The following is a 288,358-nucleotide window of genomic DNA, read 5'->3' on the forward strand; positions in this document are numbered from 1 at the left end:
TCCACTGAGGAGAGGTGGAGACAGACAAAAGATTTTACTCAAACGTGAAACAGAATGGATTTTCAAACTAAACTCATTGCAACCAACAGGTCTGAACCTGGACTTCAATGTAAACACCTTGGGGGAGATTTATCATCAAGTTTCTGAGGTAAAAATGTTCAAGTTGCCCATGGAAACCAATCAGAGCTCAGCTTTGATTTTATAAACAGCTGTGGGAAAATGAAAGGTGAGCTCTGATTGGTTGCCATGGGCAACTAGAACAGTTCTGCTCAAAGAGACTTATGATAAATTTACCCCCTTGAGTTAAGTGTGCCCTGGATGCTTACTGAGGTTATTGATGACACATATGATGTTGTAAGGAATTTGATTACTTTGATATTAATTTTGACTTCTCTTTCTCTCTTTTTACGTAGATCACTATTCACATGAAGCTTTCCAACAACCGCACCCGAGTTTTTACCACCAGCCACCACTCATACATCATGCAAGACCGATTATATGTTCTATTAGTGTTCACACTTCAATGATTCTCATAAGATATCCAATAATGTGTGGTCACCTGCATGGACCATGGATTAGGAGACCCCGACCTTTTGATCTTGGTACCGATAATGATGATGATAGATCTTTGATCAGCTCATTATATTAGCGAGTAATATTGCAAAGAAGTACATTTATTAAGTCTTGGGCAAAATTCACGACATCGGCATGGACATTTCACAACACTTACCTGTACACGAACCTGAAATGCGCATGCCCACCTCCAGGTTCACTTCGGACCTGTCAGATGTTTTCTCGCGAGAGTATGGTGGATACACGAGTAGTAGACAATGCTGTGAGACTAGAGGATTGTGGCGGTACGCGATCACAAGGTCCCAGCTGGTCACCTCTGGATCCCCTCCTACATCGACACAAGGTCTGTCACTATCTGTGAGTGTGGGTTTATCAGTCGCTAATCACATTATATGTTTTGAATATACCCTTATGGGGTTAAATGTATATGATTAATTATACTTGTTTTCACTGATGATGTCACATCCTGCGGGGGATATAAACCCGCCTTGTATCATTGTTTGGTATACTTGAGAATGGCTACATAGAGTTAGCTGAAATGTTGTATCTTTTCCACTGGTGAAATAAATACCACTATTCAATATGCCTCTCTCTACACACCCTGACGGATTTTTGTGCTTTGTGGCTTAGAGAAAGCTTTGTCTCATGCCATGTGCTGATATTGTGATTTTCCCTTGTGACCCTGGTTCCGTTCCTGACTATGCTCCTCCGCTGCCTGGCCTGACTTATTGCTACGTATCTGACTCTGATCCTGTGCTGCCTGTCTCGACCTCCTGCCTGTCGCTGACCACAAGTTTGCCTGACGATTTTGTGTTTCGCCTTGGCCGCCACTTCGGATAAAGTCGTGCCTGGAATGACCTGGTTGTACAACGCAACAAGTCCAGCCTGTTTTGCAGCTGGCTCTTGTGAAAACCGGGTACCACTTAGACTCTGGTCCCAAGTGTCGGCTTACGTCATCGACCGCTGTGGTACAGAGGATCCACTACCACTGATCCTGACAATATTATTTTTTGCTGCCCTTTCCTTGCCTGTGCTTTTTATGTTTATATACACTTACACTTTGCTGGTATGTCCTTATGGTGTATCCTTTGTTTGTTGTGGGATTTGTGCATTTGTATACTAAATGGGTATGATTTGCCAAAGAGGGGGGATTTGATTGCTAGCTGTTGCTATAAAGATTTTAATAAATGTATTAATAAAGATTTTTTTTTTGAACATTTAAAGGGGTTGGGCACTTTACCTCATGTTCCTTGTAACTTTATGGACAGGGATATCCAGCTGCTGAAGTAAAAGACATTTCCAGAAAGTGGTGCAAAACTTTTTAATAAGTGTATACTAGTAAATAACCTAATATCTTGCCCCCCACACTTACACACACATTACAAAATACATGAGGTAAAGTGGACAACCCCTCTGCTGTTTATATGTAACTAATAGTCACACAAACATTTAATACCACATTTCATTCCTATTTAAAGAGAACCCGTCATGCAAAATAACCCCTCTAATCTAAATAGATTTTCATAAACTACCATTAGAAAGCATTGTCTCTAGCCCTTCATTGTCCCTCTACATGCCTGTAAACTTATGCAATGAGGTCCTAAAGCTGTATGCAAATGACCTGTGAAATGTCCAATGAGTCATTAGAATATTCAAGCTGTCCAGCTTATTCATGTGGGAGGCACAGCCACACCCCCAGTGCTTGACTGACAGCTGCTCCATGTAATTGCTGCTCCATGTGCTTGCTGGTGGCCACACCTCCTGCAGCCTGTGTGGGTGTATGTAGGAGAGATACAACAGCTCCAGGCAGCCATGTTATAGCAGAACATGTCAGGCACTTGTGTAGCTGATATCTGTGTATCACACATATGTATTAGGAGGATGCAACATGTCAGCAGATGCACTAACTATGCTTTACTATACATTACACACAGACATGAGCAGGGGGAGGAGAGGGGAGGGGGAACAGGGGTGACATCACTGCCTCTGACCATGTGACCAGCCTCATTTACATTATAAAGAAATGATGATTTTACAATAATTAATGTATGAAATAACTAGATAAAGGCTGGGATGGGATCCTTGTGAGCTGCTCCAACAGGTAGTAGTGACAGGACTAGTGGCAGAGACCTGATGACAGGTGTCCTTTAAAAGATGTAATAACTTTCCTGACCATAAATATTACTTACACCATTTAAGTCATATTAGGTATTCAAAAATATTTGTCTATACAGGCGGTCCCCTACTTAAGAACACCCGACTTACAGATGACCCCTAGTTACAAACGGACCTCTGCTAGTTGGTAATTTACTGTACTTTAGCCCAGAACTACAATGATCAGCTGTAACAGTTATCAGAGGCGTCTGCAATGAAGATTTATTATTAATCCTGGTTCTTATGACAATCCAACATTTTAAAATTCAATTGTTACATAGACCAAAAAAAATTTGGCTGGGGTTACAATTATAAAATATACAGTTCCGACTTACATACAAATTGAACTTAAGAACAAACCTACAGAACCTATCTTGTACGTAACCCTGGGACTGCGTGTAGTTCATTGTGTGAGCAGCTAAAACCTCACATGTCTTCTTTCCTTCTTATTTGTTAACTGAGTTGGAACCTGGAATGGGTATAGGAGGGTCTGGTGTTTGGGGATGTGGTTCACTTTTGTTCATGTATCTGTTTTGGATTTCTGAATATTCTGTATCTTTAAAAAATCTTTTAATAAATATGTTTCTTATTTTTTTTTAAATCTCACAAAAAATAAGTTAGCAGAGGCTCATGGCATTAGAGGCAATGCCAAGTGAGTGGGAATGAGCAATGGGAGTTTCTTCAGCATGACACTGAATGACGAGTGGGGGTTGTGGCAGGGCTTGGTTTGTTAGCTCTACTACTTAGCATGCCTTTCATCAGTTAAGGAAATTGGAGTAAGTTAATAAAGATAACGCACTCAGAACCCTGGCAAGATGTAGGCACCTGTATTACCATACAAAGTGCTGAAGAACAACTCTCATAACACCTTGGAGACCCAAATAACATACATGAATCCCTCTCCTGTGGTGTAATAAGTGTTCCCATATTAACATGCCTTCTAAAGCAGCTTCTGTGTTTGTCCTGAAAGGCTGACACAATAAAGGAAGGACAATGGAAGCAATGCATGCAGAGGTTGGACTCCCCTCGGTGCTAAAGGGGCAAGCAATGTGTAACCATCCCAGACTTCATTACCCTTGAAGGAGTTAAGGGAAGAAAGCACACACCTCTGCCTTAGGAGGTTAAGTTTTGCCAGTGTAGGAAGCAGGCAGGGCTGCTTTGCCTGCTAGTAGTGCAGTGCTCTCAGGTGACAAGCCCTCAGGTAGACTGTAAGATGACTTCATAGGGGTGGAGCTATGAGCTGTACAGGTGTCTGCTTCAGACAGGTTACTAGCACGGGTACAGCTGATCTCTGGCAGCGCTGACTCATTCCATTGCTGCACTGGGGGCTGCTAAATTACAACTGTTGCAACAGAAATTACGTTACATGTTTGACCATGGACACCAAGGACCCCAATGGGAAAGATGGTGGGGGGTTCAAGCGGAAAAACTTGACATTTCTCAAGAGCAGGCTGTATATGTTAGAGAGGAGAAAAACAGATACAATTGTGGAACATGCTTTGAATGAGGACCATGGGAACACAGGAACATTGCGCAGGAGTCAATCTGACAGAACAGAGTATAACCAGAAGCTTAAAGGTAAGAGTCACACCTTGTGCTCCCAAAAAGTTGAAGCATATGTAAATGTAGATGTGTAAATGTACAGCACCATGGAATTAATGATATTGATATTGAACAAATGTAATAGCATTGCATGTATACTTCTTATCCAAATGGATTTTCATACAGGCCTAAGTACAGAATAACATTTAGGGAAATGATCAGCTGTTTGTATTTGGATAGATGCTGATGTAGCTCTAAGATTGTCTTCCCGCACAAGTGTATGGTTGTTATCATTGGTTTGCAAAGTATTACAAGTACACCTTCTGCATTATCCTAAAAACCTTGTCTTAATGTAGAAATCATGTATAACAACTCTGCTCTGCTTCATTTGTAAATGCTTATATGGGAGTGTATATATGCTACTGAATGCTGTATTTAGATGTCTACAGAATATGGAGTTACATTTCTGATGTTCTTGAACTAGAAAGCAAATAGATAAAATCCATATAGATTTACTGTATTAGCTACGAAGCATCATCTTCAATGCTCATGGTTGCAGAGGGGATGAATGTGTCTGTCTGCTCTTGGTATGCACAGCAGGGGTAGCCAAACTTTTGTGTAGTGTAGACCATTGTGTCAACTTTCTCACAGTCTCTTTATTTTGTTTGAAATAATTCAAGTTTATAACCAGCTAAATTAATATTGAGTAAACTAGTCCTATTACCTTTAGTCTTCATACGGTTATGTTTAAGCCTTGTGCAAATTCTATAGATGAGAAGTATTTAGTAATAATCCCCTATCTCCAGTTCTAAACATACAATATAGTCATGCAGCACTACTATCTTATTATGCATTTAAGGTTTTGCTTTATATTTCTGTGGTATGAAAGGCAAATATTGGGTACTTACTTTGTGATCAGTTTTATTAGACAGTTTTAAAGAAACTGAGAAAATGAATATGTGGTTAAAGAATTTGTCCAATTATCCTTAGAGATCTGTCTGCTGGACCTGCTTGTGTCCATTTGCTGTTGTCAGGGGAAGCTGTCGTCACATATTCACCCTGCAGCAACTATGTGACGTAGCGTTAAAGAGTGGCCATTGCAGTCAACTAGCAACCATGTACATACCCCACTTGCTGGTAGTAAAATGGCAAATATTGTGAAGGATAAGTTTCAAACCCAACCTATAATCTTACAGTGTTTATCCAGAGGAAAGCAGCAAGTCCTTGTGTTGATGCAATAGTAAAAAATTACATAATTTTGTATTTTTATGAAGTCAGAGTAGCAACAACTGTAAGTTTACTTATGACAAATCAGCCAATGTTCCCACAGACTTTACTGGACATTAAAAAGGGTTCTCATAGCATAAATTTCGCTGGTAAATGAATGGAAGTCAGTAAAAGTGTATGCTCATTTGATAACAAATCTACAACCACATAAAAAAGAGGAATAACACACAGAAAATACACGGCCCACATAAGGTCTCAATGTATACTCACAAAATATACTCTATACTTTACTGCCCTCTTGCTCAGCTCCGTTTGACTTAGTTTACGTAGCAGCATTTCTAATGATGTATACAGTATTAGGAGAAAGGCTCATACCGAGCCAAAATGTTGCAACTTATCACTATGGAATAAAGATACCCCCTTTTCACCTTACATCTACCTGTGTTGGAGTGCTGCTTTCCTCTTTGAACATATCTTCGAGGACCTGTTTTCCTGACCCTGGTAGCTTGCACCCGCCACTTTTTTTTTTTTACAAATGTTCTGCTGAGAACGTTCCTCAAGTACTAGGGGATCTGGTTATTGAATTCAGTGTAGAAGGAGTGAGTTTCCACTATTTTGTTAGTATACATTGTGACCTTATATGTGCCCCATATTTTCTTTGTGTTGTTCCTCTTTTTTATGTGGTTTTAGATTTATTATCAAATAAACATCTACTTTTATTGACAATATATTTGTGTTCTGCCTTGAATTTCTTTTTTGGTTATATGATTTAGTGTTGAAATCCTTAGGTTTATTCTGGGTTGAGTTATATATGTTTGTTTTTGAGCATTGTTATAGGTATTGGTGAATGAATGGATTCTATAGCCCTTCTGCATTTAAAGGAAATATACCACCAGGATGAACAATTGTAAACCAAGCACACTTACATACAAGTGTGTGCCCCCTCTGTCAGGTTATGCTCTTCTTTTCGTTTCTTATGCCATGTTTTTTTTTTTTTTTTAAAGGCTTTAAGAATTATGCAAATTACCCTCTGGCTCACTTGTACAATTTTCAAAGCCTTTTTTAATAAAAAAAGCAGGGCATAAAGAGCTGATAGAAGAGCAGAACCTGACAGTGGGGGCACACACCAGTATGCCAGTGTGCTTGGTTTACAATCCTTTATCCTGGTGGTAGATGTCTTTTAAAAGCAGAGTCAACCATACCCTTGAATACAACAGGATACAAGAAGTAATCAAAAATGGCTGTTTACATTCCTTGGCATATTGTCAGCAAGACCGATTTAAATCGATTTGCCAAACTTAAGTGGATACAAATAATCGCAAGTCCTAGAAATAATCTAACATTATGATTGTTTCTGGGCATGGCGCAGAAGTCCTAAAAAATTAACCCCCCCCGAAATGTCTAATAGTTGTAGTGCCAGCTCCTCTGAACCCATACTTATCTGCAGTCCCCAATTCTTGCCCTACTTAGTGACAATCATGTGGCATGGCAACACTTGTGAGTATTTCTTCTATATCAATCTTATTATAACTTTGCTCAGGCGATGTTCGCCTTAGTGTAGTAGATCGATGAGAAGTACCAGACTTCTTGTCGTCATGTACACATCTGTACAATAGATTTACATCTGTCACAGTGACTGATTATTCTATAGGTGACAGTTTGTATTGGTTGTGATGAGTCTTATGTTTGAGATTCATTGCTCCAGGCTGTGAGCTGCATGCAGCAAAATGCAATAAACTTACAGCTCAGTAAGACACCAGCTCATACTGTGTGTCACTGCTCGGTGCATAGCTCAAGTCAAGACTCCTTTTTGCTTAGTTACAGATCTAAAGAGATGACTTCACGCATGGTGACAAGAGAGTTATTCTGATTCACTGAACAAGTTCAACAGTTGAAAAACTAAAACGTCCCCCTTCTACATAGATAAGGTTTTTGATAGATCAGGTTTCTCTTATCAATGTATAAAACAACTTGTAATTTGAGTAGTGACCTTTAATCCTTTCAGGACTCAGCCCCCTTTTTTTTTTTTTTTCAATTCAGTTTTTTATTCCCCTCATTACTAAAGCTATAACTTTTTTATTTTTCCGTTAACAGAGAAGTATACATTTTAGGAGACTCTATAATGACACCAGAACTGTATTTCTAGGTGCAGCTGTTCAGAAAATATAGGAGTTGTAACAAGCATGGGCGTAACAAGACTCTTCTGGGCCCTGGTGCGAACATTGGATGGAGGCTCCCATATAGCTAAACTCTCACTGCTACCCCTCTCCTTCACATTACATTTGAGAATACACATAAATGCTACACAGAATTATACTCATAGAACCAGACTCCTTACACCTTATATGTAGTGTCCAGCAACCTCCCTTATTGATATACTTTCCAGCAGCTCTTATTAAAGAAATGCTCAGAGTAGCCCCTTAATGAAATGTCTGCAGAGGCCCCTATAATGAAATGCTCAAAGCAGCCCCCTTAATGAAATGTCAGCAGACAACCCCTGAATGAAATGTCAGCAGACTCTCCCTTAATGAAACAAAAACAAACTCCGTACTCACCTCACCAAGCGATCCCACGGCTTTCTCTTCTCTCTTGCAGTAGTGTAGGCAGATGCACGCCCATCGCACACTGTAAGACATGGCGGTAGTGCTGCTGATAACATGATCAGTGTGCGCAGGCACGGCACATAGACGTGCAACTGCCTGCCTGCGCCGCTATCATAATCAATTGTATTATTTTTGGGAAACCCAGTACATATCGGGGGTCATTTATCTTTAGTCAGGACATTTGTGCTTTTTTTTCTGGGTTTTGGATTTATCTTAGAGTTTGATCCTCTGCAAATCCTTCTAAAGTTTTTCTTACACCTGAAAAGGGCTGGAGTTTATTTGTGTCTTTTTGACCACGATTTGCTCCAAAATTGAAACTTTTCCATGCATCCACATCTGGATTTTAAACATCTGATGCTACCCTGAAAATTTTTTGTGTGGCTAACTTTGCTAGGTGAGTGGAAAAGTTCCAAATATAGTATCAGTATGCAGCAAATATGCGTAAAGTTGCAATTATAAGAGAAAAAAAATCTTAAGATAAATTACCCTCAACGAGTTTCTGGCTCTGTCCAGTGTGTAGTGGGCATTTTAGGGAATGTACAGTCAGCTGACTGCCCCAACCAATCTCTTATTGACAACTTATGCTATTGATAGTCCATCTTTATTAGTTAGCCTAGAAATTCCTTTACCAGCAGGAAAATGAGCTGTACTGGGATTCCTACAGAACAAAAAATGGATCTCTGGAAAATTGACATTTTAATATTGGGTTTGTTTGTATAATTGCTTTTGTATTTCTACAGTACTTATGGTAGTAATATAACTGCAGTTGTTACAGTACTTTATATCATATGTTGGATGATTAACTATGTGGGAATTTTTAGACTACATGACATGTATCTGATGAAGTCATGTATACTATCTTGTATTGTCATGAAAGGATTACTGTCCTGTGCATAAACAATGAATAAAAGGTGGCTAAACGTTTGACAAAGTTTTATGCATGTTTCATAGATCCCTCAATAGGTCCCTTTGTACAGACATACACTTTGCTATGATTTAAGGCCTTAAGGCCAAAATTGAATACATCCTTGTAGAACATGCTTCAAACCTGTTCTCTTAACATTAAACACCTACTATTTTCTGTTATTGATGCCTTTATCCACTATTTTTGCCTACATGTATATTGAGCTTTAAAACCCCAGGGCAAAATCATTATCTAAATCTTTCACCTTGTAATGAACTGAAGGTACAAGTAAATGTGATTTTCTTACACTGTATAGTAATAAAAAAAACAAACTTTCACTTGCGTAGTATCATTATAACTCTATACAGGACTAGAAGAATTAGCAGATCTAATTTGGTGTTAAATTATAATTTTATAAAATGCGTTGTTGCATATCATGGGCTAATACCTTTAAAAAATCCATACACATTAGAAAAAAGTCTGATATACCCACCAATTTCAGAAGTTGTTCTAATTGGACCAAGGATGACTGTTTTTCTAAATAGGGAGAGGGAGACAAGGTACATATCTTCTCTGGAGAGAGATCTTATGCATCACGGTGGTGGCCAAGGCGAGGTGCAGAATCGTAAGGCAGAAACATGGACAGAGAGGAGGTCAGGACAGGCAGAATGGGATCAGAGTCGGGGACGTAGCAGAAGGTGACAACAGAAATCACACAGGCAGTAGTGTACAGTTTTCTAAGAGGCATAGAGCACAAAGATCCGGCGTGGTTTGCAGGAAGAGGCCGGCTATTTATAGAAATAGGGAGGACCAGTCCCAATCAGCGGTATGCTGGCACTTTCAATTGCGATAAGCCGATCAGCATGAAACCTAGGAGGCAGGGACTCGCGTGCCGGACCATGGGAGACAATTGTTGCAGCATGGTCAGGTGAGTCAGGCTGCCACGGCCGCGCAGGAGGACAGAGAGGTGCACGGGTCGCAGGAGCACCCGTGACACTCACTTTAACAATATCAATCACAAGATTAGGTGTTTTGTGTCCCCACTGTATACATCTTGGAACAACTGGAATAACCATTCTTTAACTGTGGTAGCAGTAGTAATACCTATGTTTACCTATCATGTGGATACGTTATAAATTGTTTAATGGGGTAATCCAGACACATGTGATGAAAATCAGGTTTTAGGACTGTTAAGGATCAGGCAAGGTAAATTAAATTGCTTGATTCATCTGTTCTGAAACACAGGCGTTTTCAGCCGAGCCAATTCCATGAGTGCATGTTTAAAAGGGAGTCAGGAGAGATAGGTATCTAATGTAGAATGGGGTCTTGAGAGTTTCTGATGCACAGCACAATGTTATATTATTGATAAGAGGTAAAAGAGGTAAAAGAACAGGATGCACTATACTGAACACAACATATTTATGGCCGACAGACAATAACTTGCTGGTATATGGCCCTCTTAAAAAGATGTAGAACTGCAGTTAAGACCCTTTATGACATATAGAGATAACAGATTTGGTTAGGACAAAGGTTATATCAGCTGTCCAAGTCCAGTTTATGCTTATGAGTCATGAGGGGGAATAAAAACTGGCACATTATATGCACAATTTATTTATTTTAAGGAGCAAATGTCTCTTTGTAAAAGATACTCCATGATTTTGAATAATGCAGTAAACAACAATGAAAAGGATCATACTTTTACACAAAAGTAGGTTTTCGGAAAATTTCCCATTTATTCTAACCGCCTCTTGCCCCATTTCCTTAATCCTTTTTTATGATTTTAAGTGTCCATTAATTTTTTTTATTTACAAGATTTTATGTAATATGTGTTCTGTATAATGATGCATCTCACTAGTTTTTTGTGTGTCCAAAGTGCTTGGGAATTAATTGATTTAGCTGAGCTTAGAACAAATTAGCTTGGGAATTAGGGATTTGGTTTCCAGGTGGTTTCAAAAACAAACTCTACATTCCTCCCTGCTGATACATATGATCTGTGTTATTGCACCTGAAGATTCAAGTCAATTATGATACAATAAAGTAATGCAAAAGTAAAGCAAGAGTAAAATGTATGAGAAATATAGGTAAAATGGACCAAAGGGCAGCCAGGCAAAGAGGAATACCGTTTTCCTCTATACTTCCACTGCTATAAAATTCCCTGATTTCACGGGTGCCCCTTCGGGCCCATATTCCTGTGCCCTCAGAGCCTGTCTGGACAATCACATACCTCTCTCCTCTGTAAGATTTAAAGGGCCAGCTTGCCGATAATTGCCACTGGCTGGCCTCCTGCCCTAATAAATTCCAGCTCCTTCCTGTGTCCCCTGCCGGATCTTTGTGCTCTATGCCTCAGATAAAGCTGTATTCCTTGCCTTTTGCAATTATCCTGATTTCCCGTTGTGACCTCGATTCCGTTCCTGACTTCGCTCCTGTGCTGCCTGTCCCCGACCACGCCTCTGCCTCACGACTTTGCAATACGCATTGGCTGCCACCGTGGACAAAGTCGCGCCTGTGGATCGACCTGGTGGTACCAATCCGCTACACGGCAGGCTCTGGTGTAAACCGGGTGCCACTTACACTCCTCTTTTTTTTTGCATAATAAAACAGTAAAAAAAAATTAGGGATAGGGCCGGTTTTAGACAAAGTGGGGCGCAAAACTAAGAGTGGGGCCCGAAAATAAAACAGTCCCAGTCAGTAAGAGGCTCCTTTACCACTGAACAATAATAACACATTGTAGTTACATACAGTAGTATAGTAAGGAAATTTGTAAGATTTGTAAGGACTGTAGAAGAATTTTATATGAGATAAACAGATGATAATAGATTGATAATAGAAAATAAATGTGAAAGATTATATAAATTTATAGATACATAAATATAATTCGTTTATATATATGGCTAGCTATATGATAGAAGATAGATATTAGAGATAGATACAGTATAAGAGAGATCCAAAGAATATAGGGAAAGGGTCACTAGGACCCCATAGTAAAATTACGTATACACCAAAATACTAAATGATTTCATTATGATATACAGTTTGCCCTGCAAAAAACAAGCTACAATGGCCCTAATAACCAAGAAGTAAAAATGTTATGGTTGTTGGACTGCAGGCCTTAAGAGGTAATTAAATAGGCATTGATTATTATTCTATAATATTCTAGAGTAGAACACTTACATAGCAATGTAAGTCTTGATCTTAATGGTTTATGGTCTTATCTCCTTAATGACATGTGACGTATAGTTACGTCGCACATCAGCTGTGGATATTCGGAGAGGGTTCATGGGCATAGTGCAGCAACCACCCACCGGTAACACCTGCGATCGGTGCTAACACGGTGATAAAATGCATCTAGTTGAACGATAAAGTGAAGTACAGAAAAAAAGAGCTTTATGACTGCTGAAAAAGTAATAGCTAGTATACAAGGTCGTATTTAATATGAAATTTTTAACTGTTAATATTACTCATAATTTTGTGACTTGCATCTTTGCATTAAAAATAGCATTGATTTTCCCTTCTGAGTTGCCTTGTGCACTGACTAATAACATGCATTATGCGTGCAATCATAATGATAAGATAGTATTTTTTTCCAAATCCTAATACTTTTATCATGTGTTTTATTTTGAAATGCTACAGTATTTCTCAAAAACATTTTTTTTTTAGTGTGTGGATATATTACATGATGTTCGGAGCAGGTTGCATCACCTTCAGCTGGCTGGAGTGTTTTTGCACCTTAAATAGCAGATTTTTGCAAAAAGACTATTGATACATTGTACACAGGGCCATATTACATCTGGAGCCAATTGATGATGCAGCCTCTAGAGCCAAATGACGTGCACCAAGCTCTCTGACCCACTAAAAAATGCAGCAAAAAAAGAAGAAAAACACAACCCCAATCGAAAAATTATACACCTGCCCCATAAAGCTATGACTATGACCGCAAGTTGTTCTAAAGTAATGTTACCACAACAATTTATTTTTTGCATTTACAAACCTTTGTAACTCTCCAATAGACCATTACCCCGTACAGGCATTCCCCTACTCAAAGGGAACCTGTCACCAGGAGACCCTTTTTTACCACCCCTCAACCCCTGTCCCCATAGAGCAGTGATGGCGAACCTTTTAGAGACCGAGTGCCCAAACTACAACCAAAATCCACCTGTTTACCATGAAGTGCCAACATGGCATTTCAAGCAGTGACTTATTGCTACCTGTTCTTCGACAACATTCAATTGTATTGGCTCTCCTAAGGCCACCAATAGAGTTGAAAGAAGGTGCGCAAATTCTCTCCAGGAAGAATGGTGGATCCAGCAGGATTGTCCAAAGACAATGCAGTTCTGTCCACTGACCTTTTCACTTTTCCAGCAGTTTCAAACAGCCAATGAAATGTCGCTTTAAAATAGCGCTGAGAGCAGCATCTCTTAAGTTGCTTGGGACTGCAGGAAGATTTGGTGGATTTGGTCTTGTTTGGTGAAATTGGGACAATGACCTGAGTGCCCACAGAAAGGGCTCTGAGTGCCACCTCTGGCACCCGTGCCATAGGTTCGCCACCACTGCCATAGAGCATTGCACATACACTGGTAAACATTTTTTGTATGAAAAATCAATTTTATAGAACAAAAGATAACTTATGTATTACCTTAGAATGGCATGTGCTGTGTGACTAGTCAAGTCGTCCCATAGGCAGGGCTGAAGAGGAGCAGAACCCCCTCTCCCCCCCCCCTCTGGAAACCGCTCCTCCGTGTGATATTCAAAAGACTAATCCCGGCCGTCAATCGCATTGTGCAGCATAGTGTGGTGCATGTGCAGATGAATGCTGGGACCTTGCGGTTGGTACCACTTCATCTACGCATGTCCATGCGCACGGTACGAGAGATGCTAACCACACAAGCGCAAGAATGCCTGACGCGGTCAGTGAGAGTTCCGGGACATGGATAGGTGACAACTGCAGGGGAAGGCGAGCCATGGGGCATAAAAATAACGGAGAAGGGCTGGATTATTCTTTTGAAAAGAAGCAATTTCCCGAGGGTGGGGAGAAACTACTCCTCTACAGCCCCTCCCAGGGGGCGCCTTGACTAATCACACAGCACATGTCATTCTAAGGTAATACATAAGTTATCTTTTGTTCTGTAAAACTGATTTTTCATACAAAAATTTTTAGCAGTGTATGTGCAATACTCTATGGAGATGGGGTGGGGGGTGCTAAAAAGGGTTCTCCTGGTGACAGGTTCCCTTTAAGGACACCGTACTTACAGATGACCACTAATTACAGACAGATCTTTCTGCCCATTGTGACCTCTGGTAAGCTCTCTGGATGCTTTACTTTAGTCCCAGACTGCAATGATCAGCTGTAAGGTGTCTGTAATGAAGCTTTATTGATAATCCTTGGTCCCATTAGTGCAAAATTTTGCAAATCCATTTGTCACTGGGGCAGAAAAAAATTTTGTCTGATTGTCTGAAGTTAGAATTATAAAATATACCAGTTCTGAGTTACATACAAATTCAACTGAAGAACAAACCTAAAGAACTGATCTTGTATGTAACCCGGGGACTGCCTGTATAAATAAAAATTTAAGCCACTTCTGGATTAAAGCTATTTGCATGTTGTCTTGGTGTGAAACTGTGTTCTTTTGCTTTTGACTTAATTTAGGCCATAGGCAGATATTGGGGCACATTTTCCTACCCGTCAGCGGAGTTCCCCGAAAGTGCATTGTACCACCAGAATTGCACTCTGCCGCGATTCACTAAGATCGTGCGCCCGATATCCTGCATGTGTTGCTTCCCCGCTGAGGTCTGACAGAGTTCACCTTCTTCTTCCCGGTGCATGTAAGTGCTTTGTCTTGCGACACAATTTGAATCTTAAATCCTGAACTCAGTCCGAATCAGTCGCATAGTTTGACGGATCACCCCACGATTTCTGTCGCATGAAAGCCAGCGCAGCCAGCGCAGCCAGCGCGTGCAACACAAATCCCGAAACCGTCGGAAAAAAATCGACGAAAGTATGTCCGCGGACCCCTAGTAAATAAGCCCCATTGTATAAAGCATTAGTAAAAACTATGCTGACAAACAATCCATCTAATAGCATCCTACAGCAACTACTTGCACCAGGGCAGTAAGGATTCATCTACGTTGTCTCCATCTTTTCTCTGGACAGAATTATTGCAAGGTGACTTTGTTTTTAAATACAGTTGGTGCTGCTGCACCCCAACCATACCACCAAACCTAAGCTGAGAGTATAATCTTTTAGGTATACTTTCATTATGATTGATGTGCCAGTCCTCTCCACCTCTGAAAAATAGAACGAGACACGGGCGGCGCCCCTAGTGCAATAGGTCACTTGTAAGTAAGATGAAGTATTAGAGAGTATCTGCTCACCTGAAGACACCTTGTGTCTTATGCGTCTAGAGTAGATACTTTTTGTTCTCCGGTAGCTGTGGCTAAGGTGTGCTGCATCTTCCCGGGGTCCGGTACAGTAGTAGTGCCGGATAGGGAGTCACAGGGATGTAAAGGTTTGAAAAAAACGGGTTGGTATAAGACGCGCTGCCCCAATAGAGTTGTATCCGACATGATAATGTAGTTCAAGATATTATTTATTCAAAGGATAAAAAGGACTACGCGTTTCGGGGGTGGTCTACCCCCTTCCTCAGGTCCGTGACAAATGCTTGAGCGCCGGGGTTCAGGGTAAACACAGGACGGTGTTCCCGGTGTTTAGGGTAAACACAGGAGCGCCGGGGTTCAGGGTAAACACAGGACGGTGTTCCCGGTGTTGAAGGCTGTGTGGCTGGTTTACACAACTCTATTGGGGCAGCGCGTCTTATACCAACCCGGTTTTTTCAAACCTTTACATCCCTGTGACTCTCCACCTCTGGATTGGTTCTGACTAATTCTTCTCTGTGTCAGACACACCATATAGTGGGGCTGTATGCCAACCTTGGTCAATCAAAACAGACAAGATTCCAAGAGAATATGTGATTATTCTAAAGAGGTTGTGAATATAAATCTAGATAGATAAGGTTCCTTCCTTTTTTTTATCAAGTTATGCAGAGATTTTACTGGCATATAGTATCATATAGTCAAAAAGAAGGAAGTCCCTTGACGATTTCTCAACAGTGTGTGATGGGTGTAACCGAAGCAGTCACTTGGCCCTACACTATTATTGAGAATGTATACTCTTTTATGAAAACAGCACTTACCATTAGTGATCAACTGAATAACTCTAGAAGCAGGCTATAGTGCAGAATCATAGCTGTTTTATTAAATTGCTGATTTCTACTATATCTGTTGATGGATTGTTCCTTATACTGCATTTAAATTAAAAGGAATGGGACATAACTTCTAAACCATAAAACACCTGTGAACAGGCAGGTCACTGTTTATGGGGATCAGTTTTTTTTGTCCAATCCTATACAACCTCCCTAAGGGTATATGCACATGTCTTTCCTTAATGCAATGGAACTGGGACCCAGGGACGTACTTTAATGGACCATGGAACCGATCAGTTAAAAGTAGAGCATGTCTGTTTTTCACGGATCACTTATCTATTATAGATTATGAGGATCCATGAAAAATGGATGCTAGGCTGAAGCATGTTGACCGGAAAAAAAAAAGTTTTTCACAACCAAGTTTCGGCACATTAATTTGTAGTCTAAGGCTATATTCACACTGCCGCAAGGGGGACGTATATACGGCCGACGTATATACGGCCGATATATGTCCCCCATAAACGGCAATGGGCACACATGTGGCACCATACCGCTCCGTACCCGGGAAATAGATAGGACTTGTCCTATCTTTTCCCAAAGTTACGGCGCCGTGCGCCATATGTCCCTATGGAAAGGGGCGGGGGTGAGCAGCGCTCACCTCCTCCTCCTCTCCCGGGCGCTGCCGTCTGCCCGCCGTGCTATGGTACGGCGGGTAATGGCAGTGCGAATATAGCCTAAGTCTTCCATTCACGTGTAAGATGGATTATAAGGCCAGAGAAAACTCCTGGCAAATACAAGTGAATGATGCCTTCAAGGAGGGGGTCTATTGATCTCGCTGTTCACTAAAAATGATAGAACTATTGGTAACTATTGATAACACTTTCAGAGATGGATATTGAGATTGAACAAGCCCAATACAAATTGAAAGAGGTATCTTATGCTAAACAACTCCAAAATTTTGAGAGTCAACTGAACAAAGATTTTAACGATTGAGAAAAAGAGATACAAAATGTCTAAACAAAGAAATTTTCACGAGATGTGAATGATTTTCAACAAAAAAAACTTAATTTCTAAGTGGCAGAAACATAGGATGGATGACAATTGTTAAGGAGGACGCACTGGTTTCGGACGCCATCTTGACTACTGTCTGCCATCTTAGATGCAGCGGCCACCTTGGGGGGGTATGCTTCCCTTTTAGAAGCTATAGAGTTAAAGGTTTAATTCAGCTATTTTTCTCATTTAAACTGTTGTTTGGCTTTTCACAATATCCTTGGCATTTCTTACCGTCCTTCGGGCCTCTGTATTCTTGTTATTTATTTTGGTTATGAAGAAGCTTCTAGGAGCCATTGTGTAGATAAGCATGGCTGTAAACAAGGCCTAGTCATTTTTCCCAGAATGTGCTGGTAAAAAAACATAATGGCCAATAGAATCTAAGTGCCTTATCAACACCCCAAATGCTGATTTCTATGTGCTAAAATATAGCTGTATCTGTTTGAAATAAACAGTTTGATTTGAGTGCATCGGAAGACCGACTGTGTCTTGCATTTACTCTGTCAGCTCGCTGCCGGCAGCTATCTCATCCTCCTTCAAAGGGTTAATTAGGACTCACCTTACAAAAGTCAAGAGGGCTGTTGGGGCCCTGCATAAAATATCCCTAACACCATCTACATAGGTCTCCCGCTGTATCCTCTTTGTCCCCGATGAATGAGAGTTCTGTATCGATTAATAGGAACAGTTACACCAATCGTTATAACCCAAGACAAAACCGGAAAATGGATGCTTGACTGAGAAAATGGGGCACATTTACTTACCCGGTCCATTCGCGTTCCAGCGGCGACTTCTCTGGCAAGCGTTCGGGTCTTCCGGCGGTTCATGAAGGTCCTGCGCCCGATGTCCACCAGGTGGCGCTGCTGCGACGAAGTCCGCCGAGGTGCCCCGGAGTTCATCGTCTTCATCATGGTGCATGTGAGTATGGCCCGTGCGACCAATTTTTTTTTAAAAATGCGGCGGGTTTTCGTTTGGCCACGCCCCCCCCCCATTTCCGTCGCGTGCATGCCAGCGCCGATGCGCCACAATCCGATGGGGTGTGCCAAAATCCAGGGGCAATACAGGGAAAATCTGCGCAAATTGGAAATATTCGGGTACCACGTCGGGAAAACGCGAATCGGGCCCTTAGTAAATGACCCCCAATATGTCAATATATAGATTTTCACTTGAAGCCGATGAATCTTTACCATCATTTTTGAGGGATTCTAAATGGATGGAATACATCTGAATGGTGAATCAATCTTTGTAACGGGTGATAGATTCTTTATATACATGCATGAAACATAAAGAATCACTTCTAGTATTGCATATGTATTGCTTTAGACTTCATTGACTCTTGAACATGTATGTTTGGATTGTGTGTTCTATAGTAAGTTTATGGTTCCCGTATAATTAATAATTACAATTGTTGTTTTTGTCACACATTTTTGCTTATATATTATTGCATACCTTACTAAATAATTCACTCACATTTTATTACCTGGTATTTCAGTTTCTTCCATTAATTTATATGGCTACATATGTGGCACCTCTCTGGCTCCCTTGTCTGTTGAGGACTCGCTCAACAGGGGATGGTCCCCCATGTGCATCCACACTGCCTGTACATGGTGTAAGCTCTCCGACCACATGACCATTTTATTTTGGTGACACTATGGCACGTCTTCAGTAAGCTGGTCATATCCTCACTGATCACCTACTATCAAATGAAAAGATCATTAACAGTATGGGCCCAGAAAATCCTTTGAAAGACTATCAAAGGTAACCTGTCATCAAAAGCAACCACAATAAACCATACTCAGCATGGTGGCTTAGTGGTTAGCATTAAAGCCTTGCAGCGCTGACGACCTGGGTTCAAGTCCCAGGGTCAACATCTGCAAAGAATTTGTATGTTCTCTCCGTGTTTGCGTGGTCTCATGGTCCTTCAGTTTCCTCCCACACTCCAAAACATACTGGTAGGTTGATTAGATTGTGAGCCCCATGGGGACAGGGACTGATTTGGTAAGCTCTGTGCAGTCAATTTCACTGAACTACAATGAGGATACAGCAAATATTATTCTTACTTTTTATGTACCTATGAGGTACAGATGTCATTTCCTATTACGCTGAGAAATGATATGGTGGTTCCTGTTTGTGGTGTGTGTACCAAGGGAGGATATTTGCATCATGCTACATGAGTCCTCTTAGCAGCACACAGTAAACAGAGTTGGTGGGAAACATCTACTCTTGTTATATATCCCAATATGCCCAAACTGGCCGGGCAAGGAAGATGCCATAATCCACTAGTAGAAGCTCTGCTTGTTTGTATTACAGGACAAACAGATGGATGACATAGACAATAACACATCCTAGCAGGGCAGAAGCTGTTTACCTCAGTGTAATCTACATGTCTTTTGGTGGAGCTAATCTCATGTTACTACATTTGTTTAGGCTTTTGATGTATTTGTCTGATCAAATAGCAGATAACAGATTGCACACACAAGGCATGACATCAGTATGTTCTGCATATATAGATGCATAGATAGGAAGGTTTGTTGATGTGTTGTGGTTTTGTGTACTTTGTGTGTTGATTTACACATTCCTATTTTGAAATAAAACATTAAAGGGACTCTGTCTCCATATTTTTCCCCACTCATAGTCATGTGAAAATTAACAGAGAAGAGTCATATTTTGCCTGAGATGAGTAAAGTTTGGACGCTGCATGGAGTGTGTCACTTCAGACACCCCTAACTTCAGTTCTATAGTACCTATAAACATGCTTTTCCAGAACCATCTTTTCACACCAGGCTTGTGTTTCTGTGATCTACAAAACCAGAGATACAGGCAGTTAAAGACATAGTTGGAAATGTGAGCTGCTGATAAAGACCAATTCTCAGCTAATAAAAATTCCTGATGCTATCTAAAAGATGAGATTATCATATAATATGAGAGCATTTTGCTAAGTTCTATAGAACCAAAGAACCTAAGTTTGATTCATCTCAGGCAATAAATTACTCTCATTTTGCTCATTTTCACATGATTTTAGAGTAAAAAAGTGATATTACACTTAATAAAACTAAATTAATTATATTTCATACCGTAAATGAGGGGACTAGTAGTTGAGTGGAGTAATATCTGGTCTCTTTAATGTCTCTTTCATGTTTTATTTAATTGGTACCAAATAGGAATGTGAAAATCATTACACGTGCATATGTACACATCACACACCTCTATATCTATGCATCTGTCTATGCAGAACGTACTGCACTGGTAGTTTAATTTGCTAAAATCTGGTCCCTTTAAAACATCAGATTCCCTTTAAAGCACAGATTCAGCTTGCCTCCTGTTCCTAGTTTTAGACTTTTCTCAAATAGTCCCTCCCAGTAATACATGCTGCATGTAGGGTTTGTGTATTCAGGATGCTGCAATATTTACTTGCTCCCCTGAATGGCTAAAGCTTTGGGTATTGAGTTCTCCTAACACAGACCACACTGTTTATTTCTTTTCCTGATAAACAGTAATATTTAAGAATATGCAGTTTTCTACCTTCCTATGCACAACCTGTACTGGGTGCTCTCTGTATCCATATACAGCCTTCAGTTTCTTCATTTCTTCCTCATCTAAACTGTGAGGCAGTTTAGGGGTTTTCCAAGCTAAACATATTAATAACCTTTTCCATAAGCCATCAATATCAGATGAAGCAGGTAAAACCCAGAATCCTCAAAGATCAACCATTCTCTGCAGCTACTGAATAAAGACAGAACAAACAACTCACTTGACAGTCTAGTGATTAGACACGGTGACTACGTATGGGTTCCCATTCTTTTGGATAGGAGATAAGCTGACGTGACTGTCCAGCCACTAAACAGTCTATCAGGTGCTGCGAACAGTTGATGAGCAGGGGTGCTGGGTGATGGAACCCACTAATCTGATATTACATATTCTTAGGATAAATCATAAATATTTTTAGTTCAGAAAACCCCTTTATGTCTTGGGCGCTTCTCCTTTGACAATATTATATACCATGCAAGACATCTACCCATTCCTGCAGCTATCTCTAACACTGAGAGAAGGGTGAGGAAAAACTGAGAAAGTGATCAGTGCCAGGAGCAGAGTGGTGTGTGATCAACTATACGTTTGAAGCAACAGGATAGCAACAACATGACAACAGACTCTACAGCAACAACATAATAGGAAATCTCCACTGGGGACTATGTTGTTTGGATCTGTATGTAAGAAGTAATAATATTAACAAAATGAAAGGGGTTGTCTGAGACCTATGAAAAACAGATATGTGGCCGGGGAGGGGCTGCCTAAAAAAATAAAGTTGTACTTACCCCTGCGGTCCCTCCCGGTGGCCCGCGCTGCCGTCCTACTGCGCTCAGACCAGCTTCCGGCCAGCCAAGGTGGTCGGCCACGCCGACCGAACACCATTTGCAGCACTGTATCATGCACTAACATATGGGGACAGATGGGCGTGACCAGCCACCTCATCTGGCCCCGGAAGCTAGTCTGAGCGCAGCCCTATCCCGGACATATATCTGTTTTTCATAGGTCTCGGAGAACCCCTTTAAATTCAAAAGAGTCAACAACATTTAACTTCCTCAAGGCATAATTACTTACCACTAAGGTAAAGTGACTACAAAATTCAATGATGTGCTGTTACAATTGCTAGCTCATTTGTCTATACAGTTTAGCGCTTTCCTAAACAATGGATGAATGTGAATAATATTGAAGTATTTTTTAATGATACATTTGTACCCATTGGCTTGAACCAATGCATGTGACATCACATGCCTAGTAAGCAAAAACAGGGCTTACCGTAAGCACCAATGTTGAACTCTGATTGCTCTAGTATTGGTGAACTATCTTTAGGATAAGTCATCAATATTTTTATCCTCATTAAATTTGGCCAAAAATCATAGGACAAAGGCGACGGAGAAAACAGACAATTTACTGAAAGTTGTCTGAAGATGCAACCAGTAAGTGTATTACTCATCAGTACCTATTGTCATGTTTAATAATGAAAGAACACATCTATTAGATAAATTATTCTTAGAATTGTGATTCACATGAATTTATGAAGGAGCATTATATTAACTTTTATGCACAAATCTTGAAGAGGAAATTACATAATCACTAAATATTTGTTTCAACTTGTATGACATATCCTCATTACTAATAAGATGGTTAATGTATGTTATTAGTATGAGTCATGCCGTCGCTTCTAGAGAAACAGAAGAGATCAATAAATAGATATATGCATGAATATAAAGGAAAGGGCAACAAGAGGCAATCAAAAACTGAGCCTTTCTCAAGCCTTCCTTTATAGAATTGAGGTAGGGAAGGATATTGTCAAATCCCTCCACAAGTTTAAGATATCTGAATATCAACTGTATTAATTGGAATAGGGAGACAAAAATTACAGAAGTTCCATTCTGATGCATTCAATTGTCACAAACATGTTACATTGTATACAGGCAGTCCCTGGGAGATTTGTTCTTAAGTAGAATTTGTATGTAAGTCGAATCTGTATATTTTATAATTGTAGATCCAGACAAAAACATTTTTGGCCCCAGTGACAAATGTAGTTTAAACATTTTTTGCTGTAATGGGACCAAGGATTATCAATAAAGCTTCATTACAGACATCTTACAGCTGATTATTGCAGCCTGGGACTATAGTAAAGCATCCAGAAAGCTTCACCAAAGGTCAGAGGGGTCTGTCTGTAACTATGGGTTGTCTGTAAGTCGGGAGTCCTTAAGTAGGGGACCGCCTGTATATTCAATTGTTGGATACTGATATTATTTAATACTGTTACCATGATGAAGTTTACTAGCCAAGTAGATGTCCTCACACTACTCTTGCCGGCCTCCCTTTTCTCCTTTATGCACCATACTGCCATGTCTTCCCCAGATAAGTGACAAATCCAGTAGTTCACATAATAGATACATTTAATTTATTATGACCTGCTTTGAGAAAGCTTATTGCATCATATAAGCTTCTCTCCTATCTAAAGGTTTGATCCTCAGAGTCTGACCACTGGATTCAGACAGTTATAGAGCCATGGTCCTGTTCTCCCATGTGAACAGGTTGGAACACCCCTATTCCATTAATTCCTCATGGGATCGATGAAGATAAAGCCTTGTACTCCATGAGCTTGTTTAGTCAAGAAATTTACATAAGACATGTAATCTTTTTGTGCAAATAGGAAGTTAGCTGACTAAAAAAAATAAAGGGAGGGTTTAAATCTAATATGCTATGTAGGAAAACATGAGCTCATATCACCCCAGGACATAGTTTTCACCATTACACCTTTCACGGTTTCTGTAGTAAACACTTTCCAACGCTGAAAATAAATTTCATGCTTTACTTTACACTACAGTAACTGACTGATGCAATGACATTATTTCTTTATGACTATGTTTTTTTTAAATTAAAGATAAGGTTAAATCATTATTACAAACCCAGGATAGAACTTTATTGTACTCGGGTGTATAATTTATGTACTTAATAACCTCTTTCAATGGCTAATATGAATACATTATGTAGTATGGTGACTAAGAGTATTATGATATTTCTACATTAAGCAGAGGTATACATGTTCTCATGGACATGCAGTTCTGGCAAAAAATTGAATAAGGTTTTTCATGAAAATGCACTAAAAAGAATTTTCAATTAAACAAATATATTGAAAAGCGATCCTTCATATTAAAGTTATAAAATCCCTACTCCTGCCTGGGATTAACTGATTCTTCATTCTTAATGCTGCCTGCTGCTCTTCATTTCCTGGTCCAAATAAACACTGTAGCCAATCAGATTGTAAGTATGAACCACAACTAGGAAGTGAAGAGTGTCAGGGGAATGAGCAGCATTGGGCACTGATAGGGGTGTTTGAATTCGGCTTACTTGAAGAGTTCAGGTTTGATATAATGCATTGGAGGCAGGATATTAGCTAATTCACCAATATACATCTTTTTAAGGTTGTTCACCAGTTTCTTGAAATGTATAGTACAGCACCCTGGTTAAGAAATGTCTTTTACCCCATCAGCTGACATTTCTGTCAATAAAATGGCTGCAAAAGAGGGTCACATGATCCCTGGCCATGAGCAAGGACATTAAGATTGTAGTTATTAACATAATCATAAGAATCCTGGAAGGTATCTGTATGTCTGGTTCATAATGTGAAATATACTTCTGAACCAGGGGCCTCACTTTACATTTCAAGAAGTAGTTCAACCCCTTGAAGCTTGCTGAGGGACTATAGTAGCTAAGGGATACAATGGACTCCTGTGCCAATAATTTATGTGGGTCCCACTATTTGGTCCCCCATTCTTCAATAATTATTCATCAAACCTATGCATAGGGAAATGTTATACTCATGAGCAAACCCCTTCAATAAATAGTAGCAGTGCAGCTGAAATCTATTTGACTGAGAGCCAGCCTTTGTGATTGACCTAGGCTTAATATGTTTGTATAATAAGAAAGTTGCAAAACCTGAAAAACTTGTTTAAAGGATGTGTTATCTATTGTACCATATAAGCAGCCATTACTGGCAGCTTAAAGGCTGACTGCAACTTTCTTCAATTGCATGGATGAGAAATTAAAGGAATGTTACCAAAGAGTTTGACGTGAAAACAATGTCCATTTATTAGTGATCATTTGGTGAGAGGTTCACTAGTTCTAAGTGTGTTAGTTTAACATCTTGATGTACTTTGGTGAGCCATTCTAACCCTGAGCCCTGAACATTGCACATTTCAGGAGCCCAGATACAGGATTGTTGCCTATTGTTACCTAATTCCTGGTGTAATTGCCTCTATTTATAGACATTTACTGATATTATTTTCTATACTGTATACAGAAAAGATGGCACCTTGCATTGCAGCATCAGCTCCAGCTTCACCAATGCAAGACCCAGAGGATCTCCAGAAGAAGAAGATGGACAAAAGAGCTAAAATTATTGCTGAGCTGATACAAACAGAAAAGGATTATCTTACTGACCTGGAGCTCTGCATTAGAGAAGTTGTCCAGCCACTCAGACAACACCACGTAAGTCAGGAATAACAAGTATTCCAATATACATTTGAAAGAGAAAGTACATAAACTTTTGGAATTCCCTGGATTTATTATCACTTAAGTCAGACAAACACAATCTCTGCAAATACAATTTCCTTAATTTTCTCAATAAAATACATAACCTGTACAAGTTTTCGTCTGTTACTAGATTATTTACATGGTGCTTGTCTAGAAATGTGACTGAAATCAGACGATATTGGCAATCCATGCAAAAATCCAAGTGATTCCAAAGGATTGATGCAACTGTTAAAACTGTGACAGCACCCAAATATGTTAGTAAGTTCTTACCTATTTGTCTGCTTTTGGTTTCCATGTTCACTTGTCAGTTAGCTACAGAGAATATGAAAAGTCTACATACCAGCTGTGCCAGATTTTTGGCATATAAAAAAAAGACATGTGAAAAGTTGACTTGTTGTAAACAACTCTTCTTTATTAATTATCCAAAATATATAAATTATAAACAAACCAAACCCTTGATAAAACCACTTAAAAGTACAAAAAAGCAAACAATTGTAGGTAGGGGTAAGGTGGCCCCTCCAATTAGCTCCCACAACACCTAAGTGTGAGACTGTCCTAGGTAACAATTCACATTACAATCATGGTGAAAAATACTACAGGGGATATAAAAATGATAAAGCAGTAACAAAAAATAAGGAAAATTCACCCCAGTAACCCAGTGCAGTCTGTATACTAATAGGCCACTTCTTTAGGGGTAGAATGCTCTACTTCTACAAGTCCTGGAGTAAGAATAGATTAAGTCTGAAAGATACTGGATGCAATATTGTCTCAAAGTGCATTACGCTTGCAGACAGTCCAATCAGCTATCTATCACTATATTGATCTCCATCTAAACATATTATACAAGGGTTTTGCATCCATCGTTTTGTCTTCTGTCCGTATCTCAAAATCTAAGGCCCATTTCTCTGGACCACCACATTGAAAATCTTCCCAGGTCTGATCCACAAACAAGTGTACAGAGACATACACCTAAGCCCATCTATGTTTTGCCTAAGCACACATTATGTCTCCCAAAAGCATGTCGGAAAATGTGTTATAGATTAATGAAACCTTTCAACACAACACACCCAAATCATAATGGAAAAAAAACAGCTATTACAGCTTTATCAGAACAAGATCAAAATTGGGGAATGGTCCAGCAACAACATTCCTGAATCCAATTGAAAATCTGGAGACTGACTTTTAGAGAACGGTACACATTAGATGCCCCTTCAGTCTGACAGAATTGTTGTTCTTTTGAAACAAGAAACAGTGGGAAAAGACTGCCAAGAGTAGTTTGTGCCATGCATCTAAACAAAATGACAAAATGCTCTAATATTAAAGGGAATCTGTCAGCAATCTGTAGGCAGAGTTTGGTAGTAGCCCCGAAAAGCCGAGTAACCATAACTTTGTGTGTGTTGTTTGTAGCAACAGAACTGTGAAAAATGTATTTATGTTCAAGGATTGTAGCTGGACTTGGTGCACTCTGGTGCACTGGGTGGTTAGATCTCTTCACAGAACACAACACAACCCCTCTTTAATCGAATTATACAGTGAAATTAGCCAAAACTTCAACCATTAGCATAGAGCAGCAGCTCCACCTAAGTGGACTTTTCTTATGGTATAACCCAGTGATGGCGAACCTTTTAGAGCCTGAGTGCCCAAACTTCAACCAAAAGCCACTTATTTATTGCAAAGTGCCAGCACAGCAGTTTAAGCAATACTTTATTTCTCCTTGTTCTTTGACAACTTTGAATCGATCAGCCACCTAAAGACACCAACGCAGTTGAGTGGAGGAGGGCAAATTCACCTATCATTGTAGGAAGATTCTGTAGGAAGATTCTTTGAGTCCTGTCTGGTGAACTTCATGCTTGGGTGATGGCCTGGGTGCCCACAGAGAGTGCTGCCTCTGACACCAGTGCCATAGGTTAGCCACCACTGGTATAACCCATATAATTAATCCAGCGCAAGAAGTAAATAATTGGGTCTGACTAACAAGAAGCGCTGCTATGTGGGAGAAATGCAGAAATAACCTTATTACTTTTGTTTGAAGGATGCACAAGGACCAAAGAGTTCTGATCACCCGCATATCAGCCAGGATAGATATCAGCCAGAATATAGATTATTTCATTATTATACTCAAAATAACGGCTTCTTTGTGATGTAACCTGTCGCTTATAATATATACCTTTCCTCCATGTATGTATGACCTATTTAATCAGTTCTTTGTTCCCAGTTGTATTATGTGATCTCTTCATTAACCATATGCCCTCCACTTTTTGAGATAAATAAACTATAACACAGACTAAACATAACAAATACACAATAGGTATTATACTCTTAATAAGCCCCTTCTTTTAACCTTTCCTCCCCAGTCAGAACGCTTTGATGTGGATGCACTATTCAGTAACATTGAGTCCGTTTGCCAGATATCAGCCAAAATTGTGTCCCTTCTGGAAGAAGCAACAACAGATGTGGAGCCGGAGCTGCAAGTGATAGGTATGTACACTTTTGCTTTCCTTGCGGTATCCGATATCAGGCTGCAGCGATCTTGTGTCAGCTCCTAGTTTTCACTACACAAAGAAACTGTGTATGGTAAGACATCCTATTATGCTATAGAGGTAGAGTGTAACTGGAGTACACAATGCCATGAAATTAAGGACTTCATGTATAACAATAAGGGCTGCTTTCACATGGAAGTTTAGAAAGAGAGTATGTGGAAAAATGAAAACATATGAAAACTTCCAAAAAGAGACAATGCAATTTCTTTTTTAATTTTTCTATTATCATTGCAGAAGTTAAACAGGATAGTGTCAACACCATATCCCAGGAATAAACCTTCAAGTTGAGCCAAGAATAATATTTGTATTTGTGATTATTTTTTTAGTACATGTTCCTTATCATACTTTTTAGTCAGCATATTATATGTCTTTTAGCTAGGAGTGCACTCATGTATATGCTGTTCTATATATTACGATACTCAATGCAATATTTATGCGATTGTTGTTGCTGCTTTTATCCAAGAAATATATTAACATCTGTAATTTACAGTTGTCTGGCTACAATGAAAACTGCTGTTAATAATAGATAGATAGATAGATAGATAGATAGATACTGTAGCTATATAGATGATAGATTGATTGATTGATTGATTGATTGATAAATGATGATTAGAGATATAAAGATACACATAGAGCTGCTAAATTATATGCATACAAGTGCAAGAACATATATTGTTAGGTATATTGTTGAAGTTATCAAGCCCTGGACTCCACAGTCGTGGAGTGAAAATGTTGCAAAGTTTTTTCATCTCTTCACTAAATTCTGCACCTAGACAGCTTCCTTCGGTTGGCTGAAGAGGGCCTGATCAGCTCTCCCATGCCATGTTCAAGCTTGTAGCACCTGTAAGGCTGGGTCATGCCTTTAAGAGCTGTCACTCCTCTGCTCAGCTATCCTGTTTTAATAAAACGCTACCATCTACTGTCCACAAAGGTTGTTTGTACATGCATTTCATTCTTTTTAGTTACTAAATGGTTAACCTGTTGCTGTAACTACCTGGGGTATTGCAGGCTGTCCGATTAGCTGGCACCCAGGAATGTTGCAGATGCTGAGACCAGAGTTTATAAATGTAGACTCAGCCCTGGGTTCTGGGTCTTTCTCTAGTCTGTCTCCAAACAGAGAGACACATCACAAATTGGTGCTGTAGATGCAGAAGAGCTGACATAGCTCCGAAAGGAGAGTCATCCAGCTGATATCCAGTTCCTGTCCCTGCAACAATGGAAGATTATCTGCACTTCTGCTTGCCAACTTAGACAGCCATTTACATGCCTTCAGAGTGGAGTGTTGCACAGCCTTTTAAGGCTTCTGACCTTTTTGCACATTCTTAAAATAATGCAACTGTAAGTTTTTGCATCATATTTGTTTCCCAGCCTGTGTCCCTGGCTAAAGCCTCCCCTATATCCATCATCACTTACACCAGGAGTACCCCAGGGGGAAACTTATTACCACGCGGCCCCCCTCTTCTTTCCTCACACTGCTGACCCTGATGGGTGTGGAAGAGGTCTACCCCAAGACTGTGCTACCATCACATCTGCAGCTAGGCCTCAACCAAGCCTGCCCCCGGTATACATCTGACCACATACACTGACACTACCCACAGTGGGGAGGGGGAGGGTTGCAATTCCAGTTTTAAAAAGTAGTTGTCCACCAGATTTCTAAAAAAAAAAATACAATGTTGCAAAAATATTTTCAATCCAGTAAGTGCTTGGAAGTGTAGATCTCAGGACAAAAACATTATACAGGCAGTCCCTGGGTTATGTACAGGATAGGTTCCGTAGATTTGTTCTTAAGTTGAATTTGTATGTAAGCGGGAACTATAATTGTAACCCCAGCCAGAATTTTTTCGTTCTTTGTGACAGTTGGATTTTAAAAATGTTATGTTGTCATAAGGATTAACCAGGATTAACAATAAAGCTTGTTTGCAGACATCTTTTATAACTCCTACAGCTGATTATTGAAGCCTAGGGCTAAAGTACAGTGAATTACCAAAATCTAGATGTCCGTTTGTAACTCGGGGTCATCTGTAAGTCGGGTGTTCTTAAGTAGGGGACCGCCTGTATTATTATGATGCTGAAAATGTATCAAACATCATGTGTTTGATGATGTAGCCTTGCAGACTACAGCAAAAAATACCTTGCAAATTTGTCTCATGGTAAATTTACTGCACTGTTCATTCTTGTTTACAGGTGAATTATTCCTGGAGATTAAATGTCCACTAGAAGAGGTATACAAGATCTACTGTTACCACCATGATGAAGCCCACACTTTACTGGAGTCCTACGAGAAAGATCCAGAAATGAAGGAGTATTTAAGACAGTATACACAGACTTTAAAGTAAGATTTTGATAATATATTTTTACATTTTCTGAACTGAAGCCAAGGCCAATAACTTCTAGATTACATCAGATTTGTTTAACTAAACAGGTAACCATCATAGAGGGGGGACCACTGATCGAGAAATAGATCATAGAATTAATATTTTATAATTATACTCTATGTTAGAGATGTTTTATCTAGGGGCTAACTGCCCTTATCAGTTGTACAGGCGACTTTCATATTAAATATTTCATGGTTGTCCTGGTACCAGGAACTTGAACATAAAACCAAGACACGTCAGTCTCTTAGTGTATGTAAAGATCTTCTCCCGTTTAAATCTCTCAAATGCATAATATCACAGACAGAAGAGTCATCAAAGAGGCGTGAATAGTATACTGCAAAGCTATTGGTCATCAGCACATTCTGGGAAAAAATTAATAGGCCTTGTTCACAGACATGCTTATCTACAGAATGTCTCCAGAAGTTTCTTCATAACCAAAACAAATAACAAGAAAACAGAGGCCTGAAGGATAGTAGAGATGCCAAGGATAATGTGAAAGGCAAACAGCAGTTTAAACAAGAAAAATAGCTGAATTAAGACATTTAACTCTATAGCTACTGAGTGGGCAACATACCCCCCCCCCCCCACTCCAGGCAAGGCCTGTAATGGCGTCTGTTTTGTTCTCTTGGTCAAGATGGCCGCCGTAGAGGAATATATCATCAACATCTATATATGTAGTTAGCGATGACGTGTCCCTATAGCTGCTGCATTATGAGAAGTTCAAATCTGCCAGATCTGTGGGGTCTATTACAGTATCAGTGCCAAGGCCCACCCAGGTGCCATCATAGTCATTCCAACCCTAGTGTGTAACAGCTCCATGAAAAGGTAGTGGACTTGCTGAACACTAGACTCATCTGTCGTGTGACAAGATAATAATGTGCGACTTTTGATGATTTTTTACTTTCACTCGACTATGTCTATATTCTTCGTCACTCACTGAACACGTGAATGAATAAATGGGAGCATAAGAAGGAATTCTGTTCTTTAAGAGTCTCACAGAAGACCTCATTGATGTGTATAGTATAATGCGATTAATAGAAAAATAAGAAGAATTATATCAGAATTTGATTAATAAAAAGTATAAAGCTAAGAAAAAAACTAAATAAGAAAATGATCAATGACATTTGTACATTAATAGAAAATTCCTCATGAGGTTTTGGTTCCGTCAATGAACTTGTCAGAAAGCTGGTCAGTTTCCAATTTTTAGTTATTTCCCAAACGCTGGCTAAAAATATAATAAAATGTACTTACCTCTTTTTCCTCCCATATAGACTAATAATGATAATAATAATTTTTTATATATCACCATTATATTCTGTAGCGCTTTACAAATCATAGAGGACATATACAAATAAAATACATAACAGAGTACAAACAGTGATATGGAACCATAGAAGTGAGGTCCCTGCTCGCAAGAGATTACAGGCTATGAGGATGAGGGGATGACACAAGAGGTGTAAGAGCTTGTATATGGTTCAGCCATTCAATAAAAGGGAACAGAATTAAATAATTTAATAAATAAAAATGCTGCTGCTTGAACCTGTCATCAGCCACAATCTTTTATACAAAGTCCAAGGTGAATGTAGCTGCAAAGACACCCGTAGCTTGGTATCTGTTGTTTGCTGGATAACAGATGGGAGGAGGACACAGGATGGATTAAAGAGAGAGAGTTGAGATTTCATGATTTAGTGAGTGTGATAAGTTTGCCTAAAGAGATGGGTTTTAAGAGCACGTTTGTAGCTTTGGAGGTTGGGTATTAGTCTGATAGACCAGGGAAAGGGATTCCAGAGAATTGGTGCAGCTCAGGAGAAGTCCTAGAGATGTGCTTGAGAGGTTTCAATTAAGGTCTAAAATCCATGGCAGATCGAAGAGCAAGAGTTGGGCGATGGCAAAGATGAGAGAAGAGAAGTAGGGAGGTGCAGCATTATTCAGAACTTTGTGGATGTGGATTATTTTAAACTGTATTTGGAATAAGACTGGCAACCAGTGCAGTGACTGGTACAAACTGGAGGCGTCCATGTAGTGTTTGGTCTGAAAGACAAGCCTTTAAAGAATAGATTGGAGAGGAGAGAGTTTACAGTAGTGAGTGGAAGACCGATTAGTAGGGAGTTACAGTAATCTAGACAAGAGTGAATCAGAGCAACAATTAGCATTTTAGAGGTTTCAATAGTAAGAAATGGGCGGATTCTGGAGATGTTTCTGAGATGCATGCGGCTGAGCGGTGAAGCCTGGCCTATATATGGCACCTGACCACCCAGGTGATTATTGGCTGCAGGTGTGACCAGCTGACCACAACACCATAGAGACTGATAGCCATGCTGTATATGCTTCACTGAATCGCCGGAGGAAAAGAGGAAAGTACACTTTATTATTTTACCAGCCAGCGTTTGGAAGCTACATAAAAAGAAATGTTCACTTAGGAAGCCCTCAAGCTCTGATATTGTTGAACTTAGACAAATTTTGTCTTCTGTGGTAATGACAAGGAAAAGATTTATTTTTTTCAAATGTAATTTGGAGCTGAACTAAATAGGAACAGAGGAGATTGAACAAATAATTGTTTGCCCACCTCTCTCTCTCTTTGTGGTTCTTATTATATGGTATACACTGTTGTTATTATAAGGGTTTTAATCCGTATCCTCTGGTAGCTGAAAACTAGTTGGACTGTCGGAGTAGGGTTCTAAAGGAACATTCATTGGGATATGTCACTTTATGTCAACTTGATCATGGGCTGCAAAAATGGTCCAACCAGCATATACAGGCAGTCCCTGGGTTACGTACAAGATAGGTTCTGTAGATTTGTTCTTAAGGTCAATTTGTATGTAAGTCGGAACTGTATATTTTATAATTGTAGCCCCAGACAGAATTTTTTTGGTTTCTGCAACAAATGGATTTAAAGAAAATTGGGTTGTCATAAGAACCAGGATTAACAATACAACTCAATTGCAGACACCTCTGTAACTGTTACAGCTGATCATTGTAGCCTAGGGCTAAAGTACAGTAAATTACCAATATCCAGAGGTCCATTTGTAACTAGGAGTTGTCTGAAAGTAGCGTGTTCTTAAGTAGGGGACCATCTGTATTGAGCTTAAAAAGTAGCAATGTGACTGGATAATCTGTAAGAAATATTGTTTTACATATACCCACAATACCAGTATAGACAGAAAATATTTCAGTGCCTCTCTGATAGCCGAATGTGGATACTTCATGATGAAAAGCAATTACCATTCCAATTAAAATGTAGAAGGAGTGATACCGCTATGTGATGGGGGTGGGTAAGGAATGACCCATTCTTCAAAGCAGTATTTATATTTCAACAAAGACAACCTAGAGACACCTTGGTCTGGTTTGATCTCCTCCGCACTGTACTGATCCGCAGAGCACATTCATCAGTGGCCTGCAGAGGTTCTTCCAAAGCAAACAATCTGCCGGCTCCAACCACATCACAGGAACAGCCCAGCCTTTCTCACATAGTTTCAAAATGTCTTTCTCTTTAGAGAGCATAAAATGTGCCTCCGCCTGACACCACAGCCCGTCTGGTATTGAAATCAAAGAATATGAGGGAAAAAAAGCTAATTATGTTGAATTGCAGGCATTGAGCAAAATGTTAAATAGATGCTCAAAATGGTTATTCAACATAGAATATGCTTTTATCTGATGTTGAATGACACAGAAAAGAGGGGCTTTACCACAAGGAATATGGGAACGCCGTTCCCATTGAAAGCCTCTTAATTATTTACTCTTAAAGGCACAGTACCATAGCTGTTTCTTCTTTGTCAGAGATTGATGCCATAATGAGGCAACATTTTCCCTGTGAGAAACTATTCACTTTTGCACTTTATATGTACAGGTGCATACGGGGTTTACTGCAAAATTCAAGTCTATTCAACAGATGGCAAATGCAGCCATGGTATAATGACATTGATATGATACATTTTTAGTAAACCTCAGGATACTCTACTCTCTATCTTTAGTAAAACCGGGTATTACCTAATACAGTCAGTGGATGCTTCAGTTATGTCGCTAACAGTTTGAAAACTTAAGGGAATCTCCTTCAAACATTACAGTTTATTACTTATCCATAGAATAGATGATAAATGACGGGGGTCACACTGTTCATAGGAAATGGTGCCATGTGTCCCCACTTAAAGGGAACCTGTATGTTATGTTAAAAATGTATGTTAGATCTGGGTTCCATTCTCTATATAGTTGGAACTATATTGTGGAAATGCCATAAATGTAAAAAATGTATAAAGATGCTATACTAAAGTAGTTATATTTGAGGTTATAGTAAGACACTGTGTTCACATGAAAAACTTTTCTGCTTGTTCTCTGGACATTGGATTGGTCTAAGTCACAATGAATGTATTACACCAAAGGAGTCTCAAATCCAATATGGAATAATGTCTATCATATATCATTTACTGTATGTAAACTCATAATTTGGATTTCTGCTTTCTCTACTATTTTGCATTTGCTAAATGTAATATTTCCAGGCACTCACCATTGCCTATTGGAAATCTAACTGATCTGATTTTGTGTTTTAATCAATATGATGGTGATCAATATGGGAAATATTTCTTAGCCTCCAGTCATAGGAAAGGTCCTCTTATAATGCAGCTTATGGCATGGCACGGTGTGTTCCCTTGTGCTCGGCTTACAGTGACCTCTACTGGAAATATGTGCTTTCTAGAAGGTATTGTGCAGAGCAAAGTGAATTGAGAACAAAGTTACAGTACGGGAACTACTGCATAACGTGTATGGTTTCTACGTATCTGTGCATATTGCTTTGATTATCTTATACTGATATTGAGGCACATATTCATTCTCTTAGATGTACATTGCCAGTTTGATTCCATTTTTTCATAATTGGTTATGACTGGTAGAATATTTAAATATATTATATCTTGAGCTGAAACCTACACTACAACCGTTAAGGTTCGAGGAGCTTATATTCTGTTTATATTGTGGATATGTTAGCAGCATGTTATACAGCAGGTGGAGCTGATAAGATTGATTTATAGTTTTGTTCGGAAAGATTCAGTATAACATACGGAAAGTATTCCGACCCCTTTAAATTTTCCACTCTCATTGCAGCCAATTGATAAGATCAAAAAAGTTTTTATTTTTGCTCATTACTGTACACTCCGCACCCCCAAAAAACAGAAATGTAGATATTGTTGCTGATTTTGTTATACAAGAAAAACTGAAATATCACATGGTCATAAGTATTCAGACCCTTTGCTGTGACATTCATGATGCTCACATGCGGTCCATTTCCTTCTGATCTTCCTTGAGATGGTTGTAGTCCTTCATTGGAGTCCAGCGGTGTGTAATTAAACTAACTTGATTAGAAAAGGCACAAACCTGTCTATATAAGACCTCATAGCTCACAGTGCATTTCAGAGTACAAGAGAATCATGAGGTCTAAGGAACTGCCGAAGGAGCTCAGAGACAAAATTGTGGAAAGGCAGAGATCTGGCCAAGGTTACATAAGAATTTCTGTAGCACTCAAGGTTCCTAAGCCCACAGTGGCCTCCATAATCCTTAAACTGAAGATTTAAGCAATCATGGGAGAAGAGCTTTGGTGAGAGAAGTAAAGAAGAACCCCAAGATCACTGTGGCTGAGCTCCAGAGATGCAGTAGGGAGATGGGAGAAAGTTTCAGAAAGTCAACTATCACTGCAGCCTCCAGCAGTTGTGTGCCAACAGAAGCCTCTCTTCAGTACAAGACATAAGAAAGCGCACAGACCTTTCTCTGCCTGTGGGCAGTGGCATAACAACCACCGTAGCAGACGTAGCAGTTGCTACGGGGCCCGGGCGCAGGGGGGCCCGTGATGGACGGGCAAAGAATAATTTATTTACTTGCTTCTTGCCTCTGGCAGTAATCGGGAACGCTGATTTAAAGAGCGGCCAATGAGCCCGGGACGACATCCGAATTATAATTTGTTATGGATGTGTCCCCGGGCCTGTCCCACTGCATATGAGGTGGGCGGAGAGATAGTGGGACAGGCCCGGGGACATATCATTAACAAATTATAATTCGGATGTCGGTCCCGGGCTCAGGAGCCGCCCCACTACCTTTTCTGAGGAATCTGGTGCCTGCCCCGCCCACCAGGCATCAGGCCCGCCAACTTCATGTCCAGGCCGCACCACCCTCCGCCCATGCGGCCCGTTCGCCTCTCCATGGCTCGCCTGCCTATCCTGCGGCCATCGTGCTCGCCTCACCTGCGGCACGCTCACCTCGTCGCCGGATGCGTAGGATAAACGCTACGCTGCTGGCAGCTTTATACATCAAGAGGCTGAAGCCTCTTGATGTATCGGGCTGTGAATTTGCAGTGGCGGGGCGATCATATGCTGGCACACGAGCGCCAGCGTATGATAAATATCCCCCTATGTGTGTATATACTTGTGTGAATAAATGTATGAATGTGTAGACACATGTATAAAAATGATTGCACTTGTGTAAATGTGTGTGTATAAATATGTATTCGGAAGAGAAGGGGGCCCCATTCAAAGGTCTGCTATGGGGCCCAGCTGCTGCTGGTTACGCCCCTGCCTGTGGGCTTGTATGTGTATCTTACATGCATATATATGGTCCACACTGATGGACCATACATATATAGACCGTTTGCCCCCTACATCCACAGTCACATCCTCTGCAACTGTGATCGCTACGCCCATCCTATAATGCATCCCATGCAACTGCCTGGGGACTCCATATGGGATTCAAGTTCAGCAGACAGTTTGGGGAACCAGGAATAAAAAGCATACGGGTCTCCACCCCCTTGGAGTTTTGCAACATCATCCAGCACCACTATTCTTCTCCTCTCACCTTAGTTTTTGGGAAGGGAAAAAAACTAGATTGAGAGGAGAAGAGTGACACTGGGCTGCTCCGCATCACACCAAACTATTTATTAGCTAGTTCCTTACAGTAAAAACAAATTATTTTCTGTCCTAGTATTATATATGTTCCAGATTGGACTGAAATGCTGCAGTATTTCTTTAGCTGCGCGGGATGTAAGAAGAGGGCTCACGGGCAGAGCCCTCTTTATACAGAGGTGGAGTTTGAGTCACTGACTCAATGAAAACTATACAAAAATGCCATATACTGCAAAACAGTAGTATTGCAGTATATGGTAGGAACGATCTAACCATCTACAATTAATGTACCCAAGAGGGTCTAAAAAATAGTAAAACAAAGTTTTTAAAAAGTTTGAAAAATAATAAAAAAATTAAGAAAACCGAAAACCCACTTTCCCTAAAACTGATATACGTAAAACGTAATAAACAGTAAAAATCACAAACACGTTAGGTATCGCCGCATCCCAAAATGTCCGGTCTATCTAAATGTAAAAACGGTTATTCCCAGTGGTGAACCCCATAACAGAAAATAGCGCCCAAATGTCAGAAATGTCACTTTTTGCACCATTTTGCATCACATAAAAAATGTAATAAAAAGTTATCAAAATGTTGCATGGTCCTCAAAATGGTAGCAATGAAAATGTCAACTGTTTTTACAAAAAATTACACCTCACACTAGTGCAGCTCCATATACAATACTATGAAAAAGTTATTAGTGTCAGAAGATGCCGAAATTATTCTTTTTCGTACACATTAATTTCATTTTTGAACATGTATTAAAAAAACGCATTAAAACCTGCATACATTTGGTATCACCCTGATTGTACCAAACCATAGAATAAAGTAGAGGTGTTATTTGGACCGCACAGTAGGTGAAGCAGTAGTTTGGGCTGAAATGTCTTGAACCACATTTAATGAGAGATTAGACCATTTTTAGCCATTTTCGCAACCAGTACGACAGAAGATGTGTGGTCTAAAGTCAGTGCGACAATAATTATGCAATATTTGGTGCAGTTTTCTGCAGTAAGGTTACTAGATTGGTTACACTTTGATAAATCTCCCCAATCAGTGCAAGAATTGACCGATGTGGATTTTAAATTTGCATGTCAATTCTATGTTGCAGATATTTACCAGACACTTCAGACTTTGCATGACATCTACGACAACGAATCACTGACCATTTGATAAAGTGCAGAACATTTGGCTCCTTGCATTGTAAAGGCTGAAGTTTCTGTGAAATTCCTAAGCATACCCAAGCAGTTCTTGTATGTGTAAATATTTTTCATGAATCTATAGATAACCAGCCCAGATATCTAAATATATTTATCATTTTATAGCAAAATGTCATATTTCCTTTATTAAAAGATAAAATGCATTTTCTGTGGAATGCTGGAAATTCCATAGTTACATAATCCAGAATCTAATGCCAATTATTTTCTCTTTTTACTCCACAGAAAAATATATGAAGAGCAGTAAGTATTTTTTTATGCTACCTCTACCTTTTTAGTAAGAAGTTTTACATACCATGGCATCAGCCTTTGTGGATAACAATTACCTACATTATAATTGACAATGTACAGATTTCAAATAACAAATAAAGCAACACACCAGGTAACCATTTGTGTTCAAAGCTGTTTTGCCATCCTTCTCATGTGTCCAATGCTTCTTATTAAAATACAATTAATAGGTAAGAAATAAGCAGGACACCTATAATAGCACATAGCACTGCAACATCATGCTACACAAGATTTGTTAGCAGATCTAGATCTAGTTCAATGCTACAGATCTAGTTCAGTATACAGGCAGTCCTCGGGTAACATACAGGATAGGTTCCATAGGTTTGTTCTTAAGTTGAATTTGTATGTAATTAAAAACTGTATATTTTATCATTGTAAATCCAGACTAAATGTTCTTTTTCCCTAGTGACAATTGTAGTTTCAAATTTTTTGCTGTAATTGGACCAAGAGTTATCAATAAAGTTTCATTACAGACACCTTACAGCTGATCATTGCTGTCTGGGACTATAGTAAAGCATCCAGAGAACTTCACCAGTGGTCTCAGGGGGCAGAGGGGTATCTAGGGGGCATCTTTAAGTCAGGTGTACTTAAGTAGGAGACTGCCTGTATTGTCTTTAATTACCATAACCTTTACTATTTTGGGGGCTTGCAAGCTATATTACTTATGTTAATTCAGTAGATATTTGAGACTTGCCATACAGAAGAAAAACTAAAAGATGAAATGCATTTTATGTCGAATGCTGGAATGCCATAGTATTTGCGATAATCCCACTGCTTCTATGCCAGAAAACTGGCGGAGAAAAGTGATGAATCTTTCCCTATGTTTTAGTGGACAGAGACACTAATCGGTTCCTACGTGGAACAGCCATTAGTCATCATAGGAGACTTGTGGCTCTTAACATTCTAGTGAAACACTATTACCCTATATATGAAAGGTATACAAAAATATTTAAGTGTTGCCATGGTTTGCTATTTATATGTCCCGTTTGCTTTAGGTCTTGTGCTTTGCTGCTTAGTGTAAAACATATCTCTTTTCATCCCATAGAGGGAAACCAAATTTGCTTGACATGGGATCCCTGATGATTAAACCCATCCAGAGAGTAATGAAATATCCCCTGTTGCTTTGTGAACTGCTGAACTCCACTCCCTCATGTCACCCAGACTACAGGACACTACAGGAAGCCTTCACTGCCATCAAAGACGTTAACGGCAACATCAATGAGCTGAAGAGGAGGAAGGATTTAGGTAACACAGAAACTAAAAAAATATTCAGATATTCCAAATGTGTTCTGATTCTTGGTAGCTCAAGTTGCTGCGCTCATTTAAGTGGGCAAAATAGAGCAAGTGGACCAAACACAGTGGCCTACAGTTGTCTGTGTCTGCCATTGCCCCACTGAGTTGGGGCCCTCAACTGAATGGAGTGGCAGGTTGTGCAGGTGCTTTACTCTTCAGCAGTCCCACATAGATGGATAGAATAACAGCACATCTGTACTGCTTGCCCTTCTATTCATTTTGGTCGGTGGGGGGATCACACAGAACTCTTATCTCATTATCAGTAGAGGTCTCACGAGTCATATCTCAACTAGTGAAATAATCTTTTGGGTAGATAATGTCTTGTAAACGTGATTCAACTCATTTAATTATTCTGCTCTATAAGAATACTCTGTAGTAATGGTGCCTGGGTTACATACAAGATAGGTTCTGTAGGTTTGTTGTTAAGTTGAATTTGTATGTAAATCTGAACTATATATTTTATAATTGTAACCCCAGACAATTTTTTTTGGGTGTTTGTGACAATTAAATTTTAAAAATGTTGGATTGTCATCAGAACCAGGATTAACAATAAAGCTTAACTGCAGACACCTGTTATAGCTGTTTATTGTAGCCTGGGGCTAAAGTACAGAAAATTACCAACATCCAGATTGCCGTTTGTAACTAGGGGTCGTCTGTGAGCCGGGTGTACTTAAGTAGGGGACCGCCTGTATGCTAGTAATATCACATTGGCTATAGAGATACGTCTGCAGTACATCATTGTACTTCCCCACATGGAATAGAGAGCACATGTGGATTTTGGAGGGCTTACAGAATGGCTGTCCTAGAGATCCCATAGTCGTGATTGTAGCATACGACCTGTGATGAGTTTCACAGCAGACACTTTAGGAGACCTTTCTTCATTCTCCAAATCCCTGAAATGTATAACTGATCTTAATACTTGCCTCTTTTAGTTTACTTAGACATCAGAACCTGGGTAAATCTATTGCACCCCTGTCACCATATCCCTAGTCTTAGTGTTGAGCATACACATGACACACACATCTCTAGTCTTAATCTGGGTGCTGGTAGACCCCAAGCTTCATGTTATGATATTTAATATATTATTGTCTGTCTTGTATTTTCTAATAATGAGAACATCTCTGGTTTTATAACTCTTGACTTTCAGCCATTTGACAGCAAAACACAAAAGAAACAAAATCATAAGTTTCATTATAGATTCTGTAATTCACTTCTAAAGTCTGCAGCCAAAAAATTGTTTCCTTCGCTCCGAACCTTTGATTATCAAGTGATTAATCATCCTGTATGAGTCCAGGCTATGTGTTTCTTGACGTCTATGTCAATATAACATTACAGAAGAAGCTTGCCCTTTAACATCTGTGTGGAAATATTTCATGCCTTTTGATATCTGCTATATTTTCAGTACTGAAGTACAGGAGGGTAGATGAAGAAGAATCTCTGAAAGACAAACTTTCCAAACTCAGTATTCACTCAATTACAAAGAAGTCAAAGAGAGTGACCAGCCACCTGAAGATACTGACTGGCAGAGAACAGGTATGTTCTGTTATCTAAAACCAGTTTTCGGGTGTTTGGTGGAGCATACAGCATATGCTATGTGGACTGCCAAAAAGAAAATTCACATTTTTGACCGAAAGGTTGATACTTATACATTAATCTTCAAAAAAAGGCGATGAAGCAGCACTCTGTAGTGAAAAAAAGTGTAGATTCTTTATTCCACCATTAACAAGCGACTTTACACTTCCTCCATGAAGGCATTATCAAGCTTCATGGAGAATGCCAAACGTCGCTTGTTAATGGTGGAATAAAGAATCTACACTTTTTTTCACTATGGAGTGCTGCTTCATTCATTGATGTGGGTTTAGTCTGACCTTTTTGGAGACCTGCACCCAACATTCTCTACCACACAGTGCTGCTCCACGTCTCTCCTGATTTCTGCTTATATTAATACAATGATACATCTCAAAATTTGTTCTCATATTAAAAAAATTGCAGGTGAAAGACCAAATATTTAACAAAGAAGAAAAAACATTCAGAGGTTTGGAGAAAACCGTCAGATATTGTGTTAAGAACATATCATGTACCCTCCAGCTTATGCAGGTAACATATGATGTGAACTGTACATCATCTTTTCTTGCAATTAGTGTCACTTATAGTATTTGTCTACAATTATTTCTATGTATAAAAGAAGAAACAGCCATACACAACCCTGCATCTTTGTCGCAGTCATTTTGTAGTGTTTGAGGGATATACACTGCTAAATGATATTGTATTTTTCTAGGATGCTTTGCCTTTGGCAGGCCAAAATGTCATTGGGCTGCAAGATTTACTGCATGATGACAGCGAAGAAAATCAAAAAGATTTAAACCTGCAAAGCAGCATGGGAATCCTGTATGAGCAACTGGTGAGTTAACATTTCTTAAAAACACAAAGGTACTAAACAACATTATGGGTCCAATGCTTGGCACATCTAATGGATGAATACTGGCTGAATCCAATAATTTTACCAAGGCTGGACAACCGTAAAATGTGCAAGAGGGGTTTAGGACAGCATCATATGCGTGTTGTGGGATTCCATGGACTGAACACTTATCAGAGGATGGGACTATAATAAAATGGGCATTTCAAATCCAATTATATCATTGTGTCTGCGCCAGTTTGTCTATCTGTGAAGCTTACACGTGTATTATGAAGGGTTTGTGCCACACCTAAAGTGGCGGGGCATTGCTTAGTCAGAGTTTGTGCCACATTTATAACTGCGACTTGATACAATTGTGTCACACGGTGTAAAATGAAAGTGCACCAAAATGAAAAAGGTGTAACTGGGTCCACACTTTCCATTTCACCAGATAATTGAACACTGTGTGCCATTATAAATTAGCTGCCTGAGCATCTTAAATGCAAAATAATTGGACAAATTGCTGGATATTGGCCTTTTGGGATATTCTATGAAAATTTTATGAGAACAATTCTAAGCAGCAGTCAGTTGATGTTCTGACATTTATAGATATGATATTTAAAGGAAATCTACCGCCAAAATCAAGCATGATAAACCATGGACACCTTCTAGATCCAGATACTGTGACTGTAGTAATCTTCTTATATTTGTTATTTGGTCTCCTTCCTTGTAAAATCCACTTTTAAAATTATGCTTATGAGCCAGAAGGGCTCTGGGGGGCATTACCAGAGCCACTCCATGCTTTAGATTCATAGGCTGTTACACTGTCTCCCCCTACCCCTCTGCTGTCCCAAAACTTCACCACTCCCTCTACCTGATGTATTCTCACAGCAGCAGAGGGAGAGGAGAAGCGCCTTGTATTGTTTAAATGCAAGACATCGGGCCTGGTTAACAATGAAATGCATTTCCCTGGAAGCACATATGTAATCGGGCCGAACCCACCACCCCCGTGCTAGCGTTGTGTAATGAAAGCAACACCATCGGAACGTGTGACCTGAATATGTGTCCCCTGATACAGTTTAGTCCACTTCAAAAACAGCACAATAATAGTAATAGAAGATAGAGCAAAATTAATAATGGCGGTCCCCCCTAAGAACATCCGACTTACAGACGACCCCTAGTTACAAACGGACCCCAGGATTTTGGTAATTTACTGTACTTTAGCCTTAGGCTACAATAAACAGCTGTAACAGTTATCAAAGGTGGCTGCAATTAACCATGATTATTAATTCTAGTTCTGATGACAACCAAACATTTTTAAAATACATAAGTCATACAGACCCAAACAATTTTGCCTGGAGCTGCAATTATAAAGTATACTGTTCCCACTTACATACAAATTCGACTTTACAACAAACCTGCAGAACCTTAAGATCAAACCTGCAGAATCTTGTACGTAACCCCGGGACCGACTGTACATAAAAAATTTTTTCCCATTTTTGGTCAATATTGAAACAGTAAAAAATAGGAATTTTAGAGATTGTTTAATGTACAATATTTTATGGTTCTCTTACTCTACTATGCATTTCAATGCCCTCTTTTCTTTTGTTTTGTGCCACAGCTGGAATAATATAATATATCTTCAGCTAACAATTTTGAAAAGGAAACCTGTCATCACAGATTCCCCCATTATCACAGTACCAGTAACTAATGCAGTATGCAATCTTTTCTCCAAAAACGTCATCTTTGTGTTTCAGCATGGCTGTAAGGTGGAAAAAAGAAACTTTTATTCTTTATGCAAATGAAAATCAATGTCATGGAGTTGGACAGCTGAGAGATAAAGTCATGTTGTCTCTCTGCTTGCAGAGAGGTAACGGGCACTTCCCATGAAGGCATGGGCATGTGCCATGTGTCTGGCAGGCTTCTGTGGAGCAGTGATAACAGTGCCCCTTGTTCCACAGAAGCTGTCCAGAATGAATCTAGATATACTGGATTGGAATATAAGATACATGGCACCTGCGGCATGCAAGCAGAGACATCATCAAAATGTTAGAGGCATTGAGAGATGGGGCAGCTTCACTATCAGTTGCCCGCCTCCATAATTTTCATTATCATAAAGAATAAAAGTTTCTTTTTTCCACCTTACAGCTACCCTCGACACAAGAATGGCATTGCTTGAGAAAAGATTATATGCTGCATAAGGTAACGGCACTCCGTAAATGGGGTAAAAGTGAAATCCCTGTTACCAATTTCACTTTTAAAATCTGTCCAACCGGGAGAAGTAATCTTTAATTTTCTTACAGAAGACAGAACCAAGACCCTTCTATTTAGAAATAAAAGGCTACGGCCCACTTGGCCAGTATGTATTATTAATAATAATAGTAATAATTCACAAGGAAACTTCCAGGAGCCATATCTTTTATTATTTTGACACATTTTAAATTAAAAGAAAAAACTCAAATAGATCAGGGGCGCATAGGCAGTCCTGAAAGGTTAGTCATTACTTAGTTTCAGGGCTTTTATATGATTTCTTAACACTTGTAACATATAATTCAACACTTAACGCGCAGTTTGGTACTGTTTGTTTGCAAAATCATGAAAAAAATATATTTTTCCATTTTATGCCAGTTCTAAGGATCCACAATTACCATATACACTCAAGAATAAGCCGACCCGAGTATAAGCCGAGACCCCTAATTTTACCACCAAAAACATCGTAATCGCATTGTACATCGGCTGGACCGCACAGTGAAATCTGTGAAATACACATTAGAACATGGTGCAACTGCTTTTTTTTTTTAAATCGGTTCCAGCATGTGCACATGTACAATTTATCCATAGGGTTACCTAATATACTCATGTATAAGCCAACCTGAATATAACCAGAGGTACAAAATTTTATTACAAAAAAATTGGAAAACCTATTGACTCGAGTATAAGCCGAGGGTGGGAAATGCATTGATCACAGACCCCCCCCCATATATATCCAGCAAGCCCCCAGTAGTGTATAGCCAGCAAGTTCCCAGTAGTATATAGCCAGCAAGTCCCCAGTAGTATACAGTCAGCCCAGCCTGCCCCCAGTAGTATATAGCCAGCCCATCCTGCCCTCAGTAGTATACTGCCAGCCCAGCCTGCCCCCTGTAGTATACAGCCAGCCCAGCCTGCCCACAGTAGTATACAGCCAGCCCAGCCTGCCCACAGTAGTATACAGCCAGCCCAGCCTGCCCCCAGTATTACACAGCCAGCCCAGTCTGCCCCCAGTAGTATACAGCCAGCCTGCCCCCAGTAGTATACAGCCAGCCTGCCCCCAGTAGTATACAGCCAGCCCAGCCTGCCCCCAGTAGTATACAGCCAGCCCAGCCTGCCCCCACTAGTATACAGCCAGCCCAGCCTGCCCCCCAACAAGTATACAGCCAGCCCAGCCTGCCCCCTGTAGTATACAGCCAGCCCAGCCTGCCTCGTGTAGTATACAGCGAGCCCAGCCTGTCCCAAGTAGTATACAGCCAGCCGAGCACAAAAAAAACCAAACTTATATACTCACCCTCCGGTGGCCCCGATGCGCAGCGCTGCTCCCCCGATGTCAGAGCGGGTCCTCTTCTGTCGTCTTCTGTCTTCCGTCTTCAGTAACACCCTGCTGGGCGCGGCCATTTTCTTCACGGCCGTCAGACGCATAGTATGATGCGGCCACTGCTGACGTCATACTATGCGCGGGCTGGGAGAAAAACATGGCCGTGCCCAGCAGGATGTTACCGAAGACGGAAGACAGAAGAAGACAGAAGAGGAGCTGCGCTGACATCGGGGGAGCTGTACTGACATTGGGGGAGAAAGTATATTTTTCGCTGTATTGACTCGTCTATAAGCCGAGTTGAGGATTTTCAGCACATTTTTTGTGCTGAAAAGCTCGGTTTATACACGAGTATATACGGTAGTAACATTCATTGATACTGAAGTGTTAGGATAAATCTGATTATTATTAAATGATTACAATATGTTTGACAACAGGTACAGAAATTGGAGCGACTGGTCTGTACACCACTTAGTGCTTTGCAGTCCATGTTCCTGATGCCTCAGAAGCTGATACAGAAGCGCTATGATAAACTCCTGGATTACCACAGCTACCTCCAGAAACCTGCTGATTCTCAGCTAGATCAGGCAAAGAAGGACTATGAAGCTCTCAATGCGCAACTAGTGGAGGAACTGCAGGTCTTTAATAAGGCCGCAAGAAGCATCTTATTTAACTGCTTATATTTCTTCATCACTCTTGTGAGAGACATCATGGCTGCAGCAATGTGCTCCTGCTCACATGCTTCTGACAACTTTCCAGTAAGTCACAATGAATCATTTTTTTTTTGTTTTTTTGATTCTATAATACTTTCCATGGATATTACTTATGCTATCAATATCATCAATTAATTTTTTAAACAGGTTATCAGATATCCTTTAACCACACTCCACACCAAGAGACAACATCTATCGTATTCCACCCCAAAGCATCCGTTCTGCTAGATATATGCTTTGTCTGGAATCTGAATGCTTGGACCCCCGCTGCCAGTTTCTGTTCCCCATCATCATCATGGTGGTGATTGCCATGGATGTTGATGAATAAGTTAATAAGGTGGTTCCTGGTTTTTGCTGATACACCAACTAATCTGACATAAGATACCTTTACTTGTGAACAGTGAAAAACATAGGGAAGAGGAAGAGCAAAATTTTGACCAATGGGGATAAATTGAGCAGAGATTTGATTATCATAGTAAAAGTAACACATTTTCTTTTTACGTCAAAAAACACCAGGATGATACTTACTGTTACTTATTGTTGTACTGCTGTATTCAGGGAGCAAATTTAGCAGTCATATATTAGCCATAGTGCCTGAGGGCACACACAGTCTGACCCAGCATTAAAGGGGTTTTTCCACGAAAATGTAAATAGGGCCTAACTTGCTGATCGGTGGGAGTCTCAGTGATGGGACCCCGACAGATCACTAGAATGGAAATTGCCAAGTACGGTGCTTGGCAATCTCTGTCAGCTCCATAGAGATGAATGGGGAGGCCTGGCCATGCGCGACCAGCTGCACCACTCAACTCAGTGAGCAATGAGGGGTCAGCCGGGGGTGCATCGGATCCCCCATTTTTCGTGATCTGTGCCGATCATCACCGAGACCTTACCAATCAGCAAGTTAGGCATTATGCTGTGGTTAGGGCCTAACTTTGTAACTGTTATTCTCTGTCTAAACTATGTTCATTTTGAAACTTTTATTATTCTATAATTGTGTCAAATTTGAGTAACCAATGAAAATAGGTTATACTGTATCTGCTAAATTAACTTGGTTTATTTAATTGTAGAACCCAATACTATGCAATAATGTTTTAGTTGCAGTTATAGTATGTAAAAGCTACATTATGGTGGACATTAATCTTAGTTTTCTTTTGTCTGATGTTTATTTGTGCCCTATTTTGGTATTAGATCAGTTTTTGGGTTTTTCTTTTACTTTTTGTCAAATGTCGCAGAAATGTCTCAAGCTACTGCAAAATGTCGCAAAACAGTATCCAGTAGGCAAGGGCAAAGAAAATTAAAACAAGAGTCAGATGTGAGAAACACATCAATCATTCTGCACACCTACATAAAATGACAATGCTACAAATAGTCCAAGCTCAAGACACAAAACTTGACAAAATGTCTAGGGCAGCCAAGGAAATTCACATAAGAAATGTTAGCATACAATTGATTCAGCCAGCGACCAAATTTTCCTGGATATGCAAAGTCAAGCATAGAATCATCACCCATAAAATAGTTTTGGAAAGCCAAAAATAGGCTTTTAGTAACCTATTAATAACCTTTTTAACAACCTAAAAACAGCCCTGGAAGTGATGTTTGACATTGTTTGCCATGGTGAGCTGGAGTGTTTATGCACCTTTTTTGTGCGACCTTTCAATGAATTTGTGCCCAAATTTTCAATGTCAAAGATTTGGAAACTAATGACAAATCAGGTGCAACAGTGATAAAAAACCAATATGGCAAACTTTGTAAAACGGCAACAAAAGTCGCAAAAACACTAAAAAGGTGCAAAAAAGGAAAAAAAAAAGGTTGATAAATACCCCCTATCATTTTAGTAATAAAAAACAATTTTTTTTATTCATACAGTATTGAAAAGTGGTGAATATTTGGATCAAATCTGTCAGTACATTTAAGCCCCTTTCACACTGGCATTTTTCACGCGCGAGTTCTGCGCGTGCATTTGACGCGCAGAACTTGCATTGCACTCTGTCCCATTGTATTCAATGGGTCTTTCTTCATTAGCGTTGTTTTGCACGCGCGTGCTTGCGTTCGTTTTCACGCGCGTCAAAATCGCAGCATGCTCTACTTTTGCGAGTCACGCGCGTTTTTCACGCCCCATTCAAGTCTATGGAGATGCATCAAGAACGCATTGCACTCGCAATCATTGCAAGTGCAATGCGAGTGCAATGCGTTTTAAACGTAAGGGTTGCTAGGTGACCAGAATAACAGTATTTCCCCTGCTCGCGAACGATCATTTAATTAAAAAAACACAGTGAAGAACAGTGAAGAATAGAATAAAACCAGTGAACACAGTGAAAACAGTGAACACAGGATCATTTAAGAGAAAAACACAGTGCAGAACACAGTGCAGAATAGATTACAGATGTTCGGCACATCTGCTTACTTGTCGGGAGATACGCGTGGAACGGTGCGCCCAAAATAGCATGTGAAGAACAATATATATGTGTGAAGAACACATTGCAGATGTATTTAAACATCTGCAATTTGTTCTTCACACACATATATATTGTTCTTCACATGCTATTTTGGGCGCACCGTTCCGCGCGTATCTCCCGACAAGTAAGCAGATGTGCCGAACATCTGTAATCTATTCTGCACTGTGTTCTGCACTGTGTTTTTCTCTTAAATGATCCTGTGTTCACTGTTTTCACTGTGTTCACTGGTTTTATTCTATTCTTCACTGTTCTTCACATCTGCTAACTTGTCGGGAGATAATATACACGGGGAACAGTGAAGAATAGATCGCAGATGTTTGCAACTTATCAGAAGACATTATTTTTCAATTAAATAACACATTTTAATCCCAAACCATGGTCCCTTTGAAAAATGCTTGAGTCTCCCATTGACTCGTGCGTGAAAAATGCGCCGAAAACGCAAAAAAAACGCTAACAACACACGCGTGAAAAACGCAAAAACACTAATTACTCCAAGGAAAAATGGAAAAAAACGCAGCCAAAAACGTCAGTTTTTCACGCATTGCACCCTGACGTGAAACGCAACGCTAGTGTGGAAGGGGCCTTACTTGGTTAATAGCTGTGACTGACTATGTATTCAATGTGCTGAAGTGGAACCCAATACTAAACAAAATAATCCCCCATCATCTCTATCTACATTCACTGGTCAATGTTGCCATCCTAATCTTTCAGAAAACACATTTGACCAACAAAGGCAAAAAATAATCAAAATAAATATATTTGTATGACCAGTTCTAATAGTTTCCCAGTGTCTCTCACTTCAAGAAAAAAGATCCATTAAAGACTGTATCTTTAAAGGACCAAATTCCAAAAATATGTTTATATTCCGTCACTGTAGGGTCCCAAATTGTAATATTGGAATGGATTTCCTACGTGCTGGCAGTGGTGAGTCTCACTTTTAAGCCCTGCGAGTAAATTTCCAGTGATAATAGAAATAAAGCAATATAGCAAGCCAGCATGTGTTTCTCATCTCCAGCATGTTGGCCATCTCTAACACATTTCAGTATGTTCACATCTGTTGGGTTCCGGGCTTGGATTAACTCCCTGCAACCCAGAGAACCTGGGCAGTGAATGATAATTAGTACAACAATGCCTTCTGTGGCTTTGTATTAGCAAGGGAGATAAACAATAGGATGCAAGGGGTATCAGCAGTCACATGGGTCTTAGTATACCGATAAGCCACAAAAAGAAGGAGCTTATCTGTGTTGCCTCAAGCTTATCAGCTTCCAGTTTATATCCTGCTCAATCCCCACAGAGCTGAGCTGAATTCCAAACACCTCTGTATCCACACAGCCACAGCCAATCACCACGCTCATATATCTTCTGTCCATGTACCGTGAATCCTTTTATTTTACTTGACATTTATTCATAGCCGATCATCATCCCAGAGACGAGAATCAGCTTCAGGAGACAGACTTGGAACTGCTTGCAGAATGGGTTTCAGGAACTATATGGGTGTGTGTATAATGTGTGTAGCCGGCATTGTACGGAAAATATCACACATGGCACTAGATGGAAAGAAGCACAGAGGGCACTTACAGCTCACTTACCCTCACCCAACGCTTTGTGTTTTTATTCTGGAAAAATTGTAAAGTGGTAGTGCTCAAAGTGTTGGTGAAAAAAATGGGGTTAAAAGAACACGATGGGGCACATTTACTAACAACAGTTTGCCTGTGTATAGTGCATAGATTCATGATTTCTGGCGCACGCTCTGCATGAATCTGGCGCCCTCTGGACGACTCCGGGTCCAGCAACTTTTATTTTAACATTGGGTGTGCGACACAGTTCTGTCGGACTTTGCATGTTAAATCTGGCGCATGGTTCACCATACACTATGCTTCAGTGCTGAAATTAGAGCAACTGCGCCACAAAGGGGTCACAGGAACACAAATGTGGTGCAGACACTTCTTCAATACCTGCTCAAGCAGTTTGTACTAGAAAGAACATGCAAAGTCCCTTAGTAAATGGGTCCCGATGTCCTGTACATATTTACATTGTCAATACTGACATGTATCCCTTATTCCCATGTATGGCAGATACATATGGGTGATCATGGAGAGGTCTGCAAGTGCCCCCCAGTGTTCTGTTTTAAAAGAATGGTGCTGTGCATATTCAGCCACTACTCTAATATGGGACTGCTGGGAAGTGCCATGGAAGATAAGTAGCTAAGAAGATGTATGAAACATTTATCCCAAGAAAAATGTATGTAATGAGAAACCCCTTTAACTAAATAAACGGATAATCACATTATAATATCTAATAATGGTGGCATGTTCAAGGGGTCCGTCCTTACCAGGATCTTTGACTCTATCAGTGGTATGCTGGGTGTCCATTTGAGGATCTTAAGCTTAATTGTGGTATAATTACTCAAGCCTCAAGCTTGAGGCTAATAAAATAGCCAAACTAGAGTGCCATATGGCAAATAGCCTTACTGAAAATCCTACTTGGTAGTACAAAGTAATCAATTACAATCAATGCTGTTTAGAGGAGAAAGCAGGTTTTCCTTGCTCCACAGATAATTATGATGCAAGGAATCCCCTGCAGTGTGATCAGCCTGTGATGCAGAACGCTGCAAGTCATGTGTGTGAAACAGCACTCATACTGCAGAATATTAATAGTCTCAGGACTGTACCTAAAACATGTAAAGATAGGGAAATACTATAAACCCTGCCAAAAACTGTAATATAAATCTGTGTGTATAGCTGTGATTTTTTTTGTTTATAGAGGAATTTCATAATCTCTGATCCGCGGGACTGTTTTTGGATGTATTTTAGCCGAAAATAGGTTGTTCTATTCCGATGCTTTATTAAAGGCACATAGACTCATGTCATTTATTGTGTGCTGACAGCTTATCTCTGCCAATGTGAATGAAGTTCAGCAACGAATCATGGACGAGCTTCAGAATCTAAACTTTATGAAGGACAATAACAATGGTACATTTATTGAGAGGAAACTGAGCTTTGAGAGGAAGAAGACATTATCTCCACTGGTAAGTGACATTTGGATGTATACAATAACATGATAGCGGTGTCTTACAGTCCCATTGTGTCTATGGGTGGATACTTGATTCTGCTTAAAGTGCTAAAGCAGTAGTGACACCTAAAGGTCAGAAGCAGGTACTACTACTAAGAGCATGGACACAATAACATTTAATCTATTGAACTAAACTTGTATTGTAATAAGTATTGCTATTGTTTTTTAATTGCCATTGGCTATTTCAATAGTTTGGCTTCTGAATATCTGGTGTACACTATAAGAATACTACAACAATACCCCCTATCGCCAGTCTTACATTACCCACTTATTTAGCTTAGATCTTTGAATGGGTTCTTGTACCTGGCATGGTTACTATGTGCACCATGTAATACCAGATTAACCCTGAAGTGGCCACTGCAGGAAACAAGTGCAGCTGTTTGCGGGTTAACCGAGAAATAAGACCCAATTAGCAGATGTTTCATCAATGAATCATTATTTAGTTATATATGGGGAAATAAACCTCTTAAAGCTGGCACTATAGAGCAGATGGTTGTGCTATTCAGCTTACCCTTTGCTTGGTTCAGCACTACCTTTTAATATGTATTCATGATTTTGTTATGGGTTGCAGAGCATTAAAGCAACTTTTATAAATAAATAAACTTTTATAATTGAGATGAATTTAGTAGAATTACTATGAAACGTGAATGTCTATCAATCTTGTCAGACCTTTAACATTTCCAGCTGGGGTGTGTTCCACCTTGGCACCGTCCCCCAGTAATGGAATAGTTAACCATATGCTGAGTTCTCATTCAGCCAGTGTAAAGCTCTTTATAAATTGACAATTCACATTAGAAATTTTTTTGCAAACCTCTCAGTCAATAACTCCCCTGTTTGTTTTCCATTAAGCCTGAACTACCTCGACAGACTGAGAGCCACAGGTGCAAGCTATTGTCTTCCTATGGTGCGGAGAAAATTTACCAAGCAAAGCGCAAGTGCAACGCTTCCCAGGACCTTGATATAGATCTGTATGAAGGGGAGCTGGTGGCTATTGTGGAATACAAGGACCCTTTAGGAAGTACTAGCAGGTGGTTTGTGGACACAGGAAGTAAGTAGAAGAACACTCAATCAAATATTGACTTTCTTTTGTGTGATCAACTCTCTCAGCACAGTGGTTTCCTTCTTAGCAACCAGCTAGAATATTGGTTCCTACCATAACTTAATCACGTTACACATTTTCCAATATATTTTTATGACTTCATGGTCAAATATCTCTGCTCTAAGCAAAGGGCCATGTGTGTTACATATAGAGTTACTATGTCACATAGTAAGGGCTGTGTTCATACTTATGCTGGGTTTTATATATAAACTTTGTAGTTGTGCCACCCACCTAAACATAACACTTATATTCTTCACCTACTCCAAACCAGATACCCGTATGTCTTTAAAATGCTTTGAATTTGGCTTTACCTTCTCATTGTAATTTTTTTCCTTTACTTCTGTTTACTGACAATAGATATTGTCACATCTTATCTGCATTATCCCTTCACAGAGCACCTCTAGAAAACTTTCTGAAGATCCTAATAAGTTGTCTCCTGCCTATTGCTGCCATGAGGCTGCTGTCATCCATATCACCAGCATTATGCATATCAAAGGGTTTTAACAGAGCTATGTAGAGGCAAGGTGACAGATAGCCTATGGTACCCACACACAGTACTAGCATTGGATTTCCAAATAAAATTGTCATTCATTATTGAAATAATGCTATCATGGAAAACCTAGAATGTGAAAGAGTTAACTGTAAAATCCTGAATGGTCTTAGACCATTGAACCAGCTTCCAGCTATGTCGTGCTGACCTTTGGAACCAGAGCAATACCAACTTGTCCCAAGTCAATGAAACCTGGGTATTTATACCCACCGGTTTCCTGACACCAGCCCTGCCCTACAATCTATGAGTTCAATTGATCATTTTGTGTTTATTGGTCTAGTTCCTTATATCTCAGTACAACTTGTTTGTTTATAGTTGACTATCAATGCCATATAGATGTTCATCTTGTGTTGTGCTGCATCCTATGTTTAAAATGTTGCTCTGTACAATGTTATTCATCATTACAAATTTTGGAGTGAAGATGTAAGTCCTACAATGTTACTAATCCTTGATGTGTATTCCCTTTCAGTTCTACAAGGTTATGTCTACTCATCCTTCTTAAAACCCTACAACCCGGGACGGCAACAGAAAGATTCATCAGACAGTGCTTTTTGTGAAGAAGATTTTGATGATCTTAGTCTTTTTGTATCCCCTCGGCCTTCTCGTGACAGAAACAGCCATGCTTCACAGGGAAGTGCAGGAGACAGTAGTCCATCATCCAATGGAGACGACGAAAAACATGAGATCAATGAATCGGACACAGAAAGTTACCAGAGCGAGGATGCTCAAGTAAATATCTCTGATTTTATTCATTTAGCTACAGATTTACATTGACCATCAAAATCAAGCACAGTGAACTTACTGCTTCATATATCCAGGCAAAGTGACTGTGGTAATTGTCTTATACTTGTTATCCATGGCCTCCTTCATTTTAAAATCAACTTTTTAAATTAGGCAAATGCGCCAGAAGGGGTCTGGGGTGGTTACCAGAACCTGTTCGTGCTGCAGCTTCACAGAGCTGTAACATTGTGCAGGAGCACTTCCCCTCTCCCACTGTGTGACAGTGTAACAGCGTGTGAAGCTACAGCATGCAGGAGTTCTGGTGACATCCCCAGAGCCTTTCAGGTTCATTAGCATACTTTTAAACGTTTATTTTTAGAAGGAAGGAGGGTATGGATAACAAATTTAAGAAGATTATCACAGTCACAGTGGATGAATCTATGAGTAAGTGGCTTTTATCATGTTTGATTTTGATTTCCTTTAAACTATAAAACCATTCAGAGCAGACTATAGTGATAAGCAGTTTTCCTTTTATATAAATGTATAATGTTTATACCTGACAATCTGTTTAATGTTTTGGGTTTTTGTGTATTTTAGATTTTCTATGCGGTTTATGCATTTGAAGCACGGAGTCAACAGGAACTCACTCTTGAAGAACACCAGAGGGTTCGGATCCTTAGGTTTTGTGACCTAAGCGGAAACAAGGAGTGGTGGCTTGGAGAGGCACATGGCCAAAAGGGTTACGTGCCAGCCAATTATCTTGGAAAGATGACGTATGCTTAGAAACTTGTTCTTTTATGTTATAGGAATCTAATCTTCAAACATGTTTTATAGTATTCAATGTGAAGGATCCTTTCCTGTGTTCTGGGTTAGCAAAGTATAACAATTCAATGTGATATGAAGTCAATGCATGGACCCACTGGCAGGATCAACTGATTGTAAGCTCTGATGAGCAAAGATATTTTTGTTTTAAAGCACTTATATGTTTTATAGGTTTATAATGTAAAAATAATGCAAAGCGAATGAAGTATGATCTATGTACTGAAGTAAATCCTAACAGAAGCACTACCACCTTAGCCAAAACTATACTGTACAAGTTCAAGCAGAGAGAAATTGGATTGGAGCATAATATTTAGAGGTATAAATCATGTAATAATACATGGGATCATTTTAGTTACGGTAATCACATGGGAATAAGTAAAGGGGTTGATATAAAAGACTCATTTTATCATAACGGTGGATCTTATTCTGCGGGACCTGGCCTGTCTGTATTCATTTCTTCTGTGATGGCACTATAGCAATTTTTTTATTACGTTATTAAAGCTTCAGTGTTAGAAAGAAATTATGATGTAAAACTTTGGTACAAATTAAATGATAAAACATTTTCAAATTCCCTATACGGATTGTACAGAATTCATGGACCTTCTCTATTGTGTTGTGCCTGGTATTGCAGCGCATTGTTGTTACTTTGTGCAAAATGTAGGTGGAGGGTGATAGGGGAGGAAGTCTATAAGGTAATACTGTAGTAAGATAAAACCAATAGCGGAATTGTCAGGCTTACAAATATCACCAACACACACAGTGGCGTAATTAGAAGCTGAGGGGCCCCAGTGCAAAGTGTGTGCCAGGTCCCCGACTATAATGTATGGTTTATAGTAATAGTCTTCTCATATGGGAAAGTGACACCATAAGGGCCCCCTAAACCTCTTGGGCCCGGGTGCGACCGCAACCTCTGCACCCCCTCAAATAACGCCCCTGAACACACAGTCTGAGCTTCAAGCAGTGAACTTGGCTATGTGCAAGGCTGCTCAACACTAAGCCAGATACAAGAAGGAAGTATCACATAGGTGGACATTGCTTAGTCTTGTCAATGTAAATGTCTGCTGAATATATGCCTAGGAGTATCTAACCTGTATCAAAATGGGAGTCATTTGGCATACATCTGGTCAGTGGGGCACTATAGGTAAACTTGTTGGATGTGTTCATGAAATTGCTTCATAGACAAGCCACTAAAATTTACAGTATTGTGGATAATGGATGTCCTAAGAATTTCATTAGCCTTCATAGGGCATGTTCTCACTTTTACGTTCACCTTTCTCATGACAGTAGATGGCAGCTATAATAATAAAGTGACATCTGTGAGGGGACATTAGTAGTTATGTAGTCTTTTGATCATAAGAGTTAATTTCTTCCCTCCTGTTTGCTTCCTATTTATGCGAGACTTGACCCGCTTTATTTTGTAGCCTCTGTTGTTCATCCTGACAATTTCTTGTTGAGACGTGTAGCCCATGATTAACAGCGCAGTCTGAGAAGCAACCGGTCACCATTTATCACTGTTACCATGGTTTCGTGGAGGCAAAGGCCAAACAACCTATTGAGCTACACATTAATTACTTGTAACGCTGTGCTGTGTCGCTGATTTTTTGGCCGTGTGGTTATAAAATAACTCTCCGGGCAAAGTCATGAAGCTGAAGCGGCTTTGTTACAAGACTCTTGGCCTACTAATAGGCCTCCTAACACACTTTTGACTTGCAGTCTTAGTAAGAAGTTTAATAATTAATATACAATGTTTTTAGTGTATTCATGTGTGAGACAAGAGCTGATTCATCTATGCTGAGGTTTGTTAACTCTTTAGTTTCGAGAATGAAGCACACGGTGAAGCTATAAGTAAATATGTGAAGTGTGCAGAGATGCAGCCAATGTTCCAAAAATACAGAGCTTGGAGAAATTTTATCAATGTAAGGCTCCAAGTCAGTAAATGTAATGTCTGGCATCTTTATTGTCATTTTATTAGTTCTACTCCTCACTTTTTTCATGCTGCCTGCAGATTTGACAAAATTACCTTAAATATGCTACAATTTGCTCCTTATTGTACTCGAAATCCTCTGTAAGGTGCAGACATTATGACGTGTGGCCCATTGGAATTTTATGTGAGATGACTGTAAAACCAGTCTCCCCAATGACAGCAATGGGCTGGTCTTAGCTGTCAGGTGACTATCAAATATTATCATTAATACAGTAAGTGAAATAGGGAAACTACTGAGGCATCATACAAGCCTATAAGTAAAATATAAAAAAAAGCTCTGTCAGCAGTGATCAGCAGCAACTGGAAAATAATGAAACCATAATCATGTAGAGAAGTATAAAGATATATTTACAGAGGTGCCAGATTTTACATTTGTGGAAAAACCTTATAAGTGATATCCTGCAAGATGGTTACTGAAATGTAAACTAAATGACAGCAAAAGATATTGTTAAATTAAGGTATGAATGATATATTTTGTCTTAAACCTTTAGCTGTAAATGTACAGATAGAAATTTAATAAAGATTTAAGAATAGATGATAATATATAAGAAATGTTTATCCTTGCACCTCCTTGTGTGTATTACAATTCTCAGATATTTTTTTATGTTTTGTGAAATGAATTGTAGATTCTAAATAAAAATGAAATAAAAATCAGATGTTTCTTTGATTTCTACATATGGTTCCATACTAGCATATTCAATAATATCAATAATACCACTGGGCCATATATTCATATGTAAAAGTATAGTTTTTCTTTTGTGGGTAAGGCTTCTCGCCCACAAAGGTAAGTTGTTTGCGAGCTGATTTCTTGCTGTTGACAATAGAAAAAGACTGCCTGGGCCGCAAAGATGGGCAGGAAAAGGAAATACTCAATAATCTGCGGTCTGGAGTCAGCCCATGCACGTAAGACAATTGAGATTTATGGGGACACGTGATAGCCATAAAATAATGGCTAGCATGTGGCCCAAAAATAGTTTTAGTGCATGAGGCCTTACTCAAAGCCATCTGTGCCATTTGGAAGTAGCTTGTAAGCTGCCAAAGTTTCTGGACCACTGATCCACAGATAACTTATACTGTGGTGAAGAGACCCCTAAGCCCCCCCCCCCCCCCCCGCCCCCAGGGAAATTCAGGACACGTATCGCCTTGCTGTAGAGGTAAGTTTATCCATTAAGAAAGTTCATGAATCATCATCAAACCAAATGTTTATTGAAGCTTATGAACAATAACCAGTAGTTGCACTAGTGGAAAACCTACACAAGTGTGTGTATAGTGCCATAAAAAAGGCCTGGTAATGGCCTCACAAAAGACCCATTGGTCAAGAGGAAATTTATATTCCCCATTAAAACTTCAATCTTTATTTAAATCTATTAAAAATATACTTGATGTCACTCACAAATAATGTTAAAAATCTACAGACAAAAGGGTTGGTATCTGTTAATATTGTTATGAAAGGAATTGCGGCTACGAGGTTGTGTTAACAATATTAACAGATACCAACCCTATTGTCTGTAGATTTTTAACATTATTTGTGAGTGTCATCAAGTATATTTTTAATAGATTTAAATAAAGATTGAAGTTTTAATGGAGAATATGAATTTCCTCTCTACCTCTTGACCAATGGGTCTTTTGTGAGGCCATTTCCAGGCCTTTTTTTGTGAAACAAGATTAAATTGATGAGGACCCAGTCAGAGAAACTCACCCACGATTTGCCTTTTGGTACTATTGTATAATGCCATATCTCATTTACTTCTACTGTGTGGTATAGAAATGTTCTGTACCTACAAGTCACAATGTTCTGCTGATCTTTTTTTGGTGCTTATGGTGCACAGTTATCAGTACTGTGGAGCCCTTTACCATTTCAGCTCCAGTGTTTTATTATATTGTTTTTGACGTTAGATCATTTTTGTTAAAGGGGTTTCAATTCCCTAGTGATGGTTACACAATAAAGATAATTTTTAACCTTTTGCTTTAAATTTTACTCAGTTTTATTGCTGTTATCACTCAGTGATGATCAGTGTAAAATTCCAGTATAGGGTTTATCTACGCTTTTCTTTAGCTTCTGAACATTCACTAGTATCTGACAGATAGAAAAAGAGATCCATACAGATCAGAGATTATAAGATCAATATAACACACTTACATTCTTAGCTCGCTATCTCAGCCATAACATACAATGTCAGGTCTGATGTGCCTCCCTTCCAAGGATAAAGGCTTGTAGATGCTGTTTGCTGGCAGGGAGTCTCTATGTGTGTGAGTTTGTCTTGAAATGCAAGGGGAGGGGCCAATGCAGAGAGGAGCTCACTGCAGCGTCAGATAGGAGAACAATCTGCCATGCCTGACCCTAGACTTCTGATTTACGGTCGGATCCTGGGGCAACTGAAATTGTATACATTAGGACTGATAGAGACAAGTTGGAATTTTATCTGTAAAATTCTGTATTTTTGCTAATAACATTGGATTATTGAATGTGTTCATTTGTTATCCTGAGTACGGCATTTTTAAGAATCTTGTCTTTGTGGGAATACCCCCTTTAGGAACCTGTCGCAATGAAAAAATAATGTAATCTATAGAAGAGGAAGAGCTGAGAGGTTTGTGGATACAAACAAGGACGTACCTCCTGTCACTACAGGTGTGACCCCGTGACCACCATCTGCATTTAACCCATCATGGCCAAAACCACCATCAGACAAATATAACATTGATATACTATTAAAGGAATCATTTAGTGGATAGTAAAAGCTTGTACACGTTTACAAAAATGTACATGTCAGGAAAGAAAACACTGGCTCTAAATAGGCCCTTTTTTTCTAACAGTAGTAAATGAAAAAAAAATTCTTTGTCTTACTTCTGTAATGAGATGTGGCTGCTGTAGGTTACATGCTCAAAACTCGAGAGTGTAAAGACAACATTTCTTTTTCTGATATCTGCCTGGTTGTCATGGAAACGTTTTGCAAAGTGACATTACCAAATAAACGGAAGCACACTTACCCCCACATACCCACCTAAATGTTGTATTCTATCAGTTCTTCAGTAGTGCAGCCTCAGGCTTTGGGCCTCTAACTGTTAATCTCATTGCAGGAAATAAGGTTTTAAAGCTAGTAAATTGTGCATGTCTTCTTTAACCTTTTCCCTGCCAGGCATTTCTGAAAATGTTGTTGCATTTTACATTTTTGACATGTACAAGTAAAATGGAAATTGCAGGCGGTCCCCTACATAAGAACACTCGACTTACATACGACCCATAGTTACAAACGGACCTCTGGATATTGGTAATTTATTGTACTTTAGTCCTAGGCTACATTTAACAGCTGAAACAGTTATCACAGGTGTCTGTAATGAAGATTTATTGTTAATCCTGGTTCTTATGACAACCCAACATTTTTAAAATCCGATTGTCACAGAGACCAAAAAAGTTCTGGCTGGGATTACAATAATAAAATATAAAGTTCCGACTTACATACAAATTCAACTTAAGAACAAACCTGCAGACCCTATCTTGTATGTAACCCGGGGACTGCCTGTACAGCATTATACTAAACCCCATAAAACCATGTATTTTCTGAAAACAGACACTTAATCCATTTTCAAAATTGCACCAAGGAATTTATAGACACATAGGCACCTTCATGCAATTTAATTGTTTTTAAGTATTTTTTTTAAGTTTATTAAAAAACGCATAAAAATTTACTTTGATGGCAAAAACGTGCTCCAACCAGAAAATAATTAGTTTCACAACTCCTATATAACAGATGGATATATATATATATATATATATATATATATATATATATATAGTTTATAGATATTTCATAGTCATAGGTTGACATGAATAAAACACCATACATATCACTAAAACTGAAATAACCAAAAATCGACTTTTCAGCTACAAACTTTAAGACAGGCGCAGTCTGCAAAATATAGTGATTAAGTACAGGCACCCCTAAAACTTATATATCTTTTGAAAACAGACAATCTGGCAGTTGCATTTTCTTTGTTTAACAGTTGACAGCCCGTAACACCATCATGCCACATGGAGGTTTACGCACAAATAGGAATATGTAAAAATTATTGTGAGCAGATTTATATATAACACAACATGCAACAGCAACATATTTTTCAGAAATCACAGCCTACCATGTTTACAAAAATAACTTTTTAATTCCTCGTTTATTTATATAGAGCACACAGATTACGTAGCGCTACACAAAGCTTGCCACATCTTTCCCTGTCCCCAATGGGGCTGACAATCCATTTTTTTGGACTTCATATAAAATACGTACAAATGCAGAATACTTGTATAAAGTAATTGTACTTTCCAAAAACAGAAATATGTGAGGAATTAATACATACCCTACATGTATATATTCAGGAAAATATACAGCAAAGGGAACGTCAAATCCACTGGGGCATCAAACTATTTTTGCAGAAAATTACACTGAGCTTCACACAGATATATTATTGTATGGTTTCCTGCATAACAGTAACTCAAATGAAAACTATATATCCATACAACAAACTAATGAGATAGCACAAAGGTCACTTTGAGATGGGTGTAATATGTGTATTACCCGTGAAATAACAGACCCTTCTGCGGTTCATACAAATTTGAGTAAGAATGTCATAAAAAAATTTATTCAGAAATGTATGTGTGTTTTTCGTGTAAAATTTAACTTTTTGGACATGTTCTCAGTTCCAGTGTTAATATGTAGCCACATTAGGCATAGAAGATTGAATATTCATTGTTGACATTAAAAAAACGAAAAGTGTGCTCTCAGATTGTTCTGGGTAGGAGAGGGTTAATAACACAACCTTTAGGAGATGTTATGCCTTATAAAAATTTTGCAACATATAAAGTCAATATTTACTTTAACTGTGAAGTGCAAGCAGCTCCTATGTGCGGCCTCTTCCAAATTTTCCCTACATCCTTCTGGCCAAGATGCTGGAGGGGGCGAAGGACACACACTTCAGAGGACTAAAAATCCGGATCTGTGGCACCTAAAATCTCCCTCCTTTTTCCTCTACTCTTTCATATAAATCTAACTTTGTGTTTCTAGGTGCCGGGAACAAGAGATATTAACTGTTAAAGTGCCATCAGAAAGGATTTTTATATATAAAAGTTGCACCCAAAATTCTCAATTTAAACATGAATATCTCTGGTTCCCTGGCACCTAGAAAATGTCCGATTCTTGTGAATCAGAGGAAAAAAAAGAAGTGAGATGCTAAGTGCCATGGATCCAAAGTTATAGTCCACTGAAGACAGGATTATCCGATAGGTCCTTCAACACAGAGGTGCCACCCTGTAAGAACATATAAGATACATTTGGGGAACTCAATTTTCTGCCCATGTATAGCTATGACCCAATGCACAAAGCACGGTCCATAAAAGCATGATTGGGTGTGTTTGGTGTGAGATAACTTTGATGAGTCCTGATCTCAAAACCATCAAATACTTTTGGAATGATCTAGAACAGAGATTGGGAGCCAGGTCCTCCCATTAAACATAAGTGTCTAATGGATCAATGCTTTGTATTCTGGGACTGCATCCAAGAATAATTTTTCATTTTCCAATTGGTCAATGTAGCTGTATTAGGCTTTTCTCTTGGTTTTTATTATTTTACAAGTGTTTCATCGCCATTTATACGAACAGCATAATTTTAAAAAAAACTGTTGTGTTTATGAACAAAATTTGGCAGTAGGCAGTATAGTTACCTAATGTAAAAACAATATGAAAGCCAAAGAAATCATTCTTTTCCATTTTACTATATTCAAGTGCAGGTAAATGGCATATTACATTAATGGAACAGGAAATCAAGAAAACATTTACTTTTAACACAAAATATCTCATATCAATGTTCTTTAGTGACACGGACACGTGATTGGATTTTTTCAGACTGTTTTTTCCTGTGTTCAATATTCTTGTAAACTACTGCACTTCATAACAAATATACAGTTGTGTATTTTAACCTTTTTTCTTATTTCTTCAGTTTCTTTTGAGCAGCCTTCTTTTTCACCATTTGTAGTCGCTTCATGGCATTCAACTGAGATTCCTGGGATGTAGGACCTTTAGCTCCAGATTGCTGGGAGCTGGGATCCACAGGAGCTTTACTACTGGAGCTTCCGCTGCTTCCTGCAGAGCTGCTTCCTCCATTACCACTGCTCAACTGGCTGCTGATACTACTCCCCGAAGACCCAACACTTGGACTTGGGAGGCCTGTTTTGCTCACATTCTCACTGCTCATGGTACGGCTGAGGCCTGTCTTTCCCAATATCAGAGGGGGCAAGGGTTTTATTGGAACAGAACTTGCATTGCTGTTTCCAGATCCTGGCTTAGATGTAGAACCTGTTTTTATGGGTGTACTGCTACCTGAACCCATTGGCTTTTGAGCTGCGGACAGAGTGGGTGGCTTCCCAACAGCAGCCTGTGTTGTGTTACCGAGCTTGGAGGATGCTAACGCTGCTGAAGCAGTCTTCGCTCCAAATGCTGCCCACCCTGAAAGACCACTTGCAGCGGATGATGATGTTCCAGAATTTGAGGAATTGCCGGATGCTGCAGCGGATACCTTTAAGGAAAGGAAATTTCCGGTGAGATTTCAATAATAAAGGTAACACATTTACTTACCAGAGTAAATATAACAAAGAACATACCCAGAACATTTTATATCTAACACTGGATAGAAATACAGATATGTACACATAGCTAAATATGTTCATCTCCCCGTAACAGTGAACTATCATTCAGAAAAAGCAGCACTCTGTATTGACAAAGATAATAAAGAACTGGTTTACTCAGCACACAGCATCTACCTCTCTCCATTGTACCTTATTTAAACAGAATATTGCCTACCAGATGGCACACACATCCTTTCACAACTTGTGTTAGCAACAGAATTATTAATAGCTGGAAAGAGGATGTAATCTATATCCTGACCACACCTTGCCATCCATCTTGGTACTAAGACCGTGGCCTACACTTTTCTTTCAAAAAAAGGATGGTTACATTACACTAAAACACATTTTCATATAGGTGGTCAATCTTGGCAGCAAACATGTAGATATTTTAAATGGGGATTCTCTTACATAAAGTGATGTAATATTGTTAGTGCAGCTTTGGTACTGTGCGGGGTTAAACCTCTAGGGTTGCATCTCTGTGCCCCTTTACTGCCCAAAGTAAAAGGTAAAATACAGTAATACCTTTACTTCTGTCCTCTTGAAAGCTAAAAATGTGTTTGCAGAATCTACTTTGGGTTTCATCTCAGGTTTGGCGATAGAAGGATCCTTGGTGACCAGCATTGTAGAAGAAGCGGCAGAGGGCGAAGGTTTCTGAGAAGGCTTCTGATTTTTCTGTGCCTACAAGAACAAATGAATAAAGAATCAAATAATAACCGGCTATAATAGTAAATCCCTAGCATGTGCAAGAAAACTGCACTAAAGTTACATACAAGAGTATTAGAGAGGTTTGCCTACCAACATTTGACCCATTTCCTCTGACTGGTGAGGGTCCTACCAGTCTGAATAAAGAGAATCCTTTGTAACTGTGTCTGAAGAGAGGGATAGGTTTCCCAGGCTTACTAGTCTTCCAATCAGCAGTTTCACAGTAATTAATACATGTGCAGTGAGTGTGAAGCATCTGCCTCCACATTCAGACAATAGGAAAGGTGACCATCATTCTCCTGGTTGGTGGTGGTGGTTCCACCAATCTACGAATGATTTTCTATACGGATATATAGTATTGATGGGCAAATCCTTATATCTACATCTGATAAGATAGACTTAAAAGGGTGAATTTATTGTATGCTGATGTAGGAAGAAATCCCACCCCTCAAGCCACTAATCCATTGACAACTTTTTTCTCACTGTGAACAGACCCATAGGAATCAATGGGTCAATATACCATCATACAAAAAAACAGATACCATAGTGAGCTTAAAGACGCCCATCAGAATACATCTTTATGCTTATGGCACCATCAACATTATAGATACTGATCCATCCAGATCAGTATAGGTGGTCATATGTAGGTCACTGATTACAGTAGAGATTCTAAGACATTCACAGGTCAAATCCAACAGATCCAACTGTTCTTGGTGAAGAATAAGTCACATTTTACTCTGTGGTGCTTCTGTAAATTTCTCATTATTTGGCCAATGTGATCATATGGTTTTACATTCACCATTTTAGCATCAGATTCTTGCATTTAAAGATCTTACCATTCTCTTCATCTGTCTAGTACAGCGTGCACAGTACCAGACCAGACGGGGATCATTCACATCTTTATCTGTGACTTGAGGTTTGTGACAGTCTTGATGGTAGAGATTATGACATTCCTGACACTCCACCAACTGATTACCAGAGAAAACCGTCATCTGTCTGCAGAAAAAAAAAACAGTCAAATGTTGTCCGAAGCTAAGAAAAATGTGCTACTTTGCAATGGACCCAATAAAATATGTCCATGAGAGGAAGAGGATGAAAGAGCATTGCCTTTTTTAACAAAACACTGCAGCCAACAATGAAGTGAACACTAGATTCCAGGCACTCACCGGCAGACTACGCAGGCTAGCCCCATCTCCATGGCAAAGTCATCTGCACTAGTTTCATCAAAGCTGGATAGATCAGGAATAGGAATGTCCTTACTGATCGGCACAGTGATAGGAGAGGAACGCGCTTCTGCTTTCTCCAAACGTGGTTTCTTTGGCAAATCAACTGGATCACTAACATCAGCTTTCATCTATGATAATAAACAAACACAAAATTTAATTACAATAATAATAATAATAATAATAATAAACAAGAACAGACATACTAGACTAAGATTCAATAAACCTGTATTCAGAAGCATATGATGGTTATGCTCCAGAACTTACCTTATCTGATGACCTCTTCTCGGCCTCTTTCTTTACCTTCTCTGCTGGCATTGGTTTCAGGATGCTACTCGCAGGAGAACTGTTGCTAGATTTCACATCAGACTTGGGTTTTGGCAGTGTGACTTTAGAATGCTCAACATCCTTAAACAAAAAACATAAATATCAAATTCTCTTCTGTATTTCAGGGACTTTCTGATACTAGATCACAAAGTCTGTATATATCCAAAGTCTGTATAACCAGATAGTTGTGAGCCTAGCCTTACACATCACATCACTACTTTTTACACTGTAGACCCAGGTTGCTTCAGCCTTGCACTACTGTACTCTCACACACCCTATATGTGGCACCAGCCACCACCCCCTCCACATTAGCAATGGAATATCCCTTCAATTTCCACAGAACTGTCTACTCATCCTACTCATGTGACCAGTGCCCACTCCCTACTTCCCAAGTTGGAAACCCTCATACATTTCCAAGTAGTCATGTGGTGGCTATGACCCCCCACTTATCACAGAAAAGTGTCCCTTCACATTTCTTGTATGAAGTCATTAGCAAGCAATCTATTGGGATCCTTCATCACTCTGTGCTATGACAATTGCTGTGTGGTGTTTTCTACCCAACAGGAGCAGCCTGTGACAGAGAATATTAAAATGAAACATCATAAATGTTCATTAATGCTATAATGGAAAAAAAACCTCTGGAATAAAAGAGTATTCTTTGTCTCAGGTCAAACCTTTTGTGGAGGCCGATATCCAGAGTCAATGCCCTTGCACAGAGATTCATCCAGTAAGGCTTTCAGTCTCTCTGCAGAATCTTTGCTCTTAGAGTGGAGGAAACCCAGTGCTTTCAGAAAAACTGGATCCAACTCTGTGTTTATCACAGCCGCCATGTTTCAACCCTAAGAGAAAAATAGAACATCTGAATCCATTAACAGCTTTCATGGAAGCTCAAAAGAATACACGAAGAATATAGGCCTTTATTGGAAACCAGGCCTTACAGTGGCCACTGACAGCCTCTTACTTTGTATATTCTTTAGTTCTGAGTCTCCACAGGACAACATAATTTAATACAAAGTTTATTGAAAAATTGACAGCATTTTTGTTATTATTACAAATATAGAGCTTTGTATATGTTATTAGTCTTTGCTTTCAATGATGGACTAGTCACTGCTTTGGCAATTCCAGAAAACGTTTACAGCAACATGTTAACAAGTCTGGTTGATATCTTACACAGCTTACAAATGGAGATCATTAGATCCTTTTACTGTTTTGTGGCTCAGAAGTGTTTGAGAGAAGAAATGTTCTATATGCCAATCGAAACCAATCAGGACTAAGCTGTCATTTTCACACAGATGTTTAAAAAGTGAAAGCTGAGCCCTGATTGGTTTCCATGGGCAACTAGAACAGTTGAACCTTAGGCACTTTTGACAACCCTCCTCTATATGTTATATAGCTGCACATAATGTGGCTGAAAAGCCTCCCATACACTAGGAAGTGATACTGACCACTCCTGTGATAATTCCTCATAACACAGCCACAAACATGGCGCTCACTAACACACCCACACACGGTTCACTACCTGACTGCCGGTACCGGTACAGGAGATCGGTAGCCACTTCCGGGTGTACGAAGCCACGGTCCGTTTTCCCCGGGTCTCGTTAACCCGAGTACAGCGTTCCGCCTCTGTCTCTCTGGAAGAATAGTTCCGCCCTGGGATGTAATGGATGAATGCAGATTGAGAAGCAGCCACCAGCGGTAGATACGAGAACGAGACTGATTCAAGGTTGCACAGCCGGGCCGGAAGAGTCAGTGCACATGGATTTGTAACCAGAAGCGTCATCTTCATAGGGTGTAGTGAAGGCAGCAGCTCCCACACAGGTACATGACAGCCTCATGCCCTCAGCGGTAGTACACATTGCTATACACGTTCTCATAATCTATGAAGTGTCAGACCATTCACAGGACAGCAGATGTATGTGGTGTTACTCCTGACATCAGAGTATACAACCTGCAGCATCGACATCATAGATCTACAACAGTATATTTTTATATATATATATATATATATATATATATATATATATATACACACACCCTGCTACTCCTGGAGATCAGTGTATACAGTATATATACACACTGCTATTCCTGGAGATCAGTATATACAGTATATATACACACACCGCTGCTCCTTGAGATCAGTGTATACAGTGTATATACACCCTGCTACTCCTGGAGATCAGTGTATACACTATATCAGTGATGGCGAACCTTTTAGAGACCAAGTGCCCAAACTACAACCAAGACCCACTAATTTATCGCAAAGTGCCAACACAGAAATTTAATAAGTGACTTATACTCCCTGCTCTGTCACATCTTTCATTCATATCAGCACCCTGAGGACACCAATAAAGCAGAAAATAGGAGAAATTTGGATGATCATTGTAGCTTCCCTCCAGGGTCCCATAAACAGGAAGAATTGTCAGGGCCGGAGCAGGAGCTACAATGATAATCCAAATCCATCCACACCTTCCCACTCCTCCAGTAGTCCCAGATAGTGCTGTCACTTAAAAATAGCTCTGTGTACAGCAAGTCCTGGGCTGTCTGGGACTGCAGGAAGATACCTGGAGTCCTCTATGGTGATGGCCTGAGTGCCCACAGAAAAGGCTCTGAGTGCCACCTCTGGCACCCGTGCCATAGGTTCGCCACCACTGCACTATATTTACACACTGCTTCTCCTGGAGATCAGTGTATACACTATATATACACATTGCTTCTCCTGGAGATAGGTGTATACAGCATATATATACACACTGCTACTGCTGGAGATCAGTGTATACAATATATATACACACTGCTTCTCCTGGAGATCAGTGTATACAGTATATATACACATTGCTACTCCTGGAGATCAGTGTATACAATATATATACACACTGCTACTCCTGGAGATCAGTGTATGCAATATATATACACACTGCTACTCCTGGAGATCAGTGTATACAATATATATACACACTGCTACTCCTGGAGATCAGTGTATACAGTATATATACACCCTGCTACTCCTGGAGATCAGTGTATACAGTATATATACACCCTGCTACTCCCAGAGATCAGTGTATACAGTATATATACACACTGCTACTCCCGGAGATCAGTGTATACACTATATTTACACACTGCTACTCCTGGAGATAAGTGTATACAGTATATATATACACTGCTACTCCTGGAGATCAGTGTATACAGTATTTATACACGGCTACTCCCGGAGATCAGTGTATACAGTATATTTACACACTGCTACTCCCAGAGATCAGTGTATACAGTATATCTACACACTTCTACTCCTGGAGATCAGTGTATACAGTATATATATATACACACTGCTACTCCTGGAGATCAGTGTATACAGTATATATACACACCGCTTCGCTTGGAGATCAGTGTATATAGTATATTTACACACTGCTACTCCTGGATATCAGTGTATACAGTATATATACACACTCACTGCTACTCCTGGAGATCAGTGTATACAGTATATTTACACACTGCTATTCCTGGAGATCAGTGTATACAGTATATATACACACTGCTACTCCTGGAGATTAGTGTATACAGTATATATATACACACTGCTACTCCTGGAGATCAGTGTATACAGTATATATACACACCGCTTCGCTTGGAGATCAGTGTATATAGTATATTTACACACTGCTACTCCTGGATATCAGTGTATACAGTATATATACACACTCACTGCTACTCCTGGAGATCAGTGTATACAGTATATTTACACACTGCTATTCCTGGAGATCAGTGTATACAGTATATATACACACTGCTACTCCTGGAGATTAGTGTATACAGCCTGCCCCCCCCCCCCCACAGTATATATACAGTCATGGACAAAAGTTTTGGGAATGACACAAATATTATATTTTCACATAATCTGTTGCCCTCTGGTTTTTTTTGTGTGTTTGTTATGTTTTTATCACATACAGAAATACAAGAGTAATCATATTATGAGTAACAAAAGCTTTTATTGACAGTTAGAATGAGTTAATGCAGCAAGTCAATATTTGCAGTGTTGACCCTTCTTCTTCAGGACCTCTGCAATTCTCCCCGACAGCTCTCAATCAACTTGTGGACCAAATCCTGACTGATAGCAGTCCATTCTTGCACAATCAATGCTTGCATTTTGTCACAATTTGTTGGTTTTTGTTTGTCCACCTGTCTCTTGATGATTGACCACAAGTTCTCAATGGGATTAAGATCTGGGGAGTTTGCAGGCCATGGACCCAAAATCTCTATGTTTTGTTCCCTGAGCCATTTAGTTATCACCTTTGCTTTATGGAAGGTCCGCCATCATGCTGGAAAAGGCATTGTTGATCATCAAACTGCTCTTGGACGGTTGGGAGAAGTTGCTCTTGGAGGACATTCTGGTATCATTCTTTATGCATGGATGTGTTTTTAGGCAAGACTGTGAGAGAGCCGATTCCCTTGGCTGAGAAGCCGCCCCACACATGAATGGTTGCAGGAGGCTTTACAGTTGGCATGAGACGAGACTGGTGGTATCGCTCACCTTGTCTTCTCCGAATAAGCTGTTTTCCAGATGTTCCAAACAATCGGAAAGGGGATTCATCAGAGAAAATGGGAGAAATTTGTCATCACGTTTCTGAGGTAAAACTTCTAGTTGCGCATGGAAACCAATCAGAGCTCAGCTTTAATTTTATAAACAGCTGTGGGAAAATGAAAGGTGAGCACTGATTGGTTGCCATGGGCAACTAGAACAGTTCTGCTCTAATAGACTTATGATAAATCTCCCCCAATTACTTTACCCCAGTCCTCAGCAGTCCACTGTACCTTTTGCAGAATATCAGTCTGTCCTTGATGTTTTTCTGGAGAGAAGTGGCTTCTTTGCTGCCCTTTGACACCCGGCCTTGCTCCAAGAGTCTCTGCCTCACAGTGCGTGCAGATGCACTCACACCTGCCAGCTGCCATTCCTGAGCAAGCTCTGCACTGCTGGTAGCCCTATCCCGAAGCTGAAACACTTTTAAGAGACGGTCTTGACACTTGCTGGTCCTTCTTGGGCGCCATGGAGCCTTTTTGACAACAATGAAACCTCTCTTCTTAAATTCCTTGATGATGCGATACATTGTAGACTGAGGTGCAATCTTTCTAGCTGCGATACTCTTCCCTGTTAGGCCAGTTTTGTGCAGTACAATAATGACTGCACATGTTTCTTTAGAGATAACCATGGTTAACAGGAGAGAAACAATGATGCCAAGCACCAGCCTCCTTAGAAAGTTTCCAGTGGTGTGATTCTTACTTAATCATGAAAGATTGATCTCCAGCCCTGTCCTCATCAACACCCACATCACACCTACTGGAGCAATCACTGAAACGATGCAATGAAGTTGAAATGTGTTTTGGGGGGAAAAGTTCATTTCCTAGGCAAAAATGGACTTTTGCAATTAATTGCTGTTAAGCTGATCACTCTTTATAACATTCTGGAGTATATGCAAATTGCCATTATAAAACCCGATGCAGTAGACTTTGTAAAATGAACACTTGTATCATTGTCAAAACTTTTATCCATGACTGTATTATACACACACAATGCTACTCCTGGAGATCAATGTATACAGCCTTCAACACCACCATAGTAGATGCAGCATATACACACACTCAGTGTAGACAATGTGCAGCTTCACCACAGTATGCACAGTATATACACATTCTGCTGTTATGGGAGATCAGTGTATACAGCCTGCAGCACCACCATCACATATATAGTATACTGTATATCCAAACATTCGGTGGGTACGAAAAGTATTCAGACCCCTTTATATATTTCACTCTTTGTTTCATTGTAGCCAATTTGTAAGCTCAAAATAATTATTTTTTTTGCTACTTAATGTACACTCTGCACCCAATCTTGATAGAAAAAAACTGAAATGTAGATATTTTTGCTAATTTAAATTTATTGCAGAAGAAAAACTGAAATATCACATGGTTCTTTCAACATTTCTTTTACAAAACGTGTGCATTAAAGCAATATTAACACACATGTTAACATCGTGCAAACAAACACGTGTGTTAACATTGAATTAACACATGCGTTTTATAAACGCGACGATGGCAGCAATGTAGTCTCCTCTTCTCAGTGTTGTGATGCACCACATGTGAACGAGCCCTGAGGGTTCGATTTGCCTAATTAGAAAGCTGTTAACATTTGCGTTTATAAAACGCAACAGTTAAGGCAATGTTAATGCGTGTGTTAACACTTGCATTTTGTAAAAGCAAGTCTTAACAGCTGTTTAATAAGGCATGTCTCTTTTTGAAACGCATGCGTTAGATGCGATGTGTGACTGCACCCTGAGATAGTTCTTCGTTGGATTCCAGCTGTGTTTAATTAAACTAATTGGACTTGATTAGGAAAGACACAAACCTGTCTATATGAGACCTCACAGTGCATTTCAGAGTACGAGAATCACGAGGCCTAAGGAACTACCCAAAGTGTTCAGGGGCAGTATTGTGGCAAGGCACAGATCTGGCCAAGGTTACAAAAGAATTTCTGCAGCAGGTTTCTAAGAGCACAATGGCCTCTAAATCCTCAAACAGTAGGTGTTTGGGACTGCCGCAACTCTTCATCAACCTGGTCGTCCAGCCAAACTAAGCAATCGTGGGAGAAGAGTGGTGGTGAGAGAGGTAAAGAAGAACTCCTAGATCACTGTGGTTGAGCTCGAGAGATGCAGCAGGGAGAAAGTTCCACAAAGTCAACTATCACTGAAGCCTCCACCGGTCAGGCTTTATCGCAGAGTGCGTCGACAATACCTATGAATGCCGCATACAGTGTACTTAAAAACACACAAAGGACTCCCAGACTATGAGAAATAAGGTTCTCTGGTCTGATGAGATTGAATTTTTGGTGTTAATTCTAAGTGGCATATTTGGAGAAAAACAGACACTGCTCATCACCTGCCAAATACAATCCCAACAGTGAAACATGGTGGTGCTAGCATCATGCTATGGGGGTGTTTTGCAGCTGCAGGGACAGGACACCTGGTTGCAGTTGAAGGAAAGATGAATGCGGCTATCCTGGATGAAAACCTCTTTCAGAGTGCTTTGGACCTCAGACTGGGGGAACCTTCTAACAAGACAATGACCATAAGTACACAGATAAAATAACAAAGCAGTGGCTTCAGAAAAACTATGTGGCCATTCTTGTCTGTCCCAGCCAGAGCCCTGACCTAAACCCAATTGAGCATCTCTGGAGAGACTTGAAAATGGCTTCCACCTACATTCACCATCCAACCTGAGGAAACTGGAGAAGATCTGCAAGGAAGAATGTCAGATAATCCCCAAATCCAGGTGTAAACACAAATTGTTGCATCATTCTCAAGAAGACTCATGGCTGTACTAGCTCAAAAGCTCCTTCTACTCAATACTGAGCAAAGGGTCTGAATACTTATGACCAGGTGATATTGCGTAGTCGGAATAGCTGAATCATTTTTCAGGCTTTAACCCCTTAACGACTTGGCCTTTTTTAGTTTTTTCACTTCCATTTTTCACTCACCAACTTCAAAAATCTATAACTTTTTTATTTTTCCACATAAAGAGCTGTGTTATGGCTTATTTTCTGCGTAACAAATTGCACTTCGTAGTGACGGTATTTAATATTCTATGGCGTGTACTGGGAAGTGGGAAAAAAATTCCAAATGCAGTGAAAATGGTGAAAAACCACATTTGTGACGTTTTCTTGTGGGCTTGGATTTTACAGCTTTCACTCTGCGTCCCAAATGACATGTCTACTTTATTCTTTGGGTCGGTACGATCACGTGGATACCAAATTTGTATAGGTTTTATAATGTTTTCATACATTTAAAAAAATTAAAACCTCCTGTACAAAATATTTTTTTTTTATTTTGCCATCTTCTGGGGCCAATAACTTTTTCATACTTTGGTGTACGGAGCTGCGGATAGTGTCATTTTTTGCGAATTTTGATGCCGTTTTCATTACTATAATTTTTTGGACTGTGCAACCTTTTGATCACTTTTTATTAATTTTTTTATATTTTTCAAAATGGCAAAAAAATGCCATTTTCGACTTTGGACGCTATTTTCCGTTACGGGGTTAAACATAGTGAAAAAACATGATCATATTTTGATAGATCGGGCATTTTCGGACGCGGTGATACCTGATGTGTTTATGATTTTTACTGTTTATTTATTTTTATATCATTTCTAGGGAAAGGGGGGTGATTTGAATTTTTAGGTTTTTTTATTATAGTTTTTTTTTTTAAAACTTTTTTTTATTTTTACTTTTACTATTTTTCAGACTCCCTAGGGTACTCTAACCCTAGGTAGTCTGATCGATCCTATCATATACTGCCATACTACAGTATGGCAGTATATGTGGATTTTACTCCCCATGCATTACAATGTGCAATTAGGGTTAAAAGGAAGTAGCCTCGGGTGTTCGGAACACCCGAGGTTACCATGGCGACGGATCGCCGCTCCCCGTCATCGGGGAGCAGCGATCCACAACAAGATGGCGGCGCCCATGCGGCGCCATCTCTTTGAAGCCGCCGGTAGCATTGCCGGCGGCGATCACGGAGCAAACACCCGCGATCGGTGCTAGCACCGATCGCGGGTGTTACCGGTAAGCCTTTGCTGCAATATGCAGCAAAGACTTACCGGCTATGGAGAGGGCTCGGCCCGCGAGCCCTCCCCATGCACCGGGACCCGGCGCGCGCCGTACTAGAGGGGTTGTTTTAAAGTTCTCTAGATAAATTGCTGATCCATGATCGCTCTGATCATGGAAATGGGGAATCCATTCTCGCTACTAGGTGGAGAGGCAGTATGAGCATGCGTCCTGCCACTCTCTTTAGTAGTATGTGTAAGTGTCAGAAATTGCTGACTGTCAGGATTAGTGGTAGTGGATCCTCTGGACCACCGTGGACGAAGACAAAGCCAAAACCTGGGATGGAGTTTAAGTGGCACCTGGTTTTCACCAGAGCCGGCCGCAAAGTGGGTAGGACTTGCAGCCCAGGGCCTGATTAACCCTCTCAACTGTTTTTGGTATGCAGATGGGAAGTTCAGTTTAACTTGCAGTTGACCGTACAGAGACCGCCAGTAACTGGAAACAAACTGGACCCCATGATCTGAGACAATGTGCAGGGGAAGTCCATGTAGCCGGAACATGTGCAGGAAGAACAGGCTGGAAAGGCGTGGAGCCGATGGCAGACCTGGCAGAGGAACAAAGCGGGACAGAGAAGCAATCCGTTACCACCCAGATCTCTGTGTTACTGGAAGAAGATGGAAGATCCGTAATAAAGTCCATAGCTATGTCCACGGCATCTGGGTATCGGCAACGGGAGCAGCAGACCTGCTGGATTGAGACGTGACGACTTGTTACGGGCACAGGAACCCACAAAATCTCAAACGTCCTTGACCAGATCTGGCCACCAGTAGTAAAAAGATATGAGAGCAATAGATCTCTGCACCCCAGGGTGCCCAGCCACATGAGAGCAATATCCACAAGTTAGTAGAAGAGCAGATCAGAGATAGGTCTTTCCAGGAGGAAGCTGCCGTAGGTCCACAGGAGCAGCAAGAACCAGTCGTTCCTGAGGAACAATATGACAAGCTGCCGATTTTTCCCCAACAACATGGGAGGCATGAGAGAGGGCATCAGCCTTGACATTCTTCTCGGCTGGACGGAAGTAAATCATGAAGTTGAATTGAGGGAGGAAGAGGGACCAGCGAGCCTGATGAGGATTGAGAGGCTGAGCAGTCGGGAGATAAAGGACATTCTTGTTGTCCGTGTAGATGTAGACCGAATGATGAGCTCCATCCAGAAGATAGCACCATTCCTCCAAAGCTAACTTTATGGCCAGAAGTTCCCGATCACCAATTAATAATTCCTCTCTGTGGCTGAGAAGAAGACGCGGGTGAGGACGGCTCCAGCACCAACGGATAAGGCATCCAACTGGAATGGCTCCTACGTATCGGGCCTTGTGAGAAATGGGCCAGAGGCAAAGGCAGACTTCAGCTTAGTGAAAGCTTCTTCATCCACCGGAGGCCAGAGTCTAGGATTGGCGTTCTTCTTGGTCAGCACCACAATAGGAGATACAAGAGAGGAGAAATGTGGAATAAAATGCCGTGTAATAATTGGCAGAGCCCAGAAATCTCTGTATGGCATGTAGTCCCACTGGGTGAGGCCACTGAAATACAGCTGACAACTTGGCAGGATCCATCTGTAGTCCTTTATCAGAAATTATGTATCCCAGGAACGGAAGACTACTACTGATGAAATTGGCATTTCTCCAGCTTGGCATATAAGTGATTGGCCCTTAGGCGCCTGAGAACTTGCCAGATGCGAATCAGATGAGACACTAGGTCAGGAGAAAACGCCAGAATATCCTCCAAGTAGACAATGATACACATGTAAAGCAAGTCTCTGAAGATATTGTTGACAAATTCTTGGAATACCGCTAAGGCATTGTAGAGTCCAAAGGGCATTACAAGATACTAAAAATGCCTGTCACGAGTATTGAAGGATGTCTTCCACTCATGGCCTTCATGGATGCGAATAAGGTTAAATGCCCCTCGCAGATCCAGCTTGGTGAAAACCTTGGCACCCTGTAAGCAATCAAAAAGTTCAGTGATGAGAGGCAAAGGGTAGCAGTTTTTCACCATGACTTTACTGAGGCCGTGGTAATCAATGCAAGGACAGAGGGAAGAATCCAGCACCAGCAGGGGAAGACGACTTGCAGATGAATACCATCTGCAAATTCTTCTTGATAAAGGCTGACATTGTATACCCGACCTCGGGGAGGAGATGTACCTGGCAGCAGGTCAATGGGACAGTTGTACGGGCAGTGCGGTTGCAGAATCTCCACTTTCTCCAGGCTGGCACAATAGAGGCAGGGGTTCTCTTGTCTTCGTCTGGTACACTTTTGGGAGGTCAGACCACCTGCATTGGTTCCTCTGCAGATGGGCACGGAAGATGGCAGAGGTTGTGTTTGGAAGACTGGAGCCAGGCGGGGCTGACGTCGGGTCCTGACTTGCGGTTGTTCCAGAAGTTTTCTGTCTATCTGTCTGCTTGCCTATCTATCTATACATCTAAAAATGCTGTGCAGCACTGAAAAATAGTACAATCTTAGTGTGGGGTGCCAGCCAACAGAGTAGGACTATACACTATGCGTATGAAATTAAGAAAAAGGCAGCACTCCAATCTATCAGCATGTACATGTCCAGGCATCTTATCCAGCTGTCTTCCACTGCTAATAAGTCATTTAACCCCATTTGTATTTGTCCTTTTTGCTAAATTGAAGATGCCTTGACAACTGGCTGATTCCATAGATTATTAGTTGGTTCTTGAAACTATTAAAGCTCTTTAGATCATTAGCCTAATTCCAAGGTGACACTGCAGCTTCCAATTAGCCATGGGGTGCAGTGAAACCCGGTGACATATTGTTTATGTTCGGAATATATTTTTGCCGTGTCTTGACGGATTAAAGTCTTATTGCTAGAATGTAATTTATATTTTCCTCTTGAGGGTTTTTCAGTGTTTTCCATCTTTTTTTCTGCATTGTGGGTTCTGAACAACATGCGCCGAGGTGGCTCATTAAGCAGCAGGTAAAATTAAGAATCACAGATTAGCGTGGATTTGGCTCGCTGGCTGCTGAATATTCTTAATGTGCTAATAATACCCCAGTGCCTGACAGAGTCTATGTTCTGCTGCTTGGGTCCCTGATTATAATGGGATCAATGTCTGCAAGCTGAGAAAGCTGAGCACATGTAATACTCCAGTATTGTATTATATAGAATCTCATATTTTATCGCCACTTTTGAAATTAATATTGATTATGTTTATAGCTGCACTTTTATTATTACAATTTCTTTGGGGGGGAGGGAGAGGTTGTTTTGACGTAGGGTACATGCAGTGGACAGTACAAGCAAAGTGGATGATTTTTCCCGCGCTGCATGCAACCAATACAAAATAGGTGTTGCATGTCCCCGATTGCTTGTCTTTTGTTGGAAATGAAAATGTGAAAAGTCCAAGCTCGGTTAAATTTTGATTTGTTTCAACACTCTGATTATTCTCTCTGATTATAACAAGCAGCACACCTGCCATGACCATGGACAGTATTTATCCACAGGAAGTATACAATGAAACTTCCTGTTAAATGTCAGCATGAGATAAAGAAAGTACTGTATATGCTCGAGTATAAGCCAAGTTTTTCAGCACAAAAAATGTTCTGAAAAAGCCAAACTCTGCTTATACATGAGTAAAAAAAAAGAGTAAATACTCGCCTTTCCGACGGTATCCCCTGAACTCCCCCTCCCCCCCATAAACTGCCAGTGGCTTTATACTTGGGCAGTGGTTGGCTATATTGGGGGAATGTTGGCCATATACTGGGCCAGGGGGCTGGCCATATACTGGGCCAGGGGGCTGGCCATATACTGGGCCAGGGGGCTGGTCATATACTGTAAAAATATATAATAAATTGTTACAAATAGTTCACTGCAGAATATTTTTTTCATCAGAATTCTAGGAACTATGGAACGTCCTATAAATGTTAGTTCCCGATCTAAGGATTTAAAGTTTTAGACGAGATTAATGTGGATGTAGTGTTTGCTCATGCTTAATAGAGAAGAACTTTCCCTACAGATCAAAAGGCAAGGAATGTCTTCAATCACCTTTGAACTGCTAGAGTATCGTATTTTTTGGACTGTAAGGCGCACAAAAAAACCCTTCGATTTTTTCAGAAATCAAAGGTGCGCCTTATAGTCCAGTGCGCCTTATATATGAACCGTATTTACAGACAACAGCTGCCTTGAACTGTGCACAGGTCTGCCACCTGCTGGTCATTCATCCTTATAATCAGGTGTTCATTATAATCTGGTGCGCCTTATACTGTATATGAACCTAGACATTTTAGCAGGCTTTTATTGAAGGTGCGTCTTATAATCCGGTGCGCCTTATAGCCCGAAAAAGTCGGGAAAACTGGATTAAGGCAGGATTATCCATTGCATGATCTCTCGGTATGCTGCTTTATTTTTCCGCTTGCTTTACTCTGAGTTCATGTTAGTAGCTTCTCTGATGGATTCTATACACTATACATAGAAAATAATATGAAAACTGTTTTCTAACTTTTCAAATTCAGGAATACAGAAACACACACATGAAAAGTACTTTAGGTGAAGAAACCAAGCCTTCATCTTCCCAGAGAAAAGCCTTATATTGAAAGTTCAAATGTTCATCAAAATTGACTGTTCATGAGGCAATTCCTCTTTATCCGGAAATTGTTAGGGATGTTGCTTGTGTGGTTACTGCATTGCCACCAACCAGACTTGAGGTCATCTATGAAGGAGGATCTGACGGAGGTGATACTATTTCTAAGAACCAATCATAGACTCATTAAACAAATGTTATTCAGTACATTTTTGTTGAAAACTGTTTTTCCCCACATAGTGTTTTTCATCTTTACAATGTATTAAAGTTCTAGTTCTTAGAAAGCCTTCTTATTACAGTAAATCACGTAAACATGCCCCGTGTATGTGGGAGTCATAGTTAGGGAAATTGTATAGAAAAATATGTAGGCTTCACATGGCTCCTCCTTCCTGACTCTCTGGCAGTGGCAGCATAGGGTTTGCTGCATTGCATTGTAAATATGTCAGGCTGGCTGGTTTTCTATGTTGCTATCATTGACTATTGTTTGCAGCTTATGATTTTTTAGAATATCTATTGATAAATGTTGAATGTCAGGGTTTCTCTGTTTATTTTGTACTTAAATATTTAAATGGAGACATTGAGAGTAAGGTCTTCTGACACGTATAAATGTCACATCGATGCACGTTTCTAATAGCTAGTCGATGTGTGGTTACTTTATTTCTATGGGTCATTGTGTTTCTTTGTCATATAATAGAATTTGTAACGCTGGGTACACAGTGCCACCTAGTGACAAGTCCAAGATACACATTAACCTTTTACTATTTTGGTCACAGCGTGAAATGATCTGCAAAAATGAATCCCATGAATAAGTCATTGAGCATACTAACATGTTACTGTCTTGGGAAAACTGCGATTTTTCTTGTTGTGGAATTAGGAAGAGCTACAGTTGAGGATCACCGTTTTCCACAGTAGTGAAGATAATTTAGAATGTATAATCATTACTACCATCCCCCTCTCAATTATATAAGTGATAATGTTGTGCACGTGCCTTTTTATATTTCTTTATTTAACAAAGTGGTAACTACTGGATCAACTTTTGTAATTAATCACGACCCCATGCCTTTACCTTGGGGCTTATTCACAAGGATGTGTGTGCAAAAACACATCTGCCTTCCCCCTGTTTTGTGTCCTGATCATAACAGTGATGCTTTATGGAAAACAATAGGAAATGCTCCAAATATTTTTTATTTTTTTTAATGGACCACTGAAAAGTAGTGAGAATAAACACATGGGGGGATTTATCATACATATGATATAAACCCAGCCCCAAAACATCCAAGACTCTATATTTGGTTACATTGTCACTTTTATGTACTGTGCTGTTTCAGGCTGGTAATAGAGTTGGTCCATATGTATGGGTTTGTTATTCTTCCATTACACTGCAGTGCAGTTACTGCATGTGAAGGTTACCCATCCACATTACTTGTTGTTGGGTCCTGTGTGTCCCATTGACATTATGATGTATACTGTCACTATTGACAAATTGTTTTATTTATTTATTTTTTAACTTTTTCAAGTTCTTCAACTAAATAAACCGTATTGAATAATAAACCCTGCGCGCCTATGGCGTGCAAGCCTTGATAAACCTTTCCCATAGACCAAGAATAGTCAATGGGGGAGATGTAATAATGGGAGTCATTTACTAAGGGCCCGAATCACGTTTTACTAGCGGGCTACGGGAATTTTTCCGTTTTGCGCTGATTTTCCCTGAATTGCCCCTTGATTTTGGCGCACACGATCATATTGTGGCGCATCCGTGCCACAATAATTACAATTATTAAAGTTATACTTCTATGGTTGTATTCCAGTAAATATTTTTTTATGTTCTCCCTAAATAACTTTTTAGCTGGTGACAGGTTCCAATAGCATATGCTATGATGATTTTTAAAATCCCTTTGTCAGCATTCTAAATCATTTCAGTAGTTTATAACAGTTTGATTCATATTACCTGGCTCCCCGACAGCAGCATGTGCTGAGTCCCAGGGGTGGGGGCAACTGCAGCTTATGTGTGCCTGTGTCTCCTCATGCGTTCTTACCTTCCTCCACACTATGCCCCTGCATAAGTTTAGAGGAGAGAAGACTAACACACACACACAAACAGACTACAGCTGCCGATCCTCCTGGGACTCTCCACATGCTTCTGGCAGGGACCCAGGTAATGTGAATTAAGCTTATATAATGTACTGAAATGATTCAGAAGGTTATTGGAACCTGTCACCAGCTAAAAACCACATTCCTGGTGAACTGTTCCCTTTAAACATGCCCCATGTATGTGGGAGTTGGAGGTTTGGTTTACCAACTCCACATCCCTGTTCCTGGTGTACATGTTACACATTCACAAAATAAAACATGAACTTAGTCTAAATGACTAAGCGCAATTCTTTGTCAGAAAAGGAGACCATGGCTATGAACTACTGTCTTGATAAATTTCCCCTAAAATCCCCAGGCATACATGGGCCTAAGTGTCAGTTTGGGGTTTAGGTGGATAGAGGACATTTATCATTAAGCATTTTTTTCTGGGACATTATTTTTAGACGGTCTTTGGAGCTCTGCTGCCTGTCACATTGATTATTGTTACCGTTATGTTTTATTTATGCTTCCTAAATCCGGCATCAATGTTGTTCTTGTTTTTTCGTGCTTTTGCAACTTTTTTTAAGGAAAGTCTCATAAAAGTTTCTGTTTTGGGCGTATCTGTTTTTTTTTTCCGAATTCAAGTTGCAGTAAATAAATTTACCCTTACATGGCCTTTCAGACAGAATCTTAAATTGGCAATAATAATTCTTTATTTATATAGCGTACACAGATTACGCAGCGCTGCGCAAAGCATGTCAACTCAGTCCCTGTCCCCAAGGGGCTCACAATCTAAACAACCTAACAGTATGTTTTGGAGTGTGGGAGGAAACCGGAGGACCCGGAGGAAACCCACGCAGACAGGGAGAGAACATACAAACTCTTTGCAGATGTTGACCTGGGTGATATTCGAACTCAGGACCCCAGCGCTGCAAGGCAGAAGTGCTACTCACTCAGCCACATAAGTGCTCTTATGTCTGGGTGGCATGAAATGATCCACAAACTTTTTGGTGTCAAAAAGTAAAAAAAAAGCAAGATGCAATAATTTTGACACCAAAACCAGAAGACTGATGATAAGTCAGTGAGTGTGTGTCAAAAGCATGATGGAAGAATTTTGTGACTTTTTGACACCAAAGCTGCGCCAGAAGACTGATGATAAATCAGTAAGAGTGTGTCAGAATGGTACTGCTTTGTGTTTTTACCAATGAATTTGTTCACCAGTATCAATATGCCCTGCTGTAGGGTGTTAGGTGCACATTTGGTACACAGGAGCATAACCAGGAAATTATCACTGTAGAACACTGTAAGGTTGTGATGAAACAAAAAGCCCAGGCCCACTGATCTGTAGTTTCACTGTCTCTACAGCACTAAGCATGTGGATCTGTGGAGGCGCGTTCATCGGTCTGATCCATTAGCAGCGCTCGTCCCTTCTAAATTCCCCATAAATACTGTGCTGTGTGGCACCGCTGGAATTTAATAAATAATCACCAGTCTTCTCTTATTCTGAGGAGAAATAAACACTGGCAGAGCAGATTGATTTTTTTTTCTTTCTGTATACAGCAGTGGTGAGGCTTAATTTTAAGAATGTATGAAAGACATGGTTTTATATTCCCAGAAACGGAATCCAATTTTAGATAATCCATAGGACAAAGCAGCTGCACCATGTGCGTCAGGCTTTGTATTGATAAGCATGTCTAGAATACATTATTTCAGGGCGGCATAGCTGGCAGGAGCTTTAACACCAAGATTTAAAGGGGAAGTCTCTATCTAGCTTCCTCCTAACCCATTCCCCTCAAAATGTAAGAAAGCATGTTCTGGTACCACTAACCCACTACCTGCTTTACTATTTTATGTTCATTCATTGCTCCAGGAAGCCGAGATTCCTGTTTTATCACACCAATGGAAGGTTCTAAAGAGTGGTAATGTCCGCGTGATTGTCTTCTGAGGTAGGTGCCCACATTTTTGGTGGGTGCAGAATCTTTTGTTTTGAGGAAGGCAGTTTCATCCAGGACATGTATTGCTTCTATACCTTCTGTGCTGTGAAAATCCTTTGATGGGACTACCTGCAAATGAACGTCTGCTGTCCTCGGTCTGCAAACAACTGATCTGTGGTCTTGTCTACAAAAAAAATGGTCAGAACGTCATCCCTATGTCATCTGTGTTTGCAGATTCGCAAATAAAAAAGGAAAGCTGGAAAATGATATCACTAGCCAGTCCTGACCCCTTGAAGGGTCATATGATGTGTTAAATCGAAACTGATCCTTGTAGGGGGCTGGGAAGGGCTTTTTAGAAAAATAAATGTGTACTCTTCTCCTCCCTAGATCCCGATGTTCCGCACCACGGTCTGTCTGATCTGTGCCCCTGCTTGTTTACAGGCGCACGAAAGCTGTGCTTGGGGAGCTTCCGGTCAGCCAAGGTGACTGGCCACGCCCACCCATCCCCATCTCTTAGCACTGTATCAGGCACTGTAATATGGTGACGGTGGGTGTGGCCGGACACCTCGGCCATTAGGAAGCTCCCACAGCATAGGTTCCATGTCCCTGTAAACAAACAGGGCCACCCATCAGAGGGACTGCGGTGTGGAATATCGTGAGCTAGGGAGGAGATGAGAACACATTTATTTTTTAAAAAGCCCAAACCAGCCTGGCTCCTAATTTTTTGGAACTCTTGGACAACCCCTTTTAAATATGGACTGCATCTGTATGGCAAAACATGCTGAAAAGCGTCCCCTTGGATTATACACAAGTCTATTACAAAACCACCTTTAAAAAAACAAAACAAAAACGTATATACTCACCCTCCGATGTTGGCGTGTCCCCTCTTCTTTCTTCCCTGCAGCTCTTCTTCTTTCTTCTGTCATGGATGTCAGCAGCGGCTGCGTCATAGATGTGCCTGCTGGAAGAAAACATGGCCGCGTCCATGAAAGAAGAAGAGCCGCGGGGAAGAAAGAAGACGGGAGGCGCCGACATTGGGGACATCGGGGAGCTGTGCCGACATCGGAGGATGAGTATATAAGTTTATATTTTAGTGCTGGGAGAACGGCAGGCTGTATACTACTGGGGGCTGGCTGTATACTACTGGGGGCTGGCTGTATACTACATGGGCGCAGGCTGGCTGGCTGTATACTACATGGGCGCAGGCTGGCTGTATACTACATGGGGGAAGGCTGGCTGTATACTACAGGGGTCTGATGGCTGTATACTACTGGGAGCTGGCTGACTATATACAACTGGGGGCTTGCTGGCTATATACTTGGGGGGGGGGGGGGCTGTGACCAATTCATTTCCCACCCTCGGCTTATACTTGTGTCAATGGTTTTTCCCAGTTTTTGGTGGTGCCAAAAGTGTGTTTGTGCCATTTATAAAAATATTGTTCTTATCCCATTAATTTTGTAGAAAAATATTGTACACTATCTTTATTCCTGAGGTATGATTATGGAGAGATTTCATGTATATAGTCTATTCTAATACCTTAATGACACTATTTTGAGGGTTAATAAGAGGTTTCACAAGTAAAGGGGACACTATTATCCAATTTGAATGGAATGTGCACTGCCAAATTCTAGCATATGTTTAATGTGACCTATTTACCTGCCCTGCTTTATATGTAACCTTCCACCAGCTTCTTGATGGGTTCCCTTTAACTCTGCATAGAACATGTATGTAATAATTAATGTAATAGTTAAAACACTTTTCTTCTATTTTTTTTAGGTTTTTCACTTCAGTAAATATGAAAGATTCTGAGAGCATAAAGATTAGTGAAGAACAACTATTCCTTGATATTGACCTTCACCATGAGGACACAGTGTTACCTCTTCATACGTCCATTGTACTCTTTTTGATGTCCTATTGTGATTGCAAAGAATTCACAACTTTTCTAGTTGTACCAGAAGTTGACCGCAGGATTCTTGAGGAAAATGTGTTTCCCAGTAACCTAAATGTGTCTGTCATCTCCAGGAAAGATGTTCCAGCAATTGTTCAGAGCTGTCGCCTGCCTGCGGTTATGGATGCATCTGGTGCGTTCTGTAGAGCAGGGCTGGCGGTAGTCCTTAGACACATCATACAGAAAACACACATGACTAATCCCTCCAGGAAGGATGTGCTTGAACTTCTAGGTTTTAAGAAGACCTGCTTGAAAGCTTGTGCCGAAGTAAGTTAGAAGATCTTGAGGATCTAGATGAGTGATAACCAACCTTTTGCGTTGTTTCACATTTCTACAAAACAAAACGGCATAACTTGGATTGTGTGTCACCTCTCCATAATTTTGTGATGAATGTTGCTCTAATAACAAAAATTTATATTTTAATATATTAACTGTATTGGGGTTCAGTGGCAGCACAGTGATGTGTTTGCAGGATTAAGCATCTCTGATTGGGTGTTGCTGTAATACTGAGCGGAAACTGGGGTTTGTGCACTGTCAGGATGGAGAGATTTTAACCCCTTAATGACTTTGCCCTTTTTAGTTTTTCACTTCCATTTTCCACTCCCCAACTTCAAAAATGTATAACTTTTTTATTTTCCGCAAAGAGCTTTGTGACGGCTAATTTTTTGCGTAACGAATTGCACTTCAAAGTGACGGTATTTAATATTCAATGCCGTGTACTTGGAAGCGGGAAAAAAAATTCCAAATGCAGTGAAAATGGTGAAAAAACACATTTGCAACATCTTCTTGTGGGCTTGGATTTTACAGCTTTCACTGTGCGCACCAAATGACATGTCTGCTTTATTCTTTGGGTTGTTGTGATTACGGGGATACCAAATTTGTATAGGTTTTATAATGTTTTCATACATTCACAAAAATCAAAACCTCCTGTTCAAATTATTATTTTTTTTAATTTTGCCAACTTCTGGCACCAATAACTTTTTCATACTTTGGTGTACAGAGCTGTGGGTGGTGTCATTTTTTGCGACTTTTGATGGTGTTTTCATTGCTATAATTTTTAGGACTGTGCAATCTTTTTTTATATTTTTCAAAATGGCTAAAAAAGTGCCATTTTCGACTTTGGGCGCTATTTTCCGCTACGGGGTAAAACGCAGTGAAAAAACGTTACTATATTTTGATAGATCGGGCATTTTTGGACACGTCGATACCTAATATGTATATGATTTTTACTGTTTATTTATATTTATATCAATTCTAGGGAAGGGGGGGGGTGATTTTAATTTTTAGGTTTTTTTATTATATATATATATATATATTTTTTTTTTACTTTTACTCTTTTTCAGACTCCCTTGGATACTCTAACCCTAGGTTGTCTGTACGATCCTAACATATACTGTGGATTTTACTCCCCATTCATTACAATGTGCTGATAAAACGAAGAATGAGTTAAAAAGGAAGTAGCCTCGGGTCTTCGGAAGACCTGAGGCTACCATGGTGACGGATCGCCGCTTCCCAATGACATCATGGGGAGCAAGATGGCGGCGCCCATTTGAAGCCTCCGGCACCATTGCAGGCGGTGATCGCCAGGAAAACAAAGACTTACCGGCTATGGAGAGAGCTCGGCCCGCGAGCCCTCTCCATGCACCGGGACCCCGCTTGCGCCGTACTAGTACAGCGCATGTCGGGAAGGGGTTAAGCAAGCAAATAAAGGCTTCCAGCAGGGTGAAATTTTTGTGGCAGCTTTAAGATAATGGCCGCTGTGTAAGGAGCACACACGCCTGAGATGACTCTCCTATCCCCCCTGTCACTGGAATGGACCTTGGTCCAGTTGTCTGCCACTGACAGGGCAACTGTGGGAGACAGTTCTAGTCTTCCCTGCTGTCTGGGTGCAAGTCCACCAAAAAATTAGAACCATTGGGAGCCGCCTAACTGTCTGGTTTCACTAATAGAGGTAAGATAGCCACCCTTTGTGTCACGCTCTCAGCAGCAAAGTTGCCCTGCCTCCTGTCCCTAGCATGCAGCCAGCAGCCTCCTGTCCCTAGTATGCAGCCAGCAGCCTCCTGTCCCTAGTATGTAGCCAGCAGCCTCCTGTCCCTAGTATGCAGTTAGCAGTCTCCTGTCCCTAGTATACAACCAGCATCCCCCTGTCCCTAGTACACAGCCTGCAGCCCCCTGTCTCTAGTACACAGCCTGCAGCCCCCTGTCCCTAGTACACAGCCTGCAGCCCCCTGTCCCTAGTACACAGCCTGCAGCCCCCTGTATATAACCCCTGCCCTGTCTAATATTTTGGAATATTTCTTTGCTCTTTTTTTTTAGTAGGGGGCACATAAGTTGTATAGTTTGGGTTGTTACATTGTCTATTACAGCATTTTGGACAGGGAATAATGTGGATTTTTTACATATTGGGGGTCACTAAGGGGTTAATGTTCTCCACTATATAAGTTAGTATAGTAGAGTATAATACAAGCAATGACTATATATTTGAGGCTTGTGTATTAATGAGCTTGTTCTTTAATGACAAGCTGCTATATGTATATACTTCACATATATACTTTCCCACATCTATAGTAGATACTGGTACACCACATTTAGTCAGTTTTAGATACTAGGAATATGGACCTGTGTGTGTAATATACTGCACTTGCTTATATAGGAGACATCTGTTATCTTAGACACGTTTGGAAAGGTTAATCAGCTTTCCTCAACTAGAAATTGTTTAATATGAGTCGCCCATGACCATCACATCTCCGTTGAATGGGCTACCATATAATACACATTCACATACACAACCCATAAGTACACACATGCTAGTCTGAGTGACATGGATTTTATTCTGAAAACATCACAATCTTGGAATCTTCTCATTAGGATAATACTTTCTTGAATTCCATTTAATTAAGATTCCTCGTGTTGAAGAATTGCTTGTGCCAGCAAGTTTACCCCCTCCTGTAGGTGATTGTGCATTTCATGATCTATTTGCAGAGACATTGTGATTTGGTAGGTGTTTATATATGTGATGCCAGCAGGTCCTGCAGCGTCCATGTTCATGGATACAGATATCGGCAGACATGTTGGAACAGACATTCCCTGCGCTGTGGAAACTCTACCTTAATTAACCTCCAATTATGTCTAGTGTGCCGTGTCAGGTACTAATCTCTGCAGAATGTAGGAAGATATGTTATGTCTCACATCTTAGCATTAGATTTCCAAGAATGCATCCCTTTCTATTAAGACGGGCTTGTCAAATGTTTGTTATTGTAACATGTCAGGGGCTGACTTTATGTGAAAATGTTTCATAGTATATATTTTTTTTAATGTCTGGATAACAATGGTTTCGTTATCCGTGTTCAGGGATAATGCTCCAAGACTTCCTACAAGTGGAGCAGTGGAAAGAGAGTTTTACATTCCATCACCCAATAGGCTGTGGCTTACATTTGCTTCTTAGTTGGGTGATTGGGGGAAACATTAAAGGGGTATTCTCATCTGGGCATTCACATTCAGTTTCATTAATTTGCCATATATAAACATTTCTTCAATTAGATGTTATTAAAAAAAATTTCCAGAGTGAAGATAATTTCTCATAAATGTAGTCATATGGTCTATAAAATTGTGTCCCTGGATACGGCCACCTCTGCTGGAGTGGATACACAAAGAAACTAAAAGTTTTTGTATGTGATATGTCCAGGAGTTACGGCATATTTTACAGCCCTCCTGTAGTAATGATTGCTGAAGACATGTGATCAGGCAGGACTAAATAGCGCATGTTTGGCCAGTGCTGCCAAAATGTGATGTGGTCGTTTCCGAGGAAGCTGATTTCTAAAGGCCAACATGGCTACATTTATGAGAAATTATCTTCACACAGGAACATTTGTTTTAATGACATCCAATTGAATAAATGTTTACTTATGGCAAATGAATTTAGTTAAATGTGAATGTCCAGATGGGAATACCCCTTTAAGCAAAACAGTTAAAACGGGTATATAAAATTTATGAAACATATAGCCGGTATAGCACCACAGCCCTTAAAGGGAACCTGTCATCAGGAGCCCTTTTTCTGGCTCCCCCATTTCCCCATGCGTCATGCATCAATTTCAAATAGGTGGGATATGCGTGTTTTTTACATTTTTAAATAAACACATGACGGGGCAGATTTCCAAGAGTGGGGCGAAACCACTCCCCACTGGCCACTCCCAGGGGACATGGGACACGGCTCTGCAGAGAGTGAGGTAAACTTTCATCTAATTTGTCTTTTTATCGGAAAAAGCCAGTTGTATTATAAAAACTCTTTGGCAATGTGTACACTATTCTCTATGGGTACATGAGGAGCCAGAAAAAAGGCTCCAGGTGACAGGTTCCCCTTAATCTTCCCTAATAGAGCATTTCTTTAGTAGGTAGAGTGGATATTGGCTCCCCCTCATCTATCTACTCCTGGTCACAATACTGTTACTACAGATGCATGTATATGTGGATTATGAGTTGCTGTCATCTGCTCTTTGTAGGTTAGTCAGTGGACCAGGCTCTGTGAGATCAGCATACCTTTTGCTGTTGAACAATTTCTGAAAGAACCTTGTGCCATCATTCCCTCAGAAGTTCTAAAGCTTGAAGGAAAGCTGGGTGAGCCGGTCAGAGTCCACAATGATGATAAAATACGTCGGCAAAAGATGCAACAGGAAATTAAGTCCAATAAGACCGATGAAAGAAAAGAAGTACAAGGGGCAACTTCTCAAAACAGCCTTCAAGAACCTTCTAGCCTGGAATTAACAGCTGCTTTGTCCAAACTTAGTGTTCAAGATGTGCCACCAAAAACTACAAGAGAACCTGCCCACATCAGGAAGACAAAGACTTCGGACCTCCCATCTCTGGAGCATGTTTTTGCTGAGGGTCTTTATTTCACTCTGACTGATGTTGTTCTGCTGCCTTGTATCCACCAATTCCTGGTAAGAAACGAATTTCTTCTAATCGTAGAATACAATTTGTAATGTATCATTTATGCATAACATTATCAAGTATGCATGAATTTAGGCCACTAGTGTAATTTTCAAAGTATCATATTAGAAACGCATCAAGAAAGCCACATTTGATTTATGCATGAGTTTGGTTGAAATCCATGTGTTTTTCACACACGTTTTTCCCAATTCATTTCAAAATGCTATGCAATTGCATTGTGTGATCCAAGCCGTACTTGATGCAAGGGGAAATGCAGTAAATGTTCAGGGAATATTAGCTGCAATGCTAGGTTCCCATGTACAGCCCGTATAACCCTTGGGCACCAGCCACCAAGAGAAAAAGCATAGCAAAAACTGGACACCTATATAAGGCTAAATACACACTGCCGTGAGCCCGCCGCACCGTAGCACGGCGGGCACACGGCAGCGCGGGGAGAGGAGGAGGAGGTGAGCGCAGCTCACCCCCGCCCCTCTCCATAGAAACTAATGGCGCACGGCGCCGTAATACGGGGAAAGATAGGACATGTCCTATCTTTCCCCGGGCTACGGAGCGGTACGGTGCCGCACGTGTGCTGCACCGTACCGCTCCCGTACAGGGCCGTGAGCCCATAGGAGTGTATGGGGGACGTATATCGGCCGTATATACGTCGGCCGTATATACGTCCCCCATACTGTAGTGTGAATGTAGCGTAACACAGCACATTCCCTGACCAGCTGAACTTATAACTAGTCACTAACTTTTCAGCAAACTCTGCATAAATCAGTTTTTTGTGGGTTCATAGCGAGCCATCATGAAAAAATACCATATTTCATTATATTCTCTTTTCAGTATATCGTATGAATAACCAGACCCACTATGGTTAAAGTACACTAGGCGGCCTGGAATAAAAGTTAAAAAAACAAAGTTTTGAAAAATATATAGAAAGAAGAATAATAAATAAAATTATACATATTAGGTATCGCCATTTCCCAGAATGCCTGATCTATCAAAATATAAAAACAGTTATTCATGTCAGTGAACCATGTAGCAGAATATAATGTAAATACCTGAGTTTGGTATCTTCATGATCGAGCCGACCCAAAGAATTAAGTTGAGATGTCTTTTGGACACACCGTGAAAGCCGTACAATCGGAGACCACGAGAAACTAGCGTTTTTTTTTTTTACAATCGCTTTATTGGTAAAACAGTCAGAGTTACAAAACCAATAACATTAGCTCAAGAACATCAAATAAAGCCCTATACCTACTGTACACAGTGTATGCCATACTGTGTTTCACCTAAAATAAGACCGTGCCTTATATTAATTTTTGCTCATAAAATTGTGCTAAGACTTTTTTTCAGGGGATGTTCTATTTTTCCATGAACAAGAATTCATAATTATTGTTGAACAAAAAAAATCTGCATTATTAGCACACTAAACCTATCTACAAAAAAGCCATTCCAACCAGAAAAATTATGAAGTATAATTAATCTTTATTACAAACCAAATGACAAACACTTTAAAAGCAACAAGAACAGGCTGGTCACATAGAAGGGAAAGCGGAGACACTACACAAAATCAGACGAATCTTGCAGGGTGATGCATGGGGATGGGTGCTACCCTCCTAAAGGGAGGTGTGCCTGAGGAGATATGCTATAAATCCAAAAGGGGGAGTAGTCCTAAAATCAATGTACAATGTTTAAGGTGCATAGTGCCTGTACATCTCAATAGGGGGCAGACGAAGGCTAGCGCCGAAACGCGCGTCGGGGCTTCTGTGTCAGACGGCAGGCGAACTTACTACAATGGGTATGTGCAATATGATTACTTTACCGCTATCATGACAAATATACTTGCTTACCTTTAGAATAGGACATATAATAGAGCTGTCTTATGTGTTCCATGATAAGCTTTAATGAAATGTGTGCTTTTAGATTTAGATATGCCCCCTATTGGGATGTACAGGCACTATGCACCTTAAACATTGTACATTGATTTTAGGACTACTCCCCCTTTTGGATTTATAGCATATCTCCTCAGGCACACCTCCCTTTAGGAGGGTAGCACCCATCCCCATGCATCACCCTGCAAGATTCGTCTGATTTTGTGTAGTGTCTCCGCCTTCCCTTCTATGTGACCAGCCTGTTCTTGTTGCTTTTAAAGTGTTTGTCATTTGGTTTGTAATAAAGATTAATTATACTTCATAATTTTTCTGGTTGGAATGGCTTTTTTGTAGATAGGTTTTGTGTTTATTGAAGTCAACCATGATGTATATGTAGGAGTCTACCACAACAGTGGAATATGAGAAGGAAACTTAGGGAAATACAGATTTAAATGTTTATGCTACATGCCACCATACTCCTTCCACTGTATGTATATGTGTGCAGCTGCACTACTAGTACTAATTATTAGCACACTGTAGTCATGCTATTTCAAACATCATCATGCCCAACAAAAATTTCTTGTGATTCTATTTCCATCATCATTACCAGGTTATGACTCCTTATGACTCTCCAAACCATCCTTTCCCCTACTTTTTTCCCTATTTCCCCCCCCTAATCCCCCTCCCTGCGTACCGGGGATGCACAGCCAATGCCAATGGAGTTTCAGAGTGTTTGGCGGTTGCTGTAGTGAATCGGTAGCAGACTCAAGCATGTAGGCCGGGACCAGCAATCTTGAGGGCAAAGGCTCCCAGAAGACGCCACGTGCTGAGGCTCCCGCGTTCCGGCATCCCCAGCATTCTCGAAGCTTGCAGAGATGTGACCACCTCTCTAGCAGCGACTATCCCGTGGCCCAGCACTCCAGAAGCATTGAGGAACCCCTGGTGCTTGCCCAACTGCATCCCACAGCAGTCCTGAACAGCAGGCGACCCCGCCTGCTCACTGCCCGGAGGACACCCACCGGAGCAGCATAGCTGAGGGCCCGTCGCTAGTGTGGTGCCCTGTGCACTCTGTGTTTTGTCGGCCTGTCTGCACAGACGACGACCCTCCAGTGGGTGCATCTGACCGCCAATATCCACTGGCACACTGGATACCCCTGTGCTACAGCCCGCGCCTCCATGCTTCAGCCCCAACATGGTCGTTGAGTCACAGGTATTTCTACCTGGAACCTCAAAAGTGGAGCACAGAGTCTGTGTCTGAGACCCAGCAGTACCCTCAAGAACTCAAGTACCCATACGCAAAGGATCTGAATCTGCAGGTGGTAAGGCCTTCACTGCACTCCTGAGGCCTTCACCATGCACCTGTTGAAACCCAAATCCCTGCAGCACTAGACACCACCACCAGGCACAGGTGATGCTCAGAGATGCCACAGCCCATGACCCCATTCATACCACCATGCGTCTTGATTTCAGGTGCACCAGAGCGCCAATACTATGACTGCACATTCTACCTGCTCCTGATGCCAAAATGTGAGTTCTGGTTCCCCTCCACTCCACCACTTCTCCGCTTAACCCTATTGCATCTTGTCTCATTCACCCACGTGTATCATCACTGAACGGGAGTGGATACACTGTATTCAGTGGCTCGAGGTTGTCAGCCAGGTAGCTTAATGTGCTGGCACAATGTCACCTCAGCAGCAATGGACAGTGTCCCTCCTTACCAACGCTGGTTTCACTGCTGCCCAGAACACTGTAGTAGCTGTTTGTAACCTTTAGTATTGTCTTTGTCTTTATTGTATATATGTAAATTATAACATTAAGCAAGTAAACAACAAGCAAGGAATCTAAGGCTACATTCACACTAACGTATGGAGGACATATATACGGCCAACGGATATACGGCCGATATACGTCCTCCATGGATGTCAATGGGCGCACGGCGCCCTACGGAAGCGGTACGGTGCAGCACACGTGCGGCACCGCACCGCTCCTTACCCGGAAATAGATAGGACCTGTCCTATCTTTTGCCGTAATACGGCGCCGTGCGCCATTACTTCCTATGGAGAGGGGCGGGGGTGAGCTGCGCTCACCTCCTCCTCTCCCCGTGCACTGCAGTTGCCCGCTACGGTACGGTACGGGCGGGCAATGGCAGTGTGAATATAGCCTTAGTCTGTGTAACATGTATACAACTCTATCTAACCGTGCTGCATCCCTATCTGTTAATATGCCGAGCACTGTGTACAAAAGAATTTCCCCCCAGGGGATTAATAAAGTTGTATTGTATCATATTTTGAGGGAAATGGGGTAGAAAACAAGGAAGGCCCAGTAACCCCTCCCTAGTTAATTCCAGATGTCAGAACCACAAGATATTGCCAACATGCTATCACATGTAATTATGTAATCGGCCATGTATCATCATATAAGTTATACCGCCCATAACTCCTCCTTGTGTCTACCTCAGAAACTCCCATCAAATGGACGTGTATTAATAAAGATGTTTGGGTGAGGTCTTTGGAGATTTTCCTTAAGATGCAACAAATGATGTCTGCGTCTTTATTGTCGGCCGTTACATAATTTAATCTACCTGTTAAGCATTACTCTAACAACTGCAAACATTAAACAGGGTATCTGGGGAAGAGTACCAGGAGCCACTGAGAAATCGTGAGAGAGTGGTCAGCCAACCATCGTATAGCAATAGCCATGCAAGCTAAAAACGGTACTTCCTTCAGAAAAATAGCGTCATAATGAGACCAATCGTCTTCCGGGCTATAACCTAATAGGCACAAGGTGTTGAAGCTGGGACTGGTTTATTCACAATATCAAATAAGAGAGAAACTACTTCCCTCCAGAATGCAGCCACATAGTCACAGGTCCATAGGAGATGGATGAAGTCAGCATGAATCCTAACACCGGTGACATCAGTCCTCCGCAAGGAGAAACATTCACAGTAAGACCGGCATTGCAAGTCAGCTTGATGAGTTAACCCTCGGTGGGACCAAAAATGGAGTGATGCAGCTGACAATTTCTTGGCATAGTTGGTTTAGGTCTTCTTTAAGGAGTTGACCTACTTTAAGCCATATGTTCATGAAGTCTATGTAGCGGTTATTTGTTTTTTTTCTATAGTAATACATAGTAGATGAACTTGAAGGTGACGGAATGATATTTGCCTGCAAGTGATGACTTCATCCCTTTATTCATAGACTATCAGATGACAGGGAGAGCTCCTTTGGTTATCTCACCATGACATGGGTAGACACGTCTTCTGTGAAGACAAAGCTGTGCAGACACAGAGGCTCCATAATTAACGCCGATAACTTCTCTAATAATTAGTGGTTTCTGATTTCAGATGCTCAGACTACTGTCATGGTGATGTCACATGCTCAGACTTCTGTCATGGCCATCAAGATTTCCACACGCATGTCAACCATTTTATCTGTAGCAGGAATGGTACAAAATATATTGTTTGTTTTTCAATTTACTGTCTGTATCAATTTGGTTTTCTAGATCTCTGCTTGCTATAGGAAGCTTCTATGTTTACTTCCAGTAGATAGAAATCTGTCACCAGCTCATTATTACACACGGCTCTTTTTACTCTTTGTGATACTAATGAGCCATGCACCTGTGTGACACCACATGACCTTAGACAAGTAATTATCCACCGGACGTAGAAGCTTTCTATAGAATGACAGCAAGCAGAGATCTAGTAAACCATGAGGAATTATCTATGTAAATGAGAAATGTTGTACATTGGGTAAAAAGTTTCAAATGTTTAATTTTAGGTATCACTCCAGAAAGTATCTCGAGACAAGATTTATGAACTTCCTCTAATAACTGGATGGTATGAACGGGTCCTCCAGGTTCACAGCGTGCAGAAGGCAGCTGCTGCTACTAATATCGAATTTCTTCACTTTCCTCACATGAATACCCGACACCAAGAGCCATCAGTATCATCCAAAACAGAACCGCAAGAAAAAGAAGTTCCGGAATGCCATTTTCTTGGAGGCCCCAGACCAACTATGACCAAGCTGAAAGTAAGATCTTTGAAATGGGACAATAAAGTCAATCCTTTTTTGCATAATGTTTATACATGCTTTCATTTATTTTCTATAGCGACAGAAAATTATTATCCCTGCTCCTGTACACGTTTAGAGTGCACACGTTTTAGGGATGCGTTTTTAAACGCCTGATTTTGAACACATCCGTTTTATTTGTCATCATGCGTTTGGCTGCTATGAAGTGTAACCAGCTGTGAAATTGTTAGCGCAGCTGCTTACACTTTCAGCAATGAAGAAAATCTTCAAAGCAGCCAAACACGTGGTAACATGTAAAATGAATCCCCAAAACGCCACGTGTGAATGCACCTTCGGTTTTTAGACGCCCCCGCCATACACAGATTCCTAACTCTGGGGTTAATAAACACTCAAATATTCTTAGACTAAAAACAAAATAGGTAAAGGCAGGGAGTGTCATATAAAATAAGTGACCTTACTCACCTGCCTGATTTTGTAGTGTTCCTGCTCTGCTTCCTTAGTGCAATGGTGGAAAAACTGATGATTCTGCTCTTTAGGTGATGAGTCTCTCCACCAATTCCTGTCTTTGTGAATGTGGAGAGATATCTGATATATACATACAGCTAAATCAAGAAGGAAAGAGGGGACAAAACAGAACAGGGAAGAATTTTCCTTTAGAATTGGTATATTACACTTTTCATCACTGACACTATTTATTTATACAATAAAAGAAAAATTTGGCTTGAAAGTCTAATGTAGAACACTTTTGCCTATTATCTTGATTACCTATGTACAGTAGTTTCTTTGTTATCCTCCCCAGTTTAGCCTGGCTCTGCAGTAGCTGTGTCTCCTGGCTATGCAGATTTCTCTTATGATCCATATAGTTTTTAACAGATACAGATTGAAAGACAGGAGCGGATGCTGCTCCCTGCTTCCATAGGAGTATGGAGGGGGATGTCATGTGACAGTGTTCTCTGTGTGTAACTGAGACTAGTAGCAAAGCTGAGTGTGTTCAGTGCTTTGGTACAAGATCTCCCCTGTTCCTCCATCCCACTCTGTGAGGACTGGAGCAGAATTTTCTGGCCATGTGTAACATTCATGCTCCAATATCTCTTTGTATCTAAGTACTCCAAGCAGTAAATCCAATATGGATGTATATAACATGGAGATCACCCCTGCAGAGACTGATAACCTAGAAACAAAGGTTATCTTATTAGTGGACAGAGGGCATTACCCCACCAGGAAATTCCATTTGGAAGGCATGCCTAATTTGTAGGTATCTAAAGAAGGAGGAGGGGATCTCAAACGCTTTATTTCTAGGAGAAATAAATTGTTATTTATTTCAGAATTGTTATTTCTTGAAGAATGCAAGTATTTATTAAGACTGACATATCAGGAGGCGAAGCACATCCACTTTAAACATGATTTTGGATTCAGAAGTGTTTTCTGACCTGTACATTCAGAAGTTGTGTGCCTTTGTTTGGTAAAATAACAGATCCTAGGCATCTGCTAATGAAGTCAATGTGCTGCCTGCATTCCATGCTCTCTTCTGATGTACTTTTTGGATGAAACTTGAAAAGCGGTAATATAAATATTATATCAGAAAAAGGAAATGTTAATACTAGAAACATTGGCTGTGTAGTGGTGATCCGATGATATAGTGGTCAGTGCAACCTTCATAACTGGGGCTGGAAGGATTAGAAAAACATTGACATTGATTTAGTACAGTTACTTTCATGCCTGCATTCCACTCCCAAGAGTTTTAGTGGGCAGCAAACATTTTTAACCCCTTACCGCCAACAATGTTATAGCATCATAAAAAGGATTAATAAATCTGACAGGAGCTCTTTATTAATCTTGATGTCATCCTTTGTTGTGTTATCTCCATCAACTCCAATCCAAAATTAATATTTTCAAAGTTCCACACGACTGTACATCTCCTCTAAGAAAAAGCCACCATTCAGACTGGAAACGCTTACTCTTTATCCTCTTCACACTTAAAATCTGCTCCTCAACAGTGTTTGCTATAGAGGAAAATTGAAGTACACATAGCGTGGTCTGTTGCTTCTAATAAAATACCTTTTTTTTATCATATACTCACAAACAAAAGTGTTTAAAATGTGCATATAAAAAATTCCATGAGGACGCCAATCTCTCATGCCCGACCCTGGGTTTCGCTTGGACGGCTTCTTCCGGGGCATGTTATAGCAATGTTATACCATGTCGGCATATTGCAGCAAAGCCCATTGCAAACATCACCAATCCGTGCAGGTGTTAAACTTTTAAATCTTGGAGGGGATCGTTGCTCCCTGAGACGTCATGGAGGAGAGAAGAACCGTCACCATAACAGCCTGGAGTCTATATAGGACTCCAGGACCTGTCATGTATGCAGATGTGTAACAGTGTCACAGATCTGTGTCGGTGGCACACTCTTTCTGATCAACAGAAAATCTGCCAGAATCTACAATACTGCAGTTTATGGTAGGAGTGCTCAGACCACCTTGAGTTAAAGGACCCCAGGGGGTCTAAAAAAACAGTAAATAAAGTAAAAAAAAAAAAGAAAAAAAGTTTAAATCACCACCCTTTCCCTAGAACTGATTTAAAAGGTCTGTGGTGTCCTGGAGGAAGTTGGTGGTATTTCTCTCTAGTGGTTTAAGGATACCCATTACCCATCTTGAAATTTTTTCAGTGAAGGTTCCCACACCGGAAATGATTGGTCTCCCTGGGTTCCCTGGTTTGTGAATTTTGGGATTTATATAGAATACTCCTGTTTTGGGATTCTCGGGGATTAAGTCTAGAAGGTTTGCAGAATCTGTAGACAACTCTCTAATGACTTTCCTCAGTATTCTTGAGTTGGGTCCTTATTCAATTTGATGTATTATTGGCTGTCAGTGAGCTCTCTATTGAATTCTTTCATGTAGTTAGATGTATTCATCAGGATTGTGTTGTTTCTCTACTATTGAAGTTTGTATAACCTGTCTAAAAGTGTCAATGTAATGGTCCACCAACCTCCCGATCGTCTCAGTGGCAGCCTCGGGGTTCAGGCTGACTGTTCTAATACATTGCCATACAAGTATGGTAGTGTATAGTGTATTAATTTGAACAAGTGATCAGATGATCACTTGTTCAAGTCCCAGAGGGGGATAAAACACAGTGTAAAAAAACTATAAAAAAAAAGTCTAATAAAAAAAATTTGTTTAGACAAAATAAAAGTCCCCTAAATGCCCCAAATAGTTTAAAACTCCCAAACACAATAAAACGTGAAACTCACCACACAAACCGCACATATATGGTATCGCTACGTCCATAACAACCCGTACTGTAAAATAAAATCATTACTGAATCGGAATGGTGAATGCCTTAAAAAAAAATTAAAAAACTAAGTAAAAATTATGATTTTTGCGCATCCAACCAAACAAAAAATAACATAAAAAGTAATCAAAAAATCACATATACTCCTGCATGATACCAATAAAAAGTACAACTCATCCCACAAAAAATAAGCCCTAAAACAGGTCAACCAACAAAATAATAAAAATATTACGCTGCTTAGGAGACAGCAATGCAAAATCAAGCGATTTTTCTCTCGAAATGATTGTAGTCAAGTCAAACATAAAAAAGTTATGTTCTATGGGTTAGTACGGTTATGGCAATATCCCATTTATATAAGTAACATGTTATCTATGCTATTAGGTATATAAAACACAAAAAACGTAAAAATCAATTCCTGAATTGATTTTTTTTTTTCTTGCGACCCCCCCCCCCCAACCCCAAAAAGGTTTTGTCGTATTGCGCCCCCAAATATGGTGTTACTGCAATCCTTGATGGGTCTAGTTGTGATCACATGTGGGATATTACTGTATTCATGAGAAACTGCGTAACAAATGATGGGGTGCATTTACTTCTTTAACCCCTTCTTAAAATAAAAATTTAGGGGCCAAAACAAGGTTTTTTTTACTGACACAAGCCAATGTAAATACTTTCTATAAATCATCCATGGTGGTAAAAAGCTCAATATAAACCTTGATAAATTCTCTGGGTGGTGTAGTTTCCAAAATAGGATCATTTATAGGGTGGGGTCACTGTCATCAAAAGCAACAGGAATTTCTTCAACTGCCTAACATGGTACAAAACTATTTTTCTTGTGACACATGGATGACATAACAACACATGAATGACACCTTCATCTGTTTGTCCATCATATGACCACGGTTTTTAGACCCAATGGGGCACATTTACTTACCCGGTCCAGTCGCGATCCAGCGGCGCGTTCTCCGACGCTGATTCTGGTCTGCCGGGATTCACTAAGGTCTTTGCGCCCGATATCCACCAGGTGTCGCTGCTGCGCTGATGTCCGCCGGAGTTCACCTTCTTCTCCTCAGTGCATGTAAGTGCTGATCTTGCGACACAATTTTTTTTTTCCGAATCCGTTGGTTTGTCCGACGCCCACGCCCCCCGTTTTCTGTTGTGTAAAAACGCCGGCGCCAAAATCCGGTCGCGTGCGCCAAAATCCCGGGCAATCCAGGGCAAAACGGAAATCGCCAGGAAACCCGACAAAAGTGCGCGATTCGGACCCTTAGTAAATGAGCCCCTCTCATTAGTATCTAGTATGTTTCTAGTATTTCAATCCTGTTACAGATTCTTGAACAATATTGCATATTTGTCCATTTTTTGTAATACTTGATCTTTCTTTTTCAGGATCATGGGGTTGAGGCAGACTTTTCTCCTCATCCATGCCCAACTCAAACTATTGACTGGGGAAGTCTTCCTGCAGCAGTAAGTCCAGCAGAAGGTCAGTACTCTTCCTTCTAACTCTCAATGCAACCTATGAGAGTGGCTGGTATTATAGCTAACACACACTAAATTATTAAAGGACACCTGTCATCAGGTCTGTGTCACTTGTCCTGTCACTACTACCTGTTGGAGCAGCTCACAAGGATCCATCCCAACCTTTATCTAGTTATTTCATACATTATTCATTGTAAAATCATCTATTTTTTATCATGTAAATTAGGCTGGTCACATGGTCAGAGGCAGTGATGTCACCCCTGTTACCCCTCCCCTCTTCTCCCCCTGCTCATGTCTGTGTGTAATGTATAGTAAAGCATGGCTAGTGTGTGTGCTGCATCTGCTGACATGCTGCATCCTCCTAATAAACAGGTGAGAGACACAGACATCAGCTACACAAGTACCTGACATGTTCTGCTGTAACATGGCTGCAGCCTGGAGCTGTTGTATCTCTCCTAAACACACACACATGCACACACAGGCTGCAGGGGGTGTGGCCACCAGCACCAGGAAGCACATCATTATACAGCCTCACATCATTATACAGACTGTCAGTCATGCACTGGGGGTGTGGCTGTGCCTCCCACTCATGAATAAGCTGGACAGCTTGAATATGCTAATGCTTCATTGGACATTTCACAGGTCATTTGCATACAGCTTTAGGACCTCATTGCTTAGGTTTACAGGCATGTAGAGGGACAATGAAGGGATAGAGGCAATGCTCTCTAATGGCAGTTTATGAAAATATATTTAGTTTAGGGGGGTTATTTTGAATGACGGGTTCTCTTTAAGGCCCTCTGGGTCATTTCATTGCCACTGCATATTTTAATGTGCTCTTTCTTAGGAATGACACAAATTATATAAATTTGGCTGTGAGTATACGGTCTTTATTATTTTTGGAGCCCCACAGCCACAAATAGAACAATTGTATTTCCAGGCAACACTTTTAAAATTTTGTTTAGAAATGTATAAGTTCCCACAAATATAGTGCATTTTCAGTTGTTTTTCCATAGCAGATTTCTGCATTGTATGTAAGGGATAACTTTCAATCACATACACACGACAATTCTAGTATACGAAAAAGAAAGGTCAGTCTCCAAGATTCGTTAAAAACGAGACTTCAGTTTCATAGTCTGACAATGTACACGATACAATGGATATGAAATTGTCTAACCAATTTCAGACCAAGCTGGTCTTTAATCAAAGATTTTGACTAGTTTGGTCTGAAACATGTGAGGCTAAACCTTTTATTCATTGTATGTTCATTGTCCGATTATGAAAATAAAACTGAAGTCTTGTTTTTAATGAATATTAGAGACTGACCTTTTTTTTCATTTTTGTGCATGGGAGGAGTTGGAGTCTTTGTTGTTGATCGTGCATCGGGGAGGTGAGCTGACTGCTTTTGCTATTCATTCCTTGACTACAATTCGAGGGTGTTGTAATGCAGTCTATTCCAACCATTGCTTTCAAACTCTCAGATTCTTTATAACAATCTCCAAAAGTTAGGACACCTGTAGGAACCGTTTGTATTCAGCTTTAAATGATAACTTGATCTCTGTTCTAATTGGTTACATTTCAGACCATTTTGTAAAGCTCTGCGGAATTTGATGCCGCTATATAAATAAAGATTATTATTATATTATTATATTTATGTTTTTTGTGTTGAACAGTCGTATTACTAGGAACCGTTTCACCTCATTTTTTAGAACTGTGTTAATGTAAATAAAGAGAAGGCACTGGAGGAGTGGTACGCTGTTTTCCAAGTGTAGCAAGTTTTTTTTTTTGTTTTTTTTTCAATGAAACCCAATTACAAAGGCTATTTTTAACCCAAAATATATGAAATTAAAGAAATAATAGCTGAAAAGATGTATATAAATTTTGTGATCCCCTGTGTGCCAGACCATTGCATCCATCTTTCCTATTGGCTAGATCACTGCACTTATACTTTTTTGTGCTTTTAAGCTCTATAGTTCTTACCTAAACAGACAAGTAACCTAGACAAGCAGAACCTGTAGCTGCAGCCTTAGGCAGGCAATGGAAACATTGGCTTGCACCTGCTCACCTTTTATATCTATTTAAGACATTTTTAAATGTCAGCTCAAAAATGTGTGAAATCGGAAAATATACAAGCAACATAATCAATTTAAAATGGAAAAGTTTCATCCCTTTTTTTAAGTTGCAAATATTTAACTCATCACTAACGTATGAATTATATTTCTTTTTTTCAAAAGTTACTCTGGTACAGTATATTTAAAAGAAAATTGTGACTATAACCTTTTATTACGATTTATATATATAAGTGCGAAAAGATATACCTACCCGTTTATACTCGAGTATAAGCTGACCTGAGTATAAGCCGAGACCTTTAAATTTTAACACAAAAAAGAAGCTGGGGGCGGGAAATGCATTGGTCACAGCCTCCCCAGTATATAGCTTGCCAGCCCCCTATCGTTTATAGCTTGCCAGCCCCCTGTCGTTTATAACTTGCCAGCCCCCTGTCGTTTATAGCTTGCCAGCCCCCTGTAGCATATAGCTTGCCAGCCCCCTGTAGTATATAGCTTCCCAGCCCCTGTAGTATATAGCCAGCCAGCCCCCTTTAGTTTATAGCCTGCCGGCCCCCTGTAGTATACAGCCAGCTCCCTGTAGTATATAGCCTGCCAGCCCCCTGTAGTATACAGCCAGCCAGCCCCCTGTAGTATATAGCACAAAAAAATGAGTATTGAGTACTTGAGTATATACGTGGGTTATAACCTAGAGACCTTCTTGGACAGGTGACATGGATTGTGTTCCTGTGTCTTTATCTACTGATTGACTGCTATCCCATCCCATGTTATGCCCAGTCATTAAGAGAGAGGAATAATTTAAAGGACATACTATATAAATAAAGGAATTATTATTATCTACCATCAGATTACCTGATTCCTTGCCTCCCTGTCCCGTCCCGATCCGTGTGGACCAAGCTTAATTTCTTATAACTCTGCATGGCCGCATTTATGTGAAAAGGTAAGTTTATAACAAATGCAAAATAGCCTGTGGTGCTCTGCACCACCGGGCTCCTCCATAATAGTACGAGTTTTGAAAAGAGAGCCTGTGACATCACCGGCTCTCTGAATGCGGCTAGCACTACACTGGGGCGTGAATAAATGATATTACGGAGGAGCCTGGTGGTGCTCTGCAGAGCACCACAGGCTAATTTTGCATGTCTCATAAACTTATTTTTCTCAAAAATGTGGCCATGCAGAGCTCTAAGAAGTTAAGCTTTGTGCACACGGGGATGGGTAAGTAATAATCAAGCATGAAGAGCAGTATTTGGTACAGTCTATAAATCACTGGTTACCAACCCTATTTTATTTACTCCTGTGTTATATATTATTGTTATGGAACCTTAACAGTGAGCGAATACATGAAATTCAAGGTCTAATATTCTATAAACAAAATGAGTGCTAGTTGTCAGAAATGAGTGTGCTGTTTTAAGTCCTAAGATGTGGGAACATTAATTCTCTTGTGTTATCTATATCTTATCTATGGAACATTAAACAAGGAATTCACTTTTTGCATTTTTGACTTGTAAAACCTTTGATAGATTCTACATGCCCATTTAAATTCCTTACATATTTAAAGTTATCTAGGCTGATCTATTCCCATGTTATGTATACAAACCAATCTATTACTATTGATACTGTGTGTAGCTTTTACTGTATCATTTTATTTATATATATATCTCTGCACCCCATTCATTCTCAGGAATATGAAGGTGAAGGTCTATTCAAACAATATGCTTTTGCATGTAATGAAAATACCGTACTTACCCGTGTATACGCCGAATTTTTAAACACAAAAAATATGCTGAAAAACCTCACCTTGGCTTATACATGAGTCAATAAAAAAAAATAAACTTACCCTCCAGCGCCCCGATGCTTCACTCTGCTGTATTAGCCGGCAGAGGCGCGCCCATGCGATTTGCCGGTCGGCGCACACAATGATGTGGCTGTGTCGCCGCTGATGATGCTTGGATGTGTCTCTGCCGCCTGTTACAGAAAATAGAAGAGGAGCCGTGGGGACCAGAGCATCGGGGAGTTCCACCGGGCATCGGGAGCGCCCGTAGGTGAGTATGTAACTTTGGTTTTTTTTTTATGTGCTTGGCAAACTGCGGGCTGGTTGGCTGTATACCACATGGGTCTGGCTGGCTGTATACCACATGGGTCTGGCTGGCTGTATACCACATGGGTCTGACTGGCTGTATACTACATGGGGCTGGCTGGCTGTGTACTACATGGGGCTGCCTGGCTGTGTACTACATGGGGCTGGCTGGCTGTATGCTACATGGGGCTGGCTGGCTGTATACTACATGGGGCTGGCTGGCTGTATACTACATGGGGTTAGCTGGCTGTATACTACATGGGGTTGGCTGGCTGTATACGTCATGGGGCTGGCTGGCTGTATACTACATGGCGCTGACTGTATACTACATGGGGCTGACTGTATACTACTGGGGGCTGGCTGGTTGTATACTACTGGGGGCTGACTGGCTATGTACTACTGGGGGGTTGGCTGGCTATGAACTACTGGGACCTGGCTGGCTATATACTACTGGGGGTTGTGACCAATGCATTTCCCACCCTCGGGTTATACTCGCGTCAATAGGTTTTCCCAGTTTTTGGTGGTAAAATTAGGGGTCTCAGCTTATACTCGCATTTAAAAAAGCATTCCTGAGAAAATATTTTATGGTCCGTGTGGTGTGTGTTGGACCATAAGTTAGCTGTTAACAAAAAAATAGACTAGATGTGAAATGCTGAGACTAACCTCTTCCTGTGCTTGCCCTGAAGTTGAGTCCAATTCAATCGGCCCACAGATCCAATGATCTTGTATTCTCTCTCAAATTCATTTAGCATTAAATATTTTTAGTTTCCCACTTGTAAATCCATTGAACACTGCACAGTGCCCAAACAGGATGTATAAAGTGACTACCCTGGCTGCTTCCATAGCGTGGAGGAGCATGAAACATGTAATAAGTAGTAGAAATCATAAGTAAAACCGTTATATGAAGTGTATAGACTGTGTTGTGTGAGCACTAAGGGTTAATAACTTATCTGCACAGTACAAAGAGTGCCACTAAGTGGGGGAAAGACAAAAAAGTTCTGTAGAATCGCATACTGAGATGGAGGGATTGATGAGGAACAGGGGGGATCTCGTACCTCACTATTCTGTCTAAAAGACATCTGTATCCATAGATTTGAACACATTCAGCTCTGCTACATACTAAGAGATGGCTCTGTCACAAGACCTCCTCTGTGTGCAGGGTGCAGCAGCCCCTTCATCTTGAGAGACTGTAGATTTGAGTATCAGACAGATCCACAGGGCTTATTAGCATAGGCAGAGGAAAGAGCTACTTCAGTACTGCAATAATCTGAGGGATATAGCAAAGAAACAGCTGGATTCACTCCACTCCTGGTTTGGACATTAAAAAACTGCATTTTAAAAACTGAACGTACCCTTAGACTACCAAACTCAGGGCGTAAATTGGTTATTTTCACTCCCTGGGCTTTCCCTTTAGTCATATGTGTATGAACACCATTAGTGTGTTTATTCATAGCAGTAGTGATCATTGTCATTGAAGACAGGGACAGGTTCCTATAACGGTCTATTAACTGACTGACAGCCTTTTTTTTATTTGTTGTTTGGCTTACATCCGCATAAATTACCTTTTATCTTATTACCTGGCATCACAGAGGGGCGTGTCCTGCTTGGCCGGCACCTCACTCCCATATAATACTCCCAATGCCTTATGCCTTCTTACTGGTCACAGTTCATGTCATGTGACCAAAGTGACATCATCTTCTGTCCCTTAGCGTCTTAACAATAGCAAACTGTACCCCATGCATGTATCTGACCACTTGAAGTCACAGCAGCCTCCATGGTCTTCTACTCCTCTCCATCCTCCATGGAGGCTGCTTTCATATCATGTAATCACATACATGGGGTACTGTTTGCTATTCTTAGAAGGCTGAGAGACGTGCAATGATGTCACTGGTCACATGTCATGAATATAAATATTTCCCATCTGTACATAGAACTTTATATGTCTGTAGTTGAATATTAGCAGACAGTTCCTAAGTACAAGAGTACAGAGCAGGGATTTGAAGAGACTCAGAGATGTCAGTCAGAATAATGGGGTGTGGCTCAGACCCAGGAGACAAGAGTCAGAAAAGCTAATTTACATATCAGAAAAACGTCTTTTTACGTATCTAATTTTAGGTGATAGACTTGTAACCCTTTATCAGCAGGCATTGTCAGTCTGGGGGGTCAAAATCTGGTGACAGGTCCTCTTTAAGTTGAATTAGTATGTAAATCGGAACTGGAATATTTTATAATTGTAGCTGCAGACAAAACTTTTTTTGTTCCTGTGATAATTGGATTTTCAGAATTTTCATGCAAACAAGGATTATCAATAAAGCTTCATTACAGCTGATCATGGCTGCCTGGGACTAAAGTAAAGCTTCCAGAGAGCTTCACCTGAGGTCGCAGTGGGCAGAGGGGTCCATCTGTAACTAGGGGTTGTCTGTGGAAAAGAGGATATCATAGGAAAATCCCCAATATCTTCGGTAAGAAGCTGCATATTTGTTTCCTGAGAAAGACAGCTGATGGAGTTAAAAGCTTCCGTTTCTCTAATCTTCGGGGACATGCTTATGGCTTTGACCTGAGCAAACCACTTCTGTATGTGTTAATCCTTGGTAAAGCTGTGAACTCACATGTTATTGACTGGGATGCCGAGTGATTATTGGGGTAGGCTGAATCCTAATGAACCCATCTTGGCAGATGCAACTTGTACTACTGGCACTGGATTTTAGACATTCCAGTATTGCTTTCAGATTAATTTTTGGAGAGGATTTTAATGAAATCACGTAGCTAACCAGAGAATAAACATCAGAAAAAGTAGACAGCGATTTGTATTTCCTCAAGGCATCTGAATATTTCCCCCATAGCGCTCCGTGGCGGATATATCGGCCAGGGAGCGCAGTGACTTAGCGCTCAGTGGCTGATTAATCCGCCACGGAGCTGATGCCGGCATTGGGAAACATGGGGTGCCGGCTGTAACATATAGCCGGCTCCGATCGCTGGTGTGTAACCCATTAAATCTTACATGTCTCTGGGGGGGGTCGTTCCCCCTCGATCGCCCCCCCGAACCGTTTTTAGGGGGCGCCGATTGCTGCTATGGAAGTGCTGGGGTCCGATCTGGTCCCCAGCACTGCCTGCAGGCACTGCCAGTAAGATGGCGTCTATGACGTCATCTTACTGGCACAGTGCCAGCCTATGCAAGTGCATAGGCTGACACTGCTAATACCCTGGGATACATAAGTATTGCAGAGTATTATCATGAACAAGCAATCAGATGATTGCTTGTTCATTTCCCATGGTGGAAAAAGTAAAAAAGTAAAAAAAAAAATGTTATTAAAAAAAAAAAAACTAATAAATCAACAAAAAAGCCCATAATCCCCATAACATATAAAGAGACATATAACCCAAAAAAAAGTCTAAATCATAACAAAAACCCCACATATATAGTATCCCCGTGTCTGTAACAACCCGTAGAATAAAAGTAAATCATTATTGAACCTGTATGATGAACGCTGTTAAAAAAAACTGTTGAAAACCCACCAAAAATTATCATTTTTACTTATTCAATCTTACAAAAAAATTCAATAAAAAGTGATAAAAAAAACATATGTACTCCAGAATGATACTGGTGCAAAGTATAACATGTCCCGCAAAAAACAAGCCATCAACCAGCTCCGTAGCCAACAAAGTAAAAATGTTATGCCACTTGGAAGACGGCAATACAAAAATGATTTTTCCCCACATTACAGTTTTATTTGACAAATTTAGTAAAATGTAAGAAAATATATTCAAGTCTGGTATCTCTGGTATCGTATCGACCCATAGAATAAAGATAACATGATTGTTAGGCTAAACGGTGAACACGAGAAAAAAAAAGTCAAAAATCCAGTACCGAATTGATACTTTTCTACTCCTGCCCTCAAAGTTCCTAAATTTTCAACAATAGGGGATACCAACCCCAACATGGCAACACTGAAAAAGAAGCATCTCATCCCGCAAAAAAACGCAATAACATGGCCCCAATAACGAAAAAGCGAGAATTTTATAGGCTACAAAAGGAGGCAAAGGAGAAACTACATTCCTGGCAACTGCAGGTCCCTCCTTCCCTCGCTGTGCTTCCATAAAACAAGTAACGGCCACATGTGGGGGGTCTCTGTACTTGAGAGAAATTGCAGAACAAATTGTATGGTGGGTTTTCTATTTTTACCTTTTGGAAATGTGTAAATTTTAGGGCTAAATGAACGTATAACCGGCACAATCTGACCATTCTAAATTTCACCTCCATTTGGATTCAATTACTTTGAAGATTTGAAGGGGTTAACAATCTTCCTAAAAGCTCTTTCTGATAGCTTGAGGGGTACAGATTTGAAAATGGGTTGATAATATAGGGGAGGTTTGATGCTAAATATGTAAAATTTCATTCAAAACTGTATTTATCCGCAAAAGAGTAAATTCTGAAAATACGGAATCGCTATTCAATTTGTAAGCCACACGACATCAAAATAAATTATCCAGACATTTAAAAAATTATGAAAATGTAAATTAGACATATGGGAAATGTATCTGCCTGAAAATGTAATGATTTCAAATTTCAAAAAAGTGAAATTTTTCAAAAAATTCATAATTTTTTCTTTTTTTGGAAAATAAGCGCAAAACTTATCAGCCAAAATTTACCACTAAAATGAAGCACAACATGGGGGGAAAAACAATCTCAGAATCGCTTAGATAAGTAACAGTGTTCAAAAGTTATAACCATATAAACCGACGCAAGTCAGAATCCAAAAAATGGGGCTGAGTCTTAAGCTGTAAAATAACTGCGTTCTTAAGGGGTTAAGGGAATAGGTGAATATTGACACACTGATGCATTGTCTTCTGGGAAATACTCCTAATCTTGTGACGCAGCACAGGACGGTGGGCAGGTGGCAAGCAAGCGTGTAATGTGATGAAGGTTACCGACAGGCAAACCACATGCTAGAGCTGCAATCTAAGGCAGCTGTCACAAAAGCCTTTGTTACTTTATGACATGTTACAGCCCAACCCAACTGCTTCAGTCATTGAGGCTTTTTATAATCGATAGCAGCCATCTCCAGTTTCTGACATATCATAGCTAAGACATTACATAGTTCTTATATATACCCACAAACAGGGGGGTGTTTATCAGTGCTTCTACGCCACTTTCTGGTACGCCCTCTGCTTGCATACTTTTTAAAAACCTGCAAAGGTTTTTACACAAAACTATGCCAGGTCAGGGCTTTCCATTACACTCCCCGTTGTAGGATCCTATAACAGAAACTAAAATCTGAAGGTCTTCCGTTCACCATTGACTTCCTTTTGTCTTGTGTTGCCTTCCCTTACGTCTCCATTGGGGAGCAGTCTCCTCCATGCAGCTGAAAGTGCTCTGCAGTCTCACAGATGCTACTGAATAATGATTACAAGACACGTGCCGACCACAAGCAGTGTATACACAACGAACTGCTGAATTCTGAAAAGTTTGTGGAAAGGTTGGATAAGTTTCAAGAGAACTTGGGACATTTTTATGTTCTGGGATCTGTAAAAGACAACAGTAATGTAATAATGGTTAAAATTAGAATATCTAAAACATGAAAGATATTCACATCTGTAAGACATTTTTGCCCAATGTCTGTCACTATTACAGAAACACCATTTTTGCCCGGTAAAATGGAATTTCCTGTTTGGTCAGTTGACGCATGTGGGTCTTGGCTCTGCTTCCTTTACTCCACACTTACTCTTGGTTTGAGTAAGCAGAACCTCCGCTGTTCCTTGTAACATATCACACCTGTCAGAGTTAGCTGACCTGATCTTAGCGTTGTCCTTGTATCTACGTCTCTTTAGAATGAGGGCGAACCCATATTTCTAGGGCCCAACCATTTTGCAGGTCTCCTGGCACTGACAGCAGACCCAGCACTATGGTCTTCCCGGTTGTTGTGTTCCTTGTTGGACAACTCAAATAAATCTCTTTAATTAGACATTTGTCTGCATGTCTTTGCCTCCTTTGATAGCTACAGCCTTTCTCTCTTCTCACTGTGCTGCCCTCTGCATTTATACATGGCTTCCTCTCTCACCGCTCTAGGTCGTCCTCATGGCGTCACCCACTATCTCTGTATTGCATTTACTCCTGGCCTCTATTGGTCTTAGGCTCTTGGTGCTTACCTATTGATGTAATTGTCCATATAATAACAGTTATGACATTTAGGGAAAATCTTGAATATTGGCTGATGTTTACTCCTCCTGCTGCTTTTAGGACATATCCCACGGTATAAGCATAAAGGTAATGTATTCTTACATGGGAAGGCCATAAACCTTAAGCCTTAAATTGCTGGCACTTCTTTTAAATCCATAAATTAGCTTTTATAAATCACTGAAATTCGAGGCAATCTCTAGCGATAACTAATGGGAGAGTTTAGTATTTGAACACTTGTATGGAAGAGCTCATGCAGCTAGGATGGGAGGCTGCCGTGTACACACCAAAGCAAAAGTTTTGATATATATAAAATCATGAAGAACAAGGATGGATCCCTTGTCACGCTTCCATAGTGCCATAATGGTGACCTGAGCTTGGACAACAGCCAGCAAAACATACCATACACTCCATGCTCACATGTTGCTATCTCCATATACCTTGCTAATCCAACCCATAATAAGTAATGCTAACTATGAACTGGGCATATTGGAGAAGCTGTTGGCCATGAAAAGCAGCAGTTATAAAAGAACTAAAGAATTATTGAAACTTACAGTGCCTTTAGGGCATTTTATTATTAATTTTTTGCACAGTCAATCACAGTGAGAAGTGGTCAGATTTGATAAGATCCGCTTTTGAATTAGTCATCAGCCTTAACTGCACAGGCATCTTCTGAATAATACATACCGAGATGGTAAAAAAAGAGGTATTCTAATAGTACAGTTAGACATTATAGGGGGTCTGCTACAGGAAATGGGGCATTATGTAGCATGGGCGAGTAAGGAAGGTGGTAATAATGCTTTGTGGACACACTAGGGCAGTGGTGGCGAACCTATGGCACAGGTGCCAGAGGTGGCACTCGGAGCCCTTTCTGTGGGGACTCAGACCATGGCAGTCCAAAGCAACTTAACAAAAATGCTATTTTAAAGTGACACTTCATTGATTGTTTGAAACTGCAGGAAAAGTTAGAAGATGTTGACAGAACTGCATTGTCTTTGGAGCTCATCCTGCTGGACCCACTATTCCTCCTGGACAATGATGGTCTGAATTTGCCCTCCTTCTTTCAACTGTATTGGTGGCCTCAGGGGGACAATGCAATTGAATGATGTTAAAGAACAGATAGCAATAAGTTACTGCTTGAAATGCCATGTTGGCACTTTATGGTAAATAAGTGGATTTTGGTTGTAGTTTGGGCACTCGATCTCTAAAAGGTCCGCCATCACTGCACTAGGTGTTTTGGATTATGCACTTCGTGAAAGCAGGACATACAAATTTACATTTTCTGCACCACCCACACACCAGAAAACAATTTTTTTGTGGGCAGTTGGGCACCGATTCCAAAATGGGTGGACACCACTTTAATAAATAGCACATGGTAAGTGTGTGTGTATATATTATGATTTCAAATTAAATTTGAAAACATTGATTGCAAAATAATACTAACCTTGAGCTCTTGCTTTTGCTGTTACCATCTGGTCCAAACACTAGAGGGCAGTAGCATGTACTAATGAGCTGTGTGTGGTGTCCTGATGCACAGGACATTTTGTCAGGTGCAGATGAAGTAGTATCGTTTTACACTTTTTTGCTCATGTTTTTGTGAAATGTTTTATTGAAATATTGGTTTATTAATTTTTTCATATGCCCATTCTGGTTTTAAAATCTTAAATCTTAACTTCTCAGCAACATATATAGCTAAACCATAGGAAGCCCCATTACTTGAGGCTCTCTGCAGTTTGCTGATTTCCTATACTGAGAAAGGTTGGACTGTCTTTGCATGCAGCTTTTATATTCCATTTTGAAATGTAATTCAGAGCCTGCAGGGAGGGGCTTGGCCGGATTGCAGATGTGTTTCAACTGAAATGCATGGGATCAGGAACAAGCACCAAATGTAGACAATTCAAAACACACAGGGGCAGATTTACTTACCTGTCCCGGCGTGATCCCCGAGGTGCGTTCCCCGATGAGAATGCACAGCGTGCGCCCGATATCCTGCATGTGTCGCTTCCCTGCTCAGGTCCGCCAGAGTTCACCATCTTCTTCCCGGTGTATGTGAGTGCATGTCTTGCGACACAATTTGAAATGTCAAATTCTTTGTGTAGCCCGAATCAGTGGGATTTTCCGACGGGCCACCATCCGATTTGTGTTTCATGAAAGCCGACCTGATTGCATCACAAAACGATCGCGTGCGACACAATCCCCCACACGATCCCCGTAAACTTCGGGAAACCTGACGAAAATGCGGCGGCGGGACCTTAGTAAATAAGCCCCACAGTGCTTGTTGCCAATTGCAAGTGTTACAAGTTCCCCATAGCCTTTTAGTTGTGTTTCAAAATGCTATTCAACCTTGGAGTCACCATAGGAACTTTATTGATCAAACCCTTATCACCTATGCAGTGATTGTGACTGGTGCCAGTGACCTCTTGGGAGACATATCTCCTGGCAAATCTATAGGATCAGTAGCAGTCAGTGTTGAGAATTGCCCAGGCTTGTCATTGTTTGTAAATCCCACCAAAATCAGCAGGAACTCCCAACAAAACTGAAATACAATGAGACACGTTGGTTGTTATGCCTGACACATACTTTCACACTGTCTTTCATGAATGTCTATCATTTTCTTTGAGTGACATATGAAAAAGTCATGAAAATTCAATTAGACTATGCGCACAGAATATCTCCCAGAACTGTATGATGGTAAATTTCTGCTCTGCACCTTCATTAGTTATGTGTACTCTTCAGATTACGTTATGTTGGGCGCTCAAGTTAGGAAGAGAATCTAGAATTCATTCATCCCAAATGTATATCCGTCATTACAATCCATCATCATAACTCATTATCCCCGTACTTCAGGCTGTCAAGTGCATTTCTTTTCACAGGTTTTACTTAATGTTCTTGGCACCCTGGATTAGTATACTCATCTTCCAGATTACATCATGTGTGCTTAGAGGGTTCATGTCAGTGCAGTTTTATTACCAGCTGACAATTGTGTCATGCTGTGTTATATGTCACCTGTACACAAATACTGCGCTGCTGACATTAGATTCACAGCAGATTTTTTTCACTAGATAATGGCACTTTTTACTAATTGATGAATAGTATTACCTGTCTGTGATGTGTGACATCCAAGCTCATCTTGTGCCTATGAGGATCATCGCCTCAATCCCTTTCTAATAACTAGGCTGCTGAAGGGGGTGCCATGGCCATGTCTGGGTTGTTTCTGTGTATGTCTCCTGTTTAGGAGCCAGGTTCTGTATTACCTACTACCACAGATCTAGATATATATGTCTTGGATAAGAGCTGTCATTGATATGAATGAAAGATAGGTGAACATTTGTAGATTTGTAGCAGAAATTCTTGTCATATTTATAGTTTATTTCACAATTAGATGCAATGCTTTTTTTTTTTTTTAATAATCCTCCAAAGAAACCACAGAGGTTCTATTTTTTCTAATCCTGGGTAAGATAATGTGGGAATTCATCATAGTTTGTATGCCAATTTATCTGAAATACATATACACATGAAAAACGCACAATTCCTGGCACACAGCAAGGAATGTATTTTTTTAAACCCTATGCCTTCATCAAGTGGGTTGAGAGGGAGAGTGGGCCAGGGTGGGGTACACACGGTATGGCAGAATTCTATGCCAGTTAGGAACTGGCATAGAATTCTCCCGGGCACACAATAACAAGAAGCCAGAGCCTCTTAGTATATTGTACGCGTCATACTCCAGCAGGGAGCAGTATCATGGCGACCACCAAACGATGGGCTGATACCTGCTCCCCCCCCTCCCCAATGAAAATAAATACTTTGACTTGACAGTCTTAAGGTGCACCACAGTGGTGTATGGAGGATATTAAATCTTGTACACCTGCTGCATATTACATATTAGGGCCGGGTTCACAGCTCTGTTAGGACTTCGATTATTTATTTCAGCCAAAACCAGTAGTGGTCAAATGCACAGAACAGTCTTTCCACCAGCTCTACAGAGATGAGTTATAATACGTAAACTGTTCTTTGTGTTCAACCACTGATGGTTTTGGCTTTCAATGACTGAAGGCAAAATCTGAATACCTAAAATAGATGTGAGCTGAGCCTTAGTTGGTACATTTTACACCAAAATTTTGGCAAAACTTGACTCCAGCAATGCACCGTTTGCTGCTCTCACCACATTGGTGCACCAACTACCTCATTATCATATTGATTAAGATAGAAATCTCTAAAAAAAAAAAAAAAAAGAAAAGACCATCCTCCTGACAGCCCTACTCAATATCAACTGCCTCCACAACGTCATATAAGGCTGATGAGACGCCTAGCATGAAGCAATGCCCAAATACACAAGAACATTCGCTGGTTAAGCAGTTAATTTAGGTAACACTTCTTCTGAGGTGAGGGAATCGTCAGAACACAACCTATTAAAGTGAAGCTTTAGTATCAATAAGGGACAGTGTGTTCAAACACAGACAGACCTATACGTACAATGCAAAAATAACAGTTCAGGAAAATAAATGGGATAGTGACGAACTTGGTACATTATGTGATGTTATATGTCTGGTACCTGAGGAAGCAGAAATAAGCCATCAATCCATCCCCACAGAATGACAATTTTCATTAGTGATACTTCCACCTCAGAAGGATTACAATATCCCCTTCCTGTGATAACATGTAATGACCAAGTGTTTTATGACGCCTTTTTCTAAATCTTTGTATGAGGATATCTTGTCTTGCAGACATCCTAGAAACTTGGCCTTACATACAATTTCTCCTTCATAATGTTCTGCACACAAATAATTTAGGAATTATTTAATTGCACCCTGTTACTGAGGTGCCGTTCAGTTGCCTTTCCTACAGCATCAGCAGAGGCCTGAATGCAGTTTTCAGGGAGAAGCATGTGGCCGAAATATGAATTATGCCACATATTTCTTTGATGTGCATTGCAAAATAGGGGTTTTTAGATGTGACCTTTCTGTACAGAACGCCACCTTTTGCTAACCTCTGATATAGGTGTGGTTAGAACCCCCCCACCGGATCATCAGGTTTTATGATAGGTGTCTGGTTCCTGTGGGTGCTTGTTTATGACACTAGACTCATGACCTGCTTTGCGGACAAGTTTAGGAATATCAAGGGATTTGATGCCTACTTCTACTCATCATTTTGATGTATCACCACATAAACCTTGTTAATTTCGGCTAGTTGAAAAAAAAATTTGTCATATATGAGAAACTTCATATAGGAAGTTTGTTGGAAAATATGCAACTCCTATGGAAAACCTTCTGACTATTCTTCCATAAAGCAGGTCATTGTTGAGGCTCTTTTCATTCCATCTAATGAAATATATCACGGCGGCCGGGCGCTGTTTGCCTGTAATTATTCAGATAGCTGGTTTTCTAAGAAAGAAAAAAATGGCAAGCCGAGGGCTATGAGGTTCCTATCTCTGGCTGGCTGCCAGTGTTTATCTAGCTGCAGGTACAAATGAATGTAAGGTGTAGGGATGGAGTCTGGCGTGGCAGCCGCAGCTGACAGTATTATGATAAGAAGCAGATCTTCACGGCACATTACTTGACAGATAAAAACAAAGGACTTACTGTAAATCTGTCATTCTATTGCCGTAGGAATGTTCCAGGTAGGGAGGGACTGCATGATAAAATTAATCCTCCCCTAGCGTAGCCATTCCTTTTTTTTTCTTTTCTAATATTTATAAATCAACATGGTTTTTTTTTGTTTGCCATGTTTAAGCCCCTTGAAGGAGGTTTTAAGTCATTACCTTGCATGGCAGCACTACCAAAGTATCCTTAAAGAGAAAGGCTTTTACAGTTTATTTTCCTGTGTGCAACCAAAAAAGTCTCATCATGGCATGTATTCATGTGAGGCCGTGCTGTATATTTACAATGGCCACACAATGGTATAACTGAAGCGCCAGTGTTGAGGTATTGTGACATGTCTACGTTAAGGAAATGATGAGGTCGTTTAGTCCTCAAAAAGTATACTAATAACTTGGAGACATTGGGGGACCCCCCCAGTTTTCTGGCATAAAAGCACTCAGATAAACACAAATTGTTGCACAATGTAGGAAAGTGTGATTATTTTTCGACTACACCACGGTCACGCCATGTGGGTGCGGAGGGGGCACTGCCACCGGCGGAGTGGGCCACAACGGAGCTTTCCTACTGCATGCCTGTAAACTTACTAAAAACCTGTCGACAGTTACTACTGAATGTTCGCAGGTTACTACTCAAAACTACACCAGGTCTGACCTGGCCTATTTTTGGCAGCCAGCGTAGCAAGCCGGCAAATACATCATGAGGTCTAAGCCTGGCCTGGAGTGCTGGCGTATGATTAATATCCCCCTAGATTGGAGTTTTAAGATGGGCAATTCAGAAAGTCTGAAGATTATGTAAACCAGAACAGTGGAAGCAAAGGAACAAAACACTGTTTAGGTCATGTTTCTTTCATGACCCAGTGTGGAGGCATCATTCAGGAAATCCGCTTTGCAATGAGATGTAAATTGGATGAATAAAGTCAAGGAGACAGAGAGTTCAGCACTGGAGTCAAGTTCTACTTGCTTAAAGGGGGTGTCCACTTTCAAAAAATTATTGATATGTTTTCTGTAAAGAAAAGATATATAATTTTCCAGTATACTTTCTGTATCAATTCCTCATGGTTTTCTAGATCTCTCCTGACTGTCCTCCTATAAAAAGCTTCTACGTGGCGGCACACTGGCTTAGTGCTTAACATTACAGCCTTGCAGCACTGGGGACTTGGGTTCACCAATATCCCTCTAAGCTAATTAGCATAATTGTAAGGAAGGAGGCCATGAATAACAAATATAAGAAGATTACCACAATCATGGTGCCTGGATCTATGAGTAAGTGCCCTTGGTTTATCCATGCTTGACTTTGATGGTAGATTTCCTTTAAGTACTGTATGTCTGTAAATGGAAACTGTTGTCATATTGGTTGTGAATGTGTTTGGCGTATACAATTTAGAAACAATATGACACCACTCATAAACAGTAGGTAGTAATGTGCTGCTATAGTGCCGTCAATTACAACTATAAGTGGTTTACACTGCAAAATGGAAACCCTACACATGGATCGCCCGTATTGGCTGCAAATGATCCCCATATTCCTACACTGCTTTCAAATCCACATTTAATACAACAGAGGTCCGAATGCAGGTAAGAACTTGGCCTTAAAGGGGTTTTCCCATGAGAGAAAATTCTCAAATTTCAATACCCTACGGAAATTAACACAATAAAGATCATTTTTAACCCTTTACTTCACAATTTTACTCAGTTTTATTGCTTTTTTAGCTCCCATCATTCTCTAGGCTGGTCAGTGCGGGGACTCTCTAAGCAGACACATTGGGGGTCATTTACTAAGGGCCTGAATCACAATTTTCCGACGTCTTTCCCGAATATTACCATTTTTCCCTGAATTGCCCCACGCGATCGGATTGTAGCGCATTGGCGCCGGCATGCACGCGAAAGAAATCGGGGGCGTGGCTGTCGGAAAACCCGACGGATTTGAAAAAATCGCCGTATTTTTTTTTTAAAAATGTGTCGCTTGACACGCACTTACCTGCACCCAGCATAGCTTGGTGAACTCCGGCGGACCTCGGCGGACTTCAGCGCAGCAGCGACACCTGGTGGACATCGGGCGCACTACCTTAGTGAAGACCGGGTAAGTAAATCTGCCCCATTATGATGCATCTAGTTCTGTGAGCTAACAATGTGGTTAGATTATCAGGGTACAGGTTTATATACACTTTCAACTGGCTTGAGATAAGACAAATCAGAGATGATGAGATCCATGAGATGTTTATTACACACAATGACACAGTCAGCTCTCTTACATCTCTGCTATTCCACAACTCACTACATCTGCTATGCCTTCCTCCCCATCCTCAGATTTATTTAAGAACTTATCTGACTTTAGCGTTACACTTTACACTATACTCAGTGTCTGTATCAGTGTGAGCTCTGTCCCGGAATACAGGGGGCCGGGGCTAGAGGCAGAGAGAGAGAGTCAGAAATCGCAGCTCCACGGCCATCACGGTCGGCAGCCATCTTGGATTTCTATCAGAAGTTACAAGGTTGTGTACACCAGGACTGATGGAGACATGTTGGACTTATATCTGTGAAATGCTGTATTTTTGTTAATATCAGTGAAATAGAGAATGTGTTATTTTGTTATCCTGAGTACATTTAAGAAACTTGTCTTTGTGGGAATACCCCTTTAAATCTATTGAAATAGTAGCATCCTGTAGAATTTGGGCATACTTTCATAGAAGAAATAATTATAAAAATACAACTGATCATGTATATTAAAAAAGAGTATTAATAATACTTTTTATTAAAAAAATAAATGGTTAACCAACTAGCACTGCTGAAACTTCCCATACCCCCACCTATCTTTTTGCGACTTAATAAAGTTAAAACTGTATATTCAAATTAATCTTTTCCTTGTCTTTTAAATCAGTTAGATATCTAATAGATCGGTGATAAAACTGAGATATACAGTACCCCATTTTTATCCCAAATTTTACAAGGACTAATAAATTAAGCTTAAAGGGAACCTGTCAAAAGAAACTGACCTGCTAAACCACTACCAGGATATTGTCAAGTAGCTAACCACCTTCCAGATCAGGTTTATTTAATGGTCCAGTGTCGTGTCATCATCCAGAAAATCCACTTGAAGGGAGATGTAAATTGGTTGTATAAAGTCAAGGAGGTGGAGACGTGAACACTGAATTCAAGCTTTCCCTGTCTCAAGTCCCATTTACTGTAATGAACGGTCCTGCACCCGGAGACATCACTAACCAGATCTCCTGAAGTCCGATGCAAGATGCCACTCAAGGGGTGAAGGCATTCAGAGGCAGTGAAAGATTGAATTCATTGATAAACTCTCTGCCTCCTTGACTTTATGCAACTAATTTATATTTCACTTCAAAGTTGATTTTTTTGGATGATGGAGCCATGCAGGGCCATGAAAGAAATATGATCTGGAAGGTGTAAAGCTTTTAGACAACATACTGGTAGTGGTTTATTAGGTCAAGTTCTGATGACAGGTTCCCTTTAAGTGAATATCTGTGAAACCAAAGTGTGGGAGGGATTGAAGCCATTATTATAGATAATGCGCTGGCCCCCTCCCCACCCCTTGGGGGCAGTGAGGGGGAAGCTCAAGGGCAGGCATTTAAATAGTTTTCTTGTACACTTGGTGTACACTTGAAAATATGACTGGAGAGTCCAGATAAAATCCAGCCTGCCACCAATGGATGGAGAGCCAGGTTGTCCCAGATTACTACATGTTTGGCCTTGGTTGCTAAATGTGGTGTGTCAGACAGAAAACTTGAAATATACAAGGATACCAATCCCTTTGCTATAATCTGCACAGTGGCTAAAAAGATCCTGGCGATCAGTTTCTGAGATGCATCAGAAAGATAAAAGATAGTCTTTTACAAGTTTGTAGATCTCCGATCCCTTTTACATACTGGGGAAGTGCACCTATTGTGTCTTCAGGCATTCCTGGCTATAGAGCATGTCCATAAACATTCTGTAGGTTGAGCTTATGGTCTCGGTATTCAGGTATGTTAGTTTGAAGAATGTGGATACAATGATATCCCCAGTTACATGATGGGGATGATATTTGGGTTATCATGTAATCTTTGAGACCATTGTTGGCAAATTCCATGAAGTTTTCTATTTCTCACGTGAGAAATCCAATTACTTTTTTACAACACACAGAATTCAGGTGCCACACATACAACATTAACTGTGTACACGCATTCTTATACATTGTTTTGTTCCCTCAAAGCCCACAGTGGGTGGTAGAATGATTTTCTTAGAAAGGGAATGGAATCTGCTTTCATAAGGATTGTGCTATTCTTTGTGAAACGCGACAGGAATGTGTATTCATCACGCTACCTGATGACTTCCTAAACATTTCAGCACTGAAGGTGAAATGTGCTTTGTAACCAATCATAACCATCAGAACTGGGTCTTGCTTATTGTTGTTGTTAGGTTATGGTGATATTGTATTTTCCATGAATGGTTTCTGACCAACACATAGTTCCTATTCAAAATACAGTTTTATGGGATCGGATGGAAATAGCTGAGCGTTCTGCTTTTGTAAGTGAATGTGGCAACAGGACCGTGCTCCTCCTTCCACTCCACCCATTAGTGAGAACAGGATCCCTGTTCTCCTGATGCTGGGGATCCTGTTCTCATTATCGGTAAGGGTCCCAGCTTTCAGACTTTCACTGATTAGGAAGTTATCCTCTACAGGGGTGTAACTTTGAGAGGTTGGGCCCCATAACAGACTGAATGGGACCCCCTAGCTCCTCAGAAAATGTACATATATGGTATACCTGCACATTTATACATTATGCACACACATTTATGCACCAATATAAACATTTGTATACCTACACAGATGTGCCCCAGTAGCTGCATTATATGTGTTATATACATATTATGCTGTATAATATGTATATAATGGTGCACAACCTCCATTCTTTAGTTTTAGCAAGACAGATACCAGGGCCCCCTAACACTGCGGGCCCCATAGAAGCCGCTATGCATGCTGCTGCTGTAGTTACGCCCCTGATCCTCTATGTTACCAAAGTGATTTAGGCACATCTGCACTGTACTGTTCAGTTCACATGTCCTATGTGTTGCCCCTAAAAATCTCAGTTTGTAATGTGCCAGCTTTCCAGCTAATGGCTACCCACTATCTCAGGCGCAGCTAAGCTGTAGAGGTAAAAAATGCATAATAATAATAATAACCAGACCTTTCAAAGGATAGCAGTTGAGACTGTCTTAAGTACAATGTGTACGTAAGACATATTGAAGATGTGATTGTGAAGATTGTTTGTGCAGAAGATTTCTCTCCGACAGCCACATGCATAAATAAGGTGGCAGGAGACAAGTTACCATATTGACCATTGACCATAGCAATCATGCTTTATCTCTTTTTCTCTTAACACTGGCTGTCAAGGGAATCTGTTTAATGTTTATGGACAGCAATAGACTTATCTTCGTTTCTTGCTTCACATTGTGATGGTCCGGTTCTTCAAAATTTGAAAAACGTCACACTTCTCCTCTCCTCTCCTGTAGACTGGACTGTAAGCTCCTGTGCAAGTCTTAACACTGTACATTGAGCTTACTAGTTAATTTCTAGCTCTAATGTGACCATATTTTAAGGTCCAAAGTTCATGTCTGTATTGGAACTAAATTCACTATTCTGCATTCATGCTTTAGTGATGTTGTATATGATCCATATTTAACCAGATATATTTAATAATGAACACTTAATGAAGGGTGTAAAGAATATTTGATTGCAGAATGCAGCCAGCTTCATCTCTTTGAGACTGACTACTGTATTTTCCTGTACCTCTGGCTTTGGACCTTCATGTATTAGGTTATAGATAGGCTTGTTGTAGATCCTGATTTAAAAGAACCTAACATTTCATTTTTCCTTGATCTTTCCAGAGCAGCAGATTTGTTAAAGATATGAATGATTGACAAGGAGGAAGGCAGTATGTTTAGAGAAAATGCATAAATTGTCAAGGTGATGAAAGCGGATTGTACTAAAGTGCAGGTAAACCTTGGGATAGCAGTCAGACCTGCGAGATGCTAATTGCTGTACAATCATTCTTTGTGAGTCTTATTCAGCAGTAATAATATCCTGGGCTTACCCAAGGAGACAAGGAAGCCGTGAGATGGGAGATTGAGGTTACGGCTACATGTCAGTTCCTGACGGCGCCTGTTTATGTTTGCATTGGGGCTACATCTATCAGCCATGTGTACGCCGATGTGCCTGGAGCTGTTCTCTTTTCCACTTGCTGACAGGGAGACTGATCATTGAGATCATTAGTAAACTGCAGGTGAAACCCCCATGGTATGTCGGACAGAATAATGAATGTTCTGAAGAACAAACGCTTAGCAGAAAAGCTTTCAGGTTCAGGGCGAAGGGACTATTTAAAACTCAGTTGCCTCTGTATAGGATTCTATTTTAAGCTTGGCTCCTATTACTGTTCAGTTCTGACTAAAAAAAAGATTTTACTAGTGAGAAAGTTAACCCTTATTGTCCTCTAATGTGGGAATGGGTGATATTCCTGACCTTTAACCCCTTACCGACATGTGACGTAATAGTACGTCATATGTCGGGTCCCGGTACATGGAGAGGGCTCGTGGGCCGAGCCCTCTCCATAGCCGGTAAGTCTTTGCTGCATATTGCCAGCACCGATCGCGGGTGTTTTACCGCTGAACGCCGCCGGCAAAGGTGCCGGCGGCTTCAAAAAGACGGCGGCGCGCATGCGCCACCATTTTTCCGTGGATCGTCGCTCCCCGTGACGTCATCGGGGAGCGGCGATCCGTCGCCATGGTAACTTTGGGTCTCACGAAGACCCGAAGCTACTTCGGGTTAACCCATTCATTACCATGTGCTGTCAGCACATGGTAATGTATGAGTAGTAAAATCCCCATATACTGCCATACTGTAGTATGGCAGTATATGATAGGATCGATCAGACAAGCTAGGGTTAAAGTACCCTAGGGAGTCTGAAAAATAGTAAAAATAAAAATAAAAAAAAAGTTAAAATAAAAAAATTATAATAAAAAAACGTAAAATTTCAAATCACCCCCCTTTCCCTAGAATTGATATAAATATAAATAAACAGTAAAAATCATAAACACATTAGGTATTGCCGCGTCCGAAAATGCCCGATCTATCAAAATATGATAACGGTTTTTCACTGCGTTTAACCCCGTAACGGAAAATCGCGCCCAAAGTCGAAAATGGCACTTTTTTGCCATTTAAATTTTTTTTTTAAATTCTATAAAAAGTGATCAAAATGTCATACAGTCCTAAAAATGATAACATTGTAAACGTCATCAAAATCCGCAAAAAACGACACCACCCACAGCTCCATACACCAAAGTATGAAAAAGTTATTAGCCCCAGAAGATGGCAAAATACCCCAAAAAAATTTTGTACAGGAGGTTTTAATTTTTTTAAATGTATGAAAACATTATAAAACCTATAGAAATTTGGTATCCCCGTAATCGTACCGACCCAAAGAATAAAGTAGACATGTCATTTGGGGTGCACAGTGAAATCCGTAAAATCCAAGCCCACAAGAATACGGCACAAATGCGTTTTTTTACCAATTTCACTGCATTTGGAATTTTTTTCCCGGTACATGGCATGAAATATTAAATACCACCATTTTGAAGTGTAATTTGTTACGCAGAAAATAAGCCCTCACACAGCTCTGTACATGGAAAAATAAAAAAGTTACAGATTTTTGAATGTGGGGAGTGAAAAATGAAAACGCAAAATCGAAAAAGGGCCGCGGCGGGAAGGGGTTAAACTTTAGTTCAGCTAAGATCAGAGACTCCACCTTACCTGCATTGTAAAATGGGGGTCTGTAGTCGTCTGCAATTTTCCCTCTGTTTCATACTTTCACACAGTTGTTTAGAGTCTTCAAAGATTACCTCATGAATATGAGAGGCATGGCGCATAGGGGAAGATATACATTTTTTTCAAGGAAATGTAATATAACAAGCAGCCTATCGGTTTGATTAAACAAGGAAATTCGGTCTGTCAAAGTGTTTATGGCCCTCTACAGTGGCTTACTGACTTTACAATGTCTGTAAAGTTTAATTTAAACTTAATTTCTACTTCAGGGAAACAAGCCCTTAAAGGTGTTTTCTAGGAATTCTGGAATTGGATTTGGACACCATTCAGGAGTTATAACGCCACAGAAGCTCTGGTCACTGCCAGTGTTACTACCCCCACACACACGCCCACCTGACCACACTGTCATTAGAGTTTTTAGATGTGATGATGGCTATAAGCAGTAAAGGTTTAGTAACAAGTGGTTATTAGAAAAGTACAGCGACTAATTGTATTTTACACTATGAAAGCTTCCACACTTTGCCTTCAAAATTGTGAAAATGACACTTTTAACCTACAGGCAGCCAGATATGAAGCCTGCTTAAAGGGGTTATCCGGGTTTAAAAAAAATTTTATGTCCGGGCTGGGGAGGGCTATTTAAACATAATAAACATCTACTTACCTCCTCCGGTGCTGCCGATGTCCCGCGCCGCGGCCTGTCTTCTCCGTGCGCCGGTTTCATTACACCGGCGCACAGGGAGCTTCCGGCCGGCCGGAAGCTCCCATGCGCACCATCTCCCAGTGCTTACAACGCTGAGAGAGAGGGACGCATGGGAGGAGCCGTCCACATCGCGGACCGGAAGCTCCCTGTGCGCGGCTTCCGTGCCCCTGTTTGTTTACAGGGGCACGGATCGAAGTGACTGCGGCGCGGGACATCGGCGGCGCCGGAGGGGGTAAGTCCATGTTTATTATGTTTAACTAGCCCTCCCCAGCCCGGCCATAAAAAAAAAATTAAACCCGGATAACCCGTTTAAGAGCAAGGCGTTATCCAGCACACTTGCTGAAAAAAGTCACGCTCAAGAATTTTCATAGTAGGTTTTTCCTGACCCGAAATACATAGTCGGATCGATTTACTGTATATGTCATCTTTTGTCCCTACCGCAGATTTTAAATAAGCAAAACCATTTGTCATATTCATGTTAGAGGTTAAATGTCTTAGAAATTTATCAGAACTGGACACTGATCTCCTTGCTTTGAGCAAGTTAGGATAGTTCCAGTAGGCCGTGCCAATGCGCTACGTTTTGTGGGCATTGAAAGAATCCGCATGAATCCATCTTGTGGTGACAGAAATAAAAACCTACTTTGATGTGAAGCTAGGTGGATTTTACGTACTAAAGTATTGGGACCCAGTTTGTCTCAACAATCGGAACAAGCTTAGTTTATTTTCAGGAAAGCTCTTCAAGTGTGAACTATCCTCTTTCCCCATCAGTCTTGAACAAGGTAGCAGAATTGCTTCTACTTGTAGTACTACACTTGTCATCTACACTCTTTTAAACTGTATACATATCTGTTGTGTGTACTGTTTGTCTAGTGTCCCCTTGAGGCAATTAAATATAAAAGTGAACCTGCATTGTTCTTTTATCTTGATACACGAATCCCCATGTCTGTGTCTCGGTTATATATTGCTACCCTGGGTTTGACTTCACGACACAATATAATCCGCGCTTATGTCGAACAAGACGTTAGTAGCAGCCTACTGTACGGATAAGTCTCCGCTTAACTTAGGCTTATGAAAGGGGACTTTCAGCTGTTCATGGTTGTGCTAGTGTTGTGCCATACTAGAGGTTGTGTTGTGTGGACAGCTCTAACTCACTTCCTGTGCCTCCCGGGACCCGTGCATTTGTGAATTTAGGGAGTGTCCATAAAAAATTAATAATTGACCTTGCTTTCCCTTCAGGGGTCCGGAACGTCACACTCTACATATGTGATTTGAGGCCATGCATCCTTACAGATAAGCATTAATATACCTATGGAGTTCTCTTGTGTGATGTAATAGGTCTTATCAATACATGGACACCTCAATCTTAAAAATGTAATTTTTCTGTTGGAAGATGATTTAGGCATTCTGTAGAATTAATCTGATATCAGGGGTAGTCAACGGTGTCCTCTTTGGTATAATAGACTAAGTTATCGTACATTCATCGGATTACAGTTCATTTTCACCTTCTGTGAACGCAGTCAATTAGGTCAGATAGGACATTTACTTGGTTAGTGAATGTAAATGCTCATTCCGCACTACCTCTGCTAGCTGGATTTTCTCAAGGAACATGAAGGCTGGCTCACAGAACACAAATTTCAAGTCAAGTGGGTGCCCATTCTGTCATTTATTACCATGAAAAATGCTTCTTTTTTTGGACGATGCCTTATAAGTGATGGCGCTCAGATGTAGAAGATTTATCCTTGGTGTTCTCAATGAAATTGCAAAAAACTAGAAATAAAAGGATAAGATGTGCCACTCATAATGCCTTCCTTTACAGCGATTTATATTGTTTTGTAATAATTTTTTTAGGTAAGATGTCCAGTGATCGTGCCCTAAGGAAACAGCAGCAACTGAATAATCTCTTATCAGTTGTCAGCAATATGGCAAAACCAGGAAACACAATTGTGGACTTCTGCAGTGGCGGGGTAACATTCTTTTTTATATTTACATTAATTGATTTTCCTGTATTTGTAGCATCATTTAATTGTGCTTTGACTTTGTATGTTGTGTGCAGATTGAAGTTCAGGTAAAGGATTTCATAATGTATCACATTAAATAGTGCACTAAAACAACATTAAACAACAAGGGAATGGCGGCTCACGCAGTACTGGTAGCAGATAATTAATCAAAATAAAATAGTAGGGCAAATTGTGGATACACACTGTTCCCCCTTGGAAATGTGCTCATCTTAGGTAAGCTCAATTTGAGCATGTAAAATGAATGTAAAAAGTGAACTGATAGCTGCCCTTAGAAATTCGGCATGCCCTTCAAAAAAGGATACAACCTTGAACTTGGAACAGGTAGTGATAAAAGCGGTATAAAACCGAAAAGAAACAATACTGGCACGGCGCTATTAATGCATCATTCGCAGATAAGGTGAAAGTTCTTTAATAATCAAACATGTACACTATATGCGTTTCGGGTTCGACACCCCTTCTTCACGTACAATTGAAAGAGGAGTTCTTAATTATGTAATTATGTATATACACTAGTCAATATAATTAATACAAATTCATAAAAGTTCATTGCAACACATTCATTCATGAGTAAAAACCCAGAGTCATTATTAAATGTAACATCTAATAATAAAATATGCGAGTACAATTTGATCTAGGTACTTACATATTTTATTCATAGATGTTATGTTTTGTATTTATAGTTTTTGTTTAAAAGTAATAAGAAATGTTCCTAAAGAAAGCAAAAAAGAAGCCGCAGGCCTATCTTGGATATACTACTGATGTTATGGGCTCTTCCAAAATAAGGTTGCAATATCATATAATAATAATTAGAATTCCTTTATATAGCGCACACAGATTACGCAGCACAGAACTTGCCAAATCAGTCTCTGTCCCCATGGGGCTCACAATCTAGTCACCCTACCAGTATGTTTTTGGAGTGTGGGAGGAAACCGAAGGACCCGTAGGAAAACCACGCAAACACGGAGAGAACATACAAACTCTTTGCAGATTTTGACCCTGGGACTTGAACCCAGGACCCCAGCGCTACAATATATCAAATAAAATTCTATAAAGTCAAGGAGTAATTGATGGTCCTTCATTTAGAGACATAACTAACCAGTTGTCCTGAAGTCTGATGCATGATGTCCATGATAGAGGAAGAGGTATTCAAAGCTCCCAAACCTGACTTCAGAGTTAAGCTCCCCTATTCCACAGTTTTATCCATTTATACTTCCAATTTACATCTTGTTTCCACACTGATGCCTCCACACTGTACCATACAAGAAACAAAAACTAGAAGGTGTTATGCTGCTTCACAATATACTGGTAGTGGTTTATTAGGCCAGTTACTAATGACAGGTTCCCTTTAAGAAACTAGTCCACTAAGTGCGATTAGTATAGTATATCCAGGAAATATGCCAATGAGTCTTCCCAGATAGAAAAAGTCTTCACTGTCACTTTTTAGAAAGTGATTCTTTTTCAAAGCCAAACTTTCAAGAAGACTTGAATTGGAAAATAATTCACAAAAATGGACTCTGTCGTATCCCCTCCTGACTATGATACACATTTACATAGATGATCATTAGCATCATGTCACATGTGCTCTAATGGTTTCCATATAGCTTCAACACAATACCCACTGTGTTTTGTTCTGACACAGGGCCACGTTGGGATTGTTTTGGCATATCTGCTACCATCATGTCAGGTAAGCATATCTATTATACAAGACCACACAAGAGCGTAGCTTTACATGAAAGCATTCTTAAAGCCTATTATTTTATATGATGGTTAATTTGCTTATTTCTGACAGCGCTTTCTTTGTTAGCCAGAAAATGAAAATAAAATTACTAGAGAGAAGACAAACTACTACAAACATATTAAACTGGAGGAGATCCAGTGCTGTACAACCGCTGTTTCAATTAAGATGCTAATCTATTCCTTATAAAATGGATGCAGCTTCATATTTTTACTAAAAAATGATATTAAATCATTGTGGTGTTTTTCAAGAATTTTCTTCTTTGCGGTAGTAATTATGATGGTTTATGGTAATGGCTCTGACGTCATTACTTCCTTTTGGTTCGTTCTTGTAATTATGTGTTCCATGTATATTGTTTTTCTACAAACACTAATAAATCATCTGTAGCATAAGGGATTTAAACAACATATCATACATTACTGTGCAAAAGTTTTAGGCAGGTGAGGAAAAACGTGGGCTTACACACATCATTTTTATACATAGGTCCCTTGTTCACAGGGAACAAAATTTCAGAACCGTTGCTATAATGAATTCTGTCGTCGGCTGCTTTATAATATGTTATGGTGGGAGACTTTTTTTTATGATTTAGTACATTTGCTACAACTTGGGTATAAAGGCCAGGACCCAGAAATTCAGGCCTTTCAGAATTTTTTTCTGCTGTATTCACGTTCTTCATCTATGTCAGTGAGGGGAAACCTTCACTTCACTTTTATGTTGCAAAGTGCCAACACGATCCCAGCTGTATCACAAATTTAAATTGTATTGGCGCCCTGAGGACACCAATACAATAGAAAGAAGATGGAGAAATTTGGATTATAGCTTCCTTCCAGGGTCCCCTGAAGAGGAAGATTCACCTTCCCGCTTCTTGTGTAGCCCTGGCCGCCAAGGAGGTGTCGCTTTAAAATATCACTGAGCATAGTGTGTCCATATCTTGAACCGCAGGAGGAAGCCTTGACTCACGTCTAGCTAATTCTGTGCTGAGGTGAAGGCATGGGTGCCCACAGAAAGGGCTCTGAGTGCCACCTCTGGCACCCGTGCCATAGGTTCGCCACCACTGATCTATGTATTGCCATCAATTTATATATATATTAACCCATCAGTTCTCTATGTATAGGACAAGTTTAATCAGCTAATTGGTTGAATTATACTAGTTATATCTTACTCTATGATATTGCAGCATCAGATGCCAGCAATCCCCCGTGGTGACCATATATGTATTTTTTTTTTGGGGGGGGGGGGTTTACTACTAACCTTGTAGATGGAAACAGAACAGTCATATTCATGTAATTCAATAACATAAAAGGTTTTGCTTCTCTGACTTTAGATAATTCTGATAGAGAATAAAGAGGAGTCTTTGATGCGTGCCAGGGACAGAAGTAATGGATTAGGATTAACTAATATCTGGTTTGTTCAAGCCAACTTGGATTACTTTACAGGGAACTTTAATATTGGGGTGAGTAACTTATATTTAATTATGTTTCTATTGAAGTTTTTGTATTCTACTCTACATGTTTTTTTTAATTGGTATCTTTATGTTATACATTTACTAACTTTGTAAATGGTCATCTAATATAGGATCAGCAAAACAGAGCACTTTCATGCTTTTGGATAAAAACAATAATACTAAAAAGTGACACATGCAGAACTGTCATCAAAATAAATGCCACAGGCACAGCTAGCAAGATCTTCAAACTTCCAGCATAAGACTGGATCACTGCTACTTGGGACTCATATTTACTGATTTTTTTATAACCTTTCAGGGATTTTCCAGCAGCAGGCTTGAATTGGGTTAAAAGAAAATATATTATTCCTTTTGCTGGAAGTATTTAGTAAAGTGCTTTCTGATGTTAAAATTTAGTTTACTTTTAGCTGCCTCTAGAGGGAGTTAAGGAGCTTACTGCGTACTATTAATACAGTGAATATTGTAGTGCTGTAGACAGATTGCCACATCACATCTCCCTGCTTTACAAATAAATGGAAGTAGCAGTATTATTTTTCTATGATGGGAAGAAGAAAGAAAAGCAATAACCAATTGATACTGAGGTTATCCAGATTCTTTCAATTTTACTCCTGGGCATTTGGGGTCACAATGTAGTACATTAAAAAGAGTTCTTTCAGTGGAAATCTAATATATAGCATTACATAGACCAGTTCCACAGAAATGACCACATACAAATGAGTAACATTTATTCAAGACTGTGTGAAGGCGTTCTGAATGTAGTAATTTGCATGAGAACTACGCCTACTAAATGTGCCTTGAGCAGCTTTGTGTTTTCCATATGTTTGCAGAAAATACAGAAGGGTATATAAACCATTATAAAGCAGAACAAACATGTATTTAGTACTCCTTTTCAGTTAGGGCAGTTTACAACTAGATGTCAGTATGGAATTTTTCATTTTTTTGAGGCTGAGCTTGGGTAAACAGTGTACCAGATGAGCGAGGCTCATAAAGATGTTGGAGGAATGCTGACCTGTAATGTGTTTTGCCATGTGATGAAAGCAATCTGCCGTGACCTGTTCTCCCACAACGACTTGTATACAAGTAATGTGCATTTACTATCATATCCAGTCAGTTTTAACCCCAGACTCCTCCTCCTTTAAAACAGTTGTTTTCTATGACATTGGTCCCCCAGAATATGGTCATGCAGCACAGTATCTGGAGAGACCCTGGTCTACATTGTATAGGATATGCATTTCACACACTCCTTATAATATTGTGGAACAGAACTGTACTCATTGCTTTCTCTTTGATATAAATGGAAGAGGCGTCCATGCTGCTAGCACTCAAGGCAGTCGGTGTACCCTATTATCAATCACATTGCTTATTGATGGTTTTCTGTGTAGTAGTAAATATTATTATGAGTTATAGAGCAGCATTCATTTCATTCGTGACTGCGTGGCCCAATAGCATCTGTAGCACAGCCAAAAATCTGTACCATAAGGGTTCTGATTTTAAATCTGACCATGAACTACCTTTGCATGGAATTGTGTATGTTTACCTTGTGATACACTAGACAAATAGCACGGCCCTGTAAACAAAAGTAATAATAAAAGTTAACAAATAATGAATGTGTTTTAAAATCTATTTATGTGCCTTTGCTGGTGTGAAGATCGGGTACTCCTGACCCAACCAAAAGTATGTGTAAAAATAAAAACCGAAATGCACCTGGGATTGTGATTCCCACAAAGACAAGTTACTTATATGTACTCAGGATAACAAAATAACACATTCTCTAATTCACTGTTATTAACAAAAATTCTGCATTTCATCAATAGTCCAACCTGTCCAACCTGTCTCTATCAATCCTGGTGTACACAATTTCAGTTGCCCCTAGACACGACCCTGTAACTTCTGACTTACGGTCGCGTGGCCGCCATCTTGGATTTCTGTGTGACAGCCACGCTTTCTGAGTTTCTGTGTCCTTCTGCTCTGAGCCAGTAGCCACGCCCCCTGCACGGAGCTTACAGACTCCCACTGATTCACTTCCTGCCAAGACATTGTGAGCAGAGAGAAGCTACAAACTACAAGGAGATAAGTTACCCAGGAAAATGGGCAGAGCTAAAAGTGTAAAGTCATCTCTCTTTCTATGTGTCACAATGTCATAAGCCAGATAAAAGTGTATTTACACCTGTACCCTGAAAATGTAACCACGTTGTCACCCCACAGCACTAGATGGATCATGAAGTGTATGCTTAGAGAGTCCCTGTCCACACCCTGGGATTTTGCACTAAGCATCCTGTACTAATAGAAGCAAAAACTGCAAACCTGAGTAAAATTGTAAAGTAAGGGGCTAAAATAATCTTTATTGTGTTAACATCACGAGGGGATTGAAATGTGAGAATTTTCTTTAGTAGGAAAACCCCTTTTAAGTACACCATCTATTGTGGTAAATATTCACTCTTCTGATACCAAGACACTGTGGTATAATTGAAAAACAATACAGGCATTCCCAGGATTACATGGTCTCTGCGACAATTGGATTTTAAAAATGTTGGGTTGTCATAAGAATCAATATTAACACTAAAGCTTCATTACAGACACCTGTGATAACTGTTAAAGCTGATCATTGTAGCCTAGGACTAAAGTACAATAAATTACCAATATCAAGAGGATCGTTTGTAACTAGGGGTCGTATGTAAGTCGAGTGTTCTTAAGTAGGGGACCGCCTGTAGTAGTAACGGCCTCCGTATAACTACAAATATTGGCTATCGGAAAATAGTGTGTGTGCGGGCAGAATACCTGGCATAATGCATACCTCGTATTGTACCCACACACTTTTTTCCTGACACGATTCTTTTCAGTCCCTGTGACTCCTTAGTTCATTTGCTTGTAGCATTGGAAGTTCTTCTGTGTAATCCCGAATCTCCCAGAATGTAGAAGTTTATCTTTGTAACATCTTGTGGGCCTAAATCTTCATGACAAGTTCCCCTCAATGTTTTGTCTTGAAGATCTTCTTAAGCACGTAGTCAAAAACAATGGAACGTGACATTTTTATGGATAAAGTCTGGCCTTGTAAATTAGGGACACTTGGCATGTATAGCACTCAGTTGGCTTGCAGGGATTAGTATATATGAGAGAGCTATTGTTATTTTCTCTGTTTTGTGATGGTTTAAGCTCTTCTGTCGGCCTTATTCATCAGTATTAATCATGTATGTAGCCTAGAGGGAGGAGCAGGGTACTGCTGGTGCATGGAAAGCTGTTATTGGCAGAGTGGGTTATATAGATTAACCCCACAAACAGTCTAAAGCGCTCATAACCCGCACACATGATGACTGGATTATTGATTACATTGTGGACCTCTTTCATGGAATTATTTTGCAGTGTTCATCACAAATTAACATTATTTCTTCACATATAATATGTACACATTAATGTCTACCTGAGTGTTCCTATGTAGGTAGCGCTACATGCTTGTGGCGTGGCAACAGATATGGTGATAGAGCAGTGCATCATCGCTAGAGCGGCATTCGTCGTCTGCCCATGCTGCTATGGCTTCATCCAGAATACCTTCAAGACCACATTTCCACAAAGGTAAAAGAATCTGTTTGCTATATGTACAGTATCTCCATCGTTCAAGCTATAGTCTGTGTTCATTAAATACTATTTACTTGCCATTCCAGTTGCCGCTTCCAGAATATACTATCCTACAAGGTAATTTTCTTTTATGCTTTCTATACTGATACAATTGTTTATAGAAAGATACCACTTGTGCGCAGAGTAGGCAATACATGTCTCATCCATATATCGCCCGGGGCCCCCATTAATCACTCCAGTGGTGGATTGTTTTCAACATCTGTAAGGCGACATTGGGCCGCAAACAATGGACCTGTGTGCCATTGGTTTGTGAGGTGTGCTCAAAAATCAATGACAGTAGGAAAGACTGCACAACCCACAAACTAAGGCAGAAAAAGGACCTGACAAACTTTGCTACTAGGGCAGTCAGCTTGTGCCTTGGAAACCACAGCCGTGTGTATAAGAACATAGAAATACATAGGGCCATGTGTTAGCTGTTGAAATAACAACCAAAGCACAAGCACACAACCAAAATCTATGATCATGTCCATGTAGCCCAACACTGCTGGAGTACTCTTGTCCCATATTACTTATGAGGTTTATGGTTGGGGGGCACATTGAGTAATAAGCTGTGCCTTTATGGAAGTTCTTTATAAGGTCAGGTGAAATCTATGCAGACAAAACATAGTTTTTTCTGTATTCATATGAATATTTCTATGGGGGAACACGGCCTTAGATGTAATAAATCTGATTTAACTAGCTGCTAATGAATCTCTATAGGCAGGTCTTACAGCTTAATGAGCAGAAGTCCTCCCTGCACGTATCATTAATGAAAAAATATAGTCTCAAAACAGACTTCTTGTTAATCCCTTTAAGTAGTGTGGGAGGTTTCATTTTCCTGTAGGGTCGCCGACCTTCTGGTTAATGAATTCTCAGACGAGGAACTCTATAGTCAGCTTAAGCTATTTTTCTGTTGTCTTAGTAAGTCAGCCAGGTCATATTCTCACAGCTAATGCTCTCATATGATTTGTGTCTGAAACTAACATGTAGCCAAGTATTTCCAGCCTAATCCTGAACAGCAGCACTGTACTGGTAGTGCTGATGTAAAGGAGCTCCACACACTGAAATGTTGCTGGTTAAAACACAAGTCCAATCATTAGCTCTTGAGATGTAGGACAACTTTGCCTATTACTTGTATTAGTTTCTTAGCCGTCTTCCTCTGTTTAGCCTTTCCCCACAGTTGCGTCTCATTTGCTGTGCTGCTTATCTCTGTGAGGCTATATTTATTTATATGACAGTATATATGTCCGACGTATATACGCTGTATATACGTCCCCCATAGACGGCAATGGGCGCACGGCACCTTAGGGGAGCGATGCGGTGCCGCACATACCGTCCCATAACCGGGAGAAATATAGGTCATGTCCTATCTTTCTCCAGAATACGGTGTCATGTGCCATACATCGCTATGGAGAGGGGGGAGGTGAGCAGCGCTCTTCCCCTCCTCCTTTCCCCGGCGCCCACCATGCTACGATGTGTAAAAAAAGTACAGTCTCAGGCTACAATCACAAGAATGTAGACAGATTCTAACTGCTGAAGCAGAGGAGCTGCTGCATCCTCCAGCAAGGTCAAGTGATGCTCTCTGTTTGTACCTTGTAGGGCAGCTGTGTCTGTGCAGTCTTCTGCTAAGAATAGTGAGGTACTAGATCTTACCTGTTCCTCCATCCCAGTCTGTGATTCTGCATAACTTTTTCTGTCCCTTCTGTCCCTCAAGTTTTGCCATACCCCCTTTACTGCACACATCTTAGTCTTCTCTCCAGGCACTCTTCACAGCATGATGCTGTTAACTCATAGTGCTCACACAGTACATATTATACACTTCATTTAACTATTTCACTGCATCTTTCTACTACCTATGTCATGCTATATGCTCATCTGTGATGAAAGCTGCCAGTGGCCACAAGAAGACATCGGGAAAACAATAAACTATTGATAGAAAATGTATATTACACTACTTGCAGACCCCTTTCATTTGTTCTTGGGATCAAACCACCTATCTATCACGGTGAAAGTAGACCCCATTTTAAATCTGTTCCTCTTTCTTTGTTTGTAGCTGCTTGTTTTTTTTGTACATTTCTGTGCCCTAGTGGAAACATTACTTGTGGTAAACTTTCTTTTGGAAGAGGGATAATGCCAATTTTTTCTTTACTTCTTTCAAAAAGAAGTTATGCAGCAGCCAAAATGTATGATGCGAGACATTTGTACTTGTATTTGTAAATAAATTGAAAATAATTGCTGTGTATAGTCATAACAATTGTGGGAACAAGACCCTATATATTGGAGTACCTGTCTCTTTCTGTGTTGTCTCAATACGGGAAGAAATTGACAAGTGGGTGTTACCAGCCGAGGTGTGGCTTTGATGATGATCAATCAGCGTTGAAAGGGCCAGGTACACCCATTTCACCAGGGGAATAAAACTGCTGTCGGTTTTCTCAAAAGCAAAAATGGAGGAATAACACATCAAGAAGAAAATGCACAGTTGTTTTGTAGGCAGTAGAAATATTGTCTAAAATGCACATTTCCGGGTTTGAGAAAGGTCCCATATTAATAATACTGCCCTATAAACTGTTAGTAGATATAGGGCAACCCAGCGATATTGAAACAGCACAAAAACAAGAAATATCCAATATCTGATTCTAGCATGTCGTGTCTAAAAGGCCAAGTAGTAACTGTGGCCAAGTGTATTTCCTTTCAATTTCCGGTCCTTGAAATTGAAGACATTTTTATTTGCAAAGCTGAGACAAGTCACATTCCTCTTTTATTTTGTGTATTTCCCAGCCCCAGCGGCTATTTCTAAAAATGTGAGGTGGGTATGTGTTTGCACAGACTGCAGTAAAGAAGAACTCCATCTACCGATTCTAGTGCTGGTAGGGACGTGTGCTGCCTTTAATGGGTCTATTTACAGACTTAGCCTTGATAATTGGCGGAAGGCCCGATATTCAAGGCAAGGCATTATCTCCCTGGCTGGAGAGGCAGATTTACTCTTTTAGTCCATTCATTATCTTTGCTAAATCCTACTTTGATGGAGTTACGCAGTTTAAATAGTTCTCTTTCTTCCTAGTCTGAAAGCCAGTACTTCAAAAGTGGAGTGCGGCAAGCGGTTCACAATGTATGTGGAATCTCCTCCTAATTGGCTTTCATGGAAAAATAAATAGGTAGAATACACACAAGTCATAAAGAGCTATACCTTCTGTGTGACCTATATATTTGTGCAGTTATTCATTCTAGTTCTATTTCCGCCATTGCATGTGAACAAGACATAGCACTATACAGCTCTCAAGTGCTAGGGTGCATGATGCTCTAATGCTTACCGTCCGGGGTGAGCGTCTTGATCCTCAGGCACATCTTCCTTACTTATGGAGCGTGCTGCCAGTGATCGAGCTGCTGTATGTCCAGGGGTGCAATGACTATAACTGTATATAAAAATATAAAATTACACTGTAATCATTTGTGTATGACACTTGTAACTATTGTTAAAGGTGGTTTCCCACTGTAAACATGTATTCCCTTTGAAGAGGATAAGGAATAAGTGACTAATTGAGGTTACAGCGATGTGGTGAATAGAGGTCTACACGTACCGTTGAGTGCTCCATATTAATGGAATGCTGTTACAGAGCTCCATTCACTCCGGTCATCTCCCACAGTCATGGACATGTATCTGGAGCACTGGACAAGCAAGCATTCACATGGACAATCAGGACTGTCCCAGGAGTGAGAACCTCAAGGATATCAAAAAGGAGAATTAAAATAGCTGGTGAAGGGTCTCTGAATTGTAACCATAGTAAGAAATGCATGCAATATATTAAGGAAATACAGATCACTGCAAATACTATTGTAGCATGTGCATAGCAGAGAGAAAACCTGCAGGTAATGGACCTTCTTATAAGTTCAGGAGGCTGTAGAGAAGCTTGGGAACGCATGTACTTTAGTGTCCTCCTATCGAAATATTTTGCTATTTCCATGGTGGTTCATTTTCTGTACTATTTTTCCTGTACTTTCTATGCGTGTTATTTAGTAAGCTTCTCTGATGACCTGTGGATGTTTTTTTCCTATCTCCAGGAGCACATGGTGCTGTGTAGATTTGCGGACCAGACAGCTGTCCAGCTTCCTCCGGAGCGGAGGCTTATAGGTATGTGCATGTTATGCCATTTACTTGTAGTATGCGTGTTCTCTGTTTCTAGAATGCGTGTTCTCTGTTTCTAGAATGTAAGGAACACTTAAGATAACATTCTGGCTATTGAAATATCTTTGCATGCATACTACATAGATGTGTAACAAATTAGCATGTGCTTACAGAGGTTTTACATTTCACTTACTTTACTAGTGATAGTGTAGTGTGTGAATCTGCCAAGTATTAACTCGCAGGCACGATGAGAGCAGGGTTATAAGACTAAGAAACACGGGTCATCCCACCCTACCTTCTTTTCTTCCTCATCACCATGATTTTTTTAAACGAAAATCATATAGTAGTAACTAAAGCATCTGGCATTGCTTCTAGAGGAGGATGGGGAGAGCACCTTATAGAGTGGCTGCTGGTCCATAATAGGACCCTTTACTCATATATAAGTGTCAGTGTTATAACGGTTGGTGTATAAGTGTATATGTTTTATAAATGGCCTCGTGTTATTTTCCAGGGAAGAACTGCATGGGTTTGGTCGACCTTGATCGAGCATGGGCTTCTGAACAACGTGGCTACAAAGCACAGGTTATCTCAATGGAACCTGAAAGTTGCTCACCAAAAAATAATATGATTGTTGGCTGTCCAAATGAGTAAATTTTAGCAACCTTACCGTTTTTACCAAATACTTAAATGCATGTTTCTTTTGTAAATACAGCTCAGTATGTTTTAATCAAGATCTTTAATAAAATCATAAAATGTTTGAATTAAGTTTGTTCTGAGATCTAGAATCCTAGATTTTGTTTTATTGTTAAATGTCAACAATGGAGTGAATGGAGTGCTGCTCATTTCTTATGTCTAATTAAAAAAGAGGTTATCATTATGCTACTTTATTAAACCAAAGAGTCCTAAATGGATAAATCAGTAACTGAACATGCGGGCGGGTAAGTGAGGGAATAGCTGGTAGGGTATTAGAGGTGCACCAACAATCGCCTTTAATTTTCGACACCACTCAACTTTCGTAGTCTCCATATCTTATAGATTAATTACTTCTCACTCCATCTTCCAGGGGAGTGGGTATCAAGGGGTGATATATGGCTAAAAACTTCCCATTTTGGAATTCTTTTCCTTAAATCCAAGTTGGTATTTTTTTGAGTTTCATTGAGTTTACTATAGGGATTTCGTACAACAAATGCATTTTAACTTAATGAAACATTTCCAAAGATGAAATATTTGGAGCCCAAAGAAATCTGAAAAAAAATTATAAACGCATTGGACTTGTGGACAGAACTATCTCCTATGTCCAGTCATTCCAGCCTCTCCACTTTGCCCCCAGCACTTATTTGAATTTTTTAAATGATTTCTACATTCTAAGGATGTCGGAGTTAGATGCCAACATAGGTGGATTTTTCTTTATTGCTCAATATAGGCGATACAATGTGATGCATCCACTACCCACTCCAGGGCCCTCTTCCACTGGTTCCTTGTCTTTTTACAAACTCTCAACCACTGTGAATATTCTCTAGACATTAATCCCAGAATGCACTGCTTCCAGAAATTTGAGTGTGATAGGATATCTTAAGAATCTTTAATATCACAATACTCAATACCAAAACAATGTTTAGGTTGTGACCTCATGGGGTTTACATGCGCTTAGAAATGCAATGCAAATGTCTGGGAACGGGGCTCAGCCTGCATATGTGTTTCCATTAAAACTTATGCGATCAGTATCAGTCATCCAGTGTTTTACGAGGAGAGCTCCTCTAGTTTTTTTTTTATGACAGTTTGATATATGTATTATAAAGGTTGTCCTGGTAATGTTGGTATAAAATGTTTTATTTAAGGCTCATCCGGGATTTTGGGATATCCGTATGTTATCGTTTTTTTTTTTTTTATTGCAGATGGCATATGGACCCATTGGGTCTGTTCACGACTCCTTTTTTTCACAGATGAGAATAAAATTGCAGCCTGCACTATTTTTTTCTCTCATGCAGACCGCAGACCACGGACCTCCATAGAAGTCAATGGATCCACATAAAAATACAGAGGTTCATGGATGACATCCATATGAATTCAGTTTTCTCAAATGTTGACTGGGCAGGGCAAAAAGTAGATTAGAAATGCATATAGTTTTTTTTTTTTTTTTTTTGCAGATGTAAAAAAACTGATGCGGACTCAATACATGGACATCACACATCTGCATATTTTTGTGGATATGCAGCGTACACACCTGTCTGAATGAGCCCCTTTTTTGTGTCTTTTTATTAATTCAACTGTATTAATTATATGCTTAAAAAAGTATAATGTAGTGATATATAGAGAGATCTCTAAATACTATTGAACCAAGGTTTCGATACCTCGCGCAACCCTAATTGGGACCTATAAATTATTTAATCTTTGGGGGCCTGGAATAGATTCTGTGATGCAAGTCATCAAGTTATGTCTTTTAACAAGTGATTTTATATTATACAGTATAAATAGGCAATACAGGCCCCACTGATATACATATATAGCCCTATGGCATGGATCATCTTTTATTGTAAAAACAATTATAGAATTGGCTTTCAAATACCTGTTGTAACTGATCAAACTTCTCCAACAAGAAAAGCCTTAGTGCAGATGTCAAGATTCAGTCAATAGTATTGGCACCCCTGTAATTCTGTTAGATAATACTCATTTTCTTCCAGAAAAAGATTGCAATCACAAATTCTTTGGTATTAATATCTTCATTTATTTAGCTTGCAATGAAAAAACACAAAAAGAGAATGAAAAAAACTCAAATAATTGATCATTTTACACAAAACTCGAAAAATGGTCCGGAAAAAGTATTGGCGCCCTCAGCCTAATACTTGGTAGCATAACCTTTAGACAAAATAATTGTGCACAACCGCTTCCGGTAACCATCAATGAGTTTCTTTACAATGCTCTGCAGGAATTTTAGGCCATTCGTCTTTGGTGGACTGCTCCAGCTCCCTGAGATTTGAAGGCGCCTTCTCCAAACTGCCATTGTGAGATCTCTCCACATGTTCTATGGGATTCAGGTCTGGAATCATTGCTGGCCACTTTAGAAGTCTCCAGTGCTTTCTCTCAAACCATTTTCTAGTGCTTTTTGAAGTGTGTTTTGGGTCATTGTCCTGCTGGAAGACCCATGACCTCTGAGGGCGACCCAGCTTTTTCACACTGGGCCCTACATTATGCTGCAAAATTTGTTGGTAGTCTTCAGACTTCATAATGTCATACACACGGCCAAGCGGTCCAGTGCCAGAGGCAGCAAAGCAAACCCAAAACATCAGGAATCTCCACCATGTTTGACTGTAGGGACCATGTTCTTTTCTTTCGAATGCCTTTTTTTTTCCTGTAAACTCTATGTTGATACCTTTTCCCAAAAAGCTCTACTTTTGTCTCATATGACCAGAGAACATTCTCCCAGAACGTCTTAGGCTTTCTCAGGTAAGCTTTGGCTAACTCCCACCTGGCTTTTTTATGTTTCTGTGTAAGAAGTGGGGTCTTCCTTGGTATCCTACCATACAGTCCCTTTTCATTCAGATGCCGACGGATACTATGGGTTGACACTCTTGTACCCTCGGACTGCAGGGCAGCTTGAACTTGTTTGGATGTTAGTTGAGGTTCTTTATCCATTATCTAATCTTGCGTTGAAATCTCGTAATTTTTTCTTGTCCGTCCACATCTAGGGAGGTTAGCCACTTCTTGATGGCACTGTGCACGGTAGACACAGGAACATTAAGGTCTTTGGAGATGGACTTGTAGCTTTGAGATTGCTCATGCTTCCTCACAATGTTGATTCTCAGTCCTCAGATAGTTCTTTGGTCTTCTTTCTTTTCTCCACTCTAAATGTGGTACACACAAGGACACAGGACAGAGGTTGAGTCAACTTTAATCCATTTCAACTGGCTGCAAGTGTGATTTAGTTTTTGCCACCACCTGATAGGTGCCACAGGTAAGTTACAGGTGCTGTTAATTACACAAATTAGAGGGGGTACAAATACATGAGATGTGAGGGGTCCACAATAAAAAGGGAAAGATGAGAGAGAGACCACAATAAGATGAGGAGAGGGGACCAACAACAATAAGAGGAGGAGATGATGTGCAATTTTCTTTTGCCCCAAAAATTTCCAATGTGATTCAAATCCCAATGTCTACGCATCTTGTGAACATCTCCTAAAAATGAACATGTAATATTCTTATGTAGCAGTAGGTGGGCCTCCAGAATCAATTTCATTGGTCCTAGTCCAACACTGTAGTAAGTTGTAATCCTCTTGTTTATTTTACCTGATGTGAACTCGAGCATTATTCCAATTTTTGCAGCCCCATAGCTGGCTTATTAAGACATATCACTTGTTAATAATCTTTGGCTATTAGCAATATTATGAAGTAAAATCATTTGGCCTCCGCTCGCCTTCGCCTTAGGACAGTTTCCACACCTGCAATCTGGATTTCATGACACAGCCTAAAGCTAGATATTATGCACAGTCTGTCAGCTTGCCAAATCTCCTGCATATAAATCATGAGTTATTATGCTGTGCATATGAGAATATTGTACAAATCAATTGCTCCAGGCACTATGGGTTTATTATTAATACTCGAGGTTAATAATTAGGTTGTATATCTTCATAAATAAGAATTAGTCCGTTTGAGCACATGATTTTAAGAAATTATGCATAATCTAATACGTGCTTCAGTTTTGTCACCCTGACTGCTTTGCTGCAGTTTGCTACTAAGACATTGTACACAAACAGGATGGATAATGTAAGGAGATAAAGCATTGTCCATCCTCCATAGCTGTACACTTTTACAAAATGTTACACATGGAGTTCACTGCAAACAGATAGTGGAAATTCTGTTACCTTACGACGACTGTAAAATTAACCTAAAATAAAGACCTTTAACCTGACAACCCGTAGGTGGCAGATAAGCTTTCATTGCAAACTTCTGATCACTTTGGTGCCCATTGACATGAGATCTAAACCATTGATAACCTCCTGTTAAAGGGATATATGATATATCTATCAATATCTTTTATTGTGTATCTAAAAAAGACAGAAAGTAACTTTACAAGCAGTCTGTATGCTTCTGTTTTGTGTACACAGCTGCAAACCTATGAGTGTTTTACGAGACCGCCTACCAGGGCCGGTTTCAGACAGCGTGGGGCCCTGTGCAAAACTAAAAGTGGGGCCCCAAAATAAAACTACTTTATGAACAGTCACATTCAGTAAGAGGCTCGATTTAGCCCTGCACAATAATAATGCTTTGTAGTTACAAACAGTAGTGTAGTAAGACAATGTGTAATATGGGACTGTAGGAGAATAATTATATAAGATAAACAGATGATAGGTAGATTGATTATAGAAGATAAAGATAAAAGATTATATAGATTTATAGATGCATAAATATAAAGTGGACAATATATAGATGATAGATATGGTAGAAGAGAGAGAGAAGATCGATGGATAGATAGGATATAGGTAGATAGAAGTATATATAATTAAATAGAAAGCCAGATAGATAAATGGTAAGACAGGTGTATAGATATGAAATAGACAAATTATAGGAGATAGACAACTAGACTGATATATGATAGATACGCTGCTTAAAAAAATAATGGGAATACTCAAATGAAACCTCTTAGATATGAACAAATGAAATATTCTCATTGAATACTTTGTTCTGTACAAAGATAATTGCGATGACAACAAAATCGCAAAAATATCATCAGTGGAAATCAAATTTATTAACCAATGAAGGCCTGGATCTGGAGTCACCCCCAAAATTAAAGGAGAGAAATACACCAAAGCTGATTAAACGTTGATGTAATGTCTGTAAAACAAGACAAAATGAGGCTCAGTATTGTGTGTGACCTCCATGTGCCTGTATGACCTTCCTACAGTGCAGCTTACAGCTCACGTTGCACCGCAGACTCTCCAGGAGTTGGTGGATTCTTTACTCCAGGTCTTTGAGGAGACCCCTCAGGAGACCATTCGCAACCTCATCAGGAGCATGCCAAGGTATTTTAGGTAGGTCATACAGGCACGTGGAGGCCACACACAATACTGAAATATCAAATATCAATAGATGATTTAAGGGGTATTTTGGGAATATGAACGTCTGACACAAAAACCCATGATGATATAAATAAATTAATATAACAAAACTCAATGTCATTAGTCACAAAATGAAACTTTAATAGTTTGATTTTATGATTTACAAAATGTATGGCCTCTCTAAAGTTAGATGAGTTATCACCAAAATGGCCACCACTGTGAACTACAAGTCCCAAGATCCTTTAGTTCTCCTCCCTTATGCTTTGCTCCCAGTGATGGTGTAACAGACTTTCCTGCTCTGTTACCATAGTAATAATGTGTAACTGCCATCACCTCACTGAGATGATGTCTCACCACAACACTGGCCATGCTGGATGCACTGCAACCAACCAACTACAGCCAAACATGGTGGTGATCACATGACCTGCCCAGGCAGGTGCTGGACATGTGACCAGCGGCCATCTTCTGTCCTTTGCTCCGCGTGGAGGAAATCAACGGACTGATTCAAGGGCCAGTAGCATTTTAATTCTTCATTACATTGTATGTCCACAGCGTTTTCTGCCAAGGAGAGCAAAATTTTAAATAACAACTAGTTACATATATTTTGAGGACCCATTTGTTAATGAATTATGCTTATTCCTGGAAAAACCCTTTAAGTACTGTTCCAAAGATCAATCTCAGCAGCCACTACCAGTTAAAAGTCTATAATTTGAATTTTTAGGTTCTCATGGCAAGCCACTTACCCGGGATAGCTTGCATGATGATTTTTGGGGTGTTTGTCTCCAGTGGCATGAATTGGCCAACATACTATTGACACTACAATGACAAATTGCAAAGCAAATTTTACTTGACACCTTTCAATTTGTGTTATATTTGAGCCAGGATCTTATGGGTTAAAATGCTCATACAACCCTAAATAAATTCTTTGAGGGTTGCCTTTTCCTAAAATGGGCTCACTACTCTGGGGTTTGTATTGTACAGGTACCTTAGGGGCACCAGTCTAGTGAAAAGAGTGCTCCAAAAGCTAGATTTTGCTTGTCCCTTCTCTGACCTGCCGTGTCTACAGCCTGTAGACTGTTGCCACACATGGGGTATTGCCATACCCGTAATAACCCACAGAATGATTTTTCCCCCTTCACTTTGTATTAAATTTGGCCCAGCATTTCAGGGGTTAAAATGTTCATACAACCCTAGATAAATTCTTTGAGTGGTGCCCTTTCCTAAAATTGGGTCACTATTCGGCGGTTTCTATTGTACTGGTACTTCAGGGGCACCCCAACACCAGTCTAGTGACAAGGGTACTCCAAAAGCAAAATTGTGCTCCTTCCCTTCCCAGCCCTTATGTGTGCCCAGCCTGTCAATCATTGGCACATGTGTGGTATTGCCGTACTCAGGACAACCCACAGAATGATTTTTGGGGTGTTTGACTAAAGTGGCATGAGTTGGGCACAATATATTAGGCACTAAAATTACATTTTTGAGATAAAAACATAATTTTTGCTCTGCACCATTTATTTTGCATTAGTTTTTTTACAAGCATGTTGGGGGTAAAATGCTTACCAAACCCCCAGATAAATTATTTGAGGGGTGTAGTTTCCAAAATGGTATAATTTCTTGGGGGTTTCTATTGGACCAGTACCTCACGGGCCCTGCGAACCTGACATGGCACTCCAAATCCAAACGTGAGAAAATGGAGCAGCAAAAGTAAAATTTTGCTCCTTCCCTTCTCAGCCCTGCTGTGTGCCCAGCCTGTCAATTATTGGCACATGTGGCGTACTCAGGACAACCCACAGAATGATTTTTTGGGTGTTTGTCTAAAGTACCATGGGTTGAGCACAATGTATGAGGCACTAAAATGACATTTGTGAGATAAAAACGCAATTTTTACTCTGCACCATTTACTTTGCATTAGATTTTGACCAGCATGTTGGGGGTTAAAATGCTCACACAGCCCCAGTTAAATTCTTTGAGGGGTAGTTTCCTAAAGGGTGACATCTTTGGAGATTTTCTATCGTACTCTTACTTTAGGGGCTCTTCAAGTACGCTGTGGCATCACAAAACATTTGTAGCCAAATAGGCTGCCAAAAACCCAATAGCAGTAAATCTGTTCTGGACATCGCTGTGCGGGGAAACAGCAGTTGACATCCAAATGTCTGGTATTGCCGTACTCGAAAGAAGCAGGGCAAAAATTTGGGGATGTATATTTACCTCAAATTCCTTCTAAATGTGTCCATTTTAGGGTTAAATGAGAGTAATCTTATTCAAAAATTTAAATTTCAAAATTTTCGATCCACTTTGTTCACTTACAGAGAAAGAATTAAAGGGTTAACAGATTTCTCAAATGCTGATTTGAATAGTTTGAGACGTTAGGTTCATAAAATGGTGTCACTTGTGGGGGTATATAATACATAAGCCTTTATAGAGCACTTCCAAACTGAATTGGTCACCAAAAATGTAGCATTTTTCAAATCTCTTGAAAATCTGAGAAGTTGCTACTAAAACTTGAAACCTTTTCAGATCCGTAAAAAAAATGGAAACATAAAACAAATTATGGAAATAAAAAGAAGACCAATGGCAAAAGGTTTCTACAAAAAAAATTTGTGGTATGACTTTTCTGTCTAAAAAGGTAGAGCATTTTAAACTTTGAAAATTGTAATTTTTACAAAAATTTTTCCTAAATTATTGAATTTTTATCCCCCAAAAAAGAAACTGATCACCGAAATGATACAACTAACATGAACTACAATGTCTCACAAGAAAACAATCTCAAAATTGCAGAGATATCGTAGTGTTGAAAAGTTATTACCACAGGAAGAGACACTGGTCACATTTTTAAAAAAGGACTGAGCCTTAACATACAAACAGGCTGCGTCATTAAGGAGTTAAGCTGTAGTTAGTTGTATGTTTAAATATTATCCATTTGAACATCTGTATCAGTATTTGTGCAGGTCCACTACTTTGTCCCTGGTGTCTTAAGACAGCTAATGAAGGGAGCAGGACCCTAGCAGTAGCCTAGGGAGAAACGGTTTATCACTGCTTCTTCCTTCTATAATCCTCCAATCAGTGCGATGCACTGCCATCGGCTCTACAGACTTGACGGTCACATGACGCTGCTGCGTCCCTTAAATTTTTTAATTTTCTAACTATCCCTATATGTTTAAAAAAATGCAGTTGTGTAAATTCGTTAGAAATTCTTCGGTCAGAAAGGGGTTAACCAGTATAGTGTTCATGCACAAACCCCATGATTTTTTACAAGAGGAAACCAGTCATTTTTTTTTACTAATGTAAAATATATGAAAAAGCGGTTGATAAGGAATAAGTTGGTGCCTTGAAGTCTAGCCTACCTTTTACTACCTTGATTCTTCATCTTTCAAGTTCTTAAAGGTTGTTTTGAGTTTGTTCCTGTAGAAAATTAAAGAAAAGTGTGAGGACGCATTTATGTGTCACAGAGAAAATATGTTTTATTAAAGGAAACGCCAAATGGTTCGCTGCAGATGATACTTTTTATAGCGTAGCAGTGTTTTAGCTGAAAGCTTTCCAGACAATTTAGGCCTTTCCTCGGGCCTTGTCATATTTTGCATTCCTTTGATAGGCACAGACCGTATTTCTTTCTGAAGTATTTATTGCTTTGCTCGACAGGAATTTTACAAGAATACTTGTCTCTATGGATATTGTTCAGCATGTAGCCATTCTGTATCCATTCACCTGTCCTACAAGAGTTCAAGAGTCTTGCTTTAATAATCCAAGACGATCGCCGCCAGGAGTCATTTTTGCAGACAGCTGATTCTGCTGACAAATGATGTAAGGGGAAGGTCACGGGTGGCATAGTTCTTATGATCTGGTTAACACATTTTGCTTTGCTTATGTCTTTGAAAGATTTAAGATTTGCAAGAGCTTCAATACATCTCTCTGTGTTATAGAAATTGTGACATTGATTGTTAATGCCGACACATCTGCCCAGGGTAATTGCATAGACCCATGTTGTAAAGCTCATTCTGCATAACCCTACTCGAAAAAGAATATATCACTGAAGGTCCCGATACTCTATCCAAACATTACATCTCTCACTGTAAAAACAAACCTTCATGTTATTGACATATAATGGGTTCTGTTATGAATTTTATCATTTGACAATTAAAGGGTTTTTTAAGAACCAGCGCGTTAATGGTCTAGAGCCTTTTTAGTGTTTACTTGTGACTACCCACCTGCATGCACTCTGGTTATACAGTAAAGGCAGCCAAGGTTATTCTTTGGAATGGAAGGATAACTGCTAAATAGATTTCATTTCAGGTTTTCGTTATACAAACTATAATATTTTATAACCCAGGACCTTTAGGACCTGATTTTCAAATCTGCCATGTTTCACTATATGCGGTTATGCCTAGAGACCCGGCTCGCTTGATCCGAAAATGTTGTGCAGCCAATTTGGGAAAATGACGCCACGGCTTATTTTTTTTTACTATTTTTCAAACTCCCTAGGGTACTTTAACCCTAGGATGTGTGACTGATCCTACCATATACTGCCAAACTACAGTATATGAGGATTTTACTGATCTTGTATTACAATGCACCACTGGAACATTGTAACGAATGATCAGAAGTTATACAGCCTAGGGTCTTACAAAGTGACGATCAACGCACACTTAGTGGGTGTTACCGGTGTGTGTTTGCGGCAATATGCCTAGAGTAAAACCCTAGGGTGGAGAATGCCGCCGATAGTTAACCCTCCATATTTTACAGTTAGCCCCACTCATTATTCAAATAGCCCCCATAATCATTCAGTTAGCCCCCTCATGTTTCCACCTATTCCTCCTCTCCTCACTGTCGGCAGACTTTGCCAACCCTTACATCTTTTCCTGCATGTATGAATGACTTCCCCCCACATCATGACCACACCACTAAGAGAGGGTCTGTCTCTGTGACCAAAAACCTGAGACTATAAAAAATAGAAAAACCAAAGAACAAAGTAGAGGTGTTATTTGGAGCCCACAGTGAAAGTCATAAAAGATGAGCCCACAACGTGATGCAAACACCTTTTTTTCCAATTTTTCCACATTTGGAAGTTTTTTCCAGCTTCACACTACTCGGCATGGAGTAATAAATAATGGGGCGTAAGAAATGAGTGAAAAAACACTGGGGAAGATTTATCAAGCTGTCTGAAAGTCAGAATATTTCTAGTTGCCCATGACAACCAATCACAGCTCAGCTTCTGTTTTACCATTGCTCATGAATATTTTAAAGGGGAGCTGTGATTGGTTGCCATGGGCAACTAGAAATATTCTGACTTTCAGATAGCTTGATAAATCTGCCCCACTGTGTCCTTAAGGGGTTAAAAAATCAGACAATGTGATTTTCTGGATTTGTTTTTACATTTGGTCTATTACTGTTGAGGTCTCCCTATGATATCAATTACAAGCCTCTCATCTTTTTAAGTGGGAAAACTCGTACAGTTGGTCTTGAATAAGTTGCAAAGTTCTTTTGCAAATTTATACCCAAATATCCCTGTCCCAGAACCAGGCAGGAACTTCTGGCTACATTTATGTAAGCAAAAAATCTAACTTAGAAGTTGGAGAGAGTGTCATCATTGATACTGGTCTGCCAGATTCCGCAGACAATTCAAATGGCAGGGATAATTCGGGTAAACCATTTTTCCAAGCTGAGGACACTAATAGCCTGCTTAAGTTAGTTCAGACTACTATAAATATTGAAGATGTAATAGAACCTAAGAGTATTCAGGACTTAATGTTTGAAGGGTTGGAAGACAGACATGGAAGGGTCTTCCCTATTCATAAATATGAGTCAGCATTAATTGAAAGAGAGTAGAAAAAAACCATAGAAAATGTTTTTTAATTCCAAAAACAGTGAAGAGAAAGTATATCTTTAATTCAGAGAAGTCTAGTACCTGGGTGATCCACCAAAAATTTATATTTTTTAGATATATTTTAAGGCAAGCCTCAACCTTTTAAGGACACAGTGAGTCTTTAAGACCCCATGGATATAAAACACCATATATTACAATATGCGATTTGCACATTGTAATAGATGGTGCGAAAGGTCCCCATATACTACCATACTGTAGTATGGCACTATGTGCTAGGATCAATCAGACAGTCTAGGGTTAAGTACCCTAAGAGTCTGAAAAATAGTAAAAAAATAAATAAAAATTAATTAAAAGTTCAAATCACCTCCCTTTCCCTAGAACTAATATAAATATAAATAAACAGTAGTTTGCCATTTTGAAAACTATATAAAATTCAATAAAAAGTAATCAAAAGGCCATACGCAAAAAAATTACACCTTACACAGATCTGTACATAAAATTACCGCCAGAATATGGCAAAATGAAGATTTTTTTTGTACAGTAGGTTATCATTTTTGTAAATGTATGAAAACATTATAAAACTTGGTATAAAATTTGGTATCCCTGTGATCTTACCAACCCAAAGAATAAAGTAGACTTGTCATTTGGGGCACACAGTGAAAGCCTTAAAATCCAAGCCCATTTTTCACCAATTCTACTGCATTTGGATTTTTTTTTCCCGCTTCCCAGTATACATGGTATTAAATACTGTCACTATGAAGTGCAATTTGTTACACAAAAAACAAGCAGTCACACAGTTCTATATATGAAAAAATTAAAAGTTATGGAATTTGGAAGGTGGGGAGTAAAAAATTAAACTGTAAAAAAAGAAAAGAAAAAAGGGCCGGGTCGTTAAGGGGTTAATAGTTTTAGAGGTAGTTGGTTCCCTTTAAACAGGACAATACCACAAATGTCACCTAAACAGAGAGGTAGGAACATGAAGTTTCCAAGTGATAGAACTTATGGTTCAGATTTGGCTTTATTAAGAGCTGTTCAAATTCAGGGAGCAGTAGTAAGTATTCAGATTGATCACAAATCTCTTGTGAACCTCCTTACTTGATCTATTCGGGCCAAGATCAAATAAAAAGGTGAGGAGGTTTTAATTACTAAGCAGGAAGGACAGGCCAACAGGGGTAGACACATTCTCCCAGACTTGGAAAGAGACTCCTATGCTTTTCCTCTGAAGATTTTAACCCCTTAACTACGAGTCCCTTTTTTTTCGTTTTTTGCGTTTTAATTTGTCTCTCCCCACCTTCAAAAATCGATAACTTTTTTATGTAAAGAGCGCAACTAATTGCAATTCGAAGTGACAGTATTTACTATTTCATGACGTACTGGGAAATGGGAATTGATTTTTTTTAATGTTGTCATACATTTATAAAACTTAAAACCTTCTTTACAAAACAAAAATTCTTCGATGTACGGAGCAGTGTGTAGTATAATACAGGATTAAATAAAAAAGATTAGGGAAGTCCTTGCAATCAGATATTTTTACAAATAGTGTGCAATAATGTAATCTGTGGGTATCTATATTAGGGGGATAGGAGTATTTTTATGTTTTTTGTCTAACTCACTGCACACTTTCTATCACATTAGCCTCTCATGTTACATAAATTCACACAATCATATTTAATCTCTTTGGGAATAATACAACACAGCATACATACACACATATATAATTTTTGTGCACTGACATGAATATATTCACATTCATTCTTGCAGGGAACAACTTAAACACATAACATTCATACACAATTAAATGCTGACACACACATTTTTCAATTGCATATTGTTGTATACCTATGTATACGTTAGCTAATAATATTTTGTATATACCAATGTTTTATACATAGTGATTCACATAGGACATGATGTAATGCTATATTTATTATTTTACAGTCCTGCATCCCACTCTTTTCAATTTAGCTTACATATATATTTTAGAAGATTTTATGATCATTGATTATAGGGATGGTATGTAAGTTATGATAAGGGCATTGTTTATTGACAAATATTAATGTTCTCCATTTCAGCCCTATTACACTTTGTGTACTACTCCCTGTAGCAGTAAACCATATAGTAATAAACATATGCTGCCATACTACAGTCTTGGTTTTCCAGTCTGTCAATAGCCGATCCGTGGATTCTCCTGAAAGATAAGAATCTGCAGTCACAGGGATGTCCATAGGTGCCTAGTTCAGTATCAAAAGAGATCAGCCCCTACGAGGAAGTCAGGTAGTTTATTCATCCTATTTTCAGACAGGATTCCTAGGATTTCTTCCATTACGGTGGAGTAATGGAGAAGGCCTACACTTTGGCGGGACGAAAATCCACTTCTAAACTTCGGGCCAATTCCACTAGGGCAATGGCGACATCCTGGGTTGAGTTTAGGGAGGGTTCTTTAAAGGACATATAGTATCAGTTTTACAATGTTCCTCAGGACTTCTTTTATAATAACTCAATATGCCCCGATTGTGACAATATACAGTTATAAAAGTTGTTCTAATTAGCCTGCTCCGTTTTACATCACCGTAGCACCTAAGAGCGCATTATCTCATAATTTATTAATTCCACCGGTGCACTAGCAGTCCTTCCCGGTCCCGCACACCTCTCTCCCCTACTTTGCATAGAGCTGGTAATGGACCGGACTGCAAGAACGAAGGGGGAGCAATGGTAGCAAATATAGTTATAATAAAAGAAGTCTAATGGATCGATGATCCTTAGAAACTTCCTATTAGCACACATCTACCATCATTAAAACAGGGTACCTTCTTCCATTATCCATCACTGAAGCGTCTCTTCTACATCTCTCAGTGTTTGCTGTTATGGAGTAAGTGAAAACAGTAGTTATTCCCACCCTATGGGAGCAATAAAAAAAGGATTTTGACTGTTGTGGTTTAAGGAATAACTACAGTTTTTCCCGGCAGTTCATGTAATAATGACATCATCGCAGATCCTTCAGCCTCCGGGATGTAATATCCTCCTGGGGCTGCAGGACCTGAATGATGTAATATAAGGACCTGCAGGGAAAAGCAGTGTGATTAATGCACACTTCTCTTTGCGTTTTTTGCCACGATTCCAGGGTTATGTACAAGATAGGTTCTTTAAGATTGGACTTGGAATTGGTATATTTTATAATTGTAATGCCAGATTTTTTTGTCCCTTTGGACTTTCAAAATTTTGTGCTGTAATGGGACCAAGGAATATCAATAAAATTTTTATTGCTTACGGCTGATCATTGCAGCCTGGGACTAAAGTAAAGCATCCAGAGAGCTTCACCAGAGATCTGTCTTTAAATAGGGGTCCTCTGTAAGTTGTGTGTCTTTAAGTCGGGGACTGCTTGTATATGATATTTGAGGTTTTTACCAGCCTCCTCAACTTGCCAGCAGATAACTGTTATGTTACCTCAAATAAAGCAATGTGCCCAAACCTGGTCCATATAAATATTCATATTTATGACTTTGTAAAATTACCTGAAACTTAGCACAACAGGACAATAAATATATTGTAATAAAATAACATTGTAGGAACATATTGATAAATGTGCCCTAATATCGTATTGTAATAAGAAGAACTGTAGGCAATACTGCTAGTCGTAGTACTGTAGACTGTTATGTGATCCATTGACATGGGGCAGGTTTAATAGCTATTGAAAAATGGGGCAGATGCAATTTTAAAAAGAGCTGTTTCTCAGGTATGTACTTTAATAGCATTCTTAGTATGATATGCCAGTGATAATGTAAACTTTTTAAGTAGAAGGAATGCAGGGCTTATAGGAACAATTATTACATAAAACATCTGGAAAATTTCACACATACTAATGCAAGTCAATATGAACGCTACCCAGAATACAGAGCTTAAGGGTAGTAAATTTTATATCATGCTTATTATGTGTAAATAAAGGAGACTGTAGTCTTCTAAATCTAAGCAGTATCCTAAGCAGTACACGAATAGCACCTGGCACTAGGTGAACTTGCCCTGGATTAATCACTGCATGGTAATGGTATCTGCATCTCCCCCTATGTCACTCTTGCTATCTTAAGAGTCTTCTAACACTCCTGATCCTTAACATTTACTGATTTTGATTTAAAGTGAGGCTTACATAAAGAATCAAAAATAACAGTGTCTCAAGTCTAATCAAGGGTGCACCTACTCTATGGAGTCTCAACACTACATATGCTATGTTAAGGAACCGATCTAAACAGGACTGTCAAGGAGAGCAATGATTTTATGTCTGCATTTATCTACTCTGGGAAAACATTACAAATCCAGGAGGATACAGAGAGTGAATTCCCCCGGAACGTCGACTCTGGTAAGAGACGAACCAGGAGAGGGGGCAGGAGATTCCACCGGATCATTGAATGCAAAGATGAACAGAAACCAACCACATGTAACAAGAGGGAGACCAGTCCCGTTAGCATTGTCCAGACAGTATGGCCATGTGATAGATCTATGAAACTTGTATAAGAAATGCCTTTTTAAAAAAAATAATTTTAAAAAATTTGTCAAAAAAATGGAAACTGACACGTTTATTTTGTTTTTTTTTTACAGAAATTACATGAAGAGAATTCACATTAATATAGAACACTTATGGGTTATTCACTAAGAAGACACATGAATATCTCCAACGGCACAATAGTTCTTTTGAATTTTATTATTCAAGAAGGGGGCTATGTACTTTTTCATCCATTCCATCACCTGTGACCGTGAACCAGTCCTTGTGGTTATATGTTGGTTCAGCAGAGGGTCGTTTCTCTATTGCCATAGCTTATGAGAGTTATAATGGTTTAGCAGAGAACACAATGTGTGGTATGAATATATGATACTTGGCTATAAGCCGTAAAAGTATTGGGCAAGTTGCCCTAAAACAAAATGGCGTAGGCATGATTGATCACATGATCGTGACCCGGGTTTTCTGCTTTGCAATGAATGAGATTACTACTGTATGTGCCGGAACTGGCGCATGCGCCAAAAAGAGCGCAGCTTAGTCTGAAAGAAGGAGGTGGTTTAATACAATTTCGGGGTATATAATTGGTGGATGGCTCCCTGATGTCATAGGGACTGGTGCACATGCGCCCTTTGTATTTCTGAACGCCAAGGGAGATAATAATACTGTCACCAAGTAACTAGAGGTAAATAATGGGGTTATTACACATGGCCATATTTTGTGATACACTAATGGATGTTGTTCACTGTGTTATATTTATGGATGTATTGTTATGTAATTTTTTGTAAAGATGCACCTGATATGATCACATGACATATGATGTTGTCCATATATATGAAGTGTCGGATTTATCACATTGCTTGAAAAAGGATCCTGAATAGGGTCTGAAATGTTGCACTTGGGCTAATAAAGCTCACATCCATTTGTTCACATTCAATTTGGAGTGCAGTCTCTTTTTTCTGTGGGACTATCGATTCGTCTCTCTCTCTCTCTATGGTGCACGCGCCAACACTCAGATTTGATCACCGCTGGATGTGGATCAGTCACTGCGCAGATGCCGAGACTTAGAAATATTCCCGGTCGCTTTCTTTCCTGCGCATGCGCCCACACTTAGTGTTGTTGCCAGTAAATGTAAGTTTTTTAATGCGCAGGCGTCCACACTTAGGTTTATTTTATATCAGTTTATAGAGTGTATCCCTGTGCGGAATCATTGCTATTGATTTATGCCATATAATTGTGTGTTTGATGCATGTGTCAATAGTTCATAGTCTTTTAGGCTTATAGATAGACCTCAAGGTCTGGCGATATTTAGCTGTACTCTCTTAGTTCATACGGTTGGAGGATTGGGATAAGGGCAGTATATACAGATATATATATATATATATATATATATATATATATATATATATATGTATATATTTATACTCAAATGGCTCATTACCCATAAGGCTAGCCTCTTCTTTCTCATATGGGTTAGCTCTTTTCCATATACAGTAATATATATCTATATTGCTCTACATACATCCCTTATTTGTCCATGGTAGGGCACACTGGCCCCACCCATATTGGTTGGTCTTCGCAATGTCATAAACGCATCATGAAATTAGTCCTAAATTCTGGCGTCCAATTGCTATACAAAGTACTGAGTATCTATGTCTTTTCTACAGTTTCTCATGTAGACAACCATAAGCTGTCAAAAATAATATTTCTCCTGTACTGGCATAGTAGATAAAGGTAAGAAAATTTATATATCGGTAGGTTTTCATTTGTTCTAAAACAGCCCAGTTCAGGGATCATATAACCCAGAAGATCACTGTTACAGTCAACTATTTAGAGAAAGCATGCAAAGTTGAAGCCCTCATTGAGACCTCTGGAGCTCAATGTACGGAGACGGAAAATACATTGTGCTTCAATTTGCATAAGTTGTTTATCTATGTTGCCACGTCTCACACCTGTTTTGAATTGGTCAATTACCCAGAACTAGAGATGAGCGAACATACTCGTCCGAGCTTGATGCTCGTTCGAGCATTAGCGTACTCGAAACTGCTCGTTGCTCGGACGAATACTTCGCCCGCTCGAGAAAGTGGCAGCTCCCGCCGTTTTGCTTTTTGGCGGCCAGAAACAGAGCCAATCACAAGCCAGGAGACTCTGCACTCCACCCAGCATGACGTGGTACCCTTACACGTCGATAGCAGTGGTTGGCTGGCCAGATCAGGTGACCCTGGGATAGACTAGCCGCTGCCCGCGCTGCTCGGATCATTCTGTGTCTGGATGCCGCTAGGGAGAGAGCTGCTGCTGGTCAGGGAAAGCGTTAGGGTGTTCTATTAGAATAGTGTTAGGCAGGAGTGATTCAACAAGAACCCAACAGCCCTTCTTAGGGCTACAATAACGTTATACTTTTTTTTTTTTTGTTTGCTTGTGGCTGGGCTTGCTGGCACTAGTAGTGCAGCTAGTACCATATTGTGAGGAATTTGCAGGGGGACTTGCTACCGTTGTGTTTAGCTCTTAGTGACACACATATCCACCTCAAACACCAAAGTGGGAAAATTTATTAGGGGTTTGATTTCAATTAGGCACAGTCTGCCATTTACTTTTTATTTTACGTTTATTTTTTCATAACTCAGCGTCATCTCATCTGGCATAGCAGTGTGCTTTCATACTTGGCTAGAAAATAGCCATAGGAGAATCCAAACGGCTTACTTACGCCTACAATAGCGTTAAATATATTTTATTTCTGGTTGATCTGCTGGTGGCTGTCCTTGCTGCAGTGCATCTACTAGCAAATTGTGAGGAATTTGTAGTGAGACTTGCGACCGCTGTGTTTAGCGCTTAGTGACGCACATATCCATCGCAAAGACCGAAGTGGGAAAATTTATTAGGGGTTGGATTTCAATTAGGCACAGTCTGGCAGTTTCTTTTTATTTTACGTTTATTTTTTCATAACTCAGCGTCATCTCATCAGTGTGCTTTCATACTTGGCTAGAAAATAGCCAAAGGAGAATCCAAACGGCTTACTTACGCCTACAATAGCGTTACATATATTTTATTTCTGGTTGATCTGCTGGTGGCTGTCCTTGCTGCAGTGCATCTACTAGCAAATTGTGAGGAATTTGTAGTGAGACTTGCGACCGCTGTGTTTAGCGCTTAATGACGCACATATCCATCGCAAAGACCGAAGTGGGAAAATTTATAAGGGGTTGGATTTCAATTAGGCACAGTCTGGCAGTTTCTTTTTATTTTACGTTTATTTTTTCATAACTCAGCGTCATCTCATCAGTGTGCTTTCATACTTGGCTAGAAAATAGCCAAAGGAGAATCCAAACGGCTTACTTACGCCTACAATAGCGTTATATATATTTTATTTCTGGTTGATCTGCTGGTGGCTGTCCTTGCTGCAGTGGATCTACTAGCCAATTGTGAGGAATTTGGAGTGAGACTTGCGACCGCTGTGTTTAGCGCTTAGTGACGCACATATCCATCGCAAAGACCGAAGTGGGAAAATTTATTAGGGGTTGGATTTCAATTAGGCACAGTCTGGCAGTTTCTTTTTATTTAACGTTTATTTTTTCATAACTCAGCGTCATCTCATCAGTGTGCTTTCATACTTGGCTAGAAAATAGCCAAAGGAGAATCCAAACGGCTTACTTACGCCTACAATAGCGTTATATATATTTTATTTCTGGTTGATCTGCTGGTGGCTGTCCTTGCTGCAGTGCATCTACTAGCCAATTGTGAGGAATTTGGAGTGAGACTTGCGACCGCTGTGTTTAGCGCTTAGTGACGCACATATCCATCGCAAAGACCAAAGTTGGAAAATTTATTAGGGGTTGGATTTCAATTAGGCACAGTCTGGCAGTTTCTTTTTATTTTACGTTTATTTTTTCATAACTCAGCGTCATCTCATCAGTGTGCTTTCATACTTGGCTAGAAAATAGCCAAAGGAGAATCCAAACGGCTTACTTACGCCTACAATAGCGTTATATATATTTTATTTCTGGTTGATCTGCTGGTGGTTGTCCTTGCTGCAGTGCATCTACTAGCCAATTGTGAGGAATTTGGAGTGAGACTTGCGACCGCTGTGTTTAGCGCTTAGTGACGCACATATCCATCGCAAAGACCAAAGTGGGAAAATTTATTAGGGGTTGGATTTCAATTAGGCACAGTCTGGCAGTTTCTTTTTATTTTACGTTTATTTTTTCATAACTCAGCGTCATCTCATCAGTGTGCTTTCATACTTGGCTAGAAAATAGCCAAAGGAGAATCCAAACGGCTTACTTACGCCTACAATAGCGTTATATATATTTTATTTCTGGTTGATCTGCTGGTGGCTGTCCTTGCTGCAGTGCATCTACTAGCCAATTGTGAGGAATTTGGAGTGAGACTTGCGACCGCTGTGTTTAGCGCTTAGTGACGCACATATCCATCGCAAAGACCGAAGTGGGAAAATTTATTAGGGGTTGGATTTCAATTAGGCACAGTCTGGCAGTTTCTTTTTATTTTACGTTTATTTTTTCATAACTCAGCGTCATCTCATCAGTGTGCTTTCATACTTGGCTAGAAAATAGCCAAAGGAGAATCCAAACGGCTTACTTACGCCTACAATAGCGTTATATATATTTTATTTCTGGTTGATCTGCTGGTGGCTGTCCTTGCTGCAGTGCATCTACTAGCCAATTGTGAGGAATTTGGAGTGAGACTTGCGACCGCTGTGTTTAGCGCTTAGTGACGCACATATCCATCGCAAAGACCGAAGTGGGAAAATTTATTAGGGGTTGGATTTCAATTAGGCACAGTCTGCCATTTCCTGTTTATTTTACGTTTATTTTTTCATAACTCAGCGTCATCTCATCTGGCATAGCAGTGTGTTTTCATACTTGGCTAGAAAATAGCCATAGCAATAGGATAGCATCGTTTGGTTTTAAAAACTAAAAAACACAAAAAAAAACTAAAAAACACCAAAAAAAAAAAAAAACACAAAAAAAAGTTTAAAAAAAATTAAAGTTATAACTTTCATTTTCAAAATGTTTAACCCGAGGGCTAGGGGTAGAGGACGAGGGCGGGGACGTGGGCGTCCAACTACTGCAGGGGTCAGAGGCCGTGGTCCTGGGCGGGGTGAGACACCACCTGCTGATGAGGGAGCAGGGGAACGCCGCAGAGCTACAATCCCTAGGTTCATGTCTGAAGTTACTGGGACTCGTGGTAGAGCACTGTTGAGGCCAGAACAGTGCGAACAGGTGATGTCGTGGATTGCCGACAATGCTTCGAACAATTTGTCCACCAGTCAGTCTTCCACGCAGTCCACCCATGTCACCGAAAACTCCTCCAGCTCCTGCACCTCAGCCTCCTCCCCCCCAGTCTGCCCCCTCCCATGAAAATTTGGCATTTGAACCGGCATACTCTGAGGAACTTTTTTCTGGACCCTTCCCACAGTCACAAACCACTTGTCCGGTTGCTGCTGAGCAATTTTCCGATGCCCAGGTTTTCCACCAGTCGCAGTCTGTGGGTGATGATGACCTTCTTGACGTAGTGGAAGAAGTGTGTAAAGAGGTGTCCGACGATGAGGAGACACGGTTGTCAGACAGTGGTGAAGTTGTTGTCAGGGCAGGAAGTCCGAGGGGGGAGCAGACTGAGGGATCGGAGGATGATGAGGTGACAGACCCAAGCTGGGTTGAGAGGCCGGGTGAACACAGTGCTTCTGAGACGGAGGAGAGTCCTCGACCAGAACAGGTTGGAAGAGGCAGTGGTGGGGCCAGACAGAGAGGCAGGGCCAGAGCAGGTGCATCAGCGCCAAATGTGTCACGTAGTGAAGCTCCCGTGGCGAGGGCTCCCGCGGCGAGGGCTAGATTTTCAGAAGTCTGGAGGTTCTTTAAGGAAACACCGGATGACCGACGGACTGTGGTGTGCAACCTTTGCCAAACCAGGATCAGCAGGGGTTCCACCACTACTAGCTTTACTACCACCAGTATGCGCAGGCATATGAATGCTAAACACCCCACTCAGTGGCACCAAGCCCGTTCACCTTCGGCCGTGCACACCACTGCTCCTTCCCCTGTGTCAGCTGATAGTCAACCCCTGCCCAGGACCCTGGCAGAAAAACCCCATCGTCGCCTCCACGATCCTCCACAGCATCCACAAGCGTTCAGCTCTCCATACCCCAGACGCTGGAGCGGAAACGGAAATATAGTGCAACCCACCCGCACGCCCAAGCCCTTAATGTCCACATCTCCAGATTGCTTAGCCTGGAGATGCTGCCCTATAGGCTAGTAGAGACCGAGGCTTTCGCAACCTCATGGCGGCGGCCGCCCCTCGGTATTCGGTCCCCAGCCGCCACTACTTTTCCCGATGTGCCGTCCCAGCCCTGCACCAGCACGTGTCAGACAACATCATCCGTGCCCTGACCAACGCCGTTTCTGACAAGGTCCACCTGACCACGGACACGTGGACGAGTGCTGCCGGGCAGGGCCACTATGTATCGCTGACGGCACATTGGGTTAACTTGGTGGAGGCTGGGACCGAGTCTGACCCTGCAGCTGGTCATATACTGCCGACGCCAAGGATTGCGGGGCCTACCTCGGTCCAGGTCTTTCAGGCCTACTATGCCTCCTCCTACTCCCACCCCTCCTCCACCTCCTCCTCCGAACTACCATCCGTGGGCATGGCGCCATCAGTCGCTAGCTCTAGGCACAGCAGCAGTGCCGTCACTAAGCGACAGCAGGCGGCGCTCAAACTGCTGAGCCTAGGCGATAAAAGGCACACCGCCCAAGAGCTATTACAGGGCATCACGGCGCAGACTGATCTGTGGCTGGCACCGCTGAACCTGAAGCCAGGCATGGTTGTGTGTGACAACGGCCGTAACCTGGTGGCGGCTCTGCAACTCGGCAGACTGACACATGTGCCATGCCTGGCCCATGTGTTAAATCTGATAGTTCAGCGTTTCCTTAAGACATACCCCAATCTGTCTGATTTGCTCACGAAGGTGCGCCGCATCTGTGCGTATTTCAGGAAGTCCAGCACAGATGCTGCCACTGTCAGGGCAGCGCAGCGCCGCCTCCAACTGCCCGCTCACCGACTGTTGTGCGACGTGCCCACGAGGTGAAATTCAACATTAACCATGTTATCCAGAGTTTACCAGCAGCGCAGAGCGATTGTAGACTGCCAGATGTCAACTTCCACCAGAACTGGTAGTCAGGTCAGTCAGCTTCCTCAAGTCTACAATGAGGAGTGGACGTGGATGTCTGATATCTGTCAGGTGCTGAGTAACTTCGAGGAGTCAACACAGATGGTCAGTGGCGATGCCGCCATCATCAGCCTCACCATCCCGCTGCTTGGCCTGTTGAAAAACTCTCTGATCAGCATGAAGTCGGAAGCTTTGCGCTCGTCACAAGAGACGGGGGAAGAAGATTCCCTTGTTGATAGCCAAAGCACCCTTAGGTCTGTTTCTCAGCGCATATCGGAGGAGGTGGAGGTGGAGGAGGATGAGGAGGAAGAGGAGGAGAATGTTGGCGAGACACAAGAGGGGACCATTGTTGAGTCCTTCACTGTTCAGCGTGTATGGGCAGAAGAAGAGGAGTTGGAGGAGGAGGAAATGGACAGTCAGGCCAGTGAGGAGAGTGAATTCTTACGCGTTGGTACTCTGGCGCATATGGCAGATTTCATGCTAGGGTGCCTATCCCGTGACCCTCGCGTTCAAAGAATTTATTCCAGCACTGATTACTGGGTATTCACTCTCCTGGACCCACGGTACAAGCAAAATCTTTCCACTCTCATCCCTGGAGAGGAAAGGAGTGTGAGAATGCATGAATACCAGCAGGCCCTGGTGCACAAGCTGAAACACTATTTCCCTTCTGACAGCGCTAGCGGCAGAGTGCGTAGTTCTGCGGGACAAGTAGCGAGGGAGAGTAGGCGAGCAGGCAGCTTGTCCAGCACTGGCAAGGGTACGCTTTACAAGGCTTTTGCCAGCTTTATGTCACCCCAGCAAGACACTGTCACCTGTCCCCAGTCTCGGCAGAGTAGGGCTGATCTTTACAGAAAGATGGTGAGGGAGTACGTAGCTGACCATACCATCGTCCTAAATGATCACACAGCTCCCTACAACTACTGGGTTTCAAAGCTGGACATGTGGCACGAACTGGCGCTGTACGCCTTGGAGGTTCTTGCCTGCCCTGCCGCTAGCGTCTTGTCCGAGCGGGTTTTCAGTGCAGCTGGTGACTGACAGCGACTGACAGCGCTGACAGGCTGACGCTTATTAAGATGAATAAAGCCTGGATTTCTCATAATTTCCAATCTCCACAAGGTGAAGGAAGCTCAACCTGAATAATTTATGCACTCCTCCTCTTCCTCATTTTCCTCCTTCTCCTCCTCTTTGTACAGTAAAGCAGAGGAAACTGGCTATTTTTTGACAGGGCCCACTGGCTCTAGCTATAGTACTTTATGCATTTAATTTTTCTGGAGGGCCACCTACCCGGTCCTCTGTTTTAAACAATTTTTGGGAGTGCCACATACAGGCACTCAATCTATTCAATTTTTCTGGAGGGCCACCTACCTGCTCCTCTGGTTTGAAAACTTTTTTGGACTGCCACATACAGGCACTCAATCTATTTCATTTTTCTGGAGGGCCACCTACCTGCTCCTCTGGTTTGAAAACTTTTTTGGACTGCCACATACAGGCACTATCCAAATAGTGTCTCCATTGCTACCTCCAAAAGTCGTCCATATAGCTGCCTCCATACATCGTCCCCTTATCAAACGAGGTGTGTCAGGCAGAAATTTGGGTTGTTTTCATGGATTCCACATCAAAGTTGTTAACTTTGTCGCCACCCTGCTGTGTTATCCACAAAATATACTGGCAAACTTTTACCATTTAGGGATATTATTTCAGCGCTTCTTGCGCATCTGTTTACATTCCCCTCACCCACCATATCCCAAACTTATAAGAACGCTACTACACTTAACTTGGTGCAGGCTGGGACCGAGTCTGACCCTGGGGCTGGTCATATACTGCCGACGCAGAGGATTGCGGGGCCTACCTCGGTCCAGGTCTCAAAGGCCTACTATACCTCCTCCTCCTCCCACCCCTCCTCCACCTCCTCCTCCTCCGAATTACCATCCGTGGCCATGGCGCCATCAGTCGGTAGCTCTAGGCACAGCAGCAGTGCCGTCGCTAAGCGACAGCAGGCGGTGCTCAAACTGCTGAGCCTAGGCGATAAAAGGCACACCGCCCAAGAGCTATTACAGGGCATTCCACATCAAACTTGTTAACTTTGTCGCCACCCTGCTGTGTAATCCACAAAATATACTGGCAAACTTTTATCATTTACCGATATTATTTCAGCGCTTCTTGCGCATCTGTTTACATTCCCCTCACCCGCCATATCCCAAACTTATAAGAACGCTACTACACTTCATCTTATACAAAAGGTTCTTAGAAGTGCTGTTTGGGGAGTAGCCTAGAGACAGGGGCTTGGATTGGCGAAAGCTCGCCTGGAAGCGGAGCGCCAGCTCCATCCCAAGATCCAACTAACATAGTTTTAACTGCAGCACCTTTAATCTACTACTAGTTCACTGCCTCCATAATAATAATAATAATAATCTTTATTTATATAGCGCCATCATATTCCGTAGCGCTTTACAAATCATAGGAAACAAATACAAATGTAATGTAACAGAGCACAACATTTGTATGGAACAACAGGAGTGAGGTCCCTGCTCGCCAGAGCTTACGGTTTATGAAGATGATGGGGTAACACGAGGTAAAAGAATTTTTAATGGTCAAGCCATTCTTCTTAGGGAATAGAACAAAATATAATAAATGGAATTGCTGTCGCTTGAACCACTCAGCCGTCATCTTATATACCAGGTCCAGGGTGAATGGGACTGCAGAGAAGTCTGGTGCCTGTTGGTTGCTGGATAACAGATGGGAGGACGACACAGGACGGGTTAGTAGAAGAGTTAAAACTTCATGCAGTTAATGAGTGTTATAGGCTTGCCTAAAGAAATGGGTTTTAAGAGCACGTTTGAAACTTTGGAGGTTAGGTATTAGTCTGATAGTCCGGGGCAGAGCATTCCATAGAATTGGTGCAGCTCTAGAGAAGTCTTGGAGACGCGAGTGGGAGGTCTGCACTAGGGTAGAGGTTGATCTAAGATCACTGGCGGATCTAAGAGCACGGGTTGGGCGATAGACTGAGATAAGAGAGGAGAGGTAGGGGGGTGCAGCATTATACAGAGCTTTATGGATGAGGGTTATTATTTTAAACTGTATTCGAAAGGAGACTGGCAGCCAGTGCAGCGACTGGCATGAACTGTAGGCATACATGGTCCCCTTATCAAACGAGCTGTGTCAGGCAGAATTTTGGGTTGTTTTCATGGCTTCCACAACAAACTTGTTAACTTTGTCGCCACCCTACTGTGTAATCCACAAAATATACTGGCAAACTTTTATCATTTACCAATATTATTTCAGCGCTTCTTGCGCATCTGTTTACATTCCCCTCACCCGCCATATCCTAAACTTATAAGAACGCTACTACACTTGATCTTATACAAAAGGTTCTTAGAAGTGCTGTTTGGAGAGTAGCCTAGAGACAGGGGCTTGGATTGGCGAAAGCTCGCCTGGCAGCGGAGCGCCAGCTCCATGCCAAGATCCAACTAACATAGTTTTAACTGCAGCACCTTTAATCTACTACTAGTTCACTGCCTCCATACATGGTCCCCTTATCAAACGAGCTGTGTCAGGCAGAATTTTGGGTTGTTTTCATGGCTTCCATGTTAACTTTGCCGCCACCCTGCTGTGTAATCCACAAAATATACTGGCAAACTTTTATCATGTACCGATATTATTTGAGCGCTTCTTGCTCACCTCCTTTGGTTCCTCTCTGCCACCCATTGGTTTGAAGCCTGAGTCCATTTAGGGTATGTCGCCATGCCACTCTCTAGCCTGCCGCTGCTGCCGCTGCCTCTGCATGCCGTCCCCTATAGTGTCAGGGTCAATTATTGGATGTTTTAGATGCTATCTAGCTTCATTCTGTCACTCTGTCATGGCCATGCTGTTGCCCATAATTTTGGCATAATGGTGCGTTTAAGCAGCCTCAGAGGCATCCATGCATGCTGCCCCTGCTGTTTCCTGTCCATTTCCGTGGTGTTTCCATCCTTTTCTGAGGTTCCCAGGTGTTTGGCCAAGCTTCCCTGTGCAGAGCCTTGGTCGCCTTGAAAAATGCTCGAGTCTCCCATTGACTTCAATGGGGCTCGTTATTCGAGACGAGCACTCGAGCATCGGGAAAAGTTCGTCTCGAATAACGAGTACCCGAGCATTTTAGTGCTCGCTCATCTCTACCCAGAACCTAAGTTGTTTTAGATCTCCCTTGTTGTGAATTAGTTTTTAGTGTTTGTAGGTTTTGAGAAATACATACAGGACACGATAACATATAATTTAAAGAGACATAGACAGGATATAGATACAGATATAGACAGGAGAGGAGTACATTGTTTTACAGTTGCATGTATTTCGTATGTGTTCATGTTATTTAATTGATTAAATCAGGTTGAATAACTGATTGATACCTACCCCCACGTAAAGGCTGTACGTCTACTCATATGTGCATATGTCGTAGTCATGTATATATGTTATATATTCAGGATATGGTTTCACGTAATAAAGTGATTCTTTTTGCACACCCATGATATATCCTTATTCTTTTTTTTCTGGAGTACATCTTTAATAATGTATATATTTGTATAGAACATTTGGAAACAACAGTTTTGTCCCATATGATATGTAAGAATGTTTTAGATATTTTTTTATTTATCTCTTCTTATCATCACTATATGAAGTTATGTGGATTTGGTCCGTACATTACACTTTCACAATGGGAGTGTATGTAGTGAATGGTCATGTGACTTATTGGTCCTCCCACAGGATGACGAAATAGGTGGGGTTTTAAAATAAATAAATGTTACACCTGTAGATCATGATTAAAAAGAATTGTGTCGGAACTCGTTTGTATCTTACCTGATATGCTGACAAGTATTCCAATAAAGCAGACCTGTTTCTTGAGTCCTTGAGTGCTTGAGTGCTTAGTGATTTTGGTCCGAGGCTTTGAATTCCAGCTGCGTGCACCAGAGTGAGTGTGAGAATGAACTGGACTGAGGGTTTTCGGGTGGGCTGCTAAACCTTCTTGGAGTGGACTTATGCTGAAAAGCTACAGCACAGAGGGCTTCTGGTTCAATAGCATAATTTTAAAAGTTGATTTTAGAAGGAGGATGGATAACAAATATAAGAAGATTACCATAGTTGCAGTACCTGGATCTATGAGTAATTGTCCTGGTTTATCATGATTAATTTTACTTTAACTGCCCTGTTATTTTGTAATAAACCACTTCCTTTCTTCCTCCATCCTCAGGTGCAAGAGGCGAAAAAAATATCTCAGCGCATAAAAAAGGTGAGGGGCAGCATGCAAACCAGTGTTATGCAGCTTGGGTACTTTCACATATTGCCATTAAATCTGAATGTCAACTTACTTCATCATCAATTTTGATGTGGTTTTAGGTGAAGTTTCTTAATTTTGCTGGTGAAAGACATTAACTGAGCAGGTGAATCACATTAGATGAACAAGTTTTCCCTGTTGGGTGCATTCACATGTTGCAGTTACAACTGCATTGTAATTAGTTTTGTGGTGGTTTTAGGTGTGGTTTCTTTTAACAGGTGAAAGACATGAACAGAACAGGTGATTCCCACTTATTGAACAGTTTTCCCTTACAAAATTCACATGATCAGTTCATGTCTTTCACTTGTTAAAGGAAATCTACCAATTGTTTTTATGAACCAAACATACCTTGAGAATGCTGTAGCTACATATCTAGTTTAATCCCTGATCCAAGTGGTTTTGCTCAAAAAAACTATTGTAAAATTCAGGACCTTGGTGCAGACATTACATGGAGCTTTCTGAACTATCCAGACAGGACTAAACAACCTCACCTGAAAGATGCATACACAGCAGCTGGGGATGGTGCAGTGATTGATTACTTCTGCCTGTCAGGGACAACACAGTGAATACAGAGTTCTCTGAAGCAGTGCACACTTAGGGTAACAGAAGAAGCACCAGAGCAGCCAGAGGAGCAACAGAGCCTCATTATCATAATTTTATAATTGTTTTTTTCAGCCAAAACCACTCATTTCAGGGATTAAACAAGATATGTTTCTGTAGCAGTGTAGCTATGGCATTTTTAAGGTATGTTTGGTTGATAATGCATAAAAGCAAATGGTACATTTCCCTTAAAGAAATAAAAATGCACCTAAAACCACCCCAAAACTGATTGTGATGCAGTTTTAAATGCAATGTGTAACAGCACCCTTTGAATCAATTTTACCTGTTAAGTGAAGAAACTGCCTCTAAAACATCATCAAAACTGAATATGATGCAGTTTTCATGCCTAATAACTGCAACATGTGAACGCAGCCTGAAGCATTAGGCTTGGTAAATCTCTATTAACTGCCTGTAAAACTGTGATTAAAGAAGGAAGTTTAGTGCTTTATTATTTTTTGTACTGTATCTATGACTGTATCTGTTCCACCACAGGTAATAGTTTTGTACAATAACATTTCTGGAATGTGTGGTCTTGCCACAGGACCTGCTCAGTCTTTCTGCAGAGCTGTTACTACACTACACTACACTAGTGATTATCAGATAGAACTGTGGGGGCGTGATCCGTTTCCCTTTCAATGCTTTACTTATGTGTCCAAGTGCAATCATATAATTTACAATCACTTTGAAGATTTATTTGGCTCCAGATCAAGAACATATAGCAGTCCACTTAAGGCCATGCATTTTGTAGACTGAAAAAACCTGCTTGATTCCAGATTTTATCCTGCACTTTTGCACATAATTATATGAGTAATGCCTTGAAGGTTTTGTATAGATAGAATGGAAGCTAAAATAAAAATTGTTGCTGCCTCCATTTCATGTTGGATCAGTATTTACTGAAAGAGAAATACTTTATGAATTGGGCCTTGAATTTAATTTTAATATAGAAATTAAAACACTAAGGGTGATGCCATACGTTCCTGTTTTTATTTTGCTCTGTAACGGAATCAAAGCGCTAAGATGTGACACCACCCTTAGGGTTTGAATTGTCAAACCAGAACTCCAAGTATCTCTAAGTATCCACAGATCTGTCCCTGTTAAAGTTAGAAATTCTACCCTCAGAGATAATATACAGGCAGTCTCCAAGTCCAAAACATCCAACTTACAGATAACTTAAAGACGGATCTCTGGATGGTGGTAATTTTCTGAACTTTATTCCTCGGCTTCAATGATCAAAGGTGTCTGTAATTAAGCTTTACTGTTAATCCTTGTTCTTATGACAGCCCAAAATGTTGAAAATCCAAATGTTACAGGGATCAAAAATATTTGTCTGTAGTTACACTTACAAAATATGTCTGTTCCAATTTACATACAAGAACAAACCTACAGACTCTATCCTGTACATAATCCAGAAACTGCCTGTATTGCTTTTGCTCAGAAAAGAGCATTTGGATGATAATGATTAATGCTCCAAAGATACTGCTCATATGTTTCCAAAGATATATACTGCATCTATTTGGTGGACCCATTGCTAGTTACTCTTTGAATGGGTTCTTACAACCAGGGCTGCTCTGCTTGCGTCTGTGACTGACCCCTTCTTCTGCAGAGTTACTTCCTATGGCAGGACTGGTTGTCTGTTACGTGGAAGTCTGAGTGATTACATCTTGTTTCTCAGCTGCGGGGGTGTCATGAGAGTTTTTTGGAGTGATGGATGGCTGAACCAGTCAGTTGTTAGGGCAGCATCCAGGAACACCATTTATACTGGCTCTTCCCTCCATTTTGTTTTGGTTATCCAGTTCTCATACTTTTTGTACTACTTACTATTTTGATATTTCTGTGTTCTCTGATCCATGCTAGGGTCATGACTAATTTGTCCCAGTTATACTGACATTGCTTGTATTTGGCTCTGTGTCTCTCTTTGTTTGTCATCTGTTCTGAGCACATACTTACCTCTTCCTTGTCTTGACACCTATAGGAAATTGTTAATTGCTGTATGGGTTGTAATCAAATGGCACTGATATAGCCATACTGAGCTCTTCCTCTGTTTGGGTTTATGTTTCTCCTTTGAGCTCTCTCTCGTCCTCGTCCTGTGTGGTCAGCAGGCCCATAGTCGGCCATACTAGTACCATTTAACTACAACCCATATCATAAGAGTGGCTTAAAGTTTGTCATTTAAGTCCCCTGATATAAAAATTGTATCTGTCATATACGCCAACAAGTTGCCAACATAGTAATTGTGCCCTTCAAAAATGCCCCAATAGTGTCCTTCATAGTAGAAATATCCTACACACAGAGATATCGGGGCACATTTACTAAGTGCACATTCATTAAATGCAGCTTGCCTGTGTATAATGCAGGGTGTGCCAGATTCAGGATTTCTGGCGCACATTTTTCATGAATCTGGCGCTCCCTGCACTGCCCTGACAGAGTGCACCAAACTTTTTTTTGATGCACCTTTAACACGGGGCTTGCAACACATGGTCCGACTGAGCACCGGAACAGCCCCTACTTTGTGTTGCATGAAGACAAGTGGATCTGCGCCACAAAACGGTTGCGTGTGACACAAATGTGGTGCAGGCACTTATTAAATACTTGTGCAAGCAGTTGGCACTTAAAAGAACATGCAAAGTCTGACGGCAAACTGGCCTTAGCAAATGTACCCTCATTGCTAATATATTAATAACTCTAATATATTCTCTTATATAAATAATTTCCCCTTTCCACATATAACATTTATTTCATCTCCTAATAGATATAATATCCCTCTGTGCCTCATATATTAATGTATATATAAATTCCACCTTTGTGCTCTGTTTGTACTAAACATAAATATAGCCCCCTCCTTTATAGCTCATAGATATAATGCCTTCTGAAATATTACCTCCCCCTCTTTGTGCTTCATATAGACATTAAATGCCCAATGTCTAGCACAGATAACTTGCCCATCTACATCCTTTGGTTTCCAGTATCATTTTTATGCTGATTATACACAACTACATACTTTGGCACGTAACATCACCCTTGGCCTAATTCAGAACACTAGTGATTGTCTCTGCTGTCTCTACCATCATGTCCTCTCTCTTCTTAAAACTTAATCTTTCTAAGACTGAACTTCTTGTCTTTTCACCATCCAGGAGTCTATCCTAACCTCCCCATCTCAGTCTGTGCGGTCACCATAACCCTCTCTTTTGCACGGCATATTCAATCACTGTACTGGCTGCCTATCTCCTTTCGAATACAGTTTAAAATCATAAATCTCATCCACAAAGTTCCATAATGCTGCACCTTCCTATCTCTCCTCTCTCATCTCAGTCTATCACCTAACCCGTGCTCTTTAATCTGCCATAGATGTTAGATTAATATCTACCTTAATTAGAACCTCCCACGCACGCCTCCAAGACTTATCTAGAGCTGCACCCATTCTATAGAATGCTCTGCTCCGGACTATCAGACTAACACCCAACCTCCAAAGTTTCAAACATGCTCTTAAAACCCATCTCTTTAGGCAGGCCTATCACATTCGATAAGTGCATGAAGTTTTAACTTTCTTTACTAACCCATCATGTGTCCTTCTCCCATCTGTTATGCAGCCACCACCAGACACCAAGCTTCAGGCTTCTCTGAAGTCCCATTTACCTTGGATTTTGTATATAAGGTGACTGCTGATGACTGGGTCAAGCAGCAGCACCTCTATTTATTATATTATATTATATCTTGTTCTATTCCCTAATGAGGAATAACTATTATATAAGCTTTTTACCTGCAAGCATGGCCCTCCCTCCTATTGTTCCATATGAATGTATGTGCTCTGTCATGTTTTATTTTACTTGTATATGTCCCCTATGATCTGTAAAGCGCTACAGAATTTGATGGCGCTATATAAATAAAGATTATTATTATTTATCTCAAACGTGCCATAAAAAATGTAAAAACCAAACATTTACTTTACCCGGTGTCAAGTAGTGGTGGCAGGAACTTCTTTCTTCCCACTACTGAAGGGCTATGCACAGGCAGCGATATGTCATGACATGAGCATGCTGCCTGACTGTCTATAGCCCTCTTTTCTTCTGCAATCAGCCTCAAACCCATCAGATGAGATAGCAGAGCAGAGAGCTAATAATTTTAAACAGTATGCACATCTCTCCATAAAGAGCAATGTGGCAAACCCGTACTTACAGGAGAAGAACTTGTTCTATCTTTTCCCCCCAGGATGATACAGCATGGTGGACAATATGTCCAACAAAATGGATGGACCTATTGCCTATATAAAAGCATGGGGGATGTATGCAACCCGTACCGCAAAAGTGTGAAAGTGTAAAAGCCGCCTTAAAATTGTACAGGACAGCTGCAGGCACCCCTCAACTCTGAGCCCTCCCTATACAAGGAAAGCTGCTGGATGCATTTAAATCCGTCATATTGCCGTTTGATTGCCGCCCCCTATGAAGTTACTGGGGGGGAGGTGATCAGTTAATATGACAGCCTTGGGTCATACAAAGAGCCGAGGCTGTCTTGTTTTAGGCTATCTATTATTATGTGCAAGTTGTAATAGATGTTGTGTAAAATCCCCATATACTGCCATACTGTAGAATGGCAGCATATTGTAGGATCAATCATACAACCTAGGGTTAAAGTACCCTAGGGCAGTGAAGGCGAACCTTTTAGAGACTCAGTGCCAAAACTTCAACCAAAAGCCACTTATTTATTGCAAAGTGCCAGGACAGCAATTTAAGCAGTAATTTATTTCTCCTTGTTCATTGACAACTTTCAATCCTTTAGTCCCCCAAGGCAGTTGAATGGAGGAGGGCAAATTCATCTATCATTGTAGGAAGATTCTGCAGGCAGATTCTTTGAGTTCTGTCTGGTGAATTTCATTCTGGGGTGATGGCCTGGGTGCCCACAAAAAGGGCTCAGAGTGCCACCTCCGGCACCCGTGCCATAGTTCGCTACCCCTGCCCTAGGGGGTCTGAAATACAGTAGAATTTTATTTTTTTAAAAAAGTTTAAAAAAATTAAATTAAAAAACCCTAAAATTTCAAATCACCCCCTTTCCCTAGAACTGATATAAATAAACAGTAAAAATAATAAACATGTTAAGTATTGCCGCATCCCAAAATGTCCAATCTATCAAAATATAATAATGTTTCATTGCCATTTTGAAAAATATAAAAAAAATTCAATCAAAAGTGATCCAAAGGATGTACAGCCCTTAAAATAGCAGCATGGAAAATGTCATCAAAAATCACAATAAATAACACCACACACCATGCCAGAAGATGTCAAAATGAAGAATTTTTTTTTGTACAGGAGGTTTTAATTTACATAAATGTATGAAAACATTATAAAACCTATATATATTTGGTATCCCTGTGATTGCACCGACTCAAACAAGACATGCCATTTTAGATGCACAGTGAAAGCTGTAAAATCCAGACCCACAAGAAAATGGTGCAAATGCATTTTTTCACCAAATGCATTTTTTCGCCAATTTCACTGCATTTGGAACTTTTTTCCCTAGTACACTCTAAAGGGCAATTTGATACACAGAAAACAAGCCATCATATAGCTCTTTACACAAAAAAAGATTTATAGATTTTTGAAGGTGGGGAGTGAAAAATAAAAATGCCTGGTGGTTAAGGGGTTAATACAATTATTCCCCTTTTCATGAGATAGGGAATAATTCAATTATTGGTGGCTCCCTGGCCATTGAGGCTTCTGATCAACAGAGATGTTTTATCTCTGTGGGACTACCTGAGATAGATGTACACCTTATTTTAAGTGTTTTCTGATTCAAATTTATTTAACGCCTGCTTACTAACCCCCTAATGTACAATGATTAGGTTATGGTTGCAAACATTTATAAGTGACTTATTCCCTCCTTACAATGGCTTTGTTGTTTAACTCTCTGCATGGTTTGTTCACTCATAAACCCTGAAGTTCATTTATTAAATATATTACACATTAAGTTAAGCATCAATGGCTTCCATCTGACCTCTACATACATTTTCCATGCCAGCTATACCTATATATGTGAGAAATTTGCACTTTTAAAGCTAATACATATATTAAATAATATATAATATGTTTTTAGAAACTCGGGTTCAGGAAATCCAATAACATAACAGCTGTCCTCTTCTAGTCTGTGGCCAAGCATCATAAGTTTAAGTGGCAAAAGGCCTGAAAAAATATTTACAAATTTTGTAGAGTACAGTAAATGAGCTCATCCTACCTTTTATGTGAGAAAAGATAAGATTACACCACATGTTTTTCCAGGCATTATACCACATGTCTGTAAAAGTCACACAGACAGTCACTCATCAATATGATGAAGCCCCCTGTAGCCCAGGGGGAAAAATTTCCTGTCCACATCTCATACAATGTGCAGTCTAGCCAGGGAGCTCATTTTTATTTTCTATCATCTTAAATACACCTTACATTGCATTATACATCTGGCCATAATAGTGGACATCAATAGTTGGAACTTCCCTGCATCAGTCAGCACTGGGATTAGTGGTTGATTTTGCGGAGATGTTGGATCATGAAGAAAACCCTGTTTGTATATGGATCTTAAAGAAAGTAGACCTCCCATTTTACTCACCATGCCCCATAATCTGTTACTGAGAGCCACTCTGTAGTACTTTAGTTGACCATGTAAGCCTACATTTCCCGTGTGGAGGGAATAATACCTGGCTACAGCTTTTCCCTGCAATATAATTATTTTGTGTGTTACTTCAATCGTTAAACAGGTTGTCCACTTTCAGTCAATTGATATTGTTTTTGTGATGAAAAGTTACACAATTTATACCTTCTGTATCAATTCTGCATGGTGTGTAAACATGGATGCTTCCTATAGAATAATAGTAAGCAGAGATCTACAAAGCTGCAAGGAAGTGATACTGAAAATATATTGGAAAATAATACAACCTTGCATTATGCAAACAATAGTTGCTGAGGGTGGACAACCCCTTTAACTATGCGGCGTATTTTATAATAACTGGTGCATTGATCTAGACACAGGATTTACAAAGAGTAATTCTGGTGCAACCCTTGTGAGCCAGAATGAAATCTACAACAGGGTCTTGTCCCTTATGCATAAGGGGTGGAAAAGGGGATAACGTTGCAATTTCCTCCAGTAAATTCTACCCAGATAACTGGTATATAAGGCATGACCCCCCTATATCTTCAAAGAAGAAATTTGCTCCTCATATGTCATACATATTTTATAAATGAAGAAAATACAACAAGTGACAAGGACTTGGTGTGATTACTATTTAATTTGGATACGGGTTATACATTTACCAGCTAGATCAACTTATATAACATAACATCTATGTTATGCATTTTCAAATGTTGTTCATTTAAGTTTTAATACATTTTCTCTTCAGCACCAAACAAATTCAGTTTAATGTGAACCTGTCACCAGAAATGTGATTTTTAGCTGGTGACAGGTACCAATGGCATATGCTATGCTGGTTTTAAAAATTCCTTTGTCAGCATTCTGAATCATTTCAATAGTATATAATAGTTTATTTTACATTACCTGACTCCCTGCCAGCAGCATGTGGTGAGTCCCTGGATACTGACAGCTGTAGTCTGTCTGTGCCTGTGTCAGTCTCCTCTCCTTCACAGTCATTTAGCTCCCTCCCAATTCCTGTCAGGTGAATTGAACAGGCAGCAGAGGGGAAGGACATGGAAAGGAAAGGAAGAATACATGTGGTGATGTAGGCACATAAACATAGGCTGCTGCAGCTGTTATCCCCCTACTGACTCTACTGAGCCAGGTAATGTAAAATAAACTATAAAAAAACTACTGAAATGATTCTGAATGCTAAAAATGACATTCCTTTATGTAAATTTCCTAGTATAGTGATTAAATTGGCTGGAAAACTATAATATAATTGATACAGTATTGCAAGTACTGATAAATTTATTCTTATGAACTGCAATATAATCAAATGCTTCCAGATTAACATTTTACTGATGCCAAATGTCATATCTTTTGAACTTTTGCTTCCCTAATGATGTAAAACCCCCTTCCTGGTTTATGTCCGGTACATAGATAAATCTGTTATAATTATTGCCAGTAATTCTGCCAAAAATGTCACATGTTTCTGGTATTGGATACCAGATCTACGCATGGGCTCCTTTTAGATAGAGACCAGCACATACACAGATAGACATATATAGAACTGGAGAATCTTGTTGCTAAGTGAACTTAAAATACATAGTACAAAAATAAGTTAGTTCATCCTAGTATCTTTCCATACTTAGCCTGCAATAGCAGCCCTCATGCATGTGCTGAAGAAACCTGTAGGAGCTCACACTTATTTTTTCTTCCTGTCAGGTTCATAAATGAGCAGAATAGCATAGGACAGGCTTCAAAATTATACAGATTGTAAATCAAAAGGATCCATCCTAATCTTTCATCTGTCATCGCTCCTTTAGAAATAGAAGCTCTATTCCATTTTATGGTATTAAATACAAATTTTATTGCAATATGTTAATGATTGGAAGTCAACTTTACAGAATATTTTGAAATTTATTAAAACATATTATTTTCATCCCACCATTAATGAAGCCTAAGACTTTAAACAGTATATTTTAATCAAGGCAGATTGGGGTAAGACTTCAGAGAAGAGGCTATTATCTATTTTTAAGCATTTTAAAGGGAACCTGTCACCTCAGTAATTTTTCCAAAACCCCAAATGTTAGCATATTGTGTCTAGTACTAGCGTACTAGGTTAAGTGTGTCCAATTGCTGTTCTTTTTACTATTATATGTTGCACTATTGTTCTAAGATCAATTTTTATTGTTCCTATCACTTCCCCAAGGTAAAGTCAATGAGATGGGGAGTTCAATTATGCAGTCAAGCTCTCTCCACGATCACTCTGCTTCTAAATACTTACCTTCAGTGACTGATCTTGGTGGTATTGTTCAAGTTCCCTTGAATTTAAAGGTCTACTTTTTTATATTGTATAAATCTCAGTCAGTGCAGTAGAATGGGTGGGGTTTTGTCAAAATGAATGTTTTAGTGCATCCTGCAGATTTTCAGTATTGCACAATTTTTACTCAGCAAGTAAGCAGCATAATTTACAGCTGTGTTGTTATTTGAGTTTATCCTAAAACGGATCACCCAGTGTACTGTCTTTACTTTAACCAACGTTCTGATAGATTTTCTAAAATATTTCATTACTACATGACATCTTGGTAGATCAGCTTCCATTTCCTTTTCATTTTTTCACAGGCTTGGAGGGACTAAGGTTCCAAATGCAGGGCCTTCCATTGATGTTTTACTGTATGGTGGCCAAGTCAAGCTGAACCCAAATCTGAACATCCATAAACACTGGTGACATCCTTTACATGTGTCATCCTATACATTGCATGTAACTGCCGGTGTGACGTCACAGGGAACGTCATGTTCGCTGCCAAAATGGCAGCGCACATGTGGCTTTGCTCACAGCACATGAAGGATGACACATGTAATAGGTACCACCACCGATCTATGATCTTAACAGATGGGGTTGATCCAAACCTGGACTTTTGACTGAAGTCCGGGTTTTTGTTTTGCAGACCCAAACCCGCACTGTTCGGTACAAACCCAAACGTTGCGACTACTAATAATAACCATAAGATGTACAAATAACAGTCAGTTTCCTGAATCATGCTTTGCTGGCAAAATAATACAATACAAAATGAAGCTTCATAATTTTCATTTGCTTTTTCATAATGCATTTCAGCTATCCAACACAAGGAGATACCCCTCTTAGGAATGAAATCCTATGGCTTCTTTGAGCTATCAGATCATAATATCCTGAATTTATACATCAAACTGTATTCTAAAATATACTTTATTAATAAATAATAATAATTCCTTTGTTTATATTGCGCACACAGATTACGCAGCGCTGCACAGAGCTTACCAAATCTGTTCCTGTCCCCATGGGGCTCACAATGTAATCAACCTACCAGTATGTTTTGGAGTGTGGGAGGAAACTTATGCTCCATACAAGTCTTGTCTTTATTCAAGATAAGTGAATCTTTTTTTGGTTCTTAGATTCAGTTTGAATCTACCATTTATCAGGCATCGAAAATAAAATCAGAATCTTTTCTGCTTTACGTCAGACGAATGGCGACTAGCTATTGCTGTCGTTCATCCCAGAGCTGAGGGAGAGCTTCCAGAATGTATGAGCAGAAGTTAAATCACCACCAGTGCTGTTACACACTTATACTATGAATTACCTTTATGGTGGGGAACAATTAGGAGATTTGTGTATCTGGGATTACAATCCTAAAGTTTATGCCCCAATTTGTCAAGTAGAAAGGAGTTATGCTCTGAATACCATTCTTTTCTGGATTAATTTACTCTACTCTTATCACAAGTTATTTTCTGTACACCCCATAACAAGTTCAGACTGTTATACTAATGTTTCCATACTGTTTGAGAAAGGGAACTACAGAGCAATTTAATTAAAAATTTATTATTTCAATGGTACTTTTGTGATGATACTTTCTTATTGAGTTGTTCAGTGCATGAATGATACTCAAAGTGATAATGATCATTACCTGACACTCAACATAATGACATTCATCAGATGGTACTCAGTTTTCTAGAGCTTGTTAAGAAAGTAAAACATTTTACTTGAGGTTAAGAATGATCCACACAAGAGTCTTGGTGAAGAGGTTTACATCGCTACAGACTTAAAAAGTTACATCACTCGAATGTTGAATCCTTTCTCAGCATCTTGTGGATTGAAAATTCCTAGTGCAAAGGAAAACTTCAAATCTAATGACTTCCACTATGTTCTAGTACTTTTAGTTCATTCCTGGACTGGAATATAGAACTGGAATCTGTAAATCAGCAATTTATAATTCAGATATTTGGTTTCAGACTTAAGGAAATGTATTATCTTATTATTTTTTAGCACCGTAATTAAAACCAGATCGTAAAATCATTTTTTTCCCTCATATATTATATGATTACTTTCTATTTTTTAATGGAAACAGAAATCTTTCATGAGCTAAATACAGAAGGGACATGGATATGGATATTGAGGTCTCTTAGAGAAGCTTGTAGAAATACTGGGGGTCATTTACAAAGGGCCGGAATCGCGTTTTTATGTTGCGTTACACGAATTTTACCGTTTTGTGCCGATTTTCCCAGAATTGCCCCGGGATTTTGGCGCACGTGATCGGATTGTGGCGCATCGACGCCGGCATGCACGCGGCGGAAATTGGGGCCGTGGCTGTCGGAAAACCCGTCGGATTCGGACAAACCGCCTTATTTTTTTTAAAAAATGTGTCGCTTGACACGCACTTACCTGCACCCGGCCTGGCTTGGTGAACTTCAGCAAACTCCGACGGACTTCAGCGCAGCAGCGACACCTAGTGGACATCGGACGCACTACCTTAGCGAATCGCCGAAGACAGAGAACGCGCCGCTGGATCGCGAATGGACCAGGTAAGTAAATCTTCCCCACTGTGTTGTGAATGTTATGTTACAGAAAACTAGAAGTCTGATTATTAATCGGCCTAGTGGTCAATGTGTGAGCTGTAGGCAAAGTTTTATTAGGGTAAATTTTAGAACATTTTAAAGAATAAAAAAAATTTAAGCGTTTTTAAATTATATATTTAACCCCTTACCGCTCTGCGCCGTAGCTCTACGGCGCAGAGGTATAAGGGATGTATGAAGAGGGCTCACGGGCTGAGTCCTCTTCATACAAAGGTGGGGGTTTTTGCATTTTGCACAAAACCCCCACCGCTAATAACCGCGGTCGGTGCTTTATTACGATCGCCGCGCCCCCGGGGGCGTCATCGGGGGGCGGCGATCGGTTACCATGGTAGCCTCGGGTCTTCTTTTGACACGAGGCTACATGGCTTATGCAGGTTCGTTACAATGAGCGAGTGGCAAAAATGACATATATTGCAATACAAAAGTATTGCAGTATATGGTAGTAGCGATCTGACCATCTAGGGTTAATGTACCCTAGATGGTCTAAAAAATAGTGGAAAAAAAAAGAAAAAAAAAAGTTTAAAAAATAAAAAAAATTAATAAAATATTAAAAATTCAAATCACCCCCTTTCCCTAGAACTGATATAAAACATAATAAACAGTAAAAATCACAAACATATTAGGTATCTCTGCGTCCCAAAATGCCCGATCTATCAAAATATAAATACGGTTACGGGCGGCGGTGACCTCCGAGGCGGGAAATGGCGCCCAAATGTCCGAAATGCGACTTTTACACCTTTTTACATAACATAAAAAATGAAATAAAAAATGATCAAAATGTCGCACAAACCTCAAAATGGTAGCAATGAAAACGTCGCCTCATTTCGCAAAAAATGACCCCTCACACATCTCCGTGCACACATTCGTTTAATTTTTGAAAATGTATTAAAACACAATAAAACCTATATAAATTTGGTATCACCGCGATCGCACCGAACGAAAGAATAAAGTAGGCGTGTTATTTGGAGCGAAGAGTGAAAGTCGTAAAAACTGAGCCCACAAGAACGTGACGCACGTGCGTTTTTTTTTCAATTTTTCCACATTTGGAATTTTTTTTCAGCTTCGCAGTACACGGCATGTTAAAATAAATAACATTACGGGAAAGTAAAATTTGTTACGCACAAAATAAGCCCTCACACAGGTCTGTACACGTAAAAATGAAAAAGTTATGGATTTTTGAAGTTGGAGAGCGAGAAATGAGCCGAAAAACCCTGCGTCCTTAAGGGGTTAAAGTAAAAACCCAATTTATACAATAATATACACTTTGTTAAAAGACACATTCCATTTATGAGTAGTTTATAGACATTTGTGACCCTGTACATTTAGGGGACAATAGTGGGGGCTACCAATACTAGATATAAAATAGATCTATACCATTGTCTTCTCTCTCTCGCTCTGCCTCTACTCTGATCACTAGTCATCACACTTATAAAAGTTTCTGCCGAACACTAATTTGTTGTATTTTCCTCTAGGCCAGGAAGAGACTGGAAGTTACACTTTGATCACATCATTGGGAGACAAAATTCGTAAATGAGTCATGTATATGGGTCATGTTTGACAGCACTAGACTATATAGTATGGCCTGAATAGTAAACCTAAACCAACAATGATATACGCATGAATCAATCCAATGTTTATTAGGTCGACAAACTTTAATCTATTTTGTGAAAATATAAATCTATGAATACAGGCAGTCTCCAGGTTACATACAAGATAGGTTCCATAGGTTTGTTCTTAAATTGAATTTGTATGTAAGTCGAAACTGTATATTTTGTAATTGTAGATCCAGACAAAAATTATTTTTGCCCCAGGGACTATTGGAGTTTCAAAATTTTTTGCTGTAATTGGACCAAGGATTATCAATAAAGCTTCATTACAGACACCTTACAGCTGATCATTGCAGCCTGGGACTAAAGGAAAGCTTCACCAGCGGTCACAGTGGACAGAGGTGTCCGTCTTTAACTAGGGGTCGACTGTAAGTCGGGTGTCCTTAAGTAGGGGACCGTCTGTATACCCAAAAATCACATGGTATATAGAAAGCTGTAGAAACTATTTTGTGTCAAGTGAACAGAAGTGAAACAGCACAAGAAACGGATAGAGATGAGGACACATATTGCTTCAGGTCGTACCTTTTTTACCTCCAACATTGTGGGGCTTATTAACTAAGAGTCTGCGGATCGCACTTTCATCGGATTTTTGAAATTGCAACGCTGTGACAGGTATTTAACTGGGGATTTAGTTGCACGCAATCAGATTGTGGCGCAGTTGCACTGGCTTTCATGCAACAAAAATCCGGGGGCGTGCAGTCGGACAATGCGACTGATTTGGACTGAGCACGGGATTTAAGATTCAATTTGTGTTGCAAAACAATGCAGTTACATACACCGGGAAGAAGAAGGTAAACTCCGGCGGACATGAGCGGGGAAGCGACACATGCAGGGTATCGAGCGCACGATCTTAGTGAATCGGGGTACATGTGCATTCCGGTGGGACAAGGCGCTTGGGATCGCGCAGGACGGGTAAGTAAATGTGCCCCTATGTGCCCATTGGTGCTGCAGTGGATGAGAAGCGATTTTCCTGCATGGGATTACCAGATTGCAGACATTATGGGAAGATTTATCATACGCGGGCACAGAAAACTGGTGTAGAAGCACTGATAATGGTCCCCCTATATCACCATAGGTATAAGATTTAAGGAATTACCATTTGTAATTAGGCCCCTAAGTGTTTTCAGTGTTATCTAATGTAAAATTTTTGAATTCATTGTGTCTGAACAGCCGTAACACCTAGTACACCAATACTAGTTGCTGATAACACATTCAGTTCACAGTTTAGATTTGTGAAATGTGAAGATTAAAGTGACAATAATTGTAAGTTGTTAACAGACACAACTAATTAAGTACTATGTTTAAAAAAAAAAAAAAACAGGAGACTCACAACCTTTCCAATCGCTTGGCACCTTTTTGCTACATAACCTTTACACCATCTGAACCCCAATAGCATGGCGCATAGCTGTGAATGAAGTATGAAGAGGGCTCAAGGGGTCGAAGGTGTTAACCCTTTGATTGCCATCAAAGTCCAGCGGCGTGTGGTTGCCGCCAACTTGTGTTTGATCATGGCTCCCCATGATGACATTGGGGAGCAGCAATCAGTTGTCATGTCTGCCTCGGGTCTTTGTAAAACCTGAAGCTGTATGGTTTCTGCAGATTCGTTACAATATGCCAGTGGCTATGTGTAATGAATCACATGTAAAAACGCCATATACTGCAATACAGAAGTATTGCAGTATATGGTAAGGACAATTAGACTGTCTAGGGTTAAAATACACTCAAGGGTCTAAAAAATAGTAAAATAAATAAATAAAAAACCTAAACATTCAAATAATAATAATAATTCTTTATTTATATAGCGCACACAGATTATGCAGTGCTGCACAGAGCTTGCCAAATGGGTCCCTGTCCCCAATGGGGCTCAGAATCTAATCAACCTAACATTATGTTTTGGAGTGTGAGAGGAAACCGGAGGACCAGGAGGAAACCAACACAAACACGGAGAGAACATACAAACTCTTCACTCTTCACAGCAATGTACATGGGAAGTTATAGAATTTTGAAGGTGTCAAGAGTTTAAAAATATATATTGACTTTCCAGATTGTTATATGCATTATTTTTTTATTTATAGAATTATTTATTTATAGCAAAATACTTAACAGTCCACATTACATCCATATGTCATCTGTTTTTACAGACCTGCACCAAGAAACCCCGAAGGCAGGTACTTTAGGTCACTAGTTTGCCCTAACCCCCTGAAGGGGTGTCAAATACCAACTGATCCACAAATACAAACTGCATGCAGATCCATTTGGCATAAGTATATTTCATGTTCTATCTATGGTAGGGTATGGGACATAGATACAAGAAGGAATATGACCTGATTTTCTACAGCCTCATCACTGATTCTAGAAAAATACATTGATGTTAGAGATTCTAACAATTCTAAATTCATTTAGAATTTCAGGAAAACTTCCATTCTGCACAATCCGAAGTTTACAGTGATTTGCAATTTTTTTAAATTAGTAAAATGGCTGCGAGCACATGGAGCACATGTTACATGGGGCAGAGAACTCTGGGAAGTGGTACTGTTTCTCACTGTATGGCGGTAGTGTTCCTCACTGTATGGGGGTAGTGTCCCTCACTGTATGGAGGTAGTGTTCCTCACTGTATAGAGGTAGTGTTCCTCACTGTATGGAGGTAGTGTCCCTCACTGTATGGCGGTAGTGTTCCTCGCTGTATGGGGGTAGTGTTCCTCACTGTATGGAGGTAGTGTTCCTCACTGTATGGAGGTAGTGTCCCTCACTCTATGGCGGTAGTGTTCCTCACTGTATGGGGGTAGTGTTCCTCGCTGTATGGCGGTAGTGTTCCTCACTGTATGGCGGTAGTGTTCCTCACTGTATGGAGGTAGTGTTCCTCACTGTATGGAGGTAGTGTCCCTCACTCTATGGCGGTAGTGTTCCTCACTGTATGGGGGTAGTGTCCCTCGCTGTATGGGGGTAGTGTCCCTCGCTGTATGGGGGTAGTGTCCCTCACTGTATGGCGGCAGTGTTCCTGGCTGTATGGGGGTAGTGTTCCTCACTGTATGGGGGTAGTGTTCCTCACTGTATGGAGGTAGTGTCCCTCACTCTATGGCGGTAGTGTTCCTCACTGTATGGGGGTAGTGTTCCTCGCTGTATGGGGGTAGTGTCCCTCGCTGTATGGGGGTAGTGTTCCTCACTGTATGGAGGTAGTGTTCTTCACTATATGGAGGTAGAGTTCCTTACTGTATGGGGGTAGTGTTCCTAACTGTATGGGGGTAGTGTCCCTCACTGTATGGGAGTAGTGTCCCTCACTGTATGGCAGTAGTGTTCCTCACTGTATGGCGGTAGTATTCTTCACCGTATGGAGGTAGTGTTCCTCACTATATGGAGGTAGTGTTCCTCGCTGTATAGAGGTAGTGTTCCTCGCTGTATGGGGGTAGTGTCCCTCACTGTATGGCGGTAGTGTTCCTCGCTGTATGGGGGTAGTGTTCCTCACTGTATGGGGGTAGTGTTCCTCACTGCATAGAGGTAGTGTTCCTCGCTGTATGGGGGTAGTGCCCCTCACTGTATGGCGGTAGTGTTCCTCACTGTATGGTGGTAGTGCTCCTCACTGGATGGGGGTAGTATCCCTCACTGTATGAGGGTAGTGTCCCTCACTGTATGGGGGTAGTTTCCCTCACTGTATGGCGGTAGTGTTCCTGGCTGTATGGGGGTAGTGTTCCTCTCTGCATGGAGGTAGTGTTCTTCACTGTATGGAGGTAGAGTTCCTTACTATATGGGGATAGTGTTCCTCACTGTATGGGGGTAGTGTTCCTCTCTGTATGGCGGTAATATTCTTCACTGTATAGAGGTAGTGTTCCTCACTCTATGGGGATAGTTTTCCTCACTGTATGGCGGTAGTGTTCCTCACTGTATGGAGGTAGTGTTCCTCACTGTATGGAGGTAGTGTTCCTCACTGTATGGCGGTAGTGTTCCTCACGGTGTGGGGGTAGTATTCCACGCTGTGTGGGGGTAGTGTCCCTCACTGTATAGGGGTAGAGTTCATCACTGTATGAGGGGTAGAGTTCATCACATTGTAATGAAGGGGTTAAAACAAGGCAGCCTTGGGTCTTCAGAAGACCCGATGCTGTCATGGCGACAGAACGCTGCTGCCCGATGACGTCACAGGGAACAATGATTCTCGAAAAGATGAAGCCGCCGTGGCATTCTGCGGGTTAACACCCGCGATCGGTTTTATCACCAATTGTGGGTGTTACCGCTAAGCCTTTTCTGCAGTATGCCCGTGAGCAGTATGCAGTATGCCCGTGAGCCCTCTCAATGCACCCGCACATGGCATATGACGTACCGCTACGTCACATGCCGTGATTCGATTCGGTTCTAATCGAATTGTCTCGGATAATTTAGCGAACCGGGTTGAATCGAATTTTCACTAATTCGCCCATCTCTAATTGATGTACAATGGTCCATTGAAATTAATGTGTCCATCCGCAAAAAAAGGAACAGAGCACATATGAAGAGATGTGAGATGAAGAGATGTGGGATGTGAGATTTCATGAGTGTATTAGTTATACATTCACCGGCCACTTTATTAGGTACACCTGTCCAACTGCTCGTTAACACTTAATTTCTAATCAGCCAATCACATGGCGGCAACTCAGTGCATTTAGGCATGTAGACATGGTCAAGACAATCTCCTGCAGTTCAAACCGAGCATAAGTATGGGGAAGAAAGGTGATTTGAGTGCCTTTGAACGTGGCATGGTTGTTGGTGCCAGAAGGGCTGGTCTGAGTATTTCAGAAACTGCTGATCTACTGGGATTTTCACACACAACCATCTCTAGGGTTTACAGAGAATGGTCCGAAAAAGAAAAAACATCCAGTGAGCGGCAGTTCTGTGGGCGGAAATGCCTTGTTGATGCCAGAGGTCAGAGGAGAATGGGCAGACTGGTTCGAGCTGATAGAAAGGCAACAGTGACTCAAATCGCCACCCGTTACAACCAAGGTAGACAGAAGAGCATCCCTGAACGCACAGTACGTCGAACTTTAAGGTAGATGGGCTACAGCAGCAGAAGACCACACCGGGTGCCACTCCTTTCAGCTAAGAACAGGAAATTGAGGCTACAATTTGCACAAGCTCATCGAAATTGGACATTAGGAGATTGGAAAAACGTTGCCTGGTCTGATGAGTCTTGATTTCTGCTGCGACATTCAGATGGTAGGGTCAGAATTTGGCGTCAACAGAATGAAAGCATGGATCCATCCTGCCTTGTATCAACGGTTCAGGCTGGTGGTGGTGGTGTCATGGTGTGGGGAATATTTTCTTGGCACTCTTTGGACTGCTTGGTACCAATTGAGCATCGTTGCAACGCCACAGCCTACCTGAGTATTGTTGCAGACCATGTCCATCCCTTTATGACCACAATGTACCCAACATCTGATGGCTACTTTCAGCAGGATAATGCGCCATGTCATAAAGCTGGAATCATCTCAGACTGGTTTCTTGAACATGACAATGAGTTCACTGTACTCAAATGGCCTCCACAGTCACCAGATCTCAATCCAATAGAGCAGTGATGGCGAACCTTTTAGAGGCCGAGTGCCCAAAATGCAACCCAAACCCTTCTGACTTGAAGTGAAGTGCCAACACAAAAATTTAACTAGAATAACAAGGTTTTAATTGAGAAAACGAGCCATAGAGAGACGCCCCCCCATATACGTAATATAGTATAAAATGCATACAGCTTGTCGCCATGTAGTATAAAATGCATACAGCTTGTCGCCATGTAGTATAAAATGCATACAGAATGCCGCCAAGTAGTATAAAATGCATACAGAATGCCGCCAAGTAGTATAACATGCATACAGAATGCCGCCAAGTAGTATAAAATGCATACAGAATGCCGCCAAGTAGTATAAAATGCATACAGAATGCCGCCAAGTAGTATAAAATGCATACAGAATTCCGCCATGTAGTATAAAATGCATACAGAATTCCGCCATGTAGTATAAAATGCATACAGAATGCCGCCAAGTAGTATAAAATGCATACAGAATGCCGCCAAGTAGTATAAAATGCATACAGAATGCCGCCAAGTAGTATAAAATGCATACAGAATGCCGCCAAGTAGTATAAAATGCATATAGAATGCCGCCATGTAGTATAAAATGCATACAGCTTATCGCCATGTAGTATAAAATACATACAGAATATATATATATATATATATATACACATATAAACACCTACATATACACATAACATACATATACACCCACATATGCACATCACATACATATACACCCACATATGCACATCACATACATATACTCATTACATACATATACACATACATATACACATTACATACATATACACATACATATACACATTACATACATATACACATTACATACATATACACATTACATACATATACACAGATAAACTTACTTTATTTTCTTTTATTCTACAGGAAGGTTCTCCAGGAATGCATACAGGTTACGCTGTATGCATTCTCCACTCCCACCTGGAGCGGAGGAGAGGGGGGCCACAGAGCGGAGGAGAGGGGGGCCACGGAGCGGAGGAGAGGGGGGCTACGGAGCAGAGGAGAGGGGGGCTAAGGAGCGGAAGAGAGGGGGGCTAAGGAGCGGAGGAGAGGGGGGCTACGGAGCAGAGGAGAGGGGGGCTAAGGAGCGGAAGAGAGGGGGGCTAAGGAGCGGAGGAGAGGGGGGCTACGGAGCAGAGGAGAGGGGGCCACGGAGCGGAAGAGAGGGGGGCTATGGAGCAGAGGAGAGGGGGGCTACGGAGCAGAGGAGAGGGGGGCTACGGAGCGGTAGAGAGGGGGGCTATGGAGCAGAGGAGAGGGGGGCTATGGAGCGGAGGAGAGGAAGCAAAGCAGTGCGGAGCGGACCGGACAGAGTAGAGCGGACAGGGAGGGAGCAGAGCGGAGCGGCCCGGGATAATTAATGCGCATGCGTGGTTTCTATGGGAGCGACTGAAACTTTCAGCGCTTCCCAAGTTACCGCGCATGCGCAAAAACTCTGTCTATGGTTCTGTCTTGGAGCGGCGCGTAGTTCCGCCGCTCGCATAGACCAAATTTTTACGGGCAGAGGCTTACTGGCGACGGTACGCGTGCCAAGAGAAACGGCTTCGCGTGCCGTCTGTGGCACGCGTGCCATAGGTTCGCCATCGCTGCAATAGAGCATCTTTGGGATGTGGTGGGATGGGAGATTCGCATCATGGATGTGCAGACGACAAATCTGCGGCAACTGTGTGATGCCATCATGTCAATATGGACCAAAATCTCTGAGGAATGCTTCCAGCACCTTGTTGAATCTATGCCACAAAGAATTGAGGCAGTTCTGAAGGCAAAAGGGGGTCCAACCCGTTACTAGCATGGTGTACCTAATAAAGTGGCCGGTGAGTGTATGTTCACAGTGTTTGCCTCATTCATATCCAGTTAGCTTTACTATATGGTTCATTGCCATTTTCCCATCCCCAATAATGGAATTTATAAGCCATTCATACTGCTACCTGTATAATATTTATACATGCGCAGACACTCCTCACATTGGGAGAGCAGTTTCACCTTTGCCAGTCAGGAAACTAGCAAAGTTTTATGTTTAACGCTGGGTCTTGAAGTTGCTGTTATATCCACATCAGTCATACACTAATGAAGCGTTAATTTAATTTGCATATGTCATATCTACAGGTCTATTATACATTTTCAGATATATTGTTGTACATCTATGCATGTAGTTATTACAATATGTACATGTGTGGTCTTTTGATCACCATCCATACCACCATTACATATTCTGTGCCACATTCAACATGGGAATGGAGATCTATCCAATGCATTGGGAAACAATTCTTGGCACTTCTCACATAACAGAAGAGAAGCATATGGTCTAAGTTATAAATTCTTTGCAGGTACCACTATGGTTGGAAATTTGAGAGGTGGTACTTCCAAAAATGCGGAAAGGTAATTTATTTTTCTCTTTTGATATTGTAATTTTTAACTGCAATCTGTAAACCATTCATCATCCTGTGTAATCCTAGGAGGACACATTACACATGTTTAGGCTGTAATAAATAAACTGCTGTTGTTTCTTCATAGAATTCAAGAAGAACCACATTATTTCAATAATGTGCTGCTTACAGTTAGACCCGAAGTGAGGGATCCAATAAAAAACACATCAAAGTACAGTTTATTATGCAATAATATGAAAAAGCTTCAAACCTGAGTAATTAAATTATTTAAAAAACATAATTTCTTTATTATTGTGTGTGGGGAGATGGGGCTGGTGCCTGCTGTGTATGTGTATGGGAGATGGGGATGGTGTCTGCTGTGTGTGTGTGTGGGGAGATGGGGCTGATCCATACTGTGTATGTGTATGGGAGATGGGGCTGGTGCTGGTGCATGCTGTGTATGGGAGATGGGGATGGTGTCTGCTGTGTGTGTGTGTGTGGGGAGATGGGGCTGATCCATACTGTGTATGTGTATGGGAGATGGGGCTGGTGCTGGTGCATGCTGTGTATGGGAGATGGGGATGGTGTCTGCTGTGTGTGTGTGTGTGGGGAGATGGGGCTGATGCATGCTGTGTATGTGTATGGGAGATGGGGATGGTGTCTGCTGTGTATGTGTATGGGAGATGGGGATGGTGTCTGCTGTGTATGTGTATGGGAGATGGGGCTGGTGCCTGCTGTGTATGTGTATGGGAGATGGGGCTGGTGCCTGCTGTGTGTGTGTGTGTGTGGGGAGATGGTGCTGGTGCCTGCTGTGTGTGTGTATGGGAGATGGGGCTGGTGCCTGCTGTGTATGTGTATGGGAGATGGGGCTGGTGCCTGCTGTGTGTGTGTGGGGGGGGGGGGGAGATGGGGCTGGTGCCTGCTGTGTGTGTGTATGGGAGATGGGGCTGGTGCATGCTGTGTGTGTGTGTGGGGAGATGGTGCTGGTGCATGCTGTGTATGTGTATGGGAGATGGGGCTGGTGCCTGCTGTGTATGTGTATGGGAGATGGGGCTGGTGCCTGCTGTGTGTGTGTGGGGGGGGGGGAATGGGCCTGGTGCTGGTGCCTGCTGTGTATGTGTATGGGATATGGTGCTGGTGCCTGCTGTGTTTGTGTGTGTGTATGGGAGATGGTGCTGGTGTCTGCTGTGTGTGTGTGTGTGGGGGGGGGGGATATGGTGCTGGTGCCTGCTGTGTGTGGGGGGGGGGGAGATGGTGCTGGTGCCTGCTGTGTTTGTGTGTGTGTATGGGAGATGGTGCTGGTGTCTGCTGTGTGTGTGTGGGGAGATGGTGCTGGTGCCTGCTGTGTGTGTGTGTGGGTATGGGAGATGGTGATGGTGTCTGCTGTGTGTGTGTGGGGAGATGGGGCTGGCGCCTGCTGTGGGGGGGGGGGGGGTCACAGGTTGTGTGTTGGCCTGGGTTTTCATTGTGTTTGAAACGCAGTAATGTAATTAGACAAATCACCTCTCCTCAGTTGTTGTAATGCGTTTCAAACACAATGAAAACCCAGGCCAACACGCAACGTGTGAATGGCCCTTAGCGTTTTGATTCCATTTTGTAACTGAATCAAAAAGCATCGTGGCGGGCCACGGCCGATCGCATATGCGTTTCTATGCAAGCGTATGTGATTGGCAATCAGCGCGTATTGTGTAAATGCGGGACACCGGGCACTCCTTGTGATGCATGCATTTACGTACAAACACATATGCGATCCACCCCAGTGCGTCTTGATTCAGTTACAAAACGGAATCAAAACACTGATGTGTGACATCACCCTTATTGTCACCTATGGTTAGTTGACTCCGCCTACTTGTGATGGCCACGCCTAAAGTAAATTGGCCCCGCCTATATCATGGGGCCACTTTTAATCTTTTTTCCAGGGCCACTTTAAATTCCCAGTCCGCCCCTGCACCCCAGTGTAACACCTGTGGTCACAATGAGCTCTGATCATAGGTGTTTATCCCCCACAGATCAGAACCTCAGGACTGTCACTAGTCAGAGCCTGTGAGATCCTATCACACAGACACAATCTTACAGTCTCAGTGTCAGCCTATGCTACTGCATATTAATAGCTTAAGGGTGCAGATTCGAAAATGGACTGATGTATAGGGGGTTTCTAATAGTATATATTTCAAAGCTGATTTAAAAAAAAAAGATCCCCTAAAAAGTAAACTCTGAAATCTCCTTAAATTTTTAAGCCTTCTGATGTTGTGATAAAATATAAAGACATTTTAAAGATTATGAAAACAAACATCAGACATATGGGTAATGTTAGTTTTACCACCCAAATTAGTCATGAACTGTCTAGAAAGGAGATCATTTTGAATTTTGAAATTGGCAAATTTTTAACCAAATCAACCAAAAATTACCATAAAGTACAACATGTCATAAAATCTCAATCTCAAAATCACTTTTGTAAGTTAAAGTGTTCAAAAGTTATAACCATATAAAGCGACGCATGTCAGATTACAAAAATAGTATGGCACGCGTCAGGTGCGGGTACATGGAGATGGCTCATGAGCTGAGCCCTCTCCATAGCCGGTAAGTCTTTGCTGCATATTGCAGCAAAGACTTACTGGTAACACCCAAGATCACCGCCAGCAAAGCTGCCAGTGGCTTCAAATCTTGGTGAAGATTGTCGCTCCCCGTAACAGCAATGGGTCGCCAGGACAGTACTTTAGTACTATATAGTACTGTTTAGTACTATATAGTACTATTTAGTACTGCCATACTAAGTCCTATATGGTAGGATCGATCAGACAACCTATGGTTAAAGTACCCTAGGGAGTCTGAAAAATAGTAAAAATAAAAAAAAAAGTAAAAAAAAAAAATTATAATAAAAAAAAAATAAAAATTCATATCACCCCCCCTTTCCCTAGAACTGATATAAAAATAAATAAACAGTAAAAATCATAAACACATTAGGTATTGCAGAGTCCGAAAATGCCTGAATATAATAACGATTTTTCCCTGGGTTTAACCCCGTAATAGAAAATAGCTTCCAAAATCTAAAATGGCACTTTTTTGCCATTTTGAAAAATAAAAAATTCTATAAAAAGGTCCTACAGTCCTAAAAATGGTAGTATCAAAAGTCGCACAAAATGACACCACCCACAGCTCCGTACAATGTAGTATGAAAAAGTTTTTAGTGCTATAAGATGGCAAAATAAAAAATTTTTTTTGGAAGGGAGGTTTTAATTTTTGTAAATGTATGAAAACATTATAAAACCTATACAAATATGGTATCTCTGTGATTGTACTGACTCAAAGAATAAAGTAGACATGTAATTTGGGGCGCATAGCAAAAGCTGTAAAATCGGAGCCCACAAGTAAACAACTATAATGCGTTTCTTCACCATCTTCACTGCATTTGGAATTTTTTTCCCGCTTCCCAGTACACGGCATGGAATAATCAATACCATCACTATGAAGTGCAATTTGTTACGCAGAAAACAAGCTGTCACGGAGCCAGAGATTTTTACGTGAAAAAAAAATAAGTTATAGATTTTTGAAGGTTAGGAGTAGAATATGGAAATGAAAAAACAAAAAAGGGCCAAGTTGTTAAGGGGTTAAGCTACAAAATGGCTGCATCCTTAAAGACTAAGGTAGCAATAGTGATGAACATTGTCTAAAACTATTTTATCTTTAGTAAATTATGTCAATTATGATTTTTTTTTGTTAAACAATGTAGCATAAATTTCCAACTATGATTATATATAGCAGAGCTATATATTGGGGCAGATTTACTTACCCGGTCCATTCACGATCCAGCGGCGCGTTCTCTGCGCTTGATTCGGGTCCGGCCGGGATTTAAAAGGTAGTTCCTCCGTCGTCCACCAGGTGGCGCTGCTGCGCTGAAAAGCATCTGAACGCACCGGAATTCACCGAGGCGTCCCGAGCGACACATTTTTCGTTCTTAAATGCTGCGGTTTTTCCAAATACGTTGGGTTTTCGTTTGGCCACGCCCCCGATTTCCGTCACGCGCATGCCGGCGCCGATGCGTCACAATCCGATCACGTGCGCCGAAATCGCGGGCCAATTCAGGTACAATCGGCGCGAATCGGAAATTTTCGGGTAACACGTCGGGAAATGCTAATCGGGCCCTTAGTAAATTACCCCCATTGTGTCACTTCACTGAAAAGTGTGTGAAATGAGGTTATTATGGGGGTAAAATATGGGGGGGGGGAGTGAGATATGGCCATTACCTATTGACATTGGTGGATCCTGTGGAATCTTTTGTATAGGTGTTTCATTTCATTGTAATCATGACATTGGTCAGTGATAAAAACTTATCTCCACAGAACACTCTGGGGGAATTTTAAATGGAGTTGCGCCAAAAATCCTGTCTACAATTCCTTGTGCCACCTTTACCAAGGACCTTTCAGACCTATTTTGGCACTTTTCTAACTTGCCGTTGTGGCCTTTGGGAAATGGGAGTGACCTTGTTGAAAATGGATGTGGCCATCAGAAAATAAATGATATCTCTCTTCTAATGTCTGTGATATCTATGTCATTTGCAGAAGCTTATGTGCACATTTGCAGTTTAGTTAGGGAGGTTTTGTTCAGTTCATCAGTTCATCTGCCCAGGCACAGACCACATGACCAAGATATCATTCGTACAATATGTTGTTTTATGATGATATATTCTCTTTAGCTACTTGTCCATACCTTTGTTTCAGAGTTAGGTTAGGTCCACAACTGCTACTCAACCATTTTTGAGATGTTGGAAGCTCAGATGAATCTTTGTTTGAAATGACTCTCTCTTCTAAACTAAAGTTCCTTAGCAGTTTTTATTATAAGAAACATTGCACACCTTAATAATTTCAGGGATCATAAAAGCATAGGGCCCTATATGAAGCATATACAGAACACTAAATACGTCTAATATTTTGGATAGGTGAATAAAATATGGTTCTCATTAATGATTCAGAGAAGTCCCCTTAAAATCCAGCTCCTTGTCCCTGAAAATGAAGTTTAGAGTATTTATGTATGATCTTTGGCATCAACTCAGAGGGACTGATGTTCAAATAACAGACCAGGAAAGAGAGAATGTTCAATAATTCTCTGTTTTGGAGTTTACAAAGATAAATGTTGTTCCATTAAATCTCCATGGGAGTGGGTGAACCATTATAATCTTTATAGGAAGACAGTGTAGAAGATTTATCAATGTGTCACTATTGTAAAATTAGAAACAAAATTCAGGCTTATAACCGTGTTTGTTCTTTTTTAACTTTCTCGGTCTGTGGGATTACTACAGAACCGAGGCAGCAGGTGCTGGGCTTGTTGTGGACATTGCACCATATATTCAATCTATATTTAATCTCTTGCTTACCACATGCATCTCCGAAACATCTCCAGAATCTGTCCGTCTTCTTCTGAATACAGTTTAAAATAATAACCCTCATCCTCAAAGCTCTGCATAATGCTGCACCTCCCTATCTCTCTTCTCTCTCAGTCTAGCGGCCAAACCGTGCTCTTCGATCTGCCAGTGATATTAAGATATTAGATACCTTAACTCTCATGCACGTCTCCAGGACTTCTCCTGAGCTGCACCAATTCTCTGGAATGACCTTCCCAAGACTACCAACCACCATCTTAAAACCCATCTTTTTAGGTAAGCCTATCATATTCCCTAACTCCATGAAATGTTAACTCTCCCTTTACTAATCCATCTTATATCCTCCTCCCATCATTTATCCAGCAAACACCAGATACCAAGCTCCAGGCATCTCTGCTGTCACTTTCACCTTGGACTTTGTATTTAAGATGGCGGCTATTGGCTGGTTCAAGTTATTTTATACTGTTCCCATTATACAAGATTTTATACCTCTTGTGTCACAACCTCGTCCTCATAGACTGTAAGCTCTTTTGTCACCCCCTCATCCTCATAGACTGTAAGCTCTTGTGCCCCCCCTTCATCCTCATAGACTGTAAGCTCTTGTGAGCAGGACCCTCACTTCTATTGTTCCATATAACTGTTTGTACTATGTAATGTAATATTATATTTGTATATGTCCCCTATGAATTGTAAAGCGCTATATAAATAAAGATTAGATATGACTATTATTTCTTTTAGTTAGGTGTTGCAGTACAGCTGCAAGGTACCTGATGGATGTCAAAATTTGGCAACACATCCATCCACCTGTCCTACCATGTTTCTCTGAAAATAAGACAGGAAATTATAATCATGTCATCATCCTCAGGAACATCAGAATAACTCTCCAAATTCTTCCTCCAGACACCCACTTGAAAGTGGAGATGCTACTCTTTAACATGAAACCAGAACTGTGTTTCTGTGGTACAGAAGATTTGAAACATGTCCCACAGTAACTAGGACTTCTGTTCCTAGTAGCGGCCTGATGAGAAGACTGAAAGATCACGGTAGGGCTTATTTTCAGGGAAGCATGGTATCTACAGCCCTCTATGTATGTTATACTTGCATGTGCAACATCCCCCACCGGGGCCTAGCCCTTGAGGTGAGGCCTGGAGACAGCCGGGGCCCGCGGTACCGGAGTGGCTGGCGGTTGCGGCCTAAGCACGCTATTGTCACGGTGCTTGGTACGGGGGAACCGGAGGGCTGTCCTACAGCCTGGCAGGTCTCCAGCAGGGTGGTGTTGGCAAGAAATGATGAGGGAGCGGCTGCTATAGCGGATCTCCCTGGGGCAACCCCTTAATGTCCCGAGTGTGAGTCTCTGGGTGATGGACAGGGTGCCGGTGATGAAGGCAGCCGTATTAGCAGGGACCAGACGGAGACAGAAGTTGAAGAAAACAACTTACAGTTCTTTATTTGAACCGCAGGAACCGCAGCAAACGTGCCTTTAACAGGTAGGTAGGGTGCCGAGATGTGAGTTGGAGGGAGCCTCAGGAGATAGTTCACCAGCCTGGATGTAGAGGGCAGGCTGGGAGGCAGCTGTGTCCTGGTAGGAAGCTTCAGCTTGTCCTGTAGGGCTTCAGGTATCACCTTTAAAGGTAAGATGATACCCCTTTTCCTCACTATACTAACTCTAGTCTTAGACTCCACTCTTCAGAGGCAGGGGCTAGGCTCTTCCTGCTCTGGTATGGGCTAGACAGAGATTGCTCACTCACTCACTGATTCTCCTAGGATTCCACACTAGAATAATCCTCTAATGTTCTGATCTGAGCTGAGCTCAGACTAAACTGTTCACCAGAACATTCCTGGCCAGAGGTCCTATTACCTTCCTTTGGTCAGGTGGTGGCTGCTCCTCCAATCACATCTCAGCTTACAGAGCACAGGATGTAACACATATCATTGGATAACAGCATCTGGCATTATACAAAATACTTAACTCCTGCCTTGCCAGGCAGGATTCACCACTGCAATACCGCTATGTCCTATCAGGACCATGTAGTGTAAGGTGATTACATGCAGGTGGGACGTATTCGCAAACCCTACCTCGCCATTGCATCGGCGAGGGTGTTGCATACCCCGGGGGCAATTGAAAGAGCCGCCCTCGGCTCGACTACCGATGGTTTGGGCACAGAGGGGGCTAAGGGCACTTCGAGGAAGTGCAGGCTATGTGAGGTGTAGGGACAAACCGCCCATGGTCCTGGAGACAGGCACCTGGGTTGGTGTCGGACTAAGACAAAAATATGTAGCTGTATGACAGTTGGTCGCTGACGCCATTAAACCGAACTGTACAGTAGGAAAGGTGTGGTGTCATGTCCTGTAATCCACTCCTTGCACCAAGGCCTGTATATTTGTTTTATCAACACTTCTTCCCTGGCGGCAATTATATAGTGTATATATGCATACATTGGCATATGTGACACAATAAAACATTGTACTACATAGAGACGGTCCGACACAGCCACACTACAACCTGAAAAGCCTATGAAAGGGTTAATGCAGACTACTGGCAGATATGACAGTGTGCAACAGGTTAGCAAAATCACATTGGCTTAGCAGCCCAATGGGTACACATCTTATAACATAACGTTACAGATAGATAGGCTACTCAGAGTAGCACGGTAGCAAATGTCTCTTTTCCTGCAAAGAAAAGGCATAAAAAGTGCAAACAGAATGTCCATACCTAAAAAGGAAGGCATTAAGTGCAGAATAATAAGTCAATAGACATAGCAACTTTTCCCTGAAGTATCTGGCAAAAGTCTCTCAGAAGGTCTCTACTGACAAAGTCCATCTTCTGGGTACAGCCCTTGATGTGGGGGAAAGTGCACTGAGAAGCAAAGGGTCTCCTCTATTTGGAGAGGAACAGAGTCCTTTGAAGAAATCTCTGCTGTGGCAGAGGAAGAGGTGCTATCATAGCACAAGACAGTAGGCAGTTCAAGGAGAGTCTCTTGACTGAGATAAATAAGGGTGAGAGTCTCAGGAAAGTCTCTGGCTCTTTGGGGTAAGGACAGAAATATACAATATGTACATAGTACAGTACCTGAAGTGGGCTACAGCCCTTCAGGGGTTACTCTGCATCTTCTTCGGTGGTAAGTACTTCGGTGTCAGAAAAACGTACCTGCCTCCTGCTTCTGCGTGTCACCAGCTGGTACTCCTGCAGGTACGCAGGAGCTTTACCTTTTGTCTCCCTTTGAGACCTTCGAAGTTCCGGCCTGGAGAAGATAACAATCTCCTCATCGTCGTCCTCTGATTCAGGCGCTGGAGTCGGAGTCTCAGCTGGCTCTGATGTTTCAGGGGTTGCAGACAGTGGAGCCGGATCATCCTCCACAGGCAGCAGTATTGGAGACTGCGGTGGGGATGATGGTCTCTGCGAGGTACCTCTTACTGGAGTGGAAACAAAACAGAATTGAGGCACAGTCACAAGTTCCAAGAAACTGGGGGTAGGTGAACACAAGGAGGTCTGTAAGTTGGGGGTCGAGGTGAGAGGTGTGGACATAGGGGCAAAAGGACGAAGACATCTCTTCAACCGGTTCCTATGTACCCGGAGTGGTGGACGGTCTCCTCTTGAAATCTCGTAGACTTCAGGGGAGAGACTGTCCCTAACTAGGTATGGCTCACGCTCCCAACGCCCATCTAGCTTACTGGTAGGATGGTTGTTGCGCAGCCACACTCGATCTCCTGGGGCAAAAGGCTCAGCACAGGCATTACGATCGAAGTCCCTTTTTTGTTTCTCTCGGGCCTCTTCCAACCGCAGATCCACAACTTCTCTGGCATCCGCCAGGCGCCTCTGGTGTTCGTGAACCCAGTCAGTCTGGGGGAGTAAAGACTGGGAATCAGGGGACTCCATGTCCCAGGTCATATCAGCAGGGAGATGGCCGTGTCTCCCGAACAACAGATAATACGGGGTGTATCCTGTGGAGCAATGAGTGGTATTGTTGTACAGGTACACTAATTCGGGCAACAGTTTTGGCCAGTCAGCCCTTTTTGCAGGGGTCAGAGTCCTCAGCATATTGATTAGAGTCTGGTTCATCTTTTCACAAAGCCCGTTGCCTTGGGGATGATAGGCTGTGGTCCTCAGCTTCTTGCAGCCATATAGAGTGCACAGCTCCTGGAAGACTTGGGACTCAAATGCTGTTCCTTGGTCTGTAAGGATCTGGTCCGGACAGCCATAGGGGAGGATGAAGCTCTTCCACAGGGCCGCTGCGGTAGTCCTTGCAGACAGATCTCTGACAGGTACTGCAACCACAAATTTGGTATAGTGGTCGATGATCGTAAGAGCATAACTGTGACCGGATCTGCTGGGCTCCAACTTCACGTGGTCCAATGCCAGGATCTCCAAAGGCCGTTGGCTCACAATGGGACGTAGAGGGGCCCTTTGATTGTGTCGCTCTCCTCGAGCGATGGCGCAGGCTGGGCATTCTCGACACCAGGCTTCAATGTCGGACTTCATGTTGACCCAGAAGAATCGCCTTCGGAGGGTGGCTTCAGTCTTCTGAGCGCCAAAGTGTCCGGACTGGTCATGGTACATTTCCAGTACTATCTTGGTGTCCCTCCTGGGAATCAGAATCTGGTATATCCGATCATAAGTGATAGGGTCCAGAGTTCTTCTCTTTAGCAGACCCTGGTGCATGCTCAGAGTCTTTCTCTGGCGCCACAATTGAGACAGTTCTCCATCAGCTCTTCTGCGCCGGATTCTTTCAGGCACTCGCCCACTAGAGAGATAGTCCATTACTTCTCCTATGGCGCGGCTATCAGCCTGAAGACTCATCCAGAGGTCCTTTTCCGCAGGGGGCTCTGACTCTTCTTGAGGAGTAGCTGGCGCTGCCTCTGTCGGTAGGGAGTAAACTCTCTGGGCATCTTGACGCACAAACCGGGCATAGAACGCTGGCATCTCCACATCTTCCCACTGAGCATCCGTGGAGGGTCCCTCCCACTGGTCAGGGAGACGGGACAGAACGTCGGCGTTGTCATTGGTCTTACCAGCCCGGTACTTGATGGTAAAGCTGAAATTGGCAAGTCTGGAGGCCCACCGTTGTTCCAGTGCTCCAAGACGTGCGGTGTTCAGATGCGCCAAAGGATTATTGTCTGTGAAGACAGTGAAAGATGATGCAGCTAGGTAGTCCTTGAACTTTTCGGTCACAGCCCAGACTAACGCCAGAAACTCTAACTTGAAGGAACTGTAGTTCTGGTCGTTTTGCTCCGGTTCTCGGAGGGAACGGCTGGCGTAGGCTATGACCCTTTCAGTTCCGTTTTGGAGCTGGGATAATACCGCTCCTAGACCTTGCTTGCTGGCATCAGTGTATAGGGTGAAAGGTAGACTGTAGTCTGGATATCCCAACACCGGAGGTTCAGTCAGCCGTTGCTTGAGCATCTGGAAGGCAGCTTCTCGTTCGGCCGTCCACTCAATGGATACTCGGGAACGTTGGCTCTCTTTTGGCAGGCCCCTTAGAAGCTCTTGCAGGGGAGCCGCCAGCTGGGCAAACTTCGGGATGAAACGCCTGTAATAACTGGCAAATCCCAGGAAGCTTTTGATGTCCCGTACGGTTGATGGGGTAGGCCAGTCGTGAACAGCCGCAATCTTCTCTGGATCTGGCTCAATTCCATGAGCGCTCACCACATGTCCCAGATACTTGACGCTAGGTTGTAGCAGGTGGCACTTGGATGGCTTGACCTTCAACCCATGTTGGGTCAGGATTTGGAAGACTTCCGCCAGATGGTGGAGGTGGTCTTCATAAGTCTTGGAGTAGATGATGATGTCGTCCAAATATAGCAGGACGGTCTCGAAGTTGCGATGACCCAAACATCTCTCCATCAGCCGTTGAAATGTGCCTGGGGCGTTGCATAGCCCAAACGGCATGCTGTTGAACTCGAACAAGCCCATTGGGGTGGTGAAAGCCGTCTTCTCTCTGTCTTCTGGTGCCATGGCCACTTGCCAGTAGCCACTGGTCAGGTCCAGGGTAGAGAAGTAGGCAGCTGACCCTAGGGCTGCGAGGGATTCCTCGATTCGAGGCAGAGGATAGGCGTCCTTGTGGGTGATATTGTTGATCTTCCTATAGTCAACACAGAATCGAAGGGTTCCATCCTTCTTCTTCACAAGGACCAGCGGGGCAGCCCATGGGCTGTGACTCTCCCGGATAACGTTGGCTGTCTTCATCTCTTGTACCAGCTTTTTCACCTCTTGGTAGCGGGCTGGAGGTATGGGCCGGTATCGTTCCTTGATAGGAGGATGAGAGCCAGTAGGGATGGTGTGTTGGATCAGAGTAGTCTGCCCAAAATCCAGTGGGTGTTTGCTGAAGGCCTGGTGGTGCTTCATAACGACATCCAGGACACCTTGTACTTGGTCTGCAGGAGTAAAATCGTCGTCTCCAATATTGAGCTCAAGCCACCAGGATTGCTCGGCAGGCTCACCTTCAGCACTTGGCTTCACTTCCAACTGTTGGGAGGCAGACAGAGCGGTTTCCACCAAGTCTTCAGGATGGACACTGAAGAGAGTGGCTACGGCTTGGTACTTTCTCAGATCCACTGGGGAGTCTCCCACATTTAGTAATCGAATGGGTACTTGTCCTCGGGATACAGTGACTAGGCTCCTGGCGGCTAGAATGGGCAGGTCTTCATCAGCTGGTAGAGGTTCTACTATCGCCTGGTAGTCTTGACCTTGGACGCCCATGCAGGCTCGACACCATACTAACGTCTCAGTCCCAGGTTGAAGGCGGACAGGTTGGGGATCCTTGATCCGGGCTCTGCAGATTTCTCCATTAGGGCCAGCAAACTTCTGTTGCGCCGCTAGAACCTGCATAGTCTCTTGAATTACCTTCCGGGAACCGTTGGGCACTGTTGGCAGGGAGTCGTGGAGAGCCTTCAGCACTTCAGGGTAGCAATTGCGGAGGACATTGGTACCCAGTACCAGGGAGAAGTTACCGTTTTCGGGCACATGTGTCACCACTACGCCCTGTCTGGTTAACTCAGTGTCTCCAATGGTTAGCGTGGGCTCCCAGTAGCCGCGGATGGGTACGGGTTTTCCGTTCGTAGCAATAATGTTCAAGTAAGCCTTTGGAGGCTGGACTAGGGATGCTTTTCCTCGGCATTTCTCGAAGGCAGCACTCCGGAGGGTGGTCACTTGAGAGCCGGTATCAATTAAGGCCGGTAGGGTAACTCCATTGATGGTTACATGAACCATGGGGCGAGTCCCCACGAACCTGGGCATCCAGTTAGCATCTTGGGGACTTACAAGTTCTTCCCTTGGAGGTCGTCCCTTAGCTCCAAGGGTTTGTCGTTTAACTGACGACAATCATTCTCTTCATGCCCATATTTATGGCAGTAGCTGCACCGCTGGCGGGGTTTCTTCTGACTCCAGGTGCTTAACGACTTCGCCTCTTTTGGGCGCTGCTTAGTCGGAGATTCACGAGGAGTAGCTGACCGTACCGGGTTCTCTGGAGGTTTCCTCCTCATAGCGGAGACAGTTACTTCCAATTGGGTCAACCGATCGAGGATTTGATGCAGGGTGTCCGCCAGATTAGGGACCGGTCCTGTTATGCCAGTAACTTCCATAGCCGCAGGAGTAGGGGATGCTGACCGCATGGGATGGCAAGCGAGAGCAGATTCTTCCATTTCCACGAATTCAGGCTCTTTCTGCGGTCCAGTAGGTGGTCGGTCTCCTAAGATGTCAATGGCAATTTCCTTAAACTCCAGGAAAGAGGCCTGGGCATGCTGAGAAGAGATGATCTTTAGTTGACACCTTTGATTTCTATCAACAAGTCCATTGATAAATTGTTCCCTTAAGGTTTGATCAGAGGTTTCAGCGTCTTTGGGCTCAAGGCAGGTGATGGCCTTCCATGTCTCCTGTAGGGAGAGGGCAAAGTCTCGGAGGGATTCTTGGGGCTTCTGTCTTTTCCCGAAGAATTTCTGCTTCAACTCGGAGACAGTACACTTGTCAAAGGTGTTACGCAGCCTATCAAGAATCTGGACCACATTCTGACACTGTTCTCGGGGCCAAGACTTGACTTCCCGGAGAGCGGGTCCTTTCAACTGCCCGGTTAGGATGCCCACTTTCTGTTCCTCTGAGAACGGGAGCAAGGCGAAGGTGGCTAACAACTTGTCCCTGAATTCAGGGAGAGTATGTGATTCTCCCTCGTAGTAGGGTAACCAGGGGGCCCCCAGATAGTAGGGCATAGTCAGAGGCATCATGGTGGGAGTCCCAGGGACACTAGCTGTAGCAGGGCTGAAGGGACTCTCTGGAGGACTTAACATGCTCCGGTACCCTGAGGAGGGACCAGGGGACGGGACTTGCGCCAGTCCCGTATCTTCGTCCTGGGCGGACATGACTGGCCTAGCTGAGGGAAGTCTGTAGGGTTACACAATGTCCGTTGCTATGGGCGATGGCTAGAATGGGACGTGGGCACTTTAAGACACAGTCACTATTCCCTGGGAGGTGAGCCAATAACCTAGCATCGGAAACAATCTCTACCCCCCTTTAACTTCCCCAGCGGTACTCACTCAGGATCAGCCGCGGTGACAGGACAGCTCCGGTGCACGAAGGTCTCCGTTCCCGATGTCCGGCAGGCAGCAGGGGCTCGGTGATGCTCAGCGGTGTTCTCCTTCAGTCGCAGGACACGTGCGCCGGAACTCCGGATGAGGCGCACACTGCTGGCAGGCTTCAGGCGCGGCCTGCGCCGAAATCCAAGATGGCCGATTAACCCTCTTCGTTGCCGGCCGCACTCGCTCCAGCTCCTCCTCCACGGTAGTTCGCGCCACTCGCGCAGGGGGCGGAGCCTAGTGACGCCTCTGGAGTTCCCGCCAGTGAGGATTTGGCGGGCTGGAAATACTTGCTGCGCCACACGCCTCTGAGGTAAATGCTTCAGGCGCAGCAGCGCCGGATGTAGCAGAGCTGACACAGTCCTTGCAGGAATTAACCTCTTGAGTGCTGGAGCGGCGCTCGACAGCACGTGGCAGCAGTATAAAGTTCAATGTAGAAACACACAAATACTTGGGCCTAAACCCGGATGGCAGCAGGGTTAGGCAGCACAGTCTTTTTCTTAATAAAGTACAGTCTTTAGTGCCAGGATAAGGCACAGAAGTATATATCCTGTGATTCGTGACGCCACTTGCAACATCCCCCACCGGGGCCTAGCCCTTGAGGTGAGGCCTGGAGACAGCCGGGGCCCGCGGTACCGGAGTGGCTGGCGGTTGCGGCCTAAGCACGCTATTGTCACGGTGCTTGGTACGGGGGAACCGGAGGGCTGTCCTACAGCCTGGCAGGTCTCCAGCAGGGTGGTGTTGGCAAGAAATGATGAGGGAGCGGCTGCTATAGCGGATCTCCCTGGGGCAACCCCTTAATGTCCCGAGTGTGAGTCTCTGGGTGATGGACAGGGTGCCGGTGATGAAGGCAGCCGTATTAGCAGGGACCAGACGGAGACAGAAGTTGAAGAAAACAACTTACAGTTCTTTATTTGAACCGCAGGAACCGCAGCAAACGTGCCTTTAACAGGTAGGTAGGGTGCCGAGATGTGAGTTGGAGGGAGCCTCAGGAGATAGTTCACCAGCCTGGATGTAGAGGGCAGGCTGGGAGGCAGCTGTGTCCTGGTAGGAAGCTTCAGCTTGTCCTGTAGGGCTTCAGGTATCACCTTTAAAGGTAAGATGATACCCCTTTTCCTCACTATACTAACTCTAGTCTTAGACTCCACTCTTCAGAGGCAGGGGCTAGGCTCTTCCTGCTCTGGTATGGGCTAGACAGAGATTGCTCACTCACTCACTGATTCTCCTAGGATTCCACACTAGAATAATCCTCTAATGTTCTGATCTGAGCTGAGCTCAGACTAAACTGTTCACCAGAACATTCCTGGCCAGAGGTCCTATTACCTTCCTTTGGTCAGGTGGTGGCTGCTCCTCCAATCACATCTCAGCTTACAGAGCACAGGATGTAACACATATCATTGGATAACAGCATCTGGCATTATACAAAATACTTAACTCCTGCCTTGCCAGGCAGGATTCACCACTGCAATACCGCTATGTCCTATCAGGACCATGTAGTGTAAGGTGATTACATGCAGGTGGGACGTATTCGCAAACCCTACCTCGCCATTGCATCGGCGAGGGTGTTGCACATGCCCTTCAGAATGTCCCTACTTGTCTCTAGCTTTCTGCAGAATAATTGATTTCTTGTCTTTATGTCCACTTTACAAAATTACTTCTAATTTTAGTTCATTTTGTTTTATTATATTGCTCCAGTCAATTCTTTTATTTAATTCCTTTTCTTGTCCTCCAGGTAAATGTCTGACTCTCCTCTGTAACTTCTACCATACTGCTTCCTAACAACTACAATGTCTGTGTACCAAGCAGAAGCTATTGTGGAAAAGCTATTGGGATACTTTTCTACTGCAAAATTCACCAGACTTTATGGATCAATTACATTTTATTGTGATGCACATATTGTAAGATGGTAAATACAAACAGCAAAAATGAAGAATTATTCCAGTCAAATATATCCTAGTGTGTGAGTAGAGGATAAAGAAAAGACTTTGATGACGGTATACCAATACAGGAAATGCCCGGCCAATACAGCTGACTTCAAGTTAAGAAGATACCTATAGAGGGAGATTTATCATACGTCGGCCACGCCCCCTGTTCTCCATTCTAGGTTAATCTGTTGTATTATTTACACATTCATTTATTAAAAGCTTAATCTGTAACATTTTTATTGTCTGGACATAATATTTGCAAATTTAGTTTACCATAGCCAGCTAGATTTATGTATGTACAGGCAGTCCCCGATTTACGTACAAGATAGGTTCTGTAGGTTTGTTTTTAAGTTCAATTTGTATGTAAGTCGAACTGTATACTTCATAGCTGTACCCCCGACCAAATTTTTTAGGTCTCAGTGACAATTGGATTTTAAAAATGTTGGATTGTCATAAGAAACAGGATTAATAATAAAGCTTCATTACAGACACCTGTGATAACTGTTACAGCTGATCATTGTAGCCTGGGACTAAAGTACAGTAAATTACCAATATCCAGAGGTCCGTTTGTAACTAGGGTTGGTATGTAAGTCAGGTGTTCTTAAAGGGAACCCGTCACCACTATTTTCACAAATACAGGTAGTGGCAGGTTCCTATAGAGCTCTAGTAACTATCTGACACCCTGCTTTTAGCTAAAAATTGTTCCCCTCAGATCCCCATAAAATCAGAGTTATAATCTTGCCTGGTATCTATGCAGCTTTGGAGCTAGTCCACGGGGGCGTGGCCTAATGTCATGTGACCAGGGTGACATCATCAAAGGTCCTTGAGCTACTTAATATGAAAACTATACCCCATGTACATATCTGACCACATAAAACCATCACAGCAGCCTCCATGGACTTCTACTCCTCTCCATGCAGGCTGCTGTGATTTCATGTGATAAAATATGCTGTGATTTCATGACATATATGCTTAGTGTACAGCTCCTAATGCTACAAAAGCTATAGGACCTGCGATGATGTCACCCTGGTCACATGACATTATAGCAGCATACAGAGATAGGGATGGGGAGGAGCTGCTGGATTCAGCCCGAGGAGGCCACGCCCACCTGGACTACATGTAGCCATGCTTAGTTACCAGATAAAACTATAAAGTTGAATATATGGGAATCTCAGGGGCATAATTTTTAGCTACAAGCAGGGTGTCAGATAGTTATTAGAGCTCTATAGGAACCTGTCACTAGCTGTATTTGTGAAAATAGTGGTGACGGGTTCCCTTTAAGTAGGGGACCGTCTGTACAGGAGAGCCAGCTAAGTAAATTAGGATGGGGGCACAAGCAAATAGTGAAAGTATAATTTTTTTCCTTCTGTTTTCATCTTTCTCTGCTCCAACACGCAGTAATCTGCTCCTACTAGCATCTTATTGCTGATTTAATTTACTGCTGTTTAGAAACCAACTTTTCACTCAGTTAGTAAAGCGACAATAGCAGTATACTAATGTTATCCACTAGGGGAGTCATGGATTAACATATAAAGAAAGAATATTTCTCTAATCTTCGTGTGGTGGGAGGTAAAACATTTCTGCTTCTGTGATGATTGTGAATGATTCCAATTCTACATTATCCCTGACGCCGTATCTGAAAGGTGGACACTAGCACTAACCCTAAGAGCAGTCTACAGAGCAGCACTTTATCTTCTCAGATTATAAACCGTGCTAGGCAGGGACTTCTCCTAGTTTGCCTTGTGATATTATGTTTGGCATTGAAGATTTCATATTATTGTGTTGTACCACATTGCACCAAGGGAGGTAAGGGCGATATAGAAATAATGAGAAAATATTATCACTAAATGATTTTCTGATTTTATATGATTACAAATTATGGAATCGGCAGGATTCTTCACAAGCTACGGCGAAGCATTGGTAACTATCCAATGTAAGTCCTCTTTGTAGTTTTTTCTTTTTACATGTTTTACTGTGAGTAATTTTACTTTGTTTTAAATGTTTCTATATATATTTAGAAAAATATCAAAAAGTTCATGTTGTCCCAACATGAATGTTCTGTGTCCGGAGCCCACTATGATCACACACTCATACTGCTGGGTGTAGTGGCATCTATATTACAGATACCTGTGGACCACCGACATATACACGGGGTCATGTAATGCATGATTGGACCAACTCTTCTTCTACTAAATGAACCATTGTTGCCTTATGACCTTCTATTTCTTAAAATACTGTAAATTTGTACATTAAAATTTTTTTTTTAATGTATTCTTTTTTTTCAGATTTATCCTGGAGCCAGAAGAAAAATGTATAAACCACCCTCTTTCTCCTTAAACACTTTCCATAAGGAGGAATTCACTTCTTTTCAGCATTCACAACATGAAAGGACATAAATGGTTCTGTTTTCATCATGATGACCACCATTTTGCCTAAATATACATCTGAGCCGGATGGACTTTGCACACATCAGAGCAGTGCCTAACATATCATTTGTTATATTTCAGTGTCTTATTTGGCTGAACGGCCTCCGTCAGGTACCAGGGCTGGGTGTGACTGCTTGCATTCCGGTATGCACCAAGTGGCCTAAAAGAAGAAGAGTTTCTTGTGACAGCCAACACCTGCTCTAACAGCCTGGATTGGAGGAAGGTCTGATCCAGTCTTTTCAACAGGTTAGACCCCCTGGTGTCTCATCCTGTGTTCCATCATGACACAATCTCGGGGTGCCAATAGTATCCATGGCAACTACAAGCCTTACTTTGGCTTCTGGTTCTGCAATTAGTAAAGTCTATTACTCATGCGTTTTTTTTTTAAAACACGTCAGTTTTTGACAGGTTTTACCAATTATCTTAATTAAAACTGGTCAAAAACAGATGCGTTTCCAAAAAACGCATGCGATTTTCAAAATTGCACACGTTTTTTAACACATGCGTTTTCTTGACGGACTGCTTAAAAACGCACAAAAAACGAGTTCAAGGCGCCATGTGTGGCATCACCCTCATGCAGAGCCCAGCAGGTCATACAGCTTGCTAGCTTCAGAACTGAACATAGCAAGGGGAGGGGAGACATAAGTATCTGATGTTTGTTATTTTAAGTTATTACACAGCAGCAAAGGGATCTGGGAGGAGCCATCATATGAGGAGAGGTCAGAATTTGAGGGGGCACAATGTCAGGGGCCCTTGAGGGTTACAATATAAGGGTGAGCTGCTGAGGGGCACAATATGAGTGGACATGATTCTGTGAGGGGGAGATGAGGGTGCAATATGAGGGTGGGGGCACAATGTGAGGATGAGGAAAAAGGCAGCCTGAAAGCCACATCTTTTGTCCCTCTTTCACATTATTAAAAGTTGGAATATATGCCGGGTGTCATTCAAACCTACAGATCGTCCCACAGAAAAACAAGCCCTTATATTGACAAAGATGTATAAGAACATTCATGAAATTTTAAAAGTAAAAAATGTAAAAATTGGTTAGGCCGCTATGGGGTTAAATGACTAGATAGGTTAGTATACACATCTTGTCTGGTGAATAGGGGTCATTCTTGTACTGTATAGATGGGAGCTTCAAGTAAATGTAAATGCACTTCACCTAAACTGATTTACCCTCAGCATCTGCTATATCTTTTACACACTTATGTTTATATCCAACTTTGAAAAAAAAAGTCTAGACATCCATCTCTCCCAGGCTCCTGAATGGCTTATAACATTGGCCAAATTTGAGCTCCTGCTGGAGTCACACTGCGGGCTCCTCGTGTTGCCTGTTGGGGAATGTCGTAGTTCAGTGCCCGGGTGTGGGTCATGGCGGGTATAGTGCCCGGGTGTGGGTCATGGCGGGTGAGGAGAAGTGCAGCAGGTGACGTGCACTGCCAGTGAGGGTGTGCAGTGACTGCTGAGGCAGCTCCTCCTCACACACAGCCCACAGAGGGAGGGAGCCGGCCAAGTGTCAGAGTGCTGCTCCGTGCAGGGAAGCACAAGGACACACAGGACCGGGACCCGGGGCTCCTCCACACCTGGCCGAGCCCGTGCCCCATACCCCGCCATGGAACTAGCCGTAAAGTGCATCATTGCCTGCTGCCTGTACATGTCTGCTGCCGGGGACTATGACGGGAGGTAAGCCATCACCTGTGCAGGACTACTACGCTGAGTATGCCCTTCCTGCTAGAGGTTGTAGTGTAGATCCACATTACAAGATCATGATCTGTAGGTCTGTAATGTTGATTGCAAACTGAAGACTTTTGGGGTGCTCGCAAAAGTGTTTATTATTGGGAAGATGCACTTTGCTAGACTATGGTACTGTTCACACTTCTCCTTTCTGATTATTTGGGTACTTTTAGACCCTGATCTGGGATCGGTTCTGGTTTAGCATAAAATAGTTTAGCAATTTCCCTTAGTATCAGTAGTAACAATAACATTTGTTACAGGAGCATTTATCTAATTATAGCAATATGCATGTGATATCCGTGTGCTTTCAGGATAGATATTGGATCATCTATCTGATGTGCACAACTTTCCACTATTCTCTATCAACCTAGTGATAAGAGCAGCTTTTGGGGTTATCATCTAGTGACCGGCATAGTGTCCGGAACAATATACTAGAGGACACCCTGGAACAATCCGAAGAGATGACACCTATAGTAACTGGCTAGTATGTAGTGGAGGGAAGATAAGGCTGAGGGGTGAAAGGTGTGTCTGAGTCAGTCCGCCTGGCAGATGTACATGTGGAATGAGGCGTGCAGATGTGATGACAGATAGGACACCTGCAGGTACTAGGGGTTGTAGTCATTAAGGAACAACAACTCCTCCAGGAAAGATTCCTAGGAGCTTTCTTCTAACTTCAGTCTGCTAAATGTTTTATTGGCAGCTTATGTCGAGAGAAAGTAGAAGTAAAGGGATAGTTTGTGTGCAGCCATTCATATAACCATACCGTATCATTAAAGCACAACTCCATCCACATGTGAAAGGAAAGGGTTAACTGATCATGAAGGAGACCTTCAACCAAAACTGATCTTCAGACATTCCCAGATTCCAAAACAATATTATTGTGTCCAAACTTGTTTCAGCACTTTCCTGACATGGAGATCTCTGACACAACTATGGTGAAAATGCTTCATAACCGACTTCATAAGTACTCATACTTTACATGCTGCAATTTCTGGAAGGATTTAATACAAACAACCCTACATTTATTATTGTCAGCTGCACGTCTTCTATTTACTCTTGGAAATATTCTGCTGACATACTATGATTTTTGGGCAAGGATTGGGAGCAATGATTCTGTTGAGGCGTTTACTGCCAAATGTTAAGGGCTTTCAGGTTGCATTTTTGGTAAATAAAAAAGTCTATTCTTGTTTCTCCATGAACATTCTATAAACTGAGGATCTGGTAAAGCAGCTGTAGAAGACCTCCCAAAATTCTCCCATATTTAGTAAATATTTATATTGCTATTTAACATGATGACATGGAGCTGCTGTCTACCTGAGAATATCACTGTTCTCTGCTCTACACTGGTAATATATTCACTATTCTGACTTACATACATATTGTAATAAATATGAATATTGGAGGTGGCACTGTTATAATAGTCACAAATCTATTGGACACATTTGTTAGGAAGCCTCTGAGCAGTCTATGTCTGCAGTTTGCCTGGGCTTAGGATACAGTTACAGTCTTCATCCGTTAATAAGGGCAGTATATTGTTTGCTGTCAGTCATGTGTGAAGTCAGAAAAACGGAAATTAGCTCAAAATGATGGTACAACGATGTTACGAGATAGCAAGGATTTTCTGCTTTTTAGTAACAGTCTCACATTCAGTTGGTCGTTTGGTGCTCTGTCTGGATTACTGGTGGCAAGTTCATTCTTACTCCAATAGTAATCAGGGTAGAAATGATAAATTCTGTAAATGACAAAATTAGTACTGTAGCTAATGTTTTATTGTAGAACAAGCTCATATTGTCTGGCATTGGTAAGAATTGTACCATACTTTACCCATTGGTTATAGATGGATGCTTATGGGACATAAGCCACAATTACTTGAAACCTTACACCATCTATAATGACGTGACTCATCTGTAATAGTTCATTCAGAGGACACCAGTCCTGATACTGATCCAACGAGCCACCTCCACAATCCCAAGCGTCCATCATTCAATACACCGGTCCAGTTTCCTTCCTGCACCGGACTTATACACTAGGCGTTTTCCAGCCAAGGTGAACCACTGGCTTCTGTTGGGCTTTGCTTTAGGTCACAAGCTATTTTTACATGTGTCTCTTGCCGCTGGATGTTTAAGTTGGCTTTTAGGTTTTTGAATGGAGCCAATAAAAAAATAAAGGATATCCAGAGGATGCGTCCTGACATTACAATAATAGGTATTGATTGAAAAGGCAAACATAGATCACAGAAAGCCATTCAATTCCCAATTGGGGTATTAAAAAAACCTTTAGATCTACGTTTTGGGGGTGCTGACAACCCCATGGACACCTCTAGAGCTCCATGTATTATGTTGGTGACTGATGTATGTGACAAGTTTAAGTGCCACAATGATGTCTTCTTCATAATACTTCTAATACCCACGGTGCCAACTGTTAGGTCATCTGTCTTTGGTTTCTTGGCAGCTGCTTTATCGCTGGAGTATTATTAATGTAATAATTTATAGTACTGTGACCTTTTTTGTTATCGTGTACCCACAATATTGATGTTAGCCTCTGAGTCAAGATAGCAAAATATCTGAGCGTATTTACAAAGATTGTTATTCAGATAGGGGCTTTAATACTTGAAAAATTTGGCTTACCTGCATTTTTATGTTCTGGTTAAAAGACCTTGTAAAGTTGTCTGAAATGAGATTCTGATGTGTTTTGTTCTTGTAGTGATTCTTAGCTGGGACAGGGTATAGAGCAGTGATGGGGATGTGGATGTCTGTTGGAAGGCTTTGAATCCTCACCATGTGGGTCCATGGATTCTATCTGTGTATTGTACAATGTAATTTCCTGTTTTACGTGACAGCATAGCTGAAGAAAGTTTGACACTCCCAAGCATGGAAGGATGCATGGAATCAACACTATGTTGGCATTCAAAGCCATGAAACTATGCTTAAAAGCCACATATTAAAATCTGTAAGTGTGCACATGAATCAAAATGAATGGGGCACATTTACTAAGGGTCGTCCACCAGTTTTCCAGAGGACTTTGAAGGTTCTTTCTTATTATGTGGTTATAAAGGATGGTTTCAAATATTTTGGATACTGGATCCTTCAGTGATTTTCTTTTGGTATTGACTGTTAAGTGTAATATCATTGAGAGTACAGTCCAGGTATCCAAACAATTCAGTCCCATACACAGTGAGCAAGGGTCATAAAAGATCTGGGGCACATGACCCAACGCATATGTCCCAAATTGACCTAACAACGCCCTAGCTCACCCATTAAAACAAACAACTTCAGAGCATTTTTCTAGTAATTTACGGAGCCCCAACCCTTATGGACCCCAATGAATACACATTTATTAACTATCCTCTGGATAATTGGCTTTAACATCACAAATCTTATCAAGTCCAGTGCTTTGTTCCCCCAGGTGAAAATCTGCTGTCAGTGTTGTCTGACAGTGACTTTGGCCGTTGACCACCTCAGACAATACTTGCTACACTCGCTAATAGGATTTGCAAACCTACAATCACTGAACTGAACGGTCATGTCATGCTCAGTTTCGTTCAGTCTGCTAAATCTCTCAAGCACAAAGAACAAGTTTGTCAGATCCCCTTTGCTGGTAGGCAATGGGCTTAACTCTCTTGTCCCTTCTGAATTTGTTTACACTAAGTGTATGTACGTTTTGGAGGGTTAATGAGAGTACCATATGTATATATGAAAAATCTTTGATAAAAGTCCACTTTTGATTTTTAATATATAACATCATTTATTTTCTACTCGGTCCAACTAATCAGATCCACAGGAAGAACCTGCAGTAACCAGCGATCCTACCCGATACCCAACTCTACAAGAATCAAAAATAATCTATAGAAATAGTCTAATAATACAATCCATTGTTGTATTCCACTGACGGAGGAGTAGTAGGAAGCAAGTACTTGTAGGTGAAATGTATTTTGATATTGTAGGTGGTTACGATAACATATGAGGATAACCTGGAGGCTTCCTGCTTCATTTTTTTCTAAAAGACTTCAAAATGTAAAGAAAATCTTTGAGGGTCATGAACCTGCACATACTTGTCATATGAGCTTCCCAGGAAATAATATGGAATACTCTACATATAACAAATGTATGTGAAGCCAAGAGTCATTGAAATGTAAGTGACTGTGTAAGATAAGAACGGTAGTCATGTTGAGACAGGTATTACAGAGACTACTAGAGGTGGCGGAAGCCTGGAATGCTGGTCCTGCTGGGATAGTATATTATACGTCACTGGAAGTTGTGGCTTTCCCCTTTTGTGAGATTTGTTGGACCTATTCTACAGTTGTTACATGGCTGGCTATACGTGTAAATAGATATATGCATTGGCTGTGGTATATATAATATGGTACATCATATACACTTAAACAAGGCTATAAATCTATTTGGACGTATTTCGAGAAAGATTCCAGCTAGGGGGTACTCTCCTGCATGAGTGAAGGAGATGTCAGAGGTGACCAGCATGACTAGAGGCATATGCACTCTTCATTTATTTACAAGTAGTGGGTCAAACTGCTACTGTCTTCATAAATGTCTTTCATATTTTGTAAGATTCATTTCAGAAATGTTTGAAGTGTTTTTTTTTCTTTGCCTAAAGATACAGAATCATTTTATTCATAATTCTTTCCTCAGTATATACAGTGGGAACCATATAATTTATTATTGTAACCCCAGTCAAAAATTTTTTGGTCTATGTGGCAATTGGATTTTAAAGATGTTGCATTGTCATAAGAACCAGGATTAACTAAGTCTTAATTACAGGCACCATTGACAACTGTTTATTGTAGCCTAGGACTAAAGTACAGTAAATTACCAAAATACAGAGGTCCATTTGTAACTAGGGGTCGTATGTAAGTCAGGTGTTCTTAAGGAGGGGACCGCCTGTAATCACAAAACCTTTAGAGACCAAGTGCCCAAACTACATTCAAAACCCACATATTTTTCACAAAGTCCCAATTTGGCAATTTAAGCAGTATCTTATTGCACCCTGCTCTGTCACGGGTTTTAATTGTATTGGCGTCCAGAGGACACCAATACAATAAATAGAAGGAGGAGAAATTTGGATTATCAGTGAACAGGAGCTCCCATGTAAACTCAGCCCTATCCACACCTCCTCACTCCTCCTGCAGTCCCTGTTACTTTAAAGGACACCTACCATCAGTTTAATGATAGTAGACTTGTCCTACTAAGAAGTTCCTGAGGATCTATGCTCCAGGACTTATGTTATAACTCTATACATAATTGCGGCAAAAATGAGTTGTAAAAATGATGCTAATTGGTCTGGGGTGCTACAGCTACATCACCAGAGCGCCTTGTCTTATAATTTATTTAGTCCCCCATTACCATAAAAGTACCGCCTGTCCCCGCCCATCAGCACTGTGAACAGGTGGGGGGAACAGGCAGGATTGTATCGTACAGGAGAGTGAATAAATTATAAGCCAAGGCGCACTGGTAATGTAGCTTGAGCGTGCCAGACTGATTAGCATAATTTATACACCTCTATATTTCAACTATCATAAAAAGAACTTACTATCTAGGACACATCTACCACCACTAAACTGATGGTAGATCAATACTGTCCTGGGCCCTTTCGGACCACAGGAGGCAAACTTTAGTCCTGTCTGGTGAACCCTGTGCTGGGTGGCCTCTGAGTGCCACCTTTGGCACTCGTGCCATAGGTTCGCCATCACTCGGTTAGATAATTTTTATCAGCCCAGATTGAGTCTGGCACCCCCACTCATCAGCAATTTGAAGAGACTTTATCGTTTCTTAGGATAAATTATCAATTTGAGATCAACTAAACTTTTATCAAAATTGCAAAAATCAACAGTAATTAGCATAATTTAAAAAAGTTGATTTTACAAGGAAGGAAGCCATGGATAACAAATATAAGACGGCTACCACAGTCACTGTGCCTGGATCTATAAGTAAGTTTCCCTGGTTTATCATACCTGATTTTGATGGTAGATTTCCTTTTAATTTCATCCGGCTGCTACCATTATACTATTAGATGCCCATAGACTTGTGGTAAGTGTCAGCTGCACCTGGAAGTTTCCTGGTTATAAAGGTCACCAGAATTTCTTGTGACTGCAGATGATAAGGGAAAGAAAGATTGGGCATTTTAAATTTCAGCATGCTCATTCATTGTTGTCTGCAACAGATAAGCAGTTGATAGAAGAGTATGACACTGGATTTTCTCTTTCTACAACAACCTGTAAGAGAGCTTTTTACTGACAGCTGTCGTAAATGTAGAGGACCTTTTAAGAGGGTCTGTCTCCAAAGAAACCCCCTAGACTCTGATTCTGATATTCATGATTGTTCTCTCGCTAAATTCTCCAGTAGTCAGTCTACACAGAGTCAGTCATCACTTCAGATAACTACTATTTCTCTGAGCTGAAGATTTGCAGTTATGCATTAGCACGGTTATTATGCATTGAGCATTTGTGGGCTAGCTGTGGGGGATGTCTAGAGTACAGATCCAGGGTGGGCGTCTTTTCTTTAGGTATGGTCTTCCACCAAGGTAATATTATTTAAATTTAGAACAAAATTTAACAGAAGAAATTCTTTTATATTCCTTTAAATTCAATACAATATATTTTCAGGACTAAATTATTGATGAGCTAAACAGATTGCAGGAGTAACATACTGGGGCTTATTTACTGAGGGCCCGCAGCCGCAATTTTGTAGGTTTTTTTTTTTTTTACATTTTAGGGATTTGCGCAGCTGGGACAGGTATTTAATTGGGAATTGTGTAGCGTTTGATGGGATTGTGGCGCGGCTGCTCTGGCTTTCAGATCCGACTGATTCAGACTGAATGCAGGATTTAATTTTCAAATTGTGTCACAAGATCATGCACTTACATGCACCAGGAAGAAGAAGGTGAACTGCGGCGGACCTGAGCGGGGAAGCGACACATGCAGGATATTGGGCGCACGATCTGAGTGAATTGCGGCACAGTGCATTCAGGTCGGGCAAGGAAAGGTAAGTAAATGTGCCCCACTGTGTCAGTAACCATTAGGAGTAACACAGCTACTGCTGATCCTAAAAAAAAGAAGCCATGTATAGAGGGAATCTTGGTCTACAAGAGGTGCATGGGCTTTTGGATCCCTACACTTGGGAACACTTTAGTGTGCTCGCCTTGGGGGACTGGTATTTTCTATTGCAGCCCCATATTTTATAGTCTTTAGATACCTTCTGATAAATTTTGGCATTACTACAAAATTTCTCCTTTCTGGCCCCAAATGATCTAATTTTATACTTAAAGGGGTGTTATTTTAGGAAATAAATGTTATTGTTTGTATAATGAAAAGTTATACAATTTTCCAATATACTTTCTGTATCAATTCCTCACAGTTTTCTAGATCTCTGCTTGCTGTCCTTCTATAGAAAGCTTCACTGTTTACTTCATGTGGACAGAAATCTGACCATGGTCACACAGGTGCACTGCTCCTTGTAACACACTGTTCTTATTACTGTCTGATACTAACAAGCCGTGCACCTTGTGACCGTGGTCAGATTTCTGTCCACTGGAAGTAAACATAGAAGCTTTTTATAGAATGACAGCAAGCAGAGATCTAGAAAACCATGAGGAATTGATACAGGATGTATATTGGAAAAATGTATATGTTTTCATCATACAAATAATAACAGTAAATTGCTGAAATGAGAAAACCCTTTTAATGTCATTGAGATTCCAGGATCCTTATAGGAAATCTGTCAGGGCAATTTGGGACACAAAACCATCCAAAGGTCCTTATGGACCAGTGGTTTAGTGTCCCGAATTGCCCTGTATGATTTTAAAGAGGACCTATCACCCAGAAATTCGGCACTAGGAGCTGCTAAAGTAAGCAGTTCCTTGTGCTAAAACAAATGTAGCAGTGTTACAATGATAGCGTCATCGGAAATTTCCGATAACGCTATCTAACACTGCTGCTGAGTACAATAGAAACGCCGGTCCGCTCTTTGGGTGGCCGCACCTCCGGCGAAACTTTTCCAGGTCTGACTTGTGTGTAGGTGTAGTTTTGCCTAAAAACCTGTGAATGCAGGCACAGGGTAGGAACTTCTCCAGTGGTCGCACCCCTCCATGCCCACATGGTGTGGAGGTGGCATAACAGCAAAAATAATCGCAAGAAGCTTGCTTAGAAGCACTGATTAATACCCCATGGTATTTTGATGAGATATCTTTTAAGGGACTTTCCTGGAAAATGATAAGATGCCTAAAAATGCTAAGCAAGATACCAGTTTTTATTTCCTGATGACAGTCTAGTCAGTCACTGGATGAAACAGGCCACTGGGAGTAGGACTTGGATGAGGGGCAATCTCTCGGCTTATTTATCAAGAGACACCAAGAAGTGGAGAACAGTGCAGACCTGGGCAGTATAGAACGGAATACAAGTGGTACGTGTTATCCTGGCGTATGATAACCAAATTCCATTCTTTTAATGTGGCCACACAGGTTATTATTATCGATAGAGTATTTATATGTGAGCAGATGTTTTGCTGTACTTCCGCCCCGGCTTCATTTAGATACAGCAGCTGCCTCTAGATGATCTTTGCTATATTTTAGGAGTAAAAAGATACAAGCTCTATTATCATCTGGTTGTTACTACTGGATACTAAACCTTGCTACAACATTACTCTTAACCCCTTACAGACGCGTGACGTATCTGTACAATCCTTGCCACAAAAGCTGTATACAGTAAAAAAGCTGTGATAAGTAACATCTTTAACTGTGTCAGATAGTTATACAAAGAAGGCATAGAAAACTCTCCATAGATCTCAATAAGAAAGCTCTATATTATTACTGCCTATGGCCATGTCTACTGGAAATCATATATATATATATATATATATATATATAGTGTGTGTGTATCTGCTGGCCAAAATGGCAGCCATCATAATCAGAGACATAGAGAAACATTTTCCTTTAATAAAGTATATTACAAATAAAGTTTATTATTATCATCTGCACTATGGATTTATGCAGTTTGGCTATAGAATCAGGTGACACATTAAATGTTCATGGGTGTAAATGTGCTTCATGTCTGACTGCAGCAAATAAAAGCAAAGGAAAGATTCTTAGTAAACAGGCTTAGAGGTGTCTTAGTGGTGTCTTATGGATTTCAGGCCTTTTTTCTGTACACTACTTTGCTGTGTTTTGGCTGAATCCTGTCAAACACTTGGCTACACCACTATGGGACAGATTAGCCTACAACCTTACTGCCGTGGACTCATTACTACTTAAAGTCTTTAAAGAACTGGGGTTACTATTATTTCCCAATGTACATTTCCTTTTCAAGTTATATACACAGTATTCTTGTATAAGAGGATGCTGTTATACTTATATGGGTGTTGCTCTCTCCTGATGAGGGCATGTTTATGTCCTTGGGCTATACTGAAGGAACCAGTAATTACCATTAGGATTGCATTTGGTGATGTAAGTGCTGGCTTCTGAGCACCAGTCCCATAGCCAAAGGTTAATTGCTGGGCTACTGGTTAATTAGCGGCTTCCAGACATGTTTATAGAGATGAAGAGCCCTGCATGGTGTAACACGTGCCTTCTTGTGATTCTTCACCTCTTTATATTTAGGCCACTTCGTAAGTACCTTGTTGTCTCTGATAAGGGGTTAAATGCATTCCAGTCAAATGGATTACTGCATTTCAAAAGAGAAAGTCTAGTTCCACATTGCCAAGAGCTTTAATGTCTGACTTGAAATTTCTTGATAGATTTCAAGAGAAATATAATTCCCTGCACTTTGCTGGTGTTCCAAAAATACAATAAAGCAGAAGCCTTTCCGAACTTCCATTCTACAACTAAGGCCTTTAGGCTGTTCTGATGGTAAAAGTAAGATAGTACAATGTATTAGATAAATCTGGTTCTGAAACATTTCTAGCTAGGAGTTATTATCCCACTGCCAATATCTACATTATATGTGTCGTAATTGTATACAAAGATGAAATATATATTTATGCTGAAATCATCCAACATTTCCACTCAAAAGACATGAGATATTGCTCCAGTGAATAGACTTCCCATGCTATTTTTACTACTACAATTCACTTTTTTTGTCAAATTGGGGAGAGGAGGGTAACGGCCTCTCTAGATTTTACAGGTGAGTCAGTTGACATTGTATGTATAGGACTGATGTACTGTATATATAGCTGTTAATGTAAACCGAGATCCTGTATACAGTGTAAAATAATGACTTGTCTCTTTGCACAGGTGGCCGACACAGGTAGCCTCTTCTACGGGACTCTGCCGGTATGGTAACAGGATTGATTGCTGCTGGGGATGGGCTCGCCAGTCATGGGGGCAGTGCCAACGTGAGTATTAAAATTGCTGGGGCTTTTGCAATTTAGGAGAGGCTTCTACAGATCTAATCATAGCTTCCATACATCATAGCAGGGCTTAATCCTGGGGGCTTATGCACGTGCATTCTTACATGGTGATTCTAAATGATACAAATTTAATTTCACCAAAATGCTTTTCTACCATAGTCATCCTATATTAGCACCTGAAGAGCCATAAACTATAAATCAACAAAATGCTTCAGTGTTGTCATTTTTGTAGGGGGTGTCTTCTAGAGAAGCATGTCCTAGTGCCTATGAGGCAAAACACTAAGTACTTGTGAGAGGACCAGGTCCATTCTGATGCACCATTGAGATACTTGCTGTCTTAATAATGCCTTTCTTTGGCACTGCTATTATCATCCTGGAAGATGGTTATTATTCTCTCATAGATTAGAACTGCATAGTAACAAATAATGTAGCTGTTTACATAAGGGAACATGTATCTTATGGTTAGCAGTACCTTACTATATCTGTTTCCATAGGCTATGTGGCTTATGCTGTCTACTATGTTTAGCCCTTTCTAGGACTGGTGTCGTATGAAAGGGAGCCAATGTTGGTACAGGCTGAAGGTACCCTCAATGTCTAAACCCTACTTCCAGTGTCCAACATAGTGTAGATTCTCATAGTAACTAGATCTGTTATTGTTTCTTCTTAGAGCTAGTGCATATATAGCTGATGATATTACTAATGTATTGGAAAAGAAATATAACAATAATCTTATATTATTATAGAGAGAACTTATATAATAGTGTATAACAGTGTTGTGTGGGTTTAAGCTGCCATTATAAGGCTTATAAATCTGAATCCAACTCAGGGGACATTATACTAGGAGTAAGGTGGCCAGGGGATCCATGTGTGTAGACATCAGGTAAGGTAAGCATTGGCGTCACAAGACACCAGTAGGCCCCTGTGCAAACTTTGGATCGGGGCCCCCATATACCTAAAATCATGCTGCCACCCCTGCCCCACACATTACACTTCAAAATACACATATATACTACACTGACATATATCTCCACTCCATAAAATGGGCCTCCACTCAGTAAATCACCAGTACCAGTATCAATTTACAGTAACAGTAAAAACATCCCCTTTTTTGTATACAGGCTGTCGCCTACTTTAGAACACTCGACTTACAGACGAACCCTAGTTACAAACAGACCTCTGAATATTGGTAAATTGGTGTACTTAAGCCATAGGCTACAATGATCAGCTCTAACAGTTATCAGAAGTGGGTGCAATTAAGCTTTAGTGTTAATCCTGGTTCTTATGACAACATTTTTAAAATTTTATTGTCACAGAGACCAAAATAAAACTGTCTGGGGTTACAATTATAAAATACACATTTCTGACTTAAGAACAAACCTATAGAACCTATCTTGTACTTAACCCTGTACATGTGTGGTGGTGAATAAATAGAGACAGAATATGGACAGGTTTATTCCCATCTAAATGAACACATATGGAATTTCTGCAACTAATTAAAATGACAGTTTCATTTATACAGCACACACAGTGGTGTATTGAGAATAGAAGAATTCTGCATGCCCTACCCCCTTAAAATATATTTTATTTACTCACACACATATACAGTATGCACACATTTATAGGATACATTCACAGAGCCATATGCCCGCCCAGCTGCACCCCCCCCCCCTCCATAGAGAGAAGCGTTGCACACACGGGGAATGATAGAGCATGCTCTATCTCTTCCCCTTGTACATGTGTGGCACTATACTGCCACTGCGCCATTGTCGTCTATGAGGACATTTATGCGGCCACAAATACATCCCCCCCCCAGGTGGCCGTCTGAATGTACCTATACACTGATATAAATACACACATTCATACACTGCAGTGACTGTAGAATGGAGCCTGACAGTCACCGCCACCACATGGTGTGGTGCAGAATCTGAGGAGAGAGGTGCCTTGTAGTGCACCCCCTCATGAATACGCCGGACTGCTGTAGGCTTGGTCTGGCGTTTGGGCAGCTATGTAAAGTAGAGTTAAAGCTAGCGATTTAACATTGCTATAACTGGGGAAGGGCTAGGGGGCTGCTAACTTTAGTAAGTGCTCCTAGAGAGTTTATTTCGGTTGACTGGTCCTCTTTAAGAAAGAGGAGAGCTGTACTGCAGTTTTCTCCTGCTTGTATCTATCATAATAGAGTAAAACTTTCTTCTGACAAACCCCACAGATATCTTTTTGACAATTGCAGCTTTACAATGTACCTTTCATTATGTCCTATCTAAAAGAGAAATTTCAGAAACTCTGCTTTATGGACAAACGACACAGCACACATTATATATCATATAGCACTTCTAGTGATATCACTTCTTCACTGAGCAATGCCCATAGATAATAACATTACCATTTTGTGCATTCATGCTTGCCTGTGTGGCTGAGAAAGTCCATATGCATCCATTGGAAAGTTTTGGAAAAGTAATAAAAATTGTGCAACTTTGTGCAAATGTTTGCAGTACTAGAGCTATAATGTATATTGTTGATGATGCAAAGTGCTGTTAGAAACAAATATACATCTACTATACTACACATAGTGCAGCTGTATCACACTTACACATACCTTATACTGCACAAATACCTTATACCAGAACATTTTGCTGTCTTCTTGTCCACCCTATGGGATTTTACTGAAGTAAGAATGGAGGATTTTTTTCTTTTGTTGCCTTGACTAATCTACCTAGTACCCAAGTTTTTATTGACTACTTTTAGGTGTCCTTATTCAAACCCATCTTTATTTTTCTAATATCTTCTGAATGAACCATAGTTAGAGATGAAAGGATCTATTAGTCGATTTGTAGACCCGTATCTGTACGAATCTGATGATTTTTTTGGTATTGGATTTAATAAAAAATTTTCTGGATTTTTTCCGGACAAACCAATTATCTAATTTTGTTCATATTGTACCGTTGTTTATTCATTAGGGTTAGTGTTTGGGTTAGAATTAGGGTTAAGTCTAACTAGAATGCTAATCCTACTTTAAGAATTTGTAGAAAGTGAATGAAATGGGACTTTTTGTAATAAAAAATTGTAATCATTGTTTTAGGGGTTAAATACCAACTGCCAAGTGCAGCATCATGGGTTCTGAACCATTCCATTCGTGCCCAAAAGGATCTATTGAAAATTTCAGCAAAGCTTCAGTGATTTGAATCTTGATGGATTTGCTTTTCTCTAAGGATAGTAAACACGATGTTGTATACATTAAGTAGGAGATCATATTAGAAAAATCTAGTATTTCATAGTGTACTTTTTAGTAGAAATGCATGCAAACAGTTATGCAGCAAAAATATTGTTGGCTTTAATGATGACAAAACCATGCTGTTTGTGTTACCCTGCCAAAAGCTTAGTCTGCAGTATAGGCCATGGTGACCGAAAGCACAGGAGGTGTGTGGGCCTCTTAAGCGGGTCTAGATCGCTGCATGTGGTTGCTGGCTTCTTACGACTGCTTCTCCATGTAATGGTAGCATTATAATGCTTTTGCTGCTGGTATGAAATGCATATCATATATCTTGCACCTTTTCATTTCCAGGCACTTTCACACTTTTACTATCAATGGTAAATTACTAAATCCAATGGCATAGCACTGCTTGCAGCACCGCTAGTTCTCTCAATACAATGGAATGAAATAATACTGTGCTTGTATTTGCTGCCACTCTATAACACCAAAATGTCTGTCTATTGGCAAGTTGAAATTGATGTCTTCAAAGTTAAAAAAGGGGTGATGTCTGCTTTTTGCATACCCTGTGCACCATTTTAGAAATGTTCATAGATTGGAGGGTTTCCAAAGAGTGTCTGCTGATGGTACGAGAAGCAAGCACCATGAAGTATACACTGCAGTCCCAGGTCAGTGTGGGGCATACATTGAATCCTATATCATGCAAAATAGACAGTTTTACATGTAATGCCCAAACTAGAGTGTGAGTGTGCCACTTGCTTTTGTAGAACACATTTGCAGAAGAAATGTTTTTATGCTGTATGTCTATATGTAATTAAGGCATCACATTATTTGTCCCATTTAATATTTTTAAAATGTTTTATGTAGAGTTTCTGTGCATAAAACCTCTATAAAGCCTATAGGAGGCACTATTATCTGTGCATATACATGTGAACATATAGGCATAGTATGTTGAGAAAATTGTTGACGTACCGTCAGGAAAAATCAAAAATCTGATGTAAATAATGACAACAGACTAAAGGACATATTCCCGGACCTTCCCCTCCTTTTCTACAAACAGCCACCAAACATGAGGAATCTCCTAGTAAGAAGTGCCCTCTCACCACCAACACAGACGGGCACTTTTCCCTGCCTTAACAAAAGATGCAAGACTTGTGCCCATGTTCTATCATCAAGCACAGTCCACATCCCTAACACACAACAGGAGTATAAAATCCCAGGCACATTCTCCTGTAGATCCTCCAATGTTGTGTACATGATACTGTGCATGAGGTGTCGCACAAATAATATATACATTGGGGAGACTCAACAAAAACTTCAGGGCAGGATGAATTCTCACAGACACAAGTGAGGGGATGGACACACCCTTCTCTGTGTAACATAACCTCCACTTTTATTGCTCCAGCTTATCTTAATTGAGTCTCACCATATGTACTAATTATCTTGTTGTAACATCCCTCAAATGTTGTGTTTTTCTCTCAGTGCTTCATGCTGAAGAAGGGGCCTGTGTGGCCTGAAAGTTTGCACCAAATATAATTTTTCTGGTTAGCTAATAAAGGTATCATTCCTTAAGCACTTTTGTAGTTTTTACACAAAAGTATTTACATCAGATTTTTGAACATATATGTAGCAAAATAAACATAAGCTGTCCAAAGAAATTCACACTAAACAGTGCTGTAATCTAGTATCCAAGATAAGCGCTAAGATATAGACTGTGTAAGCTGGTATTAAAGGATCCATTTCCCTTAGTGATCAAACTGCAGTAATGGATCTTGCCTTATCTTAAAAGACAGAATATAGAATATTACTACTGAAATATTTTTTCCTGAAAAAAATATTTTTTAGTAGTAATCTCAGCTGCTGTGAAAAAAAGAACTAATATGTTTCTCCATCGCTCCAGTCCAACTGTGGCTCCACCATTCCTCTCCAGACTCTATACAGATGGTCAGTAGTGATTTCCCATCGGCAGATTCGTTTATGGTAATATAAGAGAGCAGAGGTAGAGCATAGGTGGCACTCGATGAAGAGAGCACACTAAAGTTTTTTAGTGTTCATTATGATTCTTGTTTCTTTGCAGTGGTTACTTAATAAAAGTATGTTTGACAACAATAAGTTCATTTAATACTTTATAATTAACTCAGCAATCCTTAAAATCTATTCCACATACATTTCATTTTGCGAGTTCCCATGAATGGTGGTTACATTTATTTGAAACTTGGACTGGATCTTCTTTTGAATATTTTTGTCTTTCGTTTATTTGTATTTTATGTTTGAGATGTTTCTTATAAAGAGCATGTATTAGTGTTGACTTTGTACAGAAAGACCCTAAAAGTGGCTGTTCTGTAGGTGATACTTTTTAAATAAGAAATTGACTTTAATGGCTTTTCTGAACTTTGCTACTAAAATGTTATTGCATGTTTTTATGTTAATAGTCTGGCAGCAAACAACAAAACAATGTGAATATCACAGAGTATGGCCATTGTCAATGTCTCTGGGTGTAAACACTATCACAAACTAGAGCTCTGTTCATAACATTTATCTCATTGACTTATAACGGTATATTGTAGCAAGTTAGAATAACCTAGTACACTAGGAAAATCTGCCTATTGAGAGCATTAGAAACTTGGCATAATGGATCCATGATAGGTTGTACTTGAATCTGCCTATGCTAAGGATTTTCTAAAGAAAACATAGTATAGTGAAAATAACATAGTATTTACGATACCTTTATACAAACTGAACAGACTCTATTGAAATATAAAAAGTGATGGGTATGTGAAGTCTAACAATAGCTTAAGTTCAGTGTATTGTAAAATGGTATGCCTCAATATGCAGTTATTTTAATTAAATACATATAACATAATATAAAATAATCTATAGTATACCTTATATGATGCTCAGCCTCTGCAACTTTGAAATTCACTTAGCTCCCATTAAAATATAAAGCATTTACGTACCTCAGCCAGTCACTATCATCTCCTCTCTGCTCTGCTAGCTCTCTTCCTCCCTCCTGCAGGCATGAGCTGACAAAAATTAGCTTTGAACATGGGATCAGTTAACGGCTGCATGAGAGAGAGAGGGAGGGATGAAGGAAAGAGGATAATCTAGCGGAGCAGAGAGCAGATAATAATGATGATTTCAGCCTTGTAACAGACTCAGTTCAATTTTCTGGCAGGGAGCCAGGTAACCCTTTTTATACTTATAAAATTGAGTGGAACCAGTAATGTTGAAAAAAGCAGATTGGGAATTAGTATGCAAAAGGCCATGGGAGCCTGTTATTAGGTGAAAATGTGTGATCCTGATGACAGGTTCCCTGCCAACCACTTTTGCTTTGTATTTCCAATGGTGACAAGCTGATCATGAAGCTTTCCATTGAAAGTGAAATCATCTCATTAGCCCATAAAAGAAAATGTACTGTGTACCCTGAAATCTTTGTGGTACAGCCATCAAATTCTGTGAGAAGCCATTAATTTTTGCAGGTGACCATAGCTACTAGATGGTTTCCAACCTAATCTAACATTAAAAAAGAAAACAGGTCACACAGCATAAATAATAATTATAGAGAAGTGTTTGCAGCCCAGAGATGTTGAGAGACACTTATAACTGTATTCTTACCCTGGGTAAAATGACATGTAGCAGCAGTGCTATGCCATCTACCTACCATGCTACTAACCTGTTTTTCCTTTCAGCATGCATTGTGCATTACAATAACCTTCTCGTTTGATGCTATAACTTTAATTTTAAACCTGTCCCAGATTTTTTTCTTCTTGCAGACTTTCTGTGAAAGTTGAATGTGTTTAAGGCCGGCGGAATGTAGCATGTTGATTAGGACCCAAGTCCAGCCTACCCAAAAGGAACAAAAAAAAAACTAAAAATAAAGATCTACATTTCCTTTTTTGGACATTTGTTTTGCAGCTTTCTACTACGTCTTAAGGCAGAGAATAGCCAGCGTAAGGTGCCGTACACAAGGTTAGCTAAACATATTTCTTACGAATCATTTTGGCAGCATACAGTGTGTGTCTGGGGTTAACAGACTCTAGATATAATACTAAATATACTCATTCAATGCTTATCACTTGACAATAAAATTACTATAAATTGTGAATATCAGAGGCATGTTTTCTGTTACCTGCAGACGTCCATTGCACACCATCAGGGATAAAGTGTATAGGAGATTAGTCAAATGTAGCTGCAAACAGATTGTGGCTGAAGATGGGTCATTGCATGTTGTGTGTTTTGTATGACTTTGTCTTTCTTACTAGTTTTGACAAATAAGCATGTTTTACTGTATATATTCGCATGCAGGTGCCTGATAATGTTTCCTTTGTCTTTGAGGAGGTATACTGTGTTTAATTGTGCCCTAAGGATACTGTATTATGTACCTATCACACAGAATAGCTGGAATTCCAGCCTGTCACGCGTCATCTGTATTCTCACGTCACAACACTGGCCAAAGCTCGAAAAGTAAGAGAGCAGGACTAAAGGTCTCTTGTGTTTTACCACATGTATTACTGTTATCACCAACCAACTTGTAACTCTAATGTAATATACAACAATCCTGTTTCTGTCTCTAGTTGCCTGAACTTAGAAAGAAACAGCGCCACACTAACCTACTGGTGGTGTCTGGTTTTGTAGCTTAGCTTTATTCTCAAATACAGCCTGCCGATGAAAGTGTAACTGATTTAGGAAAAACTGGACAAAACACTTTGTGGAAAAAAACAGTTTTTAACAAAAATTTACTGAATAATATTTGTTTAGTGAGTTGATGAATTGGTTCTTAGAAACAGTTTTGCCTCCACCAGATCCTCCTTCATAGATGACCTCAATTCTGACATTATTTTAGGGCTAGAGAACGGCCTCTCTACACTGACTTGGGTCGGTAGTACCGCATATATACTCGAGTATAAGCAGACCCGAGTATAAGCCTAGACCCCTAATCTTACCACCAAAACCTGGGGAAAACTATTGACTCGAGTATAAGCCGAGGATGGGAAATGCATTGGTCACGGCCCCTCCCCCCAGTATATAGCCAGCAAGCCCCCAGTAGTATAGAGTCAGCCAGCTCCCAGCAGCATACAGCCAGCCTGCCCCCAGTAGTATACAGCCAGCCTGCCCCCAGTAGTATACAGCCAGCCTGCCCCCAGTAGTATACAGCCAGCCTGCCCCCATGTAGTATACAGCCAGCCTGCCCCCATGTAGTATACAGCCAGCCTGCCCCCATGTAGTATACAGCCAGCCTGCCCCCATGTAGTATACAGCCAGCCTGCCCCCATGTAGTATACAGCCAGCCTGCCCCCATGTAGTATACAGCCAGCCTGCCCCCATGTAGTATACAGCCAGCCTGCCCCCATGTAGTATACAGCCAGCCTGCCCCCATGTAGTATACAGCCAGCCTGCCCCCATGTAGTATACAGCCAGCCTGCCCCCATGTAGTATACAGCCAGCCTGCCCCCATGTAGTATACAGCCAGCCTGCCCCCATGTAGTATACAGCCAGCCTGCCCCCATGTAGTATACAGCCTGCCAGCTACCAGTAGTATACAGCCTGCCAGCCACCAGTAGTATACAGCCTGCCAGCCACCATGTAGTATACAGCCTGCCCCTAGTAGTATACAGCCTGCCAGCCACCATGTAGTATACAGCCTGCCAGCCACCATGTAGTATACAGCCAGCCACCATGTAGTATACAGCCAGCCACCATGTAGTATACAGCCAGCCCCTAGTAGTATACAGCCAGCCCCTAGTAGTATACAGCCAGCCCCTAGTAGTATACAGCCAGTCCCCATGTAGTATACAGCCTGCCCCTAGTAGTATACAGCCAGTCCCCATGTAGTATACAGCCTGCCAGCCCCCAGTAGTATACAGCCAGCCCCTAGTAGTATACAGACAGCCCCTAGTAGTATACAGCCTGCCCCCCCCCAGAACTTAAAATATACTTATATAAAATATACTTACTCACCCTCCAATGTCGGCGCGGCTCCTCGACGTCGGTGTGGCTCCCCGATGTCCCTGATGTCGGCGCATCCCGTCTTCTTTCTTCTCCGCGGCTCCTCTTCTTTCTTCTCTCATGGACGCGGCCATGTTTTCTTCCAGCAGGCGCATCTATGACGCCTCCATGAGAGAAGAAAGAAGAGGAGCCGCGGAGAAGAAACGAGACGGGACGCGCCAACATTGGGGAGCCGCGGCGACATCGGAGGGTGAGTATGTAAGTTTATTTTTTGTATATAAGTATATAAGGGTTTTTTTTGTTATAGACTCGTGTATAAGCTGAGGGGACTTTTTTTAGCACATTTTTTGCACTGAAAAACTCGGCTTATACACGAGTAAATATGGTAATGCAATAACCACATGGGTAACATCTCTAACAATTTCTGGAAATAAAGGAATTGCCTTGTGAACAGTCAGTTTTGATGAGCGCTTGAACTTTCTGTATCATTCTTTTCTCTGGGAACAGCTCACTAAGTGTTTCGCATCAAAATGTGGCACAGTATAGGAATGCCTAGATAACATGAAGGCTTAGCTTATTTAACTATAGTACTTTTTTTCATGTTTGTGCTTCTGTATTTCTTAATTTGAGATGTTAGAAAACAGTTTCCACTCATATTCTATGTGTATAGAATCCATCACAGTGGCTATTCTCTACAAAAGGAATGGACCATACAGGGCCCTGCTTCACAGACTGAACCCACTACTGGGATGGTATTCTGAGCACCATATGGATATATGTGCACAGAGTTCCTGCTTCCCCAATATTCATTAAAGCCGACACTGTGAACATATCCCTATAGTGCCCAGAGTTCCACCCCCCCCCCCAAGTGTCCGTGTCAAATCCGTATGTCATCCTAATGCCAAGCTAATGATGTCAGTAGTTTGGTCTAACCCCTTGAAGTGTCATATGATTGAAGTATGTAACAGGCAGTAGAGGACAATTTTTTTTTATTTGCATTAATTTTTGTTCTAGAGACAACCTTTATGTAAGTGTCATGTTAATGTTTAAAGGGGTATTCCCACGAAGACAATATTCTTAAAGGTACTCAGGACAACAAAATAAGACATTCTCTAATTCAACGTTATTAACAAAAATATAGCATTTCAAAGATATAATTCCAACCGTCTCTATCAGTCCTGGTGTTTAGATTTTGGTTGTCCCTGGATACGACCATAAACTCCTGACTATGGTTGGGCAGAATCCACTTTCATGAATAGCTACTCCTGAAATGCAGGGAGAGGGACAGAAGGAGAGAGCACTGCAGACAGAGGCAATCCCTGTCCAGCAGCAGCTCTACAGACAAGATAAGCTCCGGATCCAGGAGGAGGGGGGGGGGCATAGCAGAGCTGACTGTGCATTTTATAGGTGAGGTAGCAAAGCTGAGTGTGTCATTGTGGGGACGTATCTTATGTATGATCATTTCTTTTTTCCTGTGATGCATGTTTAGTTATTCCTGGCAGGTTCAACTTTTGGTTGTTTTTTCAGAATTCCTGTTGCAAGTGTCTCCACAAGCCAAGTGGGGGGGGAAGGGGTCTATATAGAGGAGTGGACACTACTGCAAATTTCGGATTTGAGGCCGTGGCCTGCATTTTTAAGCACTCCAGTCATACCCCAGATGCTAACATGGTGTTAACATATGTGTTAGCATTGTGTTAACACATGTGTTTTGTAAATGCCATGTTGACAACAATGTAATTAGGCAAATCTGCTGTTCTTAACTGTTGTGATGCATTTGAAAAAGCATGTGTTAACGCCACATGTGACTGCACCCTTAGAAGTAACCAATAAATTTCAATAAAATGTAAATGCAAAAATGCATAAATTAGGAAAAAACTGGCCAAACTTTCAATACTCAACATGTTTATTTGCAAAATTTTAAACATGAAAAGCATCTGAAATAATTCCAATTTACATGTTAAAACAAGGTTCATGAAAAAAATACTTCCTCTGCACCTGCCGTGTACCAGGTGCAGATCTGGGTCTAAAAAATCGCAAAAATAAGCAAAAAAGTGATACATAAGTGAAAAGTCGCACGGAACATCTGGAAAATAAAGATACATAAGGCGCAGTGAACAAGGTGCAGACCAAGGCGTACTTGAATAATGACAGAAAAATTCACAGTGAAATGTAGCAAAACCGCAAATGTCGCTAATATGAATAGAAAAAACTAGCAGAAAATAAAGATACATATCCCCATTTGTGTCCTATAAACATCTCATGACTCTGATCTGTCTTATCTCTCTTTTTCTATGTGTCAGTTACTAGTAGAATGTTCAGAAGTTAGATAAAGTGTAAACCCTGTACCCTGATAATCTAAGCACACAGCATTTCATAGCACAGAGGAATCATGAAGTGTCTGCTCAGCTAGTCCCTGCCCACACTCTTACACTGACAATCATAGGTCTGAAAACAGCAATAAAACTGAGTAAAATTTCCAGTAATCTGGTAGCTTAAGCTTCACTTTATATTATTGAGCAGTATGTGGGGAATGTAGATAATAATTGAACAATAATGTCTACTACCACTTCTGACCTTGTATTTCTATTTTTTTATCTGCTTCTTTATAATGCATGTGGCTGCTGCCCAGTCATATTGGTATGGGGAAAAAATTGTGATGTGACTGTAATAATGTACAGTTTACATAAATATACAGTAAAATCTAAAATATCTTCAGTTCATGTTTCTTTTGTCAATCTTTGCTGAATCCATGATGAGAGATTTAACTCCTACTGATAAAAAATAGTGCAAAAGTGCTAATCCTCATCCATCAGTCTGTTTATGATCTGTATTATCCACCTTATCAAATCTCTTTCTACATCATGGAGAAAACATCTGTTCCTGCACAAAAATAGTTCTTTGGATTCCTCTTTGTCTTCGTTTCTTTGTAATACTGCCAACAAAACTGGACTGATGACAGCTGACTACTACGACTCTGTAGTTCCGCACAGCTAATGGAAAACAAGTGACCCAGTACTATCTGTCCCAGATATCCTGAAATGTCACATTCACTTTCATATCTCTATCAAGTTCAGTTATAGCCTATTTTCAGGATGAACTCATTTGTCTATCTACCAAAAATGAATGTCACCTTTCTTCTTCATTTAAAAAAAAATGGAGAAAATAATTTATATCTGGATGTATCCTTGCAACGCAGAGCATCAGATTATCCCACTGTATCCTTGTACTGTTTGCTTATACAGTGGTATACGTCCTCCAGTTTAGAAGCTGAAGTGGAAGGAGGAGCTTACATCGGCAGTAGGGAGTGATTTACTGCTGCTATGATCAGCGGAGGCCAGAGCTGGATGCCATACAGTGACATATGTCCCTCATATGCTTTAATGGCCTCCACTAAATGTATACTTTGTTTTCCATCAGGACCAGGATGAAAGAGTGCAGTCTTCTATGGTTTTTCATCCTGTGTTTCCTTCTGGATGCTATGTAAACTGAGCAGATGACACTGTCTGTTATGATATGTCTATGGACATGTTCAGGGTGTATGGCTGGAGCTTCCTGGGCATACACACTGAACCTGTTGAGATGTGAAAGCAGCCTTAGCAGAATTAGGCCTGACTTTGCTTTGAACAAGTACTGTTAAAAAATGAATGCTACAGAACAGACATTCAGTTTGAGGATTCATTCCTGTTGTCTACAGTAAACCCAATTACTCAAGTCTATGACTGGCATGGTCTTTGATGTTACAAAGAGCAGGGTGCCAGAAAATTCTGTTTATGAGCGTTGTTTTAGAGACTGGACCTGTGCCATGTTAGACTATATTTAGAACATTGTGCTATCTGATGGAAATTAGCCGTATACTCTATACTTTCTTAGAAATGACTCCAGCAAATACATTTATGACATCGTGGCTGTTCTGTAAAAGAGGATTAGGAAAAAGTGTTAACTGTTTATGTTATTTCTTTGTCCAAATATCACCCACACTGCGTTCCTCTGTTATTACTCCTAGAAATGTAACAAAACTTTCCCTGATAGTGTGTACTTGTGATGTGTTTCTGTTTGCTTAACTTGATATATCTTAAACTATGTGCTGTGTTTTATCAGGGAAATGCAGCAAAATCCTCACTTAAGATGCCGGTATTTCATCTTTGCTTTGTGCAGGAATTTAATCAGTGTCCAAAATATCTGTCTCCTATAAAATATATGATACTAAGAGAGGAGGAGGTGCAGCTGCTGGATATCAGAACTGGTGGGGAGTAACTGGAGGAGGCTTTTAGTGGGCTTAGAGCACACAGCAAAGCCTTCACATCACACCAAAATATACAATCATGGAGATATGTGCACATAATATTTCTGTAATGCACCTATTCAGCTGACTAGGAAAACATTTTTATACTCGGTTTCATATAATTAATATAGGATTTTATTGCTTTAATGCATACAAGTGACTTTCAATCCTCCTTGCTAGATATTTGGAAAAGCTGCATACTAATACTTAACAATCCTTTTGTATAAACAGTCACACCTCTGGTTCTCCACATTCCTGAGGAGATGCAAGCGGCATAGTATAATTATTGGCTGCATTGTATGTAGTCATCATAGACCTACCATACTGCATGTGCCCACTAAAAGGGGTTGACAAAAAAAACCTATTTAAAATGAGTCTGCATTGCAATGTCATTAATCCAGAATTAACAGACACAGTAGACCATGTTGTATGTGGAATAGAGTGGCAAATGCATCTGTGAGAATCCAATAATTTTTTTTTTACATAGCCAAATGTCACTTGTTAACCACTCATATCTGCCATCTGCCTATAGACATCCTAGATGCACATACCACATGTATATAGCATGTGCATAGATGTCATGGCTGTGGGCACTTTTCAGATTGCTATATTTTCAAAACCGTGGCATGTAGAAACACAGTTCTGTTGTCATTTTGAAAAGTAGAACCTCCCTTTTAAGAATTATGTTTCTAGATACCACTGAACTGGAAATATCAGCTGTTAAAGTTAGTCCGAGATGTTATTTTCATATAATGCTGCAGTCACCACAAACATACATCATAAACCCACTCTGGCCACTCTGCCTTTTAAAGCTGTCCCTCTGCACTGTCCCAGCTCCACGGCACTAATAATTCAAATTTCCTGTGCATGTGCGGTGCTTCAATTCCACAGTGGGCAGCTCTTCCTGTGCCGAAACCACAGGTCCGTGGCACCGCTGTCAGTAAAAGCAGCCAGGTGTGAATATACACGGTGCTGATAAGAATTAGACTGGCCAACGGTGCACCTGAAAAGCTGGTTTACCAGGCACAGCTTGACTGGATCGTAGAGCTCTCCTGCCTCCTTGACTGGATTTCTGGAAAAAAAAAGATGATTTTTTTGGCTGAAGCAGCAACATACAGGGGCCACACTAGAACCATGGACACAATTATAATCTTGTACTGTTTGTGGTTTATTCAGTAGGCTTGTGGGGACAGGTTCTTTTCAAACAGTGGATATCTCTGTGTCTGTCGCACCTAGAAACACAATTTTTACGAAGCATTAAAGAGGAGATTTTACTCTTCAAAATGAGTTTCAGGGTTCAGGTGCCATGGTTCAGGTTTTATGTTTAAATTTTGCCCTCCTCCAATCTGTAGGCTGATTGCAGAATGGAGAAGAAGGAGGGAGGTGCAGGAGAGAGATAGAGAACTGACAAGTGCATGCTCTACATCCATTGCTGAACCTGGGGAAGGGCGACAGATTGATACCATGCATATTTTGTAAACATATTTTAGCATAAGCGTTTTAAAGTTTTTAAACGGACAGTAAAATTTGAAAATTAAGGAATTTGCACTAAAAAGAATGTGCAAAGTGGGGAATGGGCTTTTATAAATGTTGGTATTTGTCTATAAACACACAAAAAATTAATTAATAAAACCATCCTACAAAGTTAAACTCTTATCTAATAAAAACAAATTAAAATTGCTAAAAATGATATGTAAATATGTTCCAAATATCATCATCATTTAAAAAAAAAATAATATAAAAAGACTGATAAATATGGCCTGGACATTCAGGCAATGACCTCGGTCTTGAGAGGTTTCAATTGTTTTTTTTTTTAGTTGAAACTCAGCAGTTCCTAATGTCTCACTCAATTTTTCACACCGATATTCAATAGTTATAATAACTTTACCATAAATACTTACTAACGTACTTTATACTTGCAAATGTAACTGTATTTGCCAAAAAAAATTTCATAAATACCAAACATGTACCATACATCAATTGCTTGAATTTAAGAAAAATGGGACTGTTTCAGAGAATCAACAATAAAGATGTACTTACCTTCCGGTGCCCCGGTCCGGTCCGCCATGTAAACAAACATGGCCGCCGGAGCAGCGCTGTATTCAGCTTCCAGCCGGCCGTGGCCGGGTACGCCTATCCGTCCCTATACACAGCATTGTGTATGGGGGCTGGAAGGTTGTCGGGTCCGGCCGGAAGCTGAAGGCAGCGCTGCTCCGGCGGCCATGTTTGTTTACATGGCGCCCGGACCGGAGGACACCGGAAGGTAAGTACATCTTTATTGTTTTAAGCAGCCCGCTCCCGGCCACATATAGTTTTTTTTTCAAAACTTTCCCGACATTTGACGTAATAGTACTGCATCGCGGGAGGTGCGTTCCCGCAAAATGCAGTACTATTACGTCAAGCTTCTGGCGCCGGCTCCTGAACGGAGCCGGCGCCAGAAGCTGCGGGTGTCGGCTATATGTTATAGCTGACACCCGCCTCTAACACCCGCGATCGGAGATTTCTCCGATCGCGGGTGTTAACCCCTAAAACGCCGCGGTCGCGCTGTTAGAGGCATTTAAAGTTGTTTAAAGGTGAATCGGACCCCCCCGCGGCGCTCCTCCGATCGCAGCCCCGGGACTGCCGGTGCCCGGGGCTGCGCGATCCTCCTCTCGGTGCCGGGTCCGTGCCTCCTGGCAGGACCCGGCTGTAAGACACTGGGCATGCGCAGCATGCTCAGTGTCTTACATTACACAGTGCAATACATCTGTATTGCACTGTGTAACCTGTAAAAAAGCTTGAACAAGTGATCAGAAGATCACTTGTTCAAGCTTAGATGTCAGTAACTGTAAAAAAAGGGAAAATAAATAAATAAAGGTTTTTTACAGTAAAAATAAATAATAAAAGAAAGTGAAAGTCCCCCCAAACACCACATTTCCCTTTACACAAGTAATAAAGTATAAAAAACACTAAATCACGAAAAAACCCCACTTATTTGGTATCACCGCGTCCGTAACAATCTGTACAATAAATCCTAATCATAATTGGACCCGCTCGGTGAACGTGGTAAAAAAAACAAAACAAAAACGTGCCAAAAATTAACACTTTATCAAATTGCTTTACAAAAAATGTTCTAAAAAGTGATCCGAAAAAGTTACAAGCACCAAAATGATACCAATAAAAAGAGCAACTTGTCACGCAAAAAATAAGCTTACAACCAGCTCCGTAAACCAAAAAATACTATAATTATGCCACTATAAAAATGGCAATACTAAAACAAATGCAATTTTTTCTATTCTAGTTTTCCTTCAATAAAATTGGACAAATAAAAATAAAACTATATAAATGAGGTATCACCGTAATCGTAGTGATCCGTAGAATAAAGATAATATATTATTGTTATGCTACAGTGAACAACCCCCCCAAAAAATGCTAAAAATCCAAAACAAGAATTGATGATTTTATTTTCCTCCACACGTAAAAAGTTAATAAAATTTCTTCAATAAGCTAAAAACCCACTAAAATTAAGTTTTTTTTACAGTGCATCTCGTCTCGCAAAAAATAAGCCCTTATTTGTCTAAATTGCTTAAAAAATAAATAAAGATTGTATAGCCTATTCCCAACGAGCGTTGTTATAGAACGGTGCGGCGGGTAGTGACTTTCCAACACCGGTCAGGGTAAGACGGCGGCTGTTCACTGATCGGGGTAAGACGGCGGCTGCTCCTCACAGCCATCCATCCTGCCCCATGGACCAGAAGGGTTACGTCCCCCCCACACACCCCCAGTTTATTATCGCTGCTACTGGCTCATCAATTCAGACGAGCCGATAGCAGCGAATTTACTTATGACGTCAGTAATACCGGTCACCATGTCTGTAGACACGGTGATCGGGGCAGGGTGGCGGCTGTTCCTGACAGCCACCAATTTTGCCTTGCGGTCCAGAGGGGTTTTGTTGCCCCCCTCTGTCCATGTTTGCCGCTATTTGCTGGTCGATTTGGTCCAGCCAAAAGCAGCAATATTCGTCACAATGGGCATCGCTAGGGTGAATAAGAGCAACACTTGGTGATAATTTCCCTACTAAAACGAAGATATGGTACAAAAGCGCTGGCCGTGCACATTGTACAGATTATGCTGTACAACTCTTACGTGCTGTTCCAATGTGCATGTCCTGCCGTATCATTTCTCTGTTTTCAAGAGGAAGATATTAGGAAACTAATATTGGGACAAGAAGGACAGGGCCCCAGTACCTCTGGTTTAGATGTTCCTGTGTTTTGCCAGGACAGCATTTTCCCGGTGAATTCTGCTGCTTCTAATGGTAGGACTCAATAAAGAGTCTGTTCCAAAAGAGAAGTTAGGATGGACACTACATACTACTAAGAGACCTGCGACAACTCCAGAGTGACAAAAGTTTAGTTGGTCCCCTGGTATATTCTACCTCCTTATACACTAGACATTCACAATTCACGCCCAACCTATTGTGAATTAATTTCGGTAAAATGAATAATTGTAACAACTGTTATGCCCCGTTGCTCCCTATACCCCTCCATTATTTCATAAGGGGCGCCACATAATGGGCACTGAACTTTCCAGAAATAATTGAAATTTCCATCTTGGACTCCATTGCACATCATATTTGGAAACCACCTATATGTTCAAAATGCTCATTTCACCACGTGTATTACACTACGCCACATATTACACCTTGCTATATTCCCCAAGGGGTGTACATTCAACAATTAGGGTCACTTTTCGGGTTTTCCTCTGTTTTGGTACCACTACGGCTCTCCAAATGTATCCTGACACATGTGAAGGATTTCTTACAAATTTGGCCTCTAAAAGACAAACATCCCTCTTTTCCTCTACTGTGCGCCCATAAAGCATTTTATATGCACATGTGGGGTACTTCTACACTCGGGAGAAATAGTTTTACACCTTTTTTGGGGTTATTTAATATATTATCCCTTGTGGCTTACATAAATTAGGGGTAAAGTGACATTTATAGGAAAATTTTCACCTTTTTTATGATTCGGGCCTAATTGGATCATTCACCTGTAGGGGCAAATACATATATTACACATTGCAAAATTCTCTAAGGGGTGTACATTCAAAGATTAGGGTCACTTTTCGGATTCTTATCTGTTTTATACCACTAGGGTTCTCCAAATGCATGTCAAACATTTCTGTCAAATTTGGCTTCCAAAAGGCAAACATTCCCCTTTCCTTTTACTGTGCGCCCATACAACATTTTATATACACATGTGGGGTACTTCTACACTCGAGAGAAATAGGTTTACACATTTTGTGGGGTTATTACATTTTTTTTATCCCTTGTGGCTATATAAAATTAGGAGTAAAATGACCTTTATAAGAAAATGTTCACCTTTTATCTATTTAAGTCCTAATTAAATCAAACACCTTTACGGACAAATACACATATTACACCTTGCTAAATTCTCTAAGGGGTGTGCTTTCCAAAATGGTGACACTTGTTGGGGTTCTTCTCTGTTTTGGTACCACTACGGCTCTCTAAATGCATCCTGACATATGTAAAGGATGTCTGTCAAATTTGGCTAACGCCCCTCTTTCCCTTCTGAGCTTCACTGCGTACCCATACAACATTTTATTTGCATGTGTGTGGCAATTTTATACTCGGGAGAAATGCTAGTACACATTTTTTGGGGTTGTTTCATCTTTAATGCCTTATGGCAGTGATGGCGAACCTATGGCACTGGTGCCGGAGGAGGCACTCAGAGCCCTTTCTATGGGCACTCAGTCCATCAGCCCAGGACAGAGTTCACCAAACAGGACCAAATCCATTAAATCTTCCTGCAGTCCCAGGCAACTTATGAGATGCTGCGCTCAGCGCTATTTTACAGCGACACTTCATTGACTATTTGGAACTGCTTGAAAAGTGAGAAGGTGTTGAAAGAACTGCATTATGTTTGGAGGTCTTCCTGCTGGACCCACCATTCTTCCTGTACAGAGAGACCCTGGAAAGAAGCTACAATGATGGTCTTAATTTTCCCACCTCCATTCAACTGTATTGGTGGCCTCATGCGGCCGATACAATTAAAGAAGTGGAAGAACAGGTAGCAATAAGTTGCTGCTTAAAATGCCATGTTGGCACTTCATGGTAAATAAGTGGATTTAGGTTGTAGTTTGGGCACTCGGTCTCTAAAAGGTTCGCCATCACTGCCTTATGGGATACAAAAATTAGCCGTAAAAGTGACTTTTTTGGGAAAATGTTCACCTTTTTCCTTTTAGGGACCTAATTGAAGCAAACACCTGTAGGGGTAAATACACAAATTACACCTTGCTGAATTCTCCAAAGGGTGCACTTTCCAAAATGGTGACACTTGTTGGGGTTCCCCTCTGTTTTGGTACCACTAGGGCTCTCCAAATGCATCCTGACACATGTAAAGGGTGATTGTCAAATCTGGCTTCTAAAAGGCCAAAGCCCCTCTTTCCCTTCTGAGCCCTACTGTGTACCCATACAACACTGTATATGCAAAAGTGGTGCAGTTCTGTGCTTAGGAGAAATAGTTTTACACATTTATGGGGTTGTTTCATCTTTTATCCCTTGTGGCTTACAAAAATTTGGGGTAAAAGTGACGTTTTTGAGAAAATTTTCACCTTTTTTCCCTTTTGGGGCCTAATTGAATCAAACACCTGTTGGGGAAAATACACAAATTACACGTTGCTAAACTCTCCAAGGGGTGTACTTTCCAAAATGGTGTCTCATGTTGGGGCTTTCATCTGTTTTGGTACCATTAGGGCTCTCCAAATGCATTCTGACACATGTAAACTTTTTCAGCCATATTTCCCCTGCAAAAACGAAACAACGCTCTTTCCATTCCAAGTGCCCCCCTGTGCCCGTACAGCAGGGTACAGTGACAAAATGGGTATTGGCATACTCAAGAGGAATTGCCCTCAACATTGTAAAATGCATTTTCCTTTTTAACCCATTGTGAAGGTGCAAATTTTAGTGTTCAATGAATCTATAGTAAGATAAAATTACATTTCTGTAATTTCACTTTCATTTATCTTTCACGCTCATGAAACGCTCAAAGGGTTAACAAAATTCCCAAAGGTTGTTTTGAATATTTTGAGGGGTGTAGTTTCTAAAATGGTGTCATTTGTGGGGGGTTTCTGTCATGTGGGCCTTATAAAGTCACTTCTAACTAAATTGACCCTCCAAAAGTAGGTTTTGATGATTTTCGTGAAAATCTGAAAAATGGCACCTAAAGTTATAAGCCTCCTAACATCCAAAATAAAGGAAAAGATGTTTGAAAAATGATGCCAAGTTAAAGCAGACATATGGAAAATGTTAGTTATCAAGTTATTTTAGTGATATGACCAACTTTCCAAAAAGTAGAAAATTTTGAATTTGGAAAACATTGTTTTTTTCAAAATTTTTGCCAAATTTCCATTTATTTCATAAATAAATACTAAATATATTTATTAAATTTCTCAACCAGCATGAAGTACAATGTGTCACGAAAAAACAATCTCAAAATCAACTGGATATGTTAAAGCGTTCCAAAGTTATAACCACTTAAATAGACACATGTCAGATTTTAAAAAATGGTCCGTGTCAGGAAGGTGAAAAGTGGCTTCAGCGTTAAGGGGTTAACTTATTTTGCCATTTCTTCCAGTAACTTTAACAACCCTGAACACAGCTTCATTCTTCTACACTGCTGTAATCCTTCCAGAAGCCATTTAGTCACAACCGTCTCTACCTGTTCCAGACCTTTCCCTCATTCGGTGTCACTGTGGGGTCTTTACAGCACTTCGTCCAGGAAGTGGCTTAAAACATAGCTGAAACGGAGCAGCTACATTGCTGAGAAACTGGAGACTATAGCCACTTCCAGTAGTACTCTCTGTGCAAAAGCAAGTGCGCAGGATAGAAGCTTATGCCGTAGTTGGAGTCAAGTATTGATCTACACATATGCCAGATCAATTAATACGCAGTTGCCTCTAGACCAGGGGTATGGAAAATGTGGCTTGCGAGACATATGTGGCTCTTTTGATGGATGCACCTGGCTTGCAGACAAATATTTCATAAAATAATAATAATTCTAAAAATATAAAACATTTGCATGGGGGCATGGCATAGATCTAAATGGAGCTAGATATACAGTGAATCAGAAGAAAATAGAATGGTCACCTTAATCCTCCCTAACTTCCAAAAACCATTTTAAAAGACCCCAGACAAGTGACTGCTCAACTAACTGCTACTAACATCATGGACGTAACTGGAGCAGAAGTGGCCTGTTCCTCACAAATGGGAACAGAATTGCGAGGAATGACCAGCAGGTATTGGGAGTTCTCGAACACTCCAGTCTAGCAGAAACTGAGCACCACTCGCTCAAGCGGCAATCTAAGGCCTGTTCCACACTTGCGAATGTGATGCGATGAACTCGCATCAAACTCGCAACGCGTGCTGCCCGGATCTCCCGGCCCGAATCCTGCAAACTGGAACTGAACTTAGCATGTCAGTGAACTTTGCAGCGTTCGGGCCAGGAGATCCGAACATCACACGCTGCAAGTGTGATGCGAGTTCATAGCATCACACTCGCAAGTATGAAATGGGCCTAATTGTTTAGAAAGCGGGTGCCTTATATCCAGTGGTGCCATTTTAAAATTCACTGGAAGGAATCAGCAGCCACATCAGTCAGAGAGCACCTGAATACAGGTAACACATTCACACATTTACTTGTATTAAGTTTTAAACATATTGTATGGCTCTCACAGTATTACATTTTAAATTATGTGGTATTCATTGCTCTGAACCCTGCTCCAGACTGACGTAGACTGAGGGGGAGGTTAAGATCTGGCAGTGACTAAGTGGCTCCAGAAGGGATCACAGTACTGTAGAAGGAGCTTTGCAGTGTTCCGATTGTGGATTAATTTGCTTATCCATCAAGCTTAATTAAAAAATATTAGAGACATGTATTTATGTATAGAATATAGTGTATATCACACTATCCCACTAAGTTAGCTTAGATATTGCTCCCCCCCAAATTAATTCTAACATTTACAGTGTTCCCCACTAATTAAGATGTACACTGTCTTTCAAATGATAATATTGTGCCTGTCATGAATTATCATAATAGCACCACTCCCCCAGTATAAAGGTAACCCCAGCACACTGCAGCCCCCCTATTATATAGATAGCCCCAGCACAATGCAGCCACCCTCCCCAGTATATAGGTAGCCCCACTAAAATGCACCCCCTCATATATATCAGTATCCCCAGTACATTGCAGCCTCCCCCAGTATATAGATAACCCCAGCACACTGCAACCACCACCCCAGTATATTGGTAATCCCGGTGCAATGCAGCCTACCCTCCCAGTATATAGGTAGCCCCAGCACACTGCAATAACTCCCTTCTGTATATAGGTATTCCCAGCACATTGCAGCCTCCCCCCATTATATAGGTAGTCCTAGCAGACTTAGGAGAAGAAGAAAGTGCACGGTCCAGCCAGGCTCCAAATCACCAATAATTTCTTTATTCAAAGTTGCATCATGAGATTAAAAAGTCCACTCAGACAGACGGTAAAAAATGCCTACGCGTTTCGGACAGACAACCTATCCTTAGTCATGGCAGCCATAGACTGCAGCCACCCTTCCAGTATATAGGAAGGCCCAGAACAATCTAGCCTCTCCCCTAGTATATAGGTTGCCCCAGCACCCTGCAGTCATGCCCTTCAGTATATTGGTAGTCCCAGCACACTGCAGTTACACCCCCTTCAGTATATAAAAAATTGAAAAACGCCAGCTCACCCTCGAGGTATACTTCGAGTCAGCAATCCTCCCGGTGCACGGACCACCGTGTAAGCCTTCCACGGAGCAGCAAGTATAGCATCCAAGAACAAATCCAGCACTTTCACGGGAGATGCAGATAAAATCAATGATTCTTAATTTCCAAGCTGTAAAATCCATAATACAGCAAAGTGAAAACGGCACACATCAGACCTACGCGTTTCGTCATACTGACTTAGTCTAAGTCAGTATGATGAAACGCGTAGGTCTGATGTGTGCCGTTTTCACTTTGCTGTATTATGGATTATAAAACTTGGAAATAAAGAATCATTGATTTTATCTTCATCTCCCGTGAAAATGCTGGATTTGTTCTTGGATGCTATACTCCCTTCAGTATATAGGTAGCCCCAGCACACCACAGTCACGCACCTTCAGTATATATAGTTCGCTCCAGCACACTGCAGCCACCCCTCTCACCCATTATATATGTAGCCCCAGCACACTACAGCTACACCCCAGTATATAGGTAGCCCCAACACAATGCAGCCTCCCCTCACCAGTAAATAGATACCCCAGAACACTGCAGTCACCCCGCTTCAGTATATAGGTAGCCCCAGTATACTGCAGTCAACCCCCCCTTCAGTACATAGGTAGACCCAGCACAATGCAGCCTCCCCTCCTAGTATATAGGTAGCCCCAGCACACTACAGTAACACTCTTCAGTATATAGGTAGCTCCAGCACACTGCAGTCACCCCCCCCCTTCAGTATATATGTATCTCCAGCACACTGCAGCCACCCTCCATTATATAGTTAGCCCCAGCACACTGCAGCCACCCCTCAGTATATAGGTAGCGCCAGCACAATGCAGCCTTTCCCCCAGTATATAAGTAGCTTCAGCACACTGCAGTCACGACCCCCTTCAGTATATAGGTAGCCCCAGCACACTGCAGTCACCCCCCCCCCCCCTCAGCATTTAGGCAGTTCCAGCACAATGCAGCCTCCCCTCCTAGCATATAGGTAGTCCCAGCAGGCCTTCAATGCGACCCAGCTCCATGTGCTCAGCCCGTGTGCACACTAAAATATCACAAGGTGCCGCATCACAGTGTGCATAGTGTATCTTAATGAGACATCTTCAATGTCGAAAAGTTGTACAATCCCTTTATCTTCCCTATACTTTAAAGCAATAGATAAATAGCAGGCAACACACCAGTGATCCATAAAACTTCTCTTAAACGTACTTTAACATGAAATTCCTCTTGAAAGTGGATTGGTGACTGGAGACATAATTGGGGATTATATAAATCTGATCCATATAAAATTAAAACTTAAAACTAATTTTGTACATAAAAGATTGCATAAAACTACTATTGTGTTAGCAGATTACGATATATAATTGATCTTGGCACTAGTAAATGTCATTCTCCATTAGCATAAAATAGTCTTCTGTCACTTTGCAGTAAGAGAATAGAAGGCAATGACGTAGTAATGTTAAACTTTGTAGACTTTATGTCTGCTGATTTGCTACACTGTCTTTGGGTGACAGCTTATCTTAAGAGCTGATTTTAAGAACTACAAGCTGTGATGCCTTCTACCAGGAAAACTTTTCTAATTTTAGCTATTTTCAGGTTCAGCTTCACAAATCACAAGTACGATAAATGTATAATTGTATAAAGGACACAGCACCTCCTTATATGAAGCTAAAGTCTGAGCTTGAACAAATGCCATTACACTTTTCTGAGTCATGAGATCTATTACTACTGGGCAATGTTTCCATTAACTGAAAAGATAATGTTTGCTTTTAGCTGTAATAATAACTTGCACAAAGACAGAGGGTAGCTGCTGGGACTTTTTGGGTGCTTTTTAAATATAAACACACACACTTCTGAGTGTGTGAAAGATATTTTGGTACAATTCCTAATTGTAAATAAATATAAAACCATGTAAATGTGAACAATTGGCTTAAACAACAGGAAATCATTGCAAAGTGTTCACTTTTTAGCCATAATGCAGCTGGTTTTTTTCGGGTTTCTTTTTAGCATTTTAGCATCCACATTTTAGCCTTTAGGCTGTGATGCAGACTAGAATCAGATATCCCTTGCATTATTTTGGGTCAATAGACACTCTTTATGACACTTTCAGCAATAATAAAAAGTGTCAGAATTTGCAAGTATTTTGCAAACTTAACCCCATGACGGAATATAACATCATGGCATTATTAACTCCTTAAAAAGGGTTATCCCACGAACATAAGTTAGTCTCTATCCACAGGATAGGGCCTAACTTTCTGATCGGTGGAGGTCTCAGTGGTCCCCCCATCAGAGTAATGGAGCAGGCGGCCGCCCATGACCGCTCTGCTCCATTAAACTTTATGGAGCTGGTAGAAATTGCAGAGAACGGTCTCATCTGACGGAGGTACGTGGGACCCCATCGGACTCCTCATTTGCATGATATGTGGGATCAGCAAGTCAGGCCCTATCCTTTAAAAGGGTTTGCCCATGAAAGAAAGTTCTCAAATTTTAATCCCCTAGTGATGTTTACACAATAAAGATTAGTTTAACCCCCTTACTTTACATTTTTACTTAGTTTTATTGATGTTTTAGCTCCTATAACTCAGTGATGGTCATTGTAAAATTCCAGAGTGTGGGCAGGGACTCTCTAAGCAAAGAATTCATGATTCCTCTGTGCTATGAGATGCTGTGTGCTGATAATGTGCTTAGATCCTTAGGGTACAGGTTTATCTACACTTTTGTTTAGCTTCTGAGCATTCTGTTAGTATCTGTCTCATAGAAAAAGAGAGCTGAGAGATGATGAGATCCATGAAATGGATATAAAACTCAATGAGCTAGTAGAGTAAGTCTTTGCACACTGCTGTTTGCTGGCATAAAGTGCATGTGTCTGAGCTGGTCTTGCAATGCAGAGGGGGAGGGGCAGGAGTCAGAGAGCACTGCAGCATGCAGACAAGAGAAGCTATTCATGAGAAGAATCCGACCATAGTCAGAAGTTTTACGGTTGGAATCATATCTGCAAAATTCTGTATTTTTGTTAATAACAGTGAATTAGAGAACATGTTATTTTATTATCCGGGTTATATTTAAGAATCTTGTGTCCTACAAGTGCCTTTATCAGGCTGTGTTATTACAGCCCAGATACGGCACTAACATGTGCGATCGGAAAATCTCACAACCTGGGTGTTTAACCCCTTGTCAATGTATTCCCACTGGATTGCCCCCTCCCCAATCTGTGAGGTAACCGGGGGGTTCTGATCCATCCTGCGGCAGCCCCAGGATCTAGTATATGCCCTGAGGCTGCCGTGTCCCATGCATGCTCAAGCAGCTATTTAGCTCTCGAACAAGCGATCAGATAAATGCTTGTTGAAGAACAAGTCTAGGAAAAATTTTAAGGTTAAAAGAAAATTAAAAATCATTTTTATAATAAAAATAAATAAAAGTCCCCAAAGCAATAAATTTACATATACTAACATATAAGTATTAAAAAACAAGTAACTAAAACAAACAAAACACCCCCTACATATTTGGTTTCACTTCATCTGTAACAATCTGTACAATAAGTTTAAAGAAATATAAAACCTGCAGAGTGATTGGGTAACCCCCCTCCTCCTAATACTCCCTGTAACATCTAATTTTCAGCCAATTCCCTCACAAAAAAATAGAATAAAAAAAGTTATGTGCCCCAAAATGCTACCACTGAAAAGAACAACTTTTTTCACAAAAAGCTCTTAACATGCTCTTTCAACAGAAAAATACATAAGTTATGCCCCTGAAAAATTGTTGATACTAAAACAAATGCAAAAAACTAAATTTTCTGCAATATTGGTTTTGCTCAGTAAAAATTAGCCAAGATAAGGAAAACTATATAAATGAGATATCGCTGTAATCATTGTGAACAGGAGAATAATGATACATTTTTTTTTATGTTATGGAGAGCGGCCAAAAATACAAAACGTATGATTTTCTTTATGTCCACCTTGAAATAGTTAATACAATCTAAAATTTTATTTAAGAAAATGAATTATCTATACATTGTATCTCATTCCGAAAAAAATAAGCCCTTGTATGTGCGCATAATAAAAAAAATTTTAATTCTACAGCCTGTTCAACGTGACCATAAAATTCTGCTCTGATTGGAGCTGCTTTCATTCAGTGAAATTTGTCTGCCCATATAGCAGTTTACCACCATATGGGGGATTTTTATATTATTTGTTATTAAACTTTGCACAGGATTTCATCCTATAATCTATTTTTGGCCTAATTTTTTATTTTTATTTTCCAAAAAAATTCCATAGAGGGTTAACAAACGTTGTAAAAGTTTTACTATTATTTAAGTCACTTAGAGTTACTTAAAAGCTGAGTTGTCCCTCAAAACGTGAGTCTTGGTGATTTTCATGAAAATGAGAACAATTGCACCTAAGGCGATTGTAAATGTTAGTTGTCAAGCTATTAGGGTGGTGTGATCTTTCTGGAAAGCAGAACACTTCAAACTTTGAACATTTTTTGGGAATTTTTTCCAAATATCAATTTTTTTACAGAACGAAACACAAATCTTATGACTTAAATTTTTCAACAAGCATGAAGTAAATGTACAATGTGTCACAAGAAAATATTCTCAAAATCATCTGGATAAGTTAAAGTGTTCCAAAGTTATGACCAATTATCGTGACACATGTCAGATTCTAAAAATATAGTCTGGTCATTTAGCCGAAAACATGCATTGGTGGTGAGTGCTTAAGGTGGGTATGGAGAGAGCTCACAGGCTGAGCCTTGTTTTTACATGGTGGGTGTTTGCTGCATGATGCATGACACTGTAAACATGACAAGAGTTGTAAGTGGGAGGTAATATAGCATAAGTGGGAGGTATCAGTTACTCAAACCCATTGTTTCAACCTAATCTTAAATGGGTTGCTCACTTTAAGCACATTCCAGCAAAGACTGTTTGTTTGCATAACGAAAAGTTATTACATTTTCCAATATACTTTCTATTCTATTAATTCTTCACGGTTTTCTAGATCTATGCTTTCTGTCTGCATGATCGCTATCATGCAACAGGAAGCTTCATTGTTTACTTCCTGTAGATAAACACCGGTGCATGGTCATGTGATGTCACACAGGTGTATGGCTCGTTAGTATCCCACAGCTTTGATTACACTGTGTGTTATAATGAGCCGTGCACTGTGGGACATCACATAACCATGGACTGCTGTTTATCTACAGGAAGTCAACAATGAAGCTTCCGTTTGCATGACAGAAAGCAGAGATCTAGAAAACTTTGAGAAATTAATACGGAAAGTATTTTGGACAATTGTATTACTTTTCATTATACAAACAATATCAATTATTAGTAGGAATGTTCTTAAAGTGGACAACCACTTTTAAGTAAAGAATTCTGAATAAAAAGAGAATGGAGGAGATTTATTATGCCTTGTGGTGGAAAAGGCATGAAAATTTCCCTACCACCACCAGTTTTCCTGTTTTTCTGCCCTGCATGCCACTTTGCCCCTCCTCTTCTGCTGGGGTGGTGGTGGGGGGAGAATAAATTCCACCAAGTATCTTTAGCTAATAATGTATAGCACTGAGCCATTGTATATCTGATTCTATTGTACATTGTGAACATTTTAAAGTATAAAAGGTTCCTAATTTCTCCTTGGATGATACAATGTTCTAGCTGTTCTATCAGTTTCCCTGATATTACAATAATATGTATGGCTCAAGTGTCTTGTAATGACCCTGACTGTAATGAATACAGCTGCAATGGGCAATTGCTGCATAAAGATCTCTTTGCCTGGTCCTTACAATGTCATGTAAGGGATTCCCCCAGTTCTCAATGTGTTTGCACTGCATATTGAATAATTTTGGGTATCACAATTAAAATATTAGAGAATTCAGTATTTGATTATACATCAGTGACTGGTAAAATTTTATCTTTTCTGTTTCTGTTCTGTAGCCGTTTGCCAACCAGCATGTAAACATGGAGAGTGCATAGGACCCAATAAGTGCAAATGCCACCCTGGATACACTGGAAAAACCTGCAATCAAGGTATGTGTAATCTTATAATATTGGTTATGTAGTGTACGTATTATTAAACAACTGTAATTAAAGCATTTTTGTGTTGTTTACACATTTAAAGTGGAACTCTTGGTTAAACAAACTGTTACAGGTGCTATTGTTATGTTATATGTTATATGTTATTGTACACACAAGCTCATGGTCGACACTACTGTATTTGTACCATGGTACTTGCATTGGGGTAATGGATAAGGATACCCTGTGTACCTGAAATGCATGGACAATATCTGATCTGGCATGTTGATTTGGGGATATAATGGATATAATGGGACTGAAATCAAAGCTGGTCCGCTATTCTTTACAAGGTATAATGGAGTATACCTTTTTTTTTTGCTGGTACTACTAACATTTGTATTATAGAGTATGTGCGGATAAACGTCCCTATAGACTCCTGTTGTCACCCGTCCACAGTATGGTGCGCACACACGTGTGCCACCGTACCGTCGCCTGGAAAAAGATAGAGCATGCTACAACCCGGCCCCAGACATCCCTATGAAGGTAGGGGCTAGCAGGGTTCATCCCTCCGCCTCTCCAGCCAATTGTGTGCTAAGCCCAGGTCCCATGCCTATCTCTGCAAATGTATAATGTCCAATAATAATGTAGCAATTAAAGTATTATTCACAAATCTGTTTTATTTTCAGCATTTTAAAAACATACATAAATGAAAAGGGTGTAATAAAAGAAATCCAATAACTCTTTTGATATCAAGATGTTTAAACAATTAAACAAGTTCATTTGATTTGTATATTTTCGACACAAACTTTAGAGTTACTCAATTATTTGTCTTGTATGTTAGACAACACCTATGAAAACACATATGAAAAGCATTGAAAACTGCTATATGCCATGGCTCTGAAAATATGGCAACTCAAAAAAAATTATTTAAAGAAAACCTACCACTTAAAAGTGGTAGGTTTAGACACATATACATGGCACCAGCTCAGGGTGAGCTGGTGCCAGAGCATATTTTTGTTAGGGGAACAAAGCCCCTATCGCCGTTTTATAAGTTATATTAACTTATAACTCGGCGCACCGCACTTGGGCATGGCGCACCATGCGCGTGCCCGTGCGTGCGCCGGATTCTGAAGTGCAGGAGAGCCAGTGACGTCACCGATCTCTCCGGCACACGCGTGCCTGCTTCGCCGTGCTAAGTTGCGCAGGCGCGCGTGTGCCGGAGAGCTCGGTGACATCACTGGCTCTCCAGCACGTTAGAATCCGGCGCACGCACGGGCACGCGCATGGTGCGCCGTGCCCAAGTGCGGTGCGCCGAGTTATAAGTTAATATAACTTATAAAACGGCGATAGGGGCTTTGTTCCCCTAACAAAAATATGCTCTGGCACCAGCTCACCCTGAGCTGGTGCCATGTATATGTGTCTAAACCTACCACTTGTAAGTGGTAGGTTTCCTTTAAGAAAGTGGTATTATTATTATAAAGTAGTAAAACTTAATATGTAACTAAACTTTTACAAAATTGCATAAATGATTTGTGCAGATAGTAATAGTAAACTTTGATATATATATTACAGAAATATGTACATGTGTCCTTCTTTTCCCCTGACTTTCCTCTTACTCAAGCAGTTTGTGTAAATCATCTTTCTGTTCTATTCTCCACTGCCAGCTGACAGATACACAGCCGGTTTCCAAAGACTAAATGTTTCCAATGACTAAACTCTTTACATACATTCCCTGGACAGCTTAATTTCCATTGAGAGCTGAACCATCCAATGAAATCTTACCTGGGCACAAATAATATTTAGCTTGCCTTCCTTATTTCTACACCATGTAAGGGACCTCAGTTACAGTGCTCACTAGAGGAGAAAGAAGAGCATAAAAAGTTACAGAGAAGCTTCTTTACTTAGTGAAGTATATTCGAGAGTTTACTATTATAAATAGCACTATTCATTCACGCAATCATTTATTTGAATAGTTTAGTTATGCTTTAAAAAAAATCATATAATTGTTTCAGATAATTCACTGGTAAATAGAGCAATGTAAGCAACATATAGGCCATTGTTTTGACCCTTTTCTATGCACCTTTAAACAGCAGTTTTGTCAAGAGCCAACAGCCGGAACTCTACTAATTTGATATGTGTACATTGCACAAATTGTTCCTAGAGAACATCTTATGGCTTTTTCTCAAAGCAAACATTTTTTTTTTCATTTTGGTAGAACAGCTTGCTCCTTCTAAATAATCTGTGACCACCACAATGGTTATTTCATTCTTGTAGTTGGTAAATAAGGATAATAAATATGGTTCAGGATGCACATTCCTCCTATACAGTATGTGTATAGTCAGTATTTCTTCTAATATTTTATTGGTTTTCTCTATGTACTTAACAACCCGCACAAAAAGTTTGTTGACCATATCTTCCTCCTTCATATGAAGATGAGCGCCTGTTGACCATCCAGCCTGACTGGTACCATGAAGTGCCTGTTTTATATCCTGTGGATTATCCAACTACAGAGATCCCACCCAGGGGTGAGATTGTTTTTTGCCTACCACGCCAGTTCACTCCTTGTTAGAGCATGGCTGTAGAAGAATGAGCAGACACTTTGCCAGAAGACTGCCCCTTGTTATGTTGGACTGATGGCTTTGCCTTTAAGACCAAGCTTTCAAAGGCATGAGATTATATATGCATTGCAAGAACTTTCCTTTTCTGAGAATGATGCCTCTTCTGTATATCCACTATATCTATTCCTAGAGCACAAACTGTTTCTCACATTTACTCTACTAGGATCTACTTGCAAATAGGATGTGATGATAAGAAAAGTAGAAAACAAAATGCACACAGCTAAATGTGTGCACAAACTGTGTACAGTGCCACCCTTTTTGTGGTGCCTTTGCACCCATGCTGTACTCATCTTTGTCAATGACAAAGATTTTATTCACATAGATGGGAACCACGGAAAAGGAGCCCACGTGGATGTGAATAAGTGTAATGTGTAGGAATCATAAGGATCATAAAAGGGTTATAGAGTAATATAGGAACTTTCTGGTATGGCAGGAAAATTTTATCTATACACTTAAAATTGTTTTTAACATATGATATTGCTGGTACACATGTGAGATCTTAATTTTCCAGTACATTTTTAGTAATAGTACATTTTGTTAGTTGTAAATGAAAGCAGGGCAATTTATAAACCATCCAGACATATTTCCTTGTTTTCTAATGAGTCATAATTTTTGAGAAAATGCATTTTTATTATGTGTTTAATGAGCTTCTTGGTGCAGCGGTGATCCTCCTACAACACCTTCTTTCTTTGGCATACATCAAAGAGTGGGCACTGTTGGCAATGTAGATGGTATTTGCATCAGAAGATATGGCTGGATCCCTGGTGCACCAAAAATCTAATTAGCAAAAATAAAATAAATATTAACTGATTTGAAAACAGGGAAGGTATGCATTAAACATCTATAAAGTTCTACACAGTCCCATTTTTAATTTTGGGTGATTATTTCCATTCTGGTGAACGTGGTTTATAGTGTTTTTTAATTTTTTTCCAAATTTTTAATGGGTCTTTAATGGGCCAATTCCACACCCAACTGCAAATTTAACTTTGGATATCTCTGTTTCTGTGTTATCTGGGAACATATCCCTATAATATTAAAGGGGAGATTCTCTTTTTAAAACAACGCCAATACTAAGTTCCAACGGTTCAAAAGATATAGCAGTTTGAAGTGTGCCCACGTTTTGCTTAAAAGTCCCAAATTATAGCTGTTAGAAATGTGCCAGCTGAAGGCAGCGCAGAGGAGGATGAGGGAGATGCAGAGAGCCGATAGTTTAAAGAGTACATTAACCCTCTCCATCTGCACCTGACCCTTGGACTGGGTGACAGATTGATGCGGTATATATTTTTTTAACATATAGATTTATTCACTTCTGCTAATTAAAAATGTTAATAGGAAATATGACCAAGTTTTCTTTTAAAATTTTTTGTCATTTTCTAGTTGAAGTTAGTCTCACATGTCTCCGCACTACGTGGCTGCAGGATTTACCCAAGTGGTAATTTCGCAAGCATCAGAAATTGGCTGCAATTGGCTGACTTGTTATGGGCATTGGTCATCTGGCTGTGTGGTCAGTGCTTAAAAGTACATTACTTCAAAACTGCTAAGACTAAATGCAACAACAGTCATGCAACATTTAAATAAGACAGTGTAGTATCTTGCCAGCCCTCAGTTTCTTGTTGCCCTCTCTTCATAGTATAGACCTTATATGCGCCTGTGCCTTTCATCTGTCTTCACCTAAAGCACTTCTTGCAGACCTTTGGCTGAACACCAAACTTCATGGAAGAAATTTTTTTTGCAAAGCTGTTTTCTGTGAATTTCCTATATGCAGCATGCTAATTGGTTAAAATCAGAAACCTACATTATGTTTACATGCCTGACATTTCCGAATATCAATTAGTTTGAGATAGATGATAGTTGCGCAGCTTGTCAAATGTCATGATTCCTGCTGCCTTGCTTGTAAACAGATGCTCCTGGGAAATGAAGCAATAAGCCTGTGCAAACCTACAACTGATGAAGATCCATGTTGCATTTTTAATAGATTTAATAGGTTTCCTGAAAATTGGTTCTTATGTAACCTAGGTTTTTTTTCAATCTTCAAAGCTTGCAAATGTGCAACATAATGTTCAACCAAAATTATTGCATTCTAACAGCTATGTTACCCAACTGAACATACGTGTTGTTTCTTGGTGGAGATAAATCATCTTAGGTTAAATATCTCCAGGGCAAACAAGTCAAAATATAACTTGGCTTTTTTTCTATCATAGTAGCCATTGGGTGACAGCTGGGCTGCTCTCTGAAATGGAATGGAAAATGTTCTTAAATGTTATTTAACCCCTTACAGCCCTTTTCTGTTTTTGTGCACATAGGTTATACTTGTGGTAGTCTGAAAATCAGAACCTTCGATGTACTTTATAAGTGCTTGTTTTGTGTAGTAAAGATCATACTTCCTAATACATTCTGTACTTACCATTTCATATTCTATTGAATAAATAGAACAAAATTCCAAAACACAGTTGTACCATTTTCTGGTGGGCTTATCTTTTACGGCTTTCACTGTGCCGTCCAAATGACACATCTCCATTATTTTTTGAATCACATAGTTTTTGTTACATTTTAATACCTTTGAAAAAGTAAAAATCTTTGGGAAAAAATTATCTGTATCATCTTACTCTGGCGCATATATCTTTTTCTATATCAGTGTTTGGAGCTGAGTAGAGATAGAAAGTAAAGTAAACGGTAGTAAAGAAATAGATTTTTTTTGAAAGCTGACATTCTTATTATAACTATTTGGGGAACTATAGAACCGTTTTTTGTACCTTTTTTTAGGCACTTCGGCATGCTGGGGGTTGAAATGTGTGTATAATTTTGTTAATTTAATTCTGTATTCTAAGGACCCATGTCTCTGGCATTTCACTCATCCCCCCTCCTTTCATCAGAGCAGAGAGAAGGATGACATCTGCTGAAGGGAGGAATGAGGGACATACCAGAGACATGGGCTAAGTCACACAGTGATTTGCATAAATAACACTCTCCCCTTGACTTGCTGCTTCTTCTGGCAGGGTGCCACATAGGCTTACAAAGTTTATTTTCTGGGGATAGGAAGTATGCATTCTTTAGATAAAAACGGTGTGAACATGTCATTTGGATTATTGAAAATCCGATGACTGCCTTCTTTAAGGGGTTGTTTCATGACTACAAACATTTTATATAAAAGCTATTTTGCCAAATGGATGCCATGCAAAGGCGAATTCTAAACTCTGGACCCTGATCCTCCTACCTCTCTGGATCAGAACCAAGAAAGCTCCTTCCATTTTGATTTATTTTGGAGTACCACTATGTTGCTTCAATCAAAAATGGAAAGCTCTATTATTTGCTAGACCTGGTGTGCATTTCTAGCATACATTAGTTAGTTCTGGTATTCTCCATTAAAATAGTCTATGTATAACTGATGATTGGGGATGTTTATTTAATGTTATCTGAATTTAGCTACATGCTTGCTGGGTGTGTCTTTATGGTTACAGGCTGCATACAAAACCTGTGTAGCCTGAGTCGGCAGTCATGTTTCTATATATCAGTCCTTTCCTGATCAGAAGTATGTATGCCTGTTATATGACAAATATATTATAAAATGATAGATAAAAATGCAAAAGTAAACATGCAGGTCTGCACTGAACACAAAACTGTAGATTTATAAGGTGGTTTTATTTTGGGACAAGCTTTTTATAATGGAACTACGAGACAACTCCTTGTAAGTACCGTAAGTAGTAATGATTTACTTCAAGATACTGACATTTTGTTTAAATGTGTCTGTGATATTTGCCTTAAAAATGATTTTTAGTTATAAGGCAGCATTCTCCCAAATTCTATGTGATATATGTAAAGATTTCATTCACATATACATTTTTCTTATTCTACATTTATAAAGGTACATAGCTGAAACATGACAATGTGTTCATTTATAGACAAAGTATTGAATATTTCTATATCTATATATCCATATAGATCTAAATGAATGTGGACTGAAGCCTCGGCCATGCAAGTACCGCTGCATGAACACATACGGGAGCTACAAGTGCTATTGTCTGAATGGATACATGATGATGCCCGATGGAACGTGTTCAAGTATGTCCGTGCCCTGACTGCCTCTCATTGTTATCCCCTCATTAGTGGATGCTGATCTATGGAAATGCATCACTGCTGGCACTGACCTCTGTTCTTCTTGTTCCCATTTGTCAAACATTGCAAGTGGCTTTGAGTTGTCTACTGTTCGCATTAAGACACTTTTGTCTATGCTTGTTTTAAAGAAAATTGTAATGTTTCTGAAATTAGTAAGATTACTGGATGGGTGGCGGCAATATGTGTGTTCAACTGAGGGACATATTAACTTTATGAGGAAACTACATTAAATATTTTTATGTACAAAATTCTAGTTAAAAGCTGGGACCGAACAACAATATGAAGTAAAACTATACATACCGGGCCCCCCAGCAGCTGCTTCCAGTGCTATACTTCTTCCTTTTCCTATTGTCCTTTCCCCTGGAAATCCTTGTGGCTGTGGGTCTGATCACATTTCAGATTACTATGCTATAACTAAGGGCGTTTTTTCACCCGAAACACATCAACTTGTTTGCATGTATGTAGTTACTCTAATTAAGCATTGAAAACTTTTTTTATCCAGTGCCAGAACTTAGTTTTTCTCCTTTTGTTTGCTAGTAAAGGTTTATGAAAGGCAAAGAGGTATCTGGTACTTGCATACGCCCCTCCCCTTGGCCAAGCATGTGTATAAAGGTTAAGAGGTTGGAGGGGGACTGCTAGCAAAACAATTTATTTAATTTATCTTCAGTTTTTACTACTACTATTATCATTACCAAAGAAACTCATCTTTAAATATTTACATCTTCCTATAGATGCACTTACATGTTCCATGGCAAATTGCCAGTATGGATGTGATATTGTGAAAGGAGAGGTCCGATGTCGCTGTCCGTCTCCTGGTTTACAGTTAGGATCTGATGGCAGAACATGTGTAGGTAAGTAGTACCTGAAAGTAAATCTGATACAAATGATGAGATAAATGTAACAAATACACAATACACAGATTACACAGTTGTAAAGGTGGATCCGTATCATTGGAAAAAGAACTGGTTGTGATTGTCATGTTATATTTACCATTTATAGAAGTTCTATCTTCTGGACCTTACAGCAGTCAGTATAGTTATGTCCTTACACATTGTGGAAGTGTCCAGTCATTATTTTTACAAAGAGAATCGGAACATTCAGTTGGCATTTCTAAGGAAAGCATTCTGCTTAGGAAGGTTCTCTTTGTCGTAAAGTCGTAAAATCCATGCATGTTCAGCTGCGGATCCTGGGTAGGGAATATGCAAATATGTTTTCCATGGTGGGAAAAAAAGAAAAACTATGCGTCCAGTGCTAATAACTAGAGGAATATTAGAGCAATTGAATAACACACAAACAGACAGGTCTGGATTAATTGAAGAATATTATTTTCCTTTATTTCCTCAAGTGTCAATAAGGCCACCTACAGTTATGCCACATTAATAGCCACTAGGTTTTAAGTTATTAAAGCATTTTTCTCAATAATATCTCTTTTCTAGATGTTGATGAGTGTGCAACTGGAAAGGCTGTATGTCCAAGATTTAGGAAATGTGTAAACACATTTGGAAGCTACATATGTAAATGTTATCCTGGATATGACTTAATCCATGCTCATGGGAAATACCAGTGCTTTGGTAAGTAAGGATTTTCTCAGTAAGACATTTTTATTTCGTCAGTAGCACTTAAACCACAATTTTTGACCATGCAGATTTGACACTCTTTTAGTGTCAACATTGACCATACATTAGTATCTATATCGAGCAATAGAAATTAATTTATAAGACTTCTAGGTTTCATAACACCCAGATAATATAGTTATACAGTGAAATATGCTTTGGTAAAAGCCATTTTTCTAGTGATTGTGATGCCTCAGTATGTCTTGTTAATGTGATTCTTACATACACATTCTCTCTATGGATAGATATTGATGAGTGCTACACAAGGGAATATCAATGTAGTAATCATGCAAGATGCTACAACACACCAGGATCCTACAAATGCAAATGCAATGAAGGCTACCGGGGCAATGGAGCAGACTGCACACGTATGTTTTATGTCCTGTTATCTTATATAAAACCGAATGTTTCCATAACAGCTCAAGTTAAAATGCTTTAAACAAGGTAAACTGATTTATTACTGAACAATGACTGGGTAACCAGCAGATATGGACAGTGCTCTGCTTGGAGTCAGGGATCAACTTTTACAGTTACTATCTAGTCCCTGATCCACAACCAGTGTCTCTTGGTCACCTGATACCGTGCAATAGTGGTAGCAAGGTGGTCATCACATAACTTGCACAGTCTTGACGTGTTTGGGACTAGCAAATTAAGTCTTAATTTACTTAACATGGTCAAATAGTAGTTCCACGTTTAGTTCCATTACCTCTTCTTCAGTGGAAAAGCTGTAGTATATGCTTTACAATTATGTTTCTCTTTTGGCTGCATCACCCTTATACTACAGCTTTAGAAGTTCTTGAGAAGTTCTGAAACACCGGCTTTCAGCTTTACTAACATTGGAGTTAAAAATATTGCTTTAATGATAGGTGAATGACTGGATCCATGTAATGAAATACAGAGACTTGATTGAAATAATCCTAGTGGGTAAGGTTAATGAAAGGTCTAAATGGTAGACACAGTGCAAAGTTAGCCTTGACAGTCGTATATTGCACCAGATTTATCACAGTGTCTAATGCTGGATGATAAATATGTCTACAAATGTACTAACCATTTAATTTATCACCAATCCACAAGATGGGACATAACAGTTGATTGGTGAGGGTCCAATCACAAGAATGGGACCCCCAGCAAGCCTTAGAATAGGGGTTCTGAGTAATTGATGGAGTGGCAGATCAAGGATACTGCCACTCTATTCAATTGTATGTGTCAGAAACTGTAGAGCACAGCGTTGTTTATGGAAGTTTCACTGTCTATTGGAGTACTGGAGATAGACAAGTGCCATGTTCAGCAATTTCAAACATTTCCATACAAACTTTTCAATACCACCACGACCTGTACTCCACCTATTAGGAGAACTGAACTCCATACCTAAGATTGCTGGGGGTCCCAGCAGTGGAATACTCTTTCATCAGCTTGTTATAACTTATATCGATTTTACAATCCCTTTAAGATTTTCTAGTCTAACTTAACACCTCCAATTACATTATTCATAAAAGAAAACACATGCATATATTTGTTACACGCTCCCTTTCCTTCAAAAAGAATTTGTTAATTTATTCATAATAAATGTGAGCACTTGAGATAAAATATCATTTTTTTTTCTTGTTATTTAAAACACTTCTGTAATATTTAATGTTTTCTTACAGCCATCCCCAGAGTGATGATTGATCCACTAGGGCCACATAATTTTCTACCAGGTAAAGATAATACGAGAAACACACTTAAAGGAAATGGCAGCACATTAAGTGGTAGTGAAGGAAGCAGCAACAGGATCCCAGACTTTGTCTCCAGGCATCCTAAGTGGCCTCCCTCACCCTCTATTACAGCAAAGCCACATCCAAAGACCCCCAAGACCACACCCAGGCCAGCTGTACCTGTAACAAGACCAGCACCAAGACCAGTAACTAGGCCTCCACAGCCAGCGACCAGACCACCACAACCAGCGACCAGACCACCACAGCCAGCGACCAGGCCTCCACAGCCAGCGACCAGGCCTCCACAGCCAGCGACCAGGCCTCCACAGCCAGCGACCAGGCCACCACAGCCAGTTACAAGGCCACCTCAACCTGTAACAAGACCACCCCAGCCTGTCACAAGGCCACCTCAACCAGCAACAAGGCCACCCCAGCCACCAACAAAGTCTCCAACACCCAAATCAACCATAGTTGTTACAACATTACCTCCACGTCTTTCTACAAGGATACCAGAGAACAACAGGATTGATGACCAGGGAAAACAAAGAGGCGATGTTTTCAGTAAGTATTTTTTAAAGATTTTTGCATACAAATGCGTGCAGTCTGTTGTATGCTTTATATAGGCATTTTCTGACAAAAAATAACATTACTGGGATCTATAAAATGGGTTATCTTTAATTACTTGGACACCCTGTTTGATTTCAGTGAAAGCACCATAGCTCTGAAATTAAGAATTCCGTCAGATGATTGAAGGGCTGTTATATTATCCAGGACGATGATAGACAAGATCTCCAATAGGAATTTCACAAAATAAAATTCACAAATCTTTATTTTGAAGCTTTTCTCTTTACAGTTTACCGTATTATGAGGTTTTACTCAGATAGAGGTGCAAACCTGTTAGTTACAATAGCAGGGACACCATGGTCAACTGCAGGACTGCAAGTGCAAGAGAGAAAGACTCACAAAAATCCAGTTTGATCTCTTGTGGGTGGCCAGATACTGGTCTGGTATGTGTTCTATATGGTTAGAGGTAACTTGTGGACAGAATGTGGCACATATATAACAAGACAGGTTGTTATTCCAGTTTTTACAGTGTCTTAGAAACTCTTTAGATGTCTTCTGAAAGTCAGATTTATTAACCCCTTAACGACCAGGTCCTTTTTTTTCGATTTTGCGTTTTCATTTTTCATTCCCCACCTTCAAAATTCCATAACTTTTTATTTTTCCATGTAAAAAGCTGTGTGAGTGCTTGTTTTCCGTGTAACAAAATGAAATTCATAGTGACGGTATTTAATATTCCATGCCATGTCCTGGGAAACAGGAAAAATATTCCAATTACAGTTAAATTGGTGAAAAAATGCATTTGTGCCGTTTTCTTTGTCCTTGGTTTTTATGGCTTTCACTGTACACCCCAAATTACATGTCTTCTTTATTCTTTGGGTCAGCACAATTTCGGGGTTGCCAAATTTATTTAGGTTTTATAATGTTTTCATCATTTACAAAAAGTAAAACCTCCTGTACAAAAGAAATTCTTAATTTTGCCACCTTCTGACGCTAACTTTTTCGCACATTGTAATAAATGGGAATAAACATAGGAATAAAGATATGAACATATAGCAACTTTACAGTATGTCTAAATACACATTTACTACATCCATCTGTTAAGACACAAAGCTCTGCTACATACACCCATTCACACGCAGATTTGCTACATTCATGTATACATTCACACACAGCTCTGCTACATACATACATTCACTCACACACATATCTCTTATACATACCAAAACCTATTGGCAGTATAAAGAAAGCTTTACCTTCCATGCCCTGACTCTTTCCCAAATGGCAGCATGGAAGGGTTCGAGGACCTTACAAGTGATGAAGCATGTGATCAGTCACATGCTTCTCACGTCAGGAAATTGGGAGCATGCTCATTGCCAACAATATCCGCCCTACTAGAATCTAGAATGTAGCCTGTGTCCGCTGTAGCAGGCTACAGACTGCCCTTAGAAAATATCAAACCCAGACAGAAGAAGAGCAGCCAGGTAAAAAAGATAAAGACCTGCTAGCAAGCAAACAGTTGCTAAAAGTTAATAAGAGTAAAATAGAAAATTGTTTATTTAAGTTTATTGCAGTGTTATAAAAAGTTTTCATACTTTATAGTTTCACTTTCAAAATTTGCTAAAAAGTTCCAAATTTGGCACAACTAGATCCAAGGTTTATAAATATTCAAACATGATCCAAGGTTCTTACACTGTATTTTTCGGACTATAAGGCACACCGGAGTATAAGGCGCACCATCAACAAATGCCTGCTAAAATGTCTAGGCTCATATATAAGGCGCACCGGATTATAAGGCGCACCTGATTATAAGGATGAATGGCCAGCAGGTGGCAGACCTGTGCACAGTTCAAGGAAGCTGTTGTCTGTAAGTATGGTTCATATATAATGCGCACTGGACTATAAGGCGCACCTTTGATTTCTGAGAAAATCAAAGGATTTTTTGTGTGCCTTATAGTCCGAAAAATACGGTAACTATAAAAAAATCTTTAATTTATAACTGAGTTTAATGCAATGTGATAGGGCAGATGTTTCGAGCATCAGGAAGAGCCAGTTTTGAACAGGCCATTAATAGAGGTTTCTCTGGTAATGTGCCAGTTTCACTTGGTACATACCAGGAATACCATTCTCATTCAGCCTTGAGCATGATTGCTTCACAGGCCATTCAATCTCCTTTTATTAATTATTATTGCTGGCTACAGTAGCAAGAACCTCTTGAATTGTGTAACATTGCAGAGTAAATTTCAATAGACTGTGACCAAAGGTGGCTTAAGGAGAATATATAACCCGAATAAAATGATCGGTGGTTGAACTCTTGAATACACAAGGTATGTGTATTGGGTTTATGTGAGAACATTACTCTTTGGAATGAAAGTCTATATTGTTAGGCTAAGTATTCCTTATAGTTTAGTGAAGTCCAAGTTTAGTTTTGTTCTTGCTTCACTGCCTACCCAGACAATGCAAATCCTAAACACCTCATCTGCCGTTTTTACTACAACAAAGTTTTTTTAAAAAGTTTTTATTTTAATAAAGCATTTAAACGATCCAATTGATTTCATGGTCGTCTGATCGAAGCTGTGGCATTTGCATATCAATTGATGATGTATGTTTGGGACGGAGGACTTGAAGATTGAGCACTTTCGTTTAGAAGCCATTGCTAGAACTTAACTTAAGGAATCCTATATCTACCTATTATGTCAGTTTACTTGGTTTACAATCCTTGATCCTGGTGGTAGATGTCCTTTAAGGACCTCACACATAACTAGTGCTTCAAAGGTGCCCGTGACCAGTTGATACAGGATAAATGGTTGCACTGTGTGTATCTGACACTTTTTACGTTTGCATCAGATAGACTGCCCTCAGATTTGTGTACTAGATGTGGAGATTGTATGGGTACGTTTTTCAACATGGTTTAGGAATGTCCATCCATTCAGGATTATTGGATGGACATTCATTCATACATTAATGAGCATCTGTGTCTCCCTGGCATGTGCTACCCTTAGGTGTGTCTTCTGGGTCTAGTTAGGGACATTCTTCAGGCTAAGTTTGAGAGGACTCTTCTCTGTCTACTAATGTTCTATGGTAGGAAGGTGATCTAGCTTAATTAGAAGCCACCTTAGCTCCCCATGGTTGCCAAATGGATCTCCTTGATCAATTTGGATCTCCTGGGGTATAAACTCTTTTATACTGCTCCGGATCAGTTCTTTTTGATTTGGGATATATGGGTGGCTGCCCCGACTGCCTCAAATGTGGAAGAGGAACAGCTACTTTGTGTGCTGTGTGAATGATTGGGTGCATGCAAGTTCTCTGTGCTTGTCTGTTATTTTGACAATTCTCTTTTTGTCTTTTTGCAGCACTGGATGATGTAATTATCCTATGTTGATCTTCTTATGCTAATGTACATTTTTATGATTGTAAGATCATAAAAAGTAGATCATAAAGTAGGATGCAGAATGCTTAGCTATCGGGGTTACAGTTATCTAAGTACTATGAATAACTAATAAAGAAGAGCAATTCCAATACATGAATGTAAATCTATAGGTGTGAAGTTCATTTTATGCTAATCATAATTTAATGGTAGTTCTTAACAATCTGATTGATGGACATTGTCGGCTCCAGGTTTCCAGACCCCTGGGCGACAGAGCCTCTGTGGGCCCCTTTGCAGTAAACTCACGTGGCGGCATTAAAAATTCAGAAACTAAAACAGTTCCCTAGTTTATTATACCAAAATATTCCCTAGTTTATCATACTTCAAGATTATACACAGGAGCTTCATGGTTATTTTATATAAGCCCCCCCTCATACCCTATGGATTCATTAGAAATAGCCCCACTCATCCCCATGGATGAATAATAATAATCTTTATTGATATAGCGCCATTAAATTCCATAGCTCTTTATAGGATTTGGGCAACATATAAATAAAATAAGTAACACCAGCCATATAAAACAATAGGAGAGAGGGCCCTGATCGCAAGAGCTTACTACAGTCTATGAGGATGAGGGGGTGACAAAAGAGGTATGATGGTCCAGCCATTTTTATAGGGGGTTGGAATAAAAATAATTTAATAAATTAAAAATGATGCTGCTTGAAACAGCCATCAGCCGCCATTTCATATAAAAAATCCAGAGTCAATGGGACTGCAAAGAAGCATTTTCAGGATAGAAAACAGGGGAGGTACTCATAATTGGTTAATAAAGAGTTAGATACCTTACGTACAGCCTTATGTGGGCCACCCCCAGCAGCTATAGGCCCTTGCCCAGATATGCCCAGTGTTGGCGCCTGCCCCGTTGATAGGAATCCACCTTCTGTGATCGGATTAAGCATGCAACCTGACGTTCCATTCACTTCGTTGGGATAATCAGAAACCCCCATTCACTGTTGATAGGTGAGCACTGTGTTTGGGAAATTTCTAACCCTCCCATGCTCTATCACTACTTTGATTAGTGATAATTAGAACCCCAGTTCTTGTGATTACTGAGGGAGGACCAACAATCAGATTGTCATTCCTTTTTCCTGTAGATAGGTGATAACATTTAAACCTGGTTGCCAATCTGGGTGGTTGCCAACCTCAGTGTCTTAACCTTTGAAAGGAATCCAAATCATAAATACAGAGTAACTGGAGGATCACAATACAAAAAAGAGTTTTAGATGTATTGATGAGGGAACCCGCTTCTGAGTATGGTGGTGCAAAGCAAACAAGGATTTTGTATTCAATAGACCCATTTATTCAAAGAGGCTTATTCATAAGTAATACTTACTTCCACAATCAGGACATTCCAAACATAGAGACCTTAGTATATTTTGGGTTTTTCTCCAAGTTCTGTTTCTCTAGAGGACACATATCGAACTCAAAGTCTGTGGGCCAAGTTTTCCCCACAACCTTATTTTATTTGGCCCACAATGTCTGCAACATGTCAAACCCTGATTCAGCTTTCACGTGATACAGCACCGCATCAATAATGTTGGGTCATCATTGGAGCACCTGCTATAGTCCCCACAGCGATCCTACCACATGCAGCTAATGGACTGTACATACGTACAGTGTCAGCTCCGAATCTGCCAGTGCTTTGGAGTGAAGGAGAATTGATGACTGATTGAAAGAACAATGATGAGGAGAATGTGTAACATGTTTTTGAGAGAGATCAGAATGCTTCATTCATGCTAATGGCCTGCTGAAAGATACTATTGAACTGATTTGGGCCTGAGTGTTACAACTCTGGGCTGGATGGGGCCTTTGTTACAATAAAGGACTACAAGTTATGCAGGGGTGGAGGTGGGAAATCCCTTCTATTGTATTATTGCAGTAATATGTTGGTTTAAAGAAGTCTTCTATATCTGGAGTGACTGAAATACCATGTTACTAAATCATAGTAATACATAGTTGAAGTACTCTCTACCCTGCAATGAGTTGCTTTGAGTTCAACCCCATGTTCTGTAGGTTTGTATGATACAAATTTTACTCAGAACAAAGAAGAGGCGTCATGAACTTAGTGGCAAGAATAGAGAGACCACATTGGGCTGTAAGGCCAGCCCACCCACCCACATGACTAGTATGAAAGGTCCACCATATGAAGCTAGTGCATATCTATGAGTGTGCATTCATAAGTAGTGTTTAGTTGCTTGGTACCTACTCTAACAATTTTTATTACATAATATATGGAGAGGTCGCCATTTTGATTTTTACAGATTTTTTATAGTTGACTGGAAAAATCGTCTCCTGTTTCAATGTAGTATGTGAGTGTTTCTAGCCATTAAATAAATTAGTCAATTCATGCTGCATGACACATGCTAGTTGTGTAGACTTGTGTTAACCATTGAGAGCAGAAGAAGAGTGAAGAAATCTGGGGACACCTTTTTATGGCTTACTGAATGTATTTGATGGTGAGCTTTCCACAATACTAGTTGTCTTCGTCAGACATATTGTTACATATGAACCCGAATAAGGGTTTTTGTCATTTACCACTTGTTTGGCTTCCATTATTGACCTAAATATGTATTTCATACATATTTAATAGGTGAATTGCAGGGTACTGTACGCCCTGCGGGTAGTCCTACTTACCATGATTCTAATGCACTGGTATATATTGCATACAGCTCTATACTATGGAAAGTATTTGATTATTAATCTCGTACATATTGGTGTATGTTACAGATTTACACAATCTGCTTGTTAGTTTTCAATATGCTGCGCCTTGCAAGCGCTCAAGGGCAGAGTTATCAAGAACTTCATGCCTTCCTCTTATAGGTTCAAGGCTGATCTAAATCAATGTGCTTGGTGTTTGGACAGCGGACGGGGACATTGATTCCTTGTCAGTGAGTGCAATATTTCATGCTGGTAGAATGAGTAATTCTTTGTTCTCACATTTGTTCTTAATGTCGGTGTCACCAGATTTGCCAATGACATGAAGGATGGTTTGAGAGATTTTAGACCTGTTTTGTATACACATCTGTGTTTCTTATTTCTTAGGAACTGTTTCCATGGAGAAACATTAATAAACAGTCCCTCATCAAAAATCTCTCTGTCACATAGTAAAGGTGATCATGTGCGGTTTGCAGACTATCCTTGTGCGCAGCTCAAATATGATCATAAGAGGCAAAAAAATGTTGATTGCTGGGTGATTCCAAATAACTTATTATGTGTTTGTGTACTTGTACTGCAGTTATGTAATCTCTGAATTAGATAAGAGGAATTTGCCTCCATGCACACCATGTTCCAGATCACAGTATCGACTTCTTACTATTTAGTGGTTGAAAAATACTGGTCACGCCTTAATGTTTTCATTTTTCTGTAACCCTAATAATAATCTTTATTTATATAGTGCCATCATATTCTGTAGTGCTCTACAAATCATAGAACATATAATATAATATTACATTTCAGAGTACAAGCGGTCATATGGAATAATAGGAGTGAGGGCCCTGCTCACATGAGATTACAGTCTATAAGGCTAGGGGCTGTACTGGAATACACTTGTAGCCTACATGCAGTTTTGTAAGTTATTATGATCAGGATAATGCTTTACAATAATAAAAAAAAATTACACATCCATTTTAATGTACTGATGCATCATTACTGCCTCTTTTATGCTTCCCCACAGACTTAGTTTACTTTGCTGTGACAGGCCTAAGTAGAGTATGAAGGTGTCGCTATTAAAGATTAGTGATTGGCTACAGCAGAGTGTTTGCGTTTGTGTGACAAACTGTAATTTCTAATGGCAATATTTAATATTCTATGTAAGTATGTTGGTAAATCTGTGGAAAAAAGGGGAGTGGGTAAAATTGGTAAGATAGAAGCTGCGCTATTTTATTACAGTTTTTTAGAGCATTCATCTTGTATTTAAAAAATGATGTCATCTTTAGGTTCCCCACAGCCTTAGTTTACTTTGCTGTATCTTTCTTCTTCTATCAAGACACATATACTTGTTTCTCTCTCTATCTAATATTAAATCAGTAGCCACTTTTCTTCCCCGTACTCCCCTACCCTCACACCCTTTTTTTTCTTGATGGAGGCGAGCAGTAAGCCTGCATAGAGGTCTGCATACTGCAACTGGATTTTTCGATCTTTCGTCCTGGTGGTAGATTTCCTTTAAAAAATTGCCCTAATGATAAATTAGTCCCTTTGTTGACTTCGAAATGCTCCAAATTTATAAACTATCACATCAATCTGTCACTTCTCTAAGATGTTAGTCCACTTTCTAAGCTTTCCTTTACTGGAATGAGATCAAAAACATTTTTAAATGTCTCAGTTGATAAATCTGGCTAAACCAGCTAATCAGACTCACTTTCCCACTCACCAATGGGAGTAAGTAGTGTAAACATACACAAAATAATGGCACAAGTGAGCACTATTTCGTGACTTTTTCAGTCCAGAATTCTGAAATGGAGAAATGACAAATCCCCCCCATTGTGTGCATAAATCTTTTATGTATATAAAGCCTATGCAACTTATAATTGTACTAAAATCACGTTTAGTAACAAGTTATAAATTTGGTTGTATTATAGGAATAGTTGATACCCAGAAAATGTGAACCAGTGTATCATTGCTGTATTATGTATCAGGGTACATTCTTTTACCATGATTAATTACAGCTTTTAGGAATCCCATATGTCCAGCCTTCAATGTCTGTCAGGCTGTGCACCTGCAGGTGAGAAGTACAACATGGTGCTCATATGTAGACCTCCCAGATTAGATGTAACTTGTCTAGAATGACAGATTTTAGAAATCTTTCTTAAGCATACAGTGTCTGAGGAATGAGGAGTCTTCTCATACAGGATTAGTGCTATGTATAGTGAAATAAGAGGTCTAAGATTAAGTAACATGGAACACAACGCAATAAAAATTGTTTAGATAGTTTAGCTTCTTATAGGACTCTAGTAACTACCTTGTAAAACACTCTCACATTACTTGCTGTTGATGGAAAATTAAAAAGAATGTTGGGGCAGATTTATTAACGTATTTGTCAAAAGTTTGTGGTACAAAATGTTGCTTATAGTTTTTAGGTTGGTTTTGCTTATATGGAATGGAGGTTTGGTTTCACAAAAAATGTCATGGCCTGAAATGAAAGATATTGGGACAGAATTGAGACACAGTTTTGATGTAAAAGTTTGGCACACATTAGGATAACCAATAGGTGTTATAGACACCTCACTGTATTGGACCAGAAGTATCAGTGGCACAGGTGGTATAAGTTAATTTCACTTTTCCATAACCTGTTATATTTGAAGAGTAGGGGAATACATAACTCTCAGTAAAAAATATATTAGGGTCAGGTCAAAGCTGCAAAACATATAAAATAAGGGATATAAATAAAGTTACATGAAACATTGATGTAGAAAGAATTACAAACTGACACAGCAATACTTTTAAAATGCTTAAAATGTAACTGCCTTTTGAGATCATTTCTAATATTGTGGAGGAAGGAGTGTCGTGAATATTTTTCTAATATACTTTCTTAAGAAATTCTGCTTAGTTTGTAAACAAACAGGCAATGTTCCCTGCCATAGAGATCCATATTCCAGCCTGCATAGTGTATGACATGTTGTTTACACAACTGTGTTCAGTGAGCATTAACCCCTTAATTTTCAGTTAAGTTTCAGATATTGGAAATAAAGCTCAAGACATACTATAGCCAGGGAGCAAGAAGAATGTGTTCACTGCTCAGAGTTTGTGGGAGTTCAATCTGTGGTCAATAAGCATCTGCCTTGACAACAGAGTAGTAATACTGTAAGTAGGGGGCACTTTGCCGCCTGTTTCTTTACAAACTAAGCCTTACTAAAGATTTCTGAATAAGTCTAACTAAAGGCTACCATTAGATTGCCAAATTACTGTTTACTTCTAATTTCTACCACAGGATGGTACAACACTATGGATAGGCAACACAGCACATACACATAGTTATTTATAACATGAATAATAACATCATTATGTTATATTAAGAATTGTGTGTCTTCAAAGCATTATTGCTTTATTTTATTTCTTTGTGTGAGGCATTTGTCCAATTTAGCACAGAATTCTCAGAATTTTCTCTTTTTATACAGTTCCACGGCATGAAAATAATATATTTTTCCACTTTGATGTTGAGAGGGGGCTGAGTGCTGATGAATATGAAGAAAATGATGATCCAGGTAAGATCCGTTTAACGTTTTAAAAATACTTACAGCTTATATTCACTAGGTGCCGAATATGAGGTGGACACAGACCTTTATATGCTATGACTTTTGGGGCCCCAAACATCATATAGTCCATTAAAGAAGCAGTTAAAGGTCAGCAGCTAAGTCCTACTCCTTGTAACACCACCAGAGGTCACAGAGTAACTGAAACCGTTCAACATTTGCTTTGTGCTCTTGAATTAAACAGTAGTAAGATTGAGGGGGATTACTAGAAGTCTAGTTCAATAGAATGTATGTGGGATAACTGCTATACTGTATAGATATTATGATTTGGTTGAATTTTTTAATGGTAATTTATATCATTCAGGTTAGGATAACACACATTTGTCGCATTAAGGCTACTATCGGCCCCGGGCAGTATAAAGATTGTGGGCCTCTACCAGCCTAAATGTTAAAATAATTTGGTGAAATGGTACCAGAACCAAGCCTTCTGTACAGATACAGTCCCGGGACCAAAATGACTACATGGATAAAAAACCAAGCTTACTACTTACAGTACTAGAACCAAGTTTTTACACACATTGGACCCGAATCCAGCGCAGAGAACGCGCCGCTGGATCACGAATGGGCCGGGTAAGTAAATCGGCCCCATTGTAATATCAATGCAGTCATAGAAGTTGCAATCACATGCACCAAAAAAAAAAACTAATGTAAATGATTTTAAATAATTTATTCCTGCAGGCTCTGGGTGCTGAATGTAACCTTTGAAATGCAAAGCTTTAATCTCATCCCTGATGCAGTTGGTTTCTGTGCATGGGTGGACCTTCCACAGTGATTTGACAACAAATTAGCATTAAAATAGGGAAAGCTGTAAAGTAGAAATGACCTGATTTGCCTGGCCGGGTCTATATAACAAAACTTTTAAAGAAGTTGTTGTTCTGAAATTTGTTTGGAAATGATATATATGTGGCTCTGGGGGATATAAAAACAATGAAGAGCGTATACTCTAGTGTTTCCTTACGGATGCAGTGGTGCCTGTTGCGGCCAGCCTTTGTTTGTCAACAATGTGCACAACCGCTTACGCCTGTAACTGCTGCTGTAGCTGCTGCTTTTAGTGCACAGCCCTTCTATATTACTGTTCCATTTCACAATACTTGTAAAAATGGCATAACCTAACGCACAGCCATGAGTTTGTTGGGTTCATGGGTCCGTTGTGTGCGGCTTGGGAATGCACATGCTCTTGTGCAGGTAAGATTAGTGAACACCGAGCATAGCAGGTATGTTCACACGTGGAGGTTTGACCCCAATATTAACACTGTAACTGTCTTTCTTTGCAGGGGTTTTGATCCATAGCTGCAACTTTGACAATGGATTGTGTGGCTGGATTAGAGACAGAGAAAATGACTTGCATTGGGAACTGGTAAAAGATGACTCAGGTAAATTGCTTTACCTCGATTTTTAAATTGGATTTAGGAACATATTGCCTTTGACAAAAAATAAGAGGTTAATACATACAAAGAAAATTTATTGGGAGTCCATTTTCTCTTGAGTTGCCATATACATTTTCTGTCATAACTATATATGTATATATTCTAGTATTAATAACTTTTACAAAACATAGAATAAACTATAATGAAGCCTTTGTGGTGACTGAGTAGTATGGATATACTAGGGGTTATTTATCAAATGCTGGAGCACGGCACCCCGTATGATAGCCCGCTGCTGCTTCGGTGCCGCCGGACACATCAAGAGGCTCTGACACTCTAGGGTCCACACAGCGTTTATTTCTACGCTTGGCGGGCAGCGAATATTCACCTGAGAAAATTTTCCTATGGCTGCACTCGCACACCCGCCGCCAGCAAGCCCCCCCCCCCTTCTGGCCAACCACGCCACTACTTTATGCCCCTCCATTCCTCCCCTGGCAGAAGGGGAAAAAATCACTGGTCCTGGCAATGAGCTAGCATTTGCGATTATTCCAAGGCTTCTAAGCCCTGATAAATACCCCCCACTATTTGCACTAACACTAACACTATAGGAGAATAATTATAAGAACTCTGGAGCTCCGGCTAGAAGGAAAATTGATTATTTTCTCTCAAAAAACTGCAACACCATAATGTACCTAACGTATAGAGGAAAATGTCATGAAACTCAAATTTCTTCTCCTTGGTCTTTTAAGGTTAATGTTCTTATATGTCTCACTTGTCATCTCTTTATTTAGGTGGGAAATATTTAACACTCATGGAGCCAAAAGCAAATTCTGGAAAAGTAGCACGGCTGGTCCTTCCACTTGGACATCTTTCAAATTCTGGAGACCTCTGTTTGTCATTTAGACACTTAGTGTCTGGAGAAAATTCTGGGAAACTTCAAGTATTTGTAAGAAGATCTGGCATTAATGGTCCTGCTGTGTGGGGAAGAATTGGAAATAGCCATGGATGGGGTGATACACACATCACTCTTCCAGGCAAAGGAGTCAGAAGTGTAAGTAAACCTTTAAACTGTAATATTATTAGTTTGTCAATTACAGATGTTCATCAGTCAGAATGGTATTAAATCTAATAATAAAAAAACAGGGAGGGACAAGACTGCACTGGCCTACCGTGGTACCATCCATGACCACGTGCATACCCCTCCACACCCACTTGGTGTGGATTCTTTCAGAGAATGTTGGTACTTAATTTTTATTATTTGGTCTACAATCTTAATTTCCCAGAAGGCACACAACAGAAGCAGTCAATAAACAATTACATAATGAACCCCACAAAAAATTGACAATATTACCGGATTGGTAATGGTGAATAGGTAGTTCTACTATGAAGAACAGGCCTTCTGATTCTCTCAAGTGACGTTACGGTTTTGTTTCCATCTAATGTATGTTTTTCTTTTTTCCACAGATTATTTTCAAAGCAGAACGAGGAAAGGATCGTTCAGGACTTGTTGGTCTTGATGATGTTAGTTTGAAGAGAGGGCACTGTGCAAAAGCCTAAAACGCATCACAGTTGTAGCTACACTTTGTGACAACCCATCATTTGAGAGGGGCAGGAATAATTGTTGTGGAACAAATTCACAAACAAGAAGAGCCGAGAACTCCTGCGTTATCTCCCCAGAAGATGACAACGGGCACAAGAACTTTTTCCCTGAAATCTTTTTCCAGACAATATTCCTATCTTAGCAAAACTGTATACACACTACCAAAGAACTTTACCTGAGGAGATGACTTGAAAAAAAATCCAAAGGAACATGTCTGGTCTGGTGCAGTGTTTATTCTTGAAATACATGTGCTCGAGCTTCTGGAAATTGAGAGAACTCTGATATTAAATGACTTTTGCCAAGTCAATCTCTACTTTGTAAATGCGTAATGTGCACCTATGTATTTATCTGAAGATTTACTCCACAGCTTTTTGTAATGGGTATAGAAACTTATTTAATTATGTTGAATAGCTCTTAAGGTCAAACAGCTAGTCACATCCCCGGATCTTCATAAAGAACATATCAGTGGTGCTCATAAGTAGGCTGTGTTGGCCATGTAAAAGATTTTGAAGTTTATATACAAAGTAAACATATTAGTATTATTCTTTTAGAATTATATATATGTACATTCTTACCTTCAAAAAGTGTTTAAATGATATTTTTGTATCATATATAACAAAGGGTCAATGTTTTTTTTATAATAGCTTCACTTTAGAGACAGTTAGGCTTTCTGTGCCATTAACTATTTATGTCATTAAAGAAACTATGGCCTTAATGTACTATGACTCTAATACTTGTAGGAATATACCTGAGGAACATTTGAAAAAAATGTCTACATAATTCTAAAATATGTTCATAAAATCTATTCAAACAGTATTGACCGTCGCTGTTATGGCATCAGGACCTAGGTTTCATTTTATTAGATTGGCACCGAATTGTCTATATTTGCAGTGGTAAATATGTTGAATATTGTGCTAAATAACATAAGGATTTTTTAAACTTCATTTTTAATAAAAGGTGTCTCATTTCAAAACATCAGTTTTAATTACTGTTTTAAAATATTCCCAGTTAACAGCAATGTGCTCCCCACTTTAGTTTGTTCTCACACTTGGTCTACAGTATAGGGGACTAGATTCTGATAACTGATCACTCACTCATCATTGAACATTGGGCTCAGTATTGCACATGCAGGGCTGAGGTGGTAGATGTGCGTGACCACCATTCTATTCACTCCACATCATGCAGACCCCTTAGGCTGCAATCATATTTGGCAATTTCGTTGTGTTTTAAAATGCAATACAACAGTCGAGAAGAGGAACTTTATTTAATAACATTGCGTTAACATTGTGTTTTGTAAAAAGAAATGTTAGCAGGTGTGTAAACACCAAAATAACATGCTGGTAACCTTATGTTTACAAAACTAAATGTTAGCTTAATGTTTACACATATTTTTAATAACGTTAACATTTTCGTTTTGTCAATGCAACTGTTAACACCAATGTATTTAGGCAAATCTTCTCTTCTCAGCTATTGTATTTAATTTAAAAATGCAATGTAAATGCCAAGTGGGAAGACAATTATCTGTTTTCCTTCTAACAGGGATAAGTGTTTTTAGTTGCAGTGTAACAGTGCAACATTCTGGACAACAAATGTTTTTTCCACTGTTTTCCAACCTTTTCTTCCTGCTTTTATGACTTTCTCTAAATAAACTTTTGCTCAATTACATTAACAACAGATAGATAGAAAGGGTAAGCTGCTAAATTCCACTGGTGGATTATGAAATTAAATATTATCAGGTGTGTAAGGAGTTACACTTTATCCTTGTCTGCTTATCTGTCTTTGGTGTATTGGCTTTTAAAACTGCTTTCAGATACACCATTCACTTCAGGTAGAAGGAGAGGCAAAAATAAAAAGGAATCATTTTCTCATACACAGGCAGCCCCTGGGTTATGAACAAGATAGGTTCTGTAAGTTTGTTCTTACATTGAATTTGTATGTAAGTTGTAACAGGTTTTGTGAAATGATTAACACTCCTTGTTTTGTCCCTGTGACAATTGGGTTCTCCAAATTTTGCATTCTCATGGGAATAAGGATTAGCACTATAGCTTCACTGTAGAAACTTGTGCCATTGCCCGTTTTGGCCTGGGGCTAAAGTTCAGTACCAGCATCCAGAGAGCTTCACCAGAGATCACAATGGGCAGAGAGGTTGGTATGTAACTAGGGGTCATTGTAAGTTGGGTGTCCTTAAAGGGTTATTCCAGGAATTGGCATAATTCATATACAAATGGGTACTAAAATATAAGCTAATATGTCATTAGTTGTTATTTGCTCCCCTTAGCAGAAAATGCTATTAATATACACTGTAATGAAGAATTAAAATGCATCCAGTATGGCCGGTTTTGTGGTGAGATGTCATCTCAGTGAGGTAATATGCGGTGATGGCAGTTACACATCATTACTATGGTAACAAAGAAGTAAAGTCTGTTAGACCATTACTAGGGCAGAGCACAAGAGGGAGGAGGAGTTACTGAGAACTAAACGATCATGGGACTTGTTGTTTCCAGTGGTGGCTATCCTTTAAATAACTCTACATACTTTATAGAGGCCATAAAATTTTGTGCATTATAAAATCAAACTACTTAAGCTCCATTTTGTGACTAATGACATTGAGTTTTGTTACCCCTTTAAGTCAGGGATTGCCTGTATATATTTTTGGCTGACTGCTAATCATCTTTTCTTCTTTACAGTTTGGATGCTTTGTGTTTTTCAGTCATATGATATTCAATTTGTTATTAAGCACCACAGGAATTTCTCAATATAAAGTGATGTAAATTTGTATAGCCCAAACCTGTAATAAAAGTCATTTTCACATGTGATGTTTTATTGTAGATCTTTCTGGCACTATTATAACATGTTATTCATCAAATGCTACACTACAGAGCACTTTACAATACTAACATAAAAACTGTACTTTAGAAGCACATGCACCACAGCAGTACCATTAAGGTTCTACTCACACCTAATTTTTATCATTCGCTCAGCATATATGCCTGGAAAGCTTGCAGGGTATATACTATATACATAGACATATACTGTCGGAGGAGGGATTTCTTTTTGTCTGCACAGTATTAGTCACATGAAGCAGGAAACACTGGATGGAAGTCACGCCAAGTCTCTCATCGGAGGCCTTTTAATAGCATATCGGTGGAGGGGGGGGCAGATGCATCTGTCTCTGCTGAGTGTGTGCTCCAGGAGGTGCCAAGTCGTACAATGTAAAAAGAAAGTAACCTTATTTTACTTAATAATAATAATACTTTATTATCCCAAACGGGAACTTAAAGTGTCACATCCGCAATACACCAATTCAACAGAGACATCACATATATAAAACTCACATAAAACCACATATACCATAGAACAGAAAGAGAACACAGGTACACATAAATATACATTTCACCGATTTACAATAAATAGTTTAATGAATTATTAAAAAGTAGTTAAATAGTACCCTCCATTTCTTGAAGTCGTACAGCATGATCCTTACGTATTCTACCCCTGATCGCTGTATTTGACAGCTCGAGACCGGCCGGTATAAATGTCTTCTTAAATCTCTCCAACCTGCATCGCATAAGAATAAAACGGGAACTAAAACCACTAATCTGTGCCTGCAGCATTATTTCTAATTTTATCCAATTTTCTGAGTATCCCACACTGTACTAGTTTCTCCCATCTTTCAAAGGGCGAACCCACTATCGAGGCGGCTTTCTTAATTATCTTATCCATCCTCTGACAATCCCTATTAGAGATACAGTTGCCCCAAGCAGCTAAGGCAAATGCAAATGCACTCATCATAACCGTGTTATAGAAACCTACCATCATAGTCCTTGGGACGTCAAATGCCCTTAGTCTATGTAAAAAAAAATAGATTGCTATTAGCACGTCTGCCTACCTTTTCGATATGCTCATGCCAGCTTAATTTATTGTCTATAATCACGCCCAAGTATTTGTAGCTACTAACCTGCTCCACTTCTGTCCCTGCTATAGTAAGTGGTTTGGGCGTATCGCCCCTTCTCCTCGAAAAATTTATAACCAATTATTTCGTCTTATTTACATTTAGCACAAGAGCATTTGAGCTGCACCATTCAGTAAATGTATACACTGATATTGATATTCACTATCGTCCCCCTCTGTGATACAGCCCACCAGTACCGAATCGTCCGAGTATTTCTGCAGAAAACAACCCGGAACTTTTTTCCCTAAAATCTGAGGTGTACAGAATAAACAAAAAGGAGCTAACACAGTGCCCTGAGGGGCCCCAGTACTGCACACCACCTCATCAGACCATGTATCTCCTAACCTGACCTTCTGTGGTCTTGAACTCAGATAAGTCATCAGCCATTTAATCATGGTCGGTTCTATCTGCATAGCCTGTAGTTTAGACTCCAGCAGTGCCGGAGTGATCATATTAAACACTTGTGTAGGATTTGCCTCTGCATCATTTTTATCATGTGATTTTCTTATTAATATTTTTACTTTGAACAGCAACATGAATAAAGGACGATTTTGATAGGAATTGGGGCCCTGGACAACAAGGAAACGTTCCACCAAACATAAAGCTAATACAAATACTGCAGAAAGTATTCAGACCACTTAAAATTTTTCACTATTAGTTGCATTGCAGACAACTGGAAATTTTTGCTCATTAATGTACACTCTGAACCCCATCTTGACAGAAAAAAATGTAATGTTGATATTTTTGTTAATTTATTAAACAATACAAACTGAAATATCACCTGATCATAAGTAATCAGACCCTTTGCTCAGTATTGAGTAGTAGCATCTTTTGAGCTAGTACAGCCAGGAGTCTTCTTGGGAATGAAGACAAGTTGCTTAAATGTACTCAAAATAGCAACATAACACATTCTCTAATCCACTGTTATGAACAAAAATGCAGCATTTCACATATATAATTCCAATCTGTCTCTATCAGTCCTGGTGTACACATTTTTGATTGTTCATGGATCCAATCATAAAACTTCAGACTATGGTCGGACAATTTCCTCAAGCTTATCTTGAATTGGAAGAGAAGGGAAAGGGGGCAGACAGCACAATACAGAAAGAAGCACTTGCTGGTTCAGCTGTATTTCTAGTAGCATGGAGAGGACACATCAGCAGCAGCTCTACAAACAAGATAAGTTCTTCATGATCTGTCTCATCTCTTTTTTTTTCTCTGTCAGATATTAGTAGAATGTTCAAAAGTTAAATGAAAGTGTAGATAAACCTTGTTCCCTGAGAATCTAAGCACATTGTGAGCACACAGCATCTCATAGCACAGAGGAATCATAAAGCGTCAGCTCAGCTAGTGCCTTCACTGACTGATAGGAGCTAAAACAATAATAAAACTGAGTAAAATTGGAAAGTAATGGGGTCAAAATGATCTTAGTTGTGTAAACATCACTAGTGGATTCAAATATGAAAACTTTCTTCCATGGGGAAACTCCTTTAAGGAAATAAGATTGAAGATATATTTCACAGGTGCATTGCCGAATCAATCAAAGAACATATACCCAAGTTACTGACAAAATCTGTTCTTTTATAGTAAGGTAAACAACCCAACAGATGCATAAAATTGTAAAATACTACAAAAGCATTGCTGAAGCCCTGCATGTACAATGAATGCAACCCTGTTTAAAAACATTTGACAGGAGAAAACAGAATATTTGGGGGCTGTTCATGAGCTAAAAGTGAAAAGTTGGGTGATTTAACAATACCATAACCAAAATCCTCTAAATTTCTGTAATCACAGTTGCGCCTCCAGCTTATAGGCCCCATAGACAATTGACCCTTATAGCTACGCCATTAACCTATATTAAGGAAAACATGGCACTTCTCTTGGCTTAAATACTCCTGAAGATTGTGTGAGTATTGTTAGTGTACGCATATTTCCCCCGACAACACTATCACAGGGTTCCATAAGGGTTGCTACAGCAATGAACATGGCCTTCAAGTCTGCCAAGTATGGAAGTCTAATGATAATATCAGTTTGCCTTCTGTGAGTATATTTATCATTCGGCGATGTGCAGTAAAATCACCCTTGGTCTTTTAAGGCAGTTACACATTTCTCCACAGAAATAGATGGCAGACTAGATGGGCTTGGGTGCTTTTTAAGCCTTGGCACCCAACCCAAATGTCCAGGAATCAGGAAGATTGCAGTGTAAACCAGTACTTCCTGCAGCTCCTTTAATGTTGGCAGCCTCCCGAACCAAAATTCTTTTTATCAATTTTGGGGTATTACCAGTGTTTGGTTGTATCAGTGTTGTTTCAAATTGTAATTTTTTTTAGAAGAACTCACCATTGTTTCTTATTTTTTTTCTCTAGTACAAACCTGCCAATAACGTCTGTACTTTTGGTTGATTGTTATCTATAGAAACCTAAGGACCCCATAGCAGTCTCTTGGGTACTAAGAGTACCACTGTATAGGTTTGATTAGAGGCAGAGAACAGGATTTAAGGATATTTTTAAAGGAAACTATTAATTTAAAGGAAATCTGTCATAAGATTTGCTTATTTTTTCAAAATGGATTTCTTGCAGTAGCTACAGAGTCAGATTTTATTAGGGTTTGCCAAGTACTATGTGCTCTTAATGATGAAAGCATGCAGTAAGGTTCTCAATATTAATGAGTTCTATCTTCCCCTCTCCATCTGCCATTGACTGCCATCTCCCTCCCTATGCACAGTACAGGGACAAAGCGCAATGATCAGGGCTCATAAATACCGAGGACACTTGAGCACACATCAATAATTTCTTGAAAATACTGCAAGAAATCCACATTCCCTTCAATACTGCCAGGACCATGGACTTCCACAGAGAAATTTGTGGTACAAATTGAACTTCCTAGTGGCACCATTAAATATTCTATGCTACGTATAGCTATGTTATGTCTCATCATATTTCGACACTTGTAACTTTTTAAATGTTGGCGTCTGTTTATTTGTTATTAAATTTCTAAGGCTAGCTGTTTTATTTCTGCATTATTACCATTTGGAGAAACGTACGACATTGTAATCACTTTTTATGCAAATGTTTATGATTTTAGTCAATATGGAAAAAAGTGGTGATACGAACAACTTCTTTATATTGCAGGGTGCACACATCAAACATTCACATTTATATTTCAACACATTTGGCATTTTAACATAGGTTTATATTTTTTTTCTTCTGTTTATGTTGTTTTTTTTTGTTTAAATCTACAGGATTGTGACCTGCTAGGCCTGGGAACCTATAAAAGGCTACCTAGTGGCAATATGGCGACGATCGTGCAGTGAACGGCAGATGCCCTAAATGGATAGCCCCTCTACAGAATTACCAGGTGTTAGTGTATTGTCCCAACTGTCAATGGAGATGATGCGTTGGGGAGTGTTATGATCATTTTCTAGCATACTGTACTGAGATATTCTAGTTTGTAGAGGAATAGGCCTCAAAGTGTCCTTTAGTAACAACTTTTATATTTCTGTTAACAAGTAATATATTCCAGGCAGACTAAGGGTTTATGTTTGCTTACTGCAGCTCTGTGTAATGCGTTCATCCCCTCCTGCTCTCACACTGGCTATAGTATTATAGGAGCATTATTGTCTAACAGAATTGTTTATTTCCCTCCCTCTCTTATTTTCAAATAAAAGGTGCAAATGGGCACAAACAGAAGCGGTTGAAATCAATGGACATTTTAATGGCTCCATTAGATTTCTGTTATGATTGCTTTATTGAACAAAGGAAGTTCTTAAAGGAAACCTACCATTTGTAGTGGCAGGTTTCCGATGACAAATTATTTTAGTTAGTGTTTTAAACCGCGGTATCGCGGTTTAAAACACTTTTTAAACTTTATAGCCGGCGCAGGCAGGTACGCGCTCGGCGCTTACCGTGCACGCGGCTACATAAGAAGTGAATGAGAGCCGCGTGCACGGTAAGCGCCGAGCGCGTACCTGCCTGTGCCGGCTATAACGTTTAAAAAGTGTTTTAAACCGCGATACCGCGGTTCAAAACACTAACTAAAATAAGCTCCGGCACCAGCTCACCCTGAGCTGGTGCCCGGTATTTCCATCGGAAACCTGCCACTACAAGTGGTAGGTTTCCTTTAACAGAGCAGTGAACTGAGCTTTAGCCTACTTCCCAGGGTGACAATAGCAGAATATAGGGGCATATTTACTAAGAGTGGTACATACTGCACTAAATGCGGTTTGCCTGTGTATAGTGCAGGATGCGCCAGATTCATGAAGAATGTGCCCCAGAAATCATGAATCCTTGCACTAGAGGGGATGTTGACCAAGTAATAATTTCCATGAATACAGGCAGTTTGTTTTTAAGCTGAATTTGTATGTAAGTCGAAACTATATTTTATAATTGTAGCTCCAGACATTTTTTTTTGCCCCAGTGACAATTGGAGTTTCTAAATTTTTTGCTGTAATGGGACCAAGGATTATCAATAAAGCTTCATTACAGACACCTTACAGCTGATCAGTGCAATCTGGAATTATAGTGAAGCCTCCAGAGGTTGTCACCAGAGGTCACAGTGGACAGAGTGGTCCCAACTAGGGGTCGTCTGTAAGTCGGGTGACGTTAAGTAGGGGGCCGCCTGTACTAAATAGTATATTTAAACTAGGCCTTTATGTTTTCTCATGTCCAGTGGCAGTTGAAAAATAAAGGAGGCCCAGACTTTTTAGTCAGCTGTTCCATTTAAAAAATTTAGCCGTAGGTTGTACAAAAGAGGTAAGAGCTTACACCGTGCTGTACATGTACCCCCTGCCCAGATGCCCATATAATACCTGGCCTGTCAAGTGAAAGAGGTATTATATTGTAGTGTGTAGTATCATAGTTAATCTCTTGGTTGGAGGGAGTTTGACCAGCATCCATAGTAATATCTTCTTGCAGCAATATTTTTACAAAGGATCGTAGGCCTCGCTATTATATATATATTGAGCTTATTACCCCTATCCCATCCCTTCTTATTTTTTCACTCAACACTAATAAATCTGACGCAAATCTAAGCCAGAATGGAATAATATACCAGAATTACTACTGTTTTTCATGTGCTTAAGTAGAATTGGGATTCACGTTGCATGTGATTTCATCAGTGATATGACTTTAATGTTATCGGAAATGAAATATTTTCTACCAAGATTTATGTGATTGCACATGAGACGCTTCCCTATTGGGTAATAACCGCTTGCCTCTGTACAAGAGAGTAATTAATTAATAAGAATTCTGCCCACCATGGGTATTGTATAATTAATCCCAGTGAAAGCACTGCAGAATAATCCTGTTAACCCTTATCTAACCATTTCCTGAATGCATGGTGCCGGCATCTTCATGCCAGTTAAGCAATACTGCATTCAAACTTCTGGGGTCTTAAACGTAACGTCCCCGCTTCATTTTACTCCTCTTAATTAAGAGCAGAAAAGTCGATTGACATCTATGATGTGCGCCCTGAATGTTTAGAGGTGCAATAAGCCTGAGACGCTGTCTTCCATGCACAGCCTTGCACAGGAAAATGACATAGCTAAATAGCTCAATTACATGCAAAGCCACAGCTCTTGTTTAAATGCAAATTTCTCTATTCCCAGACATCGTTATTGTCTAATTAAAAGCCTCATTAAACAGCCAGGGATTCATTCACACACGTTCATCAGCGCTGAATTATAGGAAATTGGATGTGGCTTAGCACCAAAACAGATGACCATTTGGAAAATTAAAAATGTAATGTTCTAATCGCACATGGTGTGCATGAAAAATGTAGCATGGCTTGCATAGTGCCGAGAGATTAATCATTATTATTAAAGGAGTTAAGTATTGCAGTAATGAGAATCCGGTAATCTGATTGGATGAATGTACGCAGCATTACTCTTCCCCAAATGGACCTGATTATTCACATGCTACACATTACAGCAATGATAGGGAAAGCTCAGGAAAGGACATTACAACTGGGGGCATTTTACATCACAAGGAGGGACCAATTGTGGAATGATGAAATGTTCCTTGTAAAACTAGATGGTATTTATTTGCCAGTTAAAATGCACTTCTGGAGCCAGGAGACTATTGTAAAGGGCATTCTAAATCCCAAAGTATGAGGCATTGCTTCTCATAATTTCTGATTAAGGCAAATGGTCATAGAGCAAAATATACATTGGCATCTATATTTAGGATTCCGAATTTTAATTATTTAGGTTCACTGTGACTTGGAAGTCCACCAAAATAAAAAAAAGGATTGCAAAATACATAATCAGGGGGAGCCAAGCTCTGACACTATAGACTTGGGATATTATTCTGCTCCTGTGCACATTGCAATTTCAACATTTCCTTTTAGGTTGCAGAAATACACTTCATGCTTCTACCATTCATATAAAGCCCCTTACAAACTAGCAAGTGTAATGTGTCCAACTCATATCCCACTGGCAGATTGTGCAGGCTGGAACGCTCGACCCGAATGCTGACAACCAGAACTGAACTGACATGGGAAGTTACGGTTTCCCCCTGTTCAGGTTGGTTGGATGTTTCAGCCCTAATTTGATGGCCACATCACACTCACAGTCATGGTACAAATAACTCAAGAACAGTCCCTCTAGAAAGAGGTAGAGAGTACATAATTCTTTATTTAGTAAAAATGCTTCTCTCTCTGCTTATCAGGCTCCTAATCCCTTCTAATCTGCTCAATCCACTGCTCACAATCATCTTTAGAGTGAAGTGACATACCTTCAGACATTGGGGGGCATTTATTATGCCTTATGCACCAGTTTTCCCCCTCACTTTTTTGAAAAATGCGCAGGGCACAGGGCAGGAGGGAATGCCCCGACCTGATAAAATTACTATGGCCTGAAATATATGCCAGAAAGGACCTAGTGTAGATTTAACACAGACGCAACAGTGAGAAGGAATTACGTAGAGGCTGGTGCAGGGAAGGTTGCAGTTGATGAGGTGATAAAATATCCTCTCAAATAATCATTTCTGAAATTTAAATGTGTAATGTATATTTCTCACTTTCAGGTAACGATATCATCCAATGGGTTAGCCTCCCACTTGAATAAGGTTCGAAATTTCCCTTATATTGGCCCTAAGTGAAAAGAAGTCAAGATGTCAGCTATATGTTATGGAGAGATCAGATGGGGGATCTTATTGGTGAGAATGCTTAATATAGCTATAAAAAAAATGGCTTGAAAAAGGCTGAAGCTTATCAGCCGAAACATTGCCTGTATGAGGCGTCAATAAAACCTCTCCTTTTTGGTACAGAAGTTACTGGATTGCTGCCATTTTTCTTATTTTGTATTTTTGACTTTTCTGGGGGAGGACACCAGATAGCACCCCTTTAGTTCTAAATTGGATTGTGCTATTCCTTCTTTATTTACATAAAAATGGGATAGATTGTCTGAGTCATTTATGCTGCATTTGGCTTATTGGGCTTCAAGAGGAGAAATGCCCAAGGTGTTACTTGTACTGTTAATCATTGCAGTCTGAGGCTGAAGTTCTGTAAATTATTGGCATTCATTTGTTTGATAACAATTACTTTAGCACGTTTTTATATAGATTTAATGCCAACCTGTGTCATAGTTTAGGTCCACAAAAACTCATATGAAACTATGTAGTCTACGCTACGCTCAGGTTTGTGAGCAGCTAAAGTTTAGCTAAATGCTGAGCATATTTCTGAGTGTCCTTTCAAAGTAATTTTCAGTATGACTATTTATACAATCATATTTTTATGCAATGTATATGAACCCCTTTTGATAGCATAGCACCATATAATGATTGCTCTATAGTAAGATTTATGATAAATCCCTTCATCATCCAATCCCTTCCCTTTCTTGCTTGAACTTGATGGACATGTGTCTTTTTTCAACTGTATAAACTATGATACTATGATATTATAATTGCAGTGGGGGACTTTATAAACCTTTATTAGATTAATGTTAATGAAGATCTCCCTTTGGTCCTGCTATTCGCACACACTTCAGGAATACTGTTAGTGACATTGCACACATGCCACACTTGTTACTTGGATTCTTCTCTTTTCCTACATTTTATTGCTTTACATCTAGAAATTGCAGGTTCTAAAATAACTATTGACATACACATCAAGATGTCTTTATTTCGAGTCCGTGACCTTTGATTTAGTTCAAGAATAAACTTGAGTGTCATTTTCACATTCTTCTAGTGACGGGATACTGCTGACAAGTTGGCAGGGAAATTAGTCCTTAATTACTGCTTACACCCTTCAGGAAGAAGTGGCCTTACATAAGCCACACACTGAACCGCTAATGGTTTTAGTAAATGATTTTAGATGAAAATACTAAAAACTTAATTACTAAATGCCTGTGTTTATATGAGCTTCAAAAGACCAGGATTACAATATGTCCTCCATGTTCTTGTCACCACATTGTCATATGGCCCCACAACATCTGTGAGATAACATCATCCCTTCTCTATTTTCTTTTTTGGATCTACAATGATAAAATATACAGTTTCAACTTAAATACAAATTCGACTTAAGAACAAAGCTATGGAACCTATTGTGTACGTAATCCAGAGTATTTGATTTATCTCCCCTTCAAGAGTTCACATCTCACTGGGCCAAACCACCAGCCACAACCCATTACTGGCTTCCATCTGGAGGTATATTGCTCAGTTACAGATGTTTGATCACCGTAACACATTTAAGTCCCTTAAGTGTCCCACCTGATGAAATGTACATTTGCCTTAGATTGACTGCAGGAGGATATTTGGCATATCTGGGGCTCCTCTAATGTTCAACTTCTAATGTGAGTCCAGGAAATGTATTGCTCCACGCTCTGCCATAGCTGTAAGATGTACTGACGTACAGTGGAGATGGAGTTTAACTCATGTAGGTTCCCTTTCTGCTTTTCATCATTTACCACAAAACAATTATTTCTTTAAGAGCTGGTCAGGAGGATTGGCTGCTGATCTCAGGAACGTCAGGCAATTGCATGGATTGCATTATGGGTAACTTGCCCCGACTGGTATGTTAAACTCGATATATGTCGTCTGCCTTTCAAAAACAGCTATATAGTTCCTGTACTAGAAGATTGACAGGAAAAAATACAAGTGATAGACACTACCTTACATGATAATAAAGTCCAAAGGTGTCCTACACTCACCGGCCACTTTATTAGGTACACCATGCTAGTAACGGGTTGGACCCCCTTTTGCCTTCAGAACTGCCTCAATTCTTCGTGGTATAGATTCAACAAGGTGCTGGAAGCATTCCTCAGAGATTTTGCTCCATATTGACATGATGGCATCACACAGTTGCTGCAGATTTGTCGGCTGCACATCCATGATGCGAATCTCCCGTTCCACCACATCCCAAAGATGCTCTATTGGATTGAGATCTGGTGACTGTGGAGGCCATTTGAGTCCAGTGACCTCATTGTCATGTTCAAGAAGTCTGAGATGATTCCAGCTTTATGACATGGCGCATTATCCTGCTGAAAGCAGCCATCAGATGTTGGGTACATTGTGGTCATAAAGGGATGGACATGGTCAGCAACAATACTCAGGTAGGCTGTGGCGTTGCAACGATGCTCAATTGGTACCAAGGGGCCCAAAGAGTGCCAAGAAAATATTCCCCACACCATGACACCACCACCACCAGCCTGAACCGTTGATACAAGGCATTATGGATCCATGCTTTCATGTTGTTGACGCCAAATTCTGACCCTACCATCCGAATGTCGCAGCAGAAATCGAGACTCATCAGACCAGGCAACATTTTTCCAATCTTCTACTGTCCAATTTCGATGAGCTTGTGCAAATTGTAGCCTCAGTTTCCTGTTCTTAGCTGAAAGGAGTGGCACCCGGTGTGGTCTTCTGCTGCTGTAGCCCATCTGCCTCAAAGTTCGACGTACTGTGCGTTCAGAGATGCTCTTCTGCCTACCTTGGTTGTAAAGGGTGGCGATTTGAGTCACTGTTGCCTTTCTATCAGCTCGAACCAGTCTGCCCATTCTCCTCTGACCTCTGGCATCAACAAGGCATTTCCGTCCACAGAACTGCAGCTCACTGGATGTTTTTTCTTTTTCGGACCATTCTCTGTAAACCCTAGAGATGGTTGTGCGTGAAAATCCCAGTAGATCAGCAGTTTCTGAAATACTCAGACCAGCCCTTCTGGCACCAACAACCATGCCACGTTCAAAGGCACTCAAATCACCTTTCTTCCCCATACTGATGCTCGGTTTGAACTGCAGGAGATTGTCTTGACCATGTCTACATGCCTAAATGCACTGAGTTGCCGCCATGTGATTGGCTGATTAGAAATTAAGTGTTAACGAGCAGTTGGACAGGTGTACCTAATAAAATGGCTGGTGCGTGTATATGAATATGTTAATGTGCAGGTGTGGCTTTTGCTCTTTCCACTGCAATGTGATGTTATGCAATGTGATGTCCCATAAAGGTCAATATAGCGGCGCCCTAGCATGTGAACCACTATTCTATACACTTAAAGCGGCTTTTGCCACCAGTATTGTGATAACTAAGGGTCCAGTGTTTGCTCTCCTGCCGATGAGACACATCTTGCAGTGCTTTTGATATGGGGTCATATTTGATGATCAGGGATCTTAACATCAGTTATATGGGAATGGTATTTAGGAGGTTTAAAATTCAAATCTTTATTTTAATCTTCTATTAAAAAACAGGTATAGTACCCCCCACAGGTACTATACCTGTTTTTCAATAGAAGATTAAAATAAAGATTTGAATTTTAAACCTCCTAAATACAACTTCAGTGACCCCGTTTGAGAATAAAGTGTGGTTGGGATACAATATCTACAACGCTCTTCAGTGAATACAGTTATATGGGAAGAAGGTAATTATTTTATTATCTGTTTGTGTACCAAATTTCTCCTAATACACCAGCCCAAAATGGTTTCCTCTAAACTATTCAACTATACTATGTGTGCGCAATAAACCATTTCTCATCCTTGATGAAAGGGCTGTGCATATTCCAATCTAAAAACAATAATTTCCTGTGATAATCTCATGTTGTGGGAAGAACAAGAACACCCAGTGTTGGTATGAGAAGCAGACAGAAGGTGGTCCGTACTGATATTCAAATACAGCGTATGGTATTACAGTTGTGGTAAGATAATATTGGTAAAACATAGCAAAAGAATCAGAACAATGAATGGTCTATCTAGATAACAATCCATAGATACTCCAATAACAAGACTTTATCCATTCAGGAAGTTTAGACCAGGAGGTCTACAGCAGTTGTGTGGATTAAGTATGACTAAAAATCCATTGCAACAAAATAGAAATGTTATGTCCTAGAAAAGCTGACGGCATAATGTAATAGCATATCAGGCAAAGCATAGGATGTATGCATGATAGAAAGTAGTAGAGGAAGATTTTAGGAATAATGGCTTTGTTCTGTGGCGCCTGAAATCTGACCAATCCCCAGTAGTAACCAGAATGATAAAACACTCTCTAGGATGTTTTCCTCCTCGACTCATGGGACTTAGTGGGTTCTTTGATAAAACACACACAAAGAGATACTACCGCACTTTTCTGCATTTTATATCACAGAGTAGATATGAAAGAAGCAAACCCTGTGCAGGACAATGTGCCATAGTTCTCTGAATAAAGTATACTTGTATATGTATCCACATACTGCATTATATATGTATATATACTCTCTATATAGTGGGAACAATAACTATTGAGCATGACATCAATTTTCTAAGTAAATATATTTGTTAAGATGATATTAACATGAAATCCTCACCAGATGTCTGTAATAACACATCCCATCCATGCTGGCAACGAAGTCAAACCATAGAAGTCCATAAATTATGTGTATTAATGAGAAACTTTTCTAATTGTACTGTTATATGCAACTTGGACCTTCTTCAGTAGTAGATTTTTTTTATTTCTTTGGGTGCTGTGTGGTCTGACCTTGAATTACTCCTCATCTTGCTAAACTCGTCAACGGTTTTCCACTTATGACTTCAAATTGTTTGGAAAAGGCTTCATATAATTGTTTCTTTAAGATCAATGCATGGTCTCAACCCCGTGACATTTTGTTAATGTCCCTGAATGTTCCAGACTAGCTAACTGTCATGACTTCTGCTTTTATAGGAGTGGTCACACTTACCATGACCTCAATGGGGGTGATTTATTTTAGCCTTATTTTTTTCTCTCTTTAATTTACGACTTATTATGATGCCTTTGCGCTAAAACATGCAACATTTCCACTTGCTTAGAAAAGTTAGCCACACAAGAATTTTTCAGTGTTGCACCTGATATACATTTAAGATGCAGGTGTGGACGCCTAAAACAGTCGCAATTATGGCGCAAATAAACCCCTGTCCCAACCAGGTGTAAGCAAAAGATTAGAAGGGGGTTGTAGAAGATTTTGCATCTTTTGAATCAAAAAAGGGCAAAAAAGAACAACAGACACACATGCCGGATATATCACCCTCTAAGATAAATGATCCAAAACCAAGAATTCCATATTATGGCTTGGTTTTAATAAAGAATGACAGTATAATTTGTATTTTGTTTTGTTTAGTTGAGGTTTTATAAAGAGTTGTTTTTTTAAAATTATATCTTGATATGTAACCAAAAACAAGGGTGTATTTTCCTTTTCAATGAGTATATACACAAGACTTTTGTTTTTGCTTTTTTCCATGAGCTGAATTGAAAGAAGGGGATCTGTCAAGAGTAGACCCGCACATCACAGGAGATATACTAAGTGGTCCCAGCCCTGACTGACGCAAAATTG

The 288,358-nt window shown here is 40.5% G+C and overlaps 4 protein-coding genes and 1 long non-coding RNA gene across 13 annotated transcripts; 3 read left to right on the forward strand and 2 right to left on the reverse strand.

Annotated features, from left to right (window-relative positions):
- The first annotated feature begins 3,861 nt into the window (after positions 1–3,861).
- Positions 3,862–56,035, forward strand: ARHGEF38 (Rho guanine nucleotide exchange factor 38). Its single transcript, XM_072118959.1, has 14 exons — positions 3,862–4,305; positions 25,084–25,271; positions 27,671–27,794; positions 30,041–30,188; positions 38,546–38,563; positions 39,654–39,853; positions 41,304–41,434; positions 41,894–41,998; positions 42,180–42,302; positions 46,299–46,619; positions 51,918–52,058; positions 52,952–53,150; positions 54,221–54,480; positions 55,069–56,035. Exons 1-14 carry the CDS (start codon positions 4,104–4,106, stop codon positions 55,252–55,254), a joined length of 2,346 nt encoding a protein of 781 aa, XP_071975060.1. The 5' UTR covers positions 3,862–4,103; the 3' UTR covers positions 55,255–56,035.
- Positions 56,036–61,419: 5,384 nt separating this feature from the next.
- On the reverse strand, positions 61,420–67,861 carry INTS12 (integrator complex subunit 12). 3 transcript variants are annotated; one of them, XM_072118986.1, is made up of 7 exons: positions 67,718–67,861; positions 66,873–67,037; positions 66,139–66,279; positions 65,815–66,002; positions 65,485–65,644; positions 64,469–64,624; positions 61,420–63,837 (listed from the first exon to the last, which is right to left on the reverse strand). In XM_072118986.1, the coding sequence occupies exons 2-7, from the start codon at positions 67,026–67,028 to the stop codon at positions 63,250–63,252; spliced, it is 1,389 nt and encodes a 462-aa protein (XP_071975087.1). In that variant the 5' UTR covers positions 67,029–67,037; positions 67,718–67,861; the 3' UTR covers positions 61,420–63,249. The 3 variants fall into 3 exon arrangements, with proteins under 3 accessions (XP_071975087.1, XP_071975095.1, XP_071975100.1); XM_072118994.1 differs by having other exon boundaries at positions 67,644–67,753; XM_072118999.1 differs by lacking the exon at positions 67,718–67,861 and adding an exon at positions 67,369–67,457.
- GSTCD (glutathione S-transferase C-terminal domain containing) lies at positions 67,831–139,088 on the forward strand. 2 transcript variants are annotated; one of them, XM_072118970.1, is made up of 12 exons: positions 67,831–67,943; positions 85,171–85,609; positions 89,842–90,279; positions 95,925–96,176; positions 100,854–100,947; positions 127,222–127,337; positions 129,031–129,075; positions 130,451–130,579; positions 134,025–134,158; positions 134,248–134,278; positions 138,260–138,329; positions 138,835–139,088. In XM_072118970.1, exons 1-12 carry the CDS (start codon positions 67,867–67,869, stop codon positions 138,972–138,974), a joined length of 1,965 nt encoding a protein of 654 aa, XP_071975071.1. In that variant the 5' UTR covers positions 67,831–67,866; the 3' UTR covers positions 138,975–139,088. The 2 variants fall into 2 exon arrangements, with proteins under 2 accessions (XP_071975071.1, XP_071975080.1); XM_072118979.1 differs by having other exon boundaries at positions 67,882–68,016.
- Positions 96,644–137,966, reverse strand: LOC140071364 (uncharacterized). Of its 2 annotated transcripts, none has more exons than XR_011849125.1 (3): positions 137,779–137,966; positions 137,512–137,613; positions 96,644–96,778 (listed from the first exon to the last, which is right to left on the reverse strand). It is a non-coding gene; the product is annotated as an uncharacterized lncRNA (long non-coding RNA). The 2 variants fall into 2 exon arrangements; XR_011849124.1 differs by lacking the exon at positions 96,644–96,778 and adding an exon at positions 136,911–137,334.
- Positions 139,089–208,484: 69,396 nt separating the features above from the next.
- Positions 208,485–274,457, forward strand: NPNT (nephronectin). 5 transcript variants are annotated; one of them, XM_072119053.1, is made up of 15 exons: positions 208,485–208,782; positions 219,070–219,170; positions 226,306–226,359; positions 248,326–248,418; positions 250,836–250,928; positions 254,961–255,080; positions 255,866–255,985; positions 256,571–256,705; positions 256,993–257,115; positions 258,394–258,444; positions 258,574–259,002; positions 268,543–268,629; positions 269,952–270,050; positions 270,833–271,092; positions 271,506–274,457. In XM_072119053.1, the coding sequence occupies exons 1-15, from the start codon at positions 208,712–208,714 to the stop codon at positions 271,596–271,598; spliced, it is 1,929 nt and encodes a 642-aa protein (XP_071975154.1). In that variant the 5' UTR covers positions 208,485–208,711; the 3' UTR covers positions 271,599–274,457. The 5 variants fall into 5 exon arrangements, with proteins under 5 accessions (XP_071975154.1, XP_071975126.1, XP_071975136.1 ...); XM_072119025.1 differs by having other exon boundaries at positions 208,486–208,782; positions 258,394–259,002; XM_072119035.1 differs by lacking the exon at positions 226,306–226,359 and having other exon boundaries at positions 208,488–208,782; positions 258,394–259,002.
- The last annotated feature ends 13,901 nt before the right edge of the window (positions 274,458–288,358 follow it).

This window comes from Engystomops pustulosus, chromosome 1 (assembly GCF_040894005.1).
Source record: "Engystomops pustulosus chromosome 1, aEngPut4.maternal, whole genome shotgun sequence".
NCBI lineage: Eukaryota > Metazoa > Chordata > Amphibia > Anura > Leptodactylidae > Engystomops > Engystomops pustulosus.

What these genes read in the sequence shown, in the direction of transcription:
- ARHGEF38 (XM_072118959.1), top strand. Translation starts at nt 4,104, where the DNA reads ATGGACACCAAGGACCCCAATGGGAAAGATGGTGGGGGGTTCAAGCGG. An exon ending in AGCCACTCAGACAACACCAC is followed by an intron (nt 25,272 to 27,670) that starts GTAAGTCAGGAA and finishes TTTCCTCCCCAG; the next exon opens with TCAGAACGCTTTGATGTGGA. An exon ending in TACTGACTGGCAGAGAACAG is followed by an intron (nt 41,435 to 41,893) that starts GTATGTTCTGTT and finishes AAAAAATTGCAG; the next exon opens with GTGAAAGACCAAATATTTAA.
- INTS12 (XM_072118986.1), bottom strand. Translation starts at nt 67,028, where the DNA reads ATGGCGGCTGTGATAAACACAGAGTTGGATCCAGTTTTTCTGAAAGCA. An exon ending in AGAAGAGGTCATCAGATAAG is followed by an intron (nt 66,003 to 66,138) that starts GTAAGTTCTGGA and finishes TTATTATCATAG; the next exon opens with ATGAAAGCTGATGTTAGTGA. An exon ending in TCAAGAGGACAGAAGTAAAG is followed by an intron (nt 63,838 to 64,468) that starts GTATTACTGTAT and finishes CTTTCCTTAAAG; the next exon opens with GTATCCGCTGCAGCATCCGG.
- GSTCD (XM_072118970.1), top strand. Translation starts at nt 67,867, where the DNA reads ATGCAGATTGAGAAGCAGCCACCAGCGGTAGATACGAGAACGAGACTG. An exon ending in CAACTATGACCAAGCTGAAA is followed by an intron (nt 96,177 to 100,853) that starts GTAAGATCTTTG and finishes TTTCTTTTTCAG; the next exon opens with GATCATGGGGTTGAGGCAGA. An exon ending in CAGGGAACTTTAATATTGGG is followed by an intron (nt 130,580 to 134,024) that starts GTGAGTAACTTA and finishes GTTCCTATGTAG; the next exon opens with GTAGCGCTACATGCTTGTGG.
- NPNT (XM_072119025.1), top strand. Translation starts at nt 208,712, where the DNA reads ATGGAACTAGCCGTAAAGTGCATCATTGCCTGCTGCCTGTACATGTCT. An exon ending in GCCGGGGACTATGACGGGAG is followed by an intron (nt 208,783 to 219,069) that starts GTAAGCCATCAC and finishes CTCTTTGCACAG; the next exon opens with GTGGCCGACACAGGTAGCCT. An exon ending in ACTGGTAAAAGATGACTCAG is followed by an intron (nt 270,051 to 270,832) that starts GTAAATTGCTTT and finishes CTCTTTATTTAG; the next exon opens with GTGGGAAATATTTAACACTC.